The 233,445-nt window shown below is 35.4% G+C and overlaps 17 protein-coding genes and 1 pseudogene across 23 annotated transcripts; 7 read left to right on the forward strand and 11 right to left on the reverse strand.

Moving 5' to 3' along the window:
* Positions 1 to 15,218: 15,218 nt before the first annotated feature.
* LOC142616409 (uncharacterized) lies at positions 15,219 to 16,403 on the reverse strand. Its single transcript, XM_075789270.1, has 2 exons — positions 15,639 to 16,403; positions 15,219 to 15,539 (listed from the first exon to the last, which is right to left on the reverse strand). The coding sequence occupies exons 1-2, from the start codon at positions 16,401 to 16,403 to the stop codon at positions 15,219 to 15,221; spliced, it is 1,086 nt and encodes a 361-aa protein (XP_075645385.1).
* A 1,830-nt stretch (positions 16,404 to 18,233) lies between these two features.
* Positions 18,234 to 18,839, reverse strand: LOC142616411 (uncharacterized). Its single transcript, XM_075789271.1, has one exon. The coding sequence runs from the start codon at positions 18,837 to 18,839 to the stop codon at positions 18,234 to 18,236; it is 606 nt and encodes a 201-aa protein (XP_075645386.1).
* Positions 18,840 to 32,504: 13,665 nt separating this feature from the next.
* On the reverse strand, positions 32,505 to 34,718 carry LOC142616412 (uncharacterized). Its single transcript, XM_075789272.1, has 5 exons — positions 34,216 to 34,718; positions 33,847 to 33,960; positions 33,615 to 33,762; positions 33,466 to 33,524; positions 32,505 to 33,186 (listed from the first exon to the last, which is right to left on the reverse strand). Exons 1-5 carry the CDS (start codon positions 34,716 to 34,718, stop codon positions 32,505 to 32,507), a joined length of 1,506 nt encoding a protein of 501 aa, XP_075645387.1.
* Positions 34,719 to 37,822: 3,104 nt separating this feature from the next.
* Positions 37,823 to 54,649, reverse strand: LOC142617581 (protein FAR1-RELATED SEQUENCE 3-like). 2 transcript variants are annotated; one of them, XM_075790482.1, is made up of 6 exons: positions 54,375 to 54,649; positions 51,165 to 53,464; positions 50,985 to 51,074; positions 50,428 to 50,577; positions 39,843 to 39,958; positions 37,823 to 38,269 (listed from the first exon to the last, which is right to left on the reverse strand). In XM_075790482.1, the coding sequence occupies exons 2-5, from the start codon at positions 53,379 to 53,381 to the stop codon at positions 39,848 to 39,850; spliced, it is 2,568 nt and encodes an 855-aa protein (XP_075646597.1). In that variant the 5' UTR covers positions 53,382 to 53,464; positions 54,375 to 54,649; the 3' UTR covers positions 37,823 to 38,269; positions 39,843 to 39,847. The 2 variants fall into 2 exon arrangements, with proteins under 2 accessions (XP_075646597.1, XP_075646598.1); XM_075790483.1 differs by lacking the exon at positions 37,823 to 38,269 and adding an exon at positions 39,605 to 39,742.
* Positions 54,650 to 62,633: 7,984 nt separating this feature from the next.
* Positions 62,634 to 67,757, reverse strand: LOC142615251 (ethylene-responsive transcription factor WRI1-like). The gene is made up of 7 exons (XM_075787980.1): positions 67,452 to 67,757; positions 67,279 to 67,361; positions 67,023 to 67,031; positions 66,810 to 66,898; positions 66,540 to 66,664; positions 66,252 to 66,328; positions 62,634 to 63,501 (listed from the first exon to the last, which is right to left on the reverse strand). Exons 1-7 carry the CDS (start codon positions 67,643 to 67,645, stop codon positions 62,765 to 62,767), a joined length of 1,314 nt encoding a protein of 437 aa, XP_075644095.1. The 5' UTR covers positions 67,646 to 67,757; the 3' UTR covers positions 62,634 to 62,764.
* A 6,763-nt stretch (positions 67,758 to 74,520) lies between these two features.
* On the reverse strand, positions 74,521 to 84,766 carry LOC142617563 (uncharacterized). Of its 2 annotated transcripts, none has more exons than XM_075790465.1 (8): positions 84,174 to 84,766; positions 83,733 to 83,900; positions 83,523 to 83,624; positions 83,244 to 83,354; positions 81,400 to 81,531; positions 80,368 to 80,505; positions 79,558 to 79,779; positions 74,521 to 75,100 (listed from the first exon to the last, which is right to left on the reverse strand). In XM_075790465.1, the coding sequence occupies exons 1-8, from the start codon at positions 84,633 to 84,635 to the stop codon at positions 74,705 to 74,707; spliced, it is 1,731 nt and encodes a 576-aa protein (XP_075646580.1). In that variant the 5' UTR covers positions 84,636 to 84,766; the 3' UTR covers positions 74,521 to 74,704. The 2 variants fall into 2 exon arrangements, with proteins under 2 accessions (XP_075646580.1, XP_075646579.1); XM_075790464.1 differs by having other exon boundaries at positions 74,521 to 75,106; positions 84,174 to 84,764.
* A 7,009-nt stretch (positions 84,767 to 91,775) lies between these two features.
* Positions 91,776 to 94,095, forward strand: LOC142616413 (zinc finger BED domain-containing protein RICESLEEPER 1-like; annotated as a pseudogene).
* Positions 94,096 to 98,959: 4,864 nt separating this feature from the next.
* On the forward strand, positions 98,960 to 100,180 carry LOC142617953 (NAC domain-containing protein 104-like). 2 transcript variants are annotated; one of them, XM_075790926.1, is made up of 3 exons: positions 98,960 to 99,199; positions 99,322 to 99,601; positions 99,871 to 100,180. In XM_075790926.1, the coding sequence occupies exons 1-3, from the start codon at positions 99,037 to 99,039 to the stop codon at positions 99,887 to 99,889; spliced, it is 462 nt and encodes a 153-aa protein (XP_075647041.1). In that variant the 5' UTR covers positions 98,960 to 99,036; the 3' UTR covers positions 99,890 to 100,180. The 2 variants fall into 2 exon arrangements, with proteins under 2 accessions (XP_075647041.1, XP_075647040.1); XM_075790925.1 differs by having other exon boundaries at positions 99,322 to 99,596.
* A 6,051-nt stretch (positions 100,181 to 106,231) lies between these two features.
* LOC142616414 (uncharacterized) lies at positions 106,232 to 106,681 on the reverse strand. The gene has a single exon (XM_075789274.1). The coding sequence runs from the start codon at positions 106,679 to 106,681 to the stop codon at positions 106,232 to 106,234; it is 450 nt and encodes a 149-aa protein (XP_075645389.1).
* Positions 106,682 to 108,451: 1,770 nt separating this feature from the next.
* LOC142614819 (uncharacterized) lies at positions 108,452 to 119,096 on the reverse strand. 2 transcript variants are annotated; one of them, XM_075787455.1, is made up of 7 exons: positions 119,054 to 119,096; positions 117,627 to 117,743; positions 117,448 to 117,523; positions 116,314 to 116,409; positions 111,882 to 112,398; positions 110,296 to 110,431; positions 108,452 to 109,351 (listed from the first exon to the last, which is right to left on the reverse strand). In XM_075787455.1, exons 2-7 carry the CDS (start codon positions 117,741 to 117,743, stop codon positions 109,163 to 109,165), a joined length of 1,131 nt encoding a protein of 376 aa, XP_075643570.1. In that variant the 5' UTR covers positions 119,054 to 119,096; the 3' UTR covers positions 108,452 to 109,162. The 2 variants fall into 2 exon arrangements, with proteins under 2 accessions (XP_075643570.1, XP_075643569.1); XM_075787454.1 differs by lacking the exon at positions 119,054 to 119,096 and adding an exon at positions 118,040 to 118,185.
* A 4,294-nt stretch (positions 119,097 to 123,390) lies between these two features.
* On the forward strand, positions 123,391 to 124,134 carry LOC142616415 (uncharacterized). The gene is made up of 2 exons (XM_075789275.1): positions 123,391 to 123,717; positions 123,844 to 124,134. The coding sequence occupies exons 1-2, from the start codon at positions 123,391 to 123,393 to the stop codon at positions 124,132 to 124,134; spliced, it is 618 nt and encodes a 205-aa protein (XP_075645390.1).
* A 3,430-nt stretch (positions 124,135 to 127,564) lies between these two features.
* LOC142616416 (uncharacterized) lies at positions 127,565 to 128,005 on the reverse strand. The gene has a single exon (XM_075789276.1). The coding sequence runs from the start codon at positions 128,003 to 128,005 to the stop codon at positions 127,565 to 127,567; it is 441 nt and encodes a 146-aa protein (XP_075645391.1).
* Positions 128,006 to 143,991: 15,986 nt separating this feature from the next.
* LOC142614496 (uncharacterized) lies at positions 143,992 to 151,394 on the reverse strand. The gene is made up of 4 exons (XM_075787018.1): positions 151,079 to 151,394; positions 150,854 to 150,947; positions 150,533 to 150,637; positions 143,992 to 144,567 (listed from the first exon to the last, which is right to left on the reverse strand). The coding sequence occupies exons 1-4, from the start codon at positions 151,258 to 151,260 to the stop codon at positions 144,298 to 144,300; spliced, it is 651 nt and encodes a 216-aa protein (XP_075643133.1). The 5' UTR covers positions 151,261 to 151,394; the 3' UTR covers positions 143,992 to 144,297.
* A 5,207-nt stretch (positions 151,395 to 156,601) lies between these two features.
* On the forward strand, positions 156,602 to 167,276 carry LOC142617418 (vacuolar protein sorting-associated protein 36). The gene is made up of 9 exons (XM_075790291.1): positions 156,602 to 157,418; positions 159,133 to 159,336; positions 160,187 to 160,280; positions 160,449 to 160,506; positions 160,713 to 160,782; positions 163,341 to 163,476; positions 163,548 to 163,632; positions 166,756 to 166,809; positions 166,911 to 167,276. Exons 1-9 carry the CDS (start codon positions 156,783 to 156,785, stop codon positions 166,918 to 166,920), a joined length of 1,347 nt encoding a protein of 448 aa, XP_075646406.1. The 5' UTR covers positions 156,602 to 156,782; the 3' UTR covers positions 166,921 to 167,276.
* Positions 167,277 to 171,713: 4,437 nt separating this feature from the next.
* On the forward strand, positions 171,714 to 177,692 carry LOC142617337 (uncharacterized). Of its 2 annotated transcripts, none has more exons than XM_075790140.1 (8): positions 171,714 to 171,888; positions 171,993 to 172,793; positions 172,944 to 173,050; positions 173,149 to 173,219; positions 173,894 to 173,963; positions 174,326 to 174,416; positions 174,494 to 174,556; positions 176,805 to 177,692. In XM_075790140.1, exons 1-8 carry the CDS (start codon positions 171,823 to 171,825, stop codon positions 177,495 to 177,497), a joined length of 1,962 nt encoding a protein of 653 aa, XP_075646255.1. In that variant the 5' UTR covers positions 171,714 to 171,822; the 3' UTR covers positions 177,498 to 177,692. The 2 variants fall into 2 exon arrangements, with proteins under 2 accessions (XP_075646255.1, XP_075646257.1); XM_075790142.1 differs by having other exon boundaries at positions 171,993 to 172,787.
* A 123-nt stretch (positions 177,693 to 177,815) lies between these two features.
* On the reverse strand, positions 177,816 to 184,825 carry LOC142617338 (NADH--cytochrome b5 reductase 1-like). Its single transcript, XM_075790143.1, has 9 exons — positions 184,673 to 184,825; positions 182,229 to 182,370; positions 181,501 to 181,591; positions 181,315 to 181,392; positions 180,390 to 180,470; positions 180,173 to 180,262; positions 178,564 to 178,629; positions 178,171 to 178,257; positions 177,816 to 178,056 (listed from the first exon to the last, which is right to left on the reverse strand). Exons 1-9 carry the CDS (start codon positions 184,815 to 184,817, stop codon positions 177,964 to 177,966), a joined length of 873 nt encoding a protein of 290 aa, XP_075646258.1. The 5' UTR covers positions 184,818 to 184,825; the 3' UTR covers positions 177,816 to 177,963.
* Positions 184,826 to 188,314: 3,489 nt separating this feature from the next.
* LOC142617772 (NADH--cytochrome b5 reductase 1-like) lies at positions 188,315 to 193,749 on the forward strand. Its single transcript, XM_075790728.1, has 9 exons — positions 188,315 to 188,450; positions 189,345 to 189,486; positions 190,136 to 190,226; positions 190,346 to 190,423; positions 191,417 to 191,497; positions 191,649 to 191,738; positions 192,662 to 192,727; positions 193,263 to 193,349; positions 193,486 to 193,749. The coding sequence occupies exons 1-9, from the start codon at positions 188,348 to 188,350 to the stop codon at positions 193,633 to 193,635; spliced, it is 888 nt and encodes a 295-aa protein (XP_075646843.1). The 5' UTR covers positions 188,315 to 188,347; the 3' UTR covers positions 193,636 to 193,749.
* A 13,249-nt stretch (positions 193,750 to 206,998) lies between these two features.
* Positions 206,999 to 213,623, forward strand: LOC142615756 (phospholipid-transporting ATPase 1). 2 transcript variants are annotated; one of them, XM_075788582.1, is made up of 8 exons: positions 207,045 to 207,288; positions 207,678 to 209,207; positions 209,300 to 209,606; positions 210,139 to 210,847; positions 210,942 to 211,065; positions 211,175 to 211,394; positions 211,879 to 212,337; positions 213,154 to 213,623. In XM_075788582.1, the coding sequence occupies exons 2-8, from the start codon at positions 207,713 to 207,715 to the stop codon at positions 213,371 to 213,373; spliced, it is 3,534 nt and encodes a 1,177-aa protein (XP_075644697.1). In that variant the 5' UTR covers positions 207,045 to 207,288; positions 207,678 to 207,712; the 3' UTR covers positions 213,374 to 213,623. The 2 variants fall into 2 exon arrangements, with proteins under 2 accessions (XP_075644696.1, XP_075644697.1); XM_075788581.1 differs by having other exon boundaries at positions 206,999 to 209,207.
* Positions 213,624 to 233,445: the final 19,822 nt, after the last annotated feature.

The following is a 233,445-nucleotide window of genomic DNA, read 5'->3' on the forward strand; positions in this document are numbered from 1 at the left end:
GTCTCGGCAAACTCTAAACAATTCAAGATAGCTGATTGTAAGAGAAGTCTCACCACACCAATGATCTCGCCAAAATTTCACCCTAAACCCATCCCCAATATCATATAGAATGTGGCGAAAAAAAGAATGCCATCCCTGACTAATATTTTTCCACAAGCCAACACCATATGGATCATTAACAAGACTAGTACACCAGCCACCCCATTCACAGCCATATTTTACCTCTATCACTTGCCTCCAAAGGGCAGCCCTCTCCATCCCAAATCTCCATAGCCACTTCCCAAGCAAAGCTTCATTAAAAAGTCTTACCTTCCTTATTCCCAAGCCACCCAAAGCAATGGGATTGCAAATAGTAGCCCATTAACCAAATGGAATCTTGGTTCATCTTCAATGCCACCCCATAAGAAATTTCTTTGAAGTTTCTTAATTTGGTTAGCCACAATTGTAGGAATAGGAAATAAATATAGAAAATAAGTGGGTAGATTAGATAGAGTGTTTTTAATTAAAATGACTCTACCTCCCTTGGATACGTGCAAACATTTCCATCCTGTTAATCTCCGTTCTATCTTCTCCAGAATTGGGTTCCATATTGCCTTATCCTTGAATTTAGCTCCTAAAGGAAGACCCAAATACTTTATTGAAAGAGTACTTTGTTTACAGCCAAGGACCTTCAACAATAAGTCCAAATTATGCACCATACCAACAGGAACCAACTCTAACTTGCCCAAATTTATCTTTAGACCAGATATTGTCTCAAACCAAATAGAGATCATACGGAGAAACAAAACCTAATCCAGATTAGCATCACAAAAAATCAAAGTGTCGTCTGTAAAGAGAAGATGAGATACCACCAAAGATCTTCCCTCTACACGACCCACACCAAAGCCTGACATGTGACCATCATGGACAACTTTATCTAACATTCTCCCATAGGCTTCCATAACCAGAACAAACAGCAAATGGGGCAATGGGTCACCTTGTCTCAACCCACTGGAACTCTAAAAAAAACCCACAAGGAGAGCCATTTATCAGAATAGAGAAGTGAATTGTAGATATACAAAAGAAAATCCACTACCGCCATTTAGTAGAGAACCCTCCTTGTTCTAGTAACTGCATAAGAAATCCCCAGTTTACATGATCAAAGGCCTTATCAGTATCTAATTTGCAAAGTAGCCCTAGTAAACCAGTTTTCAATCTACTGTCAAGGCATTCATTAGCAATAAGTACTAGGTCAAGAATCTACCTATTCCTCACAAAAGCATTCTATGATGCTGAAATTATATCTTCCATGACTGTGCAAAGTGTGGTGGCTAAGACCTTAGCAATGATTTTATAAACCCCCCCACCCAACAAGACTAATGGGGTGAAAATCCTTGACTTCAATTGCTGTGTTTTGTTAGGGATGAAAGTGATGAATGTTGCATTCAAACTCTTCTCAAACTGACCTTTGGCAAAAAAAATGATGAAAAACAGCCATAAGATCAGGTTTGAGAATTCCCTAGCAAGCTTGGAAGAAAGCCATTGGAAACCCATCTGGTTTAGGCGATTTGTCACCATTAAAATTCTATATGACCTCAAAAAATTTTGCCTCCCCAAAAGGTCTATCTAGCCAATCTGCATTATCATCGGATATCCTTAGAAATTCCAAGACTTCTGGAAACAGTCGATCAACTTGCTGCTTAGAGTATAAATGCATAAAGAATTGAGTAATACAATCAGCAATCATACCTTGATCGAAAGACAAGATTTCATCAGCCATAAGGCTCTCAATACTGTTATTTCTACTATTGGAATTAGCCATTCTATGGGAAAATTTGGTATTTGCGTCCCCCTCCCTCAAGTGTAGCACCATAGACTTCTGCCTCCAATTAATCTCTTCTAAAAGAGTGAGCTTTTCAATATCGGTACGGAGATTAGTTTGTTCTAACTTTTCCTCAGCTGTTAAAGGTTGAGTCTCCTTTCTAACATCCAAATCATTCAATTTGTTTCAAAGTTGCTGTTTCTTATACCAAACTCCGCTTTGTTCCACTTTTTTAGATCCAACTTCAAATTTGCCAACTTCTTAGCTAGTATAAAACTTGGATTGCCTTGGAACAAATAAGATGCCCACCAAGCCTTCACTTTATCAAAAAAATTCTCTAACCTCAACCACATATTTTCAAAACGAAAAGGAGTTCTACCTCTCAGATGACTTCCCTCCTCCAACAGAATTGAGAAGTGGTCTGAAAGTACTTTAGATAGCATTTTTTTGGGAAAATAGAGTGAAGTGATCCGCCAAGAGCGGAGAGCAAAGAAATCGATCTATTCTAGATGCGGAGGAAGTATTGGACAAAGTATAAAGACCCCCATCCATAGGTATATCCATCAGCCCATGGACATAGATAAAATTAGTAAATCCATACATAGCCCGAGTACAACTTGCAGTCCCTAATCTTTCCAATGGGAAGCAGATTATATTGAAGTCACCTCCTAGACACCATGGCAAATCCCACCAACTAATCAGCCTTGTCAGCTCCTCCCACATTTTGCTACGTCTCTTGTTCAAATTTGGCCTATATACACCTGTAAAAGCCCACTTAAATTGATCACCAACATTTTTAAATTTTCATAAAATGAAAAAACGCCCCACTGCTTCCTCCACTTTTTCCACTACCCTTCGATCCCACATCAGAACAATACCTCCAAAAGCACCTTCAGAACCCAGGTACAACCAATCTACATATGGACGACTCCATATACTTGGAACAATTCCTCTAGTGATCCATTCAAGTTTAGTCTCCTGCAAACATACAATATCAACCCTCTAGGTATGCAACAAATTACAAATCTGAAGCCTCTTCTCAACCACATTCAATCCTCTAATATTCTAGGAAAGTATCTTCAGATTCATTTAGAAACAGATAGAGCCTACTCCCTATTAGTACCATTACGCCTAGATGAATTAGAACCATAATTAATCAAACTAAATGGACCCTTCAACTCTCTTATACCTTTCACTCCTAAACTCTTCGAGTCACATGCTTTTTTCTCCAAAGCAGCCCTACAGTGTAATTAAACCTCAAAAGCTAACAAAATTTTTTTTGCTTGATTTTCCAAACCTTTTAAGGACATGCCCAGTAAGTTATCAAACTCGTTGAATATACTTTGGAACCACTCAGAGTAAGATTCTTTCCTTACTAGACTCTCCGCACCCACAACTTCCTGTCCTTCCATGGCCAAGGGTAGAGAAAAGGGTAGTGGTTCCACCGCTAGAGGCAAAAAACCCCTTCATTAGGTGGCTCAGCAGCCTCCGAATAGATGTCCGAAACCCAATCCTCCACAAGTACTTCATCCCCATCAAACTGAGCTGGTGACACCTCCAAAGAGTCTGAAGACTTCAATGGAACCAAGGCCAACTGATTTTGCTCTTCCAAAACCTCTGTGACTTCACCCAGTGGCAGAGAAATCTAAATCAGAATCACCACTCTCCTTTCATCTTGCAATTCAAGCACCCACTGCTCTGAATTCCCCCATTTCTTGATAACATTGTCGGAATGTTCCTGAAGTATCAATCGGATGTCTCACTGCAAGTTATCTTCACCATCGAAGGGGGTTGCTGACTCATCGGCCTCATTGGAGCCGAGAGACTCAATATTGGCCCCGTCGGTGCCGAGAAACTCAATATTGGCCCCGTTGGTGCCGAGAAAGTCAATATCGACATTATCAGAGAGCTTCATCGACTAGGCTAGTATCGAAGAGCTACAAAGATCAACTTAAGGATGCTTCAGCTCGACAACCACTGCATTGCAGCTTTTAGAACCTCGCTTAGAACTCGCCGAGATCCAAGGCAAAGAGATCCTTGTGTTTTGGGTCTCGCCAGATGGAAAAGAAAAAGGGTGGATTTGTTTTGGTTTAGGCTGCCAGATTGATATAGGCTTGGGGATAGAAGTTTGGAGTTTGGGCTTTGGTTTGAAGGGAGCTGTAGGCTCAACAATGTTTTTAAAACTTTTTCCTTAGGCTTTACAATTCGGCCCACTTCCTGGACTTTGGACCACTGAACTTTCCACCCACCATCCGGCCCACGCTCCAATCTCATGCAAACATCTAGCGACAAATGAGATTCAGTGCCACTGCCAATGATATCTTTAATCTCAAACGTAAATTTAACCTCAGACATCGCTTTTTCTTTCCCGGCATTCAAATTGCGAGTATCATGGCTATGATTGCACAAGTTTGATTTGTTTGAATTTTGAAAATTTGGCATTAATAGATTTCCGTTCTTGCTACCACAACCATCTCTCCGATCAACCTCCGCCATTGCCAACAGAGAAGATTTGGACTTCTCTACTGTCGGTTTTAGGACAGATTGTGGCTATTTGATGACTAGCATCTCAGGAGCAATGGCTTTCTGCAGATGAAATCCAAACCCTCTCCCCCCACTAACCAATTTACCTTCTGGCACCACGATAAAGCCTTTCCGACGGCCATGGACAAGTTCCGAGATCATAAAAAAACTACCATGTGCATTAGAACCTAGTTGCAAAATAAATACTTTATCACCATCTCTGAAGGTTTGTGCAAAATTACCAGTAGTTCTATTGGACATGAGATCCTCCACAATAGCTAGCAAACGCTTTGCACTCTCTTTGCCCATGAAAACTGATTAGAGAGAATCTAGATTTCTCTGAAAAATGTGTAACATATAATAAGTACCTCCCTCCTCAACAAAGAATTCAAAAGTCTTGGACTCAATGGAAAAAAAAAAAAATGAAACCTCCCATAACAACAGAGTAAAAACCTCAAATTTTGTGACTAATCCGATGTAGCCAGGCCTCAAACTCACACACAAAGCCAACTCACGGGAGGGTCATGACTGGATGTGTGTGATTTTTTCAAGTGGTCTAAGGGTCTAAGTGTCTCTCATTGTCCTCAAAGGTGCGGGTATTACGTTCCTGCTGATATGTAAAAATTAATGAGAAAGCATGATATGTAAAAATAGAATGAGAAAAATAAGAAAACTTTCTAGACATAAATAGTCTACTTTACTTTTTGCTTAAACCCTCTAATGAGACTGAAATTTTTATCATTCCATGAAAGCCTTGCTATTCGGATCAAGATTGTACAAAAGCGATACATAATACTTTTATGTCTATTGGTAATTGGTATATACTTTCTTCGTCCTAATTTGTTTGTCATATTTTAAAATTTTAATTTTTTTAAGTAATATTATTTATTGTCTTGTTTCTTGTATAAAAAAATATAAGTTTTCAAAACTATACTTAAATAAATTTATGAAAAATTGAAATACTAAATTTGAAATAACACGTACAAAAATTTGCTATTTACCGGTGCTAGCATTTTTGAAATACCTTAAGAAGTCAAATACAATTGGTAACTTATCCTCTTAATCAAATTTGAAAAATCTACTACTATCGTTGGTACTACCACAATACAAAAACTATGGCTCCAAGCATCTTGGATTACTTCCAAATCTTAAAACCCCAATACTTCTAAAATACAAACTTTATTTTGTAGTGGTGTGTTCCAGATCAACAGGTTTTGATTAGTTTAAAAAAAAACATTTAGAGTTATTCTTAATGACGCAACTAAAAAGGTGACCCAATTAGATGAATTTTTTAAAACGGTTGTTGGTTTTTTTAAAAATGATTTTGGAAGTAAAGTAGGTGTATAATAGGAACATTAGTAAATTAGGGTTAGTTTGGTCGAAGGATTTTTATTTTTATTTTTTCAAAATAGTGTGAACATAATTTTCCAAAATTTGAATGGGAAACTAGTTTTCATAAAATAATTTTTACATTACATATGTTTGGCTTCATCTTTTAAGCACAATTTTCAAAATACTAAAAAAAAGAAGTTTGGGAGACCATTTCTATTTTGAGTGTTTTTTTTTATTATTTATAAATTTTATAGAAAGTAATGTGGATATTACTCTTTTTTTTGATAATGACAAGCTTCAAAATTGAAGTGTGGGAATAGAATCAACCTTTTATTTTTTTTAATTTAATTTAATTTTTATAATGATAAACTTCAAAATTTTGAAATGTGAGAATTTTTTTTTGTGATTGATGATACGAAAAATCATCAGTAGGCTACACAGTCCTCACGAGCCCAAAATAACACCTGCACAACACCAAAAAGAAAAAGACCTCAAGAGAGTACCGGTGTGGTACCGGTCTAATACCCTCCAAAAGTTAAGTCAGAGATTATTACAACTCTAGAGTGCCAGAGCTGGGATGAATTATGCGTACCTTGTTTTCTGAATGTTATGTCCTTTTTATAGTAGTGGGGAACCGACTTGGTGCCTTGGGCCAGAAAAATATTTCCTTGTAGAGAAGATCTTCATAAATGCGCGTGATTTAAGGGACCTTTCCATGTAAGGGTTCTATTGACTAGGGTTAATTGTGGATCACAAGTTACTATTATTTAAAATTTGCTTGGAAGCCAAGTAAGCCAGGTCATTTCCACGTGGCGTATTTGGCTCTGTTGACCTCAGAGTCTGTCCAGGGGGCTATCCGTTCTTTTCAGGTGATCCGGTCTCCTTGGATTATCTGTACACTGAAGGTGACTCATCCTAGCAGATTATCTGTCCCCCTTTAAGGGGTTCTGTCATCTCATGCTTTTATATGTCGTCCTAGTGATGCTACCTATCGTGGGTCTTTGTAAATTTTGACCGTCTATTTTAATTCTACCATCTTCAGTGATAAAGATAAACTCTTTAATTCAAGAGATAAAAGAGTTTGGACAAATTTGTGAGATCCACTGTTTTCTATGTTGTCTTTTTAATTTCTTCTACATACTTTCTCATATATATATATATATTGTGGGGAGTAAAAATATCTTGGTAGGAATATGGGCCGTTGGGTCTTGCTAAGTAAGGCCGACCTGCTCTTGAGTTTAGGGCTTGTGAGTACTTTAAGTCGGCCCATACGCCGAGGATCCGAGGGTCCAGCCGAGGATGGTTTTCCCCTCGGACTGATACTAGAGAACCCGGGACTTCATGGTAAAGGTTAGGGAATGACACGGTCAAGACCAATGGTTAAAGGGGGTGAACCCTTGAATGTCCTAGAAGCACCGATGTTGGAAGAATATCAAAGATAAAGGCTGCTACCTCCACATTAAAGACCCTGCACCTACCACCCTGGCCGCATTAATGGGGAAGTGACACTTGAACAGTGGAAGGGAAACTTCTAGTTACTGTTCAAAGGCACTAAGAAAAGAAATATCTAGGCTAAGGGAGGAATTGGGGGCAACACGTGTATAAAGTATTAAAAAGGGGAGTATTTAAGGGGGGACCTAGAACAGAAACGGGGCGGAACTTTTTGTAACCTAAGAAAGATAAAAAGAAGGAAAGAGAAATTACATAAGAACAGCTCTCGGCTTACGTCCGAGGAGGCCTATTTATATTACTCCTTGTTGTTTCCAGGTACTGTCAATCTTTAATTTGTCATTTAATCCCCATACATTTCTAACCTAGGTTTAAAACCCACACTCTACAAATTCATATTGTTTAAGGCTCATTGGGCCTGAGCCCGTAACTGTTCTTGGGGCCAGGTGCAATTGTGCACTTACATATATATATATATATATATATATATATATATATATATATTCATTAATAGTATTTTTATTTTTATTTTTTATATATCGATGATTTGTGGTGAGAATTTAAAACCTAATATATTCGTTAGAAATACAAAGAACTATTGAGTTACAAGGCTTTTTGACAAGTAATATATCAGTTTTCCTCTATTTCTACATGATATTATGATTTGACTCTTCTAATGTTACTGAATAAAGATTTAGTAACATAAGATAACGAGTAACAGTAAGAATATACAGTACCATCAGCATCTTCATTAAGTTAATGTAACATATTTTTAGGAAATTACAAAACAAATGAAAAAGTTACATAAGTACTTTGCCATGCTTGGTCAGGTGATCGGCAATCCCACACAGTTGATAGCTTCCCCTTAGCAATAGGTCTAGTGATACAAAAAACTTGACATTTTTTCAAAATAGTTGATGTGGTATGTTGTGATTAATGTACAATAAATGTGGTTTTAGCTATAAGCTCAAGTGAAAGTAATGTTACACTAATCACAACTTTTCACCTTAATTAGTTGAGAAAAAAAATTGTAACTTATAATTCTTCTGTCTCTAACATTCTTGTCTAAAGCAAAATATATCAAAATGCAAAAGCAAATTTAATAACAAACAATTAAAAATATAAAATAATAATTATGTTTTAAAGTTTGTGGACATAATTGAATATTAGTTAATTCACTCAAGTATTAGTAGCAAAAATAAGCTAAATAGTAAAATAATTTTAATTTTTCATTGGTATCCAAACATACACTTAATTAAATAGTCTTAAAAATTTATATTTGGTAAAAAAAACTCTTTTTTTTTTTCTCATGGAATGTGCCACATTTGGCAAAACTTTAGCTTATTGAAGCTTTGAGGCGTCCAGAACAAAATTATTTGGGAACCTGGATAAAGATATGTTGGACACCTTTTATTTTGAAGGCTTATCAACAAACGAGTTGTCATGTTAGTTTATATTTTATATTTTTATTTTTTAATTTGAGAAAAGTTAGTTAAATACTTGGCATTTACATGTTACCAAACCATTTATAGTGCACAATACTATTATTCATTTTTTGGATTTTTTTTTTTGCTACGAAAGATATATATATATATATATATATATATATATATTTATATATATAAATCCTACTAAGTGGTTGCCCAATAATTGTAGTGAAATTTAAATACTAAGAAAACAAAATTATCTATTGTTGAAAAGACAAATAAATAGTAAAAATTAAATAATTCATTACAAATTTTCTTAGGCGTAGAAAGTTAAATGAATAATATAATAATTAATATCTATTTCCATTCAAAGAACATTACATGACACCAACAAAGGATAAAGTGGAAGGCTAAATGAAAGAATTCTCAAAGAATAAGTTAGATGATAGAACCTCGTACTCTCACACACAAGATCTCTTGAACCAAAGTACTAGTAAATTCTTTATGAAACAGGAATGAAAAATGAAATTTGTCAATTAAGCTAATTAACACCTAAGCCTTTTTACCACCGCGGACCTTTAGTGTGATGGTCACTTTACAAATACAAGTTCTTATGGAGTAGGCCGGGAGGGAGAGTGGGGGTTCAGGTCTCCAAGAGTGAGTTTCACATACATATGCACTTAGATTAGGCTAAAATAAGTGGGTTTCAGTTAGTTCAATTGATAAAGTCTTTGATGGCTGAATAAGAGATTTAGAGTTCAATCTCTGCCTATATCAAAAACTGATGGTGTATTGGTTTGTTGATAAAGAGCTATTATTAGGAGTAGACACCATAAATTGAAACTCTCTAAAAAAAAAGATTAGGCTAAAATAAAATTTCTATCTCAGATTAAAAAAAAAAAAAAAAAACACAGCAATCCCTAATTGTTTGTGCTGCTTTGTATGGTCTAGGGGGTGCTTGTAGGGCAGTCCACAGCCCCTTTCAATGATTGTTATGTGGGCTGTGTTGCTCTTTGTTCTATCAAACCAAATAAAAACAATTCAATTAATTAGCTCCACCATGAATATAGTTGCTTACCATGAATTTAATTAGCTCCACCGTGAATTTGAGAGAATGAAGCATCATGTCACCATATTCCAAGAGCACATAATAATTTTTAAATTAAAACTTAAAAAAAAATTTGTACACAAAAGCTTAAGCTCTTAAAGAAGGTTGTCAGTTTTTCCATCCTACACGGTTTTCACATGTAGTAACTGATTAAAAACCAATTCCTAACTGTAGTTTCATTTTTTCCCTAATCTAATATAAGGTTAAGATATTAGAACTGATTACTTTCGAAGGTTAGGATAGTAGAGGCGATTCATTCAAAGTCTCTCTTTTTTATCTTTCTTTGGCGGATGGCGAGAAAGTAAAAGGTTGTGTGGGTTCTTGCTCGCTGCACCGGGAAGAATTATCTTTCTTTGTTGTTTTGTGATTGCAAATTAATAAAGTTTGATAATATGTTGGTGCTTGTTTGTACTCAGTACTTAGAAGTCAATGAACAAATTAAACACTAATGATTGTTTATTAAATAACTTCAATATATTGAATTTTCTTATGGTGAATTGAAGAGGATCCTTATGATGCCAAACTAATTGATTTTTTCAAGCATTATATTCCGAAGCAAAGATATAATGATACGCAGCAGGCCCGCGGCCTTGTTTCTATGACTTTGGCAAGCTACTAGGTACCAAAAGTAACTGATTTAGATTTCTTTTTTCTTTCTTTTTTTTTGACCGAACTGATTTAGATTTCTCAATGTGATGATCTAAGTGCAGTTATTGAACCAAATTAATAAAAGGGCTGTTAGTTTTATATATATATATATATATATATATATATATATATATATTGGTATTGAATGATATGCAATATATATCGTATTGCATACAAAAAGTTATATATCATTTGTACGGAACAATACATGAACATACTTTATTATTACTTTTGCCTAATACAAAAACCTGACATGAGGTTTCTTTCCTCTCTTTTTTTCCTAAAAAATTTAGACCACACATTCACCCACTTTTGGCACTCAAACTCTCTCTCTCTAACTCAAAACTTTTTTGTTTTTACTTAGGATGCGTTTGTATAAGCTGCTGAAAAACAGTGTTCTGAGTTTAAAACGAGTGTTTGTAAAAAAACCTATGAGTTGTGGTTACAAACAGAGTTTTGAATTTAAAAAAAAAAAATGCTATTTTAATTTTCCAAAACAGTTAACCAAATGCACTCTTAGTTGCAACTTTCAATCCATAGGACCGCACATGACAATTAAAGCACAATTAAAATAATTAAAAAATTGTTTCTAAAAAAAAAAATAATTAAAATTTTATTTTAACTTATATACTATTACATATTAACACGTTTACATTTGATAAAATTGAATGAGAAAAGTTCTTTACATTTGATAAAATTGAATGAGAAAAGTTCACAGTTGCCTTAAGGGGGTTGATTTATGAAATATTAACTTTAATTGACTTTTGAATTTTGGAAATATCTTTTATGATTTAATGCATTTATCGCTCTATTTGTTTCGATGTAAAATATTTTCAAGAAAAGATTTTCATATTTTACGGTGTTTGTTTTAAGGTAAAACATTTGGTCAACAGTAAAATATTTTTAGTCAACTAAAACAATTAAGGCAAAAATTTGTAAAATGTTTTACACTTGAAATATTGGTAAAATATTTTACGTTTTCACTCTCCCAGTGGTGTGATGGTCACTCCACAAGTATAAATACTTGTAGGGTGGGGGTGAAGGGTAAGAGCCAAGGTTCAAATCTCCAGGAAGGAGCTTTACACACAATACACTTAGATTATGATAGAGTAGAATTTCTATCTTGTATTAAAAATAAATAAATAAATAAGGAAGTAAGAGCGAATTGAGACAATTTACATTACTTTTAGTATTTTTTGTTTTTTTTAAAAATAAACTAACTAACTAACTGCAACCACAAAAATAAAACAAAACAATATCCTAAAAATTAGAGTTTGAACTTGGTAAGGACCTAGTTTAAAACTCTTAATTTACCCCTCCAATACCACGGTGTTACATCAGCATTTCACAAATAAATGAATAGAACCTACACACGATATGTCCTCCCCATTACAGAAAATCAAATCCTATGGTGTTCCTAGAGATGTTGGTATCGCCTACTGTCATGAGGGCGATATTGCTCTCCAGAGACGCTCTAACCCAAATGTAGCGTTTTTTTTTTCCTTTAATGACCATTTTAGAGGCTGGGGTTAGGTTTCCTGTTGACCCCCTCATACTTGGTACCCTTAGGTTTTATGGCTTGTGCCACGACCAACTTGCCCCCAATTTTTTCCGAATCGTAAGTTGTGTAAGTAGGTTGAACTAACTATATGGGTTGCAACTAAACCACCACGACATAAACTTTATGTATAGTCTATGTGGTAACATTAGGTCTGATTATTATTTAAAAGACATGGATGTACGGGTACGGCTCATATCATGCCTTCCCGACTCCAACAGAAATTCAGTGGGAGAATTCGCTCAGGTGAGTGGCAATTGGTTTGCCGATGAGCTCCCCTACCCACTTTCGCCGCGGGATGTTGGTCGGTACCGAGCACTTTTAGTTGCTTCAGATCTGAGATTTCTTCTTCGCTTATTTTGCTTATACATATATTAACCGGCTTTCGTGTTGCTTTGGTGCAGGGAGCAAAAGGTTCAAGCCCGACATAAGAGTTGTGCACGTGAGAGACCTCAATTTTGTGCTTAAATCGAAGATATTTGTGCACTCGGACGGACAACTCCGGCTGTCTCACTTGATTCTTGATGTCGATTCAGTGTACACTACTTGGCAGAACTTCAGCCAGGCCTTGTTAATGGATAGCCCTCTGTTGTCATACATAGACGTACGGCATGCCAATTTGCTCCCCCTTCTCTAACGGTAGGTGAGGCTAAAGACCTCGGCCTCCGGTACACTACTGCGGATGATCTTGCACCAATAAGGGATGCCTCGGCTGATATTGTATCTCAGAGCCGTAGAACCCATGTACCTATTGGAAAGCCTGAAGCCCCAATTCAGGCAGCCGAACCAGCAGCAGCCGAGTTGGTGAATTCCTTGAAAGCGGAAGCCAATCAAGTAGATAAAGAAATGGTGATCAGGTGGAAGATGGGCCTAGCTCGTTTCGTGCCCAGCGCCCATCCGCCAGGGTAGCAACAGCCACCTCCAGTCAGAAGTCAGACTCCTCCCTCCACTCTCGAAAAAGGCAGCGAACAACCAAACAACCATCTAAGGGCCCAGGGGATGCTCCACCGAAAACTCCTCCAACTCGGGCAATAGGGGAAATAGTTATACGAGAGCCTGGTGGTGCTACTCAGTTGGTCACTCATTTAGGGTCAAACTTGGCATGTTCCTCCTATTCGGTAGCAGGTTGGCAGCCCATCTTCGAGCTAGGGAGTGAGCCTCTTCCCGCCACAGCCAGCATCAGGACTTGGGCCCAAGGTGAGGGAGGTCAGGTTGCCCTGAGCTTGACCCAAGGCCTCCTCTTGCCCGAAGACGTGCACTTCTATGCGAAGGCCGTTGACGAGTCATGGACCGCCTGGTTGCAATGGCACGTTATAGCGGTAACATTCCTCATTTGTTTCTTTCTGGACTAACTTATATTTATACTCAACTCAAATACCCGAGGTGTTCTATGTTCTCAGGCTTCGCAATTGACCCATATAATGGATGAACGACTAACGGAGGCAGCAAAGGACGTTGACCAGGAAAGGGCACTGAAGGATGTTGCGTGGCAACAGCAAATGACAAGGGTGAGGCCGCCGCGGCTGCCGAGAAGAAGGCTACAAATTTCGAGGAGGCCCGGGCGTTAGCAGTGCAGAGGTTGGCTGAGCTAGACGTAAAGCTGGGTGGCACCGAGCTCAAGCTGGCGGAAGCAAAGAGCCTCAACCTAGTGCAGGTGGATGAGATAGCACACTTGAAGGCGGCCTTAGGAGCATGTGAAGATAAGTGGTACAACGCTGGCTTCATAGACGCCGAGAATTCTACCGAGCTGGTTGTCCACGAAGCGCAGAAACTTGGTCTCTAGGAGGGTTGGATGGCTGCTCTTCAAGCCATAGGGGTGCCAGACAATTCTCCATTAAGGAACCCTGAGCAGATACCCTTCCCCGAGCCTCCACCCATCCAGAACCCTGTCGATGGTAGTGATGAGGACACCCCAAGCATGAGGGAGTTGGTCCAGGAAATCGATTCCCATGTGGAGGCCATCGACCTGGAAGTCACCAGCACTCCTAGAGCTCAGCCTGTTGGGAACACGCCAGCTCTGCCCTCCTCTGTTGCTCAACTAATTGTCGACACACGAAGCTCATCTGTCGTTGAAACTGACCCGACCGCACAACCGTGAAAGCTTTTTAATTATTATTAAATCTTATTTTTATTTTTGTTTTAAATGGTTTGCCTAGAGTCACCGGGATGTGGTGACGGAACAATTGCTTTTAGGTTTTATTTTGGTCTATTCGTTCACTATCATGTGGTGAAAAGACATTTGTTTGGTTTATGTGCGTAGATAATTTTTATGCAATGATTGAATTATCCTCGTCAAGTTTTATTCTTTCATTTATGGCTTTGTAGAAATAGGATTCGTCCTTAAAGGGTGATTTGCCTTGACCATAGGTAACTGCCTCGAGCATAGAAGGGACTAAGAATCCATTACTTCAGTCCTTCTAAGAAAGGTTTGTACAAGGTTCTTGCCTGTTTGGCGGCTAGGGTCGGACAAAGAACAAGTTTCTATCCTTCGATACATTTTAGAATAAGGTTTCCACCTATTCGGCGGTTAGGATCGAACCGGGAGATATTTAGAAGAAGGATTCTGCCTGCCCCGTGATTAGGATCAAACCAGGAATGGATTTCTGTCCATAGAATATTGGATCTAAGGTTTCTGCCCTGCTCAGTGATTAGTATCGAACCGGGAGCAGGCTTCTGTCCTTAGAAAAAGTTTAGCATCATGGTTTCCCTTTGCTCGGTGATTAGGATCGAACTGGGAACAGGCTTCTATCCTTAGAATGAGTGGATATAAGGTTTCCACCTGCTCGGTGACTAGGGTCGAATCGGGAGCAAGCTTCTGTCCGTAGAAAAAAATTTAGCATTAAGGTTTCCACCTACTCGATGATTAGGATCGAACCAGGAGCAGGCTTCTGTCCTTAGAACGCAGACATAAGGTTTCCACCTGCTTGGTGACTAGGGTCAAACTCGGAGCAAGCTTCTGTCCTTAGAGTAAACAAACTTAGTTCTCTTTGCGTTTGTTGGCCGGGGTTAATAAATTAATACTGACAGAACCTTAAGTACAAATACACCTGCATGAATAAATATTGATTTCATATTTAATATTGCGAATATACGACATTATACTTGATCCATATTCATGCCCATTGACTGTTAGTGGTAAAACTTCGTCAAACTGTGAATGTTCCATGGCCAGGGAAGTGGTCTTTCTTCTAAGTCTTCCAAATAATACGCTCTCGTGCCAGCAATGGCGGTAATTCGATAGGGCCCTTCCCGGGTCGGGGCCAACTTGCCTGCGTTGGCGTCTCGCGTATTTCTAACCACCTTTCGAAGTACTAAGTCTCCCGCGCTGAATTCCCTCCTCTTCACATCCATGTTATACCTCCGGGCAAGCTTCTATTGGTACTCTACCAGCCGTACGATTGCAAATTCCCGGCATTCTTCTAACAAGTCCAGGTGCTTCACCATCAATTCATTGTTCTTGGTGGGGACAAAGCTTTCAGCCCAAGCACTGCACAAATTCACTTCAGTCGATATGACTGCTTTTGCCCTGTATGTAAGAGAAAATGGAGTTTCCCCTGTGGACCTTCTAGGAGTTGTCCGGTATGCCCACAAAACGTTGGACAGCTCCTCAGCCCACTTACCCTTAGCGCCTTCCAATCTTCTATTTAACCTGTTTATGATTGCTTTGTTAGTGGCTTCAGCTTGACCGTTCCTCTACAAATATGCCGGGGTGGAATACCTGTTTTTAATACCGAGATCACTATAGAACTTGCGGAAAACTTTTCTATCAAATTGTAACTAGTTGTCAGATACCAGGGATTTGGGTACTTCCAATCTTGTCACTATGTTCTTCCATACAAACTTCTTGACATCTACATTCCGGATATTAGCTAATGCCTCGGCCTCCACCCACTTAGTGAAATAGTCAACGATCACTATAACAAACCTGCAATTTCCTGTTGCTCGGGGGAATGGGTCGACGATGTCTGGACCCCACTGTGCAAAGGGCCATGGGCTACTGATAGGATTTAGACTCCCTACTGGCTGATGAATCAATGAGGCATGCTTCTGACACTGCACACACTTTCGCACATATTCGGTAGCATCCTTCTGCATTTGTGGCCACCGAAATTCCTGGGTCATTGCTTGGTGTGCTAATGAGCGTCCCCCAACATGACTGCCGCACACCCCCTCATGGGGTTTGATCAAGAGCTCATCAACTTTATCGGGATGCAAGCATTGAAGATACGGCCCCCCAAAAGACCTCTGGTACAACTTTCGGTCGGCTGATAACCAATATCGAGCAGCTACCCTGTGTACCTTGACTGCTTCTTTTTCATCATCCGGCTCTTGATCCTCGGCTAGAAAGTTAACAATTGGATCCATCCAGCACCGCCTGGATATAGTTATCATCGAAACACCTGCCCCTACTTTAATACTCAGTTCTACCACCAGCTTTACTTTGATTAATCGAGGTACCTCTTCAGTTAATAATGACGCCAAAGTGGCCAAAGAATCAACATGCCAGTTCTCCCCCCTAGCCACTTGAAACGCCTTTGCTTTTAGAAACCGATTCATAATCTACTTTGCCAGCTGCAAGTACTCTGTCATCCGATGATCCCGGGCTTCAAAACTACCATGTACCTGATTAACCACCAACCGGGAATCCGAGTAAACCTCCATCTCCCGAGCACCCAAATCTAATACAACCCTTAACCCAGCGAGAAGGGCCTCGTACTCAGCTTCGTTGTTAGAAGCCCTAAAACCCAACCTAAAAGAATGTTCCAATCTTATACCTTCTAGGGTAATGATGACAATTCTAGCTCCAGCTCCCATGGCATTAGAGGCACCGTCCACAAACACCTTCCATGAGTGAACCCCCACATGACAAACCACTTCTATCTCCTTCCTCAGGGAGAACTCCGCAACAAAATCAGCTAGAACCTGACCCTTCACCAAACTTCTTGGTCTATACCTATTGTCAAAAGAGCCTAGCCGAGTCCCCCACTCAGCTATTCTGCTCGTAAAATTAGATCTCTTCAGCAACGACTGCAGAGGATATTCGGTTAGTACATAGATGATGTGGGCTTGAAAGTAATTGGGCAACTTCCTTGTGGCATGCACTAGTGCTAATACTAACTTCTCCAGAGGCAAGTACCTCGTCTCGGCATCCACTAAGGTCTTGCTGACATAATATATTGGTTGTTGCACTCCCTGATCCCTTAGAAGCACGGCACTTACGGCGTGTTCAGACACCGAGAGATACATGAATAAGTCTTCACTGGGTTTTGAGGCTGTCAACATAGGCACTCGTACTAGATGTTCCTTCAGGTCCTGGAAAGCCTTTTCACAATCCTCGTTCCACTGGAATCCCTTCCACTTCTTCAAAAGTTGGTAAAACAGACGACATCGATCAGCAAACTTGGAAATGAACAGGTTAAGGGCGGCTAACATGCTGGTCAATACTTGGACTTCCTTTGGGTTGCCCGGCGACTTGAGGCACCTCACAGCTTTAATCTGATTAGGGTTGACTTCTGTTCCTCGGCTACTGATCAGATACCTAAGGAACTTGCCAACCCCCACTCCAAAAGCACACTTGTCAGCATTGAGGCGCAGCTTGTGTTGTCGAAGCACTTTGAACACCTCGTTAAGATCATCAATATACTGCGCCTCCTGTTTTCTTTTAACCACCATGTCGTCAATGTATACCTCAACTGTATGCCCAATCTTATCTTTGAACATTCTTGTCATCATTTGTTGATAAGTGGCTCTAGCATTCTTCAGCCTAAATGGCATCACGGTATAGTGGTAATTGGCATCGGGCAAAATGAACGCCATCTTCTCTTGGTCCTCAGCCGCTAGGGCAATCTGATGGTAACCCTAAAAAGCATCCAAAAAGCTCATCATCAGGTGCTCGTACGTGGCATCCACTAGCTGATCGATCTTCGGCATGGGGAATAGGTCCTTTGGGCATGCTCAGTTTAAGTCAGTAAAATCGATACAAACCCTTCATTTGCCGTTCTTCTTCTTTACCACTACGGCATTCTCTAGCCACTTCCGAAAGAAAACCTCTTTTATTGCCCTTGCCTCCTTTAACTTCTTGACCTCTTACCTAACAATTTCTACGTGCTCTTTAGTCGATCTCCTCCACTTCTGCTTCTTGGAAGGGAATAATGGGTCCACGTTAAGCTTGTGAACTATGAATTTAGAGTCTACCCCGGGTACCTCATACGGACTCCAAGCAAACACTTCCACATTTTGTACAAGGAACAGCAGCATCTCCACCCTATCCTCGTCCTTCATACTTGCTCCTATCTGGAAACTTTTATCATCGTTCGGCAATATCCTTACCTTTATCAGGTCCTCAACACCACAAGCCCCCATCTCCTCTTGGGGTCCTTGTAATTGCTATGAGGGAACCTCTTCGGTTGGTTCCTTTTTTTTAATTTCCCGGTTGACAACAGCCACCAAGCACTGCCGGGCCACTTGCTGGTTCCCCCTCACTATAGCGATACCTTGCTCGGCACAGAATTTGACCTTTACATGCAAGGTGGATGGAACTGCCCCCATTGCATGAATCCATGGCCTTCCAAGAATTATCGTATACGGTGAAACTAAGGCAATCACTATGAATGTCACCATTACTTCCTTGCCTTCCATGTTCACGAGAAGTGAAATTTGCCCGTTTGGGATCACCATCCGACCATCAAACCCCACCAGAGGTGTGTTGTACTTAGAGAGATCCTCGTTCTTCAATCCGTGCCCCTGAAATAGGTCAGGATACATGACTTCAGCACCACTCCCTTGATCTATCAATACCGTCTTCACTATGAAGCCATTTATTTGGGCCGTGACTGCCAAAGCATTGTCATGCGGCTGGATTGTTCCTTCCAGGTCATCGTCATTGAAGGAAATGCGTTCCCAGGTGAGCTTCAACTTCTTCCCGGAGGGTTGCTTGTCTGGGCAACCTTCTATCAGCACAACGGTCAATACCCCTCTCCTTCCAGACACCATGGTACCCCTTGAAGCTGTGTGGATGACCTCTATCACTCCCAATAGGGTGGGAGAGGATTTCTCCGAGGCCAAGTTCCCAGCCCGGTATCTTGATTCCTCGAGCCTACCACAAACTTTTTCAAATACCCCACTTTAACTAGCCGCTCTAGATGATCTTTCAACACCCTGCATTGTTCGGTGGTATGCCCCTTATCTTTATGGTAAGTGCAATACAAGTTTTAATTTCTCCTCGACAGGTCGCCTCCCATCTTGTTCGACCACCGAAAGTATGACTCATTTTTTATTCAATCAACAATTCTGTGCACCGACTCTTTGAACGTCACATTCACTTCCCTTACTTGTGCGCCCGGCTCCCGAATCCTTAAATCCCTTTGGGGCCTTGATTGAAAACCCCCTATCGAGGCTGACTCAAGATTGGCGCTTTGCCCTTGTTCTGCTGCAGGTTATCCTCTAACCTCTTATATTCTTCAATTCGCCTCATCAAATGCCTCATATCCTTGAGAGGTCTCCTTGTCAACGAATCTCATAGCTCGAAATCCTCGAGCAATCCTAATCAAAAAGTACTTGTGGCAATTTTTTTGTTGCCTCAGCCGATCTCGCTGTACAGTTCTCAATATCGGCTAGTGTAACTGCGAAGGGTTTCCCCAACCCTCATTTTCATTGATAGCAACTCGTCTACTGGCTGCAGCACCCGGCTGCAGGTCATAAACCGGACACTGAATTCCTGGATCAGCTCAGCAAAATTGTGAATTGAGCCTTTCCTCAACCCATTGAACCATCTCAAAGTAGTGGGCCCAAAACTCGATGGAAATACCTTACACATTAGTGCGTCGTTATGAGTGTGCAAAAACATCATCTGGATATAATGGCTTACGTGTTCTACCAGGTTCGTTTTCCCGTCATAAAAATTAAATGGAGGCCGTGCAAATCTACTCAGCATGGGGACCTGTTCAATGTCCCCCAAGAACGGTGAACGAGCAGCTCTGCGTAACACTTAGCTCATAGCATCCATAGAAGCATTCCAAGGTCGTTGCTCTTTTGGGGAAATTGAGTCCATGTCTGCATACTCTCATGAATGATCCCATTGTCAATGGGAATTAGATTGGTGGAAGCCTACTCCATAGCGACCTCCCACACTAGCCGACGCTTCTTCATGCTCCTCATGGTCCCTTCTCTGACGCCTACTCTTGCTTCTAACTCCAAATCCCTTACCAACCTACGCAAACGTTCAAGCTCCTCGTCCCTTTTGTCAAAATGATGATGCCCTGAAGCACCCGACAGTGTCTGATGCTTTTGAAACGACCTTTCTCTAAGGTCAAACCGCTCTTCCTCCTACTCATGCTGCCTATCTTCGCGCCTTTTTTGCCTTCTTTCTCGCCAAGTAGATCCTCGAGAAGATCTCCCAGAACCACTTTTGGAATAACTTCCTGACTGACCTTCAGACATTTTCCCTGCATGAGCCTCGGCAGAACCACAGCTATGTAGAAGATTCCCACAGACGGCGCCAATTATACGTACCCAAAGAGGCTTTAAACTAGATGGGCCAATATTTGGGCTCAACTCTAATTTGTATAATGGGCTTAAGAGTTTCCTACTACGGGTGATCATTTGTCGGGCGACCCAATAGCACCTCCTAGTTCAAAAGAACTCTCTTTCGCTCTCCAAATCTCTCTACTCTACTCTTTTTCTCTGCTCTCTCTCCCTACTTGCCAACCCCCACTTCTCATTCTATTCTCTTATTTATAGCCTCAGCTAAGTGGAGGTGTTATGATTACTTCCAGATCTTACTAGTGCAAATAGGGGTCCAATTCCATCGTTTCTAAGTGGATATTCTGTTGGGAACAGTGGTAATGGCATTGGAACTAGTTCCACTTTCAAAAGAATTTTTGGCAACAATGTTCCCCAAGGCAATACTGGGTAGCCAGGAACGCTTTCTTGGCATGCACTCTTCCCGATTATGGAGTAAAGTGATCGGCATGAGCTCATCTCTGACACGTTTAGAAGGGGAGACGGGCCTGTTCTGGTATTTAAGCTCTAATTGGGCCTAAAGATGTGTTCGGATTAAGGTCAAAGGCCCAACGGCCTGAGACCATGTGTTGGGCCATGGCCCGAAGTTCGATGGGCCCAAGCTCGTACCCCGTACATATATATATATATATATATATATATATATATATATATATATATATATATTCTAGCATCACCATTCCCAAGGTCTAGAAGAGACTTAGGTGTACAGCTTCAGGGAGTTAGAACCAATTCCCAACTTACCACACCTTGCTACACAGCCAAACGGGATTCGATTGTCAATGAGGAAGATGATCGTGAGTGATCCCCCCCCCCCTCATCCCCATCTGGAACTGATATGGAACAACCTCCAGATCAGCAAGAAAAATCCTGAATATTTTGGTCCTAAACAGATAATTCATTCCTGGCCTAGAAGAATTAGGTAAGGAATTTAGTTCTGAAGAAAACAAAGCTAAGAAAGAAGCCTACAAAGCCAATTATACCAGTGAACAAAAAGAAAAAGTATTGGAAGCATAGACGGCATTCATGAGGGAAATATCCCATAATGTCCCCTTTTTCATATACTTTGAAAGGTATTTTGGCCAGCACAAGCAGTTTTGTGTTCTCACCAGAGCTTGGACCATAGAAGGACTCAATGCAACTAAGAAAGTTGTAAGATCTAGCCATCCACCCCTAGATAAGCCTCTAGTCAAGTTGCCCACAACCAGGCACATCAGCTTCAGTTACCCTAAGGACAAAACAGCCTTAGAAATAGTTGCCCAGAAACTAGATGAATTAGTGAAGAAGAAAACAGCCATTCCTTCACCAATTTCTACAAGCCAGCTTAAAGTCTTAGATATCCATACGACCTCTAGCAGTTCCTCCTCTGACACAGAAGATGAGCCCCTAGAAGCCAAATGGAAACGTCTGAGAATGAAAAGGCTTGAAAACCGTAACAACAGGGCCCCTAGGCCAAGGATAATTTCCAAAGCCTACAAAAAAGCTAAAAAGCTTGAAAAACATATCCCACTTAAACCAGGGAAATGTTTCAGTGTGGCAAGCGTGACCATCTCAAGAAAGATTGTAGCACCAAAACCTCTCACATAAAAATAGATGATCCAGTAGCCAAGCCTCAGGAGCCTAGCCAAACCATTCAACCTTTAATCCAGGAAACTAGCAAACCTGAGCTTAGAATCCAGCAACCTAAGGTAGATTTAGAGAAAATCTACAATAGGTTTACCCAATCCAAGAAGGAAGTTACAGTCAACAACCTTCAGGGAGAAGCCAAGGAAACCAAGTGTAAGATCATGACCTTAAACCAAGAGCTAAATGCTTTCCAAAAAGCCCAAAAGTTGGAAAACACTTCTCATCAAAGCAATGAGGAAGGTCCCTCATTCCTGAAACCCCCTGATGATGAAGTTGATTAAACAGTTAACCCTACAGCTGATCTTATCCAAGAACCTTCCAAAGAATTGTTCTTAGATGCCATCACTAGGATTAACTTCCATAAATGGCATTCCAAAGTCAGGATTGTTATAAGCAAAGATTTTGAATTTGAGGTTGTAGCCTTAATTGATTCAGGTGCTGATTTCAACTGCATTCAAGAAGGAATCATTCCCTCCAAATACTTTCAAAAGTCTAAGGAACGATTGACATCAGCAAGTGGCGGAAAAATGCAGATTGAATTCAAACTTCCTAAAGCCCATGTTTGCCAAGATAACATGTGTTTCAAAACCACATTTGTTCTTGTCAAAAATATGACAGACAAGGTCATCCTAGGAAATCCTTTCCTTTGCATCCTCTACCTTTTCACTGTGGATAGTAAAGGACTTACTACCCATCCCTTTGGCCAAACCATCAAGTTTAAGTTTCTTTGTGGACCGGTGCCTAGGAACATCAGTACCATCCAAGCAGACTCTGTCTCCAAAACCTTAAACCTGGTTATAGCCAAAACCATACATCTTAATTACCTTTAGGAGGAAATAAGATACAAGAAAGTTGAGGACCAACTAACTTGTAAAACCCTCCAAGAAAAGATCAAAAAGTTTGAGGAAAAACTTAAGCAGGAAGTCTGCTATGATCTACCTACAGCTTTTTGGCATAGAAAGAGACACGAGGTAGCTCTCCCATATGTCAAAGACTTCAATGAAAAGGATATCCCTACTAAAGCTCAACCTATCCAAATGAACCAAGAACTTATGGATACTTGCAGAGCAGAGATAGAGGACCTCCTTAAGAAAGGAATCATCAGAAAGTCTAGATCACCATGGTCCTGTCCAACCTTTTATGTCCAGAAAAATGCTGAGATAGAAAGAGGTGTTCCTAGATTAGTCATCAACTACAAGCCCCTAAACAAAGTCTTAGAATGGGTTAGGTACCCGATTCCCAACAAAAAGGACTTAGTCAATAGACTTAGTAAGGCAGTAGTTTTCAGCAAGTTTGATATGAAGAGTGGATTTTGGCAAATACAAATCAGAGAGCCTGATAGGTATAAAACAACCTTCACCACACCCTTTGGACATTATGAATGGAATCTAATGCCCTTTGGTCTAAAAAATGCACCTTCTGAATTCCAAAATATCATGAATGAGATTTTTAATCCATTCTCCAGTCATGCCATTGTGTACATCGATGATGTACTCATTTTCTCAGAATCTTTGGACCAACATCAGAAGCACTTAAGAGCATTACTCAATACCATCAAGCTCAACGGTCTTGTTGTTTCAGCCCCCAAGATCAAACTTTTCCAAACTAGAGTTCGTTTCTTAGGCTTTGATATCCACCATGGCGTAATCAAACCCATAGATAGAGCTATCCAGTTTGCAGATAAGTTTCCAGATGAAATCCTAGATAAAACCCAACTTCAAAGGTTTCTAGGTTCTTTCAACTACATCTCAGATTTCTATCAAAATCTCAGACAGCAATGCAAACTCCTTTTTGATAGACTTCGAACCAATCCATCCCCCTAGACTCCAGCCCATACCACAGTGGTCCAGCATATCAAACAATATGTCAAAACCCTTCCTTGCTTAGGAATTCCTTCTAACAATTCCTTCAAGATTGTCCAGACAGATGCCTCAAACATAGGTTATGGTGGCATCCTCCTCCAGTGTGTTAGTCCCAATTCTCCTGAACAGATAGTCTGTTTCCATTCGGGAATATGGACTCCCACTCAGATTAACTATAGTACTATTAAGGAAGAAATACTATCTATAGTACTATGCATTTCAAAGTGATCTTTTGAATCAAAAGTTTTTGGTCCGAATTGATTGTAAATCAGCAAAACATGTTTTAGAAAAAGATGTTCAAAACATTGCATCAAAACAGATTTTTGCACGATGGCAAGCCATTCTTTCAGTTTTTGACTTTGATTTAGAATTCATTGAAGGAAGCCAGAACATCATCCCTGATTTCCTAACCTGTGAATTTTTGCAGAGTCATAGCCAAGATGTCCGGGAAGAAACTCGTACAACAGCCCCAACCACCAAAATTGCCTAAACAGCAAAACCTTGTTGGTACTAGCCAAACACAAAAACCCAGGCAAGCTTGTACCAATCACTCCTAGCCAAATCATCCCATTAACCCAAGCAAGAAGCCCTAGTCAGGACAACCCCACTTCACCATCAAATATTGCCAATCGCTATTTGGTTTCAACAATTCCAAAACCAAATTATGAAAGGCCACTTTATGGTCAGCCTAGTTATAGCTCAGCCTTAGCCTCCCCAACCCCTAGAGCAACCAACCCTTATCTTGTAGAAGAACCTTTTGGCCCAGTCCAAACCCGAAAGCCTTCTTCTTATCTAACCTAAAAAGGAAGATCTTCTTATGTCAAGAAATCCTTTATCCAGTATATCTCTTATATTGAACCGCACCTAGTTCATATAACAGATCCACTTGCCCTAGCTATGGAAGTTCTGCCACCAAGCTGGCATTTCCTACCCAAACATCCAGAAAAGAATATCAAGTTCTATAGGAGCATCCTCTCCCAGGAAAAGTCTGCTCAAATAGAAAACATCTTCAGCAAAGGGGATCCCTCAGTAGTCCTCTATCACAAGTTTATCATCACAGGCTTTGTTAGCTGCAAAAAGTGGGGACAACATCCTTCTTTGTTAAGGACCTTCAAGAATTACAGATCTCCATCTGGCTCAGAACTCCATTACAGTTATTATGACTACATGGATGCCTTTGAAAAAGTACTCTTTTTCCAGAACCAGAACTTTAATCATTCATGGTTCTTAATGTTCAATAAAGATTTTCAGAGCCAAATCCCCTCTTGGTTCCTAAAGTGGTGGGAGATGTTTGGATCCATCCCTCAGATCCTTCCAGAACCATTACAGGATGCCTTAAGATATTTTGATTCAAGATGCAGCTCTTCCAGACACCGATCCCAGTTCCCAATAATCCTACTCTTCACCCAGAGGTACAGGATCCACTGGATCAGTATGTGGAATTACACAATTAATAGCAACCTCTTAGACAGAGAATTTTCGGTAAAATGGTGGGACAGCCTTAAGATTGGTCCAATCATCGATCAGCTTCATAAGGAATATCCTCCCCCAATTCAGAAACCTATTGCCCACAGGATAAGATCTCAGTCTAGCTTAGACTCTGTTCAGATCTCCGGAAAAACTAGCAAAGAGTTGAAAGAATTAGCCCAGCAGCTAATGGCTCACTTACAGCAGCTAGAATCAGAAGAACAGGTTTCTCCTACTGCTTCAGAAGGACCAGTTAATCATAATCCAATTGATCCTTTTCAAGATTCCCAAGATCCATACAGTGGGTAGAATTTGGATAGTGATTAAAAAGCATCCTGACCAAGCAACTCAGGATAAGATTCCAATCCCGGTTACTATTCAAAATCAGCATCAGCCACTGATATGAACAGTACCCGCATCATGAACAGTATCAGCACCCAGTAGATTCCCTGACAGGTTACTATTCATCCAACAGTGACCGATAAACAGTACTCCGGAAAAGCAAGGGGACAAATCACTATTTATAGAACAGTAAAAGTTACTGTTCACAGACATAATCATCAAAATCACTGTTGCTTTCGGTGGAAAGAGTTTTCACCTCAGTAAAACCATTTCACTCTTCATGATTCCAGCAGTTTTCAGATGGCATCCAAGGCTTCCTCCAGTCTATATAAGGCAGCCACTTCTCTATTCTGAGGCAGGACCAATTTTAGGAGCAACTTCAGCAACTCCAAAATTCCTCACTCTTCCAACCAAGAGTTTCTCAGCTTTGCCTTCTCTTTACAACCTTTAGCATTGTAATCAGATGGCTCAATTTTATTTTTGTATAATCCTAGCTAGTGTTCATCACTGTAACCATATGGCCTCAACTGGCCTTTATCTGTATTTTCTGCACATGGCCTCAACCGGCTTTAGCTTGTAACTTACCCCCTTCAAAAGGCTAAACACGGCTTAGACGGGTAGGCATACCTATCGTTTCAAGGCGCCGCCACCCCGCTTGGGCCGCCGTCAGCACTGCCTTTAGAGCTCATGCCAACGTGAGGATCAAACCTGGTACCGCCAAAACACACGCTTAAGAGCGCCGGTCATACAAGAGCCGTTCCTTACTCCTCGTCCGAAGCGTGAGAACTCTGACCACGGGGTTTTCCCGGTGTTTGGTTTGGTCAGCCCGTGTTAGCTGAGGGAAGGCGTTGAAGGGTGGTCCCCATTTTGGAGGAGAGTATGGTAGGTGTGAGTTCACAGATCAGGTGTCTATCTCACTGTTGTATACTTTTGTTTCAGATCTAAAGGTTAGATCCAGAAGTTTGAGGATAAAGGTGACTAGGTTGTAATCGTTGATTTAAACTTGTAATCCTGAACAATGAATAGGTTGTTTAGAAGTTCCCCTTCTACCAGCAGCAGATGTTCCCAACCAATATCCATCCCAGAGATACTAGCAGATGTAGGAATACTTAATTCGGAGTCTTATGAGTTATCCGATCTAGATCTATACATAGGAGATTGGAATATCCCCAAAGTAGCCACCAACCAGATCTATAAGTCTTCATGGTCCTTGACGAAAGCCTTCAAGACAGATTACCATGTTAAGACCATAGAACAAGTTTATGGTATAAACAAGGAGTATGAAACGTGCTACTTGTTATCCCCTTTAGCTATCCAAAAGCACAGAGACAAAGGACATAATTTCCTACACATAGGATTAGTCCAAGTCGGAGTTAAACCACTCACTAGAAGAGGTTTGAACAGCTCAATCCTCATGGCCCTTAGAGATGCTCGTCACATCAGATTCAATGACAGCCTCCTAGGAACCATAGAAACCAGTCTTAGCAATGGACCAATCCATTTCAACTGTTTCCCAGATTTCACTATCTACATCCATGATAGCACAGTCATCAAAGCCCTCACACTCAATATCAAGACCCATGGAACCCTCATGACACAGGGAACTAGTCAGATCGCCTTGATAGACAGAGTATACTACAAGTGCATGAGAACGAACATGAATGTCGGAGCACTTGATAGAAGGGAAAGAGGTGAAGCAACCCTCATCCAAACCACTGACCCTAGTGCCAGGATTCAGGTCCCTAGAGCCATGAAATGGACAGAGGTCACTTTCCCAGATAATTGGACTCTAGAGAATGAGAACCATACTCTACAGATCCAAAACCCAGCCCAGAATCCAGATCTAGAATTTGTCCAACAACTAGCCAACGGCATGGTTAGGTTAAGTTTCGACAGATCTAGGCTTAGCACTCCTCTAGACTATGAGTGTAGACCACCCCTGGATATATCCCGGTTTAGATCTCCAACAGATCTACAGCAGCCCCATAGGCAGTCACCTATCTACCTTAAAGATAGATCTGCATCCTAGTGTAGCTCAACCAGACCTCTAGCATCACCATTCCCAAGGTCTAAAAGAGACTTAGGTGTACAGCTTCAGGGAGTTAGAACCAATTCCCAACTTACCACACCTTGGTACACAGCCAAACAGGATTCAATTGTCAAGAGGAAGACGATCGTGAACAATCCCCCCCATCCCCATCTGGAACTGATATGGAACAACCTCCAGATCAGCAAGAAGAATCCCTGAATATTTTGGTCCTAAACAGAGAATTCGTTCGATCAGTTAATCATAATCCAATTGATCCTTTTCAGGATTCCCAAGATCCATACAGTGGGTATAATTTGGATAGCGATTAAAAAGCATCTTGACCAAGCAACGTTAGATCCTCACGTCGGCATGAGCTCTAAATCGTCCCATTAACCCAAGCAAGAAGCCCTAGTCAGGATAACCCCGCTTCACCATCAAATATTGTCAATCGCTATTTGGTTTCAACATTTCCAAAACCAAATTATGAAAGGCCACTTTATGGTCAGCCTAGTTATAGCTCAGATATATATATATATATATATATATATCATTTTCTATCCAATAAGCTATGTACAAAAAATTTTCTACTTTTGAGTTCTAAAAAAAATCTAAAAATTTATAATTTGATGATCACTAAATGAATGTTAAAATAATCAAGTCAATAAATCGTTACAAAAATATCTTCCGATATATATATATATATATATATATATATATATATATATATATATATATATATATATATATCCAAACAACTAGAGAAATATTTAAATTTTTCTTGAGCATGAGAACCACATATTATGTGACTTGGAGACTTGCTTTATTTGCTTTACTCTTACTTGGATTGCTAATCGCTATCAATATCATCATCCTCATCTCTCTTCCTCCCAACACACTCCATGTATTAGAATTTCTAGAGAAAAAAAAATACAATTAGGATGTAACACCCCATAATTTTGATACCAATTTAATTATTATACGTAAACTATAAAGGAGGGCTACAATTAAATGGATTAAATTGATTTGGGCCTAAGATATTAATAATAAGATAAATACTATGGTATATGAAGCCCAAGTGAGGTGGCATAAGTAAATATATGGGTCTTGATAACCCTAACCTTTTACCTTTTAAGTTACACGTGTACGTACATAAGAAAGTTCATTTTTGTTTTCAGCCACAATACACAATTGAGTTGTTTCTTTTCCTCTCTACGGCTATGCACAAGTATTTCAGGCATGGTTTATCTTACTGAAATTTGAGAAAGTTGAAAGATTTAGAGAGTTGGAATTATTCTATGGCTAATAATTGTCCCCACGCTTATATGAAGACATGGGTCTGTGCATCTATTCTTTTGGTACTAAGTAAAACAATTGGCATTGGGTTCATAAAATCCAAACCTATCACTATATTGATGGGAAAGCCGACCATGATGATGACAATATAATAATAGGAATTGTTTATATATAGCCGACCATGATGATGACAATATTATAATAGGAATTTTTTATATATAACCGTATGGTCCTCCATAGGCTTTGAAATTGATTACGTAAAAGTAGTATGTCTAGCCATATGTGGCTTCTACTTTTGATTTGACGGAACTATAATATGTGCTTCTACTTTTGATTAATAGATATAAATATTAGGTTGATCAAATAAGTTTATATATCATGTGGCTTCTAAGGAATACTAGAATATATGATGGCTAGACCTATAGTGAAATGCTAGAGTTTTATAGAGTTGTAGTACAATCATGCCTATTAATGGATAGTAAAAATACGTGGAACGGAACAATTAGATTAAAGCTGAAAGTGAACTGGAGAGTTACGTAAATAAATGTAAAATTTTGGAAATATCAGTGTTGTCTAAGATTATATTGTCTAAGTATGAAAACAGATTTTAGTGGGAAATTCGTGTATTGATGGACCTATTTTTGGTGTTGCTAGGCTCTAATTCTACTGATTCATTGTGACTCAAGGGTGATTGATTCCTTTTATTTTTGCAACTAAGAGTAAGTGGTGTTTACTAATTTTGGGGGTTTTTCCAAAACAGTGTTGATTATTAAATTATTTTATATCAAAGAAATATGCTGATATTCTATATATAAATTGATATTTTATAAATACTTGATGTGCACGTTGAATATTCGTTTTATGAAAAACTTGTGGGACAACCTCAATTTATTTAAACTTGTATAAGTGAATATATCCTTATTTTTTTTTAAGAATTATGAATGGATTATTTTTGTGAGCATCTTGAATGGATTATTTTTGTGAGCATCTTGAATATGTTTTGAAAACCTATGGCAAGTCGTGATTAAAAGCTTAGTATTGTATTTAGTCCTTAGCAAGGGACAATCATACTGTAGCTAGTCCTTAGCAAGGGACAGTCCTAGAAAAGGGGACAGTGCACATTTGATAGCTCCTTAGCAAGGGAGTATACTATTAAGGATCCAAAAAGGAAGCTCCTTAGCAAGGGAGTGCAACTCTAGGTTCCAAAGGAGCTATCCTTAAAAAATGGGATGAAAAAGAGGTTCCAGTCTCAAAAAAAGGGACAGCACAACCCTGTCAATGGGGCGTAAACGTTGATCACGAGAAAAGTATAGGAAATTGTGTATATGATGGTATAGATATATATATTATGATGGCTCACAATATAAAGATATTTTTTTAATATGAAATATTTGATGATAAAATATTGATGAGTTACAAGTTATGAATTTGTTGTATTAAGTATTTATTTGAAAGGTTTGTTCCCACACTCCAATGTTCATGAATTCCACTTATTGAGTTATCTCCCCCCCCCCCCCCTTTATTTTCCCTTACAGATACATTAGAGGGATTATTGGAGTAGAGATTCTTGGAAGACAAAAGTTATAAATTATTTTGTAGAACTGAGAATATTATTATTATTTTATGGCGCTAAACATTGTACTGGAGAATTATTTTGAGGATGTTTTGTATTTGGTGGATTAGAGCTCTGACATTTGTAATGAGATTTTATGTTGTTGGTTACTTTTATTTAATTTTTTTTTTTATGGATTATTCAGATTGAATAGACTTTTATGGCTTATGATTTTGGGGCGTTAGAGGCAATTTTATCAAACAACTTCTAATAAAAATTACCATTTGCATTTTTTTATTTATCAAAGTATAAAGCAACTAATCTATTAAGTAGATATATAATAAACACAAAATATCGTCATCCTTCTCTAAACCATTTCCTATCCAAATTATGTATGTTTCATAAATGTATTAAAAGAAATTGATGCTAGTAATTAGTCAACAAAGACTACTTATTTTTTGGCATAAAACCTAAATTTATGGTATTCCAAAAAAAAAAAAATGGTTTTAGTATTTCGAAACACATATCTAAAAGTTTTTTTTAAAGAAGAAGAAAATGTGTAGTACAAGTTAAAAAGTGTGAATACACACACGGAAAAAGAGAGAGAGAGAGAGACCTTATGAGGCAAGTGCATATATGGTAGAGGGGTTGTTCATTGGAAAGCTCGTGATAGAGAGGGAGAATATTGTTTTTGTGCTTTTTATAGATCAAGGAATGATGAGTGAGAGATGAAGAGACTCGTCCATTGTATCTCAACTTAGACAATAAATTTAATTATACGTATAAAACTTTTTAAATCTCCAAAAAAAAAACAATTAAAAAGAAAGCAATTCAGTAGAGAGAAAAAAATGAAATTCAAAAAGGCATAATTTGGTTTATAGTAGAAAATGACGTCAAAAATTTTGTTCAAAATGATTATATGCATCAACCAGTTTTGGACCCAACTTTTATATAATATAGGCGTAAATGTACTTTTGGTCCCTACATTTTGGTTTTTTTCCATTTTGGTCCATAAATTTTAATTTTACCACTTTTAGTCCCTAAACCAATTAACGCGTGTTATTTTCATCCTTTCTGTTAGTCAACCGACGAAAATATTTGATGTGGCTGACGGAAGAATTAAAATATTATAAAAAATGCCACATCAGCATCTAATTTTTTTTTTAAATATAATTTATCAATTTTAACTAAATAAAAAAAGAAAAAACAGAATTAAAAACAATAAAATACATAAATTTAGATCTAATTCATTTTGAACAAGAACACACAAGAACATATTTAAACATCAACACAAGAACATAAGATCAAAAACCCAGAACTAAACACAAACTTAAATTTAAAAACTCAAAGAACACAATAACAAACTAAAAGTGCATTTACACCAATTTTTTTTTTTTTTTTGATAAGTAATAAAGATTCATTGATATTAAAAAGAGAGAGTCACCCAAGTACACAGGGAGTATACAAGGGGGAACAAATAAAAAATGAACATTACAAAAGTCAAGTAAATCCAAAATAGAAGAAAAAGGAAGGCTTCTCCACATTGAGAACCAGTCAAGTAAGGTTCGGAAAAAAAGAAGCTTGAGAGTAGGCATGGAACTCTCGATGTCTTCAAAACACCTACTATTTCTCTCCTTCCAAATACACCACAACAAACAATGAGGAACAACCTTCCATATATCTCCATTACGATGGCGACTAAAACGACCTTGCCAGTAAGCCAATAGCTCAACAATAGCTCTTAGCATAACCCAACAAACTCCAAATAAACCGAAAACCATATCCCACAAGTCCATGGCAACCGGGCAATGAAGGAAAAGATGGTCAACACTTTCAAAATTGCACTTGCACATATAACACCAATCCAGAATGCAAATCTTTCTTTTCCTTAAATTGTCAATAATCAGACATTTCCCCAAAGCAGCGGTCCAAACAAGGAAAGCCATTCTAGGGGGAATCTTCTACTTTCAAATGCTTTTCCAAGGGAAAAACTGCTCACTATGGCCAATTAGAAGATGATAATAAGCACTAACCATGAACCCCTTACTCTTACAAGGCAGCCAACAACTCTTGTCCTCCCCAAACCCCCTTATGAGAGTGCTATAAATGGAATTGATGAAGCTCCTGGAATCTTCCAATTCATGATTATGCACCTCCCTACAAAACTGAAACTCCCAATGGAGGACTCCATTGGTGAACCTCATTAGATCTGCCACAGTTGCCTCTTTTCTACAACAAATCCTATATAATTCAGGATAACAGTCTGTGAGAGAAGAAGTTCCACACCAATGATCTAGCCAAAACTGCACTTTTGATCCATCTCCAATATCATACATAATAAAACGAGATAAAGAGTGCCACCCCCATCTAATATTTTTCCACAAACTGACTCCATATGGACCAGAGAAAGAGCTAGAACACCAGCCACCCCAATCACAACCATACTTCACCTCGATCAATTGACACCATAGAGCATCCCTTTCCTGCCCAAATCTCCATAACCACTTCCCTAATAAGGCTACATTGAAAGTTCTCAAGTTCCTAATCCCCAACCCCCCTGAAGAGAGCGGAGTACACACCGAAGACCAATCAACCAGATGAAATTTGGGCTCATCTCCTAGACCACCCCAAAGAAAGTCTCGTTGAAGTCTAGCAATTCGATTGGCCACAGAAGCAGGTATAGGGAATAAGGAAAGAAAATAAGTAGGAAGATTAGAGAGAGTGCTTTTAATTAAAGTGACTCTACCTCCCTTGGATAAATATAATTTTTTCCAACTTGCTAATTTTCTTTCCATCCTTTCAAGGATTGGATTCCATATTGACTTGTCCTTAAATTTTGCCCCTAAAGGAAGACCCAAGTATTTCATTGGGAGGGACCCTTGATTGCAGCCTAAGACAGCCACCAAAAGGTCCATATCATGAACTGACCCCACAGCCACCAGCTCCGACTTACCCAAATTTACCTTCAGACCCGACACAGCCTCAAACTAAAGGAGCACCATACGAAGAATCAGCAAATGATCAATACTAGCATCACAAAATATAAGAGTATCATCAGCGAAAAGGAGATGGGAAACCATCAAAGGTCTTCCAGCAGAAACACCAACACTAAAGCCTGACAAACGACCTTCATGGACAGCCTTATCCAACATTCTACGGACGGCTTCCATAACCAACACAAATAACAAGGGGGACAAAGGATCACCTTGCCGCAGCACCCTTGAACTTCGAAAAAACCCATAGGGAGTACCATTAATAAGGATAGAAAAACGAACCGTTGATACACAAAATGAAATCCATCACCTTCACTTATCAGAAAAACCACAACGCTCAAGCAAGTAAGTAAGAAATCTCCAATTCACATGATCGAAGGCTTTCTCTATGTCCAGTTTACATAACAACCCTGGCTGACCAGACTTCAATCTACTATCAAGACATTTATTAGCAATAAGAACAGAATCAAGGATTTGCCTATTTAGAACAAAGGCATTTTGAGGAGCTGAGATGATCTCTCCTAAAACCATATGGAGAGGACTAGCCAAAACTTTGGCAAGAATTTTATAAACCCCCCCCCCCCCCCAACAAGGCTGATAGGCCAAAAGTCCTTTACTTCCACTGCTGCAGCTTTTTTAGAAATGAGAGCAATGAAAGTTGCATTCAAGCTTTTTTCAAACTAACCGGTACCATGGAAATGGTGGAACACAGCCATGATATCTGATTTGAGAATCCCCCCAGCAAGCTTGAAAGAAAGCCATCGAAAAACCATCAGGCCCAGGAGATTTATCCTCATTAAACTCCTTGATGACATCAAAAATCTCAGAATCCTCAAAAGGTCTCTCTAACCAATCCACATTATCCCTAGAAATCCTAGGAAAATCCAAAACATTTGGGAAAGGATGCTGCTCTTGCCGCTCAGAGTATAGGTTCATATAGAATTGTTCAATATGGTCAACAATCCTATCCTGGTTGGAAGACAAAACCCCATCAATCATGAGGTTTTCAATACAATTACTTCTTCTATTGGAATTAGCCATCCTATGAAAAAACCTCGTATTGGAGTCGCCCTCCTTTAAAAACAACACTTTGGACTTTTGTCTCCAGCTAATCTCCTCTAACAAGGCTGCCTTCTCAAGATCGGCGTGAAGAGAAGCTTTGTTCTTCATGTTCTTCTCCAAGAACATGGTTGCCTAGAAAATTAAAAAATTCAAGATTTTCTTCTATTTTCTTGCATTTTCATAGCAACCAAACAGACAAAAACACCTACAAAACCATGATCAAACTCAGCAATGCTAACACAATCAACTAACAAAACCCAAACCATGGTCAGATCAAAAACACAAAACCAAAAATACCAAAACCCAAACCACAGTCAGATCAAAGCACAAAACCAAAAATACCAAAACCCAAACCAGTCAGATCAAAGCACAAAACCAAAAATACTAGAACCCAAACCAGTTAGATCAAAACAATCAAAACACAAAACCAAAACACAAGCCAATCCTCATCAATTTCAGATTTGATTTCCTCTAAACGATTCTAGCTAAAGAGAGACATGATGAGATTTCGACCATGGGTCTTTGGGTTTCGGCCATGGGTCTCTGGGTCTTCAACCATGAGGTTCGGCCATGGGTCTTCAGCCATGAGATGGATTGGCCATGAGAGAAAAGAGAGAAAGAGAATGAGATGATAGGCGTGGGTTTCGCCCATGGGTCTTTAACCATGAGATTTGGCCATGGGTCTTCAGCTATGAGAGGGATCGGCCATGAAAGGAGAGAGAGCTTGGGTATGAGCCATGAGAGAAGAGAGAGTTTGAGATGAGAGAATAGTGTGTGGCCCTGTAGTTTGAATTTGAGATGAAAAAAAAAAAAAAAAAGAAGAGGTGGCCGGTTTGAGAATAGTGTTTAGGTTTGTATCTTATGTTAATTTTTTGGGTTTTAAAATTTTTGGGTTGGTGTTCTTGTTTAAGAAAGTTTTAGATCTTAATTCATGTGAATTTTGGTTTTTAATTCTGTTTTTATTTAGTTAAAATTAATAAATTAATTTTTAAAATTTATATGCTAATGTGTTATGGGTGATGTGGCATTTTTTATAATATTTTAATTCCTCCGTCAACCATGTCAGATATTTCCGTCGGTTGACCGACGAAAATGACGAAAATAACACGCGTTAATTAGTTTAGGGACTAAAAGTGCATTTACGCCTATAATATATATATATATATATATATATATATATATATATATATATAATGTAACATGATAATTAGATAATTGGATGGCATTTTCCATTGTTGTATACTTGGAGAAATTGTAACAATTTTTAAAGTTAATTACATAAAAAGTATACATAAAATTTTGATTAAATTGTATATGTATTATATGTGAATAGAGAATAGAGAATTATAATTAAATGGGATAAATTTATATATATATATATATATAGAGAGAGAGAGAGAGAGAGAGAGAGAGAGAGAGAGGATTTGGTAGTAAATGAATAGTCATTTTTAATAAAATCTCTTTACAAGTCTTTTAGTTTTAAGAAGAGATGAAATGTTATAATAGTATGTTTGGAAAAATGAAAATGTGTTATTGTTGTATGCATCCTCTAGTTTAGGGATCCAACTTTTATAATATATTATATATAGATTGCAGTAATGATATTGCATTTAGATTAATATTATAATAATGAAGTGGCTTTTCATAGGTGAGTAGTGCACCTAAATTAAGAAATTCAAATAGACACTTGGCATCAAATTAGACTTCAATTTGAAATCTAATTATATTTTCTCTCAGTTCTGATTTTAAATATATACTAGTTTATAACTTCTTGCGTATGCATAGGTACAATTAAAAATAATCACAGTTAACACACACACACACACATTTATGTTTCTACCTAATTAGTACTCTCTCCGTCCCAATTTGTTTATCTTTTATTCCATTTTGGAATGTCTTAATATGTATTCTTGTTTCTAAAATTAAAAGCCTTTAATTTACTAATGTTCCTATTATGCCCCTACTTTATGTCTAAAACCATTTCAAATTTAGTATTCCAATTTTTTGATAAATTTATTTAAGAATAGTTTTGGAAACTTATACATTTTTATACATCAAACAAGATAAAAAAATGATCTTAAAAAGTTGGGTTTTTGAAACAGGACAAACAAATTGGGACGGAGGAGATAACAAACTGCAAATATTTATAGTATTATATAAATGACTTATAAATTTGAATTAATTTTAGTTACACAAAAAAATGGCTCTTAAAAGTAAAATCATACAAACTCTCTCTTCTTCTAATTTTATATTAAGTTAAATATACGATTAGGGTTTTTTTACAATTTATTTATATTAGAATCTTCGTTTTCTACATTTACTTAATTCACTTAGCACAAAAATTTATGAAAAAAAAAAAAAACTTAGATAGGATACTTGATACAAAATTAAACTCTAATTAAAATCCAATTTAAAATCTAATTAGATTTCCTAACCTAATTCTAGAAAAAATAAAATTAAAAAGTTCAATTTTGAATTGGTTATATTTTTTGTTCAAATTGTGTAGGAACCAAAACGGTTCTATAATTTGCCAAAACACCGACTTTGTAGAGGCTACTTTATTTTAACAGAAATTAACGAAAATGCTGTAAGAAAAATCAATTTTATGGAATCAAATTTTGTTTTGGTAGGCATTTTTTGTGATAGGATTGAACTGTCATCTATTGAATTTAGCTTTACCAATAAATCGTTCTTTACTCGTAAATATTGAAGACTCCGTATGCTAGGAAATTCTACATATGGGTCTGGTGATGATTTTAATCATATGCATCTTTTACACTGATAAATTGTTGACTATGAGGTACACTTCTATAAGCTCCCACAATTCTGTTTAAATTTTGAGAATATCATTAGAATAATTTTGATTAAAGTTTGCAGATCCCCATCCTTAAGGGGGGGTTTTTTTTTTTTTTTTCCCTTTTTTTATTGGTAAGTTACACAAACATCGAATAGGTTTTGAACCCTCGACTTCACCCTCCACCTAGAGAACTTATAAGGGGAGGAAGTATCACTTGAGCAGTTGAGCTACAGCTCATTGACTTTCTATATATTTGAGAAAAATGGAATCAAAGAATTGACATTGTTGCAGATTTGCAAGACTATGCATCTAATTACCTAGAGGTTTTTGAGGCTTTTGTAGATGAATGAAATCACCATGTATATATGATATGCAGTAGTTCACTTCTGTTGGCTCAACGAAAAAACATACTTGCTAAATCAGAAAAACATCATTAAGCATCACAAGATACAATTAGAAGAACATGTCACAATCTCCAAAAGCCGGAATACACGATATCTGTAATTGCTCATTAGGTAAAGATCTGAACGTTCACAACTTTCATGTACAGAAGTTTCTAACACAGGGTTACATGGACATGATGTAGTATCTTCAAGTTAGAGATATAAGTCACCAAACCTAACTAATATACTAAAAAAGCTGAATGTGGAGAATTGAATAGATCTAACAAAACTAACTACAACTAGACCAAATCTGTCAATGGGACATTAACAGGGTATTAACATGGTACATGATGTTATTAACCAGAACACACCTACAATGCCTCTAATGCTACTGCTTTTCCAAAGAATGATAGGTCTGATTCAGTTATTGGTCTCAAGGGAACTTATAGCCCATAATAACTCATCTGTGAAGACTTTGCCGCCATTAGAATGAAGCTCTGTATTAAACATCAAATCATGGCACAACATTAATCATCTAACCAGGTATGACTTGTATAGAAAGGCCCAAAGAAAAAGCATATTGATGAGTGGACTTTGCATATACGCAACAAGCATAATATTTTTGGCCAAGCAAGAGAGAAGAAAAGATAAGCTTCAAGAGAATTCACAACAATTCAAGCATCCCAATTATGGGTGCAGAAGACCATACAACTGCACCGGCCTGCTGAGCATACCAAGTTAACCAGGATTAACCAAGCCAAAACCTGGTTTGAAAGTTACAAGGCCTAGATACTGTGATTTTTCTGAGTAGCTCAGGTATATGTCCTGTGTACTAGAGCTGTCTGCTCTTCTTAATAGAATGAGTATTTACTTGCTAATAAATAAATAAATAAATCATGGCTAACTTGAATATTCTGGTCATATACATGCGTAGCAATTCAGCCCTGCAGCTGCTTCACACTGGCTCAATAAGTAATTCAAATTTAGAAAGGGATTCTAAATGAAAAATGAAAAAATGGTGAAGTGGCATATCCCTATTTAGTTTTTCTGGACAGCTCATCCATGATCTTGCAGAATCTTTTACACTACTTATCAAAGCCCACTTTCTTAATGTAACCCTATCATTATTATATAAAAAATTTAAGATCCAATGCTGGTGTTACCACTTGCTCATAAGAGTTTTAACTTTTAAGACTATATTAACTTATGTGTTGGAATATCAAAATGGAACTACCAGTACACCTTGGATGGTTGGGATTGGGTCAGGCCTGCTAATGACCTGTTAAAGTAACTGCTCTTCTCTCTGTTTTCTTTTGGGACAGAACATAGAAGAAAAGAAAAGCCAAGCTTGAACTTTTTGATTAGCATCTCACCTACTGCTTTTGAACTTTCTTGTCAGTAATTAACTCATGCACTCCAGGGGACATAAATCTGTGACCTCACCAAATACCATTCTTATGCAGATTTGAAGTGCCATTTTACCCAAAGGTCATTGGCATAATTACTTTTGAACTTTTTATAAATGATCTTTCATAAATAAAATTTCTGCACAAGAATCTTGCTGGATATAGTGATCTTTCAAAGGAAATTATCCTCATTAACAAACATGAAACCATAACATTAACATGGACTAAAAACAATTCAAAAGCAAGTGATGGAAAATAATATTGATAACTGCAATGATTATAATGCAGTGTACTTGCTCCATGTAGAATATCAAATTTACAATAAACTGATGTGTAAGGGCACTAATTAGAGAATTGAGTGGTCAAGAGTGTTGTCAGTTAAAACCACAGCTACTAAGTAAATTTTATCAAAAAGTGTCCATCTAGTCATCCCAAATATCAGATATGATGCATCCTCTGGAATTCGTTGTCTTTTTCTAATTGTTTTGGTTCATGTACACTAGGGCATGCCAGAATTGATTAAGCCACAGACAAACTCCAATTCGTCATATGAACTAAATAGAACTGCTCCTCGGAAAATAGCAAGATAAGAATGAACATCGTAATTACTTGTACAATTATGACAATATTTAACAATTAAGAGTACTGAAAAGAGAATGCTTACTGCTTTCAAAGCTGCTCACGGATATAGGCCATTGATCTTAGCATGGAACCGAGTGTATCTCTGGACACTTGAAATTTCACCTCTGTTTCACCAGAAGTTGTCTTTGTATCTTGGAGCTGATCAAACACAAAAACAGATTCTTATACTACTTAACACTAGAAAGTCGTGCAACTATTCTAAAAATAATAATAATATAATAATAAAATCTAATCTTATATACTCTTGCACTTTCTGAAATGCATATATTATAAATGCTAAATTCAATACAGCCCTGGTGTTTGAAAGATCATATCCATGTAATTCTCAAGGGTCTTGCTAAACAATATCTAGTTCAGTCCAAATCAACTATTTGTCCTAGTCTGAGATAGAATGGACTTCCTCAAAGCAATGTAACCAGATTATGAAAATAGAAATGATTGAAAAATTATGAAGTAAAAAAACACAATGAGCACTAGCTCACATAGCACCTCCTATTGTAAAAGCAAGGTGGAGGGTGGAATCATGTGTTCAAGACCCACCAATGTGTAACTTACCAATTAAAATAAATAAAGACAGGTAAAAACCAATAAAAGATCATACAGAACATAATAAGGTGAAACTGCTTTTAAGAACTAGGGTAAATAAAAGTCAACAGTACTTTTAAAATGACATACTGAACAATAATTTACATTGAGATGCTACAGATCTATTATCAAAACCATGGGATGTTCTATTAGGTAAGATGCAAAAGCATTCATTAATTACTCAGACTAAGAAACCTACATTTAGACTGCTGAAATCAAATACAAGATCATTTTTATACAAGTACACAAAAAATAACATCCACTTGGAGATCTCATTTCAAGTGCGCCTTTGGTGGAATCCAATATTCCAATTTAGCAATTACATCAAGTGAGCTTGCAACTAGCGTTGATTTAAGAGTGGGCTGGCTTGAGTAGGTCTTAGGCTATGTAGCACGGACACTGATACGACACGGGACATCACATAACACGAGACAAGGAGACAAGGCAATTCTCAAAAAATTAGGGCACAAAACGGCAAGGACACGGAAATTAAATTATATATATATAGGTGTATTTTATATATTTTGAGGAATATTTTATATTTATTTTAAATTTAGAGATAAGTAATATCTATAAAAATCTTTGAAACATTCTCAAACAATAATAAATTATAATATACATGGATTCCCATAATTTAAAAAAAAAAAATTACACCGTTAAATGGACCACTTTTAGTTTTACAAATGTTAATATTATAAAACTGTTAATCTTCACAGGGCCAAAAAATGATTCAGTAAATGGAAAACATGCGTTGTAGTGTAGTTAGGGCGTTAGGGACCTAGGGGTAGTGCTATAATGGACCAGATCTTAAAATAAAAAATAATAAAAAAGACCTGATCTGGTTGAGAGGGTTCCAAGAGTTGCACACCGATACTGAAGCAGAGGAAGAGCACTGCCATACCTGACAGAGCAGCACCAATGAGGCAGGTTCAGTGAAGGCGAATTGCAGATCAGCATGAGAGATGAGAAATCTCTGAGATTTTTTTTTTTTTTTATGAGTAAGAAATCTCTGAGATTTCAGAGCAATAAAGAGAGAGATTGATCGAAATTTTAGAAATTCAAAGCCTAATTGATGTTTCAGATTGTGCTTGGTTGTAAAAAATCTCTTCTTTTCTTTCTTTTTTTTTTTTTTTTTTAAATTCTCCCGTGTCCAGACCATGTCCAAGCCATGCCCCAGTTAAAAATACATTTTTTATTCAACACGTACTAGACACAGACGTAATTGTGTTAGCACGGTATCCATGTCCAACACGTATTGAACACAGACATGATGCCAGTTTACGCACGTGTGCTCCCAGGTTTTAGGTCTAAAATTATGCTTAGGAAAAATGCGGAAAAGGTGAAACTGATATTTCAATCTTGCCATTAGCAAAAAATATTTTTAAAAAGAAGAATTTGATCTTGTAATTACATGATACAGACCAAGCTACTAACTAAGGCCACCTATATAGCTTCATTAGGTATGCATACGCTCTAAAGAGTGTGAACACCTTTAAGGCCACCTATATAACTTGCAAAAATGTCTATAACCCTAATCTCTAATACTTAACTAAACATATTATTGTGAAAATTATTAATTTTATAAGTTTTTTTATTAGCCTATTAATGACAATTAAATTATTAAATATATTTGAAACATTAACATATTTTATTAAGAATAAAATCAAAATTTTATTCAGCCTAATAACCAAGGAAAAAGTTCTTACTTTAAAGTTAAAAGCTTCATTTATAATACACAATTTAATGAATTTATTTAACAAAAGAATTCTCTATTTCCAAATTAACCCAACTTACTTCACCTAATTACATTTTATCTTGTTGCATAATGCTTTCAAAATTTTGTCCATAGTGGTGTATCTATACTTGAAATTTTTGGAAAGGAATTCTAAGAGTACTTATTGGTCTATAAAAGATATATAGGATTTATTTATCTTAAAAAAAAACTAGGATTTGTTACTATGTTAACTTTCCCCTCTCAAAAATATGGAAGAGAGGGAGAGTAGAGAGTTCTACCCTTTACATCTGATTTTGCAGGATTACCAAGAGAAACATGTGCTGCTGGGTGCAGCGCTCCTCAAGGATTGTCCAAGTTCACATTCCTTATATTTCCTGTGTGCTATCCTTGTCAATGTATATGCCTCGTGACAAGCCAGGAATGTATGTTTCTTGTATCCTAATTCTCCAGAATTTGACATGTTCCATTTATTTTCTTTGATAAGTAGAAAATTTTATTGAAAATAAAGACACTTCATGTTCAAGATGATGAACACAAAGAGTGAAAAATTACAAATAAACTCTGAGAGAATCATGGAATTCTAAAACAGAGGTACAATGGGTAAAATCCCAAACCTGAGACCACACAAACAAACTGCGGAGCAATAAAGTTCCATTCCATGAAATGGCTCGCTCAAGGTTAGGAAATTTGGCACATCAGTCAAATTTATGGTCCATGTTGATTGAACTATTGTCTCTACTCTCTATCAACATGAAATCTAGATTGAACACAAAGAAGTGGCATTAAATTCTATTGAAATTTGAAAAGTTTCTAAAAATGTGGAGATGATGTTGATTACAAAGTCTTCTACTGATTTTACAATCTGCAGAAACCTCTGAAACAGCCACAAATTTAGAAATTGAACTGCCCAGTCTTTGAAATAACTCCAATCTCTCCCCAAATGGACAATTTCAAAAGCATGGGAGGTAATTCTCCATGTTCTTATTAATGTTTTCCAAAAATGACAAGGATGTGAAAATTTCACAGGAAGTTCTGAAGCCTAGTATGTCCATTGTAGAATAATTACGTTTGTGCATATGGAGACTTTACGTGGGGATTTTACTGTTTGTTCTTTTTTATGAGACTTTAAGGGTTTCACCCCCTATGTCTTTCCCTTGGAAAGCCATATGGAGGGTTAAGGCCCTCTGACCCTCAGACAGAGTTCTTTTTTGGTGTGGACAGCGGCATGGAGTAAAATTCTTACATGTGATAACCTTATCAAGAGGGGTTATTCAATGGTAAGTTGGTGTTATATGTGCAGTTGCAATGGGGAGGCTGTGGACCACCTTTTAATACATTGTAGTGTGGCTTCTGAGTTGTGGAGTCATGTTTTTAAGACGTTTGGGATTCAGTGGGTATTACCGGAGAAAGTTCTTGATTTAGTATGTGAATGGCGGATTGGGGGATCTAATCGTTTTTCAAGAATCTGGAACCTTGTTCCTCTATGTTTGTTGTGGACTATATGGGGGGAAAGAAATCAGCAAACTTTCAAAGATGTGGAGTACATGTCAACTCAATTACTAGCATCCTTCTTAGTTCTCTTTATGAGTGGTCATTTGCTTCAAGTCTTACAGATTGCAATTCCATTCCATCTTTCATAGAGTTCATTCATATTAGATATTTTCTTTCATGTTGTAATTCTTTACGCTATTTTTTCCATGAAGTAGTCTCTTTTCAATAAAATTATTCATACCTATAAGAAAAATTACGTGTTGTGCATATAAATGATACATACAAGCCAATATTGTTGAATATAAAAATGGCTGTTTCCTTATTCAAAGGAAAACAGCAAATACCCATATCTGCAAGTAACCAATGCAGTTTAGTTCCTCAGATTCACAGCATGTTACAATGTCCAAAATAAAACTAATAATCATAATTATAGATTAGAAGAAAAGATAAATCACAATCAAGCAAGGCAGTGTAGAATACCACATTTCCATGGTGAAACACATGCATAAGCAATCCCTCAAACACATGATAATGCAACAACCTTCTAGAGGATGTTTACTAACCAAAACTATTTAGATTATGATTATTGCTATGGTTGTTAACAGTACTATATGACATTATATGAGTGCCATTGTGGGGACAATGCATATAAATGGCAAGTCATCATTTGTTGGTCTTCACTGGTTTGCTAGAAAAGCATATTACAGGAAAGGGCCACACCATCACTGAAAGTGAAATTCACCAAATTATCCTTTCATCAATTTCATTGTTTGAAGCAAACCACTAAACAAGAATGAACATATTCTTGCCTGTGATAACATTAATGATATAAAAGCACAAAAAAACCATTAGCTCATAAGGCTCTACTACTCCCTATATGTCAGTGTGGTACCAGAGTTAACTACTACTTTAGGGAGTTGTCTGCCTATGACCTACTTAAGGTAAACCTAAGTAAGAGTAAAAAGGCCTGTCGGTGAGGTATGGAATATGTCAGAATTTGCAGATATCCTTTGGTGTTTGCCGTTAGCCTCACCTACCTTGGTATGCCTTTGGGGGTATCCTTCAAGGCCAAGTCACTATGGAATCCTTTTATAGAGAAGATAGAACACAAATTATCAGGTTGGAAGAAATTGTAGTTGTTAGAAGGCGGATAAATACCATTATTAAAAAGTACACTATCGAGTCTACCTACTTATTATCTCTCCCTGTTTACTATTCCTGTTTGAGTAGCAAACAGGATTGAGAAATTGCAGAGAGACTTTCTTTGGGGTGCTGTGGGTGATGAGGTGAAACATCCTTTGGTAGGGTGGGATATAGTGTGCACTCCAATTGCTAATTGTGGATTGGGAATTAAGAAGTTGGTAACATTTAACCAAGCTCTGTTGAGTAAATGGTAATGGCACTTTAAGATTGAGGAAATATGGTCGTGGAGGAGTGAAGTATGTGAAATATGGAGTGGGGAGGTTGGTGCATGAAGAGTGTTCGAGGAACACATAGTTGTGGCTTAAGGAAAGGTATTAACCTGGGATGGGATGGGTTCCTACAGTATATTCGCTTTGATGTAGGTGAAGGCAACCAAGTTCAGTTTTGGCATGATAGGTGGTTGGTCAGGTGTGGTGACCAACCATTGAGGATGGTCTTTCTAGACCTGTATGATTGCTGCGTGGCTAAAGATGCTTCGGTTGGTTCCTTGTTAGGGAAACAAAATGAAGGGGAATAGAGGAGTTGGGACATAATCTTTGAGATACTTTAATGATTGGGAGATAGAGGTGGTAACCTCCTTTTTCAATCTTCTTTATTCTAATATCCCTCACCGTGAGGGTAGAGATCAATTGGGATGGAGATTGAAAGGGAATGGGAATTTGATGTTCACTCCAATGCCTTAAGGGGCCCTTATGCCAAGATTTTCAACTTGAAGAGTATTTGGCGTGTCAAGGCCCAACGAGGGTCTTTCATCGTTTGGACGGTAGCATAGGGGAAGATCCTTACTAGTGTTAATCTCATTACAAGAGGTTACTCACTAGTAGGGTGGTGATGTATGCGCCGCTTTAGTAGGGAGATAGTGGTGCATCTTCTGTTACATTATAGTGTTGCATATGAGTTGTGGAGTTTCATTTTCCATTCCTTTGGGTTTCAGTGGGTACTATTAGAAAACGTCACTAACCTTTTGTTTGGTTGGTGGGATTGGGTAGGCAAGCAATCTTCTACATTTGAAACTTGGTCCCACTATGTTTGATGCATACATTTTGGTGGGAACATAATCATCGTACTTTTGAGGATATGGAAATTTTAAGAACACAATTTATAAATTTGTTTGATTGGTCTTGGACCTGGAGTTTTACTAATAGTAACTCCATTGCTAAGTTTTAAAAATCACTGTGTACATAACCTTTTGTAACTCTTTAAACTCCTTTGCATACACTTCCATGCATGAAGTAGTCTTTTTCAAAAAATATTATTTACTTATTTACTTTTTCAATAAAATTTTATATATGTGTATATACACACACACCAGCAAGTTGCGATCTGCAGGCCAGACAAGGATCATCTTACCAAAATGTATTACACTTTCATTCCAAAAAAATAATTATGGCCACCCAAAATTTTTCTTAAACCTTCTTTGTGTTGATTGAAAGGCAGCATTTAGTAAGTATATATAGTAAAATTTAAAGTGCCTAGGTAAAAAGAGGATACATCTCTACGAGTGAGTTTGGTTGGAAGGAAAAATGAAAGGGTAGAAAAGGGTGGAGAGAAAATGGAAGATGTATTGAATCTTTTTTCTTTCTCTTTTTTTGATAAGTAAAGATGTATTGAATCTATTGACATTTTCTCTTGTTTAGTAGGGTAGAAAATTAGAAGGAAAGAAGAAGGAGAGATGATTATTTCAATCTAGTCTCACAATTTTAATTTTCCTAAAAAGAGGTCAAGAACCTTGTATGTCAACTGGCACCTCTTAAAATCTCTAATAAAGACGTCTAAGGTTCAAATCCCCTCCTCTCCAAATACCGAATCATCACAAAATCTTCCAAAAAAGGGAGGAAAGTACAAGATAAAATGTCTTAAAATAGTAATTTGATAATCTTATCCCTCTAGTTTATTAAAAACAATTCAATACGAGGATATAATAGGAATTTAATACAACATGCTTATCGCTTAGCCCATTAGGGTGACTACCCCTGGATTACCTAGCATCTAGTTCTAGCAAGTGGGGTTAATTGTCCCATAGAGTTCTTCTTTAGAAAAGCTCCCTACGTTATCAAAAAAAAAACCATAGTCTTCATTTTCTCCCCACTATTGTATCCCTACTACCAAAAACTTAGACAAGGGCAACCACGCCTTATCTCAAATTTTCTAGGGCCAGTTATAGATCCTCAACAAATCAGTCATGACCAACCACATTTATTGTTTTCCACCACTCTATTCTATCTTAAGGCCATACTCTCTATTATTTCTTAACTGACATGTCATTTTTTACTACAAGTAATACTTTGGGTCTTTCTCTACCATTTTCTCTTTCCTTAATTTGAATCAACTCACTCCTTTTTACCAAAGCATTTATCCTTAATTGCTCTCTTCTGAACATGGTCACATCATCTCAAGCTAGTTATCTCTCATGTTCTCATCAATAGGGGCCACCCCTAATTTTAAGAGAACTTTTTCATTTTGAATCCTATCTTTCCATGTTTTTCCATTTATCAATCTCTCTCTTTTTAAAAAAAATTATCATTTAATAGTTACAACGAGAGAAGGGGGGATTTGAACCCTAGATTTCATGGACACACCAGGAGACAGGAGATACCAACTTAGTTGAGCTATAAGATTAGTCATGATCAACCACATTATTGTTTTCCGCCACTCTATTCTATCTAAGGCCACACTCTGTTATTTCTTAACTGACATGCCATTTTATACTACAAGAAGTAATATTTTGGGTCTTTCTCTACCATTTTCTCTTAATTTGAATCAACTCACTCTTTCTCACCGATGCATTAATCATTAATTGCTCTCTTCTAAACATGAACAAATCATCTTAAGCAACTTATCTCTCATGTTTTCATCAATAGGGGGCCACCGCTATCTTTAAGAGAATTTCCTCATTTTGATCCTATCTTTCCATGTTTTTCCGTTTATCCATCTCTTTTTTTTATCATTTAATAGTTACAACAAAAGGGAGAGGGATTTGAACCCTAGATGTCATGAACACTTTAGGAGATACCAACCAGTTGAACTACAAGGCTCTTAGTTTTTCCATTTATCCATCTTTAGAGCATCCGCAGCAGATGTGCCAAATATTTGGCACATTTGGCACACCAAACACAAAAACGGAGCTTTATCAGATGTTGAAAATCTCAAAAATTATGCCACATTGCTACAGTACTGTTGCAAAATGGCACGGTACGGACAACAATTGCAAAATGGGATATTATTATTTTATTGCGTTTTTCCCTCTCCTCTTCCACTGATATCTCTCTCTCCGTCGACTCTATCTCATTTCTTCTCTCTCTGTCACTCTCTATCTCTTCCCTCTCCTCCCTGCTCAAGAAAGTTGCTCAAGATCACTCTCAAGAAAGTTGCCACCGATCCCACCGCCTCACTTTCCAATCCTCGCCGCCGATCTCGCCAGTCCTCGCCGTTGATCTCGCCGCCTCATTCTCCACAACTCGCCGCCGATCTCACCGCCTCATGCTCCAGCCCTCGCCACCGACATCCACAGCCCTCACCGCCGACCTTCAAATCTCTTAATCGAGTTGTGGGTGTGAGATTTGGGATGGGTTTCAATGTGGGTTTTGGGTCGGCGTTTTGGATCGGTGTTGTGTGGGTTGTGGGTCCCCTATCCTATGATTCACATCATCTTCAATCTCTCCATCTTTAAGAATTATTGATCCAAGATGTCGAAAGCTCCGCCTTTGGTATCTCTTGACTATTGAGTCTTTTTTTGATAGGTAAATAAGAAGCTTTATTGAAATAACTCTTGACTATTTAGTCTTACAACCCTTCATATCTCTTTATACTTCCACTAAATTTACATTCCATGCACTCTATTTTATTCCTACTTAATCCAAATTCTTTAGATCCTTAAATGTCTCACCAAATTTCTAACTTGAAGTTAGCTCTACATCTAATTTCATACACTAAAATCATTCATCTACAAAAATCAAACACTAAAGGACTTCCTCTTGAATTGATGTAGTGAACTCATCCATCACTAGTGCAAAGATATATAGACTTAATGTTGATCCTTGATGCACCAAACACTTTTTTTTATATAAGTAAAAAGGATATATATTCAAGAACACTACCTTATGCACCAAACACTTATAACGGAATATATTAATCTCTTTATTCACTCCTTACATTTTCTATCCTCTCACTTTTTTATCCTCCCTACCAAATAACACCTCAATTATTCTAAATGCAGACCACCTCACAATGCTATAACTTTTAATTAAACAATCTATATAAAGTAAAATAAGCACACTCATATCACACCACATTACAAGGTGAGTGCCGAAACACATTAACATCCCCATTCTACATAACACAGTGACCTGCCTTCCAGGTACATAGGTTTGTAACCACTGTCTATATAATATATATCTTGTACATTCACAATGAACTAAAGGGGGTGGATGTTGTAGTGTTGTACCAAAGCCGGTAGAGGGACGCATGGTTGTAGTCTTTGGAGGAGAGGAGTATCAGAGCGGTTTGGGATAGTTTCTTTCAGAATGTGGCATTTGAGGTAGGTGATGGAACACAAGTGAGATTTTGATATGATCAATGAAGTGAACACTTTTTTTTTAATCAGTATGTGTACCCTGACCCGTTCAAGGGCTCAACTGATAAGGAAGCCTCAATTTCTGCTGTTTCACAAAGGCTTTCATTATTGGGAGTTGGAGTCCATGAATTCCTTTCTAGACCATCTTTACTCACAGGTACCGTGGGGAGTTGGGGGTGGGGGGTGATAGCATGAGATGGAGTTTGAATGGGAGTGGTAAGTTTGATGTTCACTCTTATTACAAAGCTATTCATGGTACCAATGTTAATTCACTTCCTTGATAGAGTATATGGTGTGTCAAGGCTCCAAGGAGGGTGTCCTTTGTGTGGACATTAGCTTGGGGTAAGATTCTTACTAATGATATTCTTATCAAGAGGGGTTTCTTGTTAGACAGTTGGTGCTGTATGTGTCAGTGTAATGATGAAATGGTGGATCATTTATTGCTCCATTGTGATGTTGCTTGTGCTTTGTGGAGTGAAGTTTTTTAAGATGTTTGGGAATCAGTGAGTGATCCTGTTGAAAGTAACAAACGTATTATTTAAATGGAAAAATAGGTTTGGGAAACACTATTCAAATATTTGGAATCTTACTCCATCATGTTTGATATGGATAGTGTGGAAGGAATGAAATAAATGTACATTTGAGGACATTGAGAGACCTCTAGATCAATTGAAGTCCTTGTTGATTCGTACCTAGTTTTATTTGTCTCATGCATAGGACTTTACACATTGTACTTCTATTTTTGAGTTACAAAACTCTATTCTATTTTCTGTAATTCTTTAAGATACTTTGTGTTCATCATCATGAACATGAAGTATTCCTCTATTTCATATTATTACTTATCCAAAATAAAAAATTCCAACGTACATTAGCACTGTTAAAGCAAATTGCAGAAGTTAATAAAAAACTAAGCAACTTCAAATAGTACTTATCATACATTCTGAGCTTTTATTAAAATAGAACAGAGTTATGAGAGAACTCAACATAACAAAATTTATATACACAAAAGAGATTTCGTACCTTCAGATTGATAACAGCAACTCTATTGGTTGGTGTTGATAGCTGCTGACTGATGTAGGCCATAGATCTCAACATAGGCTCAAGTGTGATCCTTGTTAGCCTAAATTGCACCTCTGTCTCTCCCGAAGGGTTCTTTCCATAATCTTGCAACTACAGCACATGTAAAGAAAATTACAAATAGAAAGATAAGAACATTAATAGCAACATATTTTACAAACCCTTCTCAGCTATTATGGATGTGGAGCATAGAGATGAAGACAGTGAATTATTTCATTAGAATATTTAAGGTTTAATGGAGACTGCAAGAGTATCAAACAGGTCCTCAGGGATAGGACTGATCTATTCCAAACAACAGGATACATTCATTTCCACCTTTCAATTCATCATATTACACTATCTTTTCTTCTATTGGTAAGGTTCCAACCTAAGAACTAAGTCACCTATCCCAACTCCCACTATATTCAATATTAAACAGGAAAAGGGAGAAGAAAATTGAAGAATACAAGTAGCATAGATAGCTAAACAATTGATGGAATCTATTGAAAAGGGGTGCATACCTTTAAGTTAATGACAGCTACTCTACCAGCTGGTGTAGAATTCTTATTTTCTATCACCCAAGTCATGGACTTGAAACAAGTCAGAACCACCTAAATAAATAATTGACATTTAAATTTAGCCATCATCAAAGTACATTCAAAAGTTCAACAATAATTCTGTAGATCTCAGATGATTCATACAGTGTTATCAGAAGTGGCACCATCGCGGTGAATAGACACAGGAGCCATGCTTGGCTGGTTCAAATCTGCACCAGGAACTCCTACATCATTAAGATTAAAGCGATGTGGCATTGCTTCTTGCCAAGGCCATAATGATGGGGCCATTTCAGGAAATGACATGGAGGTTTTCTTGTTATTGTCATCTTGACTATCGCCACTACCCTGAGAAATAAGAGGTGTAACTTTAGCAACATTTTTCTTCACAGAAGCAATCTTTTTCTCACCCTCCCTTAGAGCATTCATTGCTGCATTATAAGTCTCTATAGCAACTGACCCTTCTTCGGCATATTTAATGGCTTCCCGACATAAATTGTTGAAGCGCAAGGTGAGAGTCTCGATACCTTGTGGATCCGAATTTTGTTCATCTAACCCAACCCCTGCTTTGGCATTCCTTGTCCAACGCTTCAATATGTAGTGCGATGGAAGGGTAAGAACATTTGTTACAGTGAAGACAGTCAATATATGTCGACAAAGTATGCCAGAGTATTCAAACATCTGACAGCTGCAATTTGCTTTCATCTCAGAAACATCAACATTGACTATGTATGCCTTGTGATCATGCTCATATTTTGCAACCCTATACTTGCTAACTACCCCATCACCCTCAATATTATTTGCAGTGTACACAAAAGTTTCAACTAATTCCTCCTGAAACTTTGTAAAAACTTTTCTGGTATAGAGATTTGCTGCTTGCTGTTCCATTGGTGATGGTGTCTTCAATACTGGTGTGGTGCAAATTGTATCATAATCTGCTTCTATTTCTTTTTCTAATGAATGTTCCAAAGCTCTTTCATATTGTTTAAAGAAAAGAGGGATGGTGGTCTGCTGATTCACATAACCATCAAAAAAGGAGCTAACACCTTGGTTTGAAGAAAGTGCAGCAAAGAAAGTTCCTCGAAAATATACTGGGGCCCACTGTTTGCGAGCGTTATACACTGCCTGAAGCCATTCATTCTTCCGCAGATCATATTTATCAAGGAGACTGCCCCATGACGACTCAAAATCATTAATTGTCTCAGAAAAGTTGATGCAGCTATACAGCTCTCCATAGAATGAAGGATGAGCAAGGTATATATGAGCCAACCTTTCTTGGCCTTCTCTTAATATGTGCCATTTGCAAATACAGTGGCGCGTATTTGGGAAAACCTGCAAGACTGCTGCTTGTATGGCTCTATCTTGGTCTGTGGTAATAGAAACAGGAGGCCTATCACTCATTGCTGATAGCCATGTCTTGAACAGCCAAGTAAAGGAAGACTCGGACTCATCTAGAAGTAGAGCACAACCAAACAACACCATCTGACCATGATGATTTACACCTGTAAAGGGAGCAAATGGCACCTGATACTGATTTGGTCTATACATCGTGTCAAAAATTACTGCATCACCAAAGTAATTATAAGCAGCTCTTGATCTTGCATCAGCCCAAAAGACATTAGTCATGCGGTTATCATCATCAAGCTGTATAGCGTAAAAGAAGCCAGGGTGTTCAGACTGCATCTTCTTGAAATAGTTTAGAAGATTCTGAGCATCTCTACCAAGGGTCCTCTTTCTGCTAGAAGGCCTAATGTAGTTTAAAGGCCCACCACTTCGGATTGGGTGATTTGGTTCTACAGGGGAGGCACTCCTAACTACATGATTTGGTTGAAAAGCTACACTATTGCCATCCATGGAAACATAAACATCACCAGTAGCATCCAACGTATCAACCACACTCTTGGTAGCACCAGCAAAATGCCTACGGGGTCGAAGATAATGCACTTTACTAGGAGAAACCATTGAATGGTTATGGTCCTCAACAAATTTTGTCACGACCCAACTGTTTGAATCCTTCCTCTCAAGCCTAATCATGGCATTGCAGCTTTCTATATTTTTCCTTTTGAAAATCTCTCTGGAACATGCAAACTCCCATGTTACAATTGGCCCATCAGGCTTATTACGACTGAATGGACCAACATGGGTGCTAAAACCCACATGCCTAGCATATGCATCATAGAAAGTCTTTCCAGCATCTTCCGATTCAAACTCCATGCCCACTTGTGGTGTAGCAGTCTCATCATCATCATCCTGACTTATTACTTCTCTCTCAGTAGAATTCCCAGCTAAATTCTGTTTTTCACCATTATCATGTTCAGAATTTCCATGCACATGGTTTTCCCTGTTGTCCCCTTCAACATCCATGCGAATTCAGTGCATGCACGTCTATGGTCTCTTATGGAGGACTACAAACAGTGACTCATGTGCCGATGCAAAATTAAAAAATCCTGCATTTTGTACCTCTAAAAGTCATTACTAAACCAACATATTTTTTTTCTTAAGAAAACCATTGAATAAAAAATATAATTCAAGGAAAAACATTTTGAAATATGGAATTTAATAAGAGAATAGCCAAAGAACGAAATTATTACAGAAAGGCAAAGATAAATTTTTTTTTTTTTTTTTTTAAAAGCAGGGAAATAAGCACTACTTAGATGCTTAACCCAGACATAAGTGCTTCATCACTGATATTGGTACCCTTATGAATGTCCCAAAAGCATAAGAATTTAATCATTTAACCATAATTCTAACACTCCCCCCTCATGTGTGACCCTAAACACCACCTTGATAAATGGGGCCCAACATGTGAGACTTTTAGCTTTTTAAATGAGAAGTAGAGTAGAGACATGATTTAACCAAAATTCTAATACTAAATTCAGATAGGAGGATTCAATTCCAAATAAAAAATTATATTGGATTCTATACGTATCCAATTAGAACAAAATCTAAATTTGATAAAACAACTAATTCCATATGGGACAATGCTAAAGGTACTCGTGATTTTACTACAAAAGGCTTACACATAATAGAGGAAAATTTTCTGCCTTTTTATTCACAATCCTTACAAAAACAAAAGTTAAGGCAAATTTTGCTTCAAGCAACCAGTCTCTTTTAGAAAGAATTGAAAACACAACCAAATGCTGGCACATAATAGACATTGTTAGTTTCAACAGTCAACACTAACAGCCACAAGAGGGAAATTGCCCACCAAAATCCTAAACGAAATGAAAATTTTCAAGACTCTTTTTTTTTTTAATGTTAAACAAATCATTTTAAAAAACAAAATGGAACCCAGTTCCTGAAATTCAAAGACAGAAAATGGAATCACATTAAAAAATAAATAAATAAAAAACTCACCTTGCGTTACGTGTTGCAGGTAAGACCAGAATTGAGGGTGGTATTGGGCTTTGTAAGCGAAGAAGTTGGTATCTTTGTGAGTAATTTTTGTGGGAGAGTGCGTTGGGTTTAAGGGTTTGAGAGAGAGGGAGAGAGAGAGATTCAAAGTAGAAAAATAATTAAAGGTGATGAGGCCAAGAGTCTTGAGAGTCAGTAGCACCTAGTACGAGAATAAAAGAAGCCAAACAAACCCAGAAGACAGGAACTGGAAGTGGTTTCGTTTGTGTTGGTTTTTAATTCCCTGTTTTCGTTTTCCGTTGACGTTTTCACCACCACGCTTTTTACTATTTACTCGTCTAATAAGCTATGCCCGGGCCTACATGTGCATGGGCACTATAGCTGGCTCGGGTCATGTAGGGCCCAATTATAACCAAGAGACTTGGTCCAGGTCTGTTTTAATTCCTATTTGGATTAGGCCTATCCGCCTATACATATCTAATTTCTTTTTTTTCTTCCATCTACCTATTTCAACGCTTATCAAATAAAGTTAGATCTCTCTCTCTCTCTCTCTCTCTCTCTCTCTCTCTCTCTCTCTCTCTTAAGTAGATGATGTACATATACAACCATCTCTATGATCCCATTGGGTTACCTAGATGGTGAGCTCATTAGTCTAGAGCGTAATACAAACTCAAAAGTCTTAAGTTCAATTCATCACACTATCAATTCATGAGATTTTTGAAGTATCTCATAAGCCAATCAAAAGTTGAGATACCATTTCAACTACCTAAGTGGTGAGCTCGCTAATCTTGGGCATGACGTAAACTTAAAGGTCTTAAGTTTAACTCACCAACTCTATCAATTCATGAGATTTTTCACTTTCTTATATCAAATGTTGAAACTGTTTTCGTTTGATGGTTATTGGGGGCTTTTTTTTTGTAATTGAGCCTAAATTTTTGAGGGGTTATAAGCTTAAAAACACACCAATGAATGGCCTTTGATAGTTACTGTTGCATTTCTAGCTTACAACACAAAGGCCGAAAGAGGGAAAATACATACAAGGAAAGACTAAAAGCATAGTGTTATGAATTCAACAATAAAACAGTACAAGTTCAACGATGAGAATTGTAGCAAAAGATGAGAATAGAAGTGTGCATGAGTTAAGAGAAGAGAGTGTGATTTAGTGATACCTTGTGGGTTGAACAGCTTGATTTTCCCACAAATTGAATATTAAGAGAGGGTGACAGAGATGGAGGATTTCCAAATACGCTTCTGTGTAACAATTATGGATGAGTAAATCTACTATATAAGGAAATTACTTTTTTTCCTTCTTAAAAAAAAGGGAGAGAGGGACACAGAGCTTGGAAATTAAACTTAAGAAGTGATAAGCTAGTGAACTTTAAATCTCAAAGTTTCTAAAACATTTTTTTTTTTTTTTTTACCTTATAACACAAGTTATAGTTTAAGGGCTAACTATGCATTCTAAAAGTTTATAGTGGAAAGTGTAATTGTGGTATAATTTAGAATGGTATAGTGTAATTATTCATTAGGGTTGTGTTAACGGGCACCTTATCATCAACTTTTCTTTACTTTTTTTGGCAGTTTTTTGTCTTTTTTCAGTTTTATGTCCTTTTTTTTTATCTTTATAAGCTGTAGAGCCAGCTTCATAGAAAGAAATATAATATTAAAATAAAATGTGGGGCTACTTTTATGTTTTTTTTAATTTATCTAATTTTTTTACTAAGTAGAACCCACATTAGTCCAACCTTAAAAAACACTACATAGTGCTTGTTAATACATTCATACATACATACATACATATATATATATATATATATATATATATATATATATATAGTTAGATTCAAATTATACCTGATGTAACTCTAAACAATGTTATATCACTCAATAACTTACTATTGAATTCATATTTTAAAAATTCAACCACTGAATTACATGTTCTATATGTCCTTAAAATATATGCCAAATTTCATGTCAATCAAATGTAATTTACCATTCGATGCATAAATTAATCTTTTATGCATTATCTCAAACTACAAAAATTTGAATTTAAATAATTAATTGATGACATGGCTATTGATATTTGATCACCTTGAAATTTTGCAAACATAGAGAATATACGAAGATAACGTAATCTAATGGTGGATTTGTCAAAAATTACATCTAATTAAAAACTATTGGTTGGTAGAACATTACTTAAAGTTACACTAGGTTTAACTTGAACTCAACCCATATATATATAAACAGGATTCCTCTATTTAATTTGGACTTTTTGTGAAGATCAAAAATACCTCATCCGGTAAAGAATGAAATTTTTACTACAAATGTTGGAGTAATATGGTCAACAACATTACAAAACTCCCCATAAATTAGACTGGACTTTTTTGTAGGTTTGAAAAATACCCTTATCAATTGACAATGAGTTCTCTTAAAAATAGGGATTATAAAGTCAAATAACAAATTTCATCGATCTCTACCCAAAAAAATATGAACCCACTCAACCACTCTTATATCCACTCACCATGTTTTACTCATATAAAACTGTTTTACTCTTAAATTAAAAACCCAAAAAAAGAAAAAGACTTACCTGTTTGTTTTCTTTTTCTTTTTTTAATTAGTCATACCTGTCATTCATCTCATGGTTACTTCACAGTCCGCACTAACTCTCAGGGTTCATTTGATTGGGTAAATTTCAGGAAGGATGAAAAAAACAGGAGAGAAAAAAGGAGAGAAAATTGTATTTTGGTGTGTTTGATAAGAGAAGAAAATGAGAAGAAAAACTGGTGAGGCCTAGGGATTTTCTCCCCTAGCCCACCAAATTGCAATCTCTCCAATTTGAGGAGAAAACTTAAAGGAAAAAAAAATCCACTTGAAGAGACCAAATCGCCCCCTTATGCATTGTGCAACTAACTTTTACTCTCACCTTGTCCAATTTTTTTAAAACTCTTCATTCTTTCCTTTTATCCCCTTTTTTTTAGACTCTTTTTTCTCACTTTGTCCTATTTTTTTCGTTCTTTTTTTTACTACTTTTCATTCCTACATCCTACCCCTTTTTTTGTGTGCATTGTTCATCCTTTTTTCCTTTCATATGTTTTTTTTTCCATCCTTTTTTTTCACATTTCTTTTGGATTTTCTCTCTCTCTCTCTCTCTCTCTCTCAACGAAGTGCACTATATTTTTTTTAATAAAAATATAATTCGTTACTCTTTTTTATCTAAAAAAAATATAATTCTAGAATTTTTTATCTAATAGGAACATGATAGTAAATTTATACAAACCATATTTTTTATTCTCTTATTTTTCTTCTTCTTTTTTTTTTTAGATAACTGATAGAAAATATTTTTTGATTGTAATATACTTTGTATACAGAGTAAAAAGGAAATGGAATCACTTGACTCATGCTAACATTTCCTTGTACCAGTGGAAGAACATGTACCCCCATAAAACCGTGGACCCCTTGTCTCCCCATCATGTGTTTTCTTGAGTGGCTGTGAGTGTGTGATATGAAGTCAGTAGATCTATAAAGCCATCCAAAAAGTTTTCTTCTCAATCAAACCCAAAAAGCTTTCCATTTATCTATTTTTCCACTCCTCTAATCAAACACAAATGAGGAAAAATAAAATATTTTCTATTATCTCACTTTTCCATCTTCCCAACTAAAACGGATCTTAACTCTTAACTCTATTCTTTTTTTTCTTTTTCATACAATCCCACAAAAATCATTCGTATGTTCACCTCTTCTTTCCTTTTTTTTTTTTTTTTTAAATATATATATATTTAACTAGTCTTCCTCCCCACCTGTCCATCCTTTTTTTTTTTTTTCTTTCTTTAAATTCAAATTTTAAAAACAATTCAACTTTGTGAAGAACTCCACATTCAAAACATAACCACCCAATTTGATTGAATCATTGTCTTAAATAAAAACTCTCACATATGATACTCTCATCTCTCTCTATGCTATGTATTATAATGCCATATGACTTCACACCTAAAATCGAAGTGCCTTCTCCAATTTCTATTCTAATTTATGTAAGGTTTTTTCTCTTTCTCTAGCTCTTCACAAATACTTAAGAATATTACTTGATTAGGAAAACAAAGTTTTGGCTGATAGTAGATCCTTTTTTTTTCCCCCCTTTTATAAATGTTTTTGATATCATAGGTGTCAATTTTGGGGTTGAAGTTTAGCTAATGTTTGTGGTGATAGAGTAGTGCAATGGGCCTTTTTTTTTTAATTATAATAATTTGTAAAATTTTCAATTTGAATGCTATTTTATTATTCTCACTCTCTAGCATTGTTGAATTTTCAGATGTTTATATATGATGATGCATAACTAACCACACATACAAATGACGTAGCTAGCAGCATTCATATATTCTGGTAATTTTTTTAATTGCTCTTTTTTCTTTTTTCTTTTTTCTTTTTTCTTTTTTTTTTTATACAAGATAGAATTCTACTCTAACTTAATCTAAGTGTATATGTGTGTGAAGCTCCCTCCTGGAGACTTGAAGCACTTATACTTGTGGAGTGACTATCGCATCAAGGATGTGTGGTAGTTTTTTTTTTTTTTTTTTTTTGAGAAAAAAACACACACAAATATATATATATATAGAGAGAGAGAGAGAGAGAGAGAGAGAGAGAGAGAGGAAGGGGGATGAGATTAATTGCTCTTTTTGTGTTGACTTGTTTTAGAAAGAATTGAAAGAAATGGAAAGTCTATCAAGAGAAGAATATATTGGATCATTTAGAAGGTTTACTATCTGCATCTACATTAAATTTTGAGAACAAGAAAATTACAAAATTTGCCTTTTGAATTGATGTAAGATAATTTGAAATAAAAGTAGTGGTGTCTCTATTTGAGTTTCAAATATAGAGGTATTGTAGGTAATTATCAAAATTCCACCTATGGATACAATCAAGATTAATGTTACTAGGCACCCAACGATCCACATGTCTCTAGGCAATGAAACAACACAGTGAATATGGCACGCTGTGGTTAATGAGTCAGTAAGTTTTAATTTAGTTTTTCACTGTAAACAGTGGCTTGTTGCCGATTAGACAAGTTTGTAGTTCTTTTGTAACGAACACATTCTCCCACAAACATATGATTTCAATACTATTTGTGTGCGTGTTTATTTTTTTTGGGTGCTAGGCTCACTACGCTCTGACTGTATCAGTAATTCATGAATACAGATATTATTCGAGAAATACGTAAACTTTGAATTGGAATAAATTGAAAATTATGATATTAAAGCCAATAACAAAGAAAAAAAAAAAAAAAAGAGCCTCATCACACACGCTCATGCGTGCAATAAGCCAAATGTGTGTGTGCATATATATTTTAATAATTTGATAATTACAATGGTAGAGGGGGGATTTCAATATTGGATGTAATGGACACATCAGGAGTGCAAATAGTTGAGTTACAAGGTCTTGGCTGAATAATTTTATTTAACCTTAGAAATTTGAGTAAATTTCAATTCAATCTCAAAGTTTGTACTAAAAATTATTTAAACGAACTAGCTACCAACAAAAATTGTGGTAAAAGGTTTAAATGAAACTTTTTTGGAATTCCATAACTATCTCAAAATGTGTGCCAAACCAAAAATGTGTTTTACTATATCAATTTTATGCATGTAGAACCATAATTTTATGCTCCTATCGAGTGTAAAATCCATTTTTTTATGCATTTTTTAGATGATTGGTTGATGCGCGAGAAGGGCTTCTTATCTAATGGTTAGACATGACAAAATTGGACTAGGACTCAATAATTCAATCCAAGCCTGAATTATTTTTACTCAGAGTAAATACTAGTTGATCTGTGACCTGACCTTTTTTTAAGGTTGGGTTGGATCAACTATCTAGCATGTGATCTAACCCATTTTTAATTATTTTTTAAATAAAATTCAGACTTAGTTAGTTTACTTGTTTGTTTCCGGCTTTCCTCAATTGACAATTGTAATGCCAATGGAATGCCATTATTTTTATTTTTATTATTTAAAAAAAAAAAGAAAAAAAAAAAGGAGAGCTTACTCTAAAGCGAGAAGATCGCAACAAAGAATGGCGAAGTCTATAGAAGCTCATTGTCTTTGTAGTGACCTCAAAATTGAAAAAAATCTAACTTAATGCAACAAACAATCTATATAACGCTGCAAACAACAAAAAACCAAAAAACAATTAGAGTATGAGAATGGGAAATTTATAAAAGAGAAAGAGAGAAAGAAATGGGGTTTAAAGTAGGGTTTAATCGTGGGACATTTACAAGGAATCAATACATAAAGGAATTTTAAGAAGTGAGGTTAGACGGTAGACGCTTGGTGGATAAAGCAATGGTGGTAAGCTTAGTCTTTTGCATTTCAAGTTTTGCAGACAGAGCAATGACAGTAAGCTTAGTCTTTTATATATTTTTTACAGGTCTTGATGAAATAGGCTTTTAAGATTGTAAATTTCTTATTTTCTTTTATTTTTTGTCAAATTAACTATCCAATAGGGCATTTGTAATTTTGTTTTCTATTTTGAGATGTTAAATATTGTGTGGAAATAGAACATGTGTGATTGTTTTAATTAGATTTTCAAATAGTAGATCAGACTGCTTTGTGTTTGTGATGCTTTGTTTTGGCTTATAATATTTGGATTTGTATGATTTTATTATTAATGAACAATTTTTTTTTGAGAAACTAATGAACAACTATTAATTTGTTGATTTGAGCTCTTTCTTGACATAGGTGAATCAAAATTAATGCATTTCATACCAAATAATTTGTTGCAAGACTTACATTTTTTTTTTTAGGAAAGTTGCAAGACTTACTAAATAACAAATACATGTTTTATTTTTATTTTTTTCATTTGAAAAATATATAAGTCAACCCAAACCCAACTCGACTCAATCGTAACCCAATTGATTTGGCCCAATCCGTTTGCCACATCTACTAATGGCATGACCAAATTCCATACTAAAGGGGCTCTTTTGAACCCATAGCTCCTCATTATGTGCTCTGCTAATTGTTAATTGCTCATTAGCTATCCAACAAGACATCTACTTTGAAATCTCTAAGAAAAATTTCATATCCTATTAATATGATAATTCTAATATGTTCTAGTTCATCACTAAGGTAAAGGACTTGAGTTAGTTAACTCTCACAAAATGGATTGTCTACTATCTTCTTTGTTTTAGATATTTTGGAGGTCGTTTGGTATATGTGTTTTCAGTTTTTAAAAAACATTACACACATATTTATATACTTTTTTACTCACACGCATTTTAAAAAAATACAAACAACATTACTAAAACAACATTATCAACACCCTATTTGTTTTCAAAAATTGTACCACACTCATGACTTGTTACCTTGTTGGTGGTGTGGGGTACCCCACAATTTGCCAAAAGTGTGGGTAAAACAGAGTTGACATGCCATCGGCCGGTAGGACTTTGAGAGGGTTAATATCAAATAATGCCTTATTAATCTCAAGGTTAGTTAAAGAAGATGTGGACTTTATTGGTCTCAAAGTTAGTTAAAGAAGAAAAGGATTTAAATCTAACACTTACCGTACTAGTACTACTAGTGCTTAAAGAAAGATCTGAAACTCACAGCCCGAAAAGAAACTCAGAGCTGGGGTTAGCTCAGGAATATTGTACAAAAGTCTGATCTAGAAGAAAATGTCACAGCATCAATTGAGCAGACTTGTCCCCCAAGGCTCCAACTGCTCCCCTTGTCCCGAGGCCCCGGAGGACTGTGGATATGACCTACTGGTTTTTTTGGTTTCTTTGTATGTGATTAACAAGGTTACAAGTCCCCTGTTCTAGGCCATTTTATGCGAGGCAGCGTCCTCCTCCTTCTTTAGGTCGGTCAGAAAACTTGCAAGCATAATTTATTCTATTAGCTAGGACTAGGAGTCCAAAAACAATATATATTCTATTAAAATAAAATTGATTATGATTCGATTAATTAAGTGATGGATTCATTAATTTGAGGCATGACCTAAACTTGAAAGTTTCAAATTTAATTTATTATATTATAGATTTATGTGATTTTTGAGGTATATATTATAAGTAGAAATTGTATCGTATAAGTAGAAAGCGAAGTAATCATATAAAAGTTGGAACATTATTTATTTTAATTATATTAAAATAAATTAAAATCAAACCCCATTTGATAAATTAAAGATGAAAAAAAAAACCTAATTGGCATTTGGCAGTAACCACATTGTGTTGTCCTCTTTAACCATTTTTTTTATCAAAAAAAAAAAAAAAAAAAAAAAAACCCATTTTCTTTACCTATGAATAAAAGAAGAAAGAAAAGGCCAAAGACATTGAGAATCTTTCCAATCCACCTACCCACAACAAGATCCCACCAACAAACTAAAACAAATCCCAACAATCCCAACGACCAAAATGTTCAAGCAGAATAGATACAAGAAACCGAGGTTGTAGTAGAAGAAGATGGAGAAGAAATAGCAGAAGAAGAAGAAGAAGAAGAAGAAGAAGAAGACAACAGCCTCTCCTGCCCAATTATATTGTCCAAGCTCCTTGACACACCAACAACCTTGAGAGTGTCATCAAAACCTGAAATATCATCCAAAATGCCATCCATTTTGACATCAACAACATCTTGGTGTGTCACAGCTGCTGCTGCTGCTTCAAATATAAAATCAATGTCATCCTCAAATCCTGTGTGGTCAAACAGGTCATTTAACTCGCATGGCTTTTCAATGGGGAGGTCAGGAACATTGTCCAAAAAGCTCCAAGGGTCTTCTTCTTGCTCCCTAGAAGGCTCCATTCCCACCATTGTAGAAGTTGTGTCCATGCAAGGAGGGAGCTGTGTACTGATATTATATTGAAGCTGTTCTTCTAATCCCACTTCTTCTTGTTTTTCTTGCTTTTGTTGTTGTAATTGCTCTACTGCCACTTCTACTTTTGATTGAGGTTGACAATTGTCCACTTCTACTTTTGATTGAGTGTGACAATTGTTGGCAAGTGCTGCATCTGATTGAGTAGAACTTTGGGCATTAAAGCCAGGGATTTTCTTCTTCATGCGGTCAATATAATTACTGATGTCAAAATTAGTCACAGCATTTGCTCCTCTGTACTCTATTGCTGCCATGTCATAAGCTGCTGCTGCTTCTTCCTGTGTGTCTTCAAAAAGCAAAAGAAAAAAAAAAAAAAGTTCCAAAATTATATAAATTAAACAGAATATTATAAGGCAGATAACTTTTATTAGTATGGTTAGGATTCGAATCTCACGGGTCCCATGATAGTTTTAACAAGTTTCATGTTTTTATATTATTGACTTCCAGTGTTTTTTAGCTGAAAAAATATACCTTTAATTGTCAGCGTATCAAATCAAAATGAGGACTCTATTAGAGTCCAAATCCTGTTCCAACCTCTTTACGCCTCTCAAGATTCAAGGCGATACTAAATGTTATTTAAATTTTTTGAAGATGCTGCTGTAGATAAAAAAAATGTTATAAAAAAAAAATGTTATATTATTTAAACAACGAAAGATATTGTTTAAATACTCTAACAAACACTTTTATAATCTTTGAAAAGCTTGTATCACACCCATCATCATTATAATTTCTGAAAATAAGGTGCCCATTTTATATATATGAAAAATACAATTACTTGGGAAAATAAAAAGAAAGATATAATGGGTTATGTACAAAATTAATAAATGTACTATGAGATAGGAATTATTTTGGTTTGAAAAAAAAAGTTTGACAGATTTTTTAGTACTACCAAATACTTGTCGGCTACCCATCTTTTGTGCCTTAATTAATGAAAAACCAACTTTTTGAAGTACACAAAAACCAAAGCAATAAAGTAGACTATTAATTATAGACCAAAATAATTGGGTCTAAATCTTGCCAATTTTCAGAAACATAAGTAGCCACCAAAGATGGTGAGTGATCAAGGACTTGGCAAATAACCCTACGTCAACTCTTAAAAGTTTGGAAATTGAATTTCATCAAATTAAAATAAAAAAAAATAAAAAAAAAGAGTAGTGAAATTTTAGGATAGCTAGCTAGGCATATCAAAGAAAATGGGACACGATCACACTAGGAATTCATTCTCTGCCAAGTACACCAACACATGAGCCCTCGTGCCTGTCACTATCAAAAAGGTGTTGAAAAAATACTGAACCCTTTATGAGCATGGACAAGCAGGGAAGTCACGTGCCACTCTGCTGGCAATTGTGTGACCTTAACATTTTTGTGCATATTTACAGAGAGAGAGAGAGAGAGAGAGAGAGAGAGAGAGAGCCAATCGAGTCAAACCGAGTGGTTGATTTGATTGGGCTCTCTAGGTGGAAACTGGTGCATGTAGTACGGGTGCCACTCCAGCTAAGTCTCCATGCAATGTGCACAACTCACGCCTTACAACCAACAATTTATGCTTAGTAATTAAGGAACTATTATTCACTGTATTGTTTTCAAATAAAATTAGATGTATTACAACAATTTCACTACAAAGTTTAAACAATAAACAGGTAAAAAAAAAATGATCTTAGTTATAGTCTTGTGAACCCAGATGAAAAGAAGTAACAACTTGCACTTACGCTTTAATTATCTTTTGTTTACCATTCTTGTAATAGCCTGTGTTTTGATCAACTTGGTTTTTAGTTTATTTTAGTGTATTGGACTGGATATGGTATTTTAAAAGCTCATTTAAAAAAAATACAGATTAATTTATTTTTTAGAATATTGTTAAGGATGCAACATTTTCCATACCTCATTAAGTTGACAATTTATGATAAGGATGCATTACTTTTACTTGAACTTACTATATATGCAGCTTTTATTATGCTTTTATTATGGATCAATCAATCAATAAAACATGCCAAACAGTTTTGAAAAGAAAATTATAAAATGTATTTATCCTTAGACTAATTATAACTTATTAGGATAAATAAGTCAAGAACATAAATTTTTCTCAAATTATTTATTCCCAATTTATGTTTGACTTAAATTTTTTTAAAATACGTTTATTTAGTTCATTTGAGTCTTTGACTAGACTTTTTTTTTTTAAGTCTTTGACTAAATAAAGTCTTTTAAAAACTCATATTTTTAAAAAATTAAAAATTACAATTCAACTTATTTTTCAGAGTATTTTAAGAATTAAACACTTTCATAACTTGTTAAGTCGACAATTTGTAATTGGAACAACACCAATTACACCTAAACTTACCATTTACATGATTTTATTATGCATCAATCACTACAAGCATGTCAACGCCTATAAAAATTTATATATAATGTTTATTCCTAAATTTATACATAAGTTATTAACAATAATTATTAAAAATTAGTTTGACGGGTAAAAAATAAAGAATAAATTTTTTTGGATTGATGCAAAAAACAAAGCCCCACCATTAGCCTATTGAATGATACCCTATAGGCTATGGGTTTGAAATTGGCATCTAAAAATTTAGAGAAAATTGGCATCTAGTAAGATACGGTGGGGTTTGAAATTGGCAATTAGTCGGCACAAAGTTAGTTTACACAATTCCCCACATATATTCCCAAGGTGAGAATGAGGCTGGACACCACACCAGTAAGACCTAAAAATAAATAAAAATCTTTACTGGAAAATAATTTCAGAGAAAGAATAGTGCTTGAAATTTTCTTAACAAATTGACATAAGTTTTTGAAATTGAATAAGATTTGGGGGAAAATGCTTTGAAAAGTAGAGCATTGAAGCGTAGAAGTTGGCAATTTGGTAGATGGGGGTGGGGCTTGAACTTTATGAGGGCAATTTTGGTTGCAAAAACACTTTGGTTGTTGCTCGTTAAGATGTGACAGACAAGTAGGGAATTGACTAAAATTACTACTTAACAATTAAAGATACCAGATTCACTATCAAAAAGAGAGAGTATTAGAACTTACTGTAAGTTCCCAGGTACAGGTATTTGTTGCCAAAAACTCTTCCAATTCTTGCTTCCCAACGCCCATTATGGTGATGCCTATCAACATTCAACAATAACATTAAGCCAATAACTTCCTCACAAAGCCTTCAATTCCCAAAAAAAAAAAAAAAAAAAGTAACTTGCTTTTAGTACTTGCCAAAATTTGGTCATGTTGAGCCTAATTGAGTAATGTGAAACTGAGGAAATAAATATTAAATAGTACTAAATTTTTTTTTTTTTTCATTTAATTATAGCAAAATTTTCCTACCTCGCCACCCCACGATACTTAGACACTCCTCTAGAAAATCCAGAGCTCCTTCTTCGCAATGAGGCCAAGTATTCTTCCTTAGTAACCTTTTGCATTTCCTCAAGTTCCTTTGTATAAGTCTCTATCTGCATTATTTTATGGGAAAATGAAATTTAAGAAGAAAGGGGCAAAATTTTATTATCATTGGTAATTTCTAAAAGAGAATTACGTACAAGAAGTGGAAAAACCAGGGGAAAAAAGAAAAAGAAAAAGAGAGAATGATAAATGTACCGGGAAATTCAAGGTTGTACCAGGGCCCCAATACTTAAGGGCAGCAAGGTCATAAGTATGAGCAGCAGCCTCTTCATTATCATATGCCCCTACACATTGTCACAAGTGTGAATTAACTTATAACTACATTTTGTCCTCCACATTATTAAAAAAACTCAAAAGATTAGAAATTTAAAAGAAGAAAAGTGATTGAGAATTAAAATAGAGACTTACCCAAATAAACTAAACAGCGGCAATAGTGCAAATGAACGTTGCAATGACAGGGATTATCAGAAATAAAAAGTGAAAACACAGTCAGAACTCAGAATCCAGAGTTATAATTATTAAAATTTAAAAAAAAAAAATTGTGAAATAATATTATAATTAATTAATTAAAAAAAATTAGACTGCAGATCTCCTTGGTTCTCTCACTATTCATATAATTATAATTTTTCATTAAAAAAAAAAAAAGAAGAGAGACCAAAATTACCTTGTCGTCCTTTCTTGTTCTGAATGTTATTCCAGGAACTCTTGTCCCAAAGGTGAGCTTCATATCTCCCAGTCCATCTGTGCCTGTGTTTTTTGATGCAAAAAGAGGAATATGATACATGCAAATGAAAACCCATTAAGGAAAAACATATATAGAATAGATAGAAGGATCACCTTGTGACTCCTCTGTAAATTGAGCTTCTCCTAGCCGAGCCAGCTGAGTTGCCATTCTGGCATTTCTCTGGGTTGTGAGTTTTCTTAGCTCGCTTAGCCTTGGCTTTGGGCTTCTCTGATTGATGAGGAATCACAGAACCAACACAAGAAGATGAAGAAGATGAAGAACAAGAAGATGCAGGAGACCTCTTCATCTGAGTTTTTTTCTTGTCAACAATGTACGCACACAAAAAAGAGAGAGAGAGAGAGAGACAGAGTAAACAGAAAAATAATAAAGGGTAGGTGTTTGTGTCACTGAATTTGGTTATTAATGTAGAGGATGTAGCAGAAGTAGTAGCATATTGGTAACCTAAAGTGGTTTACCAAAACAGGAAGAGACATAGGATATGGGAAGAAGTGTGAAAATGGAGAATGTTAAAAAGAGCTTAACTATTGTGTAGACAGAGATGGGTTTAACCATGGGTTAAAGGGGGAGTTGGGTTAATTAACCATGAGTTAATTAAATGCCCAACACTTGGCATTTTGTTTCAGCCATGCTGCCAATGGGATTTGCTCTACATACTGTCTTAACAAAGCTTAAAAAAAGAATCTCTCTATCGGTCTATCATCAATTCTAAAGATAATTGAAAAAACATAAACACTAAAATACGGAGGAGTCAATACTTTTACCGGTACTGTCGAAGTACGAAAAATTGTGCTTCTTTCTTTTATATTTATAATGAAATTTTATTCATTAAATTTATGACAAAATTTATTATGAATGTGAAAGGAAGAAACACTATTTCTTTGTATTATGAAAATACCTATAAGTTTTTCACTTCTTACAAGTCAAAAAAAAAAAACAATAAATACCAAAATTAAAAAGACAAAACTTATGTACAGTACCTTAGGTGCTGTTTCTTACATTTTTCTCTTAAAATTTTACCATATAGCTATTTAACTTAAAAAATATATTTCCATTTATGGAAAAAAAATAAATAAATAAAAATCACATGACAGAATCTTAAAAGAGAACCTAAGAAACAACATTTAAATACTGTCACTAAATCTGGTTCAAATTAAAAAAAAAGGTTTAAAAACTTCTAAGTGCCTTACCTTGTTTTCCTATATGTCAGTTACGTTTTGGGTCTCGAGTTTACACCTGTAAATTTCTTAAAATCAAAGAACACGTGAGGAAGTCTCTGAAGTCTAAAAACTTAAGAAGAGAATCAATATCTTTCCTAACTTTTAATAAAATTATAAATAAGTTATTTTTTTTTTCAAATTTTACGTCTACAAATTTCATTAAATTAAAGACCTTGTAAGGAGGCATCTGAAGTCTGAATTCCAAAAAAGGGACCAATATCCTCAATTTAAAACTTGTTTTAACTTTTAAAAAATTACAAATAAGTGAGAAATAAATACTAAAATGAAAATGTTTCAAAACCTATACGTGGTTTTCCATGCTTTCCTATACGGAAAAAGATGGTCAATATCCTCAATTTAAAAATGGATAAAATTTAGCTATAAAATTAATTGTAACTTAAGATTACAACTTTACTCAATAAAACAAACATTACTACATATTTTAAAAATCTAATCGTTGAATTGCATATTCTTTACACTCTTAATACACGTCAAAATTTATGTCAATCGAATATTATTTATTATATGATCTAAAAACATATATTTTAAGTATAATTTTAAATTACAAAAACTTGCAATTGAAATAATTTATTGATGACATAACTATTGATTTTTAATTTTTTAGAAATTTTGCAAGTATGAAGGATATAAAAAGAAAATATAATCCAAGAGTGGATTAATCAAAATTCACATCCAATAAGAAAATATTGAGTAAGGTTATAGTATAAGGCTACAACCAATTTTATAGCTAAATTTTGTCATTTAAAAATTACTTTCCTAACTTTCAATAAAATTACAAATTTCTTTCCTTATTTGTAATTTTATTAAAATTTAAAAAAGTAATCTTATTTGTAATTTTATTAAAATTTTAAAAAGTAATTTTTACTATAAATTTCTAAAAATCAAAGAACTTGTGAGAGCATTTGAAGTTCTAATTGAAGAAGGGGACCAATATCCTCAATTTAAAACTTGTTTTCCTAACTTTTAGTAAATTGCAACTAAGTAAAAATAAATAAATACTAAAATGAAAATGTTTCAAATATGTTACATGGCTTATCTTGTTTTCCTATATGTCAGTTACGTCTCAGGTTTACGCCTGCAAATTTTTTAAAATCAAAGAACTTATGAGGAAACATCTGAAGTCAAAACTGAAGAAGGGAATCAATATCCTCAATTTCAAAATTGTTTTCCTAACTTTTATTTAAATTAAAAATAAGAAATTTTATTCGTAATTTTACGTCTATAAATTTCTTAAAATCAAAGAAACTTGTGAGAAGACATTTGGAATTTGAACCAAAGAAGATGGCCGACATCCTCAGTTTAAAGTTGGTTTCCTAACTTAGTAGAATACAAATAAGTAGAAAAAATAAATACAAAAATGAAAATGTTTCAAAATTGTTACGTGGCTTACTTGTTTTCTTATATGTCAGTTATGTCTCGACTTTACACTTGTAAAAATTTCTTAAAATTAAAGAACTTGTGGGGAAGCCTCTGAAGTTAGAATTGAAGAAGGGAATTAGTATCCTCAATTTAATAATTGTTTTCCTAACTTTTAATAAAATTATAAATAAGAAATTGATTTCATAATTTTACTTCTATAAATTTCTTAAAATCAAAGAATTTGTGAGGAGACATTTGAAGTATGAGCTGAAGAAGATGAACAGCATCCTCAATATTTATAGTTGCTTTCCTAACTTAGTAGATTACAAATAAGTAAAAAAATAAATATTAAAATGAAAATCTTTTAGAATTGTTATTTATTTTTATGTGGCTTACCTTTTTTGTGAATTTATTAAAATCAAAGGGCTTGTGAGGAGGCCTATAGGGTCTGAATAGAAGAAGTGAATCAATATCCTCTATTTTTTTTTTTTTTTTAAGTCTTAAATTTGAATAAAATTGATAAAAAGCGTTACACTTTTCTTAGGACTTGCTTGTGTGTGCTGACACATTAGCTCTCAAAAGTTTTGATTCCCCTCCGCCCCTCCCTCTTCTACTTTTGATGCTTGGTGAGATGCCAAGTGCATTCCATCGAAAATAACAGGTTGTACGTTTGAATTCAGGAATTAGTCAATCTAATATTGAGGGTAAGTTACCTATCATGACCTTTTTTGGAGGTGAGTTTGTCTTACCTATCATAACTTTTCTCAAACCTTATAAAAGTGGGGGAGTTTTGTGCATTAGTTAAGACATTTATTTTAAGCATTTTACTTTTGAGATCTATATAGAGTACTAAATAGTAATGTGTCAATTGAAACCAAATAAACTTGAACAGTTGGACAAAAACAACACAATACTAACAAATTTGGATTAAGTCATTATTTAGCTTCTTTAACTAAATTAAATTTGCTATTTTCTATGAATGATCTGATTAGATGATCTACTTATTAGTATTTACTAATTTACTAAAAAAACTACAACATGTATAAACAATTTTCACTAAACTCTCCTGTTCATCGCACAAGTTAATGGTTGATTAGTATGTACAATTACAATGAAGACTAACATTTCAAGTCAAGGAAGCTTGAATTCCCCATCCACGTCATCACCTACCATCCACAATCTGCCTAACTACCCCTCTCCCTCTCTCAAATTAATAATCCAATGTGGGTGTTTATCTGTTTATTCAGCTTATTCGAGTTGAAATATTATTTTAGTTTTTTTTTTTTGAGGGGGAAATATTATTTTAGTTCATTTAACGTAAATGCTCTTATGAAATTTTTTTTTTTTAAATTCTTTTTAAAGACTATCAAAACGATGACGTTTTTCCTTGTCATCAATATCGTCTTAGCAACAGTTTTTTTTTTTTTTTCAAAATTCAAATTGTACTTTTTTTTTCTTAAGTATCATATTGCATAATTGCATAAGATATGTTTTCTTGACGTTGCATAAGGTAAACCCTACGTGTTATTTTCATATCATGTTATTATTTTTTTAGAAACCTTAAAGTGATGGTAAGTTTCATTATTCATTGAATATCTATTTATTGAAACCAAGAGTCATATAGTTAAATTGACATCTCTTTATGTTTTTATTGGAGACGTCTAAGATTCAAATTATTTTTTCAATTGTGTTAAATTATAAAATAAAATAAAAAATACAAAAGGAAACACCTATTTATTGAAGTATGCAAATCTCCTACTGTCTTCTTATACTTTAGTCTCTGTATTAGGTTAAGATTTTTAATTTTTAATTTAATTCTTAAATTATCAACTTTGTACAGCAATCTCGAAAGTTCTAAAAAGTAAAAGCACTGCAATGCTACTCACACAGCCACACTGCCTTACCGACTTACCGTCCTGTGGCTGTGCAATCAACATTTCTTTTGAGAATCGTGCAATGAAGCATTAATATTGTGATATATATTATATATGACGTGACACGTTAGGCAGCATAAATATCTCACAAAATCTGAATATATGCAGTAACATATAGCTGTTCTATAACAAGCATTTGGCCTTAATATGGCATTGGCATGTCAACCTTAAATTAAAATTCCATATGGTGATTGGTGAAGGTTGGGCGGTCAGCTATGACAAGGGTAAATACTAACGTTAGAATTTCAAAAACTAGATTGAGACCATTGATAGTTGATTAATGAAACTGAAAATTGATTATAGTTAGGAGCCTTCAAGAGATTACTTTATGTAATTACTTGATACCTGTAGAACTGGAAAACTAAACACACTTTAAGTACTCTATGGACATTCACATTAACAATTTTTTTAAAAAATTACTTGTATTTTTGGATCTAAAACTCGTATTATTATTGGAAATAGATGCCAATTTTTGTTGCAGTTACTTAATAAATGTGTGCTTAATTCTATTATTATAATTTTGTGTGTGAAATGTGAATATATAGATTGGGTTTAACTTTTTATTGATTGTTTTAATCTTGACTCTATAAATACATACACAAATACTTCATGTAACTACTCAATAAATTCCACAATTAAATTACATTTTCTTCTTATGTTTTTCGTACTTAAAAATTTCAAAATGATAAGAAAATTAATAACTATTTTATCTATAAAATTTTAATATTTCAGGTCTCTGGGTAGTATATGTTTGTAAGATGTATGAATTATTTTACTAATATAATCGAAACTATTAAAACTCAACTTTTATTTTATACTAGTAGTATGCACTTGCAGTACATAGATTAATTAAAAACTATATGTAAATTGAATAAAATATTTCACTAACATCATTGATACTATTTTAATAATTAGTGAGTCGCTTGAAACTTTAATATTATTACCTTGAGCAAATCAACAACCTTAACTTAATGAGTCACACAACAAAACACATTAAATATTACTAAATTACAATATTAATAAAAATAATGAAAATAAAATATTAAATTTTATTTCAAACTATTTTAAACTTTTTATTTTAGAATTTTAATTGGAATAGAATTTGAAATTTCTTAAAAGTTAGGCAATATTTTAATGATTAATGATAAATTGGGTGGAGATGAGGATTAACCCTTTTGTTCAAAGCAAGTTTGGGGTAGGAACGAGTATTGGGGACCCTGCCCTAAACTTGCCCTGCCGCTTATATTTTAAAATTTTATAATAATTTTATAGGTTTTTTTTTTCTAATATGGAATATATATGTTCTATAGTTTTCAATTTTTTTTAAAAAAATTTATGATGTCTTTTAGTGCTGTATATAATAAATGTATATTTTTATGTTTTAAGATTTATATTTTTTATTATTTTTTATTTTTGCATATGTTTGAATTGTTTTTGTGTTTTTAAATACTTAAATTGTTGTATTGTTATGTTTTGAGAATGTTTTGTGATGTTAGAAATTGATTTTTATTTTTTATTTTATGTATTTCAATTTCATGCATGATACATGTTAATTCAAATTTTAATAAATTATATATTTTTTAAAAAGTTGAGCGGGTGGGGTGGTAGCCATGGGTGCTCGCTAGGGCATGAACTGGGAATAGAAAACTCAAGAATGACAAATTATCACTCTTCTTATTACAAATCTTATCTGGATTTGCACTTTTTTTTTTTTTTTAGAGCATTTCAATTAATGACGTTTGCTTCTGATGATAACTTTATCATCAAACCAAGACATCAATCAGCTTTTAGTGTAAGTGAGGATTGAACTCCAAATTTCTTATTCAACTATCAAAAATTTACCAATTGAGCTAACTGAAACCCACAACTTTCACTTTATTGTTCATTGTTGGCCTTCGTACAAATTGAAGTATTGAAGGCTCTAAAATTCTAAGAGTTGCCTTGCATTCACATGAAAGAGAAAATTTCATCTCTCATTATTTCAATTACATCTTTAATGATATAGCTACGATGCCTTTCAAGTGTCAACACCCATCAATCCATTGATCATGATTGATTGATGGATCAATGATGAAATAGAGGCCTTTGTAAGGTACATACTTTGTAAGAATAAGAAAAAGTTTAAATGTCAATTCTTATTATTATAAAAAAAAAAAATTTATATATATATATATATTAAATAAAAAAAATATTTTATGTTAATATATATTTTATTTTTATTTTTATAGTTATAGTAAAAGATTCAATAATTATAAGGGGAGATTAGAAATTTAAACCTTAAACTTTTTTGGTAGAAACACAAGTAGGTGTCAATTAAGTCATAAGACTCTTGGTATATGTTAATTATTAAGATTGAATAAGTATAATGCAATTTTAAAAAAAAAGTACTCAATATAATTCTCTAAAGAATAGAAAAATGTTTGAAAGAAATTTTTAATAAAATAAGATATCAGGCCAGACTGGGAAAACTTGATCAAACTATTCAAACCTACATCCTACCTGATATTTGTAGAGTGCCTGATGGGCAAAAATCAAGTGTAAAGAGGAAAAAAAAATTAAAATGGTTTTCTCAAAGCATGTATAATTCACTAAACATAATATTCAAATCATTCATGATTTTCCATTAAAAATAAAATTAAATTAATGATCTTATTACTAACACTTGAATCACATTCAACAAAGGTCTCAGAAAAAAGAAAAAATCACATTCAACAAAAGGACAAAATTACATGACTTTATACAAGTGTTTTTCGTTTGGCGTAATAGTATTCCCAGGTTCACATTAAATTTGTGGGATTCCCATAACCGCAACATTCAGATGATAGAAGCAAAAGGAGAAAATGAAACAGTGATACCACCACACACAAGCAAACTACCGGACTCAATTCTGTTTTTCAATATGACCTTGTCAAACAAGAAGCTTTGAGCTGAGGCTTGCAGATTATATTCATCCATGTTGTAACAGTTTGATCTGTTGTTCTCTGAGACAACATCATGTTTCTCAAAAGTTCTGATATACTTCTTAATGTCATGTTGGAGCTCAAAAGTTTCTGTTGTCTTGCCAGCAAAGGTGAACTGAAATTTCTGGCTCCTTTTGGAATTGGCACTGTCTTGACTTACTGGATCCAAGTTGGACTCCTTACTGTCACTGCTGGCTGTTAGTCCTGACGCATCATCGCCATTCATGAACTGACCTGGAATGTCTGATTCCTGTGCCTATGAAAAGTTTCAGGAAACCGCGATGGCATCATATCCAAAACCTTGATATTTGCACTTGTAATATCACAAAATATCTGCTTGCTTAAAATTTGTATTCTAGAACTTAAACGCATGTTTGTACATCCAGTTATGTTCTTTTATGAAAGAAAAATTAGAACTAGTGTTGAAAAGCAAAAGAAAAGGGTAATTTGAAAAAAAAAAAAAAAAAATTCATGATTGAAAGAAAAGGGATGTATATTACATGTATAATCTTCACCCTATGGAATGCAGACAACAAATGGGGAAGTCAATCACTTATTTGACCTCTCCTAAGTTATAGAGTCAGGAGAGATGTATGTGCAAAGGAACCAAAAGTTGAAACTTCAATTCTAAAACCTTCTTCCTAGTTATCTTAGCACAATCAAAAAAATGAGAAAAAATAAAGGAAAATTCGTTCAATGTTCTATTTTAGTTATTTGTCTCTCCTTCCTCCTTTACCCCAACTAGCCATCAAGGCTCGAAGTTTCCCTTTACTTTTTTCCCAAATAGAGATTCTCTCTCTCTTTTCTTATGGAGCCAAAAAATCCCTTCCCTCTTTCAATGTCAAAGGAATTACCCAAACTAAAATTTTAAAATGTCACTGTAATGACTATTTTGTCCCTCAGAATTTGTTACTTTTCTTAGTATTGAAGCTCACAGCAAACCTACTGGCCTAATTCTTATTCAAACCAAATAATCATCGTTTTTCCTCAAATATGCTAAAAGGCTTAATTACAAACCTTGTTTGCATAGGCTCCAAATCTCTAGCAGTAGCAGAGCTCCCTTATCATTGAAGAATTTTGTTAGTGCCTCACAATATTGAACAACAATGCAGCCTCGCTTATGTTACTTCGACCTACACCAAATTGACAAATGGTAACCTTGCATTGTCCTGGTAACCACACTTGTCAAAATAGTGACAAACAAACCACTGTTCACTTCTAAGCCATCAAATGATTTTACACAACCTAAAAGGCGTAATTTTCTTAGCCTCTATCCTCATCTGGACCTTTCATTGTGACTATGTAAGGTCAGGTGTCCTAACACATGTTGCTCCAAATCAGGCTTTGGTCAAAACTTTATTTGTCTCTTCATCTAGTGGAGAAGCTGAGTTCAAAACACTAGCCATCATGACCTCCAAAGTGCTATGGGTCCTTACTCCATGTTTTTCAAGACCTTTCCAACCACTCTTGGTTATTCATTTCACAATGTTAGTGCTACTCATCATGCTGCCAAAACAAGTACTTCAAGCTCTAGCGTAGCACTTTAAATATTGTTTTGTTAAGAGACTTAATTACCAATAATTTACTTACAGTTTGCTCTGTCTGCAAGGACCAACTTGCTGACATCTTCAGTAAAGATATTGAAACTCACACCTTCCATACTGATGGTTCTTCATAAATTTTAGTTAGAGAGTCACTAATGATACTAGTGCATTACCTGGTTATACTTCTATTTAGCCTTCCATTTTTGTGTCCTACAGGGGATGAATGCCCTTGATTGTAATTCACACAAAGCACAAATAAATAGTTTATTAAGCTTTATATGGGACAATGAATGGTATTCAGCAAGTTCAGTGCCAATTACAAATCTAATGCATCACATGCAAATGATTTTCCTAAAGTATAGTAGAAAATGACCCAACTTAAATTTATTTGAATATGTATAATGTTCACTAATAAAAAAATTATACAAAAACACTCAACTTAATTATGTTAAATACACAAGGATTTGTAAGTAAAGTAGTAACTACCAATTCAATTATTTGAGAGGTGAAACCAAAAAAAAAAGTTAATCAGTCCGGTAGTACATGTAAGCACCTATTCTATTATTTCATGAAACCATATACAAAAGCTGTATATTGAGCACCTTCAAGTGCTAACCATAGCCCTTTACTTTTGAGTTCATAAACCTCAATTGATGCAATGATGAAACATTAATTTGTTGCTAGTTCACAATTGCATCCAATCAAGATTTATTTGTGTGAATTTGTTAAGTCCAATTTAAGCACGAATTATATGATTCTATAGGTTGAAACAATTTTTGATTTGGTCATTCAGTCTATAATTTCCTAGGAGTTGCCAAGTGTCTTGGATGCAAGAAAAAGTCCTTATGTTTGTGCTCAATTTACTTAAAATATTCAGAAATTAATTAATACCTTACTAGATTTTTAGTTCTCTAGTCAAATTAGGAGTCCTAATGCTACAAATGCTAGAAAAAGTCCTTATATTTGTGCTCAATGTACTCAAAGAATTCCAAAATTGATTGACAGAAAATTTAGTTATTTTAATTTTGAAGCAAGAGTGCCTAGAGTGTTCTCTTTCAATCTCTCTTTTCTTCTTGTCTTTTGGCTCACAGTTACTGCTTCGTGTGGGTAGTCACACAGCCCCTAAACAGCACCAGCAGTCTCTCTTTTCTTCTCTTTTTACAAACCTAAATCAAATCCACGCCCTTCCCTTATCAAATCATATTTCCCTACCAAACAGCCACAAAATTAAAAAGATTTCCAACTCTTACAAATCCTAACCCTTTCTTAAAGATACTAAGGGTCTGTTTGGGAACTATTTATTTTACTGAAGCTGAAAACTTTTTGCTGAAAGTACTATAGATAAAAGTAAAAGTTAGTTGAAATAGTACAATGAGACCCATGAATAGTATCAAAAAGTGCAGTGGAGCCCATGAACAGTAGCAAAAATAAGTTGAATAGTAAAATAATTTTCATTTTTCATTTCAATCCAAATGGAGGCTAAATCCTAAATCCGCAAATTTTTGTAGCCCTATGGCCATCATAAGCACACAGACAAGTTTTCCTAACTCTGCCCATGTCATCAACCCTTAGTTTAATTAAGCCTTCATCCCACCCATGGTTTGAAAACTAGACTAGACAAAGACCTGGAAAAGAGAGTAATACCTTATTTTTTTAGTTGAACCAAGGTTTGGCAATGGACTAGACAAAGAACTGGAAAAGTGAGTGATTTCTAATCTTGTAGTCGATCCAGGATTTGACTGATAGGCAGATTGGCACATTATAAATAATAAATATTATTAACATCTAGGATATTAAACTTCTTAGCTTGTAAGCCAAATTTTTCTCTGTTTCATAATTTTTCATTATTAATCTATAAGAGAAACTTATAAAGACTTACTCCTGGTCAATTGTCACGGGTTTAGGGCTGTTCGGCTTTTGCAACTTAAGAATGAAAGATAGCAGGGAAGAGTAGCTCAGTTATAAGTTAAATTATAGCATCCTTCCTTTTTTTCAATGTGGACTTATTTCTTTATGAGAAATAATTGTTAGAAGTCCCATGTTGGAAAATAAATGAGGGTGCTATACTCCTTCCCCTATAAATATAATACTCCATCAAGAGTTTAAAAATTGAATGTATCAGTTTTTGTAAGCCCAATATTCTTTAGTTCGATGTTGGGCTTGTAGCTTGGCCTGTCACTCTCTTATATAAAAAAAAATGTAATGCTTGCGATGCAGCTTTTAGTAAGTTACTAATTAAAAAAAAAATTTGGGAAGTAAAATAATAAAAATGGTCACAACCAGTTCCGATTTGTGGTTTTAGTGATTAAACTGTCAGTTTGTCAGTTATGACAGATTTTGGAGGGGTCCGGTTTTGGGAATTGACCAGATTGGTAAAGGTTCCAATTCCTAGTTGAACTGATGGTCCAGTATGGTTTTTTAAAACCATGATCCTGACCAATTGAGTAGGCTACATTGATCTGTTTTACACCACTTGGATATATCAAGGGCCATGTCCTAATTTACCTCTCTAATATTCATGTTAAATTTGTTTGCTTCCCTTTTGCCCTTTTTGCTCCTTTTACATTAATATAATCACTTTTCGGCACTAGTGCATTTGCATGCCTCTGGTGTGATGGCCATAGCCCAATTTTTTGACTATGAACCTATTCCACATTAATTAGGAGATGTCCAACCTTCCGTTGGGGACCTGCTCAACCACTGGGAGAAGTTTCACCTTGAAAAATTATGCAAACTGGACCTAAAATGTGTTTGAGCTTTAGTTCCTCTCTCAATCATTATTCTTCTTGCGTTATGCAACCAAAAGCATTTGAATTTGACACAAACTGAAAGCCCACATGTGGGCTTCATGGATATGGTAAGTGGCTCAATCAGTAAGCCCTGGTGCAAAGAATGCCATTTCTATAGCTTGCTATTGCTTATAGATATATTTGGCATACAATACCACAAAATATGTTGCATGGATTATGGATATGTATTAAGAACAACTAAAATCATTTAACAAAGGAAAAGAAGGGATATTTTCCCCAATAATGAATAAGCCCTGAGAATATGCAAAACTGTAATGAGTAATAAGTAGAATCATTCATTCACTGACATGTCTAGATATAATGATTCAAAACAAAAGTAGAAAAGATAAACACTAGTAGATGAGAAGATTGACCTGTTTAGTATTTAAGGAACTCTTGGTAAAGTTGGTATCTGAAGCTCCCAAACTTGCTTGGGGTAGTATACTGTCACCAACTGGGGTAGCAAGATCAAATGGTGGGTCCTCTGGTGATGAGAAGTCAGAACTATCAAATGTTGATAAGGATACACACTCATCAAAATAATTCATGGCTTCTTCTTCTAGACGTTTTGACATCTTTCTTCTTTCAATGCTAGTCTGTCATCATATTCGAATGAATACACTTTCAGAAAGAAAGAAGAAAAGGCATAGTTGATTTCTATACAGACACTAGAATTCTCAGCATTCGTAGCATTTATTTCCCCACATTAGTGATATACATGGATGCAACATGATCGATCTGTGAAGGAGTGTTTGTGAAGATGGGGCAAAAAACGAATCTGTTGTAATTTTACCAGTATTTGTACCCACAAATCTGTTATTTGCAATAGACTGATAGAATAGTTTGGGGTTTAGGCATATATCAAGTATGATCATTTTAGTCAAAGGTGGAGGAAAGAGGGGGGGGGGGGGGGGAAGAATTACATTCAAAATTTTCAAATTGATGCATTATTCAGGATAATAGTATATCTTATATTAAAAGAAATAAAGATCCAGATAAATGTTATATGTGTGTGTGTGCGCTCGTGTGTATTGGTAAGATACAAACACACCGGTGGGTCTTGAACCCACTACCTCAAACTCCACCTTGTTATTACAAAGGAAGGAGGTGCCTTTTGAGCTAGAGGTCATCAGATTGTGTAAAAATGCATCAGAATTTTGACCAAAACACCAAAAAGAGCCTACTTTTCTTCCTGGTCGAGACTTTGGCACAGTAGGGGTCTTAGGATCTGGAAGTATTTCCTTCAGAATTCTACTCAGCTCATGTCCGCGGTGCTCCTCCACAGCCAAGTCTGCTTGAAGTTTTCTAGCACGTTCAAGGGACTGCAAGTTGAAGACAAGGTCTAAGGAGTATATTTTTATTTGAATGAATTGGATAAAAAAACAAATAAACAATGCTGAATTTGATATGTTACATGAGTAAGATATTCAGATTACTTCTATTTTATTAACCAGGTAGCATGATTAGACACCATAGCCTAGAATGCCTGTTCCAGTGTATGTTCCCCAATGTGGCACTGAAGACTTGGGACCAAGAAAGACAATGTTTCTTCAACGTTGTCCCAGAATAGAAGCTTCAGGCCAAGCTTAATAAAAAATTTAACCATCTATTAAAAATATAACTTCAAAAATCTCTTTTGTTAAAGAAAATAAGAGAGGATAGTTCATCACAAGTGCTTGCCCAATGCACTATGGACGTTCATTTGGTTACCACCTTAATCTTCAAATTTTCTGCATGAATTAGCCACTCTGATTACACATTCTTAGTCCCATTTTCCTTTAAATTAGTCACCTCTACCAGGTGCATGAATAACTTCCCTAATGTTTTTAATATGTAGTGCATGAACAAACTTTATCATAGTAAACTATGTCTATAAAATAGGAAACAGGATAACTACATGACCTACTGATGGGTCACCATCATATAGACAAACAGGCATGAATAATTAGGCCTACTGTGCCCTAAGAAAGACCAATTTTCCACTTAACTTCAATAATAATTTGTTTCTAACTATTGTGGGATAAAAGTAATATTTACATTGAGTCATTATAGTTATTGGATTGGAAAGTGCATGAATCTTTATCTGCCCAAAGACTTATGTAGTTGGGAAACAATGCCATCATGAACTAAGCTATGTACCAATTACCAAGCATGACAAGACAATCCTGATTCATGTATCCCCATCTACGCTTACAGTTATGGCAAGGTAAAATCACCTGCTCAAGCTTTATGGCATATTCTCTTCTGATATCCAAAACTAATTCAACTGCACCTGGGTTTACCAAGTCGGGAGGGATATCAGCTATATTGGTCGTCGCAATATCAGTAGTTTTACTCCTTCGGATAGCCTGAATTTAAAAGAACCAGAGAACAAATTATACACTAAACCAAAGTGGCTTGCATGATACAATGAAATGAGCAGAAATAATAAACATAATTAACCAAATTGATACTAGCCATGTAGGAATCATAAAAAATAATTAAAAATGAGAGTAGAAACGAAAGCTAGACTGCCAAATTTAACCATACAACAAGATCTAGAGCATTGGTGTGGGTACAAACATAAGTCAGCACGTGTGTACACAACCACAAGAATATCATAAGTTCAAAGTTTATGAAAGAAGAGGCACTTGCTTAACGATTGGAGTTCACACATTCTGACATTCCTTTTTAACAAGTAGTTGGAGTTACCGCATTACAAATGAAAGAGTGCCCCAATTTTAACTCTGTTAAAGCCATATCCCAAGATGATTTCTTGACTATGGGTGTAAATAAGCAAAGCCAAGCCACTTTCTACCATGCTCAGGCTCAGCTCAATCTAAAATTTCAATACCTTAAGCTTGGCTGAAGCTTGAACTAACTTCAAACCTTCAGCTCGAACTGAGCTCATCAAGCCAACAAGCAGCTCAACAAACTTAAGAAAGTAAAGACGAAGTCACACTACAATAGTCTTTTTTGGATAGGTCACACTACAATTCTATCTTAAACAATACATGGTCAGAAAGAACTGAGCCCAGCATTGAACATAGAAAGGTTTGAGCCCACAAGAAAACAGGTCCAACAATTAATGGCTTAGAAACACACGGCATGTGTATTATTAGCAAGTCTTTTGTTGGCACCCTCCATTGTTCCAGCAGTTCCACATCAGGGGAAAGGATAAGAATGCTTACAACCTTTTGTGTATCACTCTTACAAGTTACAAGTCCTAATTGAAATTTTAATGCAATTGAAAAGTATTTACTCTTTGTAAGGCTCCTTCCTGCACCATCAAATAGTCGAGCTTTTTTATAACAGGTTCACAAGCTAATGAGTTTGAGCACCGTACTCTTCGAGCTTGCTTGTTTACTAAATGAGCCTAAAGATCAGGCTGGCCTGTTTAACTTGATGAACGACCCAAGTTGAGTTTCTAATTCTTTGACTGAGAAGCTTTTGAGCAGGTCAGTTCATTTAAACCCCTATTCTCAACATACCAACCCTTGAATTGGTGGTGATCCATTCCATTCCAAATTTGCCAGGTTGGTAATCTTGGTCTCTCCATAAAAATACCAAAGATGTGTGAAGAATTAAAGTTGTGTTAGAGTTACTGAACTCACTTAAAGTGAGACACTAAATGCACATTGAGAACCTCACTACTAAATCTCAGTTCTCTAATATTTTACACAATGGAATGATGTATATGCTAGAATTTATGATCATAGCACCTCAAAAATAAAAACGTGGACACCCCTACCCCACCAAGCAGGGGAAGGTCTCTCTTACATATTCATTATGTTTTTCCTTTTTCAAAAATCCACGTACACTACCATCTATCAGGGCATGAATTCCCAACACAAAACATATGTTACAAAAATTTTAGAAGATAGAGCATCCTATCCTTGTCATGAAAATGAACTGTCATTTAATACTAGAGAACTCGGTAAATACAGAAATGAAAATGTAGAACTCCATCACATCTTGCCTAACTCATGTTAGATTCAAAAGCATTCTGACAAGAATTTTGTTGGTAACAGCATTACATAATTAATTCAACACTAACATAATGAAAAACAAAAGAACTAACAATTTCAAGGTCATTTTGGATTTCAGAGATAGCACGCCTCACTTCAGAACGAACAGTTTCATATATACCATTAGTAGTAGTATCAGCTTCCACGTTGTCCCCTTGGACTGACTGCAATAAGAAGTATGAAACCATTTTATATTACAAAAGGCTTTATCCATCATAATTAGATATTACTAATTTCCATAATAGCATTTGGATTTTTGCTAACATGTAAACTGAGTTAAAGTGCATAACTTATATCTGGACCAAATGACCACAACATTATCCCCACCTCACCTTCATTTTTCCGCAAACTGCTTTTATAGTTTTATCTTCAGCTCCAGATAAAGAACTTGGCGTGGATGCTTTATCTTCCCAGTTTGCACTTTGCGAACAAGACTACAATGAGAAACATATTTAAAAGGCAAAAAATCATCAATTTAATAGTTCCCTTTTATGAACCATCACATCATATCCCAAAAGGAAAATGGGACCCTAGTAATGTACCAAAGTTGTAGTGGAACCATCCGAATGCCTGAAAGGGGAATCCTGAGAAGACCATACACCAGAACTACTTCTTACTAAGCCACCTTTTTTTGTATTACTAGATACTACACTCCAATCACGTCTATTCTTGAAATCCTTTGATAAATTACCTTCTTGCTCAGCTTCACTCTGGACAAACAATTCAAACAATCTATCTAACATCCCATCTTTCCCACAATTTGATTAAACAAACACTCCCAAATCACTTAAAAAACACAAACAAATAAAACTAATTCAAGCATTCTTTTTTTTTTAAAACCAAATATAATCAATTCAAGCATTCTCTTATAAACCTCTTCACTTTGTTAGAATAATGATTTGAGTTATCATTAGCTTCTGGGACAATCGATAATTTAAAAGAATTCAAATAACTCATAATTCCATTGCAAAATAACTCCAAACCTCAGAAGTCACATCCCGGCGCCTCGACACCGGGCCCCGCGACACTGAGCGGTTGCGGCGGGCATCGGCCGTGCCGAAACTCGAAAGGCTCCGGGCAGCCTGCATCCCAGCTCCCTTATTACTCCCAACACCAACATTCCTGGCGACAGAGCGACCTCTACTGCTATCTTCACCACCATTGCTGCACTGAGGCTCAAGTTCTGGAGTTGACTTAGCAGTAGAGCTACTCCAGAACAAAGGGTTGTCTCTCTTGTTCAAGAAATCAGAGGAAACAGTAGTAGCAGTAGTAGAGTCGGTGGAGTTGTTAGTACTAGTCCTAGAGAAAGCACTGACACTTCTAGATCTTCGTATTGGGGCTTTCTTTGGAGAAGTGTTTCTGCTTTCTTTAGGAGTAGCAGTATTTGAGTTTGTGGCTGTGGGGTTTCCTCTTCTGGACGAGGATTTGAAAGCTGCCACTGCCATATCTCAAAAAAAGAAAAACACACAGTTTCCTATAAAAATGCAAAGACAATTAGAAGGAATCTTTAATCTTAATCTTAATCTAAGAGAGAGAGAGAGAGAGAGAGAGAGAGAGACTGTTGGAACAATCGCTTGTTTTTGTTTTGTTGAGAATAGATCCAGAGTTAACATCAGACAAAAGCTCTCACCAACAATAAACATCAGACAAAAGCGAAAGCGACAGCTATTGTTTTTTCCGCCCTTTTTTTATTTTTAAATAATAAAAAAAAAGTCTCTGAATTTAGCTTCAAATGTTTCACCTAACTTTCTTTCTTTTATTTTAATTTAACTTTCTGATAGCATCTTCAATCGCTTATTTAAAGTCAGTTTTAGAGAGAGAACGCCTCAAAAATCTACTTTAACAACTTTTCTATCTCTACTTTTTAGATTAGAATGGCTACAGTATTTCTTTGCAAGTAGAGAATATTGAAGTTTATTCATACTTCAAATATCATTCCTCATTGTCCAAATAGTACAAAAATTTAGATAAGCTGTTGGAGATGTTTTGATGGTTGAATAAAAGATTAGGGGTTTAATTCTTGTCTATACTAAAAGTCGATTGGTGTCTTAATCTAATGATAAAGAGTTAAATATCTGTAAGTTTTTTTTTTGTGTTATTAATAAAGAGAAGTAACTAATTTTGTCACATGAAATTATTAATTGTTTAAATAAAACAATAGATCTTACAAAACATTTTAGTATCCTAATGATGAAAATTTAAAAACATCTTCGACTTCCTTTCTTTGTGGGGACAAGTGGACAAACCATGTGGGACAACTAAAGAGAACAAATATGCCTTTGTAAGTTTGTAGAGCTCAAAAAAGGGATCTCTAGCCCATGGTTTTAAAAACCAGACCGGAGGCAAAACCGGATTGGCCTCCGATTCTCGGTTTTTACCGATTTTCACCGAGTTTAGGGCATTTTTCTCGAACTAGACTGGCCTTCGGTTCCCGGTTCAACCAGTCGGATCGGCTGGTCCGATCTGGTTTTTAAAACATAGCTCTAGCAAGCTTATTTTAGTAGTTTTTATTTTGGCCATTTGGGTATCTTGTAGTTTATATTTTTTGGTAATTTTATGATAAATATATGATAAAAAAATTAAAATAAGCTTATTTAAAAAAAAATTGAAAGAAAAGGCAAAAAAACAAAAAACCATATAACTTTTGCCAAGCCAAATAAACACTCAAGATGGGAAAGAGATTTTGATTTGAAACAGTACATTATGTGCTGTTTCAAATCGCCAAAAAGACTAATTGCAAAAATTTCCTTTATGGTGGGGGCAGCAGAAGGGACAGGAAAGAAAGGTTCATTAGATTGCTTGGAATCATTTAAAGGGAAGGGTTGTATTTGTATGTATGTATGGGTTTTGGGAGTAATTGAAGTTAAATCCTGTTTTACTTTCAAAGCAGGGTAGGAGGCTAATTCTAAACACAATTCTCTATTGTTTTGTAATTTATTTTTTCGAATTATTCTTTTTTGCATGCAAAAGCTCCCCAAAAGAAGCTTATTTTGCATGGAGAAGGATTATTGTAAGCAAGATTGTCCTTCCGAAAGGTGGGTGAGGAGCGGGAGACATCATATCCATATGTGATGACCTTTAAAAGTGGGTTAGTCCTACGAATGAATGATCATGGGACTACTTGGGTGGGTCGTGGCCCATGAAGCAGAAGTCATCAACTCAGTTAGAAGCAGGTAGAAGCTGTTACAACTCCAAGTCCAAGGTCCAAATGTTGGCTTGGCGACCAGGCTGGCTCAATATAATTTGAGACCCGAAGCAGTAAATTTGAGTTAGGTTTTTTTTTTAGGTTTAAATATCATTTATTTAATTTTTTATATAAAAATCCTTATTCTTCTTTTCTTGAGATGCAAACATCCTAATTAAGTTTTGTATCAAGGTTTTTAACGTATTTTTAAATTGATAATAGCTAATTTATTTAATCTCTTTGTGATATTATCAATCTTAAGTATTATTTTATTATTATTATTTTAATTTTAAAAAACTTCATTCAGCATAACACAACTGTAACAAGTATTATTAGTAAAATTATGTAAATGATATCTGCATTTGGATAAAACATCTATTTTTTTAAGAGAGAGAGAGAGAGTTTGGTGTGTAGTATAGTATTGAACATTAAGTGGTTGTAGTTGACAATCTACCATATGATAGATTATTTTACAAAAATTAAAATCTCAAATTATATATAAAATTAATTGTTAATGATGGTTTGATACGCCTACAATATTTTGTTTTTAGAGTTTTAATTGAATTTAGTTTTCTATTGATCCAATATTTTCTTAGAGGTGGGAGAAGGAGTATAGAACCTATTTAGGTTTTTTTTTTTGGTGAAACTAGTTAGTGTTTTATTATCAATGGAGGCCTTTCAACTCAACTCATACATTTGAGACTTAGTCGATAAATTTTAGTATTTTTTTTAATATTTAAATATTAATCAGATATAATTTATTCAACTATTTATATTATATTATAGTTTTAAATCTTTTTTTTTTTTTTGAGATGTAAAGTTGCTAATTAAGTTTTACTGACATCATTTTAACAAATTTTCAAGAAATTGATTGTCATTATTCGAAACACTCGTAACATTTTTTTGGTAAAACGGTTTAGGTTTTTTAATTGAGTTCAATTTTTATTGGCTCAACATTATTTGACACAACCTTTTTTAAAATCAATTGTCATTCTACAAGTTTTGGACTTTTTGGTACAATTTTGGAGGCCTATTTATATACTTGGGGGGCTTTAGAACCTTTAAAATTCTTTGGAAGAGGTAGTTTGGAGTCCATTTTTTTGTAATGGACTAGTGGGAGAGCTTTAGGCTTAGGCCTAGAGCAGAGCCTGCATTAGATTTGGACCTTATTTGTGGCCCAAAAAAAAATTACACAAAACTATAAAAGGGTGTGGCGGAAATGCAGAGGTATTCTACCTACAATGGTTTATTAAAGAGGCATTTAATTTGCAATGATAGAAGACAGCTACGAACCGTTTAGTGAGGCTAGTGAAGATGAGTTGCACTTGCATGCTCTGTAGTCTGTAGAATTGAATGTTTTAACAGTAGGGACTAGGGAGTGACCTTTGCAAAGGATTTGGATATCTCTTCAATTGTGCTAGAAGGATGTGAACCTTGGGTTGTTTGAGAGTGGGCCTGTTTTGGTGGGCTTGGGGTCATAGAGGATATGAAGATACAAAGGGGATATTAGACTAGGCCATTTGGGTCCAAGAATATCCATCTTTTTTGAACCCTATGTTCATTGGGACAATAGTCGGGTGTATTAAAACTTGTTACTCTTATGGTGTGACTAGGAATATGATTAAGGGCTGAATCAAAATTGGGCAAGGGTTGGGTCTAGTGCACCTGTGCACTAGGCTTATTGAGTTATAAAAACGTGACAGTTATTTGAAACACACGCCAAATCTTAATGGGTTCAAAGCACAAGAGCATTGGACCTAAGCCGATTCCTCTTTTAACACTTGTCATTATATTTTTTAGTGGGAGGACCATTTGGTATTGTTGACTTGGACCTCTAGGAGGACAAAATATATTTTTAGTAAATAGTTATAATTAAATAAGTTTTACAAATAAAAGAAACATTATCTACAATATAATTATAAATTGATAAATATAAATTAACTTTTAAATCGTAGAACAATATAAACTAATTTATCAAAATGCATTATTGTAAATTCACTTAACAATAGAATCACCTAATAACTTCAACCTATGTACCAACCCAAAGATGAATTGAACACGTAACTTGATGAATTAATACCAAAAAATGATTAATTTCATAGAAATAATTAAATATCACGGCTTATGCTTAAAATTTAACGAAAAAGGGATTAATTGTTTTTGTTGTTGTTGTTGTTATTATTATTATTAATAATAATTATTCATTTAAAAAAAATGAGTTTTACCTTGTGTAAGGTGTTTGAAGGAAAGCTAAAATATAATTTCTAATTTTGAGAGAGAGAGTATTTGGTGTGTGACCTCGTAGAAGATTAGATGCCTAAAGATTACAATCCTGCTGTGTGGGAGACAAATTTGTAAAAATTGAAGTCTGAAGTTGTTAGGTAATTGATCATCAATGATGATATAGTATACTAACATTTGTTTTTTTGGTCAAAATATATAGTTTATGGTGTCAATTAGGTTTGATTTCTATTTGCTCACAATTTTGGGGGGTGGGGGGGGGGGGGGGTCTTTTAGGGATGGAAGTAAGGGACATGGTTCAAGCCCAATTGTCTAACAAATCGATTGGAGAAGGCCTATACTCTCCTTTGACTGACTAATCAATTGAGCCTCACACCATTCTTTTGGGTAAGCGCTCAGACCATCATTTGGGCCTTTAGAATCACATCCCGGATTTTAAAACTAAGCCCCTGTATTTTACCAAATTCATCAATTCAAAAGGAAGGTATCAAGTCAACAAATTCATCTTCACTAAGGAACCCTATGTTTTTTTTTTAAAGACTTTTATGGGAGTTTCAAACAATGAACCTTTCTTTGCTAAACTTCAAACAATGAACTTGGCACCAATTAAGACACCCTTTATTTAGTGTTTTGACCATCCGTTTGACTTTCAATCACTTCTTTCTCACTTTTGATCACATATCTTGAGTCTCTTGACTAAGGCTGTCCAGTGGGTAAAAGATCCAACCAAACCGACCGGGTCCGACTGACCTGAGGCCCAATGGGTGGACCCGAAATCCATGGTGGGTCAAATTTGGGTCCCTCTCTAATAAAACCCGAATAGTTGATTCGGGTGGTAGGTTAATGGATTAAAAACTCGTAGAACCCAACCTGACTGATGGTTTAGGATAATATATATATATATATATATATATATATATATATGTGTGTGTGTGTGTGTGTGTGTGTGTGTGTGTGTGTGTGTGTGTGTTGGTTATTTCTAGAACATGTGAAGTCTAAATGGAGAAGTGTACTAATTGGACTAAAAGCTGAGTTTGTTTAGTGCTACACGCAAGAGTGATAAGACCAAAAGGCTAAAACCACTGAGTATCCATGCCTAAAAACACTCATATTACACAGTTTCCACGCAAAAGAAAATCTTCTACTAAAGATTTGGAATGGCTAGTTGGCCACACTTCAAATCAAATGGCAATTTCACTTCCCCATGCCCATGGTCATGAATCATGGTTTAAAGTTTCAAGACTCTACTTGGCTACACTTCAAATCAAAATCAAAATCAGATTTTCCTTACTCCTTCCTTTACTCGGCTACACTTCAAGACTCTCAACCCTCATCTCTCTCTCTTTCTCTCTCTCTCTCTCTCTCTCTCTCTCTTATAAATCTGTCTTCTTTGAGTTCTCTCCTTTCTCTCTGCTCTCTAGTCTCTCTAGTGATTTCAAAATCTCTCTTTTTTATTTTGAAACAAACCAAGTCCTTTACTCCTTTACATCAAAATCTTTCTAGTTTCTTCACTCCATCGGGTTGCTAGAGACTGTTGCCCCCGCCTCACAACCCACCTGACGCCGCCATCTTCACTCCATGGGTCTTCTCAGCCTCTCAGTCTCGGCTTCCTAGTCTCAGATCAGGTAAATTTTTTTCCCTTTTCATCCCTCTTTTACTGTATTTTGTGTTTGTGATATGGGTTTATCATTTTGTTCAAATGATTTATTTTTTGATATGTAATAAGAATCATATGAAAAGCAACTTAAGGGATCTTGTTCAGATGATTTAAAAATTAAAGATTAGGGACCAAAACTGAACAATAGATTGGATTCAAAGATGAAACCCTAATTTTTTTTTTATTTGATTTGTTGGTCAAAGACTTGATTTATCACTTTTCAAAGATGGAACCCCTAATTTGAGTGTGTTTGTTTGTGTTATCATTTTTCGAAGACTTGAGTTATCACTTTTATGAGTGTGCTTTGTGTTTATTTTCGTGTTTTCTCTTTATAGACATACATTATAGTTAGTTTGATTCATTATTTTAGTGTGCTCTGAGTGTGATTTGCATTTGCCTTGTTTTATTCCTTGTTTTGTTTTTGTTTTTATCATCAATATACTTGTATCTTCACTGTAAAAAAAGAATATGAACCCCTATTTTAAAAAGATGAAATCCAAACACATTTTTATTTTCTTATCTACCTGTTTTATTCCTTGTTTTGTTTTGTTTTTCCTATGATCAATATACTTGTATTTTCACCAAAAAAAAAAAGATGAACCCTATTTTAAAAAGATGAAATCCAAACGCATTCTTATTTTCTTATCTGATTGTATTTTATTGCTCATTTGTTTGATTCATTTTACTTTCCTAACTTAAAAATTTGAAATCTTGATTTTATACAGGAGTTGAAAGTTGTCCAAGTAGGCTTTTTGCTTCCTTTTCAAGATTGAATCCCTAACAGCTAAGAGTTCTCTGAGGTATCATTTCTCTTCTATTGTTTCTCTTTTAACTTCTTGTTATTGTTTGTGTTACTTTTGAGTTTTGTCGTTGTTTGAGGAATATCTGACTGCAATAATTGTGTTTGCAAATTGACGATGATATGTTTTTGTAATTTCTTTTTAAGGCTTTTATTTTCTTAGCTTTTATTTTCTCTTCTCATCAGAGTTGTTAGGCCACCCAATCTATGTAGTGTTTATATACATGTAAAATGTTATATCAATCCATTGCTTCAGCCTTCATGTCTTGATAGAGTTATCATACTAAATAGGATTGGGTTATCTTCTCATCAACTAAGAGTTTAGAAGTCCTACTTTTTTCCTTTTAAATTATAGAAAATGTCATTATTAATTGTAAGTTTGATACTCATATAAATCCTTTGACAATTAGATAGAGATTTAGATATGATGCACCCTTTCACTAGACTTGATAATTTGATATATTCTTGCACATTGTCTTTTAAAATTTTTGGTCAATCTTGTTAATTGATTCAGGATACATCCCAATCAGTACTTGTGAAGTAAATTCTTATGCATAATGATATTTCTTATTCTACAAAGCTCCAGTGTATGTGACTTTGCCCTTTAAGAGGTCAACTACAATGATCATTCTTAGGATTAGTTTTTTTTTTTTAATTATTATTTATCGTTGTTTGCTAATGCTTAAATTTGATCTCTTTAGGTTATGGAATCCTCTAGTGATGCACTCCCTTCCTAAACAACACCCGCTGCCCAAGTTGAACCCACTACCTAATCTAAACCTGTTGCCACTTCAATTAATGTTGAGGCACTTCCACCTAAACCTAATGATAAAGCCAAGGTGAGTGAGATAACTGCTGATTGTGGTAATAATAGGAAAAAGTCTATTGCTTGGGATCATTTTGAAAAAATAAAGATTGGTAAGGATCAATATAAGGCTGTTCGCCATTATTGCCAAAAAACTTATCAAGATGGGATATCAATAAAGATTGGTACTACTAATTTATTGAATCATATGTCAAACCGTGTTAAGAACCCTAATAGAGATGCACTTAATGGACAACAAACCTTAGCATTTGAACCCAAAATGAATAGGGAGGAAGGGTTTCAGCTTGTAGCAACAACCTTTACTGTTGAGACTTCTAGGAAGACACTTGCTGAAATGACTATAATAGATGAGTTACCTTTTAGGTTTGTTGAAGGGTATGGGTTTCAAAGATATTCAACTACCTTACAACCTAAGTTGCAAATTAGGGATATCCCATCTCGTCAAATTGTAGCTAGGGATTGACATTTATGGTGCTGAGAGAGAGAAACTAAGGGAAGTCTTGAAAGGTCGTAGGGTGTGCCTTACTACAGACACATGAACTAGTATTCAAAATCTGAATTATATGCCCTTAACATGTCATTTTAATTATGATGATTGGAACTTCCATAAGAGAATTCTAAATTTTTGTCAAGTTGAAGACCATTGGGGGGAGACTATAGGCAGAAAGATTGAGATGTGTTTGCATGAGTGGGATGTTGATGACATATTCACCTTAACAGTGGATAATGCTTCCTCTAATGGTGTTACCGTTAAATTTTTACAAACAGTAACTAAAGATTGGAAGGGGACTGTTTTAGAACATGAGTTCTTGTATATGAAGTGTTGTGCACATATCTTAAATCTAATTGTGGGTAATGGTTTGAAAGAAATTGATGCAACTATTGCTAGGGTGCGTGAAGCGGTGAGGTATGTGAAGTCCTCACCAAATAGAAATCAAACTTTTAGGAGTTTTATGGAGAGATTAGATATTGAATCCATGTGTTAACTAAGTCTAGACATACCTACTAGGTGGAACTCTACCTACCTCATGTTAGATACTGCTGAAAAATTTGAGAAAGTGTTCTTAAGAATGGGCTTTGAGGATGATAGCTATTCTTCATACTTTATGAACAAGGAAAATAGTGGTGGTTTGGGATCTCCTTGTGGGGCCGATTTTCAAAATTGTAGGACATTTGTGAGTTTCTTGAAACTGTTTTACAATGCAACAAAGAAGTTCTCGGGTTCTTTGTATGTTACTTCAAATACCTTCTTTAATGAGATGTTTGTGATTCAAGAGAATATTTCTCATTTAATTAAATCTCAAAATAATCTCTTGAAAAATATGGCAACTAAAATGGAAGCTAACTTTGAAAAGTATTGGGGAAAAGGGGATAAAATTAATCATCTTTTGTATGTGGCTGTGGTTCTTGATCCAAGAAAGAAAATGAAGTTTTTGAAGTTTTCTTTTTCTGAAATTTATGGGTATAAAGTGGTTGATGAGATGGTTGATTTGGTGAGGAAGACTATGGGTAGGTTGTATGATTATTACTCTTGTGTTGATTCACCAAATGTGGCAGTACCAAGTGAGAGTGAGAGGAAACACATAAAAGGTGATACAATTGGTTGTACTGATCCATATGTGATGGTAAATTCTCGATATGAGTGTTTTTTAGAGGCTGAGAAGTCTATAGGGTGTAGCAATGAGATTGAAAAATATTTGGTTGAAAATTGTGAGAGTAGAAGGGATGTGAAAATTGAGATTTTAGGGTGGTGGAAAGTAAATTCAGATAGGTACCAAGTGCTGTCCAAAATGGCCAGGGATGTGCTGGCTGTATTTGTTTCCACAGTTGCTTCTGAATCGGCATTTAGTACCGAAGGGCGCATACTCGATCCTTTTCGAAGTTCACTCTCTCCTCTCATGGTTCAAAATCTGGTTTGTGCTCAAAACTGGTTGCAAGCCTATGTCCCAATTTCTTTTTGTAAGTCAAAGGATGAGATGGAGGTCTTAGAGGATGAATTTCATGACTTAGGTAATATGTTTAACTTTCAAACTTCTTGTCTATGAAGTGTTATTAAATGTGTCATATACTTAAGCAAAATTTAATCTATTGCCTCAATTTTTTCTTTTCTAGTTTTGAATCAAGCAACAATAGCAGCAAGTTCTAGTTCTTGCTCAAGCAAAGTTGAGACCCGTACCACAGTTAGTATTGACATATGATCACTGACCAGGTATGTTTCTTCCCTTGTAATTTTTGTTGATATTGGTCATTCTGTAGTTTTTGTTCTTTGTCTTTATATATATTTGATAAATATCTTTTCCCCTTGTATTGTAGGAGGAAGGAATGTCACATTTTGTATAGGAGGTAGTTTTTTGGATATATTTTGGGAGCTTTTTTGGACAGATGTATAGCTTTTCTTTATGCATGAACTCTTGCTTATAGGAAGGAAAATTTAGCATCTATGTAGGCTTTCCTTTCTATAAGTTATGGACTTGTTCACTATATACGATAGAGTAGTTCTTTATTGCATTAGGAAAGCTATTTTTTGGAAATACTTATAGTATTTCATAATTGTAACTAATTATATATACTACTGGGAATATTGCCTACTGTCTTGGTGTTTACAGCCTTACAGACTTATGCAATAACTGCCTTCTTTGCTGCCTCTATGGCTTACTATATATATATATATATATATTTATATATGGAATTATGAAGATGCTCTAGTATTTGTAGCAATGCTTGCTGCTGTGTGGTTTTGGAATATTACTCGATGTGTGGAATAGTTGGCAAGTTTAATGTGTTTAGATTGACTTTTAGATGCTTGAATTTTCTTGAGGCAATTTTGAGGTACTGCCCAATGCCCATGCCTTTAGGTTTAGGCAATTTGGAAAATATTTGTTGTAATGTGTGAATGATTAACAGGTGGTAGAAAAAATGGTATTTTGAAGTTTTTATTTGTTTGATTAATGCCTAGGTTTACATGCTATTGATGTTTAACATGTGGTAAAAAGTTGGTATTTTGTGTGTTTTTATTTGTTGGCTATTGTGCCCAGGTATTACTCTGTATTTTTTTTTTGTTCCCAAATTTCTATATGTGTGCTCTAGGAAGTATAAATTTGGATTGATATATGTTCAAGCAGAGCTTGAAGGCCTATTTTAAAGGGTACTGGCCCATTTTAAAAGAAATGATGTAAAAAAGAGGCCCAATCTGATATGTCAAAATTTAAAAAGCCCAATAATATTGGCCAAAAAGTCCCAAAAAAAATAAAATAAAAATAAAGTTGTAAATACACTTTTAGTCCCTACATTTTGCACTTTTTCCATTTTTGGTCCCTACATTTTGATTTTTCCACTTTTAGTCCCTAATTCAGGGGTTGTGTTTTTACAAAGAACTGCAGCATTCTTTTGGATAAGAGTATCAAATATGTGCCAAATCTTATGTCTTTAAGTAAAATTGAATGTTCTGAGGATGAAGAAAGGATGCGAGTAATGGTGGAGTTTGCTACAGTGTTTATGGTGGAAAAGCCACGTGGCTGGGATGGGCTATGCCATGATGTAATTCTGGGCTTTAATATATATATTTTTTAAGTGCACTATCAGCCACGTTAGATTTTACCGTTAGTGGGTAATGGAAATGACCAAAATGATAGGCGTTAATTGAATTAGGGACTAAAAATAAAAAAAAATCAAAATGTAGGGACTAAAATGAAAAAAGAGTAAAATATAAGGACTAAAAATGCATTTACGCCAAAATTAAATCTATGAAAATCTACAAACTTGGCCCAATGTGGTCCAAACCCGCCAAACCGTTGAATCCGACCCGCTCCAACTAATGACCTGACTTGGCGAATCCGACCCGTATTTTGGGTGAGTGTGGGTCGATTTTCTAGTGACTTGATCCAACCGGGTCGAGTGCGGGTTAGGCCCAAATTTGGGCCGACCCGACCCTTGGACAGCCTTGACTATCCATTTTATACCATCCAAGACTCATTTTCAGGTTTTATTTTTATTATTTTTAGTTTTTACTTTTTAATTTTATAAACTTTGACGAGAAGTTTATTTTTGATCTATGAAGGAGTTGTGCCGAGACTATAAATATTGCTTGATTTTCAAGCCGATAATCTCAATTAGTTTGATTTTGATTGTTTACATAACTTTCACACTATTCATTTGATTTTGATTGATGATCACTCGAGTCAAATCAAATTGGATTAGCTTTCCAATTATAGAAGATTGACTGAATCAGACACTTCTTAAAATGCATAAAATATTATTAAGTGACCATGAGGAAAACCTGCATTTTGTATTAAAAAAAATTAGTTTAAAGAAATGTTATGTTTATAACATATTTAATGTGATAAGTTGTTACAGATTGTTATTGGTGAGGTAAAAAAATAATTTCAATAATAGATTCAAATTAGAACTAATAACAATTAATCACCAATAGTTCGTTGTAAAAATATTCTTAAAATATTTATTAATCACTTCCGGTTAGTTTATTACTTGATCGAAACTTGTTTGGGCAAAGTACCTTTTGGGGTTAAATTGTACTGCCGACACTCGTGAGTCTTGGCTAATTACGGATTTCCCACCTAATGGTGGGGACAAGATTAGTGTCACTTCGTGGATGCTTATCTCATTATGAAAAAAAAAATTACGGTTTCATAGTGAGGAAAAAAAAAAATACAATATGTGTATAATTAATATATAAAAGAATCGAAAGGGACATCAAGAATACCAAATAGGACAGCACCAAACGACTTTACAAAAGTCTTAAGCAAAGTAGCTCTTCATGACATGTTTCATTTCCTTTCTCTTTGTCTTGTTTCCCTCACTTTTAATATTTATTTATTTATTTCAATTATGCACCCTATACTTGTGGTCCACTTGTGACCGCCGGCAAATTAGTTAAACTTTCAATGCTAAGAAATGGTTGATTGCACTTTTCGCAAACTAGTTGAACTTTTATTCTAAGAAACAGATTGCTGGATTTAAATTTAAAAAAAAAAAAAAAAACCGATAGTACAATTGAAAAGGGTATTTGAACAACGATTCTCCTAATCAAAAAGCAAGTTATGTTATTGAGTTATACAAAACTCTTAGCAAAATGAATTTATGTAAGAGTTTGCATTTAATTCACCAATCTAGTGAACCTAGTCCATTCAAAGTTCAAACCCAATGTGACGTTTTGGATTAATTTTTGGTGGATTGATTGATTGCATTATGTTTATTATCATTATTATTGAAAAAAGCTTTGGTATTGCGCACTTTTGGTGCGATGGTCACTCTATAAGTATAAATGCTTGTGGGGTGTGGGGGCAAGGGTCAGGGTTTAAGTCTTCAAGAGGGAGGTTTACACACATATACACTTAGATTAGGTTAGAGTAGAATTCTATTTTGTATAAAAAAAGAAAAAGAAAAAAGCTTTGGTTGGTCTAGTTTAACTAGGAAGAAAATTCAATATGACTAATCCAACCTAATCCATGCAATTAATTATTCAAAATATATATGTATTTTAAATTTGGATCTTGGGACTTGGTTTAACTTTGACAAAAAATTTGGAAAATTCATTAAACCCATTGCATGACAACTTAAACTATTACACTTATACATTTTATATCACATGACCTATTTAATAATCATGTAACTTGTCTGGATGATTTGATGAGTTATGTGGTCAATTAAAGCACATGGTTGATTTTATGAGCTGCCATGTAATCGATTGGAAGAAATCTCTTCAATTTTTTTTTTTTTTTTTGAGAAAGAAATTCCTTCAGCTTGTTTTGAAAAAAAACGTTGTTGGTTTAAATTTGTTATTTTTATTTATTTTGGTACTTTAAGACTTAGTTTTGGTGAAATTGGAAAATCATTTTTGATGTAATGATATTGGAATATTAAACCTAATTATTGCAAATTACAATAATTATTGATAATGAGTTTAAGTAATTGAATAAAAAAACTATTTTTTTTTTTTCATTATCAAGCCATAACCCAAACTCAACGGGTTGCATTAGAATTATCTTAAATTTAGTTAAATAATTGAAGCTTTCTTAATCCAAAGAGATCGAATTAATTGATTGAAAAATACTTCGAACTTAACCTAACAAATTAACAATTGACTCATACATATCCTATCATATTTGTTTGGACCTCGAATGTCCCCACTCAACATTGTCACTAACTTCCAGGGAGATGCATTTCGGGGAAAATGATACAAAATAAAACAAAAGGAAAAGAAAAAAAAAAAAAAGGAAAAAGGAAAAGTCGAAGTTACGCATTTAAAATTAAAATTATCATTATCATTATTGGCATATACGCACACTTCAAAAGGTAGGCCACCCAGTTCAATATGGTCCACGACCAAACCCATAAATTCATATGTGCCACGTGGATGACAGCATGTCAATGGCATAAGCATGAGATGTGATGATGGATGACCTTATATTATCTAATAAATCCAATAACCCAAAAATAAAACCTTCGCCGCATATGTACACAACTATTTATACATTCAATTTTATGTAGTGTGTGTTTTTCAAATAAAAATTTATACATTCAATTTTATAATTTATTGACTTGTACGATTGTGAGTAGTTAACGACTCAATATACGTAAAGCGATAAGTTACACAAGATAAAAAATTGTCCTATAAATCAACAAATTATGAAATTATGTATGTGATTTGGTTGTATACTTGTATTTGATTTGGAAAAAAAGAAAAAAGAAATAAAAAGAAAGTCTAATAAGAAAATAGTGAATGAAGTTGAGCCTGACTCGCTCTCTACTCTTTAGCTCCCTCATACACCTACAAATCCCGTTACTTGAAAAGCATGTATCACGTTATCTATTATACCGTTACCCCGCCGCCTTGAAGAGCCACTCTCTATTTTTAATCAAAATTTAAAGTCAAAATGCCCCTCAAAACTATTCCCCAATATATATATCATATATGACTCGTGCTGACAACAACCACCTTCTATATCACGTCAGTGTCTTTCATCTTCTCCTTCTCTATGATCTCTTTGCATTGCACTATATATAAGTATCACAAATAGTCTAATACCATAGCCAAAACAAACATTAACACCATTCTATCATTAGTAGTATTGATATTAGTACTAGCTAGCTTGAAGTGTATAGTACTACTAGTACTAGTAATGGCAGAGAACAATGTTAACCTACCACCTGGTTTTCGGTTTTATCCCACAGATGAAGAGCTTGTAGTTCATTTCCTTCACCGTAAGGCAACTCTCTTACCTTGCCACCCGGACATCATTCCCGATCTCGATCTTTATCCTCATGATCCATGGGAACTTGATGGTACTAAATTTTGTTATCTATGTTTTGTTATCTTGTTGTTGAATTCTAACATGTAAGTGTAAGCACTTAAATAGAAACAATTTGGTTGATATTTCTAACATGAACTTTTTGTATCTTTGTAGGCAAAGCTTTGGCCGAAGGTAACAAGTGGTACTTCTATAGTAGGAAGGCACAAAATAGTAATAGGATTACGAGTAATGGTTATTGGAAGCCGATGGGCACTGAGGAACCGGTGATGAATAGCAATGGCAAGAAGGTTGGAATCAAGAAACATCTCGTCTTTTACGTCGGGGAAGCACCGTCGAGCGTCGAGACTAATTGGATAATGCATGAATATCGTCTCTCAGAAACTAGTTCCTCTAGTAGATCATCCAAAAGAAGAGGGCATCCAAAAATGGTTAAGTAAACAAGTACTACCTTAGCTTTTATTAAATATATAATTCAACTATATATAAAAGAAGAGGGCATCCACCACCAGCTATGAATGCCTTGTATCAAGATTCTCTTATGATATAAATAGATGAATGCTTCAGTTTCAATATATATATATATATATATATATATATATATATATATATATAATTCAACTTTTTTTTTTATGTGAACAAGTATGGGAAAGAAGAAATATTAAAGGGATTGCTTACTTAACTTGTTCTTCTAAATTTTTCCAGGACTATAGTAAATGGGTAATATGCCGAGTTTATGAACGAGATGAAGATGGGGATGGGACAGAGCTCTCATGCTTGGACGAAGTTTACTTATCATTAGATGATCTTGATGAGATTAGTTTTCCAAATTAAGATCCCATAACTATGATGCAAGTGGTCCGTTATAAAGCTTAATTTGTCCAAATGTACAATTCTTCATATTGCTAATTGGTAAAATGATGTAGCTAAAATTGCTAAATACCATTTGCACTACGAGCTAGTGTCATTTTGTAATTGTAATGTCACCCAAGAAATAGAAGAAGAAGGTTCTTAATCTCAGCCAGTACCCGTTTTGTTGTTCAAGGTCGAACAACCTTTAATCCACAACTTTTTTAATTTGCAGGTTAGTACTAAACTGTAAATTAAGAGTAAGTTACTCGAGCTTCAACACTAGATAATTATTCAGACAATTCTAATACTTTGAATCAACAATGGAAAAACCTAGCACAAATAAATTAAATATAGCCATTTGCCTCGATTTTGGCTCACCTAAAATTTTTATTTGAGATTCATAGTAAAATTTACCAAGAATCTAAAAGTTGACTCATATCACACCCTATAAAATTAGTGTTGTATATATAGATATATACAAGGATAGGTTGCAATAATGATGATGTTTGAGTTTGAAAAATATTATTTCATAAAGTTGTTAAAGTAAAATTCAAGTTTTGAAATTTTCTAAGTGAAAATTTGAAGTTAAGCATTTTCGATTGGTCGAAACTTTGGCTCGATCGATCGAAATGGTAAAGAAAAAATCCCAGAGTTTCTAGATGACTCGATCGCTGCTCGATTCCTATTCGATTGATCGAAAAGAGCACTTGATCTATCGAAAGTAATTTTCGACCAATCGAAAGTCGAATATCAGGATTTTTCTGCAGAATTTTCTGGTGACTGTTTAGTGTGTTTGAAAAGGTTTCAAGCCTTGTGAACGGTTTTATTAAACATTTTAACTTTCCATACGTGTCTTTTGATGAAACATAACCCTATGGGTATATATAGAGGCTTATGTTCATTTAAAAAAATAGTAAGTCAAAGAGAAACACAAGAAATCCTGTAGTCATTCTCCAGAATTGTTATATGTAGAACCTAACATCTTGATTGTATCCTAGGGACAAATTTACGATAATCCTTTAGCAACATAAGTGTGAAAGGCAAATATTGTTTAACGAAAACGATATTATGGTTCCAAGTTATCTATTTTTTGTTTGTCTTTTGTATTAACCTTCTTTTTCTATTATTACTTTGTATAATATTCCTAACAATCTTAGTCAATATTTTCTACAATGGAAGGAACAAGTGATGTTTTTGTGTTGAAGATGTTGAATCATGAGTTGGTGAAATTGGATCGCTTTGATGGAACCAATTTCGACTGATGGAAAGATAAGATGAAATTCCTACTTACTACACTTAAACTTTTTTATGTCTTGGACCTGAATTTGATGCCTTTTCCTACTGCAAGTTATGAAGACACTGATGAGATAAAGGCACAAAGAAAGAAACGGGATAAAGGTGAATTGATAATATCTCAGTTTTAGATCAAGTACGAAAATGATATTGTGCATCTAACATCTAAGTTATCTATTTTTTGTTTGTCTTTTGTGTTAAATATTTTCTGTGTGTGTGTGTGTGTTTTTTTTTTTTTTTGCTTGGTAAATGCGGGGGCTTGAACTCCCAAGTTATAAGTTACTTACATAACTGGGTACCAACTCGCCTAGAAGTGGCGGTGGTAAATATTTTGTGTTAATTATTCTTAATAGTCTTAATAGGATATATATATATATATATATAGAAAGAGTTATTGCTACCTTTCTTGCTTTTAAGAGGTGGTTAAGGGAGTAACTTTTTCAAACAAAAGGATTTCCTAAGCCTTTTGAAAGTTACCATGGTTTTTTTTTTTTTTTTTGTCAAATCCGAGCTCTTCATCATGACATGAAGATTGATATATCAAATCAAACAAAAAACTTCAAAAAAAGAAAAAGAAAAGTAGAAAACTAAATCTAGAATCATATTTGGAATACACCTCTTGTACCTCAAGAATCAAACTCTAAGCAAAAAATGTCCCAATAATACATGCTCATTTTTCTTTTGTCGTGTGTCAGAGTTGACCTCCATTAATTGCACGGAAAATCGATTTTCCACAACAGAACAGAGCTGTACTGTATTTGTATGCCCCTTCTTGTTTTTGGGGGTTGCCACGTGCAGAGATTATTGAAAGAGGAATGGAAGTGGAGCCCGGTGAGCACCGTAGTAATATTTGCATTGAGCATCTTTAGTTCTTTTTAGCTTTTTCTTGCTATATCATAGTTGTTGACTTGTTGTGTCATAAACCCAAAGAACAATTTTATTTTATTTTATTTTTTATGGGTGCCTGCTTAGGGAAGCAACGAGTCACACATGATGCAAGCATCCACATTCCACACACGTTAAAAATGGCTACATGAGTAATATTCTATAGCCAAACCATTCGAGACCATCCATCATGCAACTGCTTTCCTTCATTCGTATCCTTTCCTCCTTTTTTAATCTTATGGACATATATTGATCCATGCTAGTTGAAAAGAATTGTGGGTGCACAATGTAGCCATGTGATAATAATTTTTTTACTAGTATATTAATAAAACTTAATTACAAGTTTTTGGCATTTATATTAAGTCGTATAGAAATTTCTGTCTATTTTAATATAAGAACTTATATTTTTATTTATTTATTTTATATGCTTATTTTTTTAAATACCTCATATTAGATTATTTATTTTGCACTACATTATATTAAAATATCAATTTTCTTAAATTTTTAAAGTGTTTTTCTTTCTTTACACACAACTACCATCCACTTTCTTCCTTTATCTTTGAAATACATAAAGAAAGAATAAAAATTAAATGCAAAATGAATCGTGCTAGTCTAAATTTACATGATTATTGTAACAAACTTGTAAATTTGCACAATTATACATTGACGGATGTGGATCATTTTTAGGCAAAATTATGCAAATTTTACATATATTTCTATTATATTTCCACTGATGTGAATGCTCTCAATGCCTTTAATTAGATCAAATTTGACTTCTCAATTGGCTTAAAAAAAGTTTGATTCCACAATTAAGTCATTTTCAACGTACAAGAGCCTTGTAGCTTAATTGACAACTCCTCGTACACAAAGTGCTTAAGGGGTCTAAGGAGGAAATAATAATTAGATTATTGGAACATTTTAATAATAAAATGTAATTTTAATAATTTAATTGAATAATAGATTAAAGTGCATTCTTTATCGTTAATGTTTGGGATTGTTTTTTATTTTAGCCTTTAGTATTTGGTTTGTTTTCTAAAGGGCCCTGCTACACATTCTTATTAGTAGTCTCGTCTATATGTGCCAAATAGGTCTTGACAAGTCACTAATATAATACCAGATGTCACAATAAGCATGTCACCCATATACTTGGACAAGAAGAAAAAAAAACGTTATATCAATTGTTGGCATCAAGGAATAAAGTTAGAAAGTTCCATTTCTAATTAGGGATAAAAAACTCAACATGAAATTAAAAGTATGGCATAAACACCCCATTTTGCATCCATATTTTAATCCTGAAAGATGATAGAATGATCATTTTATGTACCCAAAAACTATGGTCATATTTTAGTCGTTAACTCATTCATCACATGTCATGAAAACGATCTTAAGGTTTCAACAATCACAACAATACGTTCAGTTTCCAAATTGGACGATCAGATAGAAAGATATTGTGGACACAACGGGGGGAGTTGTCACCTAGTTTTTACAATGATCTGGGAACCATATATATAGCGTCTTCTCGAGGAATGACCTTTTTAATCTTACTACCAAAGATATGGGTTATGAGTTTAGGTACGATCTTGGGAAAGTGTTAGGCACCCAAAACCACCCAACCCTATGGTTGGCTTCCTCTCATTGTGTCTCATGTTTTAACCCTATTAATGGCACACTCAATATTGCATTCTAACTCACACATACACTAGCATACATCTAAGCATACAACATTGCATCAATCATCCCAAAAAGACCTAATCATTCATCTATTGTGTCATACACTAACATTCATCTAGCATACATATCATATCAACCTAGCATTCATCTAGCATGGTATAACATAAACCCTAACATGTTACTATCATACACCTAGCATTCATCTAACACCATGTCATTATATCATATCCAAGGCATAACTATGTAAGCATTAAATCAAGGTAGAACATAGGCAGCGAACAAATCATGGTACTATCAAGAGATCATTGAAAACATTAAGAACAAAAAATGCTTATTCAAATCACCCTATCATGTTCATCAACCCTAAACAAGATTATATCACAAACAAATGCATGTACATATGAATGTATGACTTACCTCACTTACCTTGCAGCATCTTAGCACCTATGGCATCAATACATGAATATGTAAATGCGTGTTCATAGCATTGAAATAAAGTAACCAAAAATAACCCTAATTTAACATGTGAAAAGCAAGCAAACAAACAAACATGTGAAACAGAAGCTCAAAAGCTACGAATATATAAACAGGGGTCTAAAATAGAAGCATTACATGTGAAATAAGAAACAAATTCAGAGAAACTAGAGTTAGGGTTTCTGGGCAGGATCATGCACACGCATGAACAAGCCGCGTGCGTATAATCCAACCTACGCACACAGCCAGGATTATGCATATGTGGGGTTTAGCCCAAAAACCCTAACAATGCAAAAAACAGAGCAAGGCTTCAAAACGATAAATTTAACATCCTAACATGCTTTAAAACATAACAACTACATAAACCTAAACTACATAAACATATATAAACATAAAACAAGCAAAGAAACAACAAAGACAGAATTAAACTAAAGAAAAAAAAGAAAAAAAAAAAGCTTAGAACTAATACCTCAAAGCAAAAGCTCTTCAAGCTTGATTTTGACCATTTCCCTCAATCAAATCTATTCACAATCAACAAAAAGAGTGATTAGTAATCCTAAACTCAAATATCAAGGCCAGAAAATGCCTTAGTTGAAAGAAAATTGACTTGGGAATGTTTAGTGAAAAGCTCCCTCTTTGATTCACTATTTCTAGTGAATCTTAGCGTTTTTCCTTAGGATTTTGTGGGTTTTAAAAAGGTACCATATATGGCTAATTATATTGAGAAAATAGGGGTCTGGAACAACTTCTAGACGACGTGGGATTCATTCTAAATCTCAGCATTAATGCAAAAAACTTGCCTTTCATTATTATTATTATTATTTATTTATTTATTTATTTATTTTTAGATTCAATAGTTGAGAGAGGTAAATCTGAATCATTGACTCATTTTTGTTGAAAATACAGGGTGTGTATCAAACCCAATAACTTGACAAAACCAATCTTATTCGACGCCTCAAGTTGATTTTCGTGAATTGGTGGGTTGAATTAGGCTAAAATTTTATTTGGAGCCTTAGGGTTGGATGAGGTTTGAATTAATAGTTATTTCAACCCATATGTTCCACAATGTATATAAGTTTATTTTATTGCCCTTATTTTAATTAATTTTGGTATTTCAACAATTGTTTTTGATTAATTTGAAAATTTTGAATGAGTTTAACCCTATTATATGAATTATAATAATTTATTGAAAAAAGTGTTCAAATAATTGATGAAACTTTTTTTTAAAAGATGAAATACAATATGCATACATAACCCATTGATCGGGTTCTACAATTGGGATGAGTTGAGAATTTCTCAACCCAACAAGTGTAGGAAAAAAATAGTTTGTATCGCATACAAAATATACGCAACGGAAAATTAACGGATTTACTTCATTCCCAATTGATAACATGTATTATGTAAATTTCAGAATTTAAGAACAAGAGAGCGTACCTTGGTGCGGTGAAAGTCAAAACCAAAGATTAGAAGTACTTGGGAACACTTTTAATCTTCAATCCAATTCCACTTATATCCAAGAAGTGTGTTCTCTCAATCAGTTTATACGTATGGGTTCAAGGGAGAATAAGAGAGTGACTTACACTCACATACACATCATTTTCATATATAACCAAATTTTGTATGTTTCTCTCCTTATATATAATTGATTATCTAATTGGGCTAGCCTTTTGGCTATTCGAATCGAGCTTTCGTATGTGGCTTGGAGTGGGACCAAAAGGGACAAATAAGACACTAGCTCCAATGAGTTTTGGGCCTTTCTATCAACTCTTGACAAACCCAAAATTACCTTTAATTATATTTAATACTACTATATAAATATAATTGCAATATAGGCCTTATTAATAAATTATATCCCAAAACTTTTTTTTTAAGGAAAACGTAACGCATTTTATTAAGAAAACCCAGCAATATCAGCTAGAACAATAGGAAAAATAGGTGGTGGAACGTTCTCTATCCACACAACAAAATTAGAAATACATAAAGCATATCGAACTAACTTATGAGCAACCTTATTGTCTTCTCTTTGTACATGAGAGTAATGCAATTGATTAAAAAACCTAGCTTGAAGTCTAATATCCTCCATCAACAAACCATTCGAAGACAAGAGAGTAGTGTCATAGCAAAGGGCATTTACCAAGACCAGTGAATCAGACTCCAGAACAACATGATTAAATCCCAGGTCCATGGCGAATTGAAGAGTTGTAGCTGCTGCCATTGCTTCGATCTCTAATGGGATATAGGCCTGTGGTAATTGTTTGGAAAGTGAACCTAAAACTAAACCATGACTGTCCCTTATTACCACACCAATACCTGATTTTTTCTTGTCGGTAAACAGCTCCATCGCAATTTATTTTCACCACTCCCTGCGCTGGTTGTTGCCATTGAGAATGTGTCATTGGGGGAGTTGTACACATAGTTGGTGTGGGAGATTGAACCGCCTTGAACTCAACAAGGTACTCTTTTGCAAGTGAGGCAATTGAGTGGGAGCTGTTGCTGGGTTTGTTTAAGAGGATCTAGTTCCTTTGAGTCCACACCGACCATGTTGTGATTGAGAATAACTCCAGGTGATGCTGCGTTGAGATGAGCCAAGATAGAAGCTCCTTGAAATCACTGAAGTTGCTTGTTTGTTGATGACTCCAAAGTGAAACATCTTCCCACACCGCGTCCAGTTCGGTGCAGGACCATAGAGCGTGGATTGCCGATTCAGGTACAAGCTTGCACTGGTCACAAACTACATTGTTGAATATGGTTCGACATTGCAAGTTGTCTTTTGTTGGCAGAGAGCACCAACAAAAGAGAACCAATCCCCTACCATGTCCTGCACCACCCATTTATGATCAAAATTGATGTTTCTTTGTACTGTGTCTAGCTTACTTCATCTACCAGTGTCTCGGCTATAAACATGACAGATGGATCTTTTATCCGGATTATATCTCCAAGCTCTTTCCCTGTATACAAGTTCCCAAGCCCACGACAATTCCATACTAAGTAATTCATTGAACTGGCGGGGTTGAATATTAGCCTCCACCAATTCAATAGTTTCTTCCTCCTCACTCTAGGAAACCTGTTGATGTTTATTATACATTCAACCCCTTCATTAAAATATTCGTAGTAATACAAAGTCATGAATGTTGACTGCCACTTTGAAGATTACTACATCTTAATCATTAAGTATCCGGTTTAATCCTTTAAGTTATTCATCATATATTTATGAAATCCAACTTCATAAATATATACTTTAGTAAGTTATTACTAAAGTGATTAGGCTTAACACTCTGAATAACCAAATTCATAAACTAATATTAAGGGAATATTTTATATCTCCATTAAGAGATTATGAATTCCATCTTGAGAATATATGTTCCTTCAACGTTAAATGTGGCTGTCCAACATGCTGGGGTTTTGATCGTGACTTTAGATCTCACTCATGATATATTAAAACAACATATACTTCATGATTAAATTCATTATTCTCTTAGGATTGAAAGTTCATGTAAATAGAAGCCGTGAGATTTATTATTCATTTGATAGTTGTTAGCAGAATAATAAATCTCACAGCAGTCCAGTTCAATATGTTTTAACACTTAAAACATATCAACTAGAAGTCTCCACTTTCATAATCAAGACAAATTATCTTAGTTGATATGTTATAGTCTTCGCTGATGAAATGCCCAATTTCATCACCAAACGAACTAAAATTCTGAGTTTACAAAGAACTTGTAATTTATATCTTCTGTGACTAAATCACATATTATGCATTTCATAGACTATATGATAATGTTCAAATATTCATGTTACCATTATTTTAGATAATAATAAAACAACTTTATTAATCATAGCATAATATCATACATAATGTCATGCATAGCATCATATAATAGGATTTAAAGGATACATATCCTAACAACAAGGTCATGTTGGTTTGAAAAAACTTTTTAATCCAACTCGACCCAACCCATACAAACCCTTATAAGGACGTTTCTATTGAGCTTGTTCAGCTATAAGACTCTTGACGAGTCTACTGGGAGTTTATCTTTCCTTGTTTAGGGGAAAGTAGAATGCTCCATGAAGATCTTTCGCATAAAAATAAATAAATAAAGATTTTTACATGTTGTACATTCACCTTATCATTTCTTATTTCTTGTAGAAATTTTTATTTGAAAGATAATCGCAAAATTGCAAAGGTGTCATATCTTTACATATTTGTCTGGCACAAATTTGCGATTAAGATATATCGAAAAGATTAACGTAGAGCCCTCCCTCCCTTCAGCTTTCCATAGTAAAAGTCCAAGCAGGTGGATACGTCATACGCACAACAAATTACTAATAGAGTTAATTCTAGATAGAAGTCACTCATCAACCTAATAAAATAGAGGACTACACATACATTTGTACCTACAATACCAAATATCAAGTCCCCTGCTCTCCCACAGGATTATGGTTCTTTGAAATAGATATGAGATCATACTTTAGGTATTTAACTCAATTATCTTCCAAAATTATCACCAGGTCAGTTCTTTCAAGTTCGAACGAGCAAAAAAGGTGGAACACATTTTCTTCAAGAGGTGTAAGGAAAATTTGTATAGCGTAACTGAGTAAAAAGTTTAATGCATCTAGTAAACATAGCACAAGGTGTCCGCTTCCTCGTTAAAAAGAAAGGCAAATGGGTGATTGGATATACAAATGGCCAAATGGTTTTGATATGCTCACAAAATGTATAACTGCCAAATCAAATCTTCCTTTCTCTCCTGAAAGCATTTTGCAAATCAATCTTACCCGTGAAACAAGATGGTTACCAGTTCTATGCCATAGCATTAACCATTCAAACAAGATGATCAACAGTCAAGAAATAACTCCCCACAATCACGAATGATGCAAATCCACAGCGAGCCATCCGCAACCAAATTCCACGGAACAAGAGATTCCTATCTGAAGGATGAATCCCTGTAACTCTCTCAAACCTATTCCCAGGTCTTCTCCATCCAAGAAGGTTCCTTTCCATAGAGACATACTAAAACCAGAAAACCCGTAATCATATTATTACTCATAGCAATAGCTAATTATATATATATATATATATATATATATATATATATATATATGTATTTTTTAAGTACGAATAATAGCTAGTTATATGCTCTCATTTAACTTCAAAAACAAGGGAAAATGCATGTCTTAGAGAAAGATATTATTGGTGCAACCTGAAAATATGTACAGTCATGGTCAACAAAACACAATCCTCCAAACTGCCATAACCTAGGCTTCAATGCAATTTGAAATCTATATATCCAAAACAATGATAGTAACATCAGCTGGATCAAAACATTTTTTGTTATTGTTTATGGACTAGAATACATTTCTTCTATATTTGGTAAGAGAGGGTGGAAAGAACGAGGGGTGGGGATGGAGAGAGGAGAGAAGGTGAAAGATGGCAAAGTGATGGGAGTACTCTCCCTTATGTTGCTTGGAAAGAGAAAAAAAAAAAAGATTTTTTCTTTTGGTCTGAGGAGAAGGGAAAAATGATCAAGAAAATAAAGATATGCCATTATGCCAAAGTTTAAAGGGTTTATCATGAGAATAAAATTGAAATTTCAAAATTTTTCTTAAGAGCCCACCTTTCTGTTATCTAATCCACCCACACTGGGATTGATTGATTTTGTTGGGGCGTATGGGTTTGGCCCCCTGTGCAAGCATAAACAAACACATGCACACACAAGGATGAGGATAGATGACATTTCTGATTAAACTAATTTCTCAGCACAAAAAGCACACATTGAGCATCATATTGAATACGAATACCAGTATTATGTGGTATACAATAAAGGAAAGGAAGTCACATGGCAACAAATGAAACAGACACCATTTTCTCAGTATCAAGTGGTAGGTAAATATAATCAGGATGTTTGTAGTATAATCAAGGAACTATAGAAACTGTTTCTATAGTAAGTAACATACCTTGGGCAGTACAATGCATTGTGTTCGGGTTTTTGCAGTGTCAAAACAATGAGAAGCTGCAGCAGCTACAGAACCAGAAAACCCAGCTGCAAGACTAACAGCTAAAGGAGACAGTGGGCCAATTTCTTCATCTGACCTAAGTGAGAGTAATTTCACTTCAGGAAAAAAGGAAACATGACTTGACAAAAATTTCAGATATGGATGCTACGAAATGAGGGTTAGACATCTTATGTAAATAATCAGATGATTCCTGAAATCTTATCAGGGAAGAAAATTGAGAAGTTACTTTAACCCAATGGTGCAATAGATTCAAAATAAAGTCTAGGTGGTGGTTTGCTCAAGTTGTCACCAACTAGCAAATTACTTGGATGCTGGTCAAATGGTCAGATGAGAACATCAAGGATCATCTCGACAACTCAAAAGGAACCGATATGACCAAATATAAATGAGTTGGCCTGGTAATCACGCTAAATCAATAAATTTTGGAAAACCACAACCCAAAATTTAAATTCAAGAGTTAATCATAAGTCTCTAACAATGCATAGACACATGCACCTCATGTCCATACTAAGATTCCACAGTAAAAGAAATGTTTCAAACAGATTACCACAAACACAAGCATAAACAGCACATGTACATTCTCAAGTTACAGTTTACAACCCCTGAATTAATGTTGGAATCTTTACTGATGGGTAGGGAAAATTCTTTGTACTTTATAAATCATAGCAGACACCCTAAGAAAACCTAGTAAGGGAAACAAGAATGAATAAGCAAGGGAAATAAAAATCTAAATGTAACAGACCAAGTATAACAAACAAGAAACAGAAAACATTAACAAATAAAAGATCAAAAAAATAATATTGAGACTAACACATAACACATCAGCAAGCTAGCATAAGATACATATTTAAAGAAAGCAAAAGGCATTTTTAATTATTTGCCTAAATCTACATGCATACACACACACACATTAATTGCCCAACCCTTAGGCTTCAATAAAGCTAACATCAGTTGCATGCAGGAGAAATGTGTATCCAGTTAAGTGAAACATGCCACCAGCTTCCAACCAGACAAGGCCAGAAGATGGCATGTAATGCTTCAATTCAGATCACTAAGTGTTTTACAATAATACATTAATTGGAGAGTTCAAAAAATATGTTTCTCAAATCCTTACAGTATATATACTTATGAAAAATATTTTCATATGGTATAAAAACTAATCTATAAAATGTGCACATACAGACAGGTTGTAATCCATGTCTGCATGTGATCCATTTACAGCAAGTCCAGACAAGAACAGATACTTGGAGACTAACTTCAACATGGTGATGTAAATGGAATTCAATCTCTACATCATACAAGGGGTTAAAAGATGCTCAGCTAAGTGGACTGTTCAGAATCATTTCCATTTTCTTTTCTTTTTTCTCTTAAATCAAACTATTTGTTCACCAATCAAATATTAAAAGCAATGACAAGATACCAAAGATGAGTAGCTCTCATAAGAAAGAGCCAGAAGTGAACATATAAAAGGGAGTGCCCTGGAATTAAATCTCAAGACACAGATTACTAAGGGATGAATTTTAAACCTGGGCAAAGGATCCATCCCAACTGCTTTCCAGTCAAGCATTGCTCGGTGAAGAAATTGCCAGCTAGAAAAGAATATGCCACTGAAAACGGAATCTCGAACAACTCCTGACCGAATACCTCTCCATAATGCACTCCATCCTTCCAAAGAGATGACATCCAATGGTCTCCTAACATCACAGACAGATGGTGGCCTCCCAGACCCAGTAATCATCCATGGGTACTCCTGTAAAGCACCCATCATATTGGGATGTTTGGTTGCTAGGGTGGACAAAAGGCTTACAGATTGGTTCAGTGCCCTCTTGTCGGGAGAGAATCCATGTAGTAATCTTGCAATCAAAGGTGAACCAGTTCCCTTTTCTGTAACAGAGGTTGAGGTTGGAATGCGAGAAGCAGATTTAACCTGTTCACGAAGTTTAAAAAGTTCAAATGGAGAGCTTATGAGTGATTCTGCAGCACCAGCTACAATGCCTGCCATAAGGGCCTCAGAGACATAGACAAAATTGTCTTCTCGACCATCTGCCAAGAAAAAAACTTTTTGTCAGAGTTAGCAAAAATAATTTCAGCAATATATTATTTATAAAATCCACATGCATGCCCCAAATTTGGAGAACTATTCATAATTAGAAGATAGTATTATGCATATATAGAAGGATAAGTTTAAAGCAACATATTATTTAACTAAAATAGGGGAGAATACAATTTGGTTCATGATTTACCGTGAGATTTGATGAGGATAATTTTTAAGGATTTTAACAGGTTGTTCTCTTTTAAGGTTGTGTTTGATTTAAGATTTTCTCTTAAACCAAAAATAAAATAGAAACATACAGGATACACCATTTACAAAAGATTATGGACTCAAAGCCAGACACACTTAATTAAGTGCCACTTTTACAAGAAGATCAAACTGATGATTGGGAGGCTTTCACTGACCCTATATGAAGGATTTATAAGTAAGCAGGTTATAAAGCCTACGGTACAGCATTGAACACATATTGACAATTCAAGGATTTTGAAGAGCGTGACATGGAATCAGTTTATTTGAGGTAAAGGTTCCCCAAACAAACTTATCCCAATATCAAGTGAAGGAAGTTTAAAATTATCCTACAAAACATTTTGAGTTCCGTTCTTGCCAAATGCACCATAAGACACAATGTGGTACAGCCCTCCACAAATTTATGCTTCGATGTCTGCTGAAAGGACCTTGCCAAATTAAAATCAGTAACACTTTGTGGCATAACCCATAGAAGACCAAACAGAGCCCACACCATAGACAATAACTCAGAAGCAATGGGACAATGAAGAAGAAGATGATTCACTGATTCTCCACTCTTTTTACATGTATAGCACCAATCTACAACTGCGACACCCTTATACCTTAAGTTCTCAAGAGTCAAAATTTTACCTAAGGTGACAGTCCATGAGAAGAAAGCAACCCTAGGAGGGATTATTGAATGCCACACAAGTTTCGAAGGGAAAAGAGTGTCAGGAATCGAGAAAAGGGAGAAGTAGTACTCACGCACTTTAAAACCCTCATTCCTTGCCAGTTTCCAACAAAGTTTGTCATGTCCCTCACCATTAAGAGGCACAGAATAAATTAGATCCAAAAAAGTAGTTAAATGTTCCAATTCCAAATCTTGTACAGCCCTAGAAAATTGAAGATCCCAATGAAGCCTCTAATTAGGAAAACACATAGCATCCACAATAAAGGACTCCTTATTACAACTAATGCTATAGAGTTCCGAAAAGGCCTCCTGATGAGTACAATCCCCACACCACACATGATACCAAACTTTAATTCTATTACCAACACCAACCTCAAATTGAATGGATTTAGAAAAAGCTAACCAGCTTTGTCTTATGGTTCTCCAAAGGCTAACACCATGAGGATCCAAAACTCCTTTTGTACACTAGCCACGCCAATCCGAAACTCCTTTTTTATTATATTGTTTCTTATTTGTTGTAAACTTAGAAGCTCTACTTAAAGGCTCCAGAAAGACATTGAGGGACATGTTGAATTTGATAAATAAAGTTGTATTGGAATATTCTCCATAAGCTTGGGGGTGATTCCAAGTTAACTCCAGGTGGTGATGCCCATTGGGTTCAGGTAGTAGATTCTAGATTTTTAAGAAGAATCATGGTGAACTTGCTTAATAACTGAATCTGCTAGTTGCCAATCCTAACCAGAGGTACGCCTAGGGTCTTGCAGATGGATTAAGTCATATCTTCATACTGCGTCACTCAATACAGAAGTTTGATAATGCTGACAACAAGGAGATGGTTTTATTTTAAATTGGTTTATTTGAGGAGCACTTTGGTATTCTGTAATCATCCATTGAGTCTTATTTTGCGTTTTATCTTATTTTGGGTTTAGAGTCTTATCCATTGAGTCATATGGTTGACAGGTGCTTTCCAAACCAGTTTCTCCAAGCAAAGAGGAGAGAGCAAACTGTCTTTGCATTACCCATTGAATCCCGAATACCTCGAAAATTGCACTCCATAATGCATAAAAAACTTGCAGTGGAGTAGAAAATGATCCACAAATTCCCCATCACAATAACATAAACAACAATTATTAACCAAGGACGGACCTCTCTTAACTAGATTATCAATGGTGAATATTCCATCCCTAGTTGCTGTCTATAAAAAGAAAGGCACTTTTAGGCACATTTGCAAACCAAATACACTCCCAAGGAAAAATCTCAGTGAGAGGACCAGACAACAACTTATAGTAATAGTGCACATCAAACAACCCCATCTTAGTCAACTTCGAAGTCAAATTATCATCCCCTCACCTCTCGGCATAGAAGAATAAAGAAAATGAAAGAAAAAAAATTTCTTGCTCCCAATCCTGAGGAGCTCGGCGGAATTGAAAATTCCAGCTCTTACTTCCCCCTTCTAAAGTAGATACAATAAGATCAGGAATTCAAGCTTCTTTAGACAAAGAACAAGCAAACAGATCAGGAAAAAGCTCCTTTAAAGGAGCAATCCCACACTAAGGATCATGCTAGAAACTAATACGATAACCCTCCCCCACATTATACACATATCTAACCAAAGAATTTATCTGCTCCTTCTCTAATGCTCTTCCACATCCCACACTCATGAGTACCTCTTACAAGTTACAATTCTAGTTCATTAGCCTCCTCTAGCCTCACCATACTTGGTTGCTACAACCTGATGCCATAACCTATTACTTTCCTTCCCAAAACGCCATAACCACTTACCAAGCAAAGCTTGGTTAAACAAACCAGCCCTCTAGATCCCCACACCACCTTCCGCCAATGGCAAACAAACCTTCTCCCAAGCAACCAAAGGATATTTAAAAACATCCTCCGAGGCACCGCTGTAAACAGGGATAAAAAATAGGTGGGACAAATAGAGAGAGTACTTTTTAATAAAGTAAGCCTGCCACCTTAGATAGATATAGGCGTTTCCAACCAAAGAGTGCCTCTCCATCTTTTCTATAATAGGGTTCCATATTGATGAATCCTTATAATGGGCTCCAAGTGGCATGCCCAAATAAGTCATGGGCAAGCTACCCACCTTGCAGCATAAAGCACAGGCCAAGACATTCAAATTCCCAACCTCACCCACCAGCACAATCTCACTTTTACCAACATTGACTCTCATTAGGTACATGCTTAACTTATCAATAGAAAAAAGTTAAACAACAACAACAATGTCGACAATATTGATGACAACAAAGTCTTAATTCCACCCTGCAACTTGGAGGTCAACAATGGATCATCGACAAACTAATTGAGATGGACCACAATATAAAATAAAAAAGAGGGCTCCAATTTTTTCTCTGTTACAGCCTCAAATTGTTTTGAATTCATTTTTCTAAATATGTGTGTGTGTGTGGGGTGGGGTGGGGGTAATCTCATGCTCATGCTCTGCACTGGTTAATTGAAATTCATATGTAAAAATAAAGAATATATTTCACAAAATATCATTCAAATTGATCAATAACATAGTTAATGAAAATAAAAGAAAAAATAAAATTACACAACTACTACCAATCGTGTAAGACTGTTTTTTTTTTTTTTTTACTTATTCCATGGTAGATCATTAAAAGAATTAGTATAAATAATGAAATTTCAAATATTTTTTTAGGTGAAATAATTTTAAACAAAATACTCCCACCTCTTTGGGATGTCCCAAAATAGTCTTATTTGTTTGAAAAGTCAATTAACACAATATTGATGATTTTTCTAACTTACACTCTACTTTATTTAAAAAGAAAATAACTGCTTCTAGAGATAGATTAGTGCATTGATATGGTTTTCATGCTTATTTCCAATTATGATATGGAGACAGACATGCCACATGCATATGACAAACACTAAGTAGGCACTAATTGATCAACCAACCTACACATATAAGACAAATTTAAATACACCATATACATAAAGAAAACTCAAGTGGTACCTTTATAAAAAGCTGTCAATATTTCATAGATCCCAAAGCGAGCTCCCAAACCTAAAATTCTCCCCGAAGCCAACCACCCAAAACCACTATACAAACCTATAATGTTCACGACAAGCAAAACTTCACTTAGTATATAAGAGTTATAAAGAAAAGTGGAAAGAATACATAACTTAATTTTAATAATAGAAAAAGAATGCATGAAGAGAAAGGAGTAAGGAGAAAGGAAGGTATATTTTAAAACAGCGATTCTTGATAAATTACCACTAGCCCCAAAAGTTTAAGAACATAAGAAAAGGCGACTTTAATCTCTTAAACATTATTCTAATGCTCTCTCTTAATAAGTGGGGTCCAAGTAACACATGAAATTTTTAATTGAGGAGTCCTTGCTTTGATACCATAATAAACTATCACTAGTCCCAAAAACTTAAGCTTATAAAATAAGATGAATTTAATCAGTTAACTATTATTCTAAGAAACTTCATAATTATAAGTATTGTACTGCTCTTGCACTTTCATCATGTCTCATTCAAGTGTTCCCCTAGTTTCTCATTGAATCTCTATTCTCATTAAAACTATTACAGCATCTATGGGATTAATCCACTGCCATGAAAATCTAATCAAATTCAAAAACTACAGAACCTGTCCTTAGTGCAATACTACAAATAGGAAACATTACATCATTTTTTAGAATGGTTCACAGAATCACATGTTAAGCTTTACTTGTTCATCAAATTCTCACATTGTGGTTTGAAACAATAATTTTCAAGATCCAACAAATCCTCCTCAATATCCAACAATAATTTTTAAGATGCACTTGTCAACCAATTGAAAATGGATCTCTCTCTCCCTCTCCACCACCCATACATGCATGCAAATTTATCAGGAGGGAAAATAAATTTCTCATCAAACAAAGGCAAAAAAAGTTTTTCTTTTTACTTTTAATAAGTAACTTTTATTTTATGCTCCTTCAAATTTCAAAAGACCCCAATTTTAAAATTCTATACCAGAAGTCATATTACAAACACCAAAAATAATAATGAAACTGAAATTTTCAAACAATTCACAAAGAGCATCCTGATATGTACAACACCATATCCCATTAAAAAGAGTTAATACAAAAATTAAAAGAGTCACCTGAATTTCCAGATAAAGATCGAACTCTATCTAAAACCTGAGCAGGAGTCAATTGTTTACCGGGACCCGAACCAACCTGTTCATGAAATAGAGAGACGAGGACTGGGCTAGAAGCAGAACTTAAGAATGAAATATTATAAAACTTATATGAAATGAACATGGAGGAAAAGACAGAGAACCTGGACAAGGACTTTGATAGTGTCAAGAGGGTAAGTGAGAGCAGTGCCTAATGTAACCGAAGATGCCGCAGCGATGGCATGGGTTGCAAACATTTTGTTCTTCAACAAATCTTCCATCTAATGAAACATTAACAAAAACATCTCCCATCAAAGACAGGCATTGCTTTAAAGGTATGAATTGTGGGCCCAGAAGTGCATCTATAACAGGCTACATAAGATAAAAATAGTATGACACTATGACAGGACAAGATGTAAATTATGTCTCTTGGGCATTTCATCAAACAACTTGCTAGCATCTTCAAGTGCAGGATAATAAAAGAGACAAAGTTTTATGAGGGAGACAAAGAAATGTAATGACAAAGAACTTTTGGTGAGAGAGAGATATAGAGAGAGAGAGAGAGGATACTTCGTACCTTCATGGATTGAATAAAGAAGAAACGTTATAAGGAACAAGCGTGCAGGCTACGAGTGAAGAGAGTCCAAATGCTACAGGACTTCTCAGTAGTTAAGCACTACTCTCTCTCTCTCTCACTCTTTAATAACTTTTTTTTTTAAGGAATGCCAGCCCAATTTATCTATTTGATTAAATTGTAAAGTATATCCTTGAAATTTGAGGTTATTTACGGCCTGTTTAATATATGTATTTAAATAATATTTTTCAGTTTTTTTGAAAATAAGTGTAAACATGTATTAAAAGACATGTAACAAACATGCTCTTAGATTTTATATTGCAAAATTTGAGAATTTTGATTTTACATTATGAAAGTTTTGTTCCGGTAGCAAAAATACTCCTCTCGATTAGTTTTGGCGGTTAAATGACACTTTGGCAAGCTGACGTGTTTGTTTATTTTTGCCAAATAACTATGTCAAAACGGCGCCGTTTCGCCCAAGAAAAAACACGACACAATGCAATCAAACTTATGGCAATACCCCTCGATTAGTTAATTTGGTTCCGTTAGCAAAAATACTCCTCTCGATTAGTTTTGGCGGTTAAATGACACTTTGGCAAGCTGACGTGTTTGTTTATTTTTGCCAAATAACTATGTCAAAACGGCGCCGTTTCGCCCAAGAAAAAACACGACACAATGCAATCAAACTTATGGCAATACCCCTCGATTAGTTAATTTGGTTCCGTTAGCAAAAATACTCCTCTCGATTAGTTTTGGCGGTTAAATGACACTTTGGCAAGCTGACGTGTTTGTTTATTTTTGCCAAATAACTATGTCAAAACGGTGCCGTTTCGCCCAAGAAAAAACACGACACAATGCAATCAAACTTATGGCACCGTACGTTTCACGTCACAATTGACAATTTCCAAACTCAACCACAGCAAAACAAACCCAAAACCCCAGATTGTAAACATTACATGAATGCACAGTTGAGTTGAGTTGAGGTTATAAACCCCAATTCTTAAAAAGAGAACTGACCGTCGGCGACACCACCGCCTTGGATCTGATCTGGTCGAGCTGATGGTTTCACGTTCACGATAAGCCGCTGATGGGTTTTGGGTTCACGATGAGTAGAAGAGAAAATCTGTGGGGTTTGGGGTTTGTTTGCTGTGGTTGAGTTTGATTGTATTTTGTGTTTCTTCTTCTTATTAGGCAAAATGGCGCCATTTTGAAGCTGCCAACATTTCTCTTTCGCTTCAAGTGAAACGAGCTTCATTTTGTATATCTGATTTGGCAAAAAAAAAAAAAAAAAAAGACAGGTCAGCATGCCAAAGTGTCATCTAATAGCCAAAATTTACTGAGAATGGAATTCATATTTTAGGGTATAAAATTAAAATTCTCAATTTTTAAGATGTAAAATTTAAGTTATCTCAACCTTAAGAGTATGTACTTTGTAATTTATCCTATTTATTTTTATTTGGTTTAAAAAAAAAATTATTTATTTTTTTGATGAGAATTTTTTTTTTTGAAAAAGAAGCTATAAATTTTATTGAGAAACAGATGCCTACTAGTACATTTTAATAATAAATAAATAGGAAATTTTCAATTTAATCCCTATAGTTTGAGGGTAGTTCAAAGTAACTTTATAGTTTTTGAAAGTACCATATTAAACACTATTTTGCGTGTGTGAATATTTCAATACCTACTATGGGAAGAGGATTTGAACTGTGGATGTTCCCGTTAAAAATGAAAACACTAAGAGGTGTTAGTTGGCCACATAAGTTTTTAAAAGCTAACAAATGAAACATTGAAGTTAAAATTAGTTTAACACCATTATGGTGGTGGTTTTTATTATTATTATTATTATTTTTTTATTTTTTTATTTTTTTTTGAAATTGTTAGAAATACACACATTTATGTTGCTTCTGCAACTCAAATCTATGCCCTCCCCTTTTTGCCCAAGTATTTGCTTAGGGAGATACCAACTTGTCCAAATGGTGCAAATGTTGACTATTAACTAAAAATCCACTTCTTCTTCTTTTTTTGTCCATTTCCATAAAAGACATATTAAAATTGAGAATTTCTTATCTCTCAATTTTTTTTTTCATTCCTTTCTTAATTTTTACAAGAGTAAGTATAAGCTTACATTGTACTATCAATGTAAACCTTACATTATAGAGTAAAAATGTGTACAATGTTGTACGCATACCTTTTGCAAATGTGTACAAAATTGTACACATTTGTTTAGTCTACAATGTAAATCTTACATTATTAGTACAATGTAAACTAAACAAATTTCTTGAGATAATTGCAATTAACTCACCTGTGGTTTAGCTGGTTTTAACTGAGTCTACTCGTGATTTAAAAAGTGTCACTTTACCCACCTAAGGTTCCCTTTGTTTGACATCTGTAACTCACCTCACTATATTCTGTTAGACAAATAGGGGTAAAAATGTCTTTTCAATAATATTTTTTTGTCTCTCTCCTTCATCTCCTCCTTTGAATCCAGAACTCTAGAAGAAGAAAAAAAAACCACTTATACTAAAAATCTCAAGATCAAATTTTCACAAACCCATATATTACTACTAAGGTATCATCATATTCGTCCTAGTGTCATAGAGATGAACGAGGAATGAGGACTAAGCTCTCCAACAACAAATCTTGTCAGGGGCCTGCATTTGAAATCAGAAAAGCTACTAGTTAGCATGCATATCTACACATTTAGATTTGACAATTGAAAGAGAAAAGGGAACATACCTGAGCCTTCCGAGTCTGAGCAGAAGGATGCCTCTTCAGACCATGCTAAAGATGAGTGTCAGATAACTATGGTCAATCTCTCAAGTATAAGCCTCAACCCCAAACAAACCGGTTTGAAATCTTAGTCTATGACCTCGACATCGTTGAGTGCCTAGACCTGGCCCAACCCTGTCAAGGGCCACCAAGTTAGCATCAACATCAAACATGAGCTCCTTCTCTAGCTATTTGCCCCCTGGGCCTTCTCCTTCCTCGGTCCAAGGGAATTGTGAAGAGCTGCTGTGGGTGGGGGGGAGTCACCACCTATTTATATGGTCTAGGAACCATGAATATAGCGTCCTTTTGAGGAAGGACCTTTTGATCTTACTACCAGAGTATGAGTTCGGAGTTTAGGTACACTCTTGGGAAGGTGTTAAGCACCCAAGATCACCAACCCTAAGGTTGGCCTCCCATCATTGTGTCTTATGTCTTAACCTTATTAAAAGCATGTTCAGCACTTGCATCTATACTCACACACACACACTAGCATGCATCTAAGTATAAAACATGGCATCTTTCATTCCAAACAAAACAAATACTTGTCTATCTATCCAAACAAAAGAGAATCCAACATATCAAAGAAACCCTAGCATTCATCTATCATGTGAGAGCCTATCATACATCTAAAACAAAGCAGCCACCCAAGCATGGCAACAAACATATCATCATAGCAAGGAAATTATATTATAGACAAGGCGATACACATGTGTCAAAGGAGGATTAAACAAACAACATGTATGTTCATGTGAATGCATGACTTGCCTTACTTATCTTGTAGTATCTCAGCACCTATGGCATCATTAATGGGCATGTGACCGCATGTTCATGACATCAAGGCAAGAAACGAACATAAAACCCTAATCTAAGCATGTTAAAGACAAATGAACATGTTAAAAGGTGAACAAGAACTTATGGGGCTTAAAACATATGAAAAAGAGGCTGCACAGAATGAACATATGAAAGCAGAAACAAAACAAACAAAAAAATTAGAGCCTGTTTGGTCACCGATTTTAAAAACACGCATTTGGTAGGGTATCTGTGTTTAGTGTTGTTTGAACAATGTTGTTGGAAATATGGTTTTTAAATAATGTTTTTTGAAATCACCTAGGTACTATTTTTAAACAACAAAAAACTTTCCAGTGGCAGCTTTCAAACTTGTGGGTCCCACTTGATGTGACAGACCTTCTCTCTCTTTTCTTCTTCTTATCAGGCCTGCCTCTGCCCTCATCTTCAACACGCTGAATCTGCAGAGCATTAACACTCATCGATCACTCTCACCCATCAGCAGCAGAGCATCAACTCTCACCCATCATCAACTCTCACCGACCCATCTCAAATAACTCACTCAGCGCTATAACTTACACCGACCACACCATAACTCTCCTCACCGACCCATCTCACAAAAGAAGCTATCTCCCTCACAACAGATCAGAACTCAAAAGTCATCTCAAACCCATCAACACCATAACTCACCGACCCATCAACGGCTTCTTGTAGAAGATCTCTCCCTCACAACACATCAGGAAAACAAGTCAAACCCATTTAAATCCTTGCTCAGAAATATGATTCTTCACCTAACTGCCCTCATAAAGATCCCCAACCATGACCGATCGAATCTAAGGCCCTCATCTTGTATAGATCACTCCACCCACAACTACTCTGCTCTGAGCGTCTACCATATAATCACCTAGGGCTTGGTTAGGTAAGATTTTTTTAATATCCCCAAATTTTCAGGCAGGTTCTTTCACATCTAACCTACCTCATCTCAAATCACGTTAACCCACATTAGTGGCTTATTTTTTCTCTCACGCCTTCATTCAGATGGAATCAAACATTGCATCCTCTTCCACCTCAATAGTGCCATACAGAACATTAGTACCCTTCAGTGCTTCCTCCACTGACCGTGTTCCCTCCCTTGACCGTGTTCCCTTACTGGTAGGTCTACATCTATATAATGAAACTGTGATTTTACTGTGTTCCCTTCAATTCCTTATATAAGTGATTTTAATTTATGGTCATTTCTGTGCTTGTTTTGCTATAATTTCATAGCTAGTTAATCATTTTGTACCTAGTTCTGATATAATTTGTCTTCATTTTGTGGGCTTTGTGTTGTTGTGTTTAAATCCTTGTGCTCTGTATATGTAACTATAAACTTGTTGAGTAATCGACAATCTATGCTTTGGATATTCTTTCATGAAGCTATTTTTGGTGTATCATGTCCACTTCAATTTGTTCAGTGTATTGTGAGAAAAAAAAATATATATTATGATTAATTTGCTTGCTATACAACAATTATAACAGATCAGTCTATGGTTGTGATACCTTATGTATTTGCTATACTTGTTTTTCATTTTCTTGGGTTGTTGTTGTTGCCTGTAAATCTTGAAGATCAACCTCTGCCTTTAACTCCGTTATGGCATTTTTATCTTTTTGTCCTTATAATTTTATGAAGCACATGATGATTGGCTAACTTGGATTCACTCTTATATGCATGTTACTTCGTAATTTAGTGAGTAGGAAGTTCATGTTTGATTATTTGTATCATAAAATTTCAAATGAGGAGTATAACAAAATTTATTTAGATGGAAAATGCCACAACTGATGCTGAGGATGGAAAGTTGTGGCCTCCTCTAGTGGAGAAGCATTTCATTGATGTGTTGGTAAAGGAGGAACTTAGAGGGAATATGCTCCAATGCCAGTTTAAGACAGGACTTTGGACATCCATTGTGCGCGAGTTTAACTTACATGCAAATAAAAATTACAACAAAGAACAACTTAGGCAAAAATATCAAATATTGAAGGTTCAATACCGGGCCTTCTCCCAGCTCCTTGGACGTACGGGAATTGGATGGGACCCCATTTCGAAAATGGCTATAGCAAGTGACATGGCATGGGCAAGTGCAAATGTGGTAAATGCTGAACATAATTAATTACCAAAGTCATTTTGTATTGGTTTTTATATAAATAAATCATTTAATCCCATATATATAATTGTTAATAGGCCAACCATCAATGCAAGGAGTTTTGCAAAAAAGGGGCTACAACACTACGAGCTATTGGGCCAGCTTTTCAACGCTAACACTGCCACAAGCTTCCTACAAATTTCATCTGCCCAACCAGCTCCGAACAGTTTTGAAGAGCGAGAGCTAGATGCAGCCTTCTTATCATCGGGGGTACATGTCAATGATGACGTCGATAGTGTGGACGACGTGGAGGAGCTGCCCACACCGGGTAAAGGGCAAAGCAGGAGGCGACCTGAAAAGTGGGCAGCCAAACCAGTTCATTCAAGCGGAAGAAAGAAGAAAGAGGCTCCGTTGAAACCATGACTGAGGCTACTTTGGGGTTTACTAAGATGAGGAATTGGAGGCTTAATAGGTCCACCGACAGTATGTCCCAATCAGGAGAATCTTTGGCGGGTGGTGATCAGTTCTTAATTAACAAAGTAGCAACACTACTAAATGAGCACAAAGATGTGGATTATTTCACCTACTGCAAGGTTGTAATGGAGTGTCATAATCCCCAGAATAGAGCCGCTTTCTTTGCCATGACGATAGATAGAAGAAGGGCTTGAATTGATTTTGTTGGTAGTGGACTGCAATAATTTTGGGGGTGGTTGATGGTATTGTTTGTTTTGATAGCCGTGGCATAGGCTTTTGTGGCTGAACATATTAGTCCTATTTTGATTTCATTTCCATGCTAAAATTGTGTACTATTTTAATGCTTTGGACAAATGTTTGCTTGTTTCCTTCTTTTATTGTCTAATGCTTTGGACTAGTGCTACATATCTATCACATATGTTTTGCTATTGTGATCTTTACTCCCTGTTTGGTCATATATGTTTTACTGTCGTGTTCTTTACATGGTGTTTGGTACACAAACACATATTATATATATATATATATATAGACACACATGCACATTTATATAGATGTATATATATATATATATATATAGACACACACGCATATTATATATATATATATATATATATATATATATATATTACAAATGTATATATTATTATATAGATACATACAAATGTATGCATATATATATGTGTGTGTGTGTGTGTGTGTGTATAGTGGCTCATGTGAACTTGTTGGCTGCCCATAGGTGTGATTTAGTTATGACCGACTCCAATTCAGATCATGATGATAGTGATGTCAAACTTGAGATTGCCACAGCCTACGTTCAACTTTATATAGGGTATGTTCAAAAGTATTACATGAAACGTCCTATGTGCAATAGTATCTTAAGTGGTAAGTCATACATTCAAGAAGTACTAGAAGGAAACATAGGCTGCCTCATTGTTCACTCTTATACGCTGCATATCGTTGTTAAACAAAAACTCATTATGCTCTTTTGCAACAGCCCAAAAAATTATCTTAAGCATGAGGCTTGGAAATTTAACCTTGAAATTACCGTATATGTGCCTACAACATAGCCCATAACTTGCTCCAAAGAAGACTTGAGCTACTGCATCAATTAAACCCTAAGAAACCATAATGACAAGAAATGATTAACAACTTAACTTTGAAAAATGCAATTCTTAAAAATAGAATATGTTCATAGGACAAGCATACAATGTATATCTAAAAATACTAACTCTTAAAAAATAAAACAACTTTACAAAATAACATCTAACTAGATTACCATGTGGCAAAAGCTAGCATTAAACTATGATAGACTAAACAAAGGAAAAGAAATAAAGACTATATCAAATAAGATCAAAATTATTAATGTTCAAATCACTATATAAAATAAAGATTATACCAAATAAACACTTCTAGCATATTTGATGCATCTGACATCCTTAAATAGAAAAAAAAAAAAAAAAAAAAAAACTTAGGGATTTAAAAAATTGACACATTAAATTATAGTATTAAAATAATCAATCTACATACCTTTTGCTGATCAGACATAATACAAAGTGGCTTTTCAGTCATGCTAACCAATGCAACATCTAAATGGTGCAAGAAAAATAGCCAACTATCCTTGCATTCAACTTTTACAATGGCAATTGCAACTGGAAATAAGCCATTATTGCCATCAAGAGAAATGGTAGCAAGTAGAACACCCCAAATGGCCCCTTGAGGTGACAACCTTAAATTCCTAAGAATGGCCTACAACCATTGATAAAGCCTTTCTTCATAGCATCAAAGCATAAAAGAATCTCTTCAAGGTAAGATTCATTGCAATGTTAGGTCTTTCATGTAGAATCTTTGCTATACTGCTAGGGTTGGTTTCTAAGACCACACTAGCATATGTTGGTATTTTCTTATAAGACCTAGCATGTTTGCCATAATCCTCTTCTCTAGCTTTTTTCTTTGCTTGATATAACCTCCTTTGGCTCACTTGAACTCCAAACTTCTCATGCAGATCTTGTTGCATACTAGAATACCTCAAGTCAGGGTCTGCATAAAGTTTGCTTCTTAATTTCCTAGCAATCCAAGTGGAGGTTGCATTTGAATTTTTGGAGGTCCTAATACATGTGTGCTGTGAAACATAGGTTTTGATCCTAACTGTAATCTCATTAAGTGTTAGCATGAATCTGCCATGGACATCCATCACTGGCACAAAGTGCAATCACTCTAGCTTTATCATTCTTCACCCTAACAAGTTCAAATCCTTCTTGAATTTGCAAATTCCCTTAACACTTCCCCAAACTCATTCACATTAGTAAATACCATGCCATTTTCTTGAACCTTCTTCTACAATGAACCTTCTTCCTTGAATAGCCCTATCCACATGAATTTGCTCTATGTCAACATCAGAATTAGGCCCATCCTCATGAACTTCTTCAGAGCCATAGTCTGAGAGGCCATCATCCTCACCTTCAGAATTTTTCTCAACCACAAACCCACTCTTCCTCAAAAACATTAATATGTAATTCTTCTTCAGGATATTCATAATCTACACCTATAGGAGCAAGAATATCAAAATCCTCAGGAACACTAGCCAATGCCAATAGCATTTCATTAGTAACCTCTTTCCCCTTAACGACATTAACGTCATGGCTAAAATTCATAGTAGCCCTAGCCAAAAGATCATTGCCAAAAAAGTCACTAAAATCAGGATCTTCAGATAAAGAAGTTGTACCAACTATAGCTTGTTCTTGACTGGGTTGAGAAGTAGTGCACCAAGGATCATTAAGCGCAAATGAAACATGAATGTGAATTTTATGGCACCCTTCATCTTCATATGCATCAAACATACGTAGCATATTAATATCATTATTCACATTCATGATGTCCATTGAATTTGGTATTTCACACTTGATGTTGATGTCTGCACTTATGTTTGCAGGCAAGTCCACAAGTCTCTAATACATCTTGACACATATCCATATATAAATACCAATTCCTATGAACATTGTGAATGATCGATGTTGTTGGATCATGATGGACAAGCAAAGAAAATAGAGTTGGTGTTGCTGCCATTGATATCTATAAAACAAAGTTTGAAAAAAAAATTAGTAACTAAGATACAAAGTGGCATTGAACACACTAGGTTTCTTGGCATAAATTAAACTTAAAAAGGAAAAAAAGAAAACAATAAAAGACTCTACAACTGTTGCGTGCATAGCATTTAAATGTGCGTAGCATTTTGATATTTTGCGTAATTTAGGATCATAATAATTTGTTGCATGATATTGGGATTTATTGCATTTGTATTTGCATTTTAGTAGGATAAGGGAATATGTTAGTCTTTTTTTCTTTTTTTTTTTGAGAATCCAATCTGTAATGTCTTATGAAATCAAGAAAGAGGCATATCTGCCAATACAAAAGTGTTGATATCTGGTGGAAGAGACTCCATCCAAACGGTTAAATCAGAACTAAATCTAGCTTTTTTTGCTAAAGCATCAGCTACAGAATTTCCTTTCCTATAGGTATGAGAAAAACTATAAGATCTCAAGGAATTGACATAGAACATAGTGTCTTTAAAGAGATGGCCATAAGCAGATTGAAACATATCACCTTTTTGAAGGGATTTGATGACAGTTTCTGAGTCTCCTTCCAAAATGGACTCATGGAGACCCACTTCATGGACAAAAATGGCAGCACGCCTTACTACTAGTAACTCCAAACAAATAACTGAAGGGGGTTGTGGGATTTTTTCAAAGAGAGCCACGATGATTTCTCCTGCATGGTTACATATTACCACACTCAAGCCTGCCTCTCCCTTGTCTGTGAACATGGCACCATCAAAGTTTGTTTTGAAACTATTGAAATCTGGAGGCTTTCACTTTGTTTCATTTGCTTGTGACTGCTTCTTTGGGAGCGTGGTAACAGGTTGCTGATGGAGTGTCAGGTACCACTTTGCTTCAAATACCACATGATTTAGAGGGAGAGCTTCCTCTTTCAGCCTGAGTTTGTTCCGCCTAGACCATAAGAACCAAGCAATGGTGATGAAGAGCTCTAATTGGTGTGGCTTTTGAATGATCAGTTCTACTAGGTTTTGGAAGGATCCCTTGGAATTTTTTTGGCAATCAACACATCCAAAATCCGATTCCCATACCTGCCGAATAGAGGCACAATCCCAGAGAGCACGGAGGACAGATTTGGACTAGCTTTTTCATTGTTGACATGAGCTTTCTACTATAATTTTTCGCTGCATTAAATTTTCTCTCTTTGGTAGCACATTTGAACAAGCTTTCCATGTGAAATGCTTGATTTTTCCGGGTACATCAGCTTTCCACATTTGCTTCCAAAAGCTGTGAGTCTTATCTAAGTTTGAGGTTGAAGCCACTGCTTTGTTTTCTTCTACACACAGCCACTTATACCCCGTGCTTAGTGAATAGGACCCATCTTTGCTCCCCGGCCAATATAGGATGTCAGATTGATTGGTCAGTCCTAGTGGAATGGACTTCATTTGCTCTGCTTCAAAAGGCAGGAAACTATCATCAATGATGCGGGAGTTCCATCCATATGTGTGTGGATCAATTAGGGCCGGGACAATTGCTGATATTAGTGCAGGTGATGGAGGTGATACCACTTGGCCTTGTGACTTCCCAGGTAGCCAATTTGATCCGTAAATCTTGATTTGCGAACCATCTCTAATTCTCCACTTGGCACCCATTAGGATGAGCTTTCTTGCATGTAAAATGCTTCTCCACGCAAATGACCCATATTTCACTTTTGCTTCAAACACATTGCTATTAGGAAAATATTTGGCTTTGAACACTTTATAGAAAAGTGAATTTGTGTCATGTACTAGCATCCACACTTGTTTGGCTAGCATAGCTTCATTGATCTTGCAAAGATCTTTGATTCCCATACCTCCATCCACCTTAGGCTTACATAAATTCTCCCATTTTTTCCAATGTATTTTTCTCTGGTCACCCTTTTGCCCCCACCAAAATTTACGGATCATCACTTCAGTGTCTCTACAAAGACCAACCGTCAAATGAAAGCAACTCATTGCAAAGGTGGGGATTGCTTGCACCACTGCTTTGAGGAGGACTTCCTTGTCGGCTTGTGACAATAATTTTTCTTTCCACCCTTGGACTTTTCCCCACACCCTCTCCTTAATGAAGTTCAGGCTGGCACTTCTATTTCTTCCTACCACTATCGGAAGGCCTAAATATTTTTCAGATTCCTTAATCTCTAGGACCCCAAGAAAATTTTTTGTCATTTTTTGTTGTCATGGGCACAACTTTGCTAAAGAAAAGAGTGGTCTTTCCCTGTTGATACGCTGCCCGGAAGCTTTCTCATATAGGTCCAATATTCCTTGGATGGTTCTTATATCACTTATTTGGGCACGGCAAAACAACAAGCTATCATCAACAAAAAATAAGTGGGAGATTTTTGGACCATACCAGTAAAGGGAGTACCCCCTGATTTTGTCTTCATGCACAGCTTTTTGGATGAGAGCATTTAGACCTTTAGAGCAAAGCAAAAAAGAGATACAGTGACAAATGGTCGCCTTGTTTGAGGCCTCTTGAAGGGACAATGTTCCCTTTTGGTTCGCCATTCACCAAGATGGAATAAGTGACCGTGCTGATGCATTCAAAAATCAGATTCACCCATCTTCCATTGAAGCCCTTTTTTCCATCAGTTGTAGGAGGAAAGGCCACTCCGCTTTGTCAAACGCCTTGCTCATATCAAGTTTGAGCGCCATAGAGCCAATTTTTCTTGATTTCCTTATTTTCATGTGGTGAAGTGTCTCAAAAGCAACTAATATATTATCTGAAATTGCTTTGTCAGATTGGAAAGCACTTTGAGATTCAGATATAATGTCAGGTAATATGACTTTTAAACGATTTGCAAAGACTTTTGAAATAAGCTTGTACACATTGTTACACAAAGCTATAGGCCGAAATTCAGTTACATGTTCAAGACTTTTCACTTTTGGAATAAGAGTGAGATAGATGTGGTTTATACCTGACAGAATATGAGCTGAGTTGAGGTAGGAGAGCACGGCGGCGGCAACATCACTTCCAATGGTGTTGGAAAAAAATTGGGGGCATCCCATCAGGACCTGGGGCTTTTAGCGGCGCCATTTAAGATAAAGCTAAGTCTACCTCTTCCCTTGTAAACTCACATCCAAGGAAGGTGTTCATCTCTTCGGTAACACTCCCCTAGACTTGCTGCAATATTGTGTCAATTTCACATGGATTTGACGTGGTGAATAAGCCTGTGTAATATTCTACCAATAGGGTAGCAACCTTCTCGTCCCCACAGCACATCTCGCCACTTAAATTTCAAAGACCATGAATTTTATTGCGGCAAAATCTATGAGATGCTCGACTGTGAAAATAGCTAGTATTTTTATCTCCTAATTTTATCTAGTGAGATTGAGACCTTTGATGCCAAAGTTTTTCCTCTGCCACCAACAACTCATTTATATCGCGCTTCAGTTGTTGTACCTGGACAAAATGTTTTTCCTCTGCCGCCACCCTCTCTGCTTGTTTCAGTTTCCTTTTCTTCTCAGCTATTTGTCTTGCGATATTGCCAAAATTTTGCTTGCTCCAACGTTGCAGACTTAATTGACATTTGTTGGTTTTTCCAGCAACATTTGTCATAGGAAAAGATAGAAAGTTTTGCCTCCAAGCCGTGTGGACTGTTTTATGACAGCCCTCATCGTCTAGCCAGACCTGTTCAAATCTCCATGGGCGTTGCTTGCTGCCTGGGATGCCCATGGGGTGAATTATGATGGGTTTATGGTCTGAGGTACCACACTCAAGAGTAAACACCTTTGATGTTGGGAACAAGTTCAGCCAATCTTGTGTAGCTATTGCCCTGTCAAGCCGCTCCCAAATTGTTTTGTCGTTCTGATAGTGTTTGTACCAAGTGTACTTATTTCCCACATAACCCATGTCAATGAATCCACACTCATCAAGAACGTCTCGGAAGTCCTGCATTTGCCCATTTGGTCGTGGTTTGCCACCTAACTTTTCATGAGATTTTAGAATCTCATTAAAGTCACCAACACATATCCAACGCAGTTTATTTCATGATTCCATATGATTCTGGGTCTCTACGAAACCATAAAAACCTGTAAACCTCCAACTATTTTCCCTTCCTTTGTTTATGACGACATCAATGTAGTTCAGAGAGGAATTTTCCACTGATAATTTGACATCTTTTTTCCAAAACAAAGCAAGTCCCCCACCTCTTGTAACTCGAGAAACTCCAAAAGTATCTCCAAACCGCATTTTATTACATAATTTGAGTAGCCTAGCTTTATCCAGCCACGTTTCTGCTAAGAACACGACTGCGGGATCTTGTGCCCAAACTATGTCGCCGAGCTCCTGAATTGTCTGTGGGTTCCCAAGCCCACGACAATTCCAACAAAGTAGACTCATTGTTAATGGCGGGGCTGGGATGCAGCCATTGCCAATCCAAATTCTGATTCATGGGAGGGTACTCTTTTTTTGTTTGGTTGATCTAGATCATCTTCTGTTGTGGGGATGCGTTTGTGTGGGAGAGTGTTTGATTAAGGAAGGTTTGTTTCTTGTGGTGATTGTGGGATTCTTTTCCAGGTTTTTGGGGTGTTACTATGGGTACACAGGCTAGCATCAGGGTTAGGGAGGGGGGCATGATAAGGCATGTGATCACTAGAGTTCAAGGGTTGGCTAGAGTCCACGTTTGAGTAAACTTCTATTGCCTTAGTTTCCGCAGCAATTACTCCATGATTAATGTATGCGTGGCTGTCAAATAGCATTAATTCCTGATAAGTTTCTAGCAACGTATCAGTAAATGATTTTCCCAATCTGTTTGTAGCGTTATTCCCCTGTAACGTAGAAACGTTTTGGGTGTCATTGATGTTGGTATGAGGCTCCGTTTGTGTTGTGGCAGAATTTTGAGTCACCAGAGTAGGGATTGACAAAGTTGCAGCCGGCGAGTCTCCCTGGTTTTTTGCTTTCAGGCCTTTCTCTTTTTTCAAGGCTTCATAGTATCCAGGAACTTTTATTATTGTCTTCCGAGGCATGACGAAAGGAGAAGCTCAAATCCATGGACCATATTCCCTATCTTCAAGAGACAAGGAGCCATTGCTTTCAATCCATCTGTCACAATCTTTGTCAATGTGATCTAGGCAGCCACACCAATAACAGAGGATTAGCAATCTTTCATATTTGTAGTTAACCCAGCCCGTTGCACCATTCTCTAGAGATATTTTTCGCCCACGACACAGAGGGATAGTAACGTCCACTGTAGTTTTTACTCGAAAGTAATGACCTCCATCCATCTCAGAGAGTTTTGTGTCCTTACACACTTCACCCACTGCAGTGCAAAGCTCCTCAGCAACTCCCCTATTTAAGAAGGGTAATGGGATATCATGTACCTGAACCCACATTGGAACTTTGTTGAAATGGAGTTCACTAATTGGGGTTGCATTGTCATAACAACATAGAACGACCAAGTGCTTATCAAAGCTCCAAGGTTCCATAAATCAAGCAACTACACCAAGCCTAGCAGCCAAAGTCAAATATGTGCTAGATAAAAGAAATACTTAAATGATATCATTTAGAATATCATTTCATCTAAATGGTATTCATGATGAATAAACTTTGATTCCAAAATATCCTTAATAGCGTTGTAACGGCTAGTGGAGATCTTTGATTTTTTATTAAGATAAGTTGTTCCTAAAATGCAGGGGTTATCTTGTACAAAAGTAGTAGTAGTTTATTGGAATAAAATCATTAGAAAAACCATTTATGTAAAAAAATATGTTAAGGTCAAGGATTCCTTAGCTGATCCTAATTTCTTTTTAGTGTTTATCCTTTAATTTCCATAAAGATCAATTTCTTTACATACCAGAAACTATAACTTAGAGAAAAAAATCCAAGATTACATGCTAGAAGAGTCAAAATTACTAAGCAAAAGAGCCAAGTTGCTAAAAGAAGAACCTACAAAAGAAACCAGAACAAAAACTAAATCAACTATTTTTCAAGTAATTAATTCTTCTTCCATTACAAGAAGTTTAACTATATTTTGATATCAAGAACTAATTTGTACCTTTCTTCAGATTAAAACTTGAACAGAAGCCCTCTTGCTCTTTGCTCAGTCTGAAATTTATTTTTGAGTGAGAATTGAAATTCTAACTCTGATGATGTCTAAAAGAGCCATTGAACCAATTGACTTGGGTTACTTTCTTCCTGTTTATATTAAGAGCCCTTTGTTGCTCTTGGGAAGAGCAAAAATGATGAAAACATGTTGGACTCAAATGTGATAATTTTGGCCTGGCGGGAATAGATGGTGTGGGGTACATTTTTTGAACTTGTTGCCTTGGAAATGAAAAAAAAAAAAACTGTGCAAGTTTTGTTTTGTGTAATGAACAAACGGCTTGTAACGACATTTGTCTTCTAGGACTAAAATGATTGCTTTTTAATTGTCTTGGATGTGTTTGGTATTACCCTATATATAAATTTTTAACCTGTGGTCTCTACTTCTGATGATTGTGCTCATTATTTTTAAACCAAAACACCAATTGATTTTTAGTGTAGGCGAATATTGAATCTCATATCCCTTGTTCAACCATCAGAGACTTTACCGGTTAAGTTAATTAGAACCTACAAAAAGATAGAGCCTGGCTACCTTGAATTAGCCATAAAGTTTCTTTGTTTTTTCTATCTTTTTCTTTGTTGAGTCAAAATCTTTTGAATTTTATATTGAAGAAGGGGGTAATTTTTTCTTATTACGTATTTTTGAGAGAGGCAGAAATTCATTACGATCAGTGTTCATGGGCAAAAAGAGTGCAAAGAGATTGTTATCTATGATGGAAGACTTTATTTCCACTGAGTCCCCTGGACACTTCACGCGAACTGTTAGAGATGAAGAGATGGTTTTTATTCTACAATCGGGTTCCAATGCACATGGCTCTTTTCTTATGATTTCAGAACTTTTACATGGCCATTGGAAAGGTTTCATAGTGGTACCGGAATGAAAATTGGGTAGTGGTTGGAGAGGCTTTGGTTTTCACTTGAGAAAGACTATTGCTCCGGGGACTCTTCTACCCCCAAAGAATTTACTTGGGTTTGAACATAAAGCCTCCAAATCATTTGTGACAGAGGTGGTGAAAGGCCAACGAGTTGAATCCAAAACACACAGGCAGGCAGTGGTGGAGACTAGCTAGAACGATGGTAGTGGAGGAAATAAAGGAAAACAATTAATTTTGAATTCTCAAAATTCAAATTTTGCAAATCATGGTAATCAAACCCATGATTCATGCGAGAGCGACTTCGAGATGGAGAAAGCACAAATTGGGGCGAAGATCTCGTCTATCATTAATAGAATTGTTTCAAATGGCACTGAAGGTGGGTTGATTATGGACCTTTATATTAGGATGGAACGTGGGCCTAATGGTAAGTGGGGGATTAGCTGGTCCAAGGTTATTAAGGTGGACCCTTCGGTTGGCCAAGTTCCAAAACCAAAGCCCATCAACAATAATAAGCCCAAACAAAAACCTGTTTTTAAGTGGTAGCCCAAACCATCCTAGCCCATTATTCCTCTCACCTTGGCACAAAATCAGACCCACCCACACTCTAAGCATTCCTCGCAAGTTCCTCCCTCTCACCTAATCACTTCGGCATCAACAAGAGCTTCTCTGGTGGGTAGCGATAAGACCGAGGTTAAGCCAACTTCGACCCACATGGAACCGACATGCACCGAGAAGCTTCTCTTAGTGATCAACAATTCTGATGCTTTCGTGGCTTAGCCTCTGTGTTCCGTTGCTTCCGTGGATGAGTCCCTGTGTTCTGATGGTGATGTGTCCTTGCAACGTGACATCCAACGGATCATCCATGAGCATACAAACAATGTCATCAAGAAATGGGGGAATTCTAAGCAGTGGGTTCTCAAATTACGAGATGGGAGGAGGGTGGAAGTCTCGATTCAAATTTCTTTGCCATAGGGAGATGTCGTTGATGAAGTGGATGAATCGAATCAGTTAGCGATGGTACCAGGGGTGTCATCGCAATGTAAGGAGATAATATCAGAACAGGAAAAAGGGGATGATGTTGTTGTGGAGGATTGGGTTTCAGATATCTGCTCCAAGGATGCTTTTCAGTATATAGAATCTTCACTACCTCTAACTGTTGAACCACTGGCTTACTTTTTGCCTATGGGTGTTATGGATAATTGTGATGGGTCAGCAACTCTGGATGTGGAGAAATTGCTAGGTAAGGACAATTACTCAAAATGGTTTCAGGAAAAATTCAGTGGGTTTGATGATTTTCTCAAGACATCCCTCAAAGGTTTGGAAAAGCTAGCAACCAAATTTCTGTTGGCTCTTGAAGCTGAGTTACAACAAAGGGCTATTAAGGAAAAAACTGAAAAAATCGTGAAGAGCTCAGGGAGGAAAGGAATAAGGGAATTGAGGGGTTTATTTAGCTCTCTCAATTATGGTTCAACTTCAACAAGGCACTTTGGTAATGGTAAGGAAAGGGCTCTAATTATTTCCCAATGAATTTGAAGATTTTATCTTGGAATGTTAGAGGTTTGAATGAGAAGGAAAAATGGCTCAAGATTCGTAATTTATTATGTACTTGGAGGGCTGATATCGTTTGATTGCAAGAGACAAAATTGGAATGGGTTACAAGAGGACTTGTTAGAAGTATATGGAGTTGTCCTTATATAGATTGGTTATATTTGGGTTCAATGGGTGCTTCTGGTGGAATTTTGCTCATGTGGGACAGAAGGGTGGTTGAAAAGATAAAGGAAGCAGTGGGGCATTTTTCGATTTCTTGTAAGTTCAAAAACGTCAGTGACCAATTTGAGTGGGCTTTCACAGGTATCTATGGTCCAAATTTGAACAGGAAGCGTCAATTTATGTGGGAGCAATTGGCAGGCTTGAATAGTTGGTGGAATTTGCCATGGTGTTTGGGAGGTGATTTTAATGTCATCCGCTTTCCATCAGAGAGGTTAGGGGCGGGAAGATTTACTCGCTGCATGTATGATATTTCAAATTTTATATCTCTTCATGGGCTAATGGATAATCCTTTGGAGGGAGGTCTTTACACATGGTCTAACTCTACCTCAGCTTCTAGAATAGATCGGTTTCTCTTCTCTCCGGTATTGGCAGAATATTTCACACATTTCTCCCACAAAAGGCTTCCTATAGTGTAATCTGATCACTTCCCAATTCTTTTGGAGAGTGGGAGTCATCGAAGGGCGAATCACTTTTCATTTTGAGAATATGTGGTTGAAGGCGGAGGGGTTTTTAGACAAGGTGAAGTCCTGGTGAGAGAATTACCATTTTCAAGGGACTACTAGTTACATTCTTGCCAAGAAGTTAACTGCTTTAAAAACAGATCTAAAGAAGTGGAACGAAACAGATTTTGGCAATATCATAGCCAAGAAACAGCAATTATGGAGTAAATTGAATGCTTTAGATGTAAAAGAGGACAATCAACCTCTAACAGAGGAGGAAAAATTGGAAAAAGCAACCTTTCGCGCTGAACTTGAGAAGACAGCCTTGTTGGAGGAGATTAGTTGCAGACAAAAGTCCAGACTGTTGTACTTAGAGGAAGGCGACTCCAATACGAGGTTTTTTTTTATAGGATGGCCAATTCTAATAGAAGTAAGAATTGTATTGAAAATCTTATGATTGATGGGGCTGTCTTCCAACCAGGATAGGATTGCTGACCATATTGAACAATTCTACATGAATTTATACTCTGAGTAGTAAGAGCAGCGACCTTTCCTGGATGTGTTGGATTTTCCAAGGATTTCAGGGGATAATGTGGCTTGGTTAGAGAGACCTTTTGAGGAAACTGAGATTTTTGAAGTCATTAAGGAGTTTGATGGGGATAAATCAACTGGGCCAGACAGTTTACCGATGGCATTCTTTCAAGCTTGCTGGGGGATTTATTAGCCTTGTTAAAGGGGGGGGGGGTTTATAAAATACTTGCTAAAGTTTTGGCTATTCGACTTCGCACGGTTTTAGGAGATATCATTTCAGCACCTTAGAATGCCTTTGTTCTAAATAGGCAGATTCTTGATTTCGTTCTTATTACTAATGAATGTCTTGATAGTAGATTGAAGTCTTGTCAGCCAAGGTTGTTATGTAAATTGGATATAGAGAAAACCATTGATCATGTGAATTGGGGATTTCTTACACACTTGCTTGAGCGTTGTGGCATTTCTGATAAGTGGAGGCGATGGATTTCATTTTGTTTATCAACGGTTTGTTTTTCTATCCTTATTAATGGTTCTCCCCATGGGTTTTTTGGGAGTTCAAGGGGGTTGCGGCAAGGTGATCCTTTGTCCCCTTTGTTATTTGTGTTGGTTATGGAAGCTATTGGTAGAATGTTGGATAAGGCTGTCCATGAAGGTCGTTTGTCAGGTTTTTGTGTAGATGATTCTGCAGTAAGATCTTTGATGGTTTTCCATCTCATTTTCACTGATGATACTCTAATTTTTTGTGATGCTAATATTGATCAAATGCTGATTCTCCGTATGGTGCTCATTTGCTTTGAGGCTGTGTCAGGTTTGAAGGTAAATTTGGGCAAGTTTGAACTGGTGGCTATGGGGACAGTTCATAACATCGAAATTTTTGTGGCTGTCATAGGCTGTAAGCAATGGTCTCTTCCAATGAAATATTTGGGTCTTCCTTTGGGGGCAAAATTTAAGGACAAGACAATTTGGAATCCAATTCTAGAGAAGATGGAAAGAAAATTAGGAAGTTGGAAAAAGTTAAATTTATCCAAGGGAGGTAGAGTCACTTTAATTAAAAGCACTATCTCAAACCTTCCTACTTATTTTCTTTCTTTATTCCTTATTCCTACTTCAGTGGCCAACCGAATTGCAAGACTTTAGAGGGACTTTCTATGGGGTGGCCTAGGGGATGAGCCCAAATTTCATCTTGTTAATTGGTCTACAGTTTGTACTCCACTCTCTTTAGGTGGTTTGGGGATTAAGAACTTGAGAACCTTCAATGTAGCTTTATTAGGGAAGTGGTTATGGAGATTTGGGCAAAAAAGGGATGCTCTATGACGTCAAGTGATAGGGGTGAAGTATGGTTGTGATTGGGGTAGTTGGTGTTCTAGCTCATTCTCTGGTCCATATGGAGTTAATTTGTGGAAAAATATTAGAAGGGGGTGGCCCTCTTTATCTCGGTTTATTCCATATGAAATTGGAGATGGATCAAAAGTGCAATTTTGGCTAGATCGATGGTGTAGAACATCTCCTCTTACAGACTGCTATTTTGAATTATATAGGATTTGTCAAAACAAAGAGGCGAGTGTGGCTGATCTAATGAGGTACACCAATGGAGTCCTTCATTGGGAGATACATTTTTGTAGGGATGTACATAATCGGGAATTGGAAGCTTTCTGGAGCTTCTTAAATACCATTTATAGCACTCCTGTAAGGGGGATTAGGGAGGATAAGAGATATTGGCTACCTTGTAAGAGTAAGGGGTTTATGGTTAGTGCGTATTACCATCTTCTAGGTGGCCATAGTGAGCAGTTTTTTCCTTGGAAAAACATTTGGAAGCAGAAGATTCCTTCTAGAGTGGCTTTCTTTGTATGGATCGCTGCCTTTGGGAAATGTCTTATAATTGACAATTTAAGGAAAAGAAATATATGCATTTTGGATTGGTGTTATATGTACAAGTGTAATAGTGAAACTGTTGACCATCTATTCCTTCATTGTCAGGTTGCTCTGGAGTTGTGGGATATGGTTTTTGGTTTATTTGGAGTTTGTTGGGTTATGCCAATATATGTTGTTGAGCTTCTTGCTTGCTGGCAAGGTTGATTTGGTCGTCATCGCAATGGAGATATATGAATGGTTGTTCCTCATTGTTTGACGTGGTATATTTGGAAGGAAAGAAATAATAGGTGTTTTGAAGACAATAAGCGTTCTATGCCTGATCTCAAGCTTCTATTTTTCAGAACCTTATTGGACTGGTTCTCAGTGTGGAGAAACCAACCTTTTTCTTCAATTTTGGATTTACTTGATTTATGTAATTTTTGTATTTGATATGTACACCCTTGTATACTCCATGTGTACTTGGGTGTCTCTCTCTTTTTTATATCAATAAATCTTTAGAACCTACAAAATGATAGTTTAAATAAAAAAAACTAAGTTTTTTAAGCTTAGGTGGCACTTAACAGCTTCCTCATTAATGGATATTTCAAATCAAAATTATATTATTAACGATATATATCTAAATTTTGAAACTATAGGGGGGAAAATCAAATTAACCCCAAAATTAAGGATGTAAATTACATTTTAATCTTCATATAAATGAGTAGAAATCATTATTTTTAAAACAAAAAGAAAAAGAAAATCCAAGGGATGCCATCGTTTGAGACGACAAGACTAATGTGTTTCATTTATTCAAACCTTAAAGCATTCACAACAAAGGTTGTAAAAGAGATGAAATGCTATTTTTATAGCTCCAAACACAAAAAACGTGCTCCATCAATGATGCTATATCTTAAAAATTTTGACACCTAGCTACAGTGAGCTACTAGTAGTAACAGCTCACTATAGCTAAAAGTTATAAATTTTTTATTTGATTTTATTCTTCATTCTCCTCTCTCTCTCCTCTCCCCCCTCTTGCCCACAACCCATTCGGCCATTCCCATTCTCTCCATTCTCTCTATCTCACTTCTCCTCTGTCACCTCTATCCTCTCACACGATGGCTCAAGGTTGCTTGTCCTAGTCTCTCTCTTCTCATCGCCGTGGTGGTCTGTACTCGTTGGTGGTTGTCCTTGGTTTGTGCCTGGGCTATTGGTATGGGTTTGTGTGAGTTGCTATGGTGATGGTGGTGGTTGTTGATTTTGAGAGTGGGTTTGTGGATTGGTGGCTGTGGAGGTGGTGGTGGTTTATTTTAGGTGTGAGTTTTGTGGTTGATTTTAGGAGTGAGTTTAGTGGATTGTCAGTGGTGCCGTGGTGGTACTTGATTTGGGGGTGGGTTTTGTGGATTGGTGGTTGTAGTGGTGGTGGTGGTTAATTTTGGGTGTGGGTCTTGTGGATTTTTGGTTGTGGTGGTGATGGTGGTGATTGATTTTGGGTGTGGGTCTTGTGGATTGGTGGTTGTAGTGGTGGTGGTGGTTGATATTGGCTGTGGCGGTGGGTTGTGGCTGTGGTTGTGATGGTGGCTGTGGCAATGGGTTATGGTTGTGATGGTGGGTTGTCTTGTGGCTGGTGGTGATAGGTTGTGGGTTTTTTTTTTTTTTCCTTGTGGTGTGTGGTGAGTTATGGATGCCACAGTGTTTGTCGTTGGTGGTGGAGGTGGCAGTTGTTGGTGGTGATGAGTTGTGGTTGGGTGTTGTAGATTTTGTGGTGATTTTTTTTTTAATTATTTTAATGAGTTGTTTATATTATTTTAAATGAAGTGCTAAAAGAATAGAACTTTTTATGTTGGATGTATTTTAAAATGAAGTGATAAAATAGATAAAGTAGCATTTTGAGATGATTTAGAACCTTTGATACGAATGCTCTTAAGAGGAAAGTGTCATATTGTTCATAGTTTGGTGGAGGGATAGAGAGGACTCATTGAAACTTCAAAAAACGTAGGTGTAATTTACCCTAAAAGGTAAGAAGTCCTTACACTCAATGCAAATTGTATTTCTTGGGAAAAAAAAAAGGTAATTTTATTTCAACTAGGATTAGTAAACAGTTTCCCATAAAAAATAAATAAATAAAAAATAATATACAGTTGTTGTATCCTTCATGCTTTATCTTGTGGTATGGGTTTCCCCTAAAAATTAAATCATTAACTTGTAAATTGTAGTTATAAATTATTTCGAATTTGTTATATAATTTTTGATGAAGAGCTTTTTTTATATATATATATACATTAGAAATTTAGAATCCTAAATATCTTTGTTGGAAATTCTAAAAAGTATTAACCAATTGAACTATAAGACTCTTGACTTTATATAAAACTTTTAAAAATGAGAAATGTTAAAATATAATTTTTTTTTTTAAAAAGGCAATACTATTTTATTTTATAAATATTTGTTTCTTTACTTTTTTTTCTTTTTTTTTTATACAAGATAGAAATTCTACTCTAATCTAATTTAAGTGTATATGTGTGTGAAGCTCCCTCCTGAAAGCTTGAACCCTGGCCTTTACCCCCCACATCGCACAAACACTTATACTTGTAGAGTGACCATCACATTGAAGGTGTGCAGTGGTACTTGTTTCCTTACTTAAATCCCAATCATTCAGTTAGTGGCATATATGTTTATTTAATGATGATGATGATGATGGCGTGAATATGTGAATTTATATCTTAGACAAGGAAAAAAAAAAAAGGATTTTTCCAACATTCATAGTTTTTTCTAAGGGATAAAAAATCTTAAAAGGGTTTTAGGGATTTATTAAAAATCTAGCTTTTTCAAAAACCAACTTAAAGCTTTTCTAACAATTCTCTAAAATTCGAAGAAATTACACTTTACCACTCTAAACTATACCTTAAATTACACTTTGTGGGTTCCCTTTTTGAATGGTTCCTAGGCCCAATAATGATAGGGGATACTAGGCCTCTAAGGATGTATGGTTGATTGTTGGTTGAACTAGGCTTGGCTTACCACGACCTTATTGGGCTGTTTTATGAACCAATCTATACACAAGACATGAATCCCACAACACATACATACATACATATAGATATATTGGTTGAGTGAATAATCAAGGAATAGTGAATAAAATGCAAAGCAAATAGAGTGACAAAGATCCTCCAAATAGAGTGGTATTATATTTTATTACATTGAGTGTTCAAGTTTATTAGGTCTGGCTTTGTTGAGATGTTCCAAAAGGCTTAATAAAGTTAAAAAATCACAGACTTGAATAGCTCCACTTGGGCTTTCAAAACTTGTGAAGTTTGAATCCCTTTAAATCCAAGTGACTCCTCAAGTGTTTGCTCCAGGACCTCTTACAATGCCTCCCTCTTCCCACTATATCTCAAGTAGAAGCTTGATGCCCTTTTCTAGTATTGTTGTATCTTGAGTGCTTGTGTTTGAATGCCCTTCTTAGACTGGGTTCACCCCCTTTATAGTGTTGCTTGAAGATTTGTCAAATCAATAGTCCATTCTTTGGGTGCTCTAGGTACCAGAACCACTGTTCTATCTAAGGCATTGGTGGCTGGTCCTTTCTCCTTTTTTCTCTTATTTCACTCTCCTGGGAATTGATAGCTGAAAGCCCACCTGCTGACTTTCCTCTTGTAGGATATCCTTCTTGAGTAAATCACGATTCTTCTGAGGTCAAAACTCCTCATTCTTCTTCCAAAGCCTTAAAAGGGACACCTCAAAGTTCTGAGGCTTTGATGTTAACTTCTCATAATCTATTCACTTCCTAAAAATGGGATAGATTCCTTCTTGCAAATGGTGTAGTTAAAAAGGCTCCTAACTACTTTTTCTCTTGTTTCACCTTTTCTACCTTGCCCGAGGTCCCTAGGTCCCTTCAACAATTTGGTCTCAAAGCCATCATATGTCTTTGTCACTCCCTTCTGGGTCCCAACAAACTGATGTTGACAGGATCTCCTTCATCTTTCGTGCTTCTTTAAAATGAGCATGTTAGCATCCTCCAGCTCTCCTTGAGGATCCACTCCCTAAGATTGGCGGATCCTCGCGCAACCTAGGCCTTGATCCTACTCCTTCTTAGCCCTCTCATGTTCCTTATTTCTTTCTTTCCATATTACACTTCCTTGGCATCATGACTTCTTCACATTGTTGGACCAAGCCTCCTTTATCCTTTTTCTAATGCCCAAGGCTTTTCTTCTTCTTCCCATAGGCTGGGCTCCCTTTTTTTTCATCTTGAGGGCCAAACCTTCTCCCTTTTTCATTTCTACAGGCTGGGCCTTTCTTACTTCTATGAGTTTGGCTCCTTACTACATTTTGGACGTCAACACACTTTGTACCATAAACTTTTTGAATGTACGTTTTGCACCCTAAACTTTGGCTCTAGTTACACTCTGCACCCCGACGTTAAGTTTGTTGTTAACTTGGATAGAAATATAATGTTTTAGGATGCAAAGTATAATAAATAGTATAGTTTAGGGTTTAAGGTGGTAAAATGTAATTTCTTCTTTATTTCTGACGGATTGGGATGAGGGGCAATCACATGATGTCATTCTTTTCCATTCAAGTTAACAGCAAACTCAATGTCGGGGTGCAAAGTGTAATAAGGATTATAGTTTAAGGTGCAAAATGTGCATTCAAAAATTTTAGGGTGCACTTATAAAAAAAAAATAAAAATTAGGGTGCAAAGTGTAATCTAGGTTATATTTTAGAATAGTAAAGTGTAATTTTCCCCCTAAAATCCTTTTTCAAGTTTGCTAAAAGAAAACTTGAAATTTCTGCTAAAGCTCTTTCGAACCAAACTCTTTAGAAGTTTAAAGCCTTTTCAATGCAGAGCTAGACAAGCTTTATAGTGCTAAACCACCAAAATCATGGTGCAGTGATTACTGATTTATGCTCCTGGTATGAGATAAATCATGAGTTTAAACTTTCAGAAGCAATATTTGATGATAATTCGGATCAGGGACTATTGTCTCCCACCGCTTGAAACCACTTGACCTAAAGACTAGTAAGTCAAGCTATAGTTCCACCCACCTGAGGGAACACTTGTGACGGCTTACCGTCTAGGCCCCTTACGTATTGTTTTCTCAATTTGCAGATAGTCACTATAGTTACACCTAAGTAGGATCACCATGACTAATCAACCACATTTGACCTTTTTATTAAGGAAAAAACACAAAGAATAAGCAAAAGGAACCCACTCACTAAAAATAATACTGTTTCTATGAACTATAAAGGATAAGGCCCATCGGTGGACTGGGACCAACATGCACAAAAAATCTAGAGCCTTGGAAGTCCCAGATCACTCCCATCATGCCACCCAAAAACAGAAGAGGTAATGGCAAATGAGTTGATCTACCTACATTTCAGTAACCAAGCAAAGATACTGATTTAAAGTTGGCACAAAGATTTACATTAGCTATTCAATCTTTTTGTTTTTCCTCCATCCTTTAAGCTTACAGACATGTATCTGCTTCTTAACAAGCAAATTGCTAAACAAAGATGTTAAAGTCACTCAGTTTCGAGGGCTGCAATTTCATATCTGACTTCTTCTAAATGTTCATTTATGGCTGTCACAGCATTCTGCACACCCCTAATGGCCTCCTTGAGAGCATTATCGTACTCAGCATTTGCCTCTGCCTCTTCAGTTCCGGCATCTTCAGTTATCTCATGGACGTGGACACACTCATGCTCCATTGCCGTCTTATACCTGCAGTTCTCATGGCTCACTAGACGTTCCGAGGGACGACCAGCCTTCTTTAACAACTGAATTGTAGCTGTCTACAAAAAGCATTCTGTAGTTATCAGCAAACACAGAAGCAAGTAATATTAAATGCTGAGTTACAAGGAACAAAATAAGGGATCACTACAGTCAGACCTCAATATATCAAAGCTGCATTCGGAACAAAAGATACATACATAAATGCTATTATATTTATATTAACTATCTATGATAAAAGTAGTGGAATATAGAGAAACATTTATAAAACAATCATACTTGAATGCAACAATTTGATTAATATGCTTTGTGAATATCATCATTTCAATAATATACACATGATATAGGTAGTAAATGCATTTCTCTTTCTTTCTGTAAGGTTAAAAAAAGAAAATGCGGAAGCACAAGCTACTTGATAGATACAGAGGCTCTCCTTCCATTCATCCAGTATGTTTGAGTGCGTTCCTCTATTTTCTTAATTAAACTGTATTCTTTTTATTTTTTTCTTTGGGTGTGTATAAAATCATACTTATCAAAATTCAAAAGAACTATAATTAGAAATTAAAGGGAAAAAAATTGGCAATATAAATGTTAAGAAAGAACTGCTAGGAAGCTATTTCTAGGGGAATTTGGGAGACTAAAAAATAAAATCACTAAAAGCTAAACCATTGAATCAAATAAAATTAAAAAAAAAAAATCCAAAGCTACATTACTTGTGACACATCCTTTAAACCCATATAAGCCTTGCCTCTACTAGAGGATGCATAGGGGGCCCGTGTAATAAAATTGCAACTGCAAAAATTGGGAATTGCAGTAAAACTACCCCTCAAAAAAGAAAAATGACAAAAAACCAAGAAGCAAGAACACAGAACTGGGACAGAGAAATTCTTCAAAACTAGGATATCAATTGATGAGGGCGATCTAGAGAGAGAGAGAGAGAGAGAGAGAGCAGATCATGGATTGAGGGTGAAAAGGAAAAGCCAATCTGATCTGTGAGCTTGATCAAAGGTTGAGATTGCACTAGGTAATCAAAATCAATTTTTTCTTTCAATTTTATTAGTCTATGTGTTGTGACTGTGTCCTGCCATGTCCAAAATAATACACGCACAAGCCACAGACATGTATTTAGCCTATCCGCAACCGTGCTTCTTAAAAAGATAGAGAGATCTGTAATAAGCAATGGAAAGCCCATCATTTATGACTGCATCAAATATAATTTGTGGAGAGATACAAAATGGCATTTTTGCCTCTAATTGATTTTTTCCTTTTTGTGGTACTTAAATTTTTTAGGGCAAATATATACATGCCAACAACACATATGAAGCTTATACGTGTTCCTGCTTCTTAGATAGATGGAGAGATGTGTAGTAATCCATGGCAATCCCATCATCCATGATTGCATCACATATAAACTGTGGTGACAGGAAAAAATGGCATCTTTGCCTCTTTTTCTTCTTTTTTTGATAAGTAAAAATTATAGGCAAACCCTAGTAAATGGTAAGTATAGAAGACAATTGCAAAAAATTGGGACCAAAAATTTAAGAGATCCAAAAACTACAGAGAAAATAGATTATTAAAAGCCTTCAACTAATTAAACAGGGATATTAAAAACAACATCAACTTCATAACTGAAAGCTCAACATCTCCAAAAACTTATAAGTTGAGAATTTTACCACATAGATACTTGCAAAATGAAACAAGTAGGCCTTAAACCTTAACTTAGACAAATGAAAACCTATGAGGGTCTAGTTTTGCCAAACTAAAATTATGGGGGGTGATCAATCCCCAAATGAACACTCGCTATCCCATTAAGTATGTTCATCTATCAGTAGCAAACCATGGTTACTATCAAAGTGCAGAGAAAAACCTCACTTTCATTGCTCAGTAAGGGTCCAGCATTTTACTAGTGACAATACCAGTTCACTCTTGTACAAGTTTGGTCCTCCCAGACTGACGCAGGACAAAAGCAAAACAAAAACACATCAAAAGGTTTCACGTTTTGTTGAGTTTTGGTATGACAAGTGGTGTGGGGACAGTTCCTTAAAGGCAGCATTTCCATAGTTATTTGGGATCGGTCGCAACAGAGAGGCTTCTATGGCGTATCTTATGGTGGGGAAGAGGGTCAATGCTTAATCCAAAATGAGGAGTTTGAAGATAGAGACTATATATAGGGAGTATTTGTAAACATGATCAAGTTTAGGGGATAGGACAGTTAAAAGTGCTCTCAAAGCTCAAAGCCTCAAGGTCTGAGCGCTTAGCTCATTTAATGAAGCGCGCCTCAGGCACCTTTTCTAGTGCTTTTTGAAGAAGGAAAAAGCACAGTTAAAGCACAAACTTTGAAGCTCATTTAATGAAACATGCCTTAGACATGGCTTTCAAGCACTTTTTGAATAAGTAAGAGACACGCTTAGGATTGCTTTTTATTTTTGCTGAAAAAATATATGAATCACTAAAACCAACTCCTTGATCTTGATGGAAATGACATGGAAATTGGATATACAAACATTGTTCTCAAGGTGCTCCATTACACAAACAATTTTTTCTTTACATATTGATTTACATGAACAATGATAATTTACTATTCTTGTAGTTTTTGGTCTTTGCCTTTTGGATTTATTTTCATTGAACCATATACTTCCTTATGTATTTTTATAAAGCACAAGAGAATTATCCAAAATGTTATGTTTAAACTTTCTATTATTGGATTATTATCATATTGTTTTTGATTAATAATTGTTTTCAATTTTACTATATGAAAATTTAAAAAAAAAATGAAATAACTTGCATAAAATTTAAACTTACAAAGAGTGCAATTGCACCATCCTATTTTGCTAATTAGCAAAATATATTACCATTTTGAGGTTATTAACTTTTTTCCTTACTATATGCTATGTATCTTTTTATTAGAGATTATTATATATTATATTTGAAAAATCTGTGCTTTACTTCAATCATGTGCATAGTTGCACTTTGCGTCCAGGCTCCAAGAGACTTGTGCACTTAAGTGCGATTGAAACTTTTACCAACACTAGTTGGCACATTCAAAGTGTTTATTTACTCTTGTTGGTAAGTAGTAAGTTTTATTACACCCCCCCTAAGTTCTGCAATGGTACCCTACAGTGGGATCAGAATTTTGTTAGAGCTATGCAGAACTGGGAGTTGAGGCCTTTGGGGGGTTTTATGGATTTAATCTATTCTATGCATGTGAGAGGGGTTAGGGAGGTTGGAAGCTAGCTAAAAGACGGGGGGTTTGAGGTAGACAGATACTCTCGTTCGTTGATTTGTACTTCTGATACATCTTTTCCTAGGACAAGCATTAGGAGGTCGAAGGTATCTTCCAAAGTGGCTTTCTTTACATGAACTACAACTTTGGGTAATTTATATCTGTAGAAGAGAAGCTTACATGTGATAGACTGGTGTTATATGTATAAATGCAATGGGGAGAGTGTGGACCTTTACTACTTCACTCTCCTATCACTAGAAAGTTGTGGTCTATGGTGTTTGGGTTGTTTGGAGTTTCTTGGGTTATGCCAAAGCGTGTTGTGGAGTTGCTAGCTTCTTGGCAAGGTTGGTTTGGGCATCATTGGAATATAGCTATTTGGAAAGCCATTCCGCATTGTTTGATCTGGTGCACTTGGCGGGAGCATAATGTTCGAAGTTTTGAGTATTGGTGAAATTAACTATCCCTGAGTTTAAGCTTTTTTTTCTTCCAAAATTTGTATGATTGGATGTTAGCATTGGGCTCTTTTTCGTTTCGTTCATTTCTGGATATGCTTGATCTTTTCCTTTTCCTTTAAAATTCTTTTGAATTCCACTTTTGTTTTAGTTTCTATTGCTTCAATAATATAATTTTTTAGCTTAATTATTTTCTAGTCCTAGGATCTCCTAGGTTAGGAACATTTTAAGGCAATATTAATCATATAAAATAATGATAAATTATCATTAAGCAAGTGATTCATGTCAAGGCATAAATGATAAATGATAATGTTGGCTCATTCTACTCCATTTGTTTATCCTACAGCTTCTCCAGACACTTTGGGTGTTGACCATTCTTTTCCTTTTTCTATAAGTTTCCAAAAATATTTTAAGAGAAATAATTAAATTTTGAAAGAGAATGCTTAAGAAATTTACAGGGTTAAAGCAGGGAATGTATTCCTCAGATAATTGCAAAAATTGTTCTGTATTCAAATTGTGAAGAGGGTAAAGGGTGTAAAATTTTAAGGATGTAGGGATCAATTTTTTTCACAATGGTCTGGCCAATAGTCGCACATGGACTACCTCCTAAACCCAGACATTCTTTCCAGTTTCTTCATAAAATCTAAGCCATTACTAGAGAGAGTAGAAGAAAAGGTAATCAGAATATTCAAGGTCTTAATATGGTAGTCCAAAGGAAGTAACTGAACCATTCCTTGCTTAATTTGATCTCTGAATCTGCATTCTAATAATAAACAGGGATTTCATCATAATTAGCCTCCGTTTTAGCTTTTAAGGAAAGTATACACACAAAATAAGAACGGAGTCCTATTTTCAGGGATCTTCAACTTCTCTCCATGTGGCATCTTCTTTGCTTCACAAAATCACATAGTAATCCTACACCAATACATTATTTTTTTTCTTAATGGAAAACTAATATCCTTCCATTAACAGTGCCAAAGCCAGATCACATTTGTACCTGATGATGAGTAGAGAAGATGATATTGTACTTATAAAGAACCATTTGGCATCAAAGATCATTTGAAAATCTGTCTTCACCCTATGCTTTGAACTCTATCTTTTCGAATGTAGTTAAAGGCAAAATGCAACCATAAGTCCTCAAGCCCTTGTATCACTCAAGGCTGAGAAGCCAAAAGGCACTCACCTGATTGAAGTGAGGCGCCGATTTCTAAATTGTGTGTGTGTGTGTGTGTGTGTGTTTAATGAGGGAGTATTTGACGTTTTGAACCCTGAAAATCTCCATTGGAAATCCCATGAAGTTACAAGGCTCTTGGCTCTAAATATTTATATTACACATCTAAAGAACTCATGATATATAATTTATCAAAAAAAGAACCCATGATATATGCATATACGCTAATTAGGTATGGTTTGAATTTTTCACATTGATAGGAGGCTCTATTAATTAATCTAAGAATCGACTTTACAATTTATATTATTAAAAAATCAAGGAGAAAAATAGAGAACAACTACCAAAGCTAAAGATTATGTGAATGAAATTTACAATAACAACAAAAAAAAAAAAAAAAAAAAAAAAAAAAAAAAAAAAAAAAAAAAATCTGCAGCAAAATTGATGAGGAGAGGGTCAGAAAGAGACTTACAAAGTTGAATTAGGGCCCATTTGGATTGAGGGGGAAGAGAGGGAGAGTGGAGGGCAATAGAGTAAAGTTAGTTGAAAATAGGCTAAGTTTGAGCCAATTCTTCTCTACTCTACTCTACTCTCCCACCCTCTTTCTCAATCCAAACGGACCATTGAAGTATGAAAGTACCCTAATACCCTTTTTACCAAATTACATAAATGCCCCTTTAGGGGGGGAGGCGCTTGCCATCACACCAAGGATAACATTCATAGAGGTTAAACCACAATAGAAATCTTTTCCTTAAAAGATGAGTGCATCCCTAACTACTACAGACTGTAAAAAAGGTCCATCAAGCAAAAGCAGATGTACACATTTAACAAAGTAAACATTAAGGTAATATTGAAGGCACCACCCCACATCCAAAAAAGTAATTCATATAAAATGTTAATCTTAAATTTTAAAAACTCAGCAGAAGCTTATAGATAGGCATTTGAGTTTGGATAAAAGTGTATAACTCCCATCCAGCTGCATTGTGTTTAATTTCTATAAATCGAATACTAAAACAAAAGGAAGAATCATGTTATAGGTTTGCACTTCACATGGACAAAAAGTGTGCAGCAGAAAAGAGTAAAATCGTACAAATCAATTTAAGCCAATTTCCCAGAAAAAAATTATTAAGTTAATTATTGAAAAGGGCATTTCTAATTAATAAACATGAACTACAAAGCCATACCAGTTGCAACTTCTGCTTTTCCTGCGTTTGAATGGCTCTTAGCAACTGAGCTAGATCAATTCGGCAGTAATCAGGATTCATAAATAGCGACTCCATTTCAAGGACCTGCACCAGTTTAACTTAGAAATGCAACAATTTTTATATTTCATTTTTTTTAATAAGATTATTATAATGAGGCGGCATACGCCAAAGAGCTTGTAGCTCAACTGGTACTTTCAGATGTTTCCAATAGAGACGTTCAAAGTTCAAATAGCCCGTCCCCTATTGTAACTATCGAATTATCAAAACAATATTACTAAGAATCATAATAAAGGGGCGTACTTGTTTGGAGCAATCGTTGAACTCTTGTGTGATCTCGCTACAAAGTTGTTGATAAGCTAATTCTCCTCCAGATACCATATACTCAGCAAACCCACTAACAAAAACACAAAACAAAACAAGTTTCTTCATTCCATAATATAATTCAGAGATAAAATCCAAATGGGTCTCTATGTATGTATGAAACAAAGACATAAACGAAGCGGGAGATAGAGAAGAAGAAAGTACCTCTTGAGTTTGGAATAGGCTTGGGCTCTGCGTTCTTGAATGGCAAGAAAACTGCGAAGCAGATGGACGGTTTTGGAGGCAGAGGTGGTGGTGGAGGAGGAGGAGGAGGAGCAGGCGGCTTCGTCAAAGTCAGACTCCATTTTTTCAGTTATCGAAACCTTCTTCTCAAAATCTTCCATCATTCTCCTCTCTCCCAAAAACCCAATTTTTTCAGAACCCACAACCCTTTCAGGTTTTTTTTCCTCTCTCCCCAAATCTTTAGAGAACGCTTTTTAGCTGTGATCTACTATAAATGACCAACTAACACAAGTTAAAAACAATGGCATTATTCTTAACAAGAGTTAGTTTTAGACTTTTAGTGCCTACCTATTTAACAGAGTTTTTTTTTTTTTTTTTTTTACCGAGATAAAATTTCTATTGTAGCATAATCTAAGTGTATATGTATGTGAAGCTCTCTCCTGAAGACTTGAACTCTAATCCTTGCCCCTCACACCCCACAAGTATTTAAAGGAAAAAAAGTTCGAATTGTGAAATTAACAGCATTAGAGTGACGTGGCATCTGATTTATTATTAAAAAATTAATAATCCGACACATTAAAAAACCATTAATCCACTAGAACCCAACCTAATTCAGGTGACCCATTTAGAAACAAATATTCCCAATTTCAAATGACATTACCCAGATGAGATATCTTAGCAAAGCCACTGGTGCGACATATCTTTTCACGTTGAAAAACATATGTTATTTTCTTGAGCTTTATGAGTTAGCTACTAGCCTAGTAGATTACTAGTGCCAACTTCATTCACGGACTACATAAAACTCTTTGGTTTAAGTTACTTGCTCTTCTATTCTGTTATTTTCATCATTCTCTCATAACCACCCCCAAAAACATCAGGTAGTATATTCTAATTGGGATTGCAAGACCGACATTTGATGCCATTCTAAACTCCAACTATATGCAAATTTAACATATAACCCAAGCAATTGTTGGAAGCAATTGGAAAAATTTAAAGAAAAAGTACATAATGAAATTATTTCATGAGACCTAATTGTGGTCTCATGACTATCTCAAAAGACAACCTACGGAGCTTGAGGCCAAGTATTATTTCCATGCACTTGAACTTTGTATAGTGTTTGGATGCTTGGAGTACTTGAGGGGGCACTTGAAGTAATATTATGAAAATGACTTCTTTTTGACACTTGAATTTCCTTTGAACACTAAGGGGTGTTTGGTTTGTGTTTTCAAACAATCATTTTCAATTTTTAAATAACATTACACGTATTTCTACACATTTTTTCACCCATACATATTTTCACAAATGTTTTCAAACAACAATTTTCAGTTTTTAAACACATGTACCAAACAAGCCCTAAACTTTCCACCATAACCGTCAATAATTGTAATAAATAAAAAAAATAAAATTTTGCACCCTTATCATTATTCATTACTCATTGTAAACTAAATATAGATGCAAACTTGGTATGTTATTACATAATAAATAGGAATAAAAGGTACGAGAGAGGCCTCACACTTTGAATTGTTTCCTGTCACAGCTTGGTTGTTATAGAATCATAGGAATAAAATTCAATTAAATGAACCAATGGTGCCTTTTGATAAAGTTGCGAATTTAGCCAATAAATACCTCAAATAGTGTAGTGTGGTTTCTGTAATGAATACACGCCCTGCAAAAAAGATTTGGGTTCCTACTGTTGGTGACTCTCAAAACTAACATTGATGGACCAATGAAGCGGGTATTGGGGTGGTGATTAAAAATAGGCATGGTGATGTAATGGCTGCTTTGTCAAAACAAAATTCCCAAGCCGCCTTCTATGTTCATCTTGGAGTTGCTTGCAACAAGGGTAGAACAATTTGTTCAAGAGATTGGGATCCACATCTACCGGTCAATCTTTAAAGGCGATTCTGAGATCATTATAAACTCTCTATGGCGTGGTGAACTGGTGATATGCTTCATTGTTCTTTTGCTCATTTAGCAAAAGACATTTTGTCTTAGCTTTAGCTCTTTTTAGAGCCTTTCCTTCTCTCATACCCCTCCGCAAAGCAATATTTGTAACACGTGCTTTAACCTAGAAAGCATGACTTTCTTTTCTATGTTAGTATGAATGAAGTCTGTTCCACCACCCATAAATAACGTTTTTCTTGTTAATTTACCGGCCATTCAATAATACTCATAATGGTCTGCTTCTAAATTATAAATAAATAATAATAAAAACATTATAAATAGGGTGAGATGACATTACCCAAAACTTATTGATTCGGTGTTTTGATTTAGGTCATTGCGCCCCAAGTTTTGTTCATGTCATATTGGAGGAGGCATCTATTTAGTTCATGTTTTGTTTGTTCTATCTAATTTTGTTCTATTTCTGCTAGTGCTTTAATAAAAGTTTTTTCATCAAAAAAGTTGAGTAGTTAACCATGGAAGTCAAATCCTTTTTCTAACTATAATTAAATGTTAACTAATTTTTAACAAATCAGAGTGTGGGCTTTTTTTGCAAATGTTGGGCTGGGTTGCCTCCTGCTGCACTTGCCCAAAGTTTTCTAGATCAAGGAGTTGAGACCAGTCCAATAGCAACCGTCTTTGGTCCGGCTTGTGCGCAAATGATGAGTTCAAGCCCAAGGGAAGACGCTGCAAAGTGGACATATCCTCTCTTTCATCCACGGAAAGAACCTTTCTCCAGTTTTTGCCGCAAGTCTTACTTTTCTGCTATACAGTAAAACTGTCTGCTGTGCAGTAAAACTGTTTGCTATAAAGCCTTCTGCTGTGCAATAAAGCTGTCTGCTGTGAATCTTTTTTGCAAATGTTGGGCTGGGTTGCCTCCTGCTGCACTTGGCCCAAAGTTTTCTAGATCAAGGAGTTGAGACCAGTCCAATAGCAACCCTCCTTGGTCCGGCTTGTGCGCAAATGATGAGTTCAAGCCCAAGGGAAGACGCTGCAAAGTGGACATATCCTCTCTTTCATCCACGGAAAGAACCTTTCTCCAGTTTTCGCCGCAAATCTTACTTTTCTGCTATACAGTAAAACTGTCTGCCGTGCAGTAAAACTGTTTGCTATAAAGCCTTCTGCTGTGCAATAAAGCTGTCTGCTGTGAATCACTACTCTTCATTTTCTGCAAAAATATTTTTCTACTTCCTGCACGTAAACAAATTTAAAACCCAAAAAAAATACCAATTAAGCAAGTGTTAGCTTACATGGGTTAGCATATTCTCAAATATATACATACATATATTCATAAAAATACTCATACGTATTCACATATACATCTATAAAATACATTCTGTAGAACATGAGAAACAAGTTATATGTATATATATATATACTTATGGCAGGATAATGGGTCAAAAGTAAAACACGTAATAACAAAAATAAAGAAGAAAATTTCGGCAGGAAATGTTTAGCTAGTATAATAGCTAACACGGTAAATACAATAAAAATGTGTTATTGCAGAATAATTAGTACAACAAGTAAAGATACCACCGCAGGAAAACTGATGCGGCAGATATGATAAAAACGTGCTACCGCAAATTAACTAAATACAACAGATATAAGTTATAATGAGAAAAATCAAATATATTTGCAATTGAAATGAAGTATTAAATTTTCTCACAGAATAAGTAAACCAAGAAGGAACCCAAACCCCAACTTTAACAACCTTGTTATAGGCTCCTGCCATCAAAATTGTGCATTTTAGAGAATAGGCCTAAAGGGCTACTAGCTATTACTTTTTGGAGACTTCAAAGAATGAGTTTGCTAGAAGGGAGGGAAAAGATGGTCTATTGATGCATGTCTTTATTCCTGCCGTGTTTTCTCTCTTCTTTTTACCACTTTCTTTTTCTCCGTTCTTTTTTTACTCATAGTTTTCTTACTACTCTCTTGTCGTGGGTTGTTTTTCTCACTTGAGTCTTTTCTCTTAGGTGCTTCCTCTACTGGGTCTCCCCCCATTTCTGGTCTCCCGTGCTTACTCCCCCTCTCTTTAATGGGTTCCCCCCTTCTCCTTTTATGGTAAGCAAATTCAATGAGATTTCTCTCTTTTATCCTTAGAGCTTCACTAATTGTTTTTGGTTTGTTATAGGTATCCATTCAAGACTACCCATTGACCCATTAGTTGCCCCGACCACTGCCATTACTCAATTTGTTTGCTGCACCATTACTCATTCACGACGAAATTCCCTTTTGTTTGTTCTTACTGTATACCTCTATCTCTAGGTTCAAACGGATAAGGATTAGGCTACCTCACTACTTAACTCTATGGCATACATGAAATGATCCCAACCATCTACTACTTTTTTTGGGTAAGATACCATCCTAGCAAGGTATACTCCCAAAAGAAGTTATGATAGGAAACCAAATATAGACCCTCTTTTCCCCCCACCACCAAAGCACACCCTCTGAATCTCCTTGACTGTGGGCCCACCTCCCTCCTATTGGCTGGGTACAGGTTGGTGGTGCCCCGGCCCTTCTATATTTGCTCTATCGTCTTCTGTTTTTGTCTCTTTTCGTTCCCACGTTATTTCTGCCGTAGCAAATTAGTTTTGTTTCGTTCTGCTGTGTGTTTTTTGTCTTATTTCTTCATGCGTTTCCTGCTGCGTTTGTCATCTCCTTTGGTTTGACTTTTCTTTCCTTCACGTGATTCCTGCTGCTGACACTTCCTGTTGTTCCTTGTTTCTTTTTATCTTGCTTCTTCAAATCAGCTTTCACGCTTATCTTTTTTATCCAAAAGGATTTGGGCCTTTGTGGCCAAATAATGTTGATTGGATCAAAAGGGTCTTGGGCCCAATTTGCCGAAGCCATTCTGCCAGAGAACTGTATTCTGCGGCAGATTTGTATTCTGCTGTAGATCGCTTTTCCTTACATTTCTTCCTTTGGACCTCTCTTACTCTTTGGTCATCTTGGTGGGCTATTTGGACCTTACTTTTCATTGGGCTTTCTCCCGTATGGGATTTTGCGACTTGCAACTTATTGAGCTTTCTTTTTCATAGGCTTTTGGGTATGAATTTGTAAAAATGGGCATCAACAATCAGCAAAGTGTTTTTCAAAATAAACCTATGGAAATTCTGTTTATGATAAATCAAATCTTTTGTTGTTACTTGTTACTTTCTATTAAAGTGTAAAGGATTTAATTGCACAATAAAAATAATAATAATAACAACAACAACAACATTTTAATATTATTAATGACATAAATAATCTTTTATATATATAAACAACCTCTAGATTTGAACAGATGATAAAATTGAGATGTTTTACTTTAAATTCAAACGTTTATATTGTTTAATAAAATAGAAATAATACCACTAAGAGGGGTGGCTTAGTGGTCAAGATATGTGACTACTGTCTTGAAGTCCCATTTTTGAACTTTAGAAAGGTGCCTCCATGGTCGTATCACCCTGTTTTTCATAATCAAAATAAAATATAAATAATATTATTATTTTTTTAAATTAATTAATTAAATATAATATAATTAAAAAAACTAACGTAAAACACCAAATAAAACAGTTTATTTCGGTGGTTAATTTCAGTCGATAACGACCAAATTGACAAAAACTAAGTCGACACCATTTTCTGTTCTCTCTCGCTCCTAGTCCTACACCAGCTCGACTTCAATCCCATTGAGCAAATCAACTCCCTCCATCCCATGTAGTAGCAGTAGTGTACCTTCTCATCATCATCATCATCATCATCATCAATGGCAACAACCTCTCTCCCCAAAGCAGACCTCACAAGCAGCGGTCGACCCGTCTTTCTCCCAAACGAAATCGAGTGCTCCATCCTCTCTTCCGTCGACCTCGAATGCGACGACATCCCCAACTTCCCTCTCCTCAAATCCGGCCTCCTCATTCTCACCACCCACCGCCTCCTCTGGCTCCCCGACAACAACCCCTCCTCCTCCACCTCCTCCGCCGCCGTGGCTCTCCCTCTCTCCTTCGTAACCCACATCTTCTCCACCAAGAAGTCCGTCAAAACCCTCTTCCACTCCCCGCGCGTCCGCTTCCAAGCCTCCCTCGACCCCTCCAAATCGGTGGTCATGACCGCCGTGATGAGAGGGAAGGGTGACACCGATGCGTTTCTCGCCAAGTTCTGGGAGAACTGGAGGGCCAGGGCTTGGGAGAACGATGTTCAGACCCAGACTCGGGCTCAGACTGCAGTTGGGTCCAGTTCGGTTTCCGGGTCGGGTCCGGCTTCTGGGTCTGGTGGGTTTTACACGAGGGAAGGGGCGGTGAGGATGGTTGGAGTGTCTGGGATACTGCGGAAGGAGCAGGAGATGTGGGAAAGTACTGACAAGAGCTTGCAGGAAGCTTTTCAGGATTTGAATGCTCTTATGGTAACTAACTTTTCTCTCTCTCTCTCTCTCTCTCTCTCTCTCTCTCTCTCTCTTTCTCTCTTTTCTGATTTCTTATAGCTATGCTGAATTTAAGGGGAGATTGATTTCTGGACTAAAATCTGCATCCTATATTTATTTTTGTGATTTTTTAGGAGCAGTATTGTTTTGCTCATTATTTATGAGTTTCTTAGGAGAATTAAATTTAATCTAGTAATGTGTTTAAACTTAAATGAAGTTTTTCCTTTGTTTATATTTTTGGGATGTGAAAGCATAAATACCTTGGAGTTGTTCTTGTAGTTGGAGGACGTTACTCCGAATTTATAGCTTAGCTAGGCCTCTGTTGAAATTTCAATTTGGGAATGCGGAAGCTATGAATGATTAGCATCTAGAGGGGGCCTTTGTTACAGAAATTTGGGCATAGTATGGTTAACGAATACATGCGGCTTACCCTAATTAGTCTATTTAGGATCCATAGACGATCCTAAATTTTTTGGACCAAGGCTTGGTTGTTATTGTATGATCAAAGAAGAAAGTGGTTTTATCCCCTTGCTGGGTCAGAAGACTCAGAACAATTGGTTCTGATTCAGAGTAGGCTGTGTGAAGATGTTTCGAATCATTCTGCAAATAAAGCTATTTGTCTGCTGACTGCGATTTGGGATTTCAATTGTTCTGTTGCTTGGGAAAGCAGTTAGAGAAAATATGGCTCTTATTAGTTTGTGGGAAGCTCTCTGGTTTCCAGGTCTTATTCCAAAGCATGAATTTATCACCCAGTTGACAATGAGAAATGCTAGTAAACTGGGGTTACAATGGTGCTGTGAATTCTGTAGGAGCACAATTGAATCAAGGGGATCATCTGTCTGTTACTAAAAGGATATGGTAGCTGATCCTTATAAGATACCTGTTTGATAGACATGTAAATAGTTGGGATTATGCGCTGGACTGGGTTGTACAGAAGTCATAGGGCACTGGTCTGAAGCATACTATCTGCAAATTGGCTTGGCATGGAATAATTGAAATGAAGGGGTGCATAATGGGAGGATAAATAGTGAAATGGAGTTGATGAAGTCAATTATATTTGACGTGAGAAGTTGTCTAGCTTCAAAGTCCAAGATAGAGAATCATGTCCCTGGCAAACTTTGGAGGATCCCCTGTTCTGTGTTTGATAGCTAGTCTACGTTATCTGTTTGGGCCTTCGTGGTTAGATCTGCTTCTTGTAGTTAGCAGGGCTTTCATGTTGTTTGAGTGGCAGTATTTTGTGCTTGTTGGTTGCAGGTGCATCTTGGCTGGTTGCTAGGTTGCAGCCGTGCTGTTTCTGTATATTTTCTTTCTGCTCCGCAGGTTTTCCTTGGATTAAATAAAAAGCTATCATCCAAATAATAAAAGCAAAAAAAAGGGTTTGTTTTATTGCTCAGAACATGTAGGAAAGAAAAATTTAAAATTTGAATCTCTAGGTGTAATTATGGTATTTTTGGCTGCTGAGAAAATATTGGAATTTGTTATGCTATATTTTTGAATGGGGAAATGTGGGATAAAAGAAAGTGGTAAACTGAACTTAATCCTAACCATTTGGCTTATTTCTGAGAAAATGTAGGGAAGGAAAATAATTCAAATTTTGAGCTTTAAAATAATTGAGCACTTGGTAGTTATTGCTATGTTATTGTTTAGTTTATTTGCTTTTGCTGCTCTAAATATATGAACCATCTTGGATATACAGAGTAAGGCTAAAGAGATGGTTATACTAGCAGAGAAAATGAGGCAAAAACTTTTGTCTGGCTCAAACTCTAAATCTAGTGCAACAAATGATGACGAAGTGGGTTCTAAAGAAGAGATGCAAGATTGGATGTTGAGTGTTGGTATTGTATCCCCTGTTACAAAAGAGTCTGCTGGAGCGCTGTATCATCAACAATTGTCCCGCCAGGTTCTATTCTTTCCTCATTGCGTGTTATTGATTCTAGTATTATTAGCTTATCTTTATACGAAGAGAGTGGGAAACTTAAGAGGCTGATGTTTCAAAGTTTGATAATTGAAGGGGTTTTTTTGGTGCGTTTTATGTTTATATTTTCTTGGTAAATTTTAACATGCACCAGTGGGTTGGGGGAGGATGTGCTGCTTGAGCTACAACTCATCAGCATAACAAGTATAACTGAAGATTTAAATCTGAGATCTCTCCTTTTCTTTATAATTGCCAACTTCTGCACTTCCCTAGCATTTCATGTGACTTGACTGTGAATATGTATCATTGATTAAAAGTTGAGTTGCTGGAACTTCCGTTATTGTTATTGAATTTTGCCAGCATAAAAAAGGGTAAAATGTACAGAAAGCACTCTACCTTTGACCCTTTTTTAATTGAATGCTGTTAGTTTTGGATTAATTTAATTACATCCATGTGTTTTGAGATTGTCTAATGATACCCTTTCCTCTATATGCCTATTAAAGATATTAAGATAAAAAGAGCATGTGTCCTGTAGACCAATGAAATACGTCATGTCCTTAAATCTTGTTTAAAAAAAAAAAAAAGTGCATGACAATCTTGTCCTTATGTAAGAGCCAACTTTTAAATATGGAATTATGGAAGAAGAAATAAGAATCATTTTTTTAAATAGAAAAAGGAAAAAAAAAAGATTAAAAGGGGGAGCACTGTCCACTTCTCTCTCTGGTGTTGTATCATTATTTGAGTTGTTGATTTCCCTGTGTTGATATAGGATTCCTTTTTATTTGTTTCTCTTTCTTAGAAAAGAAAATTTTAACTTTTATTTTATTACACTTAGTTGGCAGATTATGTTAGAATTCCGCTTGAGAGAGCTGGAGGAATGATCAATCTTATAGATGTCTATTGTCTTTTCAACCGTGCTCGAGGCACAGGTCTGTTTAACCATACTCTTTTTTTCCTGGTTTGCCTTGCAGAATAAGTTTTGATATATCAGCTGCTTTTGTAGAATATGAAACTTCACCATTACTTGTATATGAAACTTCACCATTACTTGTAGAATAGAAGATGAAACCTATTTTTTGTATATTCTTTTTATGCAGAATTGATCTCACCGGATGATTTGTTGCGAGCATGTTCTCTCTGGGAGAAGTTTGACGTGTATGTCTGACAGTTCTTCAAATTATTAGTGTTGTAATCTGCTGTATAATTGAGATAAAGAGTGCAAAATCACAGAATAATTTATTTCAGGATTATAGGCACTGGAAATTTTTTTTAAAGCTCATATTTAAATGTTTGAAGTTACTTATCAAAAAAAGTAAAATAAAATAATGTTTGAAGTCATTTATCATATCGTTCTATGACAGTCCAGTGATGCTTCGGAAGTTTGATAGCGGAGTCATGGTCATCCAGAATAAGTCCCACAGTGATGAGGAGGTGATATCTCTCTCTCTCTCTCTCTCTCTCTCTCTCATACTCTCTTGCGTATTGGAGGGTACAATGACCTATAAGGGTAGCTCTATCATATTGCTAGAGAAACTTTCCTAGTTAAAGCAGGATTTGATAATACTAAAAGTTATTACTAGTTAATCTATCCAACACGCAATAGTGAAATGGTGCAGATGATCACTAATTTCTTGTCCTATATGTTACCTAAAATTAGTTCCAATACGCTTGTTAACTCAAAAAGTTCTGTAGTGGTCATAACAGAAGAACACCTTTGCATACTATGTTGAGTAAAATCAACAGTAAATCCAATTTTGTAATTGATTGTTTCACCCCAGTATATTTCCTGTATACTTGGGTAACTCCTTTTTTCTGATATATATATATATATATATATATATATATATATATATATATATATCTGTGTGTGTGTGACCATTTACTTTAAGAATTAGCTACTTAGTGCCCATTTGGGATTGTTGTAGGGGTAGAGCTTTAATGGAAAAGTTGCTAGTGTTTGGCAGGCTACAGTTATGTAGTGTTTTGAAACTATTACACCGGGTTGGTAGTCAAATTGATATAAAGCATTTAGATACGAGAAATGACTAAAGAAGACGTTACAAAAGTGTTGCTTTTATATTTTATATATATATATATATATATATATATATATATATATATATATCTGTGTGTGTGTGACCATTTACTTTAAGAATTAGCTACTTAGTGCCCATTTGGGATTGTTGTAGGGGTAGAGCTTTAATGGAAAAGTTGCTAGTGTTTGGCAGGCTACAGTTATGTAGTGTTTTGAAACTATTACACCGGGTTGGTAGTCAAATTGATATAAAGCATTTAGATGCGAGAAATGACTAAAGAAGACGTTATAAAAGTGTTGCTTTTATATTTTATAAATACTTATTACTTAATTCAAATATTCAATTAATATCTAACTATTTGATTATTATGATTATGGTTACTATTTTTATTTTATAAATACATATATAATTATTATTTATAAATGGCATGTCATGTGTGCATTTGCACTAGGGGCATCAGGTGCCTAAGTTTATTTTTATTTTTTTTAAAACCATGGATTTTTCTGGCATTTCACACTTTTGGAGAAAAAGTTGAATAGATCTTAAAAGAGTTTTAGGGTAAAAGTCTTAAAAATCTAATTTTTCAAAACTGGTCTTAAAGCTCTCTAGCAACTACCTAAAAGCTATTTTCAAAGTTTACCAAATGGGGTAAAAGAAACTTGCTAAAGAGCTTTAAGTAGCCTTGCTAAAGCAATGCCAAACAAGCTCTTAATAGTAGATCTTTTTATGACTAGTATGGCAGAACTGAATGCAGTTCTTCCCTTCATCATATGAGGCCTTTATGTCAATCATTCATTCACTTAAGTTCTTATGTCTCAAATAATAGACAGCCTTTCTCCAAGGATCTTACTTTTGGGGGAATATTAAAACCACATCTTGATGAATTTAATGAATTTTCTAAATAGGGTGACACTCTGTATTGTCTTTTTATGTATCATTCAAGTTTTGAATCATGCCCAATAGTACTGCCAAGATATTTTTTTTAAAACATTTTGCTACATGAGCTAATATGTTTTTGTATCATTTGACACTTCAGATATTTTCCATCTTATTAAGGGGGAAAAAAGGGGAGGGGGTGTGCGAATGAGAAAAAGTTTGGTCATCATTTGATTCATTTCTGGCTTTGGCAGCTTCACTTATTGTAAAAGTTCCTGTTTTCTGTTTTTGTCTTTTAAAATGGGAAAATCCATGTGAAAGCGCTGCTTGCTGTTGGTTGAAGATGAAAATGATTTGCCTAGAAGCAAGTTGGAAAAGGTCTTGTAGGTACACTAAATATATTAGTGGATTGTTTTCCCTTCTTTGTGGGAATGAAAACAGAAGATGGAAGTTCAAAAACTTTTATCAATAACTAATAGGGCGCCTATAAAAAAAAATTAATAACTAAACATGCTTTCTCTCTCTCTCTCTCCAATGATTCATCCAAAGTAATAAGTTTGACCAGGAAGTCTCTGGGTATGCCATGTGTATATTGTACATATGCTCAAAAAAATTTTCCATTGATTTTTGAACATATCTGTATGGAAAAAGTAGCTGTTCTATTTTAAGTTTTTTGGATAAATCATGACATGGCAGTGTCTACTATTTTTGTCTATAAATTTATTTGACAGTTTCAACCTAATCTTATAAATTCATTCGAAAATGAGTGAGGCTCCATTAATGTTGAAGTGGTGCTGCCCATCATTCTTTATCTCTTAAATCTTGAAGTAAGAACATATGCTGAAGGAAAAGTACATTTGTTTTTTTTTTTCCAGCCTTCCTACCATGTGGCCTAATGTTATGGCAGAGCAAACAAAAGATAGTTATTCTTTTCATATGTGCTTTTGTATATAGCAAGAAAATTGGAAAAATCTTGACCATGTCAAGTGAATTATCTTTCACTCTGTTTTTTTCTGCACAATGTCAGAAGCTAGTTAAAATTGCAGGACAATAACCAACTAGTGCTGTCAAATGTAGGTTTTTGCAAGAATCAAGGCCCTTGTAACAAATCCTGATACCCTACGAACTGGGATAAGTGCAAGTGATGCTGCAATGACATTAGGAATTGCTCCAGGCATGGCAAAGGAACATCTTCTAACTGCTGAGAGCAAAGGTACCCTGCTTCACAACTTTGTTGAAAATATTAATGCTTTAGTTGTTAATTGACCGTTGAATGTATGGCAGGTTTACTATGCAGAGATATAAGCCCCGATGGCTTCCGATTTTATGTCAACCTCTTTCCTGAAATTAGTACAGATGATGTTTACTTGTGAGTAAATTTTCTATGTTTGATTTGGTTATTGATCTTTCTCCTAATCTTTTGATATTTACAATGTAATTTTATTTTATTTTTTGTTATTTTACTGTATATGTGCATGTACCTTTCATTACTTCTTATATTTAATAAAAAAAAACTAAAAATAAAATATTTTGTTACTTATAAAATGACATAGTTGTGTGCCATTTGGTACATTGTTGGTCAAAGCATGATTAAAGCGTGAAGCACAATATTCCAAACCAAAATGCATTTTCAAACGTTAGCACAACACTTTTTTGTGCTTTATTTTTAGTAAAAAAGGACAACTTATTAAATTTAACCATTAGAGCAATTACATCAGTGGGTGTATAAGTGTGTATAATAGAAAAAGTGTTCAAATTTACATATATTTGTTCAAAAACAGCCCACATCAGTGGGTGTATAAGTGTGTATATTTACACATCTGCTACAGTAACCGTAGCTGTATATATCATTATTTTATATATTTTTTCTCTCACCTCTCTTCTTTCTCCATCTGACTTATCTTCCTCTCCCTCTCCCTCTCCCTCTTTCTCTGAACGGGACAAAACTTGTTGACCACCGACCATTGTCCAACCACCACCACAACAACACCACCCACCACCCCAACAACACCACCCACCACTAGAACTTAGCAACACCAACCATCACCACTGCAGCCAATCACAACACCTTATAACACAAAATTGACCCAAAAATCAACAGAAAATTAAACTAAAATCAACAAAAAAATCAACCCAAAATAAACAAAAAACACAAACCAAATTCAAAGGAAACCTAGAAAACCTAGAAAACCCGCTTTGCCTAAACCTAGAAAACTTGTTACACCTTGACCCAACTTCATCTCGAACCGTTTCACCTCAACCCAAAAAACCCATGTTTGGGTCATGGGTGAGATCAAGTGAGCTTTCAACCCAAAAAACCAGTGATTTCGTCTTGTTGGCGATTAGATTGCAAGAGAGAAATGTTGGGGTTTTGGCTGGGTCAAATTGAGAAACAGAGGACGGAGATCAGATTGTAAGGGAGAAACCACATGTATTCTTTTATGGGTTAAGGGAAGGAGATGAGGGAAGGGGAGAATACAGAGGATGGAGAAACCAAGACAGGTTGATGAGAGAGAACCGGAGAAATTAAAGGTAAAAAAAAATTAAAAAAATTGATTATTTAATTAAAATAGTGTGTAAAATAGATAAACTGATATGGTTGTTTTGTAAAAGTGACTGTGTAAAATAGAAAAAGTAGGTTTTTAGTGTAAAATAGACGGAAATTTTTAGATGAAGTGATGTGGTTGCTCTTAGATCTTTATATTAGTGATATGGGTGCTTTAACCATTAGATCTTTATACCAATCTTATGGTACGATACGCTACACAAAGTTGTGTTCTCATGACTTACCAACACAGTAAGTTCTAGAAGAAGAAAAACAGTATTCTAAGGGATGGCAACATGTTAAGTTCTAGTTTACAATTTGTCCTGAAAAGGGAGAGGCCATTAGTATTAATTTAGATGAAGTAGACTAGGGCTATAAAATCTTATCATGATGATGATGATTAATATTTACTTTAGGATGGCCTTGCATTGCTTATGTTAGGACCTAGAAGTCACTGCTTACTATTATTGTACTTTTTGTTCTTTGCCTTGGGTATATTTTGACTCAACCATGATGTAACTGTGGTCATGGCTATCAAAAGTCATGGTTGCGTATCTTTTGTAAAGGGCAAGAGAATTATACAAAATGCTTTGTTTAAATTTTGCATGATTAGTTGATAACTTGACTGTCATATTGTCCATTAATAATTGTTGTAAAAATACTACATAGAAATTTTAAGAAGTTGGACTAGCCTACGTGGAGGATTTGAACCTAAAACTTTAATGCAATTGCATAAGACTAACCATTTGAATTGATAATCTAAATATATTGATTTCTTGAACCTCTTTATTATATACTAGCCTCCTCAAATGTGCTTTGAGCATGTTTGAGGGATTTTTTTAATGGAGGAGAGGGAGAATTTTATTTGATTTAGTGGGAAATGACAAAGAAATAGTTACTTATGGAGAAGGAGATAGAGAAGGGGAAAGAGGAAGTTAATTGATATATAAAACTATGCTGAAATGTAGGAGATAAGTTTGTTGCTTTAAACTTCTTGAATTTTAAATTGTTATTTCACTATTTTAGGTTTGTTCTTCTATTATAGTGTTTCTTTCTTCTCTTAGAACAGTTTCTTGATTTCTTTGTTTCTATGTTTTCGGTTGTTGTTTACTCTGTGTTCATCATCCAGAACATCTTGTATTCTCCTTTCTTTATCTTTTATCAATAATGTTTCTCTTATTACCTAATAAAAAAAAAAAGTTTTTAACATCTCTTGATTTTGCAAGAACATATATAGTAGGGATTTGTTAGGAAAATCAAAAGATCAGACCAAATCTGGTTACTCTTTTATAGCAGTATAGATTATGAATCTTTTTATTAGAAGTTATTATACATTATTTTTGAAAATGTGTGCTTTATTTCAAAAAGATGTGCTTGTGCTATGTGCCTAGGCTCCCAGAAGCCTTTGCAATTAGGTGCACCTCACACTTTCACCAACACTGAAAAGAACCATAAATTGGAGGTTATTAGTTAAAAATTAATGATTTAGGTTTTGTTTAATTCAAAGTGAAATCCCACAGCTTAACTGGAACATATTTTATTAAGCGAATTTGGTCTTGCAAATTTTGTGCCATCCACATTAATTTCAATACTTAGGAATTGCTACTGACCAATGGTAAGTAGAGTTCCCTTGTACCCAAAGAGCATGGCGCTTCCTAAAACTGATTCCACCTTGGTTTGGACAGATGATGGCTACCACGCCAGCCCTAGTCAAGGGCTTTTTATCATTGTTTATACTTAAGAATCTTAGATTGCTTCATGGGATCCTCCATTGAAAACTTATATTACCATCATTGCTCAAAATTAATAAGTATCAGTTGGAGCAAAATTTACAATGGTCAGATTTATTTGAGTGTCATACATCAATGAAGTTATTATGACTTGAGTGTCTTATAATTTTTATGTTCTCCATTTTGGGAAACATTGATGTTTATTGTATTTTTATAGGGTGAAAGATTATGGGATCTATAATACATGGGTTAGGGTGGCCTCTGCTTCTAGGTAAGAGATGCTTTCATTAATAATAACTTTCATGGATTGACAACTTCACGAATAAACTGACATTTTTTTTGTGTTTTAATTATTTAATTTGAAAATTCTAGGTTGGAGTGAATGCAGAATCAAGGATCCAAAACCATGCCTTGGACACATTTAACATACATGACAGACTCCCACCCAAAAAAGGGAAAAAAAAATCATGCATTACGCACTTTTTAGTGTTGGTGTTTCTCATTTTGGAAGTGCTTGCGTTGAAATTTGGGGAAAGCTGAGGGAGGGGCAAGGCAACTGTTTTGTTTGTGATTGCATTTTGTAATATAGTGAAAAGTTGAGCCATTCCCATTTGTAGCAATGGAGGCGATAGGCAACAACAGTGTTAGGTGATTCATGTTTTTGTCCCATGTGGATCATCTTTCGAGTGGTGTATGTTGAATATTAGAACAACAACAATAATAAATTCTTTGTCTCAAGATTGTGGAATTGTGATAAATACTTGACAGGGTAGATTAAGATCAGTTTCCACATACTAAATCTTACTCTCTAGATGGGTTGGAGTCTGAAGTTTGAGGTGACCCAGCTGTCATTGAACCTTTATCTGGGAGACCCGGAGGAGTCCTATGATGCTGAAGCTGGTGGGGATAGGGATTGCAAAACAACAGCTTTGATCTCAGATGTGGTGTCTAGATCCAGAGGAGGGATCATTGACCCATGATATACCAATTCCATTTTTTTTTGCACAACACACCCCCCCCCCCACCCCCCCCTTTTTTTAAATTTGGACATGTAATAGCTTTAGCAGTTTGTACTGCCTTTTGGTTTGGCTACTTGTTTGCTTTTATGTAATGACTTCGCGCATCATGCTAGATATATATATATATATATATATATATTTTTTTTTTTTCCTTCCTTTATATGCATGCCTCAAATTTGATGGATTACCATGTGCCTAGATCTTGCAAATAGGGTGGAAATACTTTGTCAATGTTATAATAAATATACAGAGGTACTGTAGGAAAGGATGCAATGCCAATTTCTAATCGTATCAAGGTTAAGCTCAACTATTTGGAAAATTACGACACGAAAATGTGTCCCAAATGTGTTCTTGGATCATGTTTTGCTCCAAAATCATCTCACTTTTCGTATTTTTGTGAGTTCTCTTTATCTGTGTGGAATTTCCATGCTCAAAGACATCCAAATTGATTCTTGTTTCAAGATATTTCTAATGACATCTCATTTGTGTCAACTCAACATTGTTTGATAACAGTTAAACTGATAGTCAAACATGGTAGTAAGTGTGTGGGAAATTTTTAGATGATTTTGCAATGTCTAATTCGGTTTAGTTCAATCTTAGTGCATGAGTAGTCCCTAAAAAATAGAATGTTAGTCACAATAGTAATGTAAACTTCTTGAAACTTTGGTAATAGAGTTTTAAGTATAGTACAATTATGTTGGTAATAGAATAAAAATTTTAATGCTCAGCGGCCAATGAGTAGGGGTGTCGAGTTTGGTGTCAACTTGGCAACTGACCCACTACGAGTCTAAGAAAGGCAAACGGCAAACCTCCTACCGACCACATTTAGCTTGTTGAAATTTGAGATTTAATGGCATTAGCCAGATTTGGTGGAGATTTCGTTGAACCTCTTAGACGAGGCTCGAGCAAGTGGGACGACCAAAAGCTGCAATCAGTGTTTACCAAGAATCCATCAAAGCTATAGAGGCAATACCAATCTGTCCAAGGGTCCAACAAGACAGAATGGATTTGGACAAAAGCCAGCAATGGCGTACCACTCAGTAAAATCTGCTTATTGGGCTATATTAGAATTGGGGTATTAGAAGTGAAAATCCTACTGCTTTGAATATCCAAAATATAAGCAATATTTGGAAGGCAAATATTCATGACAGATTAAAAATGCACCTATGGAGAATTGCTGCTAATATGCTCCCAACAAAGTTGAACTTATCCAGGTGTGTATCAAGTATTGATGTAAATTGCCCATTTTGTAATACTGAACCTGAATCTTCTCTTCATTTGTTTACTAGTTGCCAAGTAGCTCAAATTTGTGGTTTGGGTGTGATTGGGGTCTAAGAATGTTGAACATTCAATTCTCTGACCCACACCAATTTGTTGATTTTATTGTCAACCCCCAAGAGATTTGATGGTAGAGAAAACCCAACAGGAGAACTTCAACCTTTATGCAGCCTTGAGACTAGAATTTGTGGCAGTTGAGGAACAGAGCAGTACACGAGGGAATCAAACCAAGGAAAGAAGAACTGGAAATAGGTGTTCAAAGAAAATTTCAGGAGAATTGGAAGGTTGTGTCTAACAAATCCAATAGATCACCATCTCCCCCTTCAGCTAGTATCCATTGGGAGAAGCCTGAGAAGGATGCAATTAAGATAAATTGTGATGCGGCAGTGGGTGTTGAGGAGTCAATTGTTGCATAGAATTTGGTGTTTGCCTTTTCTTGTAAAGTGAACACCAACATCCCTATCCAAGCGGAGGCAGAAGCATTACGATGGGCAACTTCCATTGCTGTGGAATACAATCTTGTTAATGTAGTTATTAAAAGTGACTGCCAAACTTGTATTCAAGGCCTCTCTTCCTCTTGTGCTTCTATTCCTTGGCATATCACTAATATATTGTTAGAAACTAAGGCCTTAGCGCATTTTGTTCATTCATTTTCTTTTAGTTGGGTTCCTAGAACTAGAAGGGCTAACAAAGCTGCTCGGACGTTGGTCCCTTTGTAATAGAGTATTTGGATTTTTTGGTTCTAACTCTACTGCTCTTGTACTTGTAAATATTTTGTTAGAGGATGCTCTCTCTGTATCTTAGTTTGTTCTTTTAATAAAAGTCTTTGTTTAGCAAAAAGGAAAAAAAAAAAAAAAAAAATTGCACATAGCAAAGCTCCACTTAGCACCTTTAGATTCAGATAAGCCAAATTCATTAGGTTTCCAAATGAGAAACCCACCATTTGACTCACGATTGGCAGGTTTTTATGAAGAGAAACCCACCACTCTACTCATTCAAGGATCGGATTGTAGGATTGCCAAGAGGATGGTAAGATCCTACTTTTCGATTAAAAAAAATACTAAAAAATACCCTAATTATAATTTATAATATATATTAAAGAAACATTGAAAAAAGAAGAAGAAGTAAATTTGAGACAAATTAGTAAATTACTAATAAAAAATAAAGTGTCAAATTACAAATACATAAAATAAAGTTCAAAATTCAAAAGTTACAACTCACAATTACTAAAATCTAAGTTAAACAACATAAAGCATACATAATAACTCAATAAACAAAACAAGGCAAATAATAATGTTTAAAACAACTCCATAAACACACTCAATCATCAAGACCAAAATTTTGGTTATCTTGATTGAGTTCCTTAAAGTGCGGTTGATCATTACAAACAACATTATTATCATTGTTAGCAGTCACATTGCCCGCATCATCCATTTGATAATTATCAAAATCTCTTAATATTGCATTTGGAGTTTCATTCACTTCATTTTCATTGGCATCACTAAACTTAAATTCATCACTAATAGTATGAATTTTTTTCCATTGTCACCTAGCCAAAAAAAAAATTGGAAGCTTATATTTAAAGTTTTATTAATGTGGGCTAGGGCCACTGGGTTAATCTGTTTATTTCATTTTTTTTCCATCAATTTGGGGCATTTAGGCTCCATTTAGAGGCCCAAAAAAAGAAAAACAATTTTGAATTTTCCTTAATATCATAGGATCTTTAGTATCACTATGGGATCGAGATTCTACACGAATTTGGCCTTAGTAGAAATCCTAGTTAGATCTAGGACGGTTTAAGAATGTCGAATCTTGAGATCGTAAGACCCTAAGATCTGGATTGGGATACTGATAACCATGCCTACATCAGATGTGTCATATGCCAAATTTTTAGCACATAGTTACAGTACACTTCTACTAGTAGAAGTGTAACATAGCTATGTGCTATTTTTTTTTTTAATTTCTATATCCTTTCTACTAACGCCCTCTCCTATATCTCTCTCCTCACTCCTCTCTCTTCCATCTTTATATTTTTTAATAGATGGTGGATGTTATTTTAATGGGTGACATACTAAAATAAGAGATGAGATGTATGGTGTAATGTTAAATGCTATGCTAAAATAGATAAAGTAATTCTTTGGTGTGTTAAAACAAATTTTTTTAAGAACATCTGATGTTAATACTCTTATATAGCTATCAAGTTTAGGCCACGACATCAGTAAGTGCCTAGGCAATAAACTTGAAAGTCTTAAGTACCTAGACAATAAACTTGAAAGTCTTAAGTACTTAAGTAAAATTAGTCAACACCCTTAAGGTTTGGAATATAACAATCAGGTCCAATTTTTATTTTATTTTATATATATATATTTTTATAGAATTTCAACTTATAATGTCTGTTTTCTATGGTTGTGCTTTTTATCATTAGACCAAAAATCCATAATATTTTAAAACTAACCAACTTAATCTCTAAAATGTTACTCATATTTCTCTTTCTCACAATGATTATGGACGAAATTGGTCAGTTTTGAAATATCAAACCCATGATGTGACTGTAGTTTACCCTAAATACGAAACATACTAAAAATGTTAAAAACATATTCTTGCAAGGGACTCGGTTCAACTAACCTGATTTGGTTTTCAGCCCATACGAGTACTCTAAAGTCAAAACTGCACTCATCATTTGGAGAAATTATAAGGTTTTTAAGGCGGACAAGTAACATAATCCACGGTTTAACTAAAAAAATATCACCTATTTAAAATTGTAAAATTTTAAATGGAAACTAATTACTGACTCAACATTTTAAACACGTATGAATTTTTTATTAGAATGAGTTTCACGGTTTGCCACTAGGACATATAATTTCTCCACCGCTAAAGGAAAAGAAGACCCGACCAAAAGAAAAAAAAAAATACAAAAAAAATTCAAAACCCTTAGCTAAACGTTAAACCCTACTTCTTGAGCTCTCTCTGCAACTCCATGCTCAAACATGCGACCTCTCTACAATTCCTTTCCTCAGCAACCTAAGTCCTCCACTGCTCCACCTTCTCAACAGGTAACTCTCTCTCTCTCTCTCTCTACAGTTTCTGTGAAAATAAATACTTCATTCTAATTTGAACCTTCTTTCTTCCTGTTGTTTTTATTTTGTTCACTCTTCAGGTTATGCCATCTAATCATTCAAATGCAAATTCATCTAATTTAGTGCAAAACACCAAGAAATTTCGACCCCAGTTTGGCATGAACAACAACCCTCAAATTCAAGTCCCTTTCAATAATTCCAATGCCCATTCAAACCCCAATATGAGGCCTTCCATAAATCGACCTGGTTTCATGAACCCACCTTTGCAAAGTTCTCATCTGGGTATGCCCCATTTGGGTTCTCAACCAGGCCAGTCCCATGTGGGATTCAGTTCACAAAACAAGGTATGCAATATGAACCCGGTTCAAGGGTTTCCGGTTAATGGGCAATTCTGCAATATGGCGCAGAATCCGAACCAAGCCAATGTTTCTCAGCCTGCTTTTGTGCATAATATGCAGAATTCAAACCAACAGCTCAATCAAAATATGGGTTTTCCAAATGGGCAGTTTTGTATGCCCAATATGTTGCAAAATATGAACCAATTTATGCCCTTGCAAATGCCAAATTCTTCTCAAGTTATTTCTTATGGTGTCCCTATTTGTCCTCCATACATGGGTGTTCCGAATCAAGCACCTCGGGCCACAGTTCCTCAAAATCCCACCTTTTTTGCAAATTCGCAGTTTGGTCTTGGTCATTGTAATCAGGTTAATCAGAATCAGCAAAACTTGGTTCCACCTACGGCAAATGCAAATGCATTAAAACCATCACCTTTTGCAGCTCAGCAATTGCAAGGAGGGAACTTACCTGGACTATCTAATCATTGTTCGGTTCAACCACAGGATACTAAGAATTATCAAGCTTCTGTTTTCACAGGGGTACAGGTAGCTTTATCTTGCCCTCAGTACATGAATTGTTGGGTGTATTGTTGTTGTTGTGAAGAATAATTATCTGTGATATCATTTTCCGAAATAATAATTATCTGTGGTGCTTGTAATTGACACTTTTTTTTTTTTTTTTATCAATTATTTCAGGGGAATCTTGTTAATAATGGTGGGATTGATAACCCAAGCTCCAACAGGCAAGATTCACCAAACAAAAACTACACTATGAATCCAAAAGGAGGGCAATTGCAAGGGGGGTATGCCTTTTCTTTTTTCGGATTAATTTTGTTTCCATCTTTTTATCCAAAGATTTGAGCTGGTTGTTTACAATTTACAATCAATTTAATTTATGTAGATTTCAGAAGTCTCAGTTCCATCGTATGAAAAATGCAAGGAGAGGGTTTCCTAACGAACGCAAGGGGAAAGGTTTGTGCTTTTATACCTCGCCAGTATATTTAAATTTCCTCAAACTCACCTCCACATCCCTCACCCTTCCTGCCCCCCACAAAAAAAAAAAAAAAAAAGGTTAAAGTTTTTGTGCCTTCTTAAGAGGTGTAAGTTATAACTTGAATACACTCAATGCAGTAAGTTCTTGTTATTAGCATTTAGCATTACATAGATTCATCGGAATAGCCTCTATTAGAAACTTACCAACAGCATGCAAAGAGCTCTTATGACATCCAAGCTTTTATTCAGATGTGCTAGGATATTAAGCGGTCCAAGATTGGAACTTGAAGCTAATAGTTTTTTCCCTGGACTTGCTATACACTTTCAATTCTGCAGGGTTGGTGACAATATGATGTTATGGCTGGAATTGTGAATTTGAGGCCAGAACATTCAGTAGGGTGTAAGGAGGGGGAGTGATTTTTTTTCCCATGGAAAGGCATTTGGCAAAACTAGGGTAGCCTTTTTTATTTGGTCTGCAGCTTTGTGCAAAATTTTATATGGCAGAATCATTGTCTTTTTATTGGAATAATTGATTCAGTAGGTGTTGAGGTGATGTGGTTTGGAAGGCAGTGCGCCTCCTCTCTCTCTCTCTCTCTCTCATATTACTAAGTATATCATTGAGTTTTCATTTGACACCCCTCAATCACAACCAGGGTTTGGCAAGGAGAAGGCAGGAAAGTTTGGTCACGTTAATTCTAACAACCAAGCCAGGGGTCAGAAGAGGTAATAGCTGCTTGATCTCGCCATATGGTAAAGTATAACTTGCAAATTCAAGAGTAAATTTTTTTATTGCATGCAGAGATGCTAGGATTTTCAGATATTCTGTGTAAATGGTTGTTGTGGTCCTAAAAAGAGTTTAAAATGTAATATGTTTCTTTGTGTTCCAGTTTGGATACTGCAGTCTGTTATTTTATCTCCTATGAACTGGCTTTGTATGCTTATTAGCTCTATATTTTGCACACTGCCTCTTTGACATTCTTATATTCTAGTTCCCTCTTCTCCCTTTATTTTTATTTTTAAAGTGCCTAATTTGTTACTATTTTGATGTGCATGGGTGTGTCTTCTGTCATTTTTAAAATGAGAAGATCTCTTTCTTTGACCTACACAACACAAGAAATCCAACAGTGGTGTGAAGCACGTCGGAAGAACTACCCATCAAAAGCCACTGTAGAGAAGGTCTAATTTATTGCAGTACCTTCCTGCTATTTTTTTCATCTGATGAAGATTTCTGACATTGAATTTACCGCCTGCAGAAGCAGGTTCAGAAGCTAGCAGATGCTGAGAGTATTGCTAGAGAGGCAAAACTGCGAAGAGAGGTACAATAATTTCCTTTTCATATATATTTTTCCTACAGGTACATGTGATATGATATTACTGGAAATTAAGAAATCCTTGTTGATCTTACAATACTTTAGCCAACTTATAAGGCAGTTCTTGTTACTTGTACATGTAAAAGAGAAAAATATTCAACTATGGACAGTGAATGGACAAAGGAAAATAAGAAAATGGAGATCTGTAGTTTTGTACTCTTTGTTAAATTCAAAAGATTTCATAGCGTCTACAAATTTAAATTCTTTTCCCCTTTTTTCTCCATTTCTCTCTGATCATTTGGTTGGAACTTGGAAGTGGAAGGTGAGGGAAGGGTGTTTACCTTGCCTTGATAGAAATTGAAGAGGGTAAAAAAGGATTCCTTTCCTTGCTATTCCACCAAGTGGATGGAAAGAAAGGATTGTGAAACAGTGTTTTCGATAAATTATTTTAATCCATTTGGGTTCACCATTTACTTTCTCTTCTTTTTCCTTTTATGGTCAATCAGAATCATGAAGAAAAGGTAGTTCCCTTTCCTTTTTAGTTCCTCATACTTTTCCTTCCCTTTAATTATAGTATGGTATTTTACCCCCTCAGATGTAAAATATTATTAAATAGGTGAATGAGAGGGTCATAATCCTAGTACACAATAGAAGCACCAAAACAAAAAGAAAATGGCAAAATGCAAAACTAACCCTATAAGTTTCTTCAAATTTTATTTCAGTCTTCTAACTTTGCTTTTTTTTCATTTCAGTCTTCTAACTTTCAAGAATTAAGACTTTTCCATCAACTTTTGTTATATGTTGTGGTTATTTTTATTTTATTTTAAATTTTAACAAAAGTTAACAGAAAGACCTTAATTGAATAAATCTAAAACTTAGATGACTGAAATGAACAAAAGTAAAGTTAGAGGATTGAAATGAAATCTGAAGAAAGTTAGAGAGTTAGTTTTGCATTTTAGCTAAAAGAAAACAAAGAAAGAAGCAAAATATGACTATGACTGAAGTTTGACATATTCAAAAAATTGTGAAAAGGAGTGAATAATAACTAGATAGTGCCATCCGCTTGATATGCAACATCAGAAGCAGAAATTTCAATTACCTGCCTGCCAAACAGCTCTTTTCAACATAACTTCTAGATACACTGCATAATCAGAAACAATGAGAACAGAATTGACAAAGTTTCATATTGTCTAGTGTTGTAACTTGATGTAACTTAAATTTATATGGATTGTAGCTATGTTTGTTTAATATGTTATAGTTATTGGAAACCAATATTTTCATACCCCAATAACCTTCCTTAAGAGAATTATTTATTTATTTATTTATTATATTTCACAAGATGATACATTGATGCCACTTATTAAAAAAAAAACAGAGATGATACATTGATACCATGTAGTTTCCTTTGACAGGTTCCAATCACTTTGAAGTACATTCTTACCATTTTGTTTTTGTTTTTTCCCTTGTCTGTGTGTGTGTGTGGAAAAACATAGGACTTATTTCTCACTTTTCCCAAAAAAAGAAGAAGCAAAACTTACTGCCTCATTAGATATGCAAAAATTAATACAGATATTAGTTATCATATGTAATTTAAGTTTTTAGTCCCAGGGGAAGGGGACATTTGAGCTAGCAAATTTTGTTTCATAAGGTGTGATCCCAGCTGATTGTGTTATTCCTTGGGTTAACTTAAACCTGACTCATATATATAGAGGTTGTTTATATTGATTAATGCTATTGATAATTTATAAATAGTCCAAATTCAAATTTTCATTTTTATTAAATGAAAGTAAAAATAAATAAATAAATAAATTACTTTGGCATTAAAAAAAAAAAAAGTATCTGGATTACCTTTGCACAAATATGGTCCATTCATTACCAGGGAGAGTAATATCTTGACAGAACAGATGGAGGACCCATAGGTAACTCGTGCTTATTTTGTTGAAGTTAATTTAATCCATTTAATTGGAGAGGCAGGTAATGAAATGTATATGCTTTTTCACGAAATGTATAGACATTAAAAAAAAAAAAAAATCCCGAAAAGGGTGAATAAGTGGAAAAAGTAAAGAGAGAAACAGGGAAACAAATGTCTAAGACATTCCTACTTGACAATTCATTTTCTCATTGGTATAATTCTGGTAATATGTTTTCTCTCATTATTTTTAAAATTTTGTATCATGAATAATATTTGAATTCTCTTATTAAAAAAAAAAGAAATCTTTGAATTCTGTTAACGAGTTACAAATTTTGTTTCCAGCAACTCAAGGAGATTCTAGCAAAGCAAGCTGAATTGGGAGTAGAAGTTGCAGAGGTGCCATCGCACTATCTATCAGATTCGGAGAAACAAGGGCATAGAAGGGAAGAAAACAGAATGCCGTTTACAAAGAAGGGGAGATTCCGAAACAGGTTTGATAAAAGAGGAAGATATGAAAAAAAAGACCGGTTTGCTAAGAAGCAGAAGCTTGCAGACAAGAATTCATCTGATGTCTCTTCTTTGAACAAGAAAAAGCCAACATTACTGCAGAAGCTTCTCAGTGCAGATGTAAGGAGAGATAAAAGCCACTTATTGCAGATTTTTAGGTTCATGGTGATGAACTCTTTCTTCACCGATTGGCCTGATAAACCTCTAAAATTTCCTTCAGTGATAGATAAAGAAAGTGGGTGTGAGTGTGAGGTGGTTGAAGAGAAATCTTCACCTGTGGGAAAAGATGCTGAAGGTGGCTACAAGGCTGTGGTTAACAAATCCCATGATGAAGAAGAAGACGATGATGATGATGATGATGATGATGATGAAGATGATAATGGTGTAGATGAAGACAAGAATGATGGTGATGACAATAATGAATTGTCTTATTTTGCTAGGATAGAAGGTATAATCGGGGAGAGAACTGAGATACCCGAGGAGGAAGAGGGTGAAATTGTTGACTATAATGACACTCTTCCTCTCTAAGCATTGTGCTGAAAGTTCAGGTTATCAAACAATTAAAAATTTGAGAGAATCAGGGATGAAAAGTTCAATGTAATTCTATGCTAAAGCAAATCATGATCTCTGTGCCTCAGGTGTGTACACACACACACACACACACACACACACAAACAAATTGTAAGTTTTAGAAAAATTCCACATAAATCTCCCTTATCATGAGTCTCCTTCTTGTTGCACAATTTAGTCCAAGGCTCGTTGATATACAAAGTCTCAGTCGATTAAAGCGTGCAGGTTAAAACTCATTTATCACAGTATATATAAACAGAAATGTAATTTAAGGACTTGTCTGGTAATATGTAATCCCCTTCTTTAGTTTCAATTCATAGTCAATTTGTCTTATATGATGTTCATGCTTTGCACGAGTTAAACAGCCCACTATACATAAAGAACACATGAAGCAAAGAAAATGAAAAGTATAAACAATAGTAAATCAGAACTCGAACTGCATCTCAGATTGGTATCCAAGTGCATCAAGGTGAGCTTTCATGGCCTTGTTCATGGCTGGTGGACCACACCTCAGTATCTGCAAAATAATTAGTTTTAGCTGAGTGAGTAAACAAAAATATATTGACTTAACTAAACCAAGTAACTTTTTGCCAATTTTGCTTTGAAACAAATTAAAATTTTGGAAACCAACCTGTATATCTGAGGCTGGTGCCGGGCAATGGCTTTGAATAATTTCTTTGGATATAAACCCAACGCCACCATTCCATGCGAAAGGAGGCTGGTAATCATGGATAGAGTGAGCATCAGTGATAAAACATTTTGATACTAAGTTATGATAGGACATATACAAATTGTAAAGGCAAGATGTTATTTTGACACAAGGCTTAAAAGTCTCAAACACATATTACTGATAATTTCTTGATTCAGTACTATCATATATATATATTCATATGCACATTTCAAAACGTGTGTCTGTAGACATACACTGATACATACATACACCAAGGGATATCTTTTATCAGTGTTTTTAAAATAAGCTCCAAAAAAATAAAAAATAAATAAAGGTTGAAGCAAAAGAATTGACCTGATTCAACACGTAATAGACTTTGAATTGGTTAGGGAATTTTCTAGCCAAGGCATCTAGCTCTTCCTGCAAAAAGTCCATAACAAATGCATTCCCATCAATGATATGCATCAAAAGAAAATTAGAGTTGAGGACTTTCAAAATAAAATATTGGTTTGCAGTTGAAAGACAAGAGAAAATCTTGAGAGAGAGAGAGAGAGAGAGATCTCTTTTTTTCGTAGCTAAGCAAAATAGCATCTACAGAAAAAGGATCAGGACTTGGAGATTTCATATTGTCATTTATTCAAGTAGTGAAGCTGAACAAGCCAAATCTTCGTAGACTCACTGTTAAAACATGGATTATTTTTTTCTACATATTATATACAAGTTGTCCAAATATGCTAAAGCTAATTCATGCAACTTAAAAAAAAAAAAAAAAACTAAAGGGAAGCACAAGGTCTCATGACCTCCCCTCAAATCCAAATAAGCCATTACTTTTGAGACCACATAGAGAATATGAAGAAGTTTTGTATCGATGTGTGAAGCTTTGTTTTTCTTCTAGATTAAAGAGGTGGCAAGGCAATATCTAAAGCATCAAATTGGCAGTGGGAAGTCAAAATTTTTTTTTTTCATTGGATGTTAATTGGCAGTTTGGTTCCCAGATGGAACTCTTATGCAAAAATATGGTCAAAGAATAATATATGATTTAGCTAGCCACTTGAATCCTAGTGCCTCAAGAGTTTTTGCTGGCGACAGGCACTACCAACCTGCTAGTGCTGAAGCTTTAGTTGATATACAAAAGCAAATGCCTAGGCCGGTTTGATCAAATTAGGAAGATTCAGTTACTTGCAAAGCCTCAAATCAGGTGTTTAAAACTGTTCAGCTACTTGAAATATAATTATAGGTTCACTTCCTATAGTTCTTTAAAGGAGAATCATCTGGATTCCTGCAGCTATTACAAGGCACTCTTTCAATGCCTTGTTAACTGTTAAAAATAGGTTCTCCACTAAAGACAGATTGATTCAAGGGGCTGTAATGTTGTTGCTAGTTTTGTAAGATTTTTATCTATGGAAAGCAAAAGACACTTTTTTTTTTTTTTCCCTTCAGAATGCGTGTTTCCTAGAATGATTCAGATGCTACTGCAAACTGTTTCAGTGATAGGCAAATAACAGATTGGGAAGCTGAGCTCGATTGGACATTGAAGGCTTGGAAGGGTCTGGCTTTTTATTGTGTTGTTGAAGCTGGCTTGGCAAGACTTACATATCATATTTGGAGGGAAGGGAACTCCATAAATCATATGCAAGTGTGCAAAGATGAAGAGGCTCCAGACACGGTTACTGTTGCTAATCTGAGGTTGAGCTGCTTATTGCAGGAAGACTAAAGACTTAGGAATGAAGCACTGATTCTGTCAAAGATGAGGCATTTCTATTGCTGTTCCCATCAGATGTCTTCGATTCTGTTGATCTCTCTGCCTGTGTGTGTGTCTCTGTAATGTGCTTTATTTTATTATGTTTCTTCTGTTTTGTGTGTCCTGCTTCATAGGCTTATAAGTGATTCTGTCTGTCTGGTTGAACTAAAATTTTTAAATCATCCCAGAAAAAGATAAAAAAAAGTGAATCAATTAAATTACCTTCAACAGAATGTCCTCCAATGTGACATTGGCATAAATTAGATGAACATTGGTCTTATCTTTTGGGTTTTCTAGAATGGCTCTAGTGAGCTGGAACAAAAAAAAGAATAAAGAAAGAAGTAGATATAAGATCCTTAAAATCATTCAAATGCATGATAAGGGTAAAGATAACAATAAAGATAAGAAGTTTCAGCTTTTTAAATGCACATGTATGTACCTGAAACATTGGGGTTATGCCAGAGCCACCGGCAAGCATTCCAAAAGCTCGAGCTTGGCCAGGTTTGTATATGAAACGCCCCTTCAATATGAAAGTATAATACAGAAAATGCTCAAATAAAGAAAATTTAGAAAGTTTGGCTCTAATGAATATAAATGCAATCATGTTTACTCCCAAATCTCAACTGATGTAGACATAAAATTAAAGCTCCAATACTAGCTTAAGATTAAAGACTTCTAGGTAATGGCGACCCAAATGGGTATCATCTGATCCATTACTGCAGATGAACAACTAATCTTCTACAATGTTTTGGTGATAAGAATAATGAAATAAATGATATTTGATATTTGAAGATAAAATTTGAATCTTGTTGGCAGCTGAAGGGAACAAGCAATACTGTGTCAGCCAATTTATTGGTTCATAGGTTTTAGAAAATTATCATAATCATTAGCATGTAGGGCACAAAATTCAATCATGCAATTGGAAGAGAAATTACTTGAGTATAAAATCTTAAATGGTTTTATCCATGAATTTAGAATGCAATCTATGTATGGAGGGTTTCAATTTCAATATTGTGATTGGAAGATATTTTCCACAAAACTAAATTAGAATTTCACTGCATGATATTTCATAACTAGTAATGCTGATTCCATGCTCAAACTACAACTTCCTTGAACACCGTTATAAAGTGAAATCCAAAACATAGTTCCCCCAACCAACATTGTACTTGATTTTTTAAGGAAGGATAACTGGAGTTTATTAACTTCAAAATACCAACTCAGGTACACTAAAAACAATTATGAACAATTTATTGATATTTCCATGTCTAACACTATATCTGTATTGGAAACTAACATTAATGTGTGCATCCATGTTACAAAGCCTAACATGTGAATGTGATTATCTCAAAAAATAGAGCATGTACCTTGGGGCCCTTAACAGGCAGGTAATCACCTTCGCGCATCTCTCTGAAATGGTGGGACATCCTTCCCTTAGGATACATCTTTTATATGAGAAAAATCAAAATGAGAAACTGAGTTCAGACTGACAGCTCAAAAATCAGAATGGAGTGGTCAAAGATGTGTTAATATGAAAGGGAGCTAGGATATACCTTTACAACCAGTTCAAAGTACCCAACATGAGAGTCCAAAGTGACTGGGGTATACGGTCTAATCACTTCTTCACCTTGACTATCTATTCCCCTGCTTAACAAAATGGAAATCACATTGTTTTCTGATATTTGTTGCTTATCCCATCAACTAGGTCTCCATAACCACATAAAGATAATTAATATTGAGGAATTCCTTAGTGGAGGGATTCGAGTTTATGGTTTGATTAAAGCAACTTAAAGAAAGTTGGAAATACTGTTTGGAACAATCAAATTCCATATGCCTAACTGGAAAAATGTTCAAATTGGAAGATCAAGTCATCTTTGGGGGTAAGAAGGCATTGGTATCATGCATCAAAATCTTGGTGCTTGCATGCGCTAGGAAATGCTTAACTCAAAGTTCTGAGTTTTCACTATAGTTATCTATATTTCAAGATGGTTTCAGAACCTTACAGAACTTTGCAGTACATATGCACATGAATAAAAACACCAAAGTTAAGTAGAGGACAAAGTAGATTAAGTGCATTGTGTTCTGTACGATTGCAGAGGCAGAATAAAAATTTTTCTAATAAGAGATATTAGGAAGAATGGCAAGAGATAGATTAGTACTTTTGGCTACATTATCAATCTGTCAATAAAGCAATATCATAGAAAGTAATTACTTTAGTTTTTGCTAATAAGAAAACCACAATTCTTAAATTAAAGATACTAATAAAGTGAGCTACTTGAACCTGCAAATTATATGTTGTCCAACTGGAAGACCCAATACTGAAGTAGGTTTAGGAAGAGCAAATTTAAACTTTGCAGTATTGTGGCTTATCGGAGTTTTCTTAACAAGTTTGAAGTCTATAAACTTCTCAGGATTTAAGGAACCTGAAAAGACATCACTCCAAGTAGTCATTTTTTGCAGGCAAACAAGAATTCAATTTGCAACATATGAAAATGCTCAGATCATTAGAAATTAAACCAACATCAAGGAAAATGATTGTTTTGCGTGATAAAATGTATTTTCTCTTTATAATTAAATATCAGGACCAACATTAATCTTTCAATAAAGTTACTTGATGCAAGGGTCGTTTATGATTAACATTTTGTGTGCCCATATATTTAGATGGGCAAAACTTAAGTACAGTACTTAGATGTTGTTCCTTAGGTTTTCTTTTTAAATTCAGCCATGTGATAGTATTTAGCTAAAAATACACTTCTTTCTAATGAAAAAAAAGTCATATGGCTAAATTTTAAGAGGAGAACCTAAGAAATAGTATCTAAATACTGTACTTATGTTTTATCCTATTTAGATTAAGTTAAGGTTGGTGACTTTAATAACATTATGTCATTTAATGATCTTTCACTAATTCAGCAAATAAAAAAAAAAACTTTCACTTAATCAAGATTTTGTCAAACCCACAATTAAATCCTATGATCTTTACATGTTTATCATGCTTCCAAGATTCGAAAACAAAAGAGTACAGAATCGCACACTTGTAAATGAATTTCGAACTCCCAAGATATTTTTTTTTTTTGGTGGGCATACATATAGAGTTTAATGATAGAAGAAAAAACATATAGAAAGTTATTTTAAACAGAAAATCTTGATCACTTTACACGGGGATTTCCATGTCACTTTCTTTTCTTTACAGGGAAGAAATGAAATGACAACTCTTTTTCTTTTTTCATATTAAAGCAAATTTTGACCTCAGGGAGAGGGCATCAGCAATAAGTCTAGAGTGAGTCAGTGCGTGACACTTTTTTTTTTTCCTTAAAAATTGTCAAACCCTTTGAATTGGTGACCTATAAATGGTAGATACTAAAGTAGCGTTGGTGGGCAGTGGTGACCTCACTTTTTTTTTCCCACAAAATTTGTCAAAACCGTTGAGTTGGCAAACTATAAATGATAGATACTAAAGTAGTATTGGTGGGCTGTAGTGGTGGCCTAGATGAGAGTTAATAAGAACTTAACAATCTAACAGTTGTGAAATTTGTTAAAAATATTGTGAATATAGCATACTAAGAGCATTTGAATCAACTTGTACTAAAGTAGTATTGGTGGGGTGGCAGTGGTGGCCTAGATGAGAGTCAATAAGAACTTAACAATCCAACAGTTATGAAACTTGTTAAAAATATTGTGAATATAGCAGAGTAAGAGCATTTAAATCAACTTGTGCAAAAATTCATGTTTATTTCAATATAAGAGTCTACTTTTTCTATTTTACACAATTATCTATTCTATGTTTTATTTCATTAAAATGTAAATTTTTCTTGAAATTTTTAATTGGTTTTTTTTTTCTTCACACACAATAACCACCCTTCACTCTCTTCCTTCCTTTTTGGAGATACGTAAAGAAAGAATAAAAAATTAAATACAAAATAAACAGTGTCAGCATAAATTTACACGGTTACTATAGCAACTTTGCTAATCTACACATTTTTAGCTTGATTGATGTGTCATTTTAGGGCTTGAATGTGTACAATTAAATTGTTTTTCTATTTTGCATGCAAAAACTTTTAGTTCAAGGACACAATTTTTATGTCACAATTCTTACAAGTAAAATTGTGAATGGTGAAAAAGTAGTGGATACATACGAAAGTAATGAATTATTAATCATTGTCACATATGTCATTAAATTGACGTATGAAGTGATTATAGAAGTTCTGGTTTGTTGCATTGCTCATCCCTGGGCGAAATGATGACTACTTTAGTTGTTGAGTTTTTAAATTGGGCTAATTTAATCTCAGGTATTCACTGATTTTGACCATTAGTTGGATATTTTTCATGTTAAAGTAAGCGAGAAATGGGAAGGGAAAATTTAGAAGCAAAACCACATTATGAAAACCTTACATTATAACAATACCCATTTTTAAACTAGACTGGATAAGACCACTCCACCATTTAAACCTTGCATAGTTGTTAGTTGTTACTATATACCAATAACATTCTAAAGATTCATTTTATTATTATTATTATTCAATCAATGTCTTACCATCCATTTAAGACAGTTACAAACAGATGACAATGCATTACCAAACACATAATTAAATATACTCTCAAACAACTCCATAGACATTCATTTTAAAGATGCACATGTAGATATACGCATGTACAAACCAATTCATTATGCATAGTAATTAAATAATGTATATGCCCAAATACACATGAGAAGATGCATACTCACACCTTTGGGTTTCTTGTCGTAATAAAAATAGGCAGCAATTGCAACCAAAGCTAGAGCAACAGCCATCCTCAAGAGCTCGGTTTGGGGTATTTGCATGAGCTCCATTTTGAGAGACTCAAAGGTCACGTTGGATGGTAACTTGAGCATTTTTGTACAAACTTAAAGTGGATTACAACATCATATGGGTCTTAAATACCATTGTCGATTATGCTTTACATTATCCAAAAAGATATGCTTTACGTGTTCTTCTAATTGTTCTCACTCCCCTTTTATTGATTCAAAGTTGGTTTGTTACTAACAAGTAACAGCATAAGATAAACAAAGGAATCAAGTAAGGGATCATTAGAAAAAGTTTTTTTTTTTCAATTTTTTTTAATAAAAAAGATATAGAATTCTTGTAATCATAAGTTTGAAATTAGCCATGAAGCTGGCATGAATGAAATCAAGCCTGACTCTAATAAGTCGGTTTTGAATAATTATTTGGCCAAATTGCAAACTACACATCTAAAGTTTGGCACTACAACAAAATGTATTTTTAGTGAGGAAAAAATTCGTCACTAAAAGTCCAGTTTTTCGTCACTAAGAACCTTTAGTGACGAAATTGGACTTTTAGTGACGAAACTCATTTCGTCGCTGAAACCCCGTCGCTAAAAGTCCTAGCGATGAAAATTTTCGTCACTAAAAGTCCGGCTTGTTTTAAAAAAAAAACTTTTAGCGACGAAAATATTTCGTCGCTAAATGTTTTCCTCGCTAAAAACACTATTTAGTGACGAAAATATTTCGTCACTAAAAACACTTCAGTTTATTAAATCATATTTAGTGACGAACAATTTCGTCACTAAAACTATTTTAGGGTACATATAGCGACGAAAAAATTCGTCACTAAAACTATTTTTAAGAAAATCCAAGCACATATAGTGACGAAAATTTTTGTCACTAAAACCATTTCTTACAAAATTTTGCTACATTTAGCAACGAAATATTTTGTCACTAAAACTATTTTTTGTTGCAATATTTGTGACAAAAAAATTCGTCGCTAAAACTTATTTTCTGTTTTATTTTTTTCATAGTTTTGATATTAACCTGTAACCTGTCATTACATTATTAAAACCTCAAATTTGAACAAAACATTTATAAAAAAAGATCTATACATTCCACAAGTAAAAAATAAAAGAAGCATCCAATTCAAACTCCTTCCATACAATAAAAGTTTGCAATACATACAATAACTCAAGATGTTTTATAACAATACAAAAAGTGTAGTATAGAATAATTAGAACTAATGAAAGATGTCCTCATATGTCTTCAAGTAATGTCAAAAGTAAATCTCCTAAAAGCCACCAATAAGAAATCTGCACAAATATAAAAACAATACTACATTAAAATCATAAAGTAAAAACATTAACTATGTTATAAGAAACATTTCTAACAATGCATTAAGAGTAGTCACACCAATGAATTAAAATCACAACTCCTAATGTATAAGTTATAGAAAGCAAATATAGATTTTTAAATGTAATATAAAGTACTAACCAATAAGTGTTTTAACTTGAAGATGAACCAACCCGCTTGCTCCAACACAACAACCCACCACAAAACCAATCACAAACGTCACAAGTATAGTGTTTACAAGTATTGAAATAAATTAAAGTACTATTCATCACATCTAATCAACAAATTCCATTCACATTTGCAAGAAACTAAAAACACTCCCAATATGAATTTAAACCACCTTATAACACCATGTAAGCCACCTGCTTGCTCCAACACAACAACTCACCATAAAACCAATCACAAATATCACAAGTATAGAGTGTTTACAAGTATTGAAATTAATTAAAGTATTATTCATCACATCTAATCAACAAATTTCATCACATTTGCAACAAATTTCATGGAGGTGCTTGGATTTTACATTCTAAAATTTCAAAATTTGAATTTTACTCAAATTTCTATTTCATTTATATCAGCAATCCCTTCATTCATATTTTCTGTTAAGTGCCACATAAACTTGCCACACTTGTTTAATACATCAAATAAAATGATGTCACGTCATTTTCATTATGCCATGTCATTTTTAATTTTTTAAAAATGATTTTTAGGCTAAAAAACTGATATGACATCATTTTATTAGACAAACAAAACACGTGTGGTAAGATTATGTGACACTTAATAGAAATTAAGGATGTAGGAGTTGTTGATGCAAATGAAATAGAACATCAGGGGGTCAAATCTAAATTCTAAAATTTCAAGGTGTAAACTTCCAAACTTTAGGGATATAATTTGCAATTTAGCCTAATTATTTTTAGGCTAGTGTTGGGCCAGGTCCAAAGTTTAACCTAGGTTTGAGTCAATCCCAAGATTCAAATCACATGTTTCTTCCTTTTCTTTTGTTCCCCTTTTTATTGGATTTTATCAAACAATATACTGAAACTACTCATCCTCAAAAAGATAGTCCACCTCACCTCAGAGTTACAACAATTTTTACAAAATATTTCATAATTCAAATTTTCACAAAAAATTTCATAACTCTCAAAGTGACAAGTTCTTAATGTTAAATGATAAAGAAATGTCAATAGTGGACCAGATTAGAACCAATAAAAACTTATCAATTTAGTTGTTGTGAAAATTGTTGTTTGTAGCATTACTCTACTTTTTGTGACTATATATGGATCCGTTTGGATTGAGGGGGAAGGAAGGAGGGAAAGTGGAGAAGCGTAGAGTAGAGTCAGTAAAAAATAGACTAATTTTTTTTTTTCTAACTCTACTATACTTTCTCTCCTTCCCCTCAATCTAATCAAACCATAGATATTTTTCTATTGTTAACAAAGGGTAGAATAATTTTTAAAATTTTTTTTTCACGATAGCCTTAGCTTATTTTATTAAGAGTAAATTACAATTTATACCATATGCATGTGATTGGACTCTTTCACACCATATATAGGGAAAAAATTAATGAAGAAAGAAGATAAAGTTTTGTTGAACTTAGGTAAAAATACATTTTTGGTTCCTATATTTTGAGCTGATTCCCATTTTGGTCCTTATTTTGATTTTGCTATTATTATAGTCTCTAAAAACAGAAAATCAATTCTATTTTGGTCATGTGGGCTTTAGGGTACATGTAGGATTAGTTTAATATTATTTAAATGGGTGGGATTGACACATAAGCGTTCCATCTGCCACGTATAAGTTTTATGTTAGTGGGTTGACGACAAAGACCAAAATAGAATTGATATTCTATTTTTAGGGACTGAAATAGTAGTAAAATCAAATAGAGACCAAAATAGGAATCGGCTCAAAATATAAAGATCAAAGATGTATTTTCGCCTTGAACTTAATAAGAAGAAGAAAAAGAAAAAAAATCTATAAACTTTCATTTTCGGTCTTTTAAAGAAATGTGGACTATCATTTAAACAATGAGGAATTCTTTGATAAAATCCATAATAAGCCTTTTTTGGTGATCGATCCCTTACTTTATTCCTTCTCTTAATATTCGACGCTGTTACTTGTTCAACCAACTATGAATCCACAAAAAGGAAGGGAGAAGAACAAGTCAAGCATAACATTAACATAGATAATGGTATTTAATATCCATATGATGTCGTTGTAATCCGTTTAAATTTGTTTGCCAAAAAGTTCAAGTTATCATTTTGAACGTGATCTTTGTGTCTCTCAAAATGGAACTTATTTGCATTTCCCCTGCCGAGCTGCTGGGGGTAACAGTTGCTCTATCTTTGGTTGGCACTGCTGCTGCCTATTTGTATTACAACAAACCTAAAGGTGTGAATACGCATTCTTTAGCTATCAATCAAAAAAATTGTCATCTTTTTATCTGTATTTGGAAATATTACATTATTTTTACATGCACACACACATACATGATGAAGTGCGTACATGCATGTCTACATGAATGCGCGTTTGTTGCTGTCTAAGGAGTTGTTTGAGAGTATTTAATTATGTGTTTGGTGTTTCTCAAAAAAAAATTATGTGTTTGGTCACTGCATTATTATTTGTTTGTAACTATCTTAAATGGATTGCAACAAAGCTAATGAAAACGTCTTAAAAGATTGAATATGCATGTGTTGATTTCTTAATATTTAAAAAAAAGAAAAAAGAATCTTTGAAATGGATTTCATATTGGAGTTTGTTATTTGTACCAGCTAATTATTTGCATGGTTTAAAGAGTGGATTGGCCATACCTAGTTTTATGTCTGAAAAGGTTTTCATAAAATGGTTTGCTTCAAATGTTTTTTTTTTTTTTTTTCCTTATACGCGAAAATGCTTTCATAAATTGTTTGAAAGCATGATGAACATGTAAAAAAGGTGGATTTATTTATTTATTTATTTTGAATCCTTTGCTGAATAAGTGAAAGACTATTAAGTGATACAGTCATAGGCCTAACTTGAACTTAATCCAAATATATAGTATGTAAACGTACAAAATGTTAATCATAAATGACCCTTGCATCAATTGACTTCATTGAAATTAGATTAGGCTATATATGCTGGTCCAGATATTATTATAAAGCGAAAATACACGTAAATTTTTTTTCATGCAAAACAATTATTTTTCCTTGATGTTGGTTTAATTTCTAATGATCTGATTATTTTCATATGTTCCAAATTGAATTCTTTTTTCCTGCTAAATGACTACTCGGAGAGATGTATCTTCAGGTTGCTTAAATCCGGAGAAGTTTATGGAATTCAAACTTGAAAAGAAAACTCAACTAAGCCCCAACACTGCAAAGTTTAGATTTGTTCTTCCTACACCTACTTCAGTATTGGGCCTTCCCGTTGGACAACATATAATTTGCAGGTTCAAGTAACTCACTTTATTAATTTCTGTAGTTTCAAATTGTAGTTTACTTAGTAGCCAAAAGCAATTATACCTGTTATGATATTGCTTAATTGGCAAAGATTGATAAGGTACCCAAAAAATACTTATCTATCTCTTGCCATTCTTCCAACTCTCTCTTGTTAGTAATTTATACAATGCACTTAATGCGTACTTGTCTTCTACAAAACTGTTTTTTGGTGTTTTATTCATGAGAATATATACTTCAAAGTTCAGTAAGGTTTTGAAACCATCTTGAAATATATAGATAACTATTGTGAAATCTCAAAACTCTGAATCAAGAATTTAATTTGTTGTGCATGTGCACACTATGATTTTGATGCATGATATGATACCAATGCCTTTTCACCACCTAAGATAACTTGATCTTCCCTTTCTCTAGACCAGTAATTGTTTGACCATTTTGTGAACTGTTCCAGTTAGGCAAACCAAAATTGTTCGTTGCAACAGGATTTCCAACTCTCTTTATGTTTGCTTGATGAAATCCTAAACTTGAATCCCCCCCATTATGGAATTCCTCAATATCTATTCTCTCTATATGCTTATGGATACCAAGTTGATGAGACAAGTGACAAATATTAGAAAACATGTTTTCCATTTTGTTAAGCAGGGGAATAGATGGCGAAGGTTTAGAAGTGATTAGACAGTATACCCCAATCACTTTGGACTCTGATGTTGGTTACTTTGAATTGGTTGTAAAGGTTTATCCTATCTCCCTTCAATATTTACACATCTTTGAGCATTCCATTCTGATTTTTTTTTTTTTTTTTTGTGTTTCAGTCGGAACTTAGTTTTTCATTTTGTTTTTTCATAAAAAAAGATGTATCCTAAGGGAAGGATGTCCCACCATTTCAGACAGATGCGCGAAGGTGATTACTTGTCTGTTCTGGGCCCCAAGGTACATATATGCTCTGTTTTTGGAGATAATTATATGTTTATATATATATAACTCTAGTTTAATCTAAGTGCATATTTGTGTAAAGCTCATTCCTGAAAACTTAAATTCTGACCCTTACCTCCCACATCCTACAAGCACTTATACTTATGGAATAACTACCACATTAATGATGCGTGGTGGTTGTCATAATTTTTTAGTTTACATGAGTTGTCATCCTGAAGTTAATGATAATATTATGTACTAGACTCTTCACTCACACTATACTAGTGTGTCTATATGTGTGTGTATATGAAATATGTGTGCTCATTTTATAGAGTTTGAATTTAAATATCAAAATTTTTAATTTATATTTATATCCTTATTTAAAAAAAAAAATCATTTTCAATTAGATAATTATATTATTTTTAGAAAGTATAAAAAAGAAGACACTAAAACTAAAAGGGTTCCATTCTAGTTATATATATATATAGATAACTTCCAAATTTCAGCCATCCATTCTTTGATAATCCTTTGTTATAATCTAACATAAGAACACATAATAATTGTTTGTTACAATAAGGGACCCAAAGCGGGCATACATATAACCGCTAACCCTCTATATACTAACTTTAGGGTTGTAGTACTTGCACTACAAGTAAGCTCTTAGTTACCTTGCATGCTTTATAAGTACATGAGTAATGGGCCTACAATGAGTTTGAGTCTCCTGGGCCATAATATTTAAAAATTATCAGTTAGCACCAAAACATTGTGGAAGATTGTTCTTTTTCAAGTGCAGTAGAAGATTGGCTGTTCATCTAAAGTAATGGGTGATACCCTTTTGAGTCAGCATTAGCTACAAAACTTTAATCTTAATCTAGTATTGAAGCTTTAATTAATGTATGCATGTCAACATCAATTGGGAGTAAAGAATGATTACATCTATATTCATTAGGGTCAAACTTTCTAAAATGTCTTTGTTTGAGAATTTTATGTATTATTCTTTCATGCTTAAAGGGGAATTTTAAATACAAACCTGGCCAAGCTCGAGAATTGGGAATGCTTGCTGGTGATTCTGGCATAACCCCAATGTTTCAGGTACGAACATGTGCATTCAAAAAGCAGGAACTTTGTCTTGTTTATTGTCATTATTGATTTTTTGTTATGTTTTTTTTTTTTTTTCCTACTTATCAAGCATTTTAATGATTTTAAGGATCTTATATATACTTCTTTATTTCTTTGGTTCCAGATCATTCGAGCCATACTAGAAAACCCAAAAGATAAGACCCATGTGCATCTAATTTATGCCAGTGACACATTGGATGACATGCTGTTAAAGGTAATTTGCTTGCTTCAATTATTCTTTTACTGGGATGAATTAGAAAACTTTAGTTCAATCAAGCAAGCAGGTACAATGGTACACTAGTACAAAACATCTAAAGTAGCTGCAACCAGAGAATCATTTACAAGCCTATGATAAAAGCCAGACACTTCTAATTAACTTCCAAGCCTTCAACATCAATCCACACGAGCTCAGCTTCTCAATCTGTCATCTGCCTATCATTCTAGAAAACACACATTCTCATAAAAATGGTGACTTCTGCTTCCCATAGATAAAAATTCTACTAAAACTGCAGAGAACAACCCCATAAGCCCGTTGGAACAATTTTTCATTAATGGCGTTAAGGAACAGGATGATTCTCCAACAAAGAACAATAGGAAGTGAACCTCTAATTAATTGCATTTCAAGTAGCTGAACAGTTGTATAAAAGCAAAAAGAGATTAAAAGAGAAAAAAGAACTGAACGTTCCTGATTTGAACTAATAAGCAGAGTTTAGCAGCTGCTTTTGTATACCAACCAGAACTTCAGAACTACCAGGTTGCCAGTGCCTAATACCAGCAAAAACTCTTGAGGCACTATGATGTATTCAAGTAGCTAGCTAAATTGAATGCAAATCTTCTATACCATTTTTTATGTTTCACTTTATATTCCACCAATTATGATATGTTATGTGTTTAATTTTGTTCCATTTTAAACTTTATTTATTTTATAAAGAAAGTTAAACAAATACATAGTAAGTTGTGATTAGTGGAAGAATATAAATAAGAACACAAAAAGTGGTATAAATGATTTGTATTCAGCTATATCATATATTATTCTTTGACCATATTTTTGCAAAAGAAGTCTATTTGGTTGTCACAACTCTTATTTTCTTTCGATGTATCATTGATGGGAAATGCATTTGTTATAAACTTTTGCAGAAAGAGCTAGATGACTTTGCTAGCAAATTCCGAAGTCGTTTTGAAGTCTATTATGTTTTGAGTAAGGTCAGTTCCTTTGCTTTAACATTTCTTTCAAATTTATTTTTTTCCTTTTCTTTTGGTTTGATTATTTTAAAAACAATGGTAAAAGATATCCCTTGGTATGTTAAATTACCGATTGTTCCAAAAGTTTAAGTTTTTAAGAAATAATGAATTTAATTACTTAATTATGATTCTAACACTCTCTCTCACTTGTGGGCCTCAACTTTTAAGAATCAAACTCAGTATTTCCTGTTCTGATACCTTGTTAGATTACCGATTGTCCCAAAAGTTTAAACTTTTAAGAAATGATAAATTTAATCACTTAATTATAATTCTAACAGTGTATGTGTGACGATGTAAATGTCACTGGTATAAAAGATAAAAACACGTTTTAAAATATGCATAAATGAAACTTTTGAATCAACAAATAATCAGATTAGAATATATGTATATGAGACTGTTAAGCCTTGTGTCCTTGGAACACCTTCCATACTTGCACCTTACCCCAAGGATGACAGATAGAAAACTAACTCTACATCTCTCTATCCATAATGACCAGCCTCCTGTGGCATGGAATGGTGGCACTGGGAAGACTATATCTAGGGAAGTTATTCAAAGCTTTTGCCAACCAGCCCAAGATATACAGGTTGGTCTCTGGAAATTTTTATTTATTTCCAAGCAAAATTTTCAATAGTTACTTCTCATGTAACTCCAATTGTTAGTTTAGTTGGGTCGCAAAATATTTTTTACTAATCACTTAGCCAAAACTAATTATTTTGCAGATACTGAGGTGCGGCTCAGCAGCCATGGCAGCTCAACTTAACTCACTTGGATACAAATCAGAGATACGATTCGAGTCCATGGATTGGAGTTGCTGTGATATAGGTCATGGAGTGGTCCAACGCATTCTTCGAGATTGTATGAGAACTTGAAGGGCACTTTGATTTTTTACAAGTAATTAAACACCTAAATATATTTTCAATTGAAAAATATTTTAAGCCGAAAATTATTTTACAATGAAATAAACAGACAGTTTAAAAATCAAACCAAAGCAGTCGATATAGAATCAATTTAACAGTGACTGAATGCTTAGGGCGATCCAGTCCTTGCTAAACAAAAAGTTAACAATTATTGTCATTCTTCTTTTACACCACTACTGATTATATTGCTTTATGATAATAAACAAAACCCATGAACCAAAAATCATAACCATCAATTAGGACAATCTTATTTAAAGGTTTTATAATCCATCTAGAAACAAAATTGATGATGTACTACTCCTTAAATAAACTTTCTTTCACAGTGACAGAATTGATGATGTCAATCTTATTTAAAGGTGTAGGGGTATTGGGCCCAGTAATTTATAATGGATGGCCCAACAAGGCCTTTTGGGCTAGAAACCCAAATCCGAAAACATCAAAATGATCGTGGAGTATTTAAGTGTCCCATACCGTCCGAGGAGTAAATTTGTCCTCGGAATGTTAAGCCGAGGATACACAGTATACGTGGAGGACAGTAGAAAGAGCGGTGGAATGTCTAAAGTAAAGCTGCTACCACCGCCCATATATTAAAGACTCTGTAATTGATACGCTGACAGTATAGATGGAAGGATGAGACCTGAGCATAGAGCTTGGAACTTGGTCCCAAATCCCAGCGGACTCTAGGGAAGAATGGATGGGACAAGTATCCAAAAATCAGGGTTGCAGCCATAAAGTGGAAGGTGATGAAGAGAAGAGGAGGAGTATAAATAGGAGGGAAGGCATACGAAGAAGAAGGAGGCATTTTGAGAAAGAAAAAGTATATGATAATCAATATTTGTATCCAAACTTGAGAAATACTATTAGAAACTATCCTCGGAAACAGTCCGAGGAGGAATTCTCAATCTTACTTTTTTGCAAACGATTCTTTGTTTTGTTCCATTGGGCCCAAAGCCCGTTCTTTTAGTGATTGTCTAAGCCATCCTTGAAATCTAAATTACAAACCCATCCTCTACAAATTCATTGTGAAGAAAGGCCTTTCAAGCCCATTTTTCTCCCAGTCGTGGTTTGAGAATTTGAATTGTGTCCTTACAAAAGGTATTATAATGCATCTAGAAACAAAACATAAAACATGTTAAAGGAATCATTAACTTTTATATATTTAGTTTAAATATTAAAGCCATGAGTACAGTTAATTGAACTGCATAAATAATTTTATGACAGGTGTTATTGTCCGGCCATATCATACCAATTAAATATAGGAACTACTTATCAACTAAATGGATTTAGATCTTCTAGATTTCTTAGGGTATTTTACCAAATAATTTTTTTTTAAATCTTAACAATTCTTTAATGATTTAATGGTCTAGATTTTGCCATATCAGCTTTCACTAATAATAATCTTAATTGTTTTGTTTGCAATATTATTTTATTATTTTAAAAATATTTTTAGTGGAATACTGACATGACAGAATCTAGACCATTAAATCATTAAAGTGTGGTTAAGATTTAAGGAAATTTATTGATAGAGTACCTTAAGAAATCTATTGATAGAGTAACCTAGATGTACTCCTTAGATAAACTTTCTTTTCACCGTGACAGAATGGATGATGTCAATCTTATTTAAAGGTATTATAATCCATCTAGAAACAAAACATAAAACATGTTGAAGGAATCATTAACTTTTATATATTTAGTTTAAATATTAAAGCCACGAGTAAAGTTAATTGACCTGCATAAATAATTTTATGATAGGTGTCATTGTCTGGCCATATCATACCAATTAAATATAGGAACTACTTATTAAATAAATTGATTCAGATCTTCTAGATTTTCTAGGGTACTTTACCAAATAAATTTCCTTAAATCTTAACTATTATTTAATAATTTAATGGTCTAGATTTTGCCATATCAGTATTCCACTGATAATACTTTTTTTTGTTTAGTTTGCAACATTATTTTATTATTTTAAGAATATTGTTAGTGAAATGCTAACATGGCAGAATCTAGACCATTAAATTATTAAAATGTGGTTAGGATTTAAGAAAATCTATTAATAGAGTACCCTAAGAAATCTAGAAGAATTGAATCCCAAAATATATATATAGGAACTTGTCACATGTCATTGTCGTATACTTGGAAAACGAATAAATTTCATTGCAGCATGCATCTACTAGTTTTGGAATCCAACTTTTTACAAGTAATTAAACAACTAAATATATTCTCAATTATAAAATATTTTACATCAAAAATTATTTTTCAATGAAATAAACAGAGCCTAAGGCTTCGGTTTAAAAATCAAACCAATTAGTGGTCAATAGAACCAACTTAATAGTGAATGAATGGTTAGGGCGATCTAGTCCTAGCTAAAAACCAACCACATTAAAAATTGATCAAAAGCCAATCAAAAACTTGACCTTTTTTTCCTTCAAATTTTTTTTATTTTATAATTTCACAAAAAAATTATTCTTATTATTATAAGAATAAATAAACTAAATTATTCATTTAAGTTAAGAAGGCAAGAGTTTTGTAACTTAATTAACATCTCTTCATACACAAAGTGATTGAGGCTTTAGGTGGAAAGAGTTTAAACTGGGAAACTAAACGCCAAGAAATGTTAACTAGTTGAGTTATAAGACCCTTGACAAGCCTGAAAAAAAAATTCTTATTATTATAAGAACAAATAGACTAAATTATTCATTTAACTTAAGAAGCTAAGAGTCTTATATCTTAATTGACACATCTCCATGCACAAAGTGCTTGGAGGGGGAGTTTAGGGAGAAAGAGTTTAAATTGAGAAATTAAATACCAAGAAATATCAATTAGTTGAGTTACAAGGCCGTTGGCAAACTATAACGCTAATTACATAGAAATGTGACGTTAATATTTAAACTAAATATACAAAAGTCAATGATTCCTTTTAATATATATATATATATATATATATATATATACACACGCACACACTCAAAAGTTAAGGTAGAAATTGCATTGCAAATGAAACTTCAAGTTTGCTACACACGGATACAAATAATAAATTTTTAGAAAAAGAAAAGTCCATGTCTAAAGTTAATTGATGGGTCTATTTGGGATCGGCTTATTTTGCTAAATTAAAATTTTTTTTGTTGAAAGTACTGTAAATAAAGGTAAAAGTTAACTGAAATAATATAGTGGGACCTATGAATAGTACCAAAAGGTGCAATGAGACCTATGAATAGTAGTAAAAATAAGTTAAATAGTAAAATAAGTTGGCAAAATTAATTATGCCAAACGGACACGACATGTACAAATAATTTTATGACTAGTGTCATTGTTTAGCTATATCATACCAATTAAATATAGGAACTACTTATCAAAAAAAAAAAAAAAAAATTTAATGTATAAACTTGTCATATGTCATTGAGCATTCACATCTGGTATTTTCAAACTATTCTATTTTACCATCTCAAAAACTACTTTATCTACTATACCATACCATTTTACAATACATCCCACATCCCAACTTTTATTTTACAATTCAACAAATTAAAATAATATAAATTATATAATAAAATAATAAAAAAATTATCAATCTCTTTCTAATTTTTGTCCATGCCTCTCCCTCACTTTCTCAACAACCAAACAAACAATCACCACCATGCCACCACCATGCCACCATTGCCCCCTACCCACCAAAATCCCACTAGAACCAAAAACCAAAAACCAAAAAAAAAAAAAAAAAAAAAACAAAACAAAACTCACCAAAAACCCAGCAAACCCAAAACAAAAACAACCCACTACCCACCATGCCAACCCAACCAACCAATCCAAACACCAGTCTCAGCCACGGTGAGAATCAAAGAACAAAATCAAACCCAAATCAAAACCCACCACCCCGTATCTAGATGGACACCCACAACAAGAACCACCAAGAAACCCACAGCAAGAACCAAACCTAGAAACCGGCCACCATACCACCACCACCAAACCCACCAAACGTCGATCTCTATGCCGATCTCCACATTGGTCTCCACGTCGATCTCCATCGCGCTGACCACCATGCCACCACGCTGATCTCAACCGCGCCACCAGCCTTGCCACCACGTTAATCTCAAAGAAACTAATTGTATTTTTGTATATAGAGAAAGAAAGAGAGAGGGAGAAATGAAAAGCACAGATAGAGGGAGGCGCTACCACGCCGATTAGCAAACCCACTACGCCGATCAGACCCACGGTGGCAACCAGAGAGAGAAATCAACCACGGCAGCAAGTAAATTGCACAGATAGAGAAGAGGGAGAAATGAAAAGCACAGTGCACAAATAGAGAAGATGGAGAAGAGAGGAGTAACTGTGAGCGTGAAAGACAGAGGAGAGAGAGTGAGTAATAAAAAAATAAAATTTAAGATTACAATTGGTGAACAGTGTCTTGTATAAGTAGAATTGTACTTTAGCACTATTGTAAAACTTTTTAGAATTGGAAGACTAGATGATGTTGTTGTTTTATGCTAAAATTTCTTTACATATGCCATTTACCATGTCCAATATGAATGCTCTTTGAAAACAAATAAGTGTTATCGCAACATGCATACACTAGTTTTAAAATTCAACTTTTATATTATATTATAAATAGGATGAGTAGTGATGGGTCTTGGGGGCCGCCAAGTCTTGGTCATGTGTGATGGTTGTGATGGGGTATTATTCTTATTATTTTATTATAAATTTTGTCAGCTTGTTTTTAATGACAAAATTGGAAAGGAAAAAAAAAAATTCTTCTTAATGGGATTTAAGGTAGATTACTAACCGTAGTGACTTCTGTTCTGTTGGATTATTTTTATAAAATCATTATATTTTAATTAATACTTAAATGCTTATTTAACTGAAAAAATGAAATCAATTTATTTTCATTATTAATAATATATTGGTTTCAAATCAAAATGGTAATATCTCTTTAGAGCACCAGGTTTCTTTCTAATAAGTTTTGTATTCATTTGAGAGTTATTTTCTATTATATTTGACTAGCTTGTAACCTCATGCGTATTTATAGATATACTTAAAAGATATATATTAAGATGCATGATATAATTCATACATATATAATTTAAAAATTATTGATAGTCATTCTTATATATTTTTTCAAAAATCTTTAAAAAGTCTAATAAGAATATTATTAGGTAGAAAATGTTAATTGTCTATTTTTTATTTTAATTTTTTTTATGTTCACTAATTCTAGACTCTTTGGTTTTTGTATGCAATAACTCACTTGGATGAATATTTATGATATGGTCTTACATTTAACTCCAAAATTAAGAAATAAAACTCTCTCTAATAATAAATAAGTTAAGATAAATGGCGTAAAATTAGACTTCAATTATAAAATCTAATTGAATTTTCTCTCAGCTCTACCTATTATTATATATATAGATTACCATATTTGATTCTATTTATTATTAATTGATATGATGGTGAAAGCAAATGCATTTGCAACATTTAAAATCCAATTAGGAATTGTCTTTTGCTGCATGATTCATGCGACCTCTTTGTCCGGCCAATGGCGTGTGAAAAAGAAAAGTAGTTGCTTATCTTCTCATGCAACAACGAGTTTTGCAGCAACGAATTTTATTAGAATATACGATTAGGTGACTAGGCTGCTTGTATCCTGAGGGCGGCACCAAGAATTTGGTGCTATTTGATGAAGTCATACATACATCCAAACATGATATATGACTTAGATTTCCACTATATTTCCATGGTGAAAATTAGGCTACATCATGGAAAGATTTTCATTCTAGAAATGTAGTAGAAAATCCTACCGAATAACAAAGCATGTGTAAGGAGTAAGGACCACACATGCAGTACTAGTGCCTCCCAAATGGTTTCCAAAACAAACCTTTTTCAAAGAGCCAAATCAGAGAGTGGAACAAAATGAGGTACAACTGTAAGATGGGCATTGTAGGGTGCCTATACGCCTTAGCTAATTAGAAAGTAAAATTGATTAATCGTAGGTGGCCAATCACACCCAGAAATTCTATGGTTGATATATGGCAACTCCCTAAAAATTGTAAAATGATGAATAGACAAACTCATGCACACAAATCACCCCAAATGTTATACACAAGTCATCACACACCTACACACAATGTCATCAAGACTTGAAAAACTTGGTGTTGACATTAACATCGACGTGTGGGCTAGGGATCTTAGTCCATAATTCCAGGGAGAAAATGGTAGCTGCTTTGTGTGAGAGATTGTGCTAACTGTTACAAACCCTTTGTGGACAATAACTTGTACCATGAGAGGCCTTGGTTTTCTGTCGAGGATATTTTTTTTTCCCTCAAATTATTGCGCGTGAAACCTTAGTGAGTTGGTGGTGTTATTGAATTCGGATAAGATATGTCTATTGAAGATTTCCTAGATTTTAGAAGATATTATATTACTTTGTTTTGTGTAAGTTCTAGAGCTATTTATTTTGTTAGTATTCCTTTGAAATGTAATCTTGTCACTTTAGCTTTTACTAGTGCTGTAAAAGAGATTGGAGAGACTATTATTTAACTAGAAGGATGTCCTTTCTTTTTCCTTGCCAATATAAAATTTTATTGCAAAGAAATAAAGCATACTAGCACATTGTAAAAGTTAATATTACAAATTTATATGATACATTTTTTATGATGTGACATAGATTAATTTTTTATGTGTGGAATTTAAAGATAATTCTATTGTAATATTCTTGAAATATTGTTCATATATTATAAAATGAGTAAATTAAATTTTGTTATGTTATCAATAATTTAATTACATAAAAAAAACATGTTCATTTAAATACTCGTGATATGATAATCCAATTAATGTAATTCATAATGGATGAACATGACTAAGAATTCGATGATCAAGTTATCTTTAAAACCTTAGAGAATTCTAACCTATTTGACACGCTCATTAGTCTATGTCCCGTCAATTGGAGCTTGAGAAGATAATGCTCAAGTGAAAAGAGAGGGACGTGTCATGATATGGTGCCATATATGTCAGCCTCCTGCTAGTGCCACTTCTTGAATTGCATTCCTATCAAGAATTGGATTCACATTACAAGGATTTTAACAAAAGAGAAAAATTTGATCAACTTGGATTCCTGTCAAGAACTGGATTCACATTACAAGGATTTTAACAAAGTGGAAGAATTTGATTAAGTGAAATAACTCTTACACAAGCATGCACACACACTTTCCTTTTAATTGAAATCATAACTCCAACACACATATTGTTTACATATACATGCTTTAACTGAAATCTACACATTTTTTTACTGAAATCATAACTTAAATTCATGATATTAGTTAAAAACACGCACGTGTGTGTATTTTTTTTACTCTATGATTAAAGTTAAAAAATCAACAATATAGGATCAAATCTACAACAAAATTGACCCAAATTATTATTTATCAATAACTTATTCATTAATTAAAATTTTTACAACTTTAAGAAATAAAAGAATTCTTGAAAATTTTATACATTTTCTAATACAATTTATTTAGAAATTTTCAGTTAGAGAATTCAAACAATAATTAATTTTGGTAATGATCCTTGTAAAAGGGATTCCATTTCGACCTAATTTTGCAGCTAACTTTAAAGTAAGTATACAATATAAAATGGAAGGCTGAGATAAACACGAGAGAGTGGTGGAAGAAAATGGGGTTTGGTAAAAGTAGGAAACCAATTTTAGGCTTTTAATTCAGAAACAACATTCTATGTTTTTTATATTAATGATTAATAGTCTTAAGATTTTTTTTTAAAAATACTTGACAACAAATAAATAAATAAATAAATTATTCAGGATTAATTCTTTTATGATTGTCCAAAACTAGCATTTTTCAAAAGTAAATACTAAATATCCAAGTTACCTTTCTAAGAGTGAAGTTAGGGAGTGAATCAAAATGAGGTACCAATGTAAGATGGCCGTTATGGGATGTCTAACACATTCGCTACATGCAAGTATGTAACCAAGCTTCTAAATCCATGTTTTTTAATTCAAGACTTTTTCTTTGTTTTCTCTCTAGCTTATGAGCCCTTAGCACATCCCTTAACTTGCTAGGAAATATAATTGATCATTAAACATAGGTGATTGGTGGCAACTCCCTTAAAGTGGTAAAATAGTGAAAAGACAAACTCATGCACACGCATCACTCCGAGTGTTATTCACAAGTCATCACGCATCAACGCACTAAGACTCCAATCCGTTGGGGTCAGCCCTAAAAAAATTAAGTGTCGACATTATTGCTGACATGTGGGCTAGGACTCTTAGCCTATGATTCCAATGAAAAATAATGGTTTCTCCGTGTTAGAGATTGTGCAAAGGCAGAGATCCTTTGTGGACAATAGTTCATAAATGGTTTAAAAAAAAAAAAAAATTTATTTCGAGAAGTTCCTTGCGAGGTGGTGGCATTACTTAATTTGGATTTGATTTGCCCATTGAAGATTGCTAACATTTTAGAAGATATTACTTTGATTTGTGAGAGTTTTTAGAAGATATTACTTAGCTTAGATTTTAGATTTGCACTTTAAAATGAAATCATGTTGCTTTAATGCTATGTTTGGAGGGAGAGGAGAGTAGAGAGGAGTAAAGAGGAATGGTTATTCTCCTCCTTGTTTGGATGTTTTTAGAATTAAGTAAGGGAGAGGGGAATAATTTATCTTTTCATAGTTTGTAATTTTGTTAATATGGTAAGGATAAATTTGATAATTAATTTGGTAAAACATTTCAATGCTCTACTTTCCCTTGATTTGGAGGAATTAAAAAAGAGGGGTGTAGGGACATTGGGCCCAGTAATTTACAAAGGATGGTCCAACAAAGTCTATTGGGCTAAAAACCCAATCCGAGGACATCAAATGATCTAGGAGTACATGAATGTACCTCATAAAAAAAATGTCAGGTAAAGATGTGATAAACGAGTGAACAATTATGTCCGAGGGAGAGATTTGTCCTCGGATATCAAAGTCGAGGTCGTAGGAAGAGAGGTTTAATATCCCTAGGCTATGTTATAAAAAAATCCTATGGCTATGGGAAGACACGGTACATGTGGAGGATAATAGAAAGAGCGGTGAAATATCTAAGGTAAGCTGCTACCACCGCCCACACATTAAAAACTTTGCAATTGATATACTGACTGCATTAATGGAGAAATGAGACCTAAGTATGAGGTTTGGACTTGGTCCCTGACCCTAGAGGACTTCGGGGAAATTTGATGGGACAAGTATCTAAAACCAGCGTTACAACCATGAGGTGGAAGATGATAAAGAGAAGAAGAGGAAGTGTAAATAAGAGGAAAGACCTTCGGAAGAAGAGAGACTTTTTTCTTGAGAAAGAAGAAAGAATAACATATGATAATCTAACGATCTATAATTGTAGTCAACCTTGAGAAGCAATACTATAAACTATCCTCGGATTGTGTCTGAGGAAGAGCTTTCATTCATATTCTTATAGTTAACTCCTTATTTGTGCTATTGGCCCCGAGGCCCGTTCTTTCTTTATTGTTTTAACCACACTCAAAATCTAGATTTCAAGCCTACTCTCTACAAATTTATTGTAAAAGGCCTTTCAAGCCCATTTCTTTTTATTGTGGATTGGAGGTTCGACTTGTATTCTTACAAGGGGTTAGAAGTAATTTAAACCCCTCCAAATCTCTCTCCCCTCATCCCTTAAAAAAAATCCAAATAAAGTAATATAACTTACCCTCCCTTCCAATACTGTACTCCTCATCCATCCAAACAAGCTATAACTCTTGCTAGTAGCCTAGTAATGCGTAGAAGGAGCTAAGGGGGAGGGAGAGTGAATGCAATTGCCCCTGACCTCCCCCAAAACTCCCCTGATGTACTAATAGTTATTTGAAAAAAATTAAATTAAATGTTAATTTCCCACACCCTCCCCTAACAATTAAAAATAAAAAAAAATTGCTTAGAAATTAAAATTCATTACACTTGAAAATAGTTTTTCACATCAATTGAAACTTTATGTCCATGTCTCATATCTCATATTATCGCTCTTTCTGGTCCAAAGCAAATGTATACCTTTTTTTTCTCCACCTCTAACTCCTTCCTTCCGGTGGTCATCACCTCCGGATTGGATGCAAACAAGCGCACCGTATTCTCATGATACTTGAAACAAAAAGTAATGGGTCCTATAATTTTTTTTTAATTTTAAAAAATCAAGTGATTTCCTATTTTATAACAGAACTAAATCCTAACACCTCTACCTCTACTGCTAACCCTTTTCTCCTCAATTTCTTGATCCCCCCCACCCCCAACAATTTTTAAATTGAGATTTACTATAAACCCAAATTTTAAATAATTTGAAAAATAGAAAAAGAAAGATTGAATACGTAATTTTTAAAGCAATTTAGGTCTGTATACAACTTTCCAAGTATATTGTGATACTCTTATTTTGAATAATCAAATCATATATTTGAACTTTGTGTATTTAGATTAATTTCTTGAGTTTATTGCTATGCCATGAATTGATTATTTTTTCTTAATGTTTGAATTTAATTTTTGTATGAGATAATTGTTTATTTATTTTTTAGTAATATTGATTAATATTTATAAGATTAATTTCGCTTCTAATCATGTCTTTTATAATAAAAATATTTCACATGTTTTGAAAGTTTTAAGATAATTTCACTATACAAATATTATTCATTTATTATAAAATTAGTAAATTGAATTTTGACACTACATAAAAAAAAAAAAGAAAGTAAAACTTAATGTTCGTATGACAAAATCCAATTCACATATTTCATAAAAACATTATTCAAAATTCAATGATATGGTTATCTTTAAAAAACTTGAGAGTTGAGAGAAATCTAATTAATTTACGTAACAATCACATTAGTCTACGTGCAGTTAATGGGAGCTTGACAAGATAAAGGCATAAAGCACAAGGGATCTATATCACGTCATGATCTGGTGGCGCCATATATGTCGGCCTCAGCTAATGCCACATTAATTGCTGAAAATACCATCTCATACAAAACAGATTACTTAGAATTTGGAAAGCTTCAACACTTGACTTGGATTCCTATATCAATAATTTGATTCTTATTAAAAGGATTTTAACAAAAATGAAGAATTTGATTAAATAATCAACAAATATATATGTAAAATTTTGTGAACAGTTTAGTTAGCTGAAACTAAGTATTGTAGTTAAATGTAAAAGTTAATTGAATAGTATAGTGAAACCCATAAATAATATAAAAACTGCAATGAAACCCTTAAATAGTAACAAAAATAAATTAAAATTGCAAATAAGCTTGAAAATGTTCAAACGGCACACATAAAATCACCAGCAAATTTTACCTATGATATTGTTGATTAAATAATCAGCAATATAGGATCAATCAACAACAAATTTGACCCAAAGATATTATTTATTATAATTTATTCATTACTAAAATTTGTACAACTTAAAAAAAAATTCTCGAACTTTTACACATTTTCTGGTACAGTTTTTTTTTTTTTTTAATTATCAAAATTTTCTGGTACAGTTTATCTAGAATGTTCAGTTAGGGAAGTCAAACAATAATTAATTTTTTTGTGATCCGTGTAAAAGGGTTTCCATTTCCACCTAATTTTAAAGCCATCTCTAAAGTAAACGACATATTTTTTTTGGGCAAACCAAAGTATACGATATAAAAAGGAATGCTGAGATAAACGAACCAAGTTTAGACTTTTGTTGCTCAAAAAAAGTTTAGACTTTTAATATAGAAACAAATATCTATGATTTTTTTTTTCTATTTTAGCAATTAACAGTCTGAAGATCCTTTTAAAGAAACTTAACAATAAATAAAAAATTTATTAATTATACTGGACTTCTTTATGATTATTTTATTTCAAGTGTTTTTAGTTTTAGTCATTTATAAATAAGAGTCATTCTAATAAGTGCCATTAGGGCATTAGTTAATAGTCAATTTTATGAAAGTTTTAACATTATTTTTATGAGAAATGAAAAAAACTGTCAAAATATTAATTACTTTTTTTTTCCCATAAAAATTTTCTTTAAATGGATTATTAACCAATACTCTAAGTTCATTCGTTAGCATTTTTTTATAAATAATTATGAAGAAATTATGAAAATTAAAACATCGAAATGTAGAGATACCATAGCTTTTTTTTTTGTTTTTTTTGTTTTGGGATTTAATAGATGAAATAGATTTGAATCTATAAATATCATCCTCATAATGATTGATTTTTATTATTAGATCAAGACACTAAATTTCCTATTAACAAGTTAAAAGCCTTGTAGCTTTCTCTTTTTTCATAATGATTGTTTTTTAAGAAGTGCTACATCCACAAAATTTTTGCTATAAATTCTAAGCGGTAAGATTATTGATTCTAATTTAAACCTACCACTAAAATTATTTTTTGTTTGTCAATAATAACCAGTCACTTAATATTTTTTTTCTTTCAATAAATTAAGACACTAACCTTCCTATTAACATGCCAAGATTTTTGTAACCCTAGCAGTTTTTGTGATTATAATAAAAACATCTGGAACCCCAAATGTGGAATTAAAAAAAAAAAGAAGAAAAACGAAACAAAATCCCTATTAACATGGATTGAGGGCATTTAAAAAAAAAAGAAATCAATAAAAAGAAATATTTAAGACAAAATTAATAATGAGAACATGTATGCCTATATTTCTGTCATTGGAAAGAAAAAAAAAGAAGAAGTCAAATTAGTCCAAATACTAGAAGCCATCAAAGCAGGCGTGCTAGACCGTCGGTGTGTTTTTGAATCAAAGCAAGAAAAATCATAATGAATAAAAAGGAAAGGGCATGGGAAGCACTCCTACTGCTCAGAAAAGAAAAGATTTTGAGAATTTCAATTCAATTTTTGTTCAAAAAGAGGGAAAAATACACTTGTCCATGAAACAAACAAGATCTTCATTGCATTGTATATGATCTTGGTCAAAGTCAGACACCTCTTAACAATAATTGAAAATACTAATATTGTACAGTTAGTTTATAAGTAGTTATTACATTAAAATAATGTAAAATCCATCCACACCAGATCAGCAGTCGACCTTCTAGAACAACATTTTATGATTTAACATATATTTCTTTGTCTGAAAGCTCTCTCTCTCTCTCTCTCTGAAAAGACTTTTCTTTTCTTGTATCTGGTTTATCTCAAACACGCACATGACTTTTTGACACAAAACAAAAGAATATATATATTTCTCTTTCTTTTTATTATTAGTTTAGTATCAATTATTACTATTTATTCAAAATTAGAATTTTTTTATTTATTTATAATAAGAATGGTATTTTTTTTTTCTTTGTTGTTGTTGTGATGCTGTTGCTGTCGCCACCCATTACGATTTGTAGACTTCTTCTTCCCCAATTTTCTTTGCATTCTCCGTCTTCTCTCTCTTTCCCTTTCTTTCTCACACCAAAACAATGCCTTTGACTTTGTTCAATTCGTCCTTATTGTCCCTAAAAGACACGCATCCTAGTTCATTGTATAACTATCACGGCTGTCATATTTCTCACAACAAAAACGCCCAACGTATGAATTCATCTCTCTCTCTCTCTCTCTCTCTGCTCATATATTGCTCTCTCTAAAACTTGACCTGGGATACAACCAAAAGTAAGTTCTAACAACCTTTAGAGTTTCTCACTTTCTCTAGATTCTTTTGTGTACAATCGTTGTCTAAACACCTTTTATTGGTTTGGTTTTTGTTGTGTTTTTTTTTTGCCTATATACAAGTAGTGTTGTAGTTCTGGGGTTTGCTTATTTTCTTCAATTTCTGTAGCTGTTGTTGTAAAATTTGTAAACTTTGGTTGAAACTACCATCTGGGTGATTACCAAAATAGATAATTGCTATCTGGGTCTTTCATGAATTTGTTGATTATTGACTCTGGAAAGCTCAGGAGGTCTCTGATCCTCTCAGATCATGACCTCTGAGCGTCCCCTTTTGATTCCATCTCCTAGAGTTCCCAATACCCAAGATTTATTCACTGTTCCCGTTTTGTTAGATCTATTTAAATCCAATTCTGGCCACCCTTCCGGAATGGAAACGAAAAACTCAGCTGAGAATTCATCAAGTGTGGAGGCCACACTCAATTCCTCCTCATCAAGAAGAAGTATTTTGTCCTCTCATTCCAAGGCCTCCGGGAATTCCATTAGGGAAGTGAGTTTTGCTGATTTTGGATCGAAGCCGGTGAGACATGGCTCAAGAGGGGCTGATTCTGAAGGGCTTAGTACGTCCCAGAAGGAAATTAGTGATGAAGATGCAAGGTTGATTTATATAAATGATCCTGTGAAGACAAATGAGAAGTTTGAATTTGCCGGGAATTCTGTAAGGACTTCCAAGTATTCGTTTATTACTTTTTTGCCAAAGAATATTTTTGAACAATTTCATAGAGTTGCATACATATATTTCCTTGCGATTGCTATACTTAATCAGCTCCCCCAGCTGGCTGTTTTTGGTCGGGGAGTCTCAATTTTGCCATTGGCCTTTGTTCTATCAGTTACGGCGATTAAGGATGCCTATGAGGACTATAGACGGCATAGGTCAGACAGAATTGAGAATAACCGGATAGCATCTGTTCTTGTTAATAATCAGTTCCAGCCTAAAAAATGGAAGGATATCAGAGTTGGTGAAATCATCAAAATTCATGCAAGCGAAACTCTTCCTTGTGATATGGTGCTGCTCTCCACTAGTGACCCGACTGGAGTTGCGTATGTGCAGACAGTTAATTTGGATGGGGAGTCGAATTTGAAGACTCGGTATGCAAAACACGAGACCCTATTTAAGATGCCTGAAAAGGAGAAAGTTATTGGATTGATTAAGTGTGAGAAACCGAATAGGAATATTTATGGTTTTCATGCAAACATGGAAGTCGATGGGAGGAGGCTGTCACTTGGACCGTCCAATATTATTCTTCGAGGTTGTGAGCTCAAGAATACTGAATGGGGCATTGGTGTTGCGGTGTATGCTGGGCGTGAGACCAAAGCTATGCTCAACAACTCAGGAGCTCCATCTAAGAGGAGTCGGCTTGAGACCCATATGAACATTGAGATCATAATACTCTCTTTGTTTCTTGTTGCTTTGTGTACTGTTGTCTCTGCCTGTGCCCTTGCTTGGTTGCTGCGCCACAAGAACGAATTAAATTACTTGCCTTATTACAGAAAAAAGGATCTTATGGGGAAAGACTATAACTATTATGGAGTGGGATTGGAGATTTTATTCACATTCCTCATGTCAGTTATTGTGTTCCAGATCATGATCCCTATTTCTCTATACATTTCCATGGAGCTTGTTCGTGTTGGTCAGGCTTACTTCATGATCCGAGATACCGAAATGTATGATGAGGCATCAAATTCAAGATTTCAGTGCAGGTCTTTGAATATAAATGAAGATTTAGGACAAATAAAGTACGTATTCTCGGATAAAACTGGTACACTTACAGAGAACAAGATGGAATTTCAACGTGTAAGCATATGGGGAGTAGATTACAGTGGTGCTAAATCTCAAATTGAGCCAGTTGGATACTCTGTTCAAGGTAATACCATTTTTTTTTAATAATATTTAGTATTTCTGATTTGTCACATTAGCAAAACAATTTCATCTTATATTTGCCTTACTTGGTATCAGTGGAGGGGAAGGTCATAAAGCCAAAGATGAACGTCAAGACTGACCCAGAACTTTTACAATTATCAGAAAGAAGAAATGACACAAAAGAAGGCAGACATGTTTATGATTTCTTCCTTGCATTAGCAGCATGCAATACAATTGTGCCTCTTGTTACAGACACATCTGATCCTACTGTGAAGATGATAGATTACCAAGGGGAGTCTCCTGATGAACAAGCATTGGTGTATGCTGCTGCTGCCTACGGTTTTATGCTTATAGAACGAACCTCTGGCTATATAGTTATCGATATTCAAGGAGAAAGGCAAAGGTAATTTGACGTGCTGCTATTGTCCCTTTCTTTTCCCTTAACTTCTCGTTAGCACCTCTTCTTCCACTAGGACCACCCCACCAATTGATTAGTGAAGTGGCTTTGTGGCTCTAATATTGTTAGAGCAGCATTGACAGTGTGGCTGCCAATTTTTTGGCTGCTTTTGAACAAGTAGGAGGGAATTTAGGGTGATATATTAGTGGTTTCAAAATTCCACTTCAGTACAATGTTGACATCTAAAGGTAAATTCTGTGTAGAACAATTCTCTCAGTTATGCATTGTGTCAGTACTTAAAAAAAAAGTATTTTTTGTTTCAATCATATAGCAGCGTAAACATGAAGGTGAGAGGAGGATGGGGATGATTTTTTGACACTAAAGTAACTGTGGGGTGATAGTGGTTGCAGTGGTTTAAGTGGTAATACTTGATTACTCTTTCAAGTGATTATCTTATCACATTCATAGGTAGCTTCTTTTAAGAGGTAAAACCTTATCACATCTTCTTTAATGAATTTCTCCATCATGGCAACTGCAGGTTCAATGTTTTGGGTTTGCATGAGTTCGATAGTGACCGGAAGAGGATGTCAGTTATATTGGGCTGCCCTGACAAGAGTGTGAAAGTCTTTGTTAAAGGTGCTGACTCATCCATGTTTGGTGTGATAGATAAATCTTTGAACAAGAACATACTGCATGCAACTGAATCCCATCTTCATGATTACTCCTCACTGGGTTTGAGGACACTTGTTGTTGGGATGCGGCAGCTGAGTGCTTCAGAATTCGAGCAGTGGCACTCTTCCTTTGAGGAAGCAAGCACTGCTGTAATTGGTAGAGCTGCTTTGCTTCGAAAGGTTGCTAGTGCTGTTGAGAACAATCTGTGCATACTGGGTGCTTCTGCTATTGAAGATAAACTGCAACAAGGGGTGCCAGAAGCCATAGAATCTCTCAGAATGGCAGGGATTAAAGTATGGGTTTTGACTGGGGACAAGCAAGAAACTGCCATATCAATTGGGTACTCCTCTAGGCTCCTGACAAGTAAGATGACCCAGATAATAATTAATAACAATTCTAAAGAGTCATGTAGAAAGAGTTTGGAAGATGCCATTGTCATGTCTAAGAAGCTCACGACTGTTGCTGGGGTCACAGACAATACCGGAGGAAGTTCTGAAGCTAGTCCAACTCCAGTGGCCTTGATTATTGATGGTACCAGCCTTGTTTATATTCTTGACAGTGAACTTGAAGAACAGGTAAGCATTTCTAAACCTACATGGTTGTCCTTTTCTTTTCTAGTTCTTGGTGATGCCTCATATGCTGATGTAGCTTACTCATTTTGAGTTGCAGCTCTTTCAACTGGCTAGTAAATGTTCTGTGGTGCTATGTTGTCGAGTGGCTCCATTGCAAAAGGCTGGAATAGTAGCCCTCGTGAAGAACAGGACTGCTGACATGACACTTGCCATTGGGGATGGTACGTTAAATCAATATCTTATGCTCTCAAACATATAGAAAATAGAATGCACTTGTTACTGCTTACGTACTGATGTTTATTACTGAAATTCTACTTGGACCACTAACAGGTGCCAATGATGTTTCAATGATCCAAATGGCTGATGTGGGAATTGGAATCAGTGGCCAAGAGGGTAGGCAAGCTGTAATGGCATCAGATTTTTCGATGGGGCAGTTCAGATTCTTAGTTCCCCTTTTATTGGTCCATGGGCATTGGAATTACCAGCGGATGGGCTACATGATATTATATAACTTTTACAGGAATGCAGTGATGGTTTTTGTATTATTTTGGTGAGTACGATTTTCGCAATTGTATATGCTTTGATTTTTTCTTTATAATGATTCTGTATTCATGATTATGCATCTGAGTTAGCTGGTTAAATCTATTGGAGTTTGTTATGCAGCCCTTGATTTCAATCTCCACCTGAGCCTGAACAATGTTTTGGCTCTCTTACTTTCTCACACTCTCTCTTCGGGGAAAAGTTGTTTTGTATGGTTGTGTTTCCAATCATGCTTGCTAGGTCTTTTATTTTACTACTTTTTGAGCTAGAAGTTGTATAGCTGAAGATAAATTTAATTTTGATTCTTCTTGTAGTCAAATCTAGATGTCTCTCCAAAATTATCATATGATTTTGTAATTCAAATTTGAATTACTTCCTAGGGAAGTTGGTTCAAATTGAACTTAAAAAAAGAAGAAGAAGACAGTTTAACCTAATTAATCAAATCTATATTTTCTGATTATCACAATCGCTAATGTTTCACATGCTCTGTGTAGGTTTGTGCTCTTTACTGCTTTCACCTTGACAACTGCAATTAATGAATGGAGCAGCATGTTGTATTCTATAATCTATACTTCATTGCCTACTATTGTTGTTGGAATTCTTGACAAGGACCTAAGTAGGAAGACTCTTCTAAAGTATCCTCAGCTTTATGGGGCTGGGCAAAGGCATGAGTGCTACAACACAAAGTTGTTTTGGCTAACAATGGTTGACACTATCTGGCAAAGTGTAGCTATCTTCTTTATCCCTCTCTTAGCATACTGGGGTAGTAGCATTGATATATCAAGTCTAGGAGATCTTTGGATACTTGCAGTGGTTATATTGGTTAATCTACACTTGGCCATTGACGTTATCAGGTGGAATTGGACTACTCATGCAGCCATTTGGGGTTCTATAATTGCTACTTTCATTTGTGTCACTGTCATTGATGCTTTACCCTTTCTTATTGGTTACTGGTAAGCGCTCTTATCTTATACACCATCTTTCTTTCTAAAAGTACATAATTAAGTGCATACTTACTCTTTTTTCTGAATATGTGTATACTCACTTATCAAAAAGAAAGTTAACACGTGTACTCATTCTGTTAAACTATAAGAACACAGTTGTTAGCAATAAAAGTTAGGCATACTCATTTTGTTGAACTACAAACATAGTTCTTAACAATTTGATGTAGGAAAAAATCAAAACAATGCAACACGAAAATTAAAGAATTGAAAAATAAAGGATAGGTAACCTAGGAATCAGCACCTAGGCTTTGCTTGAAGTCAACTCTAGAGAGACCCTGTAGGAGTCAGCACCTAGGGATGGCTAAGGTCAACGCTGGACCATTGGAAAATTTCCAATAGAAATTTAATTCATCAAACTGTAAGCTGTCTCCATAGGAGTACAATAATATGCTGATATAGACTATTGGGATTAAACCTAATTCTAACTTACAATAATATACTTGGGAAAACTCAAATATTGAATTTCAAAAATGACATTGACTAGGAGGAAAACTCAAATATTGAATTACAAACATAACATTGGCTAGGAAATTTAATTAAAAAAAATACTAATAACCTTATAAAAATACAATTGAACTTGAAAATTAAATAAAACTAAATAAAAACAAATGTTTCTTTGTGCTTCCCACATCATGTGTTGAATGTCAGTTCTGTGATTCTGACCAAAGAGAAATTAGAATTCATGACTGAAAAACCCTCTAAATTTGTGAAATTTCCGCTTTTCAAATAGAGATTGATGTTTGCAACTCCAATGTTCTTTGACAGGGCAATCTTTGATGTCGCGAAAACTGCAACGTTTTGGTTATGCTTGCTTGCATGCGTCATAGTAGGCCTAATTCCTCGTTTTGTTGTAAAATACCTTTATCAATATTATAGTCCTTGTGATGTTCAGATCGCAAGAGAAGCTGAGAAGTTTGGGAATCTGAGGGAGGTTGGAGATGTACAAATAGAAATGAATGCTATCCTGGGTCCTCAACGGAGATGATAAGATGATTTTGTTCTTTTTTGCATATCCTTTTCTTTTGTAAAGTATCCTATTCTTTAGGCTGCTTCGGAGTATCTCTCTTAGTTGCCGGTTTTTATTGTTTGCTATCCGAAGGATAGATTTTTTTCTAACATATTGTATTTTGTTCTGTTGTATCAATCAAGTTATCCAGTGTAAATTAGCCTTTTTTTAGTACAGAAAAATTAGACACTTGTTACAAGAATTTTATCAAGAAAGATTTTGATACGAATTTCACCTTGTCTTTCCTTGATGCAGGGATGTTTTTTGTTTTGAGTAAGCGAGAGCCGGGTTCTGGTTTTCTATTATTGCAGCAGATGATTTCATTTATATAGTGAGATAATAACCTTATTAGTAGCCTAACATTTCTACTTTATGGTTTCTCAAATCAGCATGCATCAGACAGGTTTAGGTTGGCCTCAGTTTTGTCCTCAATGCAGCTTCCTTGCTTTGAGTGATTAATTTACAGGTTTTTGATGTTAGCTTTCTAAAAAAAACTTTCGTGCATAGTGCATACCTCTCCAACGTTCTAAGAAAGGTTCAAAAGCCGCCTTTAAAATGTTATGACCAGTGTTTGAAAAAACAAACGGCCTGGACCGCCAATCATGAACTGGTCTCTGTAATCAGTGTAATGGTTCAATACACCCCCTAAAACTGTTCTAGTAAAATTATTGTTAAAATTCTCAACTCAATGGCTCAACAGGTAAATTTGTAGAACCATTTGCGGGTCAGAACAGTTTGGATGGTTCTGTCCAAAACATAGATGTTTTGGTTATTTTTTGTTCACTTTCGAATTCCCAAAACAGCGATGTTACTTAAGAATCAAATAATCAGTCTCTCCCAAAAGCCAAACACCTAAATCCCTTCTCAATTAGAACTAAAAGAATCTAACACTATCAGAGAAAGAAGAAAACAGAGAGCAACAGAGCAAGAAGGCTGAGAAATTTCTGATTGTATTAGCTTAAATGATTCTGTACATCCAGATTACATTTATACCAGAAAATTAATCTAACTGACTTACTAAGCACCGACAAACTAAGCACATTATACGGAGCTTGTGTGAGGATTAGTTACAAATGGTTGTTGCACGTGTGAACACTAAGAATAAATAAAGATACAAAAACTACTTGTAGCTTTGCCATATGTACAAAGAACTTTGTCTGTCGTATAGCCTATGTCTACTCCCTCTCATCTGATGCTTGTAGCTGGTTCTTCTTCTTGCTTTTGGGTGCAGAACTTTGACAGTCCTCCTCAAGATGAGAACCAGAACTATGAATATTAACTATGTTCATCTTGGTAAGTAAGTATTTGAGTTGTTGACCACTTAAAGCTTTAGTGAGCAAATCTGCCAATTGTGAATGTGTGGGAGTATAAAACAATCTAACAACCTTATCTTGCACTTTATCTCTAACCAAGTGACAATCAACTTCAATATGCTTGGTTCTTTCATGAAAAACAGGATTTTCTCCAATGTGAATGGCTACTTGATTGCCACAGAAAAGGAGTGTAGGCTGTGGGTGATAAATTTCCAAATCCTTCAACAAAACAAGTAACCATGTCATCTCACATACGGTCACTGCCATTGCTCGATACTCAGCTTCAGCAGAGGATTTGGACACTATAGACTGCTTTTTAGACTTCCATGATATCAAGGAATTTTCCAAAAATACACAATATCCAGTAGTGGATCTTCTTGTATCTACACAAGAAGCCCAATCAGCATCTGTGTAAGCCTTCAAATGCAGATCAGATCTGGTTTGATGTATTGAAGGACTTTATAAGCTGCATCTAAGTGTGGTTTCCTAGGCTTAGAGACAAATTGACCGAGTTTGTTTACTGCATAACCTATATTTGGTCTAGTGATGGTAAGATATAATAATCTTCCCACCAGTCTTCTATAAATCCCTGGATCAAAAGTGGTTTGCCATGAAACTTACTTAACTTCAGATTTTGCTCCATTGGCACCTTACTAGGTTTGCATGTTGTCATACCTGCTTTCTTCAAAACCTCTAGAGCATATTTCCTTTGGCAGATGGAAATACCCTTATCTGATCTTGCCACTCAAGTCCAAGGAAATACTTTAGAACTCCAAGATCCTTGAGTTTGAATTCCTGATCTAATGAAACCTTCAATTTATCAACAGCCTGAATGTCATTGCTAGCAATTAATATGTCATCTACATAGATAAGTAATGCTATGAATGAATTATTGAACCTCTTAGTAAACAAAGAGTAGTCTGCTTGGACTGCTTGAAACCATACTTCAATAAGGTATTTGAAAACTTAGAATACCATTGTCTTGAAGCTTGCTTGATACCATACAAGGACTTGTTGAGTTTGCACACTATATTGGCCCCTTTGCTGTGAAAGCCTTGAGGAAGCTGCATATATACTTCTTCATGCAAATCACCATGAAGAAATGCGTTGTTGACATCCAATTGACTCAAATGCCAGCCTTTCACAACAGCAATAGCAAGGAGAGTTTTGACAATAGTCATCTTAGCAACAGGAGAGAAAGTTTCAGTAAAGTCCAACCCCTCTTATTGAGTGAATCCTTTTGCAAATAGCCATGCCTTGTACCTTTCCACAGACCTATCAGCCTTGTATTTCACTCTATATACCCATTTACAGCCTATAGCCCTTTTATGAGGAGGCAAAGGAGTAAGGGTCCAAGTATTGTTGGATTCTAAGGCATTGATCTTAGCTGTCATGGCAGCTTGCCAGTTGGGGTCTTTAATAGCCTGATGAGAGAACTTAGGCTCAGGAATAGCAGCAATTAAGGAACAAAAAAAGGAATAAGAAGAGGACAGTTTAGAGGAGTCAAGATAGTGAGATGAGGGGTATTTTGTACCTGAAGTGATAGGAGCAGAACCATCCTTGTTGGAAAAAGTGGAAAGAACATGAGCATCATAAATAACATTGCTGCATTGATAATCTTGTAAGTAAGCTGGGAGTTTGGAAACTCTAGCAAATTTTCTTAAAGGAGGATTAGAGGGAAGTGATGGAGAAGGAGGATCTACAGAAGCTATAGGAAGATGATTGAAATCTGCAGAATCACTATGATTAGGAACAGCATATAAGGCTGTCTCAGAAAATGGAAGGAAGGGTGGAGCCACTGGATTGGATGCACTAGAATCAATAGAAATGTTTATGTGAAGAAGTAATAGATTCAGGAACAAGAGGAGATGTAAAATCAGGTTCAGTAGCAACTGAAGGGAAGATATGAGGCAAAGAAATAGAGGAATGAGGAGAAACAATGGCAGAAACAAAAGGAAACACAGTTTCATGGAAGAGTACATCTCTAGAGATAAAAATTTTCTTGGTGAGAAGATTGAAGATTGCTTTGATACCATAAAAGAATCTAACACTATCAAAAAAAATTCGACCCAACCCAACCCATCACATATGTCCAACCTAACCCAATCCAACCCACATGGGTCGGGTTGGGTTGGGTTGAACCCATGGGTTGAACATTTTTATTATTATTATTAAATTGAACCCATTTTTATTTATTAATTATATAATATATTTAAATATATATTAAAGAAAGTAATAGGATTTTATATTATATATGTTTGTAGGAATTGATGAAGTGCTCTACAGCTGGGTTTTAACTTAAAAAAAATTATTAAATATATAATATATTTTAAATATATATTAAGATATGGGTGGGTCGGGTCGGGTTTGGTGGGTTTGTAATTTTATGACCCAAATCCAACCCGACCTGCTACAAATTTTTTTTTATTTATAACCCAACCCAACCCACCAAACCCTAAAAATCGACCCAACCCAGCGGGTTGGGTCGGGTCGGGTTTGACGGATTGGTGGGTTTTCTACACACCCTTATAATAGAGAGAGAAAGTGGAAGACTGAGAAGGGGAGGACGAGGGTGTAAGGTCAATAAATTGACATGACCAAGAGAGTGACTGGGTAAAGAATTTTTGTTCTTTATAAAAAGAGAAGCTTGCATAAAGCTAAAAAGTTGGATCACATTTGGGCTTTAATCTAGGCTTGCACTAAAAGAATGAATATTCATTAAAAATCTCTAACTTCTTCAAAAGATTGGAACAAAAATACTCTCCTTTAAATAAATGCAATAGTTCATTACCAAGGGAGATAATTGGGAGGCATACGTAATCAGTGACAGAGTCAGGATTTGACTTTAAAGGGATAAGGTGAATTTATAAGTGACGCACATATGCATCTATACACCTGCATGTAAGTACTTAAGATTAATTTGAATAATAAAAGTCAATATGAATACTATGCAATATTTTAGTATAGAAAATTCCCTCCTTAAACAAATGTAGCAGTTCATTATCGTAGAAGTAGATAATTGGAAGGCACATGTAATCAATAACGGAGTGAGGATTTGACTTCAAGGGGATAAGAAAAATCTATAAATGACGCACACATGCATGCACACATGTGCATGCAAGTACTTGAGATTGATTTGAATAATAAAAGTCCATTTATATGAATACTATGCAATATTTAGTATAGAAAATCCACACAAAAATAACATGTGTTACACATGATTCATCTATTATATGCTTGTTTACCATGAATAAGTCATTTATGATTTTTTTTTTAAAATTATTTTTAAAAATATCAAAGTTTCACATTCTATTTGCATGAAAAGATTTATACTAGTTTGACAAACCTTAAGTACAACTGTGAATTATGATATTTTAATTAATATAAAATAACATAATGATCAAATTGTAATATAAAATAACATAATGATCAAATTGTAAAAATAAGTTAGTACATTAGGAATTTGCACTTCTTTTATCAAAAAAATTTTCCCATTTCAAATGTGAAAATAATGTTCTTTATTAATCTCTTCGATTAAAATTATTTCTTTCGTTATTTTTTTTTTCAATCTTAGATTTTTCTTTTATAGGTTTGAAAATCTAACTAGAATCTTGTTGATGCTCATTTTGGCAAGAGACCCAATAGCAAGAAGAAGCCCAACAAAATGGGAGGAAAAAGAGTTAGTAAATTGGGAAAAAAACCCATTAAACCCGAATGACAGGAATAATTGATCATAGGCCTAGAAAATAGCAAATGGGCCTCAAAGATAGCAAGCGGGCCTAAGGGAGCCCAGAGAGAGAAGTAATAAACTCATGGGTACTATGAGAAATGGAAAGCAAGCAAGAATGGGCGAAAGAGGCTCAAAGTAATAAATTAAATGAGTAAGGAGTTGATGTTAAGCCCATAAACCCCAAAGGAAAATGATATGGAAATTTGGGCCGAGGAAGCCCAAAAAACTTAGCAAAAGCCCATGAGAGTGAAGAATTGGAATGGGCCGAGGATGCCCAAGAGAACGAAATGGGCTGAGGATGCCCAAATGGATGTAATGGGCCAAGGAAACCCAAAGGCAATGGAACGGGTCAAGAAAGCCCAAACTAGTATGAATGCTAGCCAAATGATAACACTAGGCCGCTGGAATTAAGCAAAGGAAAAGTATACAGCAAACCCAAAAGAAAGCTCAGCAAGCACGAGTCATACAATAGCATAACAGGAATGACAAGATGGCATGGTAGAAGTCATAGTAGACCCACAGAAGGAACAAAGAGCGGGTTTAAAAGAAGGAAAGCCCACAATCAAATAAGGCCCAGACCAAGAAGGAAGCAAGCTATAAAGAACAAAGGCTCAGAAATCTATTCATGCCACAAGAAGCCAAGAATGAGCAGCAAAATACACAAATGAGCCTTCAGGTTATGGCAAACGTATGAGCAGCAGACAAACTATGGACACACACGAAAGTGGAGCACGCACAAGGTCCAAGCACCACCAACTTGTACCTAGCCAATACAGGAGTGGTGGCCCATGGGTCAGAGGTAAGAGAGGGTATGGTCTAGCGGTGGGGAGAAGGGGGAAGCCTATTCTAAGGTTCTCGTTCAAACTCTTTTGGGGGAAATGTCCTGCTGGGATGATATACTACCCAAAAGAGGGAAAGATGAGTTGGAATCACTAGGTGCATGCCATGAGGGATAGTGAGAGAGAATGCTCACCCTTATCCGGATAGGAATGCCACGGTGAACAAGCAAACAAAATAAGGCTCTTTGTCTGGTAATGAGATGTAGCGTGGTCAGCATAGGTAAGTGGTAGTGGCTAGGCAATTGACAAATCAGAGGGTGGTCTGGAAGGACACCCACATCCAGACAAAAGTGGTTAAAGGGTGAAATGGTAAAAACCCAGTCATGATAGGCAATATAAAAGGAGTCTCCGCCGTGCACAGTAAACAAAACAACAATGCAATAGAGACAACATACAACCAAACACATCAGAAAAACATGGAACAAGAGAGTTAAAAGAAATAGAGCAGAAAACTTAGAGAAATAAGAAAGAAAAACAGAGAGAGTAGGCAAGATTGAAATGGAGGGTATGCACCAATAGTCTAATCCCTTCTCTCCCTCTAAAAGCCTACCCTCTATTGAGGATTAAGGAATAAGGAATTCTGAAACATAAGTCATTTAGGCCCATTCTATCAAAGTGAGTAATCTCCGTGGCAGGACTTTCTTGTGAGGTTACCTACATTGAGGAAGTGGTTCCCTCTTTGGTGTTATCTCATCTTTATTATTATCATTTTATTGCATCTTTATGGCCATAGTGCTCTTTTCTTTATTTATTATTATTTTTTTGGAATTCCTTGCTTGTCCTAACTAATAGTAATCGCATTGCCTTCATTATTGTTATATTATATTTGCCTGCCATAACTTTCTTGCAACAGTCTCATCTGCCATGGGCACGTGACCAAGGTATTAACAAAAGGGCTCTAGTTTGCGTACAAGTCGGTTTGAGGTAAGTTGCAATCAGACCGGTCTAGACTCTCCTACCCAGAACCTTTGGGCCTTAGTGTGGCAGGAGGAAGCCCAACCCACCATCTCAAAAAAGGCCCACCACAAATCTATAATTGGAGTCTAATTTTGCGTTATGTGTTACCTTAAAAAATATTAATTGTAGTATTAGATGTGGGGATCACACTATAATTATCTTTCCAAGTGTCCATTATGAATATATCACTTATGGCATGGATTTGTCTTGGAAGATTAGATAAGGAAGGTGAGCGAAACAACATAGCATTTACTCTCCTGCAATCTCAATACAATGTTTATGACTCAATGCATGATCTTGACGTTTAGGTGGTCTACAGTTGGTCAACTTCTCAACTCCTAATGCCCCCATTAATTTATAAACAGGCGAAAGCAAGGGCAGTGATAGATTCCACCCAAATTTACTCCTCTATTGAAGGAAACTTAAATGTCTCCAAAGATGAAAGCACTTTAGGAGTTAGCTAGCCGTCATAATTTGCCACGATCGATTTTTTTTTTTTTATACAAGATAGAATTTCTACTCTAGCCTAATCTAAGTGTATATATGTGTGAAGCTCTCTCCTGGAGACTTAAACCCCGGCCCTTGCCTCCCACACCCTACAAGTATTTATACTTGTGGAGTGACTACTGCACCAAGGGTGTGCGGTGGTGCCACAACCGATCTTTAACACAATTGGTAGTTGTTCTAAAATCAAGATATTTTATTGTGCAATATTTTTATTGTATTTGACCAATCCAACTGTTTTTGTTTTAAATCCCAAATGATGAACAAACAATTTCATTACTTCAATTTTTATTATAAAAGATTGTTATTAACCATAGTGTTTCATGTTATCAAATTCCTTATACAATATTCATAATAATAATCAACATTTTTTTCCCTTGAATAATATTAATTTAAAAGTTACAAAATTGTAATGAATACTCATAAAATTCTTCCATTATATCAATAATGTTCAACATTTTCGTGCATATGCATGAGTTACATACTGGTTTTTTTATTGATTGATAAGACTATAAGAGTTTGTTGCATTGAGAGACTAGGCAAAGGCATCAAAAGCTCTTGATTTTTCATTGATATTTTTTATGTAACAAAGTAAAATAGATTTTTTTTTAGAAAGAACAAACAAAAATAATTGATTACATATGTTCCCATATTATAAAAGTTAAAAAGAGCATTAAAAGTAGGTTTTAGTTTACTCAATTGCTAAAATATTATTTTGTCAAATATGAGATGCATGGATTTCCATTCCGTCCACTCAAATAAGAAATCTATTAATATTTTGGTTTTATGATAAAATACAACTAAGCAAGACTATATGAGTTTTAAATCCTATCATACCTAATGAAAAACAAATGTTGCCACAATGGGAAAAGGCACAAGACCAAGTAAATTATGTTAAGGCTATCAAAAAAAAAAGAGAGCAAGTATTATGTTAAAAGAGGATAAATATTTATTACCTTGGGCCGTACTGCATTCTAGGCCCAATCAAGGTCATCATTTCGTTTGCCCAATAACTTTTCCAGTTAAATTTCAAATATCAAACATGGCTACTGAGTTTGTTTAATTTCTTTATTCCTTTTGCTAATCTATTATTCCAAATTAGCTTGTAATTCATGCATATGCATAAATACACTTAAAAGTTATATAATAAGATGCATAATATAATTCCTATATATATAATTTAAATACTATTGATAATCATTTTTATATTTTGTTAACTCATTAAAAAATTTTGTAAAGATATTATTGGGTATAAAATGTAAATTGTCAATGTTTTATTTAAAAAATAAAATTGTAGGATCATTGGGCCCAATAATTTATGAAGGGTAGCCCAAGAATATCTTTTGAGGTAAAAGCCCAATCCGAGGATATCAAGTGATCTGAGGGTGTGTGAATATTAACTCATAAAGAAAATACTAGGTAAAGAAGTGATAATGTCTGAATAAATATGTCCGAGGAAGATTGTGTCCTCGGATAGTGAAGCCGAGGTAAGAGAAGGGTTGTTTGATATCCCCAGGCTATGTTATAGAAAATCCTATGGTTTAAGAAAGACACGGTATACGTAAAGGATAAGAGAAAGGGCGGTGGAATATCTAAGATAAAACTGCTACTACCACCCCCGCATTAAAGACTTTGCAACTGATATTCTGGCTGTATTAATAGAGAAATGAGACTTGAACATCAGGTTTGAAACTTGGCCCCTGTCTCTAGAGACTTTAGGGACATAGGGACATGGATGGAACAAGTATCTAAACCAGCGATCTAACCATAAGGTGGAAGATGAGAAGGGGAAGAAGGAGGGAGTATAAAAGGAAGAAGGGACCTTCGGTAAAGGGGGGGATGGAAAAGAAAGAGAAGAAAGAGGAGATTGTAGATTTGACTATTCACAATTGTAATCTATCTTGAGAAGCAGTATTATAAACTATCCTCGGACACAGTCCGAGGAGGAGTTTTCATTCATATTCATATAAACAACTTCTTATTTGTGCCACTGGTCCCAAAGCCCATCTTTCTTTGTTGTTTAACCATCTTTAGAACTTAGATTTCAAGCCCACTCTCTACAAATTTATTGTAAAAAGGCCTTTTAGGCCATTTCCCTTCTAATTGTGGGTTAGGGGCTTGAATTGTGTCCTTACAATTGGCGCCATTTGTGGGGAATCTAGTGTTTGAACAAGTTTAACATCATGGTGGGCTCAGGACCATAATACCGTGTGGAGTCTGTAGGGTCCTAGCATGAGGATCACTCCTTGCATCTTGAGCATGAAGAAGACCAGGGGTTAGTGTACATACTACGCACACTACCAGGACTAGGAGTCATTCACGAGGGGGAAGTAGAGTTCCTCACGAGGAAAATACTAAGGCCATACAGAAAGAAATTGATAGCCTAAAAAGGAAGTTGCGTCACGAAAGGCTAAGGCGAACTCCTCTTGTCTCCAATTCTGGGGATGACGATTACAGGCAGAGGTCTAGAACTCCCTCAAATGAGTCTTTCTCTTACGAGGAAGACAACCTACATGGGCGGCAGGGTAAAAACTCTTCCTCTAGGGGCTTGGGAAATGATGCTATGGGTAGAGCGTTGCATCAAATCTCTAGGTCACCCTTCCACCCTTCACATGCAGGTTGGAGGAAGGGAGGCTACCTCGGCGCTTCACACAACCGACCTTCACTATTTACAATGGCCGAACGGATCCTGTGGAGCATATGAGTCATTTCAGCCAAAGGATGGCAGTACATTCCAAGAATGAAACTTCGATATGCAAGATATTTCCCTCTAGCTTGGGACCTGTGGCGATGAGGTGGTTTGATGGCTTGAGGGCAGGCTCTATCAATTCTTTCAAGGAATGTACTAGAGCATTTGGCTCTCATTTCATCACATGAAGTAGAGTTCCTCGGCCTTTGGATTCATTATTGTCCATGGCCATGAGGGAAGGAGAAACCCTAAGAACGTATTTAGACAGGTATTGGGAGATGTTCAATGAGATTGATGGAGACTTCGATGATGTGGCGATAAGGACCTTCAAGGTTGGCCTACCTACGAAGTATGACTTGAGGAAATCTTTGACCAAAAAGCCTGTCAGAAGCGTGCGTCGGCTTATGGATCGCATCGATGAGTACAAGAGGGTTGAGGAAGATCAGCAGCAACGAAAGGGTAAGGCGAAGGTTATCCCTCAGGAGAGGAGGGATTTTAGGTCGGGCAGATACAACAACAACAGGCCTAGGAGAGATTTTTCCAGACAAGCTGGACTTATCGTCCCATAGGTGGTCAACATCGTTTTCAAGGAACCAATGCAACAACTATTGGAGAAAATCAGGCATGAGTCATACTTCAAATGGCCCAATAAAATGGCAGGGGACCTTTTGAGACGCAACCAAAACCTCCATTGCCATTATCACCAGGAGAGGGGTCATACCACTGAGGATTGTCAGACTCCGTGGAACCATTTGGAGCAATAGGTTAAAGAGGGAAAGTTAAAGCAATTCTTGTATCAGCCTAATGGGCAAGGAAATCACTTAAGGGCGGCGAACCATAATGGCGCTTCATCAAGGCCTCCTCTGGGTACAATCAATGTTATTTTCGCTGCACTTGGAAGGACTAGCTCAAATCCTTCTAGGGTGATGTCTGTAGTTCGGACCCTGGTCGAGGAATCAAGGGATCAGTCGAAGAGGATTAAGGCGAATGTCCTACTAGTTTTGGGTTTCTCGGAAGAGGACAAAATCGGGACTATCCAACCACATAATGCTGCCCTGGTTGTTAGGGAAATACAATGTGAGGAGGGTGATGGTCGATCAAGGGAGTGGAGCATATATCATGTATCATGACCTGTTTAAAGGGTTAAACTTAAAACTTGAAGATCTTACAGCTTATGATTCACCCTTGATAAAATTTGAGGGAAAGACTGTCATACCAAAGGGGCAAATTAGGCTGCCTGTATAATCAAGCCCAGAAGTGGTAAACGTAGATTTCATTGTGGTAGACGCTTATTCTCCCTATACAACTATTGTGGCAAGACCTTGGTTGCATGCTTTGGATGCCGTTTCCTCAACCTTGCATGTCAAGGTTAAATTTCCTTCTGGGGATCAGGTGGTGGAACTGCTTGGAAGTCAATCTGTGGCTCGACAGTGTGTCACAGCTGCAATTCTGGGTCAGCCTGAACCGGAGTCCTTGGCCTCGGCTAACGAAAAGTTGTGGCAATCAAAGTCTCTGGCCACAACCGAGGTATCATTGGTAGAAGAACCTGCATGTGAAGAACTAGAGAGGGTTCTTATAGATGGTGACCCTGAGAAATTCTTTCAGGTGGGAGTTCAATTGCCACAGGAGGATAAGACAGAGCTGATTATGTTTTTGAAGAAAAATGTGGATGTATTCGCATGGAATGCTTACAAAGCCCCTGGGGTTGATCTGAGTTTTATTTGTCATCATGTAAATGTCAATCCAGCTGTGGTACCGAGGAGACAACCACCTCGGCGTTCCTCCAAAGAGCATTCTGAGGCTGTTAAGGAGGAGGTGCTCAAACTCAAGAAGGCGGGTGCTATTAAAGAAGTTTTTTATCCTGAATGGTTAGCAGTGGTGGTAAAAAAGAAGAATGGGAAGTGGAAAGTTTGTGTGAACTCCACAGATTTAAACAAGGTTTGTCCCAAAGATTCTTTCCCAATGCCTCAGATTGATCAGTTGGTGGATGCTACTGTTGGGCATCCTCAGATGAGCTTTTTGGATGTTTTTCAAGGTTATCACCAGATACCTTTAGCTGTGGAGGACCAGGAAAAGACTGCATTTGTCACTCCCACAGGAAATTATCATTATAAGGTAATGCCTTTCGGTTTGAAGAAAGCAAGAGCTACCTATCAAAGGATGATGACTAGGATGTTTGAGCCGCAGCTGGGAAAAACTATCGAGGTATATGTGGACGACATGGTGGTGAAGAGTAAAGTGGTTTCCACGCATCTGGAAGATCTGAGCAACACTTTTCAAACGCTGAGAAAGTACAAATTGCGACTCAATGCCTCTAAATGTTATTTTGGCGTGGGGTCGAAAAAATTTCTAGGCTATATGGTAACTCACCGGAGAATTGAGGTTAATCTTGCCCAAGTCAAAGCCATTAACAACTTACACCCACCTTGGAATCCTAAAGAGGTTTAGAGGCTGATAAGAATGACTACTGCCCTCAACCGATTTATTTCTTGGTCCGCGGACATGTGTAGGCCTTTCTTTCAATTGTTGAATAAGTGGAAGGGATTTGAGTGGACCGAGGAGTGTACGGTGGCTTTTCAACAGCTTAAAGAATATCTCTCACGACCACCTGTTATGTCTCGACCAGAAATTGATGAAGTTCTGTTCGCGTATATTGCAGTAGCTAATCATGCAGTTAGTCTGGTTCTTATACGGGATGATGATAATATACAAAGACCGGTTTATTACGTAAGAAAGTCTCTACATGAGGCTGAGGTGAAATATTTACTGTTGGAGAAAGCAATCCTAACAGTGGTGCACGCTACGCGAAGGCTTCCCCATTACTTCCAATCTCATACAGTTGTTGTCCTAATTCAACTCCCTTTTAAGTCTATACTTCAGAGTGCAGACTACACGGGAAGGATTGCAAATGGGGTACTATTCTAGGGGCTTTTGATATCAAATATATGCCTCGCACCTCTATAAAGGGGCAAGTCATTGCGGATCTGGTGGTGGAGTTTGCTGAGCCCTCGTTAGAAGAATATATTAAAGGATCAGGCATGGGTGAAAAATCAGTTGGCATGATTTCGTGCAAAGAGCCTCCGTTATGGAAGGTGTACGTTGATGGAGCAGCAAATCAAAGAGGATCTGGTGTGGGGCTAGATTTGTTATCCCCTGAGGGAATTACTTTTGAGAAATCCTTGAGATTGGGGGTTCTCGGCCACCAATAATGAGGTAGAATATGAAGCTCTCCTCGCCGGAATAAACATGGTTCATAAAATGGAAGGAAAGATGATACAAATGTTCTCGGATTCACAATTGGTGGTAGGCCAAGTGGAAGGGAAGTTAGAGGCAAGAGATTCGAGAATGCAAGGATACTTAACCCAGGTCAAGTATATACAATCCCAATTTGAGTCTTTTTCTTTATTAAATGTGTCTAGGTGTGGGAATACCCATGCTGATTCCTTGGCCACACTCGCAACATCCTCAACGCAAAGCCTACCTCGGTTTATCCTTGTTGAAGATTTGTGGAAACCCACGGGAATGAGTAATGATGCTATCCGAATTCATCAAATTAAGATAGGGCCTAGTTGGATGGATCCAATTGTGACATTCCTTAAAGATGATGTTTTGCCCAAGGAAAAGTCCGAAGTAGATAAGGTACGTAGGACAACACCTCGGTTCTGGCTGTCTAAGGACTAGAAAGTAAATAAGCGCTCTTATTCAGGACCATATTTGCTGTGTATCCACCTAGAAGCAACAGAGTTAATTTTAGAAGAGTTGTATGAAGGAATTTGCGGAAGCCACACTAGAGGAAGGTCTTTAGCTCATAGAGCTCTTACTCAAGGATATTGGTGGCCCAATATGCAGAGACAAACACAAGATTATGTGAAGAAATGTGACCAATGTTAAAGATTCGCTCCTAACATACATAAGCTAGGGGGTGTTCTTAATCCTCTGTCTAGTCCTTGGCCTTTTGCTCAATGGGGCTTGGACATTGTTGAGCCTTTCCCAAAAGCAGCAGGGAATAGAAGGTGGCTACTCGTTGGAACGGACTATTTCACCAAATGGGTTGAAGCTGAGCCATTATCAAATATCAGAGACATGGAAGCAAAAAAGTTTGTATGGAAGAACATTGTCACTAGGTTTGGAATCCCTCATACTCTCATTTCAGATAACGGTCTACAATTTGATAGTAAGGCCTTTAGAAGATGCTGTTGTGATCTGGGCATCACGAATAGATATTCCACTCTAGCTTATCCTCAAGGGAATGGGCAAGCTGAGGCGGTCAATAAAGTGATAGTCAATGGGCTCAAGAAAAGGTTAAATGATGCTAAGGGAAGATGGGTGGAAGAACAGCGACACGTCTTGTGGACATATCGAACTACACCACGAAGGTCCACAAGAGAAACACCCTTCTCCATGACTTATGGAGCCGAGGTAGTAATACCTCTAGAAACTGGGTTCCCAACACTAAGGACGAGCTCCTTCACTCTAGGCAGCAATGATAATCTATTGGAGAGAAGTTTAGACTTAGTTGAAGAACGACAAGAGAATGCCATGGTTCTGTTAGCTTATTATCAACACAAACTCAAGTAAGGGTATGATTCTCATGTAAAGCTATGGCCTCTTGCACTTGGAGACTTGGTGCTGAGGAAAGTTTTGGGTACTACAAAGAACCCAGCATGGGGAAAACTGGGGCCCAACTAGGAAGGACCTTATCGTATTATCTCAGTCGTGGGCATAGGGACTTATAATCTTGAAGATCTAGATGAATATGCTGTACAACGTCCCTGGAATGTAAATAGCCTACGAATGTATTATTATTAAGTGAAAGGCACTTCTGCCATTTTTATTTTTATTGACACTGTATTTTGTTGATTATCTTTTTTTTCTAAACATCAAACTAAAACTTGGTCATGCTTGGCTTCTCGGATCACATACCTCGTCTAAATTGATATTTTATTAAGTGTTGAATAGAACCTTAGTTATGTCTGGTCCTCGGACCATCTACTTTGGAAAAATTGACACTTTAGTTCATTTTTCTAAGTATCAAACTGAAACTTGGTCATGCTTGGCTCCTCGGACCACATACCTCGTCTAAATTGATATTTTATTAAGTGTTAAACAGAACCTTAGTTATGTCTAGTCCTCAGACCATCTATTTTGGGGAAATTGACACTTCGGTTCACTTTTCTAAGTATCAAACTGAAACTTGGTCATGCCTGGCTCCTCGGACTACATACCTCGTCTAAATTGATATTTTATTAAGTGTTGAACAGAACCTTAGTTATGTCTGGTCCTCAGACCATCTACTTTGGGGAAATTGACACTTCAGTTCACTTTTCTAAGTATCAAACTGAAACTTGGTCATTCCTGAATCCTCGGACCACATACCTCGTTTAAATTGATATCTTATCAAGTGTTAAATAGGACCTTAGTTATGTCTAGTCCTCAGATCATCTACTTTGAAAAAATTAACACTTCTTGCCATCAATATATACTAGGTATGTTGATATTCTAATTGAGCATTGATTAAAATTTAATTACGTTTAATTTTGAAGACCCCTAAGATAGTGATAAAAGGGTAGAAGCCCATAAGTATCACTTAAAGCATTTGCAAGTATATTGGATATATCTGTTGCCTAATTCATTACAGATTGTTTCCTTGGATGTATTAATAGATTTCTGAAAAGAAAAACAGACTATTGTTTTAATATAACAGACAAACTTGAGGTAAGATGAAAAGGATAACAAGTATAAATATAAAGAAAGGCAATAAATTTGGAATATGTGGTAGAAATAACTTGTTCTTTTTCATTGATTTGTAATTCTTAAGAGATACATTTGCTCGCAAGTTGCCAAAATTCACATTAAAAGAGATAAAGAAAAAGATGGAGAAAAGTAGAGCAATTATGGCTTCAACTTTAACTTTAAAGGCCCTTTAGGATCTTTTGGAAGCTGAGATTGCGCCGAGAAGTCAGTAGCTATCCCTTTTCCTTTTGGATCTTCCTTCAAGGTTACAGGAATTGTCGCTAGCACAAGCTCCATTGTTTGGCCAGTCTGTTTGTCCTTGGAGGATTCCTTGGGATCACTTGGGGGCTGTATATCCTCAAATGCCACCCCTTCTATTGGTTCAGCACGCGTTGGAAATTGACTTTCAATATAGACAAGTTTTTTGGCTACATCACTTTGTTTATCCCCGACTCCTTGAGCAACAATACCATCCTTGATTTGGGGAGGAGCAGAGGTTCGGATGGTTGGGGGGAAGTAGACATTTTCTGCCATCCAAAGAGTGGAAGAGGCATCAATCCCAGCTCGGGAGAGTGCCTCATTCCATACTTAAAGGCAGTAATCCCTAGACACCTCAGGGACTTGGGCTTTGAAGGATTTAGTGGTCTCTGCCACCCCGACCTCATAACCCTCTTGCTCAGCTTAATCCTTTGCCTTTTCAGCCTCCTCTTTAGCCTTGATGGCCTCCTCTTTAACCTTGATGGCCTCCTCTTTTGCCCTTTCAGACTCCTTAAAGTCTTTTTTAAGATCCTCAATCAGCTTTCTCGCGGCAGCAAGGTTCTCATCAGTTTGCCTGAGCAGTAGTCTTTGGTCCTCAGTTTGTTTCGCGTTTGTTTTAAGAGCGGCATCCAAGTTGGACTTCTCACTCTCTGCCTTGGTAAGTTTATCTGTGACCTTTTGTAGTTTTTTCTTTTGTAGGTCAAGGATCCTTTAGGCTTTTTCACGCCTTGATTCTTCAGCCTTTAAGGACTTGTACGAGCTAATAGCGATCTCTTCTGCCCTATGAGCAGACTGAACAGCCTATGCATGAAAGACAACAAAATAATAAGGCAAAGTTAAAATTTTTATAAAGTAACAGAAATAGAAGTAAACAAGACATGGATGAGATGCTTACCATGGCAAGCTCTTTCTTCAAAATCATGAAGACATTTTGATCTCTCATTTTTCTAAGCTCACCCATATACTCGGGTAACAGCAAAGCTTGCTCCAATGCGTCTGCTACACAAGCGGCTGTTCCCTGATCGGAATTCCTGATGGATGTGTCAACAGTGACTGCGTGGTCATCCATAGTCATATTAGGGACCCAGATTGGAGCATGTATAGCTACGTGAGATTTGGTCCGTCTATTTGACCTCGTCTGCACGGTGCGGGCTTGTTTTCCTCCTTTTTCGAGCTCAAGCTCCTTAGGAAGAGAGTCTTTCCCTCCCTCCATCACGTCTTTCCTTTTAATCTGGTCCCGTTTTCTTTTGTGGTCAGCCTGGTTGGTACGCTGAGATTGGGTAGGAGGGGGAGGAGGAGGGAGCCTGGATTCAGGGGCTTTTTCAGCGCCTTTATCTTGGACCTTGGTGCGAGTACCTTAGGAAGCTCTTGAGTCCCTACTTGAGCTTCTAGTACATCTTTGAGACTCGGCTTTGGCTTCCGTTGGATGCCCATGGTATCAGGTTGTTGGACGATGTCTTGTAGGGTTAGAGAGGATGTGTCGAGGACAGAAACTTGGTCTTCGGGGGAGTGAGGTTGATTAAAAACCTCGAACTCTTCCTTGGAATCGGATATTTCAACAATCTCTTCTTCTTCCTTTATGCCGGGTTGGGAAGAGGTTGCTTCACCAGATGTGTGTTGTGTTGAAAGAGGGATTAGGGGAATACCGTCCAGAACGAGTTGTGGGGGTTACATGGGTTGGGTAACCAAGGTACCTTGAGGAATAGAAGCCCCTCAGGTAGCAGAAAACCTTCAACGGCAACGCTTATCCGAGGTAGACGTGGGTCCTTGGCTTTGATCACCCACTTCAGCGCCTGAAAAGCTTTGGAAATGGGATCGTAACCGAGGATTAAATGAGCCGCCCAGAGTTGGCCGTTTGTATGCACAAAGACTTCGGCTTGTAAAATTCTGTTTAATCTCCCAAAATCAACGAGGAGAGGGTGACGATCCACTGTGTATGGGTCTGCAAAATTGACCAAAAGAAAGAAAAACGAGGTAAGAATAGATAAAAAGGTAAAAGGGATGGTTTAAAAGGGTTTTAGATAGATCCAAAACTTCAGTTGGGATCCCATCCCTTGTCGGACAGGGTACGCCGTTGTGCCAATCTCCTGATATGATTAGAAAGTCATTTTTTAGATCCTTATTGGATTCAGGGAGGCATTGAATTAACCTAACTGCTGGATGCCTAGATTTTAAATAATATTCTCCTTTTTTCATTAGGTAGTGGAGGTTATAAACCTAGTTCACATTGTGATGAGTGAGTCCTAGGTTCATCTTCTCATTTAGGGCATCTATGGAACCTAGAATCCTAAACACTTTTGGGGCATACTAGGTAGGAGCTAGTCTAAAAGCCGTAAGATAATCCCTAGTGACGGTCCCCATGAGAATTCTCATCCCTCCTTCGATGAATGCAATCATCAAGATTACTACCTCTCCCATTTTTATTTTTACGAAATACTCATCTTCTATACAGTACGTAACAGATACCCTCGACGAAATTCGGTATTTAGCCTTAAATTGTTCTATTTTTTCATTTGAATCCACTAGGGATGCAAATCTACCCATTTTTGAGAAACAAGGTGTAGGTATCTTAGAAGAACTAAAGAAAATAGATGAGCCGAGGATAAAGGAGTACAAGAAGAAAGAAGGGAGAAAAAAGAAAAGAAAAAAGAGAGCTGATAAGAAAGGGAGAGAGTATGGGAGAACCTACTTTAACAAAAAATGACACAGTCACCTCGGCTAGATATTTGGTAAAATGAGAAAGTACATGTAGATTGCAAAGTGTGGCAGATACGTTATACGAGCGTTGTGATGTGTGAGAAGGTTTGAAAAAATTGGTATTTATATATCATTGGGAAGTATGAAGTGGGAGAATTCCCGCCTCTGCCCAAAGGCAATCCTCAACTGTTGGATGCGTGTCACATCGCTAAACGTGGGGGACATAAAGACGCCAGAATTTAATTTAGGGACGCTTCGCATGCCGAAACGTCGGGAACATGCAATGGACAGTTCAAAAATCATCATCCCTGTCAGCAAGATTGCAAATATCCACAGGTTAAAAGGGGACAGATGTCGAGATCATTTTTCATCCTGAAATAGAGAAATAAGAATCTCGAGGGGCTATTGTAGGGTCATTGGGCCCAGTAATTTATGAACGGTAGCCCAAGAATATCTTTTGGGCTAAAAGCCCAATCCGAAAATATCAAGTGATCCGAGGGTGTGTGAATATTAACTTATAAAGAAAATATTAGGTAAAAAAGTGATAATGTCTGAATAAATATGTCCGAGGAAGATTGTGTCCTCGGATAGTGAAGCCAAGGTAAGAGAAGGGTTGTTTGATATCCCTAGGCTATGTTATAGAAAATCCTATGGTTTAAGGAAGACACAGTACACGTAGAGGATAAGAGAAAGGGCAGTGGAATATCTAAGATAAATCTGCTACCACCGCCCCCGCATTAAAGACTCTGCAACTGATATTCTGGCCTCATTAATGGAGAAATGGGACCTGAACATTAGGTTTGAAACTTGGCCCCTGTCTCTAGAGACTTTAGGGAAATGGATGGGATAAGTATCTAAACCAGTGGTCTAACCATGAGGTGGAAGAAGAGAAGGGGAAGAAGGAGGGAGTATAAAAGAAAGAAGGGACCTTCGGTAAAAGGAGGGAAGGAAAAGAAAGAGAAGAAAGAGGAGATTGCAGATTTGACTATTCACAATTGTAATCTATCTTGAGAATTAGTATTATAAACTATCCTTGGATTGTGTCCGATGATGAGTTTTCATTCATATTCATATAAACAACCCCTTATTTGTGCCATTGGTCCCAAAGCCCATTTTTCTTTGTTGTTTAACCATCTTTAGAACCTAGATTTCAAGCTCACTCTCTACAAATAATTTGTAAAAAGGCCTTTCAGGCCCTTTCCCTTTTGATTGTGGGTCAGGGGCTCGAATTGTGTCCTTACAAAAATTATTGTGAAGAACTTTTTTTTTTACGATTCATTTATTCTAAACTTTTTGATTTTTATACTTAATAGCTCATTTGGATAAATATT

This window comes from Castanea sativa, chromosome 11 (genome assembly GCF_040712315.1).
Source record: "Castanea sativa cultivar Marrone di Chiusa Pesio chromosome 11, ASM4071231v1".
NCBI lineage: Eukaryota > Viridiplantae > Streptophyta > Magnoliopsida > Fagales > Fagaceae > Castanea > Castanea sativa.

Excerpts from the sequence above, each read along its gene's own strand:
- LOC142616409 (XM_075789270.1), bottom strand. The coding sequence starts at position 16,403 with ATGAATCGGTTTCTAAAAGCAAAGGCGTTTCAAGTGGCTAGGGGGGAG. Across the intron at positions 15,540-15,638 it reads TGGAAGTACCCAAATCCCTG|AGGAACGGTCAAGCTGAAGC; the intron begins GTATCTGACAAC and ends GCATATTTGTAG.
- LOC142616411 (XM_075789271.1), bottom strand. The coding sequence starts at position 18,839 with ATGGTGTCTGGAAGGAGAGGGGTATTGACCGTTGTGCTGATAGAAGGT.
- LOC142616412 (XM_075789272.1), bottom strand. The coding sequence starts at position 34,718 with ATGTTCTTGGAGAAGAACATGAAGAACAAAGCTTCTCTTCACGCCGAT. Across the intron at positions 33,763-33,846 it reads CGTTGTGGTTTTTCTGATAA|TTCAAGGGTGCTGCGGCAAG; the intron begins GTGAAGGTGATG and ends GTTTTTTCGAAG. Across the intron at positions 33,187-33,465 it reads TCGGAGCTGGTGGCTGTGGG|ACTTCAACGAGACTTTCTTT; the intron begins GTCAGTTCATGA and ends TCGAATTGCTAG.
- LOC142617581 (XM_075790482.1), bottom strand. The coding sequence starts at position 53,381 with ATGGATGTTGAAGGGGACAACAGGGAAAACCATGTGCATGGAAATTCT. Across the intron at positions 51,075-51,164 it reads GTGCCACTTCTGATAACACT|GTGGTTCTGACTTGTTTCAA; the intron begins GTATGAATCATC and ends TTATTTATTTAG. Across the intron at positions 39,959-50,427 it reads TTGCTGTTATCAATCTGAAG|CTCCAAGATACAAAGACAAC; the intron begins GTACGAAATCTC and ends GTGTTTGATCAG.
- LOC142615251 (XM_075787980.1), bottom strand. The coding sequence starts at position 67,645 with ATGAAGAGGTCTCCTGCATCTTCTTGTTCTTCATCTTCTTCATCTTCT. Across the intron at positions 66,665-66,809 it reads GTACAACCTTGAATTTCCCG|ATAGAGACTTATACAAAGGA; the intron begins GTACATTTATCA and ends AAAATAATGCAG. Across the intron at positions 63,502-66,251 it reads CCTGTACCTGGGAACTTACA|ACACACAGGAAGAAGCAGCA; the intron begins GTAAGTTCTAAT and ends TGCTTTTTGAAG.
- LOC142617563 (XM_075790464.1), bottom strand. The coding sequence starts at position 84,635 with ATGGCAGTGGCAGCTTTCAAATCCTCGTCCAGAAGAGGAAACCCCACA. Across the intron at positions 83,901-84,173 it reads GCCGGGATGTGACTTCTGAG|AGTGAAGCTGAGCAAGAAGG; the intron begins GTTTGGAGTTAT and ends TTGTTTGTCCAG. Across the intron at positions 79,780-80,367 it reads AGTCTCGACCAGGAAGAAAA|ACTAGCATTGAAAGAAGAAA; the intron begins GTAGGCTCTTTT and ends ATATGATGACAG.
- LOC142617953 (XM_075790925.1), top strand. The coding sequence starts at position 99,037 with ATGGCAGAGAACAATGTTAACCTACCACCTGGTTTTCGGTTTTATCCC. Across the intron at positions 99,200-99,321 it reads TGATCCATGGGAACTTGATG|GCAAAGCTTTGGCCGAAGGT; the intron begins GTACTAAATTTT and ends GTATCTTTGTAG. Across the intron at positions 99,597-99,870 it reads GAAGAGGGCATCCAAAAATG|GACTATAGTAAATGGGTAAT; the intron begins GTTAAGTAAACA and ends AAATTTTTCCAG.
- LOC142616414 (XM_075789274.1), bottom strand. The coding sequence starts at position 106,681 with ATGGAGCTGTTTACCGACAAGAAAAAATCAGGTATTGGTGTGGTAATA.
- LOC142614819 (XM_075787454.1), bottom strand. Across the intron at positions 117,524-117,626 it reads CTATCAAAGTCCTTGTCCAG|GTTGGTTCGGGTCCCGGTAA; the intron begins GTTCTCTGTCTT and ends TTTCATGAACAG. Across the intron at positions 109,352-110,295 it reads AATGCATTGTACTGCCCAAG|TATGTCTCTATGGAAAGGAA; the intron begins GTATGTTACTTA and ends TTCTGGTTTTAG.
- LOC142616415 (XM_075789275.1), top strand. The coding sequence starts at position 123,391 with ATGGAAAATGCCACAACTGATGCTGAGGATGGAAAGTTGTGGCCTCCT. Across the intron at positions 123,718-123,843 it reads CATGGGCAAGTGCAAATGTG|GGGCTACAACACTACGAGCT; the intron begins GTAAATGCTGAA and ends TTTGCAAAAAAG.
- LOC142616416 (XM_075789276.1), bottom strand. The coding sequence starts at position 128,005 with ATGTTCACAGACAAGGGAGAGGCAGGCTTGAGTGTGGTAATATGTAAC.
- LOC142614496 (XM_075787018.1), bottom strand. The coding sequence starts at position 151,260 with ATGATGGAAGATTTTGAGAAGAAGGTTTCGATAACTGAAAAAATGGAG. Across the intron at positions 150,948-151,078 it reads GCCTATTCCAAACTCAAGAG|TGGGTTTGCTGAGTATATGG; the intron begins GTACTTTCTTCT and ends TGTTTTTGTTAG. Across the intron at positions 150,638-150,853 it reads TCAACGATTGCTCCAAACAA|GTCCTTGAAATGGAGTCGCT; the intron begins GTACGCCCCTTT and ends AAACTGGTGCAG.
- LOC142617418 (XM_075790291.1), top strand. The coding sequence starts at position 156,783 with ATGGCAACAACCTCTCTCCCCAAAGCAGACCTCACAAGCAGCGGTCGA. Across the intron at positions 157,419-159,132 it reads AGGATTTGAATGCTCTTATG|AGTAAGGCTAAAGAGATGGT; the intron begins GTAACTAACTTT and ends TTGGATATACAG. Across the intron at positions 160,281-160,448 it reads CAACCGTGCTCGAGGCACAG|AATTGATCTCACCGGATGAT; the intron begins GTCTGTTTAACC and ends CTTTTTATGCAG.
- LOC142617337 (XM_075790140.1), top strand. The coding sequence starts at position 171,823 with ATGCGACCTCTCTACAATTCCTTTCCTCAGCAACCTAAGTCCTCCACT. Across the intron at positions 173,220-173,893 it reads TAACGAACGCAAGGGGAAAG|GGTTTGGCAAGGAGAAGGCA; the intron begins GTTTGTGCTTTT and ends AATCACAACCAG. Across the intron at positions 173,964-174,325 it reads CAAGCCAGGGGTCAGAAGAG|ATCTCTTTCTTTGACCTACA; the intron begins GTAATAGCTGCT and ends TAAAATGAGAAG.
- LOC142617338 (XM_075790143.1), bottom strand. The coding sequence starts at position 184,817 with ATGCTCAAGTTACCATCCAACGTGACCTTTGAGTCTCTCAAAATGGAG. Across the intron at positions 180,263-180,389 it reads GCATAACCCCAATGTTTCAG|CTCACTAGAGCCATTCTAGA; the intron begins GTACATACATGT and ends TTTTTGTTCCAG. Across the intron at positions 178,630-180,172 it reads TGGAGGACATTCTGTTGAAG|GAAGAGCTAGATGCCTTGGC; the intron begins GTAATTTAATTG and ends GACTTTTTGCAG.
- LOC142617772 (XM_075790728.1), top strand. The coding sequence starts at position 188,348 with ATGGAACTTATTTGCATTTCCCCTGCCGAGCTGCTGGGGGTAACAGTT. Across the intron at positions 191,498-191,648 it reads GCATAACCCCAATGTTTCAG|ATCATTCGAGCCATACTAGA; the intron begins GTACGAACATGT and ends CTTTGGTTCCAG. Across the intron at positions 191,739-192,661 it reads TGGATGACATGCTGTTAAAG|AAAGAGCTAGATGACTTTGC; the intron begins GTAATTTGCTTG and ends AAACTTTTGCAG.
- LOC142615756 (XM_075788581.1), top strand. The coding sequence starts at position 207,596 with ATGACCTCTGAGCGTCCCCTTTTGATTCCATCTCCTAGAGTTCCCAAT. Across the intron at positions 209,607-210,138 it reads ATTCAAGGAGAAAGGCAAAG|GTTCAATGTTTTGGGTTTGC; the intron begins GTAATTTGACGT and ends TGGCAACTGCAG. Across the intron at positions 211,395-211,878 it reads ATGGTTTTTGTATTATTTTG|GTTTGTGCTCTTTACTGCTT; the intron begins GTGAGTACGATT and ends TGCTCTGTGTAG.